Source organism: Ambystoma mexicanum, chromosome 1p (assembly GCF_040938575.1).
Source record: "Ambystoma mexicanum isolate Mex_15411 chromosome 1p, UKY_AmexF1_1, whole genome shotgun sequence".
Taxonomy (NCBI): Eukaryota; Metazoa; Chordata; class Amphibia; order Caudata; family Ambystomatidae; genus Ambystoma; species Ambystoma mexicanum.
Window position 1 is genome coordinate 1,185,948,847 of NC_090921.1, and position 256,485 is coordinate 1,186,205,331.

Here is a 256,485-nt window from a genome sequence, read left to right on the forward strand (position 1 = left end):
GTTTGTAGAGAATTCAGAAGGGCAAAACTGGACCTGCTCTTCCTGCAAGAGACACATTGGGCACGGGAGAAGGAACCCAAAATGAATGGGGGAGGAATTGGAGAGGTGATCTGCGCATCTCACAGGACTAAGAAAAGGGGAGTGGCCATTTTATTAGCAAGGGACGTAGGCTTCGAAAAGGAGGACACACTGAAGGACCCCGAGGGCCGCTATTTGTTGGTAAGGGGATCTCTACAGGGCACCCCCCTAACTCTTGCAGTAGTGTACGGCCCGAACGAGGGTCAAGCTCAATTCTGGGAAGAAGTGAGGGACAGGCTCAAACTTTTCGTGCATGGCACGGTGGTGGTGGAGGGTGACTTCAACATGGTCCTGGACCCATCCACAGATAGAAAGCGTGTAGGTCCACAAAGCACTAGGCCCGCATATGAAGCCATGGCACAAAACTTCCAGAGGGTTAACTCTGAGCTGGGCTTGGTGGATACAATCTCGACCCCTAGGTTGGATGTTCCCTCATTTACATACTATTCTGCCATCCACACCTTGTACTCCAGAATTGATTACATTCTAGTGGACGAGACCCTCCACCCATTCATCTCTGGCTATAGGGTCGACCCGGTCCCCTGGTCGGACCATGACATGGTCTCTGTCGCTATAGCCGGGGGATGGCGCAAAGACCGCAGAGGATGCTGGAAATGTAACGATGCCCTATTAAAAGATGAAGTCCATGCTCAGGAAGTGCTGGATGCCATAACGGAATTCTTTGAGCTAAATGACAACGGGGAGGTTGGCACACACACATTGTGGGACGCCTTCAAGGCAACCCTAAGAGGAGTTCTCATCAAAATAGGAGCCCAAAAAAAAAAGGGAGAGGGAAACCTAGGAGAAGACCTTGAGAGAAAAAATAGCCCGGCTCCAGCCGGGGGCCCTCTGGAGTAGCCCCTTGAGCGCGACCGGGTGGCTGCCCTGGAGGATTAAAGGCTCCAACTGAAGGACCTCCTCCTACACAAAACAGAGAGGAGCCTCCAGCTGGTCAATCAAAAATATTATGACAAAGGGGACAAAGCAGACAGGATCCTAGCCTGGAACCTGAGGGAAGTACAGAGAAGTAAAATGGTGAAGGCAGTGAAAAACGGCCAGGGGTCACTGGGTTATGATGCTCCCCACATAGGAGAGGCCTTCCGCCAATACTATGAAAAATTGTACGCGTCGGAATATGACGGGGGCGATGCCCAGATAGAGGACTTCCTGAGCTCTATCCAAGTCCCGGCCTTAACGAGAGAGATGTCGCAGCGGTTGGAGGGCCCGGTCACCGAGGAGGAGATAGATAGGGTGATTAATGGGATGAAGGTGGGAACTTCCCCCGGGGAGGACGGCTTTACAGTGTATTTCTACAAAAGGTTCCACTCCACCCTAGCCCCTCACCTGGCAAGGGTTTTCAATTCCGTGTTGGAGGGGGGCATCCTCCCCGAATCAATGATGGGGGCCATAATAGCAGTGATGCCCAAGGAGGGTAAGGACCCCGCAGAATGGTCTTCCTACCGCTCAATATCATTGTTAAACATAGATGTGAAGATCTTGGCCAAGGTGGTGGGGAGGCAGATGGAAGGGATCATGCCGAACCTGATCCATGGGGATCAGGTGGGTTTCATAAGAGGAAGGCAGGGGTCGGACAACATTCGCAAAACGATAGACCTGTTTCATTATGCCCAGGAATCGGAGCTGGATGCATGTGTCCTCTCCTTAGACTCGGAGAAAGCCTTCGACAGGGTCAAATGGAGATATATGGAACTCCTCCTCCAAAAAATGGGCTTCGGGTCACACATTAGGAGCTGGGTATCCGCATTTTATAGAGCTCCCAAAGCAAGGGTCCAAGTGAACGGGAAGTTGTCTGAGTCCTTCCCCCTCTCACGAGGGACCAGGCAGGGCTGCCCACTCTCCCCCTTGATATACATCCTTACGATGGAACCACTATCCATCATGGTCAGAGCACATCCGGGGGGATTAGTAGAGGTGAGGTAGAATTCAAGCTATCCCTGTTTGTGGACGACATCTTAGCTTCTATGGTGGATCCCGGCTCCTCGCTCCCACCCTTCTTATCCTTGGTGGCCACGATTGGGCGCTTTTCGGGGCTGAAAATTAACACAACAAAATCGGTACTGCTCCCAATGAAAGTACGTGACCCTGAGCTAGACCCCCTGGATAGGTTCAAAGGGATTGCAGTGGGGAAGGTCGCCATAGGATACCTGGGCACCCTGCTCACTAGGGACCTGTCGAAACTCGCTACCACCAATTATGACCCCATAATAGCAGGGATCACATCAGACCTGAGGAGATGGGGCAAAATGATTCTGTCTTGGTATGGCTGGATAATGGCGGTAAAGATGAATGTCCTACCAAGGCTTCTGTACCTCTTTACGGCGCTCCCAACAAGCGTCCCCGAACAGACCTTTAGGGATCTACAGAACGCAGTACGAGATTTCATATGGCAAGGGAAAACCCTGAGAACTGGCAGGACGATCCTATCTCTGCCGAGGGAGGAGGGAGGGTTTGGGTTACCATATTTTCTCCTTTATTTCTGTGCCGCACAGCTGTGAGTCCTCTTGTAACATATGAAAGAAGGGATGGGGACATACTGGTCATACTTGGAGGACATGGATACCCACCCCCTAAAGGTTCGGGACCTCCTGTGGGCCCCGCGCAAGTCAATCCCGGGAAACCTGAGGACCCATCCGACCCTGGGAGTTCTTTGGGAAATTTGAAAAGAGGGCCCACAAACTGCTTATCTTACTTCATGACCGTCCCCAATGTCCTCTCTCTGGGGCCATTCCCTCAATCTGGGTAGCAGGGGGTTCCGGAACTCCCAGACCTGGTCAGACATGGGAATGGAATGGGCGGGGCATATGTTCAGAGAGGGCGAGTTTCTAGCATACGAGGAATTGAGGAGTGATCTTGGACAAGGGTCTCTTTTCATCTTTGAATATCTCCGCCTCAAGGGCATACTTTGCGACCAATCATGGGGTCAAAACCTGAGGAGGCAGTTGACCCCCTTCGAGAAGTTCCTGGACACAGCGACCTCAAGAAAGGGGGCAGTATCCAGCATGTTCAAAATTTTGAACACCATCAACCTTCCGGGGAGAAGGAGTTTTCTCTCGTTCTGGAATGACCTGGCAGGGGAGGTTATTCCAGAGGATGCTTGGTCCAGGATTTTCAAAATTGCTTTCCATGGGAACTTATTTAACTCAGACATGGAACATAACTTTAAGATTCTGCAGGGGTGGCACAAGAACCCAGTGAAATTGTCAAAAATGTTCCCAGGGGTGTCACCGAGATGTCCGAGGGGATGCAGCCAGGTGGGCACCAGGAAACATATGTGGTGGCAGTGCCCAAAAGTCCAAGACTTCTGGGGAAAGGTGCGGGCCTGGATTGCAGAGGTATCAGACAAACCTCTCCCTCTAAACCCTCTGACGATGCTGCTGGGCCTCCCCCGGAAAGAAACGGAAATATATAGATACCCAAGGATGACGAAAACAATGTTGAGGGCGGGAAGGGTAGCCCTGGCACAGAAGTGGAAGAGCCGGAGACCCCCTCCAAGGATGACTGGTTGAAAAAAGTAAAGAACATGTTTTTGATGGACAAACTGACTGCAATGGTGAATAATGACTCGGGTTCATTCCTAGCGAATTGGTATGGGGTGCAGCAGACCTGGGGATGGGAGGTCCACTAACACCAGGATGAAGCCCTGGACCGAGAGAGGGGGGGCGGGAGCAGAGATGTCCTGCAAACGAACCGAGTGCCCACGGCCCGGAGGATGGCGGCCACAATTCAGCCGGCAAAAATGGTCACCAACCACATCATCTCCTAATTACAGGATACGAAGAGAACATTTATTGTCTCCCAAGATCAAAGTTTTGGTTTGAACGCGGGGATTGGGGGGAGGGTTGGTGTTGGGGAGGTGGGGAAGGGAGAGAGGGGTAAGGGTTCAGTGGGCCAGTTGATTGTATTCATTTCAAATCTGCATTGACCCTGTTTGTAACAATAAGAAAATGCTAATAAAACCAAAGTTTAAAAAAAAAAGAAAATGCTTCTCTCCCAGAGTCTCCTAGGTCTTCAAGTCCTAAGAGACCCGGTATGCCTAAAGAAATTGTTGGTATGTATGAGGCTAAACTTGATATTTTGGATTGGTTGGCAATGTTTGAATATAACCATGGGATTGTTACGCTCACCTGGCTCCCACAGAGGCGTCGATCTGAACTGGACAGCTGCGGTCTCCACCAATGTGATGCGTAGGGCCGAGATGACGGACTGGACTGGCCCACCTAGCTTCGTTTGCTTGGCCCGTAGGAATATTCTTCTGCAAATGGAGAAAGGGAATTAACCACCCGTGGAATTTAGTGTAAATCCCCCTATGCCCCGCTGTTCTCCCCACGGATCACCTTTGATGTCCCCTCTTATAGTCTCACCTGATGGTTTGAAAAGATGAGCTCTCCATCCTGCATTGAGCGCAGGGGCGCATTGATAACCAATTGCTTCACTGCCTCGAAGGAATTGGTGAGTTCCAGAACAATATTGACTCCAAAAAGTATGTAGTTCGTAAGAGTTCAAATGCCTGACTTTCACTCTTGTCCGATTCCTTGCAGATTGCAGCTTGACCCTAGTGAAGAGTTCCCCGTGGCAACCGGTGATATTCTGGTAAGGATTTGTATTTCCAACACAGTTCGATAAATAGTGTCTGTTGCTTTCTCCCTTATTCAGGCACTGAGAGAAAGTATGAAGTCTCGGGGAATAATACCTTTGGCGGTAAAATCAGGTAAGTCTAATGTGGTGAGGAGGGTTCCCCTTGATAGTCCCTTTGTTTCACCTTGCTGTCCTTTTGTTTCCCCTCAGGGGCTGGGTTCGGCGAAGATGCAGTGGAAGCTGCGCTGACCCGTGTAGATGAATAGTAACCCCGGTGGTAAAATCAGGTAAGTCTATGGGGGGGGTTACTAATATTCCTCTGTGTATTCCCTTGGCTCACCTTGCTGTTCTTGTCTACTCCTTAGGGGCCGGAATGCGGCGGGAACATGCAGGAGGATGCGGTGGAATGTGAAGATGCTGCGAAGGCCGGTGAGTTCAGCGCGGCGCTGCAGCAGGCGAGGCGACGCGCATAAAATAAAATAAAAGGATCAAAGGTATTGCTCTTGTTCTAACCTTTTCCCCTACTTTCTCCCTTTTTCTAGGAGCTCCAAACTCGAGGCGGGCGTGGCAGAAGACTGGATGCAGACTTGCAGGCAAGGTGAGCGTTATGCTGCTGGATGCAGAATAACACGAAGCGTGTGGTGCTCTTTGGGCGTGGTTTAAATAGCCCCAATGTAGTCCCAGGTAAGTATTCCTCCCCAGCCCCGCCCGAGTAAAAAAATAGTCCCTAGGTAAAATAGTCCCTTCCAAGCCTCATTTGGCTTGGAGCTCTTGCAGCACGGTCTGCATCAGGTAAGCTTGCAGCATGGTCTGCATCAGGTAAGTTCTACTCTATGAGCCTGATGCCTATGGTGCCAGGACTGACTCTCCATATGAGCCTGGCGCCATAGGCACCAGGACCACACCCAAACAGCCCCTAGCAGGGGTTTTTGGGCTTGCCCAAAATAACTTGATGCCTGCTTCCGGGGTTGCTGGACCTGGTCTGGGTCTCCGGGGGTAGGCATCATGACAGGATTCAAGACATTACAGGGAAGCAGTTGCTTCCTTGGCCCTTCTCTAGGCTTCCCACTGTTGCATCTGATGTTGTGATGGAGTTGGGGGAGGTGGATAGGATGGATTATGAGTGCGTGAAGCTATCTTGAATTGCTAAATTTGGCAAGACCCCTTCCCAGTACCTTAAGAGGTTTGGGACCCTCAAAAAGTTTCATGCTACCTGGGTATGTGAATGTTTGAAAAACTTAGATGGTTGGTTTAAGGGTACACAGTAAACACTTATGAAGGTATGGGAAATCTTGTTATGTTGGAGTCAATTTATGATGCCTGCTCCCCTGAGCTCAGACAGCACTTGGCTAATTCTAAGGAGATAGATCCAAAGAAGTTAGCTAAGGCTGCTGACTTGTAGGTTGCCAATAGGGCTACTCACAAGGATTCTGGGGCAACTCAGAAGAAGGATGAGGGAAAGCAGCAAAGAAAGATAACACATTTAATTCCAATACCTCCAATCCAAAAGAGGACCCCAAACAGAAACATAAGGGTAAACCACAAGGGAAACCAAATCAGGCTAGTATACCATCTGGACCCAAACCAGATGGAGGTCAGAACAAACCCCCATTCATCAAAACATTTGGGAAATGTTATGTTTGTGGGTCAACTGACCATGTGAAAGGGATCCCAGATGTAAGGGTAAACCTTCAGGTGTCCACACTGTCTCCTTAGCCTTCTCCTCAGAGGAAGAAGTACCTATGGCAAGTGGAAACTTTCACCTACTGGCCGATGAACCTATGAGAGTCTCAACCAGTGTTTCTTTAGTGTCCATGGGTTTGTGGGAACAACAGCATTTAGATGTCTATAATTCCATCCCAGTATAATACTAAAGAGTATTATAAAGATAGTGTTCTTGTGAATGGCCAGGAGACCCCTGCCATCAGAGACACTGGAACCAGCATAAGAGGTTGATGAAACATTTTTCAAGGTGGATGATGTTGCTAAGGCACCCAAACACCTAACCAAGTTAGCTGGAGGCCCTGTGCAAATGCTTCCTCAGTTACCAGCTCTCATCCAGTGTAATGACATGACTATCGAAATACCTGTTAGTGTGCAGAGTGAAGTGCCTGTGAGAGTCGTGTTGGTTAATGTCCTGAAAACTCTGGAGTTGTGTCTAGTACTCCCAGGCCTCCGAGTAAAAGAAAACAGGAGTTCACTAGGACTGCAAGGGAGAGGTCCTTGAGAGACTCTCCAGAGGAAGAGATAGAGGAAACTATCACCCCCACCCCACAGAAGTTGCTCACTGCTATTTCAGGAAAGAAAGAGGCAAAGGGGAAACCCAAGACCCCCAAGAAGAAGGCAGATAGCACCCTTGTGCTACCCACAAGGACATCCCCAAGATTGTCAAAAGTCACACCTGTGATTCCTTCACCTGCTGAGGCTGAGTGTGAGGTACAACCCTTTGTGGTTGATCCAGTTTCTGAAGAGTCAGATCTGGAAGAAGACATACATTTAGTTGGAGATCTGGATCCTGTTGGCCATCCTGAGCTGCAGTCTTTACTGGCAGAAGGTGGACCCAACAGGGCAAACAGAGTGTCCTACTCTTGAAGGTCTTCACCTACAGGCAGCTTCTCAGCTTGATTGGCAAGAGCCTGGGAAGCATAGGTTGCACTGGGAAGATGGCCTCTTCTACAGTGAACCGACTGAGTCTATTCCTGGGGACTGCAAAAGACTTGTAGTGCCCCTAGAAAACAGACTCCAGTTCCTACAGTTGGCCCATAAAATACCTTTGGCTGGTCATGTGAGTTTCAAAAAGACTCTCCCTATACTTCTACTGGCCTAAAATGGGTTCAGAAGTTGACAAATTCTCTAGTAGCTGTCACACTTGCAAAACCTCTGGCAAGAGTGGAGCCAAGAATGTGGCACTCCTGGTGCCTCTCCCAGTGGTGGGTGTTCCTTTTGAGAGGGTGGGCAGCAACATTGTTGGTCCCCTTGACCGTCCCACATTTTCAGGAAACAGGTTTTTCCTGGTTGTAGTAGACCATACTATTAGGTATCTTGAAGCAATACATATGTGGACTGTTATGGCTCAGGCTGTGCCTAAGGCTCTACTTGGTACTTTTACCAGAGTAGGGTTTCCTAAGTAAGTGATATCCGACAGGGGATCCAACTTTATGTCCCACTACATGCAATCCATGTGAAAAACTGTGGTGTCACTTACAAGTTCTCTACAGCCTACCATTCACAGACAAATGGACTGGTAGAGAGGTTTAATCGTACTATGAAGATCATGATAGGTGCTTTAGAGGAGCCCCCTAAAAGAAAGTGGGACCTTCTACTGCCATGCCTTCTCTTTGCTTATAGAGAAGTCCCTCAGCAGGGATTTGGTTACAGTCCCTTGGAACGTATCTATGGCCATCCAGTCAGAGGCCCATTGGCCATGATTAAGGGGGGGTTGGAAAGTGCGCCTTCCCCCAAGCCAGTCAGAGTAACTGACTATGTGATAGGTCTCCGGAGGAGAATGTCACACATGATGGCAGAAGCTAGTGATAACTTAAAAGCAGGTCCACCTCTGGTCAAACATTGGCATGACCAGAAGGCCAGCATGGTTGAGTTTACTCAAGACCAGCTTGTACTAGTTATGGTGCCAACAAGGCAGAGGGCCTTGCAGGACATGCATAGGACCCTTCATGGTTGTTGGCAAAATTTGGAGAGGTGAGCTATTTGGTGGATTTAGGCAGACCTAAGGAGGCTTCCAGAGTCTTTCACACCAACTGTTTGAAGGCATATGTCTCGAGACCAGAAGTGGGAGCTTTGCTTCTAGCTTCAGCTTAAGAGGAGGAGGAGAGTGAACCTCTACCTGACCTACTCAGAGGCCAACCTTTGGATGAGAACATAGAAGGAGTCAATCACTCTTCTAATCTGACATCTGAACATCAGGAGGAGAGTGCAAGGTTCTGTTAAATCCGTTTTCCTCCCTGTTTTCAATTTCTCCAGGCTTGACCGCTTGGGGCCAGAATTATATTCTCACTGGCGACTGTTTACCTGTGAAAAGCAGAGGTTACAGAATGTCAGAACGTGTGAGATCCCACATCATAGGAGAGGTCAACAAGATGCTTGATCTCGGGGTTATAGAGCCCTCTACAAGTCCATGGTCTAGTCCAGTTGATCCAGAGGCAGGATCCAAGGAGTTGATATTCTGTGTGGACTATAGAGCTCTAAATGCAGTAACTAAGACTGATGCCCATCCTTAGCCAAGGACAGATGAACTGGGGGATAAACTTGGTGCAGCCAAGTGCCTCAGTACATTTGATCTGACTTCATGCTATTGGCAAATAGCCCTGACAGACCATGCCAAGGAGAAAACTGCATTCTCAACCCCAGCAGGCCTCTACCAGTTTAAGGTTATGCCTTTTGGATTAAAGAATGCACCAGCTACATTCCAAAGGATGGTGAATCAAGTTCTGAATGGGATGGAAGACTTCTGCATGGAATACTTGGATGACATTGCAGTGTTCAGCCCTACTTGGAAAGAACATGTTGATCACTTAGGATATGTTTTGCCGGCTCGTGAGCAGGCCCAACTGACCATAAAGGCAAGCAAATGTCAAATTGGTCAGAGCAAAGTGGTCTACCTTGGTCACGAGGTAGGAGGAGGTGAAATATGGCCATTGCCTAGCAAAGTACAAGCTGTACAAAACTGGGCCACCCCTACTACTCAAACCCAAGTGAGAGCCTTCCTAGGTCTCACAGGGTACTACAGGAATTTCATTGAGAACTATGGTTCCATAGTTTCTCCTTTGAATGTAATCTCCTCTCCAAAATTCCCTAAAAAGGTTAGATGGAGTAAGGAGTCCACTCAAGCCACTTGAAAACCTGAAGAAAGCCCTTTGTCAACCTCCAGTCCTAAGAGCTCCCGATTATCACCAACCCTTCATTGTGCAGACAGATGCATCCAATACAGGTATAGGTGCAGTCCTTAGTCAACTGGATGAGAAAGGTAGGGAGCACCCAATTTGCTTCATCAGTAGAAAACTGAAGGAACCAGAAACAAGGTGGGCAACCATAGAGCGTGAGTGTTTTGCCATTTTGTGGTCTCTGAAGAAGTTTAGACCATACTTGTAAGGATTTACTTTTGTGATTCAGACAGACCACCAACCCTTGAGATGATTAATGCAAGTGAAAGGGGAGAACCCAAAACTTCTAAGATGGTCAATCTAAGATGGTCAATCTGCCTGCAAGCGTTTGATTTCACCATTGAGCACAGGTCAGGATGTCACCACCAAAATGCTGATGGTCTCTCTATGATCTTTATAACAGACTAGAGTGAAGAGATTCATCCAGGAGTGGATTAAATCCTCCTGTCCATTAGTCTGGGGGGGTAGGGGCGAGTGTTACTTTCCCTTACCTACTGAGTCCCTCAGCAGCTTTGATGGATAGGATTTTTTTGTTTCACCTGGTAAGAGTGTGAGCCTTTCTCTCACACTCTTACATGTGTTTTGCTGTGTGTGTTTAACATTTTTTGTGTTCATAGACTGTGGAGCTTCCCCTACTCCATAGGCATCATCTTTTTACTGTGTGTTCCACAGCACCCTCAGTGCAGTGACACAGGGTTGTCTTTTTCAGACTTCCCACTTCAAATACCATTTTCTGTGACTGACTACTGTCTCCCAGAACATGTAAAGTTACCATTGACTTTATTAGTCTTTTTAAATTCACAGACCCAGCACTAACTATCTTACATAGAGGTCTGGAAATGGTTAATTGTTATCCGTTTTTGTCTGTCTCTCATTGAACATTATTTCGTTCCCCTTTCTTTAAGATTTGGCTGGTGGCAGTTGTATCTACTGTATTTTTCCTACCAGGGTTTATTTAAATAGCCTTGGTACTGTTTTAGGCTAAGTTAGTAGCCTCAAACTTAAATCCGCTGGAACCCATTTACTTTTATTTGGATCCGGCTGGGTTTATTTGGCATTTCTTTTTGTAAATGTCTTTCTCGTGGTTTACTCTGAGTGCCAAACAGGTTTGGTTCCTTTGTCCGCCGTCCTTTGGCGGGCTTCTGCACAGAAGACCTCCCTAGGTGCCTGAATGTCTGAGGGGACAGGATGCGAGAGAGGGGTTTGAGACTCCCTGCACAGGGTCTCCTTGGAGACCCATGTCACACTCTGTATGATTGGCTGTGGTGACTGTCCCGGTGTGTGATAAACAGCCAGGTTGTGTGCATGGGGAAAGCTGCATGAAAAGCAGGTCTCTCGGACTAGGAAGGCAGAGTCACCACTGGATCGAGAGAACTGAATAGAAGCTGAAAGAAGAGGACCACTACCATGACTGAACCTCCCGGTGAAGCCCTGCTGTGGGTCTGAATCTCCAAACTTCGACGACAGAGAAGATCTGCAAGGAATCTTCTTCGCCTTGAGATGGTGGGACCAACCAGTTCGCCAAACACCAAGCAAGGCCTCCCACCATTGGTTGAATTTGCTGTACATCGCTGCAGTGAACCGGCTAGTCAGGAGGCTCGGACCCTGTTCGGGTTTTAAGGAGTGCACCTTTTATTCGTTGCTTTGCTCTGCTGCTGGTTTCTTCCGTGGGCAGTGCAGGACCCTCCAGTATTCCTACTTCATGTTATTCACACAGTGACTTCAGGAACCTTGAGCCTGCAGGATCTGCCAGGAACGTTTGCTTCAACTACAGCCTTATTCTTCATTTAAGGTACTGTTCTAACCCGGTTTTTCGTTCCATCCGACAGCGGTGAAAGTGTTTGAAATCTTTCGCCAATCTATTAGGTGTTGTGTAGTATATTGCAAGTGTAATTTTTCTGCTGCTTTACTTAGTGAATTGTTTTACAACTGATGTGTAAATAAATGTATATTCTTTTACTCAGAAACCTTGAGTCAGTGTTTGTTTGAACCATAGTAATTGCTGTCTTTTGTGTTACTTCTGATACTGCTCACTTTACTCTTGAGATGTCTGGCTGCTCAGCCATCGCTACCACTTTACTGTGTAGTACAGGCTTGTACCAAAGGTGAATTTGTACTAGCACTTGTAGTCTTAATTGTGTGTGGTGTTCCCAAAGGGTACTGCATAAGATTCTGCCTAACAGGGCAGTACTTGGTTTCTTTAGGAGAGGTAAGGCTGTGACGTTTGTATAACAGACTGGGAAAATACCAGTTGAAAGAGGGAGGTTGAATATGGCAGAGAGGGGATCGTAGTTGACATGTGCAAGTTCCTTATCAATATAAAGGTGCTAAGGGCTAACTGGCACAGTACATATACCATTTGCATACAATCATCACCCAACCAAGGATGGTACTCATTTATCAAAATCAGAAGGATGAAAGTCTAAGTTGGCCCTGCCTGGATTCGAACCTGCGACCCACAGATCACATACACATTGTACTATAGGGCTCCCAACCTGCTGAGCTAGCTTATCTTACTTAGTTTACAAAGATGTGAGCAGAGACAGGAAACACAATTTGTGGAATATGACGATTTGGCTGTGTAGAGAGATGTGGTGTGGGCCAGAAGAAAGCCTTTGTTTGCAGCAATGAGAGTAGTGTATCAATCTTTGTGCCAGCAGAGTAGGCATTGATGCACGGTTGTCCTCCACAGCTGGATGGATGAGGAGATCCATAGTTGAGGACGTGCGCAGGAAGGGTATCTGAGCAGATATAATGATGTTCGTTGAAGGGGTGGGCAATGCAGAGTTGAAGTTAATAAAGGTGAGATCATTGAAGTAGACAAGTGGAGGATAGAGAGTTTGGAGTAAGGTATTGACATGATTAAGCTGTGGGACCATGGAGTTGGGCTTGAATTTACATTTGGTGATAGATGAGGGAGAGGAATGGGAGAGTTGAGAAGGAATAGAGGTGGTGAAGTCAATATGAGAGTGTTCAGAGGGGGAGGGGTCAATTGTGAGAGCACACCACACCAAGGTGGAAGAGAACACTATGAGCTTGATAGAACATTTTTCTGTTTGGGTTGTATATATATATATATATATATGTTACATGGCCGTGGTAGCGGCCATGTAGTTATGGTTAAGTTGCTAAACCCATAGGAAGAGCACTTTTTAGGCGGCTTATAATTTCGCTACCCTGGATCAATCCTCGCCAAACTTTGCAAAAAAAGTATATGGCCTACTGAATTTCCTTGCAAAGTTTGGTCAAGGGGGGGCAAAGTTATAGGGGGCGTCCCAAAATGTCTTTTTTTCCCATTGACTGAATGGAGAAAAAACATTGCTCCCGCCCACAGCCCAAACTGCTGGACGTATTTTCACCAAATTTGCGGCAGGAGTGGCTGCTTGGTCCCCAAAGCGTGCTTTTGTAAATTTGTTGGAAATCCGTCCCATAGTTTTTTTAAAAACAACCAAAAAGTAGGTCTAAAGAAATTAGTGGTATCTATGTCCGCTCTGCGGACACAGTTCCCTGTTTGCTCCGCGGACTGGACTCTGATTGGCTTAGAGGGCAATGTGGTGTCCGCGGACATCGGACACACCCACTCATTGGATGGTGAAAGGATGGGATGGGATATGGCTGCAAGAAGCAAAAAAACAGTTGTTTTTTGCCCCGTAAAAGTCTGCGAACAGTCCTATGAGGTTTGGGAACCCCTCTGCATTACATGATTGGTGAAAAGCAGTTCTTGGATGGCTTATAAATTTGCCGCCACTTAATGAAAGTGCGTGACATTTTGCAAATATATTCGTAACTTGATTCTGAATGAGTTTGTAAATTAGAAGGGGGGTCCCAAAATATTGTAAAGGCTTATAAATGAGGTGCCATTTGACGAACCTACTCTTAAATTGGGAAAATTATTATAGTTCTAGATATAAATGTTTTTGCAAAGTTTGGTGGGATTCTGTCAAGAGGGGGCAAAATTAGAGGGGGGGGGTTCCAAAATATTGTAAAGGCTTATTAATGTGGTGCTATTTGATGAATCTACACACACATTTGTAAAACTATTTTGGATCTAGATATAAATGATTTTGCAAAGTTTCTCAAGAGGGGGCGAAATCAGTGGGGGGTCTCGACATTTTTAGATGGCTTATAACTTTGTTGCCGTTTGATGAAATTGGACGAAAGATTTCAGAAAGATTACAGACACAACCTTCAATGTTTGTGTAAAGACTGAATGGATTTTGTAAAGTGGGGGCTAATAAATATGAAACGGTGTAAGGAGCATTGGCAAGGACATTAAAGCATGGTTTTGCAAATGAGCTTGTGTGTTTTTTTTTGGACAAGTTTCATAATGTAGGTACAAAAAATAGTGAGATACCTTTGGTGACTGAGGAATAGCCTGTGGCCATGGGCAGTGGCTAGATTGTCCGGGTCATGGTATAAGGTCATGACGCAAACAGTCTGGCTACTGGCCATGACCGCGAGGGATGAAACATGGTGTTATTGTGGCCATGTCCACCTGGGACCGGCTATGTGGTAAAGTTATTTGAAGATAGGTTAGGTTTGAAAGGGAAAGAAAATTTGCTTGTGGTAATATGGTCATAGGGTTCTGCAGGCTGCCATGGCAAGGGAAGAGTGTCTGTGTACGGAGCTGCGCCTTCTCTTTCCATGTTGGCTGTCTTGGAAAAGGATTTTCCTTCCTACAGCGGGACGTCGCAGGCGTCCCGCTATAGGAAGAAAACTATGTTTCAGCACCCTGGGTTCCCCCTTTGGAAACCAGGGGTGCTAATGGCCCTTATCCCCCATTTCAGGGGCTGCAATGGAGGATAATGGTCCAGAGCACTCGTTTTTTCTTTATTTATTTATTTATAACGCACCAAAGCCTGCCGACATCAGGGCGCACACAGACACACTTCGCTTGGGCCGATAACTTGGGCGGCCGGGCTGTTATCCCCTGTTCTGGTATCTGGAACGGAGGGGGGGGTGAATGTCACATTATTCCCATTAGCATAAAACAAAATGCTAATGGAAATGTTGGAAAAACGTATTGCGTCTATGTACTTTACTGAGAAATGTGAAGTAGATGGAGTCTATAAGATTTATTTTTTTTAGTTCTATTTTTTAACTGTGAAAGGTTGTTCCTAAAGGAACCTTTCTTTTGTTGTTTTAAAAAAAAAATCTTTGCAGGAGAGCTCAGAACGTAAGGTGAGGAGGGAAATGAGGGAAGAGGCACCGAGCACTAATATGGAGGGGCAGGTGGACAGTGTGTTGAACGTATGTTACTTCTAAGGTAGTGGGCAGTGTTTCTCATGCTCCATGATTACAGCTTCAAATGCACGTCGAAATTGCTTCCTCCTGCAGAGTGGTGTGTAGCAGTATATACAGATGACAGTTGTCTTCCAAAGACATGGATCAGCATTCTCTTTTATGGCTTGCAAGGTATCTGGTGGGATTTTGTGTACCACAGAAGTAGGCTGTGTGGTTACAGCATTGGTTGAGGAAGATGAGGTGGAGGAAGACAGCCCACTACTTGCTGAGAAAGGAACAACCTTTCTGAGAGCATTGCGGTTGTTGGATTTGGTATGGCGGCGCATGGAGATCTTCCCTTAGGAGTACTGTCCAGCTAGTCCACGACTGTTGCACTCAGTGCATTTCACATTAGTAACTTTAGCCTTTGATACACTCCCAACAGTCGTAAGGAACTGCTACACCCATGATTCTATCTGGGTGCTAGAGGTAGGGACTTCCTCTACCTCATTTTCCTGGTCCTCTTCATTGTCTTTGGAAGTACTGCACTTTTGTTGTGAAGGTCCTCCAGCTGGTGGTGGTGTTGGCTCTTGGGGAGGAGGTATGGCAATAACTGGTGCCATTTTTAAGATAAATAGCAGTTTTGCAAAAATTCTTCCAAGTATGTACAGTGTACTAGATTGTTAATGGATAATGAGTACAAATAGGTGTAGGAGCTGTGCAAGGGAAATGTTGAAGTTGAAAGTTCCTAGATCAGCAGAAAATGCAGTTCTGAACTGTCTTCAAAGCACAGTTCCGATCGCGAAGTGCGGACACGTTCGCGAACACGTCATCATGCCACGGGCAAGCGTATGGTCATGTGGCACTGTCCGGAAGGTCCGCGATTAAGTCAGACGTTTATGGACACAAAATTTGTTGGAAAAGTTAAAAAAAGTGTATAGAAGTGTTACAAATGATGCTAGAAGGTGGGAAATGGAAGAGTTTTAAGGTGAAACTTTGTAAATTGGACAGAAATATTGCTATATTGGGTAAGTATGATATTAGTAAGTTGTAGTAAAATTGCATGCACTGTTAAAAACCCCTGAAATTCACTGAAAAAACTTTGTTAAAGGTACGTTATGGTTAAGTTGCACTACTAAAAACCTATGAAATTCAATGAAAAAACTTTGTTAAAGGGACGTTATGGTTACAAGTAAAACTGAAAACCCCCAGAAATTTGCCAGTTATGGTAAGCTAAGCAACCATAACTGGAGCCACCACCGTGCACTGCCATGACTATATATATATAGTCTGACTAGTAAATTGCCTGTGAGAGTAGAGGTGGGATGGGCCTTAGATATATTGGATAAGTTGAGGTCACCCACAGCGTTGGCAGGGACATTGTCTGGAAGAGTTGTGAGAAAGAAGTCAATAACAGTGAAGAAGAGGTTGAGTGTTCCAGTAGGCACAAGATGCATAGGATAGTAATAATGGTGGGAGCATACATTTGGACAGAGAAATGCTCAAAGGAGGAGGGTGTAAAATCAGAGGAGGGAAGGAATGCCAATGTTTTGTCCTTGCTAATCATGAGACCAACATCATTGACTTTATAACAACATGGGGGAGTGAGAAAATGAGGCAAAGTCACTTTGAAGGGATGAAGGGTTGGCTGTGGTGTGGGGGGAAACAGTTTTCAGCGCTTGCTACCACCAAAGGTTTGGGATGTTGGGAATATAAATGATTATTGAGAAAGGAGTGTTCTCCGAGAGGTAGTGGGCATTCCATAACCCCAGTTGCAAGTCAGTAAGGGACTGGTGAGATAGAGGAGGGAGTTCTTGGAGTAGATGAATGGAAGGGGTTAGGAAACATGAGGTTGTAGATAGTGGGATGTGGGAGAGTGTAATGGTCTGAGTTTTGTTTTGAGAAGTGTGAACAATGGGGATGTGTTAACATGGGGAGGTGAGTAGAGGGAGTGGGGTAATGCAGGGAAGAGAGGTGGGTGGATGGAAACCATGTGAGAGAGAGTTAAAGAACAAAAATTGAAGGAGCAGGAGGATCCGGTTAGGAAGGAACATTGCAGGCAAGGTGCAATGAGAGGCGGTTTAGGGGGAGACCACAGTGCCCTAGGTAACCAAACATTTTATTTTGGTTACCAATGGCACAGTATATTTAAATATACTGTGCCATTGGTAACCAAAATAAAATCACAGGGTTCTAGGTGACAAAACAGTGAAAGTTCATTACACAGTGTCACAGGCCACACAAAAAAGCTATAAAAAAACAGCACCGTCCAGGCGACTCAAACACTGCTTTTCTTGTAAATGTTCATCTGGTAATTAATCCAGACCTTTAAAAAGGGTATGAAAAAATTCCCTTGTTCTCATAAACCATTAATATGTGCCTTGCCACCATTTCCCAACTAAGTTGGATCACTCAACACTTCATGCTATTTTAATATAACTTTTAGAACTTTGTATCTCAGGGCGAGAATGCTTCTGGGGTAACAGATCACCACCATCTCACCCTAAAATTCGCTGAATGACCTGACCTTTTAGGATTGTGATCTTCTGTCCACAGAAGACCATGTATGATTACTTGATTATCTGTCACCAATACTGCTGCATTCAGGTCAGGGTGCAGGTGTGCCTAAGGAGTTTCCAGTAACAGTCCATTCCTCAGTCCATATTATCGACCATGTCGAAAGAATAATAAAACACCCTTTGTATCAATTTAATCTGAATTAGTTGCAGCTGAATGCGGATAATGGCTTCTTGTTTCACCTGGAGGACCTGTCAATATTCCTCTTCGCTTTTAGTGTTGCCCAGGGCTTTGATGAAACATCCCCTCTTGCTCTGAAGAGTGTAGATGCAGGTCATAACTCTATGGGCATGCTAATTATGTATGTCTCAATTAGGCAACATTTAGGGATGTTCAAGTAACCCAGTATCTGTGCAGTCAGGGCTTTCCAACGCTGGAAGAAACTATATATATGCCTTGCCACACAAACTGGACTCCCAATTGATGTTAGATACAGAATTTCATGAAGCCCCCCTCTTTTCAAATGACCATAAATACCTCATCATCACAACACAAGAAGCATTTAAGCACATGCACCTCTGATGAGCCCACCTCACTTTAACCACACATCCAGACACAATGGTCAGTGTTAAGAAACCACCATACAAAGTATGTTGCATGCCACCATGACCCATACAGTCAACATTCTTTCTTCATTCCAATGACTCCTTTTTGTGAGTCATTATTTAATCGCCACCTAATATAAACATATATCTGGGAGACAAACTCCCCGATATGATATGGCATTTGTTACACGCCTATACACAAGTGCTTTACAATAATCTTGTAAACCAGTTGTTCTAGACTCCATTTCTGTTTCTATGTGCTCCATGTGGGGAATTGAATTGAGAATGTTTTCTCGGACATGTTAGTGCTGGAGTAAGGACATATTATATAGGGTGATTTGTCTTAACAAGTATGAGCCAGGCCCAATGCTTGACATTTCTTCCAGTCATTCAGAATACCAGCTCAACATGTTAAGATAAGATTCTACATCCCGTAGAATAGACTTCCATCATGGCCAAAAGCATCAATCTTAATCAAGAACTGACCATTTCTGGGCATGGCATTGCATTTCCCTTGGACAGGATTTACAGTGGCATGAGCAAATGGATCTTCTTGCCAGATTTTCTATTAAACTCCCATGCAATGCCTATGGTTATTGACTTTTCAAGCTCTGAGTCACCAAATTATATCAATGGATCATTGCCATATAGAACACACTGAGACTCATTACGAGCTTGGCAGTAAATCCATGAGAATTACAACCAAACTTGTTTACGATTTCTGCCACTCAGCCTCACGGTTTTACTACAGTATTATGAGTGGGGTAACATCCGTGTTAATGTCCATTTTTGGAGTCCATAGGACTTCATGGGGAGTTTGTCAGATTTACTGTGAATGTTATTTCCACTGCAGTGAATCTGAGGATTTTTGGAGGCACAATGGAGGATCAGAATCCTCCTCTTTAACTAGATACATGCAATTTTATGGTGTGGGATTAAGGTGGTAAAGACACAACAATTCCATTGCTACCAATATATCACCATGTTTTGCCCTCTGCCCACAGTCTCCTATTTCACATCAAATCCAAAATGTGGTGATTAAATAGTCATAGATTTTGTAAATCAGTGTCCTTGTTTTGTGGAGATTTTTCTGGGATCATCATAGTCAATATTTGCACATTCTCTGCAGACCTGTATGTGCTTCTACTGACTCAAATTTACCAAGAGACAGCTTTCACCCCTTTGTGAGGACCAAATAACATTGTGCACCTAATTTCCTGTTTGCTCAACCCCTTTGAACCTCTGACCCATCCAGAAAGCCAAATATGGGATTTCTGAGGATAAGTGCATAATGGCAGAGAAAGTGGTCTGTCAACCCTACCCTTACAGTGTTTTCAGGAACCTAACAACACCCGATGTTTGGGGACAATTATAATTCAAAGGAAGGAGGATGAGGGCTCACCGGAAGGTGCTGCAGTCATGTCACTCTTAGCGGTAAGGTAGAATATGTTTATCTGCTGTATCTTCACTAATTCTGGTATCTGATTACTTTAGTTAAACAGGTGCTTGTGCAATTTAGAGGTCGCTTTGGGACTGTGAGCCTCCATATCTTTACAGATTGGCTCCCTACCATCGCCTCTTTGCACTTTTGGAATTTAAATGCACTCGTCTATGCCTAGGAAATGAAAAAAGTAAATGTGATGTGTCTGCTATTTATTTTGACTGTTCAATGTACACATTGTCTGCTTCAATCGTGTGTTGCTCAAGTTCGTCCAAGCACTGCATCTGTCAGTGTTTTTTGGTTATTTATTACTGAACATTTTTGGGGAGACAAAACAAGTCAACCAAGGTAACTGCAATAACTATAAAATAATGTGTCTCTATGTGTTTAGTGATATAGCCACTTTTTAATTTAGGGGGTCATATATAGATTGTCAGAATAGCAGACTAAAAGATCTGTTTGCTCTTTAATAATGTAATGTTTCGTGGCACCTAACGTAGGTGGCTTTTGCGATATACATTACTACCCAATTGGAGGACAAGTAACAGAGGAGACTCTGCCTCCTCTGTTGGGAAAGACATCAACATAGATGTGGCTTATTCTGGCAGCCATAACCTTGTTCAAGTTTTCTGCAATGAGTGGCACCTTCATAAAATAGGGAGTAATCTATACAAAAAGAAGAAGGGGTGAGGGCAAATCCAAGCACGAAAATGACATGTGACTTTCCATTTCTTTTTGCCATGTTGACTGGCCTATTTTTCTGTTTTACTTTCAGCGCTTGCCTGTCCAGATAACAGCCACTATGAGCAATGTGGGGTGAGCTGCCCTGCCACCTGTTACAGCTTTTCAACTCCGGTTGTCTGCTCTCTGGCTTGTAGCGAAGGCTGCTACTGTGACAGTGGCTTCATCCATAGTGGAGATGAGTGTGCACCCATTAAGGGCTGTGGATGTGTGTACAAGGGAAGGTACTACAAGCAAACAGAAGAGTTCTTTGTAGACAAGCTCTGCCAACAGAAGTGTAAGTGTCAAGCAAATGGAATTGTTACATGCCAGATAATAGCCCCATGTGGCCCCAAAACTGAGTGCAAAGTTATGGATGGAATCCAAGGCTGCTTTCCCGTTCCATCTGTCACAACGCCTGGCACATGTGTGGGATCTGGAGACCCGCACTACACCACTTTTGATGGATTTAAGTTTGATTTCATGGGCACCTGCATCTACCAGCTGGCTGGGCTTTGCTCCAGTGATTCAACACTCACCCCATTCAATGTCAAGGTACTCAACAACAACCGTGGAAACAGTGCAGTATCTTACACAAAGACAGTGACACTGGAAGTCTACAACCTTCAAATAACCCTCAGCAAGGATGCTCCCTTCAAGATGCAGGTGAGGACTTAGGGCTATGATTAGGGCTGGGTTAAATGCTACCAGATTGCAATTCCGACTGTTCCTAATGACAACAACATTAAGGCTGGCTTTTGTTTAGATCAGGAAGGTGAGTAGTGTGATTCTACACCTTCTTGTTTAAAAATAAAGCAGGAATAACTGTAAAGAAATAAACAAATAACTGCATTTTCTTCAACAGTGAGGATATTTGATTCCATATGCTATTAATTGTTTCCCATCCATCAGCTGTTTATAGTTTGTATGTGTTTTTCTACTTTTGACATTTTTCTGAATATTGTTGCTTCCTCGATCTCTACACGCCCACCACCCCAACCAACCGAACCCGCCTCCAAGTCTAATTTGCCTACCCCTTATACACCCTCATGGTCAGGCCACTTGCAATACATGCCACTCCCGATTGACCGTTCCCAACCCCAAAACCTAACAAGGACATTCATTGCGAATTTCCAGTGTCCGTGTTCTGTTTCCGTCTTGTCCGCCATCATCATGTGTTCCTCTGCTTATGGGTCAGTCGCTCTAGTCTGACAATGTCCTGAGCCCTCCTCCCCAGGTGAGGGACATGGAGCCACCACCTCCTTACGTTGTTCCAGTAAGTGAACAGTGCATTCAAACTTGATAAATGTCTTCTAGCTGCTTGAGCTAGACTAAGGGAGTGCATCCCTCACTGTCAGCTTTCTAGCTAGGGCTTGCTGTTCCATAATATTCCTTGCCATACTCCCTCCACTTCAGATTCCTTCATCTTGACCTTTCTCCTTTCTCATAGTCCCTTTCTCATAGTCCCTCTCCTTCATCATAGTCCCTAGACATACTCCATAACAGCTCTTCTCCTTTGTTATACTCCTTCAGCATAGTCATTCTCCTTCAACATAGTCCTTTTAGGGTTATATTTCAGAAGTGTGAATGGGCCATTTTCTCAGTTTCCGGATAAATAAATGAAATGCTTGAAGGCCCTTTTTAACAACATTATTCATGTTTTTGTAATGGGCTATTTGAGCTCCTGGCTCACCATAGCCTTCATCCTACCCCAACTCCTGCTATTCCCTCTTTTACACCTTTTGTATTGTTTTCCTATTTTCCCACTTTTACTTTTACCTCTCCATATCAACCATATATATGTACAGACACCATGGAAAGTCCTCAGGACAGAATCAGAAACATGCATACATGTTCTAATCTTCATAGTTCTTCATCATAATCCTCTGTCATAGTACTCCCCCTTCATCATAGTCCTTTATCTTAGCCCAAGTCTTTTGGTGTAAACCATTCCATTTGTCCTTGTCCTTCTCCTTGCACAGACCTTTGCCATAGACATGCTACCTCAACATAGTACTTTTCACTTCTCAAAGTCCTTTTTCTTAGTCCTCCTACTTCACTATTGTCCTTTGTCTCAATCCATTTTGTACAACCTAATCCATTGTATTTCTCATATTTCTTTGTTTCTGTCCTTCACCTTCATGTTGGTACTTTGGTATAGTCCTCCTTCATCCTCATTCCTTTTGATTAGTCCTTCTCCTTCATCATTGTCATTTGCACTAGTCCTTCTTCATCCTAGCCCTTTGTCCAAGGCCGTCTTCTCCTTCGCCATTCCCCTTTATCCCCGAACTTAATTCTTTGTTCTTGTTCCTGTTCCATGATTCCATTTAATTTGTCATAGTCCCTTGATGGTCTTCTTTTGCTTCATCCTAGTCTCTCTACTTTGTCATAGTCCCTCTCCTCTGACATAGTTCCTTTGACTTATCATGTATGCTAGTTCTTCAATATAGTACTTCCCTTTCCCCATAGTCTTCCATGGTGGTATTTCAATAGTGTGAACTCTCCATTTCAAAATTGCCTGAAAAATAAGTACAAAATACATTAATTTCATTTTTGACAACCGCACTCATCTTTTTGAATCTCCAATACTCATTGTTGTCCTACCCATACCCTTGTCACATTTTCCCTTCTTCTTTTAATTTGTACATGTTATATTTACATTTTGCTCACTTTTTTCTTTTTAGCACTTCTCCTTTGTTCCTTACCTTCTCCTTTGTCAGAGTACATCATAGTCATTCTCCTTCAAATTAGTTATTCTCTTTTTTCATAGTCCTCTGACCTAGTCCAACTCTCCTACAGGCAAAGTGCCTCTGTCAGTCAGAGTCTTCCTTGCTCTCTCCTTCTGTATTGCTTCATCTATCTTAGATTCTGACCACCACAATAACAAGTATCTTTTCTCTCTCTCGGTCACTGTCTCTGTCTCTGTCTCTCTGTCTCTCTCTCTCTCTCTCTGTCTCTCTCTCTCTCTGTCTCTCTGTCTCTCTTGCTCTCTCTCTCTCTCTCTCTCTCTCTCTCTGTCTCTCTCTCCCCCTCTCTCTCTCTCTGTCTCTCTCTCTCCCTCTCTATCTCGCTTTCTCTCTCTATCTCTCTCAAGCTAATAAGTGGGGAGAATCTCTATACGCCCACGACCCCAACCCGCCTCCAAGTCCAATTTGCCTACCCCTTATATTCCCTCATGGTCAGGCCACTTGCAATACATGCCACTTCCGATTCAAGGTTCCCAACCCCAAAACCTAACAAGGACATTCATTGCGGATTTCCAGTGTCCGTGTTCTGTTTCTGTCTTGTCCTCCATCATCATGTGTTCCTCTGCTTATGGGTCGGTTGCTCTAGTCTGACGATGTCCTGAGCCCTCCTCCCCAGGTGAGGGACATGGAGCCACCACCTCCTTCCGTTGTTCCAGTGAGGAATAAGGTTCTGTTGTGTTAACCGGTACAGACTGGTCTGGTCCAAAGTTGGCAGCTGGGTGGCATCATCCAGTTACCCCACGAGCCTCCAAAGGTGCTTCCTCAGTATTCCTACAGCACATGTGCCTTTAGAGAACCCTCGAGGAAAAGCATCACCTGAAGTCAATAGGAGGTCATTTCCCTCTCCAATCTCTGTTAGGTTTTAAAAGAAAAATAATAAGAGCTGGGGTTACATGAAGTGAATGGCAATTGAGGTATTCAGATATCATCCCAGACTTCTCCTGCCCATATCATCATTTACCCGCATGTTGAGACTGCACATCAAAAAATGTCTTTAAGGCGTTATCACAGTACAAATCGCCCAACTCCCCCTCGGAGCCTTCCACGTTCACAAAGCATACCATTTATTGTGATCTAGGGAAATGTTGCTCTGTTATGCTGAAACAGCCCCCTAAACCTGCACATGGATCTGTGTGTGGCATTTCTACATTAGGCAAGCGGGGTCCTTGATTTGCTGCAGGTTTGAGACTAATTGTAAGCATTGTGAAAGGTACACATGCCGTAGCATAGACAGTGGATAGGGTCTAGGAGCTAGCTGTAAGGCACATGTAATCAGCGATAGACATTAGGGCCAAGGTTTTAGGGGGTTTGTTGTTTGTGAGTAAAGAAATTACATTTTGGGTGTGCAATATTTCAATGGCCATTATTATATATGAAGTAATCACTATCCACAGTTAGAACCATGAGTAATCTGTTTTTGAAGAGCATTCTCTGAAAACGAAATCACTTTTAGAGGCTCTCAGGTTTGAAATATTTAGGGGCCGACAGATTTGATAAGTCAGTCATAGACTGCATTTACTGCCGAAGCTCACACACACTTTGGTAAAAAGGTTAAGCTGGAATGTGAGCCCAGGCTGCAATTTTGGCACTTGACCACATTATTTATCAGTTCTTTCATACTGCAAGGTGCAAATATTTGCAATTTTTTTTGGTATGTACTAAACTAATATGCTGTTTTGTAATCCTAATTTGGAAAGTACACAACTCACATAAACGACAATATTAAAAAAATGTTTTTTCCCACGCCATGGTATGTAAAGAGAGAATGATTGTATCTTCATTTTGTACATCATCAAGGTAAGCAAGCAAGTGCTAGTATATTACTTGGTGTGAGCCTAAACAAATTGTAAAGCTTTAAATAACCCAATACCCAGCCTTGTAAATTGTTGTTTATGATGTTCAGAACGCCTGAAACTGTACAAAAACATAGCTCTCAACTCACACGCTTTTGGCGGGTGTCACCCGCCTTGTAAAGGGCTGACTCACCCACCAAACCTCCTGCACGCCCATACGTTCCAATGGGCGTCTCACCCGCCAAAAACAAAATCGGTTGATTTCACCCGCCTTTGCAACACAAATGGTTGAGAACTATGCAAAAAAGCAAATCGTTTTTTGTGGCAAAATTAGAAGACGTGAAAATAAACGATCCAGAGGCTGTGGCATGTGGTCCCCTTTTTGCTGTGAGGACATCTTCTACTCAATTGCTTTACATTAAAAAGAAAGAGACAGCGGAGAACAATACAGTGAGAAAGCATGTGTCTAGGAACATTGTATCGTTTAGTAGCCAAGTCTGAATATGAGCTTTGACTCCACAGTTCGAATTTGACCAACTAATCGCCTCTCCCAACTAACACTTTATGCTTTTTTCTGTGGGTGCTGCCTAGCTTTTACAGTCCTCGCCTGTAGAAACTAAATTGTAGACATGCACCATATGGATGCTATGTTAGATCAGGTACATTGTTTTGTAAAGCAGAAGGTGTTACTCTCACCAAGATATGAACCTTTATCGACCTCCGAGATCGGGAAGGCTGAGTCAGCTTTGCTGTAAATTAATATTGTGATCTGGGATATGAACAGAGATCTCTACAACAAATGTTGACCTCTCAGAGCAATTGCGTGAACTATCGAGGCACTCAAATTTACCAATATGCATTTCATCTATGGTTATTGCATGTGATCAATGTATTCCCCACAGGAAGGTGAAAACACCACACGAAGGGCCGTTCCATATCAAACTTGTCAGCGGGACTTTTGTGATATTGCTCAGTACAGAAACCACTTGCAGTTCCCCGATGTTGGCATCAATGTTCATTAGCTGTCCCCCAGGTGTAAGGCCAATTGCTTTTTATAATCGGCCTAATTTAAACCAAGGTATTGGCCCTTTTACATAATTCATTTTACAATTGCAGAATTTTCCCCATTCCACACACATCCTTCCATATCCTCCTTTCTGATTGTAACAAAAAATGCCCTCTGCTACGTTTAGATGTAGGGCTGCACCCTTTGAACAGTTCGGAAGCTGTGAGTCACCTGTGAGGCTGATAAAAGAAATAAAAAACGGACAACTTCCTAGAGTGCCATTTAAAATTGACTACCTCTGACCTGGCACATCTAACCTCATGGCTGCTTTGTACCACAGATACTGATATTTTATATAAGGGGAGTTTTGCGATTCCATTGCATTGATGAAATCAGGAGAAAAGTTGGCACTGAGTGTTCACATCTTATAATAAGATCTATATGAGTTAACTTAGTCTACTATTTGTCTAAACTTGGATTGCCGGGAAGAGTAATGCTACCTTGGCACAAGGTAGATAATAGATAGTAGGAAAGATAAGAGTGCTAGGAATTAAGGACACTCGCGTCTCCTGCATACCACTCTACTGGAGAACAGTCAAAATTGACATACAGTATCCAAGGTTTATTTAAAATAAATAATCAAAGCAAGAGTTTAGAAAAACACATACATATCTTAATTATAAAAATATCAAAAATTGGAACTCTATGCGTTTCGTGATTCCCCCTTCCTCAGGAGCAACATTCAATTATTATTCAATCAATATTCCAGAACTTTCCAGTCTTCCTGATCTACAAAGTAAACAAAACAATTTTAGGAAATAAGTATGCTTCTAAATCTCTCTAATTGCAGCTACATTGGATGTTGAAATATACATGTTCTACTGCCTCCCATGGCCAGTAGTCCTTATTTACCTGGCTTACGTAGAAAAGAAGCATTTGCTTCCTATTAGATTCAGATTGTTGACGGGAGTCCATAATCTATACATTTGTGTGTCCCAGGGTGTTGCTAATGTGCTGTGTAAAATATGAAAATGTGTGGTTTAATGAAGTAGGGATAGGCAAAATATTCCCTATCCTTACAGCCTTAACTTAGAAGACTTCTCATACAACAGTGAAGATGTCCAGGAAAGATGATATGAGGAAAGGAACACTGGAAGAATATGTCATATGCTAAATAATTGTGCATACAGAATAGACGAGGTCCCTCTAAGAACACTCGTTTAGTACTTATTCATGGACAAATGTCTTACCAGGAAACATTACAGACATGTTTTCTTGCCTATGCATGGATTTGTATTGCAATATCCGTAGGCAGCCAGTATGTTGTTTGTTTCAGGAAGGGGGACTTCAAGGAAAGTGTCTCCTCCATGGGGCAACATAGTGCAGTACCAATCTAATAGTTGCCTGGACCTTTTCATGTATGTACACTGATCTCAAATGGCTAAATCCACGTATGGGAATCACTGTCTTCCTCCTCCATGTGTACTTCCATTCAATCTAAAAAAAAGGAAGGTGTGTATTAAGTGTCTCCACTTCGGAGGGGCTAGGAGACCTTCATAGACTAGGATTTGCTCCCAAAATGTCATTATTTACTTATAAATATTGTATTAATCATAAAATACATAATCATAAGAAGTTAATACACACATACAAACACTGTTTTCACAGTACAATAAATATGTGTGCAGACTTCACACTAGATTCCTTTCTCTGAAGTGAACTATTCCTGCTATTACTCTTTACACTTTTAAAGCCCTACTTGTTTCTGTTCTATTCATGCACTTCAATGCCGCTTATTCATCAGGGGCAAAATTCATGTGTGGCTGCTGTATATAGAACCCACAGATGTATTCAATGTTTCTTTCTAGTCCCTATGTCACCCTGTTGGATAAAGACACTTTTAGTATAAAATAATGATCTTATGATTAGATCGATGTAGTCCTCGATCCGTAGGGACTAAGAAACATTATTAAATAAATACCTTGTGGGTAACTTGGGCATGGATACCAGTGCTTCTGGGCAACCTTATCTTGTTGCTGTGGCTGGCTTCCTTAGTATAGGAATGTCAGTCTGCTTACTCTTTTTAACCTAGAAATAATAAATAGAACCTCCACTCAAACATAGGTTCTAAGTTGACCATGGAAATTAATTACAAACTACTCCTGTCCCCAGAGTCTTACCTAGGGTGGCTTTTTCATCAATTTTACTGGGTACTCCTGTAAAGGGACGGAGGGTTCCAGTCTCTGTTTGTTTTAGGTCGCAATCTACAAAAGCTAGAGACATAAATGTCACACCATCAGGCTTCCAGTTCAGTTCAATAAATGCCTAACTGGTTCCCTCTAAATAAATTACTATCAACAACATGCTCTCAGAAGAAGCATGCTATCACAAAGAGCCATGTGCATCACTTACTTGAGGGTGGCTGTATGCTTTGTAAACCTCAGTATTAAATGTAAGGAAAACTTGCTGGGATCAGATGTGTCTGTATTAGTACTTATGAGGGCATATCACATAAATTGAACCAGGAAAGGGGAAATCTTAACCCCACAAGCCTTACCTCAGTATATCGAGTGCGAGTGTCCATCTTTTTTTTTTTTTTTTAATTGCGGAACTCGTGGCACTCAAAATGGGCGCTATTTGTATACCACGTGTCGTGGCATCATGACGCTCAATGCAGTGATGTTATCGTGCAAGCCATGATGACATCACCCGTCTAATACTGCGGAAGTCCTGGGTACCGGTGTTGTACCTGTCTGGGCCGCCCTATGTCTTACTAGAATTCATATTTCAAAATATGGGAGAAACGGGATAAGGATCCTATTAAATCTACTTCCAACACTCATGCAAGTCCACATTTATATGGGGCCTCATTACGACCCTGGCGGTAAGGGGTTTACGCCAGCGTTAGCTGCGCCGACCCCTTACCGCCAATTACGAGGTCCCCTAGCGCCATGGCGCTTTTAACACCTGCTTTTAGCAGGTGTTAAAATCCATGGCGCTAAGGGACCATGGAGTTAATTACGCCACCGTAATTTACGGTGGCGTAATTAACGCCTTCCCCACTCCCATTATGCCCTATGGGGCAAAAATGGGAATGGGGAAGGGTAAATGGGGATTGGGGACTTACCGCCCCGCCAAGGTCGGAATGGGGCGGTAAGTCCGCCAACCACCATGGCGTAAACGCAGTTTACGCCATGGTGGTAAAGTCACGGCCCAGGCGGTAACTTACCGCCTGGGTCGTAATGAGGCCCATGGTCTCTGTGTTTTCTTTACTATTATGATCACTGAAATAAAAGTGATGAAGTTGGCACGTAATCCTTCCTGCATAATAATTGATCCTAAAAATCAATGACTTGGACCCTGAATATTCACCCATTTTTTGTTGGTTTAAGAATTACACCTGCCACTACATGGTGGTTAATAAATGACCTGCTTCCATTGCAGAAGTAATCGCAATTCAAAATATGATGTAGTAAATAGTAGTCACAATCCAGTACAATTATTGAAACCTTCAACATTACACTGAGTCTCAAAACCCCAGATTCATCATCCATACAGCATGTATGGAAATACTCATTGATCCACATTTACAAAACATCATTATCATATAATTATATTATAGTTTTTCCATAATCATGTTTGTGTCGCATTTACAGTCACAATTCAGAAACCAATATACTGATTGAATCTGGGCATTTGAGTGCATCTCAAGGTCCTTTCTCATCATCCATAAACCACAGGTAGAGAACCAGGATGATCTGCAAATGGAGATGTTATTTGGCGTTATGGCATTCCACGTTTTCATTGAGACCTTTAATGTGACTCTTGGTTAGGACATTTTTTTTTGTAAGTGGGCACATAACACAGTTACCACATGGGTAATGACCTATCTATCACACGTGGCAAACCCCACAGTATTCCTTGTTGGGCTTCTATTTTTCTGCATAGAATGTCATTTGTCATCACTAAATTCCGAACTGTGGTACTTTTCTTGAAAGCCACTAATGGTTTGCCAACATCTTTTTTCATGACTTTGTTCCAATTTCTGTTGATGTCTTCAATTATATAAAACAGGTTGCTAAATGTATTAACAAATACCTGGGGGCTTTCATTTTTGTCTTCCCTCTCTTTATCTTTTTGTTCCAATAATGCCTCTCTGTTATTACTCTGCCGCTCTCTTCACCAATGAGTATGGATACCCATGATGAACCAGTTTGTCCAGTAGTAGGTTAGCTTCATTCTCACATGATTCGTCGGGGCTGCTATTGCGTTTAAGACGCAAAAACTGCCCAAAAGGAAGGTTGCCTTTGACATGTTGCGTATGGTGGCTCCCATAGTGTAACAGTGCATTTTGTTATCAGTACTTTTGGTATAGTGCTTAACCAGGAGGGTTCTGTGATCTTGGTATATCATAATATCACGATAGTTAACTTGACTGTTACTTTGATTAACGGTAAACTTGAGGTATCTGTTCTGTTGATTAAGCCACTTGACAAACCTGTTGGCTTCTTCCTCATTGCCCTTCCATATTACGAACACATCATCAATGTACCTGAGCTAACAAGAAACATTCTCTTGGAAAGGATTGAAGGAGGAATAAACAATAGTTTCCTTGAACATATTCACATATAGGTTGGCTAAATTCGGGGCCATAGCGGGTCCCATGGCTGTACTTTCTACTTGCTTGTAGAATTATCCCATAAATTGGAAGAAATTGTTGGTCAGTTGACCTCAGTGCACCATCTGATGAATGAGTGTGGTACGAGTATGTCATCACACCTCAAGTAGAGTCTCTTCTACCACTTCAAGGCTAGCCTGTTTGGGTATGTTGATATATAAGGCTTGTATGTCTAGGCACATCATTAGGCTCTCATGTGGGTCAAGGCAGCAGCCCTCCATTTTATTGATGGCATATTTAGTATCCTTGATGTAGCTTTTCATTCCCGACGTGAAAGGTCTGAGACAGTAGTCAGCGGAAGGGGGACTTCAAGAAAAGTGTCTCCTTCATGGGGCAATATAGTGCGGTACCACTCTAACAGTTGCCTGGACCTTTTCATGCATGCGCCATTCTATGAGTCTTACATAGTATTTGTCCAGATATGATAAACCTGTTAGCAGATGAACTAGCAAGATGCCTCATAGGCAATGGCCAAGCATGCACAGCTTCAGCTAGCTTTGTTTGATCCACACTTACTAATTACGTGAACTGTGGGTGCAACCTGTTGTAACCTGTTGGGCTGTTTGGTGTTCAGTGGTGGTGGCAGATATTAACTTAAGAAAGTTTGCATCTGAGATCCAGATAAGAAGAGTAATATATGCAGGGAGATCCAACCCCTCTGCACAATGAGTTGTAGTTGGAAAGAAGCCCTCTTGATATAGTTCATTGCACAATACCATGACTCACCAAAAGAGCAGCTCCCACCCTGCCAATCAACCATCCCTTCTCCTTTTTAGCCATGACCAACTTTTCAACTCTACAGGAGTGATGACATTATTTAAATGGATAGTTTGAGACAACCTTTTCAGCTAAACATCTCTTTTAACCCAGCAGTTTTGTTACAGAAATCTAAAACATAGTTCTCAAATTGTAGCAGGAGATACAGAAACAGCAGTAGCACACTGACTATTCACAGGTAGTGTTCAGGGTCGGACTGGGACAAGAAATAGGCCTGGTCACCCAAAAAAAAGTGCCCCACCCCTCGCCTCACGACCCTTGACCTCTGATGACATCACCAGAAGGGATGTAATTTGCCCCACCACAAAGTGACATCCCGAGAAGCAACGAAACACGACCTTTCACCCCTTGACAAAACAGGAAGTGGCATCAAATAGCATTGTTCCTAAGTACACCAAATGACTGTGAATCCAAGCAGACGTCCAAGGCCAAATGATAATGTTATTGTATAGCACTTACGCTTAAGCTCTTTTTTATAGAACAAATATGCATACAATATCACCCAACCTGTGTTGGTACTCATTTATCGACCTAAGTAGGATGAAAGGCTATTTGAAAGAAAAAAAAAACGCCCCCTACTCCCCAGGGACGATTTTGGCCCGGCCACAGGCCAAAAGGCTGAGGGGCCATTCCGACCTGGTAGTGTAAATCTTTTGGGGATTCAATGGGTAACAAGGGCCCAGGTAGGTAGACCATATACCTTTATCACAGCATTGGTTTGAAACTTTTTTTTTCTTCCAATCAATCAAGCTTTATTTCGACAATGGTCATAGAAGGATATAAAATACAATTACATCATGTTACAGAAATGCAATCCAACCATAATGTTTAAATAAATTAGAGCAGTACATGTAAAATACTTATTATTTATCAAAATACAGACATCAATTGATCTCACCCATATCCTTTACCCATTTAGCAATAAAGTGCCAAGCATCTGAAAGATACATTGACACCTCAAATATATAGTGTCATGGACCTGCATAGCTGCAAATCCGATGTAAGGTTTGAAACGCTTCTGTCCCTCAGCCATAGTGTTCAATCTTTGTGTGAAAATTGCCGAACACAGGGAATATGAACACATATAGCTGAAAAAAGATAGCCATTTGAACAGCCAAATAAGAGATTTCTCTGGTACAATAACGCATATTTCACCTTACAAGACCCTACAGTTCTCAATTTACAGTGAACAGCTTTCCCCACAATTCTGGCATTCCAATTTGGAAGAAAGTGGTCCTAATATGCATAGACCATGGATCTACTTTCACTAATACACAAACAATAACAACAACAAACACTTATTTCGGTGAGTTGCTAACACATCCATTCCAGCCAATTGATATATTAAAAACACTTGGGTACAGGTGTGTTATAAATGACGTATCATATCATAGCATATAATAAAAAGCAAAGAAAACACACAAATTCAAGGTTACAGTAAATGATCAACAACCATGACATCGTTTTTAAATAACTACGAGGTAGAATTTGAGCAGCTTACACAATAAGCGAGCAAGCGCTTACTTAGCGAAAAAGCATCTTTTGGTCATTTTCTTTAAAAGTGAAGCTTAAAAATCCTGCAAGGTGCAGTTTGGTATTTGATACCATGAGAAAGATAATAGTTAATACATTACCGTCCTGTTGTCTATGATATAACTCTAAAAAACTGTTAAAACAACAAAGTACCTGCAGACCTAACCCAATCCATTCTTGTAATTCTTTGCCTCTAAGGGTTAATGCTTTCATGATAAAAGAAGAAACTGTCCTTTGATCTTTTTCTAGAGCTCAGAGGAAAGTTGGAAAACATTTTCTTAAATTTCATATTTGCGAATAGAATTGCAGATGCTTGTACATTTAGCAAAAATATAAGACATGACCACTGGCTTTCTGGTGTGCCCCAATAAAAGAAAAAAGGCACAACTTCAAAGCTGGTGTATTAACCAAATGTACTTATTTGCAGTAGCCCGCATTTAGGGGCAAACCATTGTAGCAAAGCCTGGTGATCAAAACTCTAGAAAAGGCTACTTGTCAAATACTCTTGGGGTCCTTGCAGGAGCAAAACAGATTATATGGCATGATGGAGCAGTATGTTCAACTCTCTAGCTTCCCTCTCCTTGTTGAGCATGCTCGCAAGTTCACCTGGAATTAGTTTGGGTCTTTTCAGGACCACATTGTTGTTGCATACTATTTCGCTGTGAACTTGCCCTTTGGCCAGTTTAAGATGGACAAATCTCAGACCGAATGCTTTTCACCCATTTTCCATGTTAAGTATGTTTGTTATGAGGAGTTGTGATAAATTCTCAATAATAAAGTGGCCTGAGCAATATTAATCTGGTCTTTCACATAGCAAAGCCCTTGCCCTCTGTGCACTGCAAATGTGGGAGCAGATTTAGGTAATGCTAATAGTCATTTACAAAAGAAGCCCTGAGTTTGCTGTAGCGCCTCGGCCTTGTGACGTCCCCAGACACACACACTGTATGGTGCCACTGCTCTTGCCTTAGCATTTCTTAAGCTCGAAACATCGTCTTCTGGGGCTGTGATTTATGTTTAACTGCAAAAGAAAAGATCCCTTATATGGCATATTTTACATGTGCAGTGTTGGTCCAAGTTTTCTGAAAAACGTACCCTCACGTAGTCATATTGTTTTACTCTTGCTATTAAAAGCCCATCAACCTTACATCTTCGTTTGTTGGTTTATCTTTTCCTCCTAAATACTAGTATTGCTGATTTAATAGGATTTACTGCCAAACCTCTCTCTTTCATGTGTGTCACATATATGTTTATTAATCAGTACTTCATCGCGAACCCGGGCATAAAAAGGGTAAAATATTACACTGGGTGATCAGTCGGAGCCTGGAAGTTACGATTTCAGAAACCCAGCCATGTATTAGGTCCAATCACTTCTTTGTGGAATTTCTAATCTATCTACCACAGTGGTTGGAAAAAATGAACAATCGCCACAAGAAAGTAGGAACTTCAGAAAAATCAGACCCAGCAACCTCGCAGAGGTTCTCTACTTGGGGACACAATGGATGATGACTGCCCTGATTCACTAGTAGCCTCATACAAAATACACATGATCCAAATGCTCGACAAGTTAGTACCAATAAAAAACGTTACTGTGAGAGAAGGGAGTCTTGCAACAGCTTCTTCTCACCAGCATTGGAAGAACAAAAAAAGGAGGAAAAGGCTGCGGAATGCACCTGACTAAAATCTAACTCTGAGCTCCACAAATCTGCCTGCAAGGCCCATGAGAAATCATATAAAATAGCAATCCACAATGCTAAACATAACTTTTATGATGAACAAATAATCAATTCTAAAAACTGTTCTAAAGAACTATTTTACACTTCTAATAATGTTTGAAAAACATAAAGTCCAACTGCAGACTTTTATACAAGAAATTGTTGCTGCACGAGATAAGATCAAGGCAAACTCCGTGGACAATTCTCGTGTTCCACTAGCTATCCCTACCTGAGCACCAGAGGGACTGGAGCAGATAAATGAACATCAAGATTTGTCTGTTAGTGACATAACAACTTTTGAATTGGTGGAAGCAATGAAGTATCTGCAGCCGACTTCCTGCCCTGGGGACATCCTACCCTCCAAATTCATTTGGGATAACAAAACACTATTTGCACCCTTCCTTAAACACTTTGTCAATTCCTCCTTTTAATCCCACCCCATATCAAGAAACCTGATCTTAGCCCAGAAGACCCTGTAAACCTCAGACCCATTACAAATTATTGCTTGCTTCTGAGGATTGTGGATAAAATAGCTACACAATTCCAGAGCTCCGTAGACAAAACTCCATCCTGCACCCCAGATAGTCAGGTTTCAGGGCCCACCATATCATCGAGAAAACACTATTAGATCTTCAGACTGACATGCTCAATATGATCGACAAAAAGAAATGCGGTTTGCTGATGTTGTTGGATTTAACAGCGGCGTATGATCTGCTTGATCACGATATTGTCCTTTTCATCCTGGATAAGGTCAGTAGATGCTCCCGCAAAGCAAACATCCAGCAAACATCACGGGTACTTCACATTTCTGGTGCATCCCAAGGCAACATGAATGACTACGCTGACATGGTTTAATTCACACCTACAAGGTGAATCCACTGCTACAAAAAAGAAAAAAAGAATGCATGATATACATTTGGATTCTCCAGAAGTCCAGCCATTTAAAGCTACATAACAAAAATGTTAAATTTCATTGAAGATGAATACAAAAAGCTCTTTTCAGGAGTATAACTTTATAAGGTAGGTAGTCTAGGGGACTTGGCTGAGGCCCTATACTGCCATCAGCTTAAAATCATATATTGAAGTAGTTCTATCTCCCCTCGGCGACCAATGCTCGTAGAGCATGTATATATGGCACTTGGAGTTAGTCCTTCCATCCGTCATACTGCCCACATTGCATACTTCTAGACAACCCAGACTCTTTCCTCACTCAATATGACTGCTGAACCCTTTGGCACCAATGCATCACCTCTATGACAACTCTCCCAAAGGTAGTTCTGTAACCTGGGAGTTCTCATTCCCCGTTGAACTCTTCGGTCCCATTTGCTGCCAATGGAAAACATATCCTTCAACCCTACCTAATGGCAGCATAGAAAAAAGCACCTTTTCCCAATTTATCGACTACCTTTTGATACTGCTGTTGCTGCAGTGGCATTGTATACTTTGATTATTCATGTATGTATTTATTTATTACAAAATTCATGTTGATTGACTAAATACTTTTAAAAAAATTCTAAACCAGTAGAAGAAAAAATATACATTGCATGAGTGGGAATCCCTATGTTTGTACTTTAGATTGTGTCCCCTCTAGGCACATTTTGACATTTGCACTATAATGTGCAAATAAAAGCTTAACACTTTTTCGCACTTGGCAGTGTAAATACATGTAAATGCATCCTGCGAGCTACACACATAGTAGCTATTTAAAATGGATACCTATGGTATATATCTGCTTTACGTTGGTGGTAATAACAGGGAGATTCCATAGGAATCCAATGATTTTAGCCCAGCATGAAAATGTAGGTGGAGCTGGGATGCATGGCGGGCACATGGATTCTGATCTATGACTTAACTCGACCTTCAAATATAACAAATTGTTCTGTCTTTTGCATCATATTTTGGGCTCCAGGGACTTGAAGGGTGCCAGAGGAGACCTGTGGAAAGTTAAAAAGGGCACACTTGTCAATAGTTGTAACCATCAAAATCAATACTGTTACTGCATGCTGTAAATCAGGGGTTAAGTTCTAAAAATTGAAGTGGGAGGACTCATCAACAAATGCAGTGGGATGTGACGTCACCAGAAATTAGCATATCATGGTGAAACATGCACATTTCATTACATTGGCTTTGCATAACCACCCAAATTGCACACTACGAACGGCATTTGCCTTCCATAAAATCAAAACATAAACACACAAAACCAAGAGGATATTTTCTTCTAATAGTGTTTTTGAAAACGTTAAACGGTGTGCATTTTTTAAACTCCACGACCGAATACAAATGTTATCCCTTGGACTTGCAGTACCGAAATGGGAAATTGTACCTTTAGTTGTTTATTTTTCATCAGGTTATATAGTGCAGTGGTAAAGTGTCTGGACTACAAATCTGACTGTGGTTTGATACCCATGGATGGTTTTGATGCATAAATTCAAAGAGACATTTATTGGTTCTCATTTTAGCTGGGGGGACTGAGTCCACCCTCTGAAAAAAGTAGGTGGACTCTGTCCCCCTCCGTGTACCCTCGACTTGAGCCTTGCTGTCAATTCCAGTTACCGCCAACGGTCTTCACAATGCCAAGTAATGTAGACCTTTCTGTTATTTCCTATTTTGGAGTCCCTTAGTACTTCATGGGGGGTGTAGTAATGACTGCATGCAGTAATGCCTTTTTGTGGAGGCATTGATCTCCACATAAAAGCAGGTGTTAAACAAGAGCTCAGAGCTGGAGGTGAATGCCACGGAAGACAGGATTGGGTGGAGTGTTAAATGTGGTGGTAATAGCATTACTGCTGCATTTTCCCACTATGCCCAACTCGTGATGACCCCCTTGGTCACTTGTCATAATGAGCAGAGGCGTTTCTAGGGGGGAATGAGGGGTCTATAACCCGGGGTCTTTTGGTTCTAGCCCTGGATAGAAGCTCAGAGGCTACAACCAAAAGGCGAGCTAGCCCGAGTCCCGACAGTCCAAACATTAGAGTAGCCCCAGCGCTTTTCCAGACCTAGCAACACCCCTGATAGCGAGGGCAGAAGCAGATCAGTATTTGTCAATTTAATGCAAGATTGACTAATTGTTTGGCATCAGGAATTGCACAAGAAGTACCATTCAGCAGTAACCTCATTCCGCTGGCATTGAAAAAATCCCTCATAGGCAGGACATCAGTGCATATCGGAAAAAGGAAACATTCACATTAATGTTCAGTATGCATGAGCTCATGACATAATGGGACACTTGTCTTGTCTTGCTCAGTATGAAAAGAAAGTTTTCTCGGGGCAGGCAGACAATTTCCAAATGGTACAATAACTGCAAAAGATAAAGTACATTTTGAGTAAGAAAGTGGATGTGTACCACAGTAAAGTGTGATCCTAACCACGGACCTAGGGTTGATTGCCTACAGGATGATCCCTAGTAAAGAAACACATTACTTGGCTCAAAAGAAGGACGATCAGCTCAGATACTACCAGATAGTAAGTGAGGGTCCACATTTTGATCCAGTTTTCGGAATTCACAGTGCAGTGAACATAGAAGGCTGCTGTCCATTTGCACTTAAAAGCTGCACCATCCAAGCACATTAACAGTGCTGCAAAGTAGCTTCGAGGCCAAAGCACCGATCAGGTTTGGAGGGCTTTTGTAGGTGAGCTATATGTCATAGGTTTACTGTCCATAAAGTCACCACAAGACTATAGTATACCATTACCGGACCATGCTGTGAACACAATTGTATAGTTTCACAAACACCCTACATGATGACTTCTGCAAATCAACTAACCACTGCTCATGATCCCCTCAACTGAACTGATACTGCACTTGAGGGTGGCATTTCAACATTGTGCTGTATTATCTCACCTGAAATAGCCATTTCATTGGACGATATTTCAAGAATGGCTGGCTGAGATTGCAACATTTTGGGAGTGGAAAGAATGAGGAGTTGAAGTGTCCTGCACTGTGTACTCCTTGCATTCTGGGACTTCTGGTTTTGGATGTATAATGCCCCAATTATTTTGCTCTGCAGAATGGACTGGGCATGTCTCATATGTTACCGTAACGGCACAGTAATTCATATGGTGACTGGAGGTCTACTGGATCCAGGTCAAAGTACAGTGGAAGGTACAGTACAATCACTGGGTTCCATTCTCCCGTATTTGTCATTGCCCTATTCAATTAAATCACCACTTGGCACAACTTTTTCACATGGTGAATCACCCTGCAGCAAATATCCTTGGAAAGTACCTCTGACCAAAGCATGTTAATGGCATTAATTGTTTTTGGGTTTGTAACATGATTCAAATAACTCTTGAACTCTTGAACTGTGGCCAGGCCATTTAGATTCGATTTAATTCTGCAGGCACAGTTGGAGCCCTGACCAAAAGAGCCCATGGCTCATCTTGTATCCCGAAGCGCAGGTGGACTGTTGTCCATAACCTGCTTGATTTAGCTTCTCCGGGAAATGAAAATGTGGAAACCCACTTAAGTAAGCCAATACGATTATGGTGGCATGACAGCAGCAGTCATGCTTTATTCTGCACAGATTTACAGAAATGGACAGAGAAGCTAGCAGAGTAACCTTGACCCGAAAATATGGTCTTCAAACACAGATTTCTGTGAGCTTTCAGAGTTTTTTACACAATGAGAAGTCAGTAGCACACATTTAGTCTGTCGTATTTGAACAATATATTCCCTAACGGAATATCCTAAAACCTAGAGGGGCACGGTTTAACAGCACCATGCTGTCTATGCCTTTACAATTCTGCTGTGCCAGTGAAAATCTAACGCCCATGCATACATGCACAAACTAACTTAGTCAAATTGCTTAAACACGTACAAAGGAATGGCAGAGTTTTCCAGACCTTGCACAATGGCAGAAACCTTGGGTAATGCTGCATGTACTGAAAACAATTGTATCCAAAAAGTAAGGGTAGAGTTATGGTTATCAAAGCAAAATGAATGTCTCCTTTTGTTCAACAGAAAAGGTGAGATGTGCTAAAGCTTGTGAAGGTACTTGAATATAATTACGTCTTGATGTAATTTAAAAAGGAGCAATGTGGAATGCTCACTGAGCCTTCTTGTTGAAGGTGGAACTTACTGGCAGATTGTGAGACGACTTGTATTCTTGTCAGTGTCAATGTTCATGTGACATTGCGTCCCATGAGGTGTGTGATATCCCTTCCGCTAGCGTAGTAGAAGGCTAAAGAGTTGCAGATTTCAGCTTGTCAATGACTGAAAGAAAGAACTAGTGTAGAGGAGCAGGAAATCAGACATACCTCATTTCCTCTCACTTTCTTTCAACCAGAATCAGACAATGATGATGACAGTGATGGTTGTTAGGAAATAATTACATGTTTGCAACGTTCCCTCCATAGTTTCCATGAACCCCATTATGTTTGCTCTGTTTTTATCCTGTCTGGACATTTTGAAGGGAAGTAAAGTTTTCAGCTTCATTTCCCATGCCTTGTGCTCATTGTTAGGGAAAATTGATCAGTCCTACAGATTATAAGTACTGTAATATATTTTTCCCTTTTTAACGGGTGTACTTTTTAACATTGCACACAGCGCATAACAGTGCAGTGCAATGGAGCCACTTGTGTATTACCCTAGCTTTTTACACATGGGATTCTTGATTACTTTTATATGTGCCTAAAGACCAGCTGGTTGCAACAGTTACATTTTTTACCATGTTTGCATTATCTTTGTTGTGCACATATGTGTTTACCGCATATGGCTACTAAACATGGCTAATGCCCTAAAAAGACCATGCCACATGATGTGCTTTGGCCATATTGTAAATTTGCTTTCTTCCAGCCTTGCCATGCCAGGAAAGTAGGCAAGAATTCTTTCCCTATCCTCATAGCTCAGGATCTTGGCTACCACCAGTATCGTAGGGGGTGGCTTCTTCATCAAGGATTAGTGCACTTTCTCAACCGTGAATCCCTGTGTCAATGTGCCAGGGCCCACCTCCTGCAGGAGCATGTTTTCAACGTAGGTCATAGGGTCTCTGGCTTCCTCTCCTTCCAGAAGGCCCAGTATCCTGATGTTATGCCTGCAGGCCCTTCAGGCATGCCCTGCAGGCATCTTCCACTCAGCTTTCCAGGGTATTCGCACGTTCCAGTAGATCTGCCACCTGGGTCTGAGAACCAGCGATATTGGTTGTGTTGTCTCATACTTGCTGTTAGGCTGTGCCCAGTCGGTCTGCCAATGTGCGAACCTCTTGCCGCAATAGTCCCATGTCCACTATTACTGTGCAAACTTATGTTCCAGTTCAGCCTTTAATGCTGCAATTGCAGATAGAATGGGTCCCTCTTCTTGCGGGCCCATTCTAGACTTTGCTGACTCAGTGCCCAAGTTCTCTCGGTGTAACGCATCTCCTTCCTCATTACGGGCAAAAGCCTCCATCACGGTCTGTCTGTCTTTGCTCTTACGGCCCTTGTCTGGCATTTGTATGTGCATTCCAGCCCAGTCGCCACAGGGGCACAGCAGTTACAGTTTATCTTCCCTGGACCGCCTTTGTGTTCAGCAGGGTGAAGCGCCTCTCAGTGACCCTATTGAGTACTTCCAGTAAAGTTGCGCAATTGTTCTCGTAACCCAGTGCAATCACGCTATTTGTGGGGATTGCGATATCGGTTGGCTTTTCTCACCTCGCCCGCAGATTTAACTGGTGTCTTCTGTGCATTACCACTGCTGTGAGTCTTCCCGGTCTACTCCATGCAGTGTCTCATGGGGCCACATTAGTTATCCGTTTCGTTCCATTGATCAGCTCCGGTTCAGGCTATGTGCTGACCTATGGTCCTAGCAGTTCCTCAGCCGATGCAGTGGTCTCAATACACACCTAAGCCCAACACTATATGATCAGTCCCCACTTCGAGTATGATGAGTATGCCAGTACCCCAGCTCCAGTAGCCAAGGCGGTCCGTGGCACCCTGAATATCTGATTCAGTCTAACGCCGTCCGTGAAGGTTTAATAGCACCACTCGCCACCTGTGGTGCAGAGTTGTGCCGCCACCACTCACTCCGCACTCCAATGTGTGTTCAACTATGTAGGCACCACCCTGTACTGGACAATGTTCACCCTTAGTCGTGCCTCAGCATGTGGCAGCCCAGATATGCCGGTGGGGCCACGGGTCCCAGGACTTCCAATCCACCAACCTCTTGAAATGCCTTATCATTACAGGGCAGCATGAAAAATCAAGAGGGGCCCATACACTGCGGTGCGCTCTCACCTTGGCTTCCACCTCATATACATAGCTTCCATAGGGGCTGTGTCTTCTGCCCTGCTGTCAGCCGCTACACCGCTTACACCCCCATTGTCCTCATAGCATGCGGTTCCACCAGTCGTCGGCACCAGTGCAGAACCTCTGCTGCGGTGCTCTGAACCACCCCGGCCATGCCGGGTCTCAATGGGGCGCCATGCTGTGATCCATTGCGCCTGTGGTTTTTGGTGATGTACGACCTTCCCCCTTCTCAGCCTTGCCCGCTATCGCACTTCTCCCACCGGGCACCATTTGTACAATCAGTCAGACTCTGGTACACCTCTGAGGTACAGCTTCTCTCCCAGTTCCAGGTCACACCGCCATCATCCAGTGCGCTCAAGGGCTCAGCGCACCATTTTGTTTGCTGCGGCCATTCTTTTCGAGCACTTTGTTCTCCCCAGTCCTGTCAGTCCAGCTTCTCCAGTGTTTTGCCACAGCACATCTGCTCACTACTGCTTCAGCTACACACGGAATCAGGCAGTAAATGGTATATTCTATAAAGATGGGAGCTCCGCAAAGTTGCTGCCTCACTGCATGGCAGCTGGCCACACCACCAACAGTAGGTGTATACTTGTGGTTGTTGACCATGCCATAAGATAACCTGAAACCATCTCACTGAAGATTGTAACTTCCAAGTCAGTTACAAGAGTGATGCTGAGCATGTTTACTAGGGTTGGCTTCCCTAAAGAGGTTGTGTCTGACAGAGGCAGCAACTTTATGTCCAAGTACATGCAGGCTGTGTGGAAGGAATGTGGGGTGTCAAACAAATGTTCATCTGCATGCCATCCTGAAACCAGTGGTCTAGTTGCGAGTTTTAACAGAATTCTGAAACATGTGATTGGACCTCTTAAGGAGCCCCAGAGGAGAAAGTGGGATCTCCTCATGCTATACTTACTTTTTGCCTACAGAGAGGTACTTTAGGAAGGGGCTGGCTTTAATCTCTTTAAAATCTTGTTTGGTCACCCTATCAATGGACCCATTGCCATAGTCAAGGAATTATGGACTTTGCCTACTCCTCCTGTCACTACCAATGTAGTGGACTATGGGCCTCATTACTAGTATGGAGGTAGCCATGCCCTTAATAACGGCATGGCTGCCTACATACCAGGCTCCAATACCGGGTTCCTTCAATGAGGAATAACAGGGTCATTCCAACATTGGAGGACCCAGTAATTCCTCCTTGAAGGAACCGATCCCCTTTCCCATTAGGGCTCAATGGGAATGGGGATGGAGCTAATAACGGGCCCGTTTATAATAGGCCATTATTATCTCCTTGGTCCCCTTGCGGGACCCGGAAAGGGATTTACCAGACATCCGCAAGGGATCCTCGTAATTGCGCATTCCGCAATGAACGGTGCCAGTCCCGTACCAGCACCCTTCATTACGGGAGCGCAAGCCTCGTAAAGAGGCCCTATGTGTTGGGATTTAGGAAGAGGAGGACCTTGGCATAGGCAAGTGACAAGCTGAACGTTGGACAAGCAATGTTGAAAAATTGGTATGATCAGAAAGCTTCACCTGTTCATTTTTAACCATGCTAGGAAATCATGATCATGAATCCTACAAGGCATAGAGCGTTGCAGGACAAATGGGTTTGCCATTACCACAGGCTTCAGAGACTAGGTGAGGTGAATTATTTAGTTGACCATAGAAGACCTGGCCAGCCTCCCAAAGTGTTCCATCTAAATACATTGAAGTATTTAATCCCTAGGGTTGAAATGGGAGCCCTGCGTCTGGCTTCAGAAAGAGTAGAAGTGGAATCTGAACATCTCCTTGACGTGTTCCAGGGCAGCCCTTCAGATGACTCTACAACAAAACAGTGAGGTGAAAACTTTGCTTATGTACTTTCTCCTCCTGTTCTCCCTAACTCCAGGCTTAACATCCTGGTGGTATGATATTGACACTGCAGATAGTGTGCCTACCAAAAGTAGCAGTTATATAATGTCTCAGGAGGATAGCTAAGTGACAAAGTGCTCGCCTTGGAAGCAAGACGACAACCAGCAACACAGGTTCAATCCCCGGGTCCGCACTTAGAATCCTCTTGGTATTAAGCATGTTATAAATAACCCATCATATCATAAAGTAAAGTCTCACATCAAGTCTGAGGTCAACAATAGGTTGGATCTTGGGGTGATAGTCTTCTAGTAGTCCTTGGTCCAGCCCAGTGATTTTGGTACCATAATTAGCAACGTCTTATACCATTCTGTGTGGACTATAGGGTTTTATATGCTTTCACCGGGACAGATGCTCTCCCCACCACAAACTCATGAGTTAGTGGTCAACCTAGGTGTTGCCAAATACCTTAGCACCTTTGACCTCACTGCAAGGTATTTGAAAATATCCCTGACAGAAAATGCCATGAAGAAGACAGAATTCACAATTTCTGAGGGAATTTACCTGTTTGGGGTAATGCCCCTTTGTCTAAAGAATGCACTTGCTACTTTCCAGAGGCTGATCAACCATGTTCTGAATGGGTTAGAATAATTCTGCATGGCACATCTGGATGACATAGCAGTCTTAAGCACTACTTGGAAAGAAGATGTGAGACACCTCAATATTGTGTTGCAGGCCCACTTGACCATTAATGCTACCATGTGCCATGCTAGATGTACCATAAAGGTACAAGCTGTAGAAGTCTAGACAACTTCCACAGACGGAACCCAGGGAAGAACATTTTCTAGGGCTCACTCATTATTACAGGAATTTTATGTCATACTGTGGGACCGTAGCTGCCCCTCTGACTGCCCTAACTACTTGGTGTGAGGAATGTGGAAAGGCCTTCCAAAGCCAGAAGGGTTCCCTTTTTTAGGCTCATGTTCTTAGGGCACCTGATTACCAGAGACCTTTTATATTGCTGACAGATGCCTCTGACACTGGGATAGGTACTGTCCTTTCATATGTAGATGATAAAGGCAGAGACCTCTATGTTTTATTAGTCACCAGCTTAAGGACAGAGAGTTCAGGTTGGCAACTGTGGAATGGGAGGACTTCTCTGTTTTGTGGGCCCTTAGCAAGCTCAGACCCTATCTCTTTGGGAATCACTTCACTGGGCAGACTGTCAATAAGCCCTTAAATTCACTAATGAACATGAGGAGAGAGAATACTAAATTGTTCATGTGCCCGTACACCTTCAAGGCTTTGACATCACCATTGAGCATAGACAAGGTGCACAACATAGCAATGCTGCTGAGCTGAGGATGTATAAGCAGCTGGAACAGGAAACCCATCCTGGGGGATTAGTTCCCCTGTCCCTATTCTGGAGCAGAGGGTGATTATTAGGTAAGATTTTCTTTTTGCAACTTATCCTGCCTTGACTTTTTGAAGGGAAGTAAAACCTTCAGTTTCACTTGCCTAGCGTGTTGCTCATTTTTATGGACAAACTGATCATTCTTTCATACTATAAGTATGGGAAAACTATGTTTCCCCTCTTACTTCATGTACCTTTTACCATTTCACATAGTACCTCACCGTTTTGTGCAATGGGGTTATTTTTGTATCACCTGTGAGGGTTTGGGAGTAAGAGATGGACACAAAGGTGGCATATTGATTGATAAAAACCTTTATTCAACACAACATAAGAGGGGTTGGAGAAAGCCCTAACTAGAACTATCTCTATGAGGGGTTTCCCTGCCTCATCAAATTTAACTAAGGAAACTGTCAGTGTCAGAATGTTCAAAATTTAGTCCGTCGTCCTGTGTCAAAAACCTATCCTTTCCCTCATGCTAAACTTAGAAAAAGGTGAAAGGGTAAATGTCTTTTTGACTGCCGACCTTGAGCCCGATTTTATTTTCACACAAAACTTCCAAATGAAAGTTTGGCAATTAAAGCAAACTTCATGCACTCATACTGACCCTTTTCTTCCACACTCAGTTTCAGAATACAGTCATATCCAGTCTGAGGCACTCTGCTTAACAAACACTTAGCCCAATCTCTCTTATCAACATCATGAATTGCACAAGCCATCTCAAACGCTTCAATCCATTGGAGGATCTCAGAACCCTCCGTATACACACCAACCAAATCTTTCATAAACTTGGTTGCTGTGGACCTGACACTCTCAACTGGTTTAGCTGAAGTCTCCACTCGAGCCTTCTCTAACTGGATTCGCCGACATTCAGTGTCCCGGTTCTTGAGTTCGAGGTCCTTATCTTTGAGTTCAAGATCCCTATTCTTGAGCTCCACTTGTTGTGCCAGCTCCTCTTTCTTAAACTCAGCATCTATTTCCAACTTGCGATATTCAAATGCCAATTTCATCCTTAGTAACTCAAGCTTCAAGGAATTGCTGGGGTTTGGAACAGAGGCAGCAGGAACAGTGGCATTCCCAGAAACAGATTCAGTGACAACCCTCGGGGCAGAATCCTCATTGGTTGCGTCCCCCCCTTCAAGAGTTTCACCATCAGTCTGGTAGTCCACCAGGGCAGCTATCAGCTCAGCCCTAGATTTATCCACAAAGTCTAACTCCCTGGCAAGCATCTTGGAGAGCCTCTAAGCTCATCCGAGTCAATTTACCATTCGCAATAGATTCCATTACTTGTAATGCAGTTATCTTGTACACAACTAAACCTAAATTTGACAAAGTGCAGATATCCTTGTAAGTGGCACAGTTATACACTGATTCTTAAAACTATAAGCATCCCACCGCTGCCACCCGTGTGAAGGACTGAAGGGGGGGTCTGTACTTATGCTCTCTATTTGGTAGAGGAAAGGCACAGAGGACCCCTGCCAAGATTCTCAATATTGGTACGTGGTCGAGCAATCAAGGCTTAGGTTTTCAGTAGGTGCTGCGGGTTGGTTCTTAAGTACAGTGTAGTCCCCAAGCACCCACAAAGGAATGTCCACATACTGTATTTGTTAAAACACATTCTTTATATAATTAATATTCAAAGTTATGTACAATATCACGATAACCCACTTTGTATTCGGTTATCTATAATGGCAAATATACAGTTCTACGTGGTACCACAATTACTATTACATCTCTTTAAAGTGCATCAACTGTACAGTTAAATGTCACACAAATCAGTTTGTAAAGGAAACCAACAATAGGTATAAGAGGAAAGCAGCTGGTTTGAATAATTGGCAGAATACTGGCCCTGCTACTAGACACAGTTCTGTGTGGAGATCCCTCCACCTGGTCAACCTGTAAAATAAAGATAGATCACAAGCCCAATCCAGATATTGTTCACAAGAGACTTTCCAATAGTTCTGCAACCCCAAAGTACCTGGAGTTGTAGCGTTCCTCGTCGGGGAATCGACTGCCCTTCTTGAGTATCCTCCCTTTAAGGCAGGAGTCACGGGTCGTTGAATGTCCAACGGAGAACAGGGTGAGATACGAAGATGAAGTGGCAGCTTCTTTTCTAGCGGTGCTCGTTGACGGGAAAGCGTAAACATCCTGCAAGGAAGAGGCGTGCGGGGCACCTTGTGTCAGGCTGAGTATTGCTTGATGTCCACGGAAGCTGCTGAACCCCGACAGACCCACCATCTAACACACCTGGTGGAAAGGGGAAAGTGGAAAACATAAAAAACTGGAACAGTTTCACTGGTGAGTGGAACCTCTGGAAATCTGCAGTATAGACAACTGACATACAATCCTGCAAAAGCAAACAGTTCAATATCTTAAATCTCTGTCTTACAATGCAGCATAAACACTCTCTGTTACCTGTTCGCCCTCAGCAGAAAGCCTTGAGGGTTTGTTCTTTGACCTTTTTTCAATGACGTTGACTTTTAAACTTATGCTGGCACACAGTTCAATGTTGACTCATTGCTAGATTATTTTACAGTTTCACACAGTTCACATTTCAGATTTAGTGTTGACTCTTGACTCAGGAGACTATGCACAGTTTATCATTGACTTAATTTGGTTTCTTTGAATGCTCACTGTTACATCCATGCAGTCTCCTGGCTCATCATAGAAATACGATTTTTTATCCTGTCACCGCTCTACACTGAATCCTTGTATTAAAATGTCAACAAGATTCAGCTGACTAATCACTGGGCTCTAAAACGAGAGTTCATGCCAGTGAATCAGCTGCTTGCCATATCTGAACGTGCGTGCGTGCGATAGAAAAAGAAAATAACATGCCCAATAAGTTACTCTGACAAGGGTCAGATTCCTGTGCTATTCAGAGCACAACTAATTACTTCAAAACAGACATGCGGAAAAAAACGAACACTCGCCCGCGTCTGTTTTAACTCACAAAATTAAAGCTACACAAAGGAAAACCAAGCGCTTGGAGGGAACTGCAACCAAATAATAAAATTCCTGAAAACACGAGCCGAACCACGGTAGGGAAACTATAATGGGAAAGCTCAACAGGTTTTGCAGTCACAATACAAAAACATGCGAGCTGAAGAATACGAGCGAGCCACATTTACAGTTTTAAACAGTCAATGGTTGTCATAGTCAGCCCACAAGAATACAGTTACAGAAGGCTACAAAAGACTTTTTAGCAAAAACGTTTTTTAAGCAGGCGAAGATTTAAATTTGAAAGCAACACTTCAGTTTTGTCATGACATGAATCTTTTTACTTAGCTTGCTTCTTTTTCAGATCTCTTCTCTGTAAATGACCTGACTTGTCCTTTCTTGCTTGAAGGCAGAGTTCAATACATTGGCCCTCATTACGACCTTGGCGGAGAACCATGGTGCTATTAGCACCATGGTCCATGGCGCTAAGTTGCCAACTCCGCCATGGTGGTTGGCGGACTTACCGCCCCATTCCGACCTTGGCGGGGCGGTAAGTCCCCAATCCCCATTTACCCTTCCCCATTCCCATTTTTGCCCCATAGGGCATAATGGGAGGGGGGAAGGCGTTAATTATGCCACCGTAAATTACGGTGGCGTAATTAACAACAAGGTCCCTTAGCGCCATGGATTTTAACACCTGCTAAAAGCAGGTGTTAAATCTGCCATGGCGCTAAGGGAACTCGTACTCAGGCGGTAAGGGTCGGCGATGTTTACGCCGGCGTAAACCCCTTACCGCCTGGGTCGTAATTAGGGCCATTGTCAGGCCTATGGAAAGGCCTAATAACCGGAAAATCCTGAAACACCTCCTACTCAGCAGTGATTCTGATAATGAAAGGCAGTTAACAGAGCTTCCAATTGCCCCTGCCAACACTCCAACCAATCAGGTCACTGCCCTTGTCCTCCATCTTGTCTTGGGTTTGAATCCACTGACTAAATTGGGAACGTTAAGGCCTAACAGGAAAAATGGCAGACAGCAACACACAAATTACCTTTCCTAACCACAATTTCCCTACCCAGGGACACTAACAGGCAAACCAGACAGGGGACAACCCTGACACCTCGGTGTTGATAGGTCTGGACCGCAAAGAGTTTGAAGAACTGTGGGCCAGCAAGGGCATCGAGTCGTCAGCGTCTCTGTGATCTTTGGGTGGTGGGAAACCCACCAGCGGATACTCCTCTGCGTGTCGACAGCCTAGCCTTCTCCAGCGGGATAAGACGGGCGACGATGCAGAGAGCGTCCTGGGATCAAATGAAGTTCTTAGGCAACGGGAGCACGGCGACGGCGGTCATCGACGGTGGCAGACAACAGTCGGGGCACTTCTCCTTGGGATTCCGCGGCAGTCCCCTTCTCCGGTCGGCAGCCTGTCATAGGTTTGTCTACCAGGGACCTTTGGCAAAGATCAGCTGGTGCACGATGGTCCCTCGTAGCTCGGGAAGAGGGCGCCTTACCAGGTCCTCTCTGGGTCAGTCCTTGGATACACAACAGCTTTCAGATTGATGAAGGAGAGCAACAGCAATTCTTCTCTTCCAGCAGGGCTTTAAGGTCAAGCTGCAGTTTCACTCCAGTTACTCGTCGTAGTGGACTTCAGCTTCTGAACACGATTCCTAGCAGTGAGAAGTCGCCAGATATACTGTGGATCTCCCATTCATTCCGCTGGGTCATACTCAAGCATCCAATCACAGCGAAGGGCATTCATGCAGGCCGGCAACCAATCAGGTTCATAGTGTATTCAGGCCATTCACTTCTCTCCAGACACTCACAACAACTTATGTGTATTGGGACAAGTACCCAGCCATTCAAAACTCCACACTGCATTCATACCAGTTTCGGGCAGGGCTGTCTCAGTCATTGTGTCAAACACCAGATACTAGACATCCACAACACAGAATGCGTATTTGTCACACACTCCATTCACCCAGGTCCCACCTACAGGCATACCCACAACATACGGTTGTTGGGAAGGCTCCAGCCAGTCTGGTCAGCACTTCCCCACTCTACCATTAGTGCGCAATAAGATTAGTTCTCTCCAAGCCAAAATTATGAACACCTAACTGGCGCTCCCTACCTCCCCTACTCCCTCCCTCTCCCCAACTCTCTCCACCTCCCCACCATCAGAGACCCCCCCACCTTCTCATTCAAAACCATCCAGGAGAAAGACATGGTCAACCTTATGAAAAACATCAAACCCTCTAATTGTAAAGGTGACCCCTGCCCCGCCTCCATTATCAAAGACTGCGCAGACACCTTTGCTCCTTTCCAAACATCCTTTGTCAACGCTTCCTTCGCCACAGGTAAAGTCCCATCATGCCTCAAGGAAGCATGGGTCTGACCTCTCATAAAAAAATATGCACTTGACCCCACCCTCCCCAACAACTACCGGCCCATTACCACTGTCCCATTCCTCTTCAAGATTCTAGACTAAGCAGCTTACCTGCAAGTACAGCACTTCCTTGAAGAGAACAATCTCCTAAGACTGAGACAATCCGGTTTTCGCCCTAGGCACGGGACAGAGACTGCCCTACTCAATCTCAAAAACCAAATGGACGATGCAAGAGACCAAGGTAAACTTGTCCTGCTCCTTCTCCTCGATCTCTCTGCAGCTTTCGATCTTGTAGATCACAACATCCCATGCCATCACCTCATTTCCACAGCCAACTTCTCCCAGGGACCCACCACATGGATCACCTCCTTCCTTCAAGGCAGGACCATGCAGGTCTTCTCTGACCTAGCCACTGCGTTACCCACCATCATGTTATGCGGTGAGCCCCAAGGCTCCTGACTCTCCCCCACCCTCTATAACATCTTTACCCGACCCCTCTTCCTTATCCTTGACGCCATGGGCATCTCCTACACCAACTACGCTGACGACACTCGGATCCTACTCACATTAACCTTCGACTATGACACTGACTGCGCGACTCTCAACAACATATATAACACCATCCAAATGTGGATGGCTGTCAACGGTCTATGCCTTAACGCTGACAAAACTGAGCTCCTACTCGTAGGCTCCCCTGACACTCTCAAGAAACTTGACGCCCAGTTCAGCCGCTTCATCATTGACTCAATCAGAATTCCAGTACTGGAGACAGTAAAAACTCTAGGCGTCTATCTAGACTCCAACAAACCCAGAAAGGTGGGAACCTCATCTATCACTGGCACCTTGAGGTAGAACAATATAATAGAACAGAGGTGGTGCCACGGTATCAAGAAAAACTGGTGAGAGCGAGACTGAGGATTGTAAATGTGAAATCATTATTTTTTATTTCATTCTGATTTAGGCCTAAAAAATAGAAATCGCTGAACATTTTTAATTAAATCCATAAGAACATCCTAACATCATGCATTCATACATTCATTCATACAAATTCAAATCCTAAAACAATTCATGATTTTAAGAACTTGAACATATTCCAATTTACTTTGACTGTATCTCTAACAGTTGTTCACTCCAAAAAAGTATCGACTATAGGTGCCCCAACTTATAGATCTTCATTAACAAAAGGGCTTCCAGATAAACAAATAGTTCCGACTCGACAGATTTTGTGTGTCTTCTTCAGGATAGGTGAACATTAGCAAATTCTAAAAACAAACAGATAGCATACTATTAAAATACAAGCTCATGTCTCTTCTCACTACTCGTAGGCTCCCCTGACACCCTCAAGAAACTTGACGCCCAGTTCAGCCGCTTCATCATTGAATCAATCAGAATTCCAATACTGGACACAGTAAAAACTCTAGGCGTCTATCTAGACTCCAACAAACCCAGAAGGGTGGGAACCTCATCTATCACTGGCACCTTGAGGTAGAACAATATAATAGAACAGAGGTGGTGCCAGGGTATCAAGAAAAACTGGTGAGAGCGAGACTGAGGATTGTAAATATTAAATCATTATTTTTATTTAATTCTGATTTAGGTCTAAAAAATAGAAATCGCTGAACATTTTTAATTAAATCCATAAGAACATCCTAACATCATGCATTCATACATTCACTCGTACAAATTCAAATCTGAAAACAATTCATGATTTTAAGAACTTGGACATATTCCAATTTACTTTCGACTGTATCTCTAACAGTTTTTCACTCCAAAAAAGTATCGACTATAGGTGCCCCAACTTAAAGATCTTCATTAACAAAAGGGCTTCCAGATAAACAAATAGTTTAGACTCGACAGATTTTGTGTGTCTTCTTCAGGATAGGTGAACATTAGCCAATTCTAAAAACAAACGGATAGAATACTATTAAAATACAAGCTCACGTCTCTTCTCATTAAGTTTATCTAGCAATTATATTGGTCAAAACTAGAAGAGCGACCTACATAGTCTGCCTCTTACCCAAACAGTTCAGCCATCTACAGGGACCCTCTTTGCATTCTGTCCAGATACTTGCAAAGTACATCTTTATGGCAAGTAGCATGAAAGCAACAGTATATATATATATATATATATATATATATATATATTGCCTAAATTGTCCATCCTAGCCCATACATGACTTAGGGTCAGTGGTCAGATAGAAAAAATGTATATAGAGAAAACAATTTTCTAAACAATACATCCCATTTCATTGAAAAAGAATAACAAATAAAATGAAAAAACGTTTTATGCAATACCACCCCTTATGCCCGCACTCTTACCATGGCGTGATTCAGTTAAAATGCCACCTCAAATCTAGTGCAACACATCATACCTGCAATACCAGATCAAATCGCCATATAACCTCTGGTCCAATAGTCTCTAACATTTGTCTGTTATTGTTTTCCACAGGGTAAAGAAGGCTGTTGTAAAAAAAACAACCCCAAATAAGGAACTAGGAAATAGGCATAGGACATAAATAATATTTAGCCAAGAGATGTAAAATATACCTTCAAAAAAGTCTATCGAGACTCCAACTTATCTATGACCAGGCAAGTAAACGCAATCACCTCTTCTGCTGCCTACCATGCAAAACTTCTCAATGCAGCCAGGCCCTTTCTTTCCAAAGACACATGCAGCAACATAGCCAGAGCCATCACTGGATCCCAGCTAAACTACTGTAATATTCTCTTCCTAGGGACCTCCAACAAAAACCTGGAGAAACTGCAAGTAATCCAAAATAGCGCCCTGCGTGCAGAACAAGGCATTGGCAAGAGAGAGCACATCACTGCTGCCAGAAAAGCTTCCCATTGGCTCCCCATAAAGGAAAGAATTATATTCAAGGCACTAACCATCACCCGCAAGGGCATCCACCTCTCGGCCCCAGTTTACCTTTCTCAGAGAATCCACCTGGTCTCCTTCACACGGCCCACCAGGACAACCTATGCCAATATGCTATCCGTACCTAGGGTCAAAAGAGCTAGAGCAGGTGGCGCCAGCTTCCCCTACCTTGCCTCCCTACACTGGAACACGCTTCCCACTTCCCTGCGAGCTGAACCCTCATTTACTGCCTTCCGCAAAGCCATGAAAACTACCCTGTTCGCCTGACTAACCCCATCTGTTGAAGCACCCAGAGTTACCATGGATGCCGACTACTGTAACCAATACTGTATATCAAGGTCCCTCTATGCATATTTTGTATGATACTGCCTACTGCTTGACCCTGCACCCTATCATACTGCAACCCAAGACATAACCTGTGCTCAATGTAACTAAGTTTTCCTACAAGTAACAGCGCCACAATGCCCCTGGGCTGCCTGCGCGCTATACAAATGTAAATAATAAAATAAATAAATAAATACCATTTATGGAACTTCCACCCAACGGCCAGTCAGGGGGAAGGGACAGAGTCAGGGCTTCCCGGGACTTCGGTAAGATCAAGGTAACAGGTGATGGAAGGCAAGAGGCCATGGGGGCTATCTTGTCTCCATCAGGAATCTACTGATTCCAATGACAGGACCTGGGCATCCCAAAATGGAGGAGGCTCAGGGCACCATCAATTCAGCACGGAGCTGCCACCAGCCCGTACCCTGCTCTGTGGGCCACACACAGGTGTCCAAAAACATACACTAGGGGCACAGGATTGTACCCCCACCCAGGGGTGCCATAAGGGTATCCCATGGGTCTGTTCACCAAAACCAAAAGAGAGAGCTGCACCGCCAGGAGTCCCACATGAACTCCTGCGTGGAAAACATGACAGAACACATGATAAAAGCAGTAAAGGACAAGGATACGGAGGCCCTGTCCCTCCGATGCATTTCCAGCATCACACATGGTCTGTCTGTGCTATTTGCCTATAGCCTGACGTCAGATCAAATGTACTAAGGTACTTGGCTGCACCAGGTTTATCCACCAGTTCATCTGTCCTTGGCAAAGGATGGGCATCAGTCTTAGTGACTGAATTTAGAGCTCTATAGTCCACACAGAATCTCGACTCCTTGGATCCTGCCTTTGGTACAAGACCAAATGGACTAGACCGTAGACTTGTAGAGGGCTCTATAACCCTGAGTTCAAGCATAGCATCTTGTTGACCTCTCCTTTGATGTGGGATCTCACATGTTCTGACATTCTGTAACCTCTGCTTTTCACAGGTAAAAAGTCACCAGTGAGAATATCATAGTGGCCCCAAGGGGTCAACCCTGGTGAAAGTGAAAACAAGGAGGCAAACTGATTCAACAGAAACTTGCACTCCTCCTGTTGTTCAGATGTCAGATTATGTCATGATGCCCGCTCCCGGGGAGCCGGTTCAAGCCCTGAGTCCCCGAAAGTGGACATCCAGTCCCCAAGGAAGGACCCAGCAACCCCATATAGGGGCCCTTTGGACAGTGTCCTGGCGCCTATGGCGCCAGGCTCATAAAAGACATCAGTCCTGGCGCCATAGGCGCCAGGCTCATTATGGAAGTGCTTGGGTGCAATTACCTGATGCAGACCATGCTGCAGGATCCCGGCCTCCTTGAGGCCTGAAAGGAACTACTTTACCTGTGGGACTAATTTACCATCCGGGCGTGGTCGGGGAAGGATACATACCTGATTGGAGGAAGGATACATACCTGGAACTTATTCCAAGGCTATTTAAACCCCACCCGAACAGCCACACGTGCTTCGCGTTGTTCTGCATCTAGCAGCTGGATGCTCACCGTGTCTGCTCCTGCATCCTGACTTCTGCCACGCCTGCCAGCATCCTGGATCACCTGCAAAGGAAGAAAAGAAAACAGAAGAAGGGAAAGTCCTTACCTACTAAATCCGCATACCGGAGACATCTCGCCGACAATCCTGAAAAGGAAGACTTTTATTTAAAAGCTCATTGCGTCGATCGCTGCAGCGCCACATTCCACTCACCTTTACAGGGCGCCTCCATGTTCAGCAGCGATCATCCGGATTCGCAGTCACGCCCCAGCGCCGAGGGAGAAAAAGACCAGAACAAAAGGTGAGAGAGAGAAGGGAACAAGGAAAGCTAAATCTCCATGTTAAGACTTACCTGTTGATTCATTCCCTCTTCATTTCGGGTCCGCGCCGCATCCTGGCATTTCCGGACCCCGGTCCCTAAGGGGAAAAAGAGACATCAGCGTTAATGAGCGAATTAAAAGACATTACCAAAAAACGCTCATTAAAGACTTACTTGATTTCTACAAGGATTTCACCTCTCATCTCGGGTCGGAGCCTGTTCCCCGGCATTCCGTACCCCGGCCCCTATGGGGAAAAAGACACTAGCATTAGTACATTAATGCATGGACACAAGGGGAACCTCTTATCAAAAAAACTTAGCTGGAAGCCAGCAAGTTTGGTTCTCACCAATCCAAAAATCCAGTGAAGTAACTGGATACCAACGCGCCCCTGCATCAGAAGCAGGATGGAGAGCTCGTCCTTCCAGACCCTAAGGTGAGACGTACGAGGAATCACAGAAGGGTTTCGAGGAGGGTGAGAGGGGAAATTGGGAGGCTGATTGCATTACCCCGCAGACAGTTAATCCCCTATTTTCGCCTACAGAAGGATACTTCTGCGAGCCAGACAAGCCAGATTTGGGGGCCCGGTCCAGTCCGTCTTCCGAACCCTGCGCATCACCTTAGAAGAGGTCACAGCAGCGCGAACCAGGCCAGCGCCTCCGTGGGAGTCAGGTGAGTGTTACAGAACGCGAAGCCTTCCTACAAATTCCCACCCAGGTGCTAAGGAAAGTTCTGAGACTGATCAGTTGGCCCAATTACTGGGGGAAATACGGGCCGAAGTACATGCCGCTCGTCAAGACACTAATGCCCTCAGGAGGGAATTAATAATATCAAAGGAAAGAACTGATGACCTGGCCAGACAGCTTTTGCAAGGTCAAGCTGGGCAAACTCCTCTACCCGGTTCCGGAGGGAACCTCGCTCCTGTGGTTTCCAGTAACCCTGTGCAGATTAATCTACCTGGAAACATGCCGCTGGCCCCACCTGAACGCTTTGCTGGGGACCCCTAACGATTCGCCGTATTCATGAATCAGTGTCGTTTGCACTTCCTATGCAGACCTGGGGCCTTCCCTAATGATCAGACCAAGGTAGCCTTTGTATTGTCATATCTCAGCGGCTGCGCTGCCGATTGGTCAGTTCCACTGGTTACTCAAGATGACCCGATTCTCCGTGATTTTCAAAGGTTTCAAGCAAGCATGGAAAGGTTATTTGCTCGACACTCTCAGGGGCAGGCTATGGATGACGAACTTCTATCCCTGCGACAGGGCAACCAGGACCTCCTATCCTATATTGCAACCTTTAATAGACTAATTGTGGAAACGGGATGGCCAGAGGATAAAAGAGTCACGTTGTTTTATCGAGGCCTACGCGGAGAAATTAAAGATGTCTTGGCCCAAGTTGTAAATCCGCCCCAAGAATGCACAGAGTATATAGACTTAGTGGTCCAATTGGATCACAGACTGCAAAACAGAAAAGCAGATAGGTCCAGGTTTGAGACCCGGGTGTTGGTCAAGACCCATGCTAATCCCAAGGGAGTTGATGTCTCTGAGCCTATGCAAATTGGAGGGGTTAAAGGACCCTTAACTCAAAAGGAACGTGAAAGGAGGCGGCAGTTAAAATTATGTCTTTATTGTGGGAATTCTGGTCACTATCTACGAGATTGCCTGGCAAAACTGCCCCGAAAGGCGGTAGGAGCCGCTGATAAAAACCATGAAGACTCTGTTTCGGGAAACGACTCCGCCCGACAAATGTAGGGGTCCGCTTGCCGAGCTTGAAAACTAACTCTCAGACCTTGCATTTCATTGTGCCAATGGTTCTCGTAGATCCAGAACAGCCTAAGCGGTTGCATGCAATAAAGGCATACATCGATAGTGGGGCTATTGGAAACTATGTGGATCGTGAATTGGTCTCTAGGATTAACCTCCCTCTCCGTCCTAAAACCAGCAAAGATGTCATCACCACAGTCGATGGAACTGAAATTGCCTCTGGACCGGTAACACATTCCACTACTGAGGTGACTCTTATTGGTCCCGACGGCCATTGGGAGGGTGTTGTGTTTGATGTAATCAAGGCTCCACAGTTTCAGGTTATTCTTGGAATCCCTTGGTTAGAGACACATAATCCTCGAATTGATTGGCGAGCTAAGAGAATAACCTTCCCGGATTGTACACAAACCTGCTACCCAGAAAACCTGAAGATTAATCTAGCATCTGTAACCTCTGCCTCCATGCAACTACCTCCGGAATACCAAGACTTTCAGGACGTCTTCCAAAAGGAACAGGCCAACACGTTACCTCCTCACAGATCGTACGATTCCCAAATCGATCTGGTGCCCGGTGCACAACCCCCTTGTAGCAGGATTTATGCCCTTACCGAACCTGAGAACCTGCATTTGAGACAATATTTGGATCAATACCTAGCTAATGGTTTTATTCGCCCATCAAAGTCCCCGGCATCTTCGGCTTTGTTCTTCGTGCCCAAAAAAGAAGGCGACCTTAGAACTTGTATCGATTACCGCGCATTGAATCAGATAATGGTTAAAAACCATTATCCTCTGCCTCTGATCCCTGAACTCCTTGACCAGGTGAAGGACGCTTGCATATACACCAAGTTAGATCTCCGGGGGGCTTATCATCTGGTACGAGTTAAAGAAGGCGACAAATGGAAAACTGCCTTCTGTACTAAATACGGATTATTCGAGTACCAGGTGATGCCTTTCGGATTGTGTAACGCGCCGGCTGCCTTCCAATACTTCATGAATGATGTCCTTCGGGAACTCATCGATGTTTGTGTTGTCGTATATATCGATGACATTCTGGTGTACTCCTCTTCGGAATCTGATCACAGAAAACAAGTCAGGGCAGTACTTGAAAAACTGCGCCAACACAAACTATTTGCTAAATTGGAGAAATGTGTTTTCCATACCACAGAAGTCGAGTTTCTAGGTTTCATCCTGACACCCAAAGGAGTCTGAATGGACTCAAGAAAAGTGGATGCCATCCTCAAATGGCCATCACCTAGCTCTGTAAAAGGGGTTCAAAGCATGCTCGGCTTTGCCAATTTCTATCGCAGGTTTATCCCGGAATTTTCATGCGTGGTACAACCCATTACTGCACTCTTGAGGAAAAATAAACTTTTTGAATGGTCTGAAGAAGCCGAGCAGGCCTTTCAGGATTTAAAAGCTAAGTTTACCTACGCACCTATATTGAAACACCCGCGTCCAGATCTCCCTTATGTCGTCGAGACTGACGCATCCAGCCTAGCCATGGGAGCTGTCCTGTCCCAAAGAGATCCCGAAACCAACCAACTGCATCCCGTAGCATTTTGGTCCAGAAAATTCTCGGCACCCGAGGTTAATTATGCAATCACGGACAAAGAACTGTTAGCCATTAAGTCCGCTTTTAAAGCCTGGCGGCATTATCTGCTTGGCGCTCGACATACCATCACAGTGATCACTGATCACCGGAATTTACAGTATTTGAAAACCGCCAAAGCTCAGTCATCACGGCAACTCCGATGGGCTTTGTTTTTCGCTGAATTTGATTTCGTGATTACCTATCGACCTGGCTGCAAGAATGGCAAAGCAGACGCCTTATCCCGAATTGGAATGGGAGAATTTGATACAAACTCAGAACCAGTACCAATAATTCCCGAACAGAGGATTCTAGGCATGACTTTGTTACAGACGCTTGAAGACATTCAAGCCAGAGTGAAACAACTCCTGGACCCTACAACCTTACAGGATTGGATACAAAAGGGATCAGACTTTACCATAGATAATGGTTTACCTTAATTCCAAGGACGCTTATTCCTGCCACATAAGGAATTACACGAACTAGTTATTTCCGGTTATCGTGATGCATTAATAGAGGGACACCCCGGTATTGCCAAGACAGAGGAAAAGGTGAAACGACAATTTTGGTGGCCCTCTTGGCAAAAAGATGTTAAATCTTTTGTGATGTCCTGTGGTGTTTGCGCCCAAAATAAAAGTCAAAAGAAAAGACCAGCCGGTCTCCTTCAACCTCTAGAACACCGCCAGCACCCTGGCACACCCTATCAATGGATTTTATTATGGACCTGCCTCCTTGTTCGGGGTACAATACTATTCTGGTAATTGTGGATTTGTTTTCCAAAATGGCCCACTTTATTCCTTTAAAAGTTTTACCTTCAGCTTCTGTCCTAGCCAAAGAATTCCTCGAAAATATTGTTCGGCTACATGGATTCCCATCTATGCTAATCTCTGACCGGGGAAGCCAATTCATTTCCCACTTCTGGCGCAAATGTTGTCAAATGGCGCAGATCGACGTAAGATTATCGACCAGTCACCACCAGACCGAGAGGACAAATCAGACCCTTGAGCAATACTTACGGTGTATGTTACAGCAATCTGAAAGCAACTGGAAAGACATTCTTTGGATAGCCGAAAACGCATATAATAAGTCGGTACACTCTGGAACTGGCCACAGTCCTTTTTATACTTTGTTTTGGCATCACCCTCGAACCTCAAACCTTGACTCACCTCAGAACCTCGGAATGCCTGCAGTAGAGCATCTGCATTCTACAATTACCCAAGCCTTCAAAGAGGCAACTACGCATTTACAACAAGCCAAGAGAAAATACAAGGAGAATGCTGATCTACATCGGAGTGAAGCACCTCCGTATCAGATTGGGGATCAAGTGTGGTTAGCTACCAGACATTTACCACTCAAAGGGCCTCGAACTTTTAACCCAAAATATCTGGGACCTTATTCTATTACGGCAATAATTAACCCAGTGGCTGTTAAACATGATTTACCAGCTAGTATGCAAATTCACCCTGTTTTTCATGTGTCACTTCTGAAACCAGTGGTACCCGGAACCCGACTACTCAAACCTCCAGAACCTATTCTAATAGATGGGGAGCCCGAATTCGAAGTGAAGAACATTTTAGACTCAAAAATGTTTAGGTCAAAACTGTTCTACCTAATTGATTGGAAGGGTTACGGACCTCAGGAGAGGTCGTGGGAACCCAGCGACCATGTGCATGCACCTCGATTAGTCAGGAAATTCCACTGACTCTTCCCAGACAAACCAAAACCCCCGGAGGGAACAACCTTGGGAGGGGCCCTGGGGGGGTAGTGCTGTCATGATGCCCGCTCCCGGGGAGCCGGTTCAAGCCCTGCATCCCCGAAAGCGGACATCCAGTCCCCAAGGGAGGACCCAGCAACCCCATATAGGGGCCCTTTGGACAGTGTCCTGGCGCCTATGGCGCCAGGCTCATAAAAGACATCAGTCCTGGCGCCATAGGCGCCAGGCTCATTATGGAAGTGCTTGGGTGCACTTACCTGATGCAGACCATGCTGCAGGATCTCGGCCTCCTTGAGGCCTGAAAGGAACTACTTTACCTGTGGGACTAATTTACCATCTGGGCGTGGTCGGGGAAGGATACATACCTGATTGGAGGAAGGATACATACCTGGAACTTCTTCCAAGGCTATTTAAACCCCACCCGAACAGCCACACGTGCTTCGCGTTGTTCTGCATCTAGCAGCTGGACGCTCACTGTGTCTGCACCTGCATCCTGACTTCTGCCGCGCCTGCCAGCATCATGGATCACCTGCAAAGGAAGAGAAGAAGAGAACAGAAGAAGGAAAAGTCCTTACTTAAATCCGCATCCCGGAGACATCTCGCCGACAATCCTGAAAAGGAAGACTTTTATTTAAAAGCTCATCGCATCGATCGCTGCAGCGCCGCATTCCACTCACCTTTACAGGGCACCTCCATGTTCAGCAGCGATCATCTGGATTCGCAGTCACGCCCCAGCGTGAGGGAGAAAAAGACCAGAACAAAAGGTGAGAGAGAGAAGGGAATAAGGAAAGCTAAATCTCCATGTTAAGACTTACCTGTTGATTCATTCCCTCTTAATTTCGGGTCCGCGCCGCATCCTGGCATTTCCGGACCCCGGTCCCTAAGGGGAAAAAGAGACATCAGCGTTAATGAGCGAATGAAAAGACATTACCAAAAAACGCTCATTAAAGACTTACTTGATTTCTACAAGGATTTCACCTCTCATCTCGGGTCGGTGCCTGTTCCCCGGCATTCCGTACCCCGGCCCCTATGGGGAAAAAGACACTAGCATTAGTACATTAATGCATGGACACAAGGGGAACCTCTTATCAAAAAAACTTAGCTGGAAGCCAAGCAAGTTTGGTTCTCACCAATCTGAAAATCCAGTGAAGTAACTGGATACCAACGCGCCCCTGCATCAGAAGCAGGATGGAGAGCTCGTCCTTCCAGACCCTAAGGTGAGACGCTACGAGGAATCACAGAAGGGTTTCGAGGAGGGTGAGAGGGGAAAGTGGGAGGCTGATTGCATTACCCCGCAGACAGTTAATCCCCTATTTTCGCCTACAGAAGGATACTTCTGCGAGCCAGACAAGCCAGATTTGGGGGCCCGGTCCAGTCCGTCTTCCGAACCCTGCGCATCACCTTAGAAGAGGTCACAGCAGCGCGAACCAGGCCAGCGCTTCCGTGGGAGTCAGGTGAGTGTTACAGAACGCGAAGCCTTCCTACAAATTCCCACCCAGGTGCTATGGAAAGTTCTGAGACTGATCAGTTGGCCCAATTACTGGGGGAATTACGGGCCGAAGTACATGCCGCTCGTCAAGAGACTAATGCCCTCAGGAGGGAATTAATAATATCAAAGGAAAGAACTGATGACCTGGCCAGACAGCTTTTGCAAGGTCAAGCTTGGCAAACTCCTCTACCCGGTTCCGGAGGGAACCTCGCTCCTGTGGTTTCCAGTAACCCTGTGCAGATTAATCTACCTGGAAACATGCCGCTGGCCCCACCCGAACACTTTGCTGGGGACCCCTAACGATTCGCCGTATTCATGAATCAGTGTCGTTTGCACTTCCTATGCAGACCTGGTGCCTTCCCTAATGATCAGACCAAGGTAGCATTTGTATTCTCATATCTCAGCGACTGCGCTGCCGATTGGTCAGTTCCACTGGTTACTCAAGATGACCCGATTCTCCGTGATTTTCAAAGGTTTCAAGCAAGCATGGAAAGGTTATTTGCTTGACACTCTCAGGGGCAGGCTATGGATGACGAACTTCTATCCCTGCGACAGGGCAATCAGGACCTCCTATCCTATATTGCAACCTTTAATAGACTAATTGTGGAAACGGGATGGCCAGAGGATAAAAGAGTCACGTTGTTTTATCGAGGCCTATGCGGAGAACTTAAAGATGTATTGGCCCAAGTTGTAAATCCACCCAAGAATGCACAGAGTATATAGACTTAGTGGTCCAATTGGATCACAGACTGCAAAACAGAAAAGCAGATCGGTCCAGGTTTGAGACCCGGGTGTTGGTCAAGACCCATGCTAATCCCAAGGAGTTGATGTCTCTGAGCCTATGCAAATTGGAGGGGTTAAAGGACCCTTAACTCAAAAGGAACGTGAAAGGAGGCGGCAGTTAAAATTATGTCTTTATTGTGGGAATTCTGGTCACTATCTACGAGATTGCCTGGCAAAACTGCCCCGAAAGGAGGTAGGAGCCGCTGATAAAAACCATGAAAATTCTGTTTTGGGAAACGACTCTGCCCGACAAGTGTAAAGGGTCCGCTTGCCGAGCTTGAAAACTAACTCTCAGACCTCGCATTTCATTGTGCCAATGGTTCTCGTAGATCCAGAACAGCCTAAGCGGTTGCATGCAATAAAGGCATACATCGATAGTGGGGCTATTGGAAACTGTGTGGATCGTGAATTGGTCTCTAGGATTAACCTCCCTCTCCGTCCTAAAACCAGCAAAGATGTCATCACCACAGTCGATGGAACTGAAATTGCCTCTGGACCGGTAACACATTCCACTACTGAGGTGACTCTTATTGGTCCCGACGGCCATTGGGAGGGTGTTGTGTTTGATGTAATCAAGGCTCCACAGTTTCAGGTTATTCTTGGAATCCCTTGGTTAGAGACACATAATCCTCGAATTGATTGGCGAGCTAAGAGAATAACCTTCCCGGATTGTACACAAACCTGCTACCCAGAAAACCTGAAGATTAATCTTGCATCTGTAACCTCTGCCTCCATGCAACTACCTCCGGAATACCAAGACTTTCAGGACGTCTTCCAAAAGGAACAGGCCAACACGTTACGTCCTCACAGATCGTACGATTGCCAAATCGATCCGGTGCACAACCCCCTTGTAGCAGGATTTATGCCCTTACCGAACCTGAGAACCTGCATTTGAGACAATATTTGGATCAATACCTAGCTAATGGTTTTATTCGCCCGTCAAAGTCCCCGGCATCTTCAGCTTTGTTCTTCGTGCCCAAAAAAGAAGGCGACCTTAGAACTTGTATCGATTACCGCGCATTGAATCAGATAACGGTTAAAAACCATTATCCTCTGCCTCTGATCCCTGAACTCCTTGACCAGGTGAAGGACGCTTGCATATACACCAAGTTAGATCTCCCGGGGGCTTATCATCTGGTACGAGTTAAAGAAGGCGACAAATGGAAAACTGCCTTCTGTACTAAATACGGATTATTCGAGTACCAGGTGATGCCTTTCGGATTTTGTAACGCACCGGCTGCCTTCCAATACTTCATGAATGATGTCCTTTGGGAACTCATCGATGTTTGTGTTGTCGTATATATCGATGACATTCTGGTGTACTCCTCTTCGGAATCTGATCACAGAAAACAAGTCAGGGCAGTACTTGAAAAACTGCGCCAACACAAACTATTTGCTAAATTGGAGAAATGTGTTTTCCATACCACAGAAGTCGAGTTTCTAGGTTTCATCCTGACACCCAAAGGAGTCCGAATGGACTCAAGAAAAGTGGATGCCATCCTCAAATGGCCATCACCTAGCTCTGTAAAAGGGGTTCAAAGCATGCTCGGCTTTGCCAATTTCTATCGCAGGTTTATCCCGGAATTTTCATGCGTGGTACAACCCATTACTGCACTCTTGACGAAAAATAAACGTTTTGAATGGTCTGAAGAAGCCGAGCAGGCCTTTCAGGATTTAAAAGCTAAGTTTACCTACGCACCTATATTGAAACACCCGCGTCCAGATCTCCCTTATGTCGTCGAGACTGACGCATCCAGTCTAGCCATGGGAGCTGTCCTGTCCCAAAGAGATCCCGAAACCAACCAACTGCATCCCGTAGCATTTTGGTCCAGAAAATTCTCGGCACCCGAGGTTAATTATGCAATCACGGACAAAGAACTGTTAGCCATTAAGTCCGCTTTTAAAGCCTGGCAGCATTATCTGCTTGGCACTCGACATACCATCACAGTGATCACTGATCACCGGAATTTACAGTATTTGAAAACCGCCAAAGCTCAGTCATCACGGCAACTCCGATGGGCTTTGTTTTTCGCTGAATTTGATTTCGTGATTACCTATCGACCTGGCTGCAAGAATGGCAAAGCAGACGCCTTATACCGAATTGGAATGGGAGAATCTGATACAAACTCAGAACCAGTACCAATAATTCCCGAACAGAGGATTCTAGGCATGACTTTGTTACAGACGCTTGAAGACATTCAAGCCAGAGTGAAACAACTCCTGGACCCTACAACCTTACAGGATTGGATACAAAAGGGATCAGACTTTACCATAGATAATGGTTTACCTTAATTCCAAGGACGCTTATTCCTGCCACATAAGGAATTACACGAACTAGTTATTTCCGGTTATCATGATGCATTAATAGAGGGACACCCCGGTATTGCCAAGACAGAGGAAAAGGTGAAATGACAATTTTGGTGGCCCTCTTGGCAAAAAGATATTAAATCTTTTGTGATGTCCTGTGGTGTTTGCGCCCAAAATAAAAGTCAAAAGAAAAGACCAGCCGGTCTCCTTCAACCTCTAGACATACCGCCAGCACTCTGGCACACCCTATCAATGGATTTTATTATGGACCTGGCTCCTTGTTCGGGGTACAATACTATTCTGGTAATTGTGGATTTGTTTTCCAAAATGGCCCACTTTATTCCTTTGAAAGGTTTACCTTCAGCTTCTGTCCTAGCCAAAGAATTCCTCGAAAATATTGTTCGGCTACATGGATTCCCATCTATGCTAATCTCTGACCGGGGAAGCCAATTCATTTCCCACTTCTGGCGCAAATGTTGTCAAATGGCGCAGATCGACGTAAGATTATCGACCAGTCACCACCCTCAGACTGATGGTCAGACCGAGAGGACAAATCAGACCCTTGAGCAATACTTACGGTGTATGTTACAGCAATCTGAAAGCAACTGGAAAGACATTCTTTGGATAGCCGAATACGCATATAATAATTCGGTACACTCTGGAACTGGCCACAGTCCTTTTTATACTTTGTTTGGGCATCACCCTCAAACCTCAAACCTTGACTCACCTCAGAACCTCGGAATGCCTGCAGTAGAGCATCTGCATTCTACAATTACCCAAGCCTTCAAAGAGGCAACTACGCATTTACAACAAGCCAAGAGAAAATACAAGGAGAATGCTGATCTACATCGGAGTGAAGCACCTCCGTATCAGATTGGGGATCAAGTGTGGTTAGCTACCAGACATTTACCACTCAAAGGGCCTCTAACTTTTAACCCAAAATATCTGGGACCTTATTCTATTACGGCAATAATTAACCCAGTGGCTGTTAAACATGATTTACCAGCTAGTATGCAAATTCACCCTGTTTTTCATGTGTCACTTCTGAAACCAGTGGTACCCGGAACCCGACTACTCAAACCTCCAGAACCTATTCTAATAGATGGGGAGCCCGAATTCGAAGTGAAGAACATTTTAGACTCAAAAATGTTTAGGTCAAAACTGTTCTACCTAATTGATTGGAAGGGTTACGGACCTCAGGAGAGGTCGTGGGAACCCAGCGACCATGTGCATGCACCTCGATTAGTCAATTCCACCGACTCTTCCCAGACAAACCAAAACCCCCGGAGGGAACAACCTTGGGAGGGGCCCTGGGGGGAGTGCTGTCATGATGCCCGCTCCCGGGGAGCCGGTTCAAGCCCTGCATCCCCGAAAGCGGACATCCAGTCCCCAAGGGAGGACCCAGCAACCCCATATAGGGGCCCTTTGGACAGTGTCCTGGCGCCTATGGCGCCAGGCTCATAAAAGACATCAGTCCTGGCGCCATAGGCGCCAGGCTCATTATGGAAGTGCTTGGGTGCACTTACCTGATGCAGACCATGCTGCAGGATCCCGGCCTCCTTGAGGCCTGAAAGGAACTACTTTACCTGTGGGACTAATTTACCATCTGGGCGTGGTCGGGGAAGGATACATACCTGATTGGAGGAAGGATACATACCTGGAACTTCTTCCAAGGCTATTTAAACCCCACCCGAACAGCCACACGTGCTTCGCGTTGTTCTGCATCTAGCAGCTGGACGCTCACTGTGTCTGCTCCTGCATCCTGACTTCTGCCACGCCTGCCAGCATCATGGATCACCTGCAAAGGAAGAGAAGAAGAGAACAGAAGAAGGAAAAGTCCTTACCTGTAAAATCCGCATCCCGGAGACACCTCGCCGACAATCCTGAAAAGGAAGACTTTTATTTAAAAGCTCATCGCGTCGATCGCTGCAGCGCCGCATTCCACTCACCTTTACAGGGCACCTCCATGTTCAGCAGCGATCATCTGGATTCGCAGTCACGCCTCAGCGTGAGGGAGAAAAAGACCAGAACAAAAGGTGAGAGAGAGAAGGGAATAAGGAAAGCTAAATCTCCATGTTAAGACTTACCTGTTGATTCATTCCCTCTTAATTTCGGGTCCGCGCCGCATCCTGGCATTTCCGGACCCCGGTCCCTAAGGGGAAAAAGAGACATCAGCGTTAATGAGCGAATGAAAAGACATTACCAAAAAACGCTCATTAAAGACTTACTTGATTTCTACAAGGATTTCACCTCTCATCTCGGGTCGGTGCCTGTTCCCCGGCATTCCGTACCCCGGCCCCTATGGGGAAAAAGACACTAGCATTAGTACATTAATGCATGGACACAAGGGGAACCTCTTATCAAAAAAACTTAGCTGGAAGCCAAGCAAGTGTGGTTCTCACCAATCCGAAAGTCCAGTGAAGTAACTGGATACCAACACGCCCCTGCATCAGAAGCAGGATGGAGAGCTCGTCCTTCCAGACCCTAAGGTGAGACGCTACGAGGAATCACAGAAGGGTTTCGAGGAGGGTGAGAGGGGAAAGTTGGAGGCTGATTGCATTACCCCGCAGACAGTTAATCCCCTATTTTCGCCTACAGAAGGATACTTCTGCGAGCCAGACAAGCCAGATTTGGGGGCCCGGTCCAGTCGTCTTCCGAACCCTGTGCATCACCTTAGAAGAGGTCACAGCAGTGCGAACCAGGCCAGTGCCTCCGTGGGAGTCAGGTGAGCGTTACAGATTAGAAGAGAGATTGACTCCTTCTATGTTCTCATCCAAAGGTTGGCCTCTGAGTAGGTCAGGTAGAGGTTCACTCTCCTCCTCCTCTTGAGGTGAAGCTAGAAGCAAAGCTCCCACTTCTGGTCTCGAGACATATGCCTTCAAACGGTTGGTGTGAAAGACTCTGGGAGCCTCCTTAGGTCTGCTTAAATCCACCAAATAGCTCACCTCTCCAAGTTTGCCCACAACCTTGAAGGATCCTATGCATTTGTCCTGCAAGGCCCTCTGCCTTGTTGGCACCATAACTAGTACAAGCTGGTCTTGAGTAAACTCAACCATGCTGGCCTTCTGGTCATGCCAATGTTTGACCAGAGGCTGACCTGGTTTTAAGTTATCACTAGCTTCTGCTATCATGTGTGACATTCTCCTCCGGAGACCTATCACATAGTCAGTCACTCTGACTGGCTTGGGGGAAGGAGCACTCTCCTACCCCTCCTTAGTCAGGGCCAATGGGCCTCTGACTGGATGGCCATAGAGAAGTTCCAAGGGACTGTAGCCAACTCCCTTCTGAGGGATTTCTCCATAAGCAAAGAGAAGGTATGGCAGTAGAAGGTCCCACTTTCCTTTAAGGGGTTCATCTAAAGCACCTATCATGCTCTTCATAGTATGATTACATCTCTCTACCAGTCCATTTGTCTGTGGATGGTAGGCTGTAGAGAACTTGTAAGATACACCACAGTTTTTCAAAATTGGATCCCCTGTTGGTTATCACTTCCTTAGGTAACCCTACTCTGGTAAAAAATACCAAGTAGAGCCTTAGCCACAGCCTGAGCCGTAACAGTCCTCATAGGTATGGCTTCAGGATACCTAGTATCATGGTCTACTACAACCAGGATAAACCGGTTTCCTGAAGATGTGGGACAAACAATGTCGATGCCCACCCTCTCAAAAGAAACCCCACCACTGGGAGAGGCACCAGGGGTGCCACATTCTTGGCTCCACTATTTCCAGAGGTTTGGCAAGTGTGACAGCTCCTACAGAATTTATCAACTTCTGAACCCATCTTAGGCCAGTAGAAGTATAGGGAGAGCCTTTCCTTGGTCTTTTTGAAACTCAGATGACCAGCCAAAGGTATCTCATCGGCCAACTGTAGCAACTGGAGTCAGTTCTTCTAGGGGCAATACAAGTCTTTTGCAGTCCCCAGGGGTAGACTCAGTCGGTTCACTGTAGAAGAGGCCATCCTCCCAGTGCAACCTATGCTTCCCAGGGTCTGGCCCATCGAGCTGAGAAGCTGCCTGTAGGCGAAGACCTTCAAGAGTAGGATACTCTCTTTGTCCTCTGCTGAAGTCTGCCCTGTTGGGTCCACCTTCTGCCAGTAAAGACTGCAGCTCAGGATGGTCAACAGGATCCAGATCTCCAACTAAAGTTATGTCTTCTTCCAGATCTGACTCTTCAGAAACTGGATCAACCACACAGGGGTGTACCTCACACTCAGCCTCAGCAGGTGGAGGAGTCACAGGTGTGACATTGGACAATCTTGGGGATGCCCTCATTGGTAGCACAGGGTGCTATCTGCTTTCTTCCTGGAGGTTTTGGGTTTCCCCCTTGCCTCTTTCTTTCCTGAAATAGCAGTGAGCAACTCCTGTTGGGTGTAGGGGGGGGATAGTTTCCTCTATCTCTTCCCCTGGAGAGCCTCTCAAGGTCCTCTCCCTAACAGGCATATTGAGCTCCCGATTCCTTTTACTGGGAGGCCTGGGGGTACTAGACACAACTCCAAGAGTTTTCAAGTCATTACCCAACAGGACTTTTCCAGGCACTTCACCCTGCACACTAACAGGTATTTTGACAGTCATATGAATACACTGGATGAGAGCTGGTAACTGGGGAAGCATTAGCACAGGGCCTCCAGTTAACTTGGTTAGGCATTTGGGTGCCTTAGCAACATCCCCTACCTTGAAAAATTAGTTATCAACCACAGTTATGCTGGCTCCAGTGTCTCTGATGGCAGGAGTCTCCTGGTTATTCACAAGAACACTATCTTTATAATACTCTTTAGTATTATCTGGGATGGAATTATAGACATCTACATTCTGTTGTTCCAACAAACCCACGGACACTAAAGAAACACTGGCTGAGACTCTCATGGGTTCATCAGCCAGTAGATGAAAGTTTCCATTTGCCATAGGTACTTCTTCCTCTGGGTAGAAGGCTAAGGGGACAGTGTGGACCCCTTAAGGTTCACCATTGCATCTTTGATCACCTTGCGCATGGTCAGTTGGCCCACAAACATAACATTTCCCAAATGTTTTGATGAATGGGGGTTTATTCTGACCTCCATCTGGTTTGGGTCCAGATGGTACACTAGCCTGATTCGGTTTTCCTTGTGGTTTACCCTTATGTTGCTGTTTGGGGCCTTCTTTTGGATTGGAGGTATTAGAATTCTCTTTGTTATGTTATCTTTCTTTGGTGGCTTTCCCTCATCCTTCTTCTGAGTTTCCCCAGAATCCTTGTGAGTAGCCCTGTTGGCAACCCACAAGTCAGCTAGCTTCTTTGGCTCTATCTCCTTAGAATAAGCCAAGTGCTGTCTGAGCTCAGGAGAGCAGGCATCATACATTGACTCCAACATAACAAGATTTCTCATACCTTCATAAGTGTTTACTCTGCAATCCTTAACTCAATCATATATGTTTGTCAAACATTCACATATCCAGGTAGCCCAAGCGGTACCATCATGCTTTTTGAGGGTCCTAAACATCTTAAGGTACTGGGAAGGGGTCTTCCCAAATCTAGCAATTAAAGCTAGCTTCACACATTCATAATCCATCCTATCCACCTCCCCCAACTCCATCACAACATCAGCTGCAACAGTGGGTAGCCTAGAGAAGAGCCAAGGAAACAACTGATTCCCTGTAATGTCTTGAATCCAATGGTTATATTTAAACATTGCCAACCAATCCAAAATATCAAGCTTAGCCTCATACATACCAACAATTTTTTTAGGCATACAGGGTCCCTTAGGACAGGAAGACCTAGGCGACTCTGGGAGAGAAGCATTTTCAATAGACAACTTTTTCATTTCTAAGGCATGGTTCATCTCCATTTTTCTGAGATTCAATTCTTGATGCTTTCGTTCGGTTTGAGCATTAATACGTTTAAATTCCAATTCAAGCCTCATATTTTCTAGAGCAATGAATTCAGGACTGAGTGTAGGACCTGATGGGGTCCCAGTGGACAAAGGTTGAGGTTGCTGAGCAGGTAGAGGAGCAGTAAGGACTACATTGTGAGACACATCTGCCTCATTTAACTCGTCCATAATAACAGACATATTATCAGCCTCTTCATTTTCCACATTTGCTGGAGGGGCAGGTATTTCAGACCCACTCCCTAGACTTTGTTTCTCTGTCAACCTTTCAATTAATTCTGACTTTTTGCCTTTAACAGAGAGATTCTTTCTCTATACAGATTTTTCAGATAATCCACAGTGTAACTAAGGAGGGTCTCCTGACTGTAGCTTTCCATATCAGACATGATTAAAATTGCTTTTTAATTTAAGGTAATAGCAGCACTCTCTAAGTGTAATTACTATACGTTATCCTCACAACTGTACACCAGTGTTAGGCATAATCTTATGCAGTACCCTTTGGGAACACCACACACAATTAAGACTACAAGTGCAAGTACAAATTCACCTTTGTACAAGCCTGTTCTACACAGTGAAGTGGTAGCGATGGCAGAGCAGCCAGTCTTATCTCAAGAGTAAAGTGAGCAATATCAATAGTTACATAAAGGACAACAAATTACTATGGTTCAAAAAAACACTGACTCGAGGTTTCTGAGTAAAAGAATATACATTTATTTGCACATCAGTTGTAAAACAATTCACTAAGTAAAGCAGCAGAAAAATCACACTCTTAATATACTACACAACACCTGATGAATTCTGGACAAGTTAAGCTCAAAAGGAAGTGTGAGCAAAATGGTACTCCAGCAATTTAAAAGGCAGGGAAGGACAAGGTTATACACAATTAAGCAGCACCAACGAGTAAGTAGGCAGGGCTATCTAAGAAAGGCTTGCGACAATGAGGATTCAAATCAATAGGCCTGGGCCAATGTTAATGGTACAGAGTCTTTGCAGAGGATCACACAGTTCATAGTAGTTTGCGGTTAAGTCTTTGCCAAGAGTTCGAAACGAAGTTGGTCGGAAGAAAAGTTACTTAAAAGAGTAGAGAGGGACAAGCCCTCGGATTGGCGAAATATTTCAAACACTTTCACCGCGGTCGGACGGAACGAACAACTGGTTTTGAACAGTACCTTAAATGAAGAAGAAGGCTGTAGCTGAGGCAGACGTTCCCTGCAGGTCCTGCAGGCTCACGGTTCCTGAAGCGACTGTCGGACTGAAACGAAGTAGGAAGACTGGAGGGTCCTGCACTGCCCAGAGAAGAAACCAGCAGCAGAGCAAAGCAACAAATAAAAGGTGCACTCCTTAAAACCCAACCAGGGTCCGGTCCTCCTCGCTATCCGGTTCACTGCAGCTGTGCACAGCAAGTTAGACCAGGGGCTGGAGGCCTTGCTTGGTGTTTGGCGAACTTGTTGGTCCCACCAGCTCAAGGGAAGAAGATTCCTTGCAGATCTTTTCTGTCGTCGAGGTTTGGAGATTCACACCCATAGCAGGGCTTCACCGGAAGGTTCAGTCATTGTAGTAGTCCTCTTCTTCCTAGTCCCAGAGACCTGCTTTTTATGCAGTTTTCCCCCATTCACACAGCCTGGCTGTCAATGACATAGCAGGGTGGCTGTTCAGGCGGGACAGTCACCACAGCCAATCATTCAGAGTGTGAGATGGGTCTCCAAGGAGTCTCAAACCCCTCCCTCACATCCTGTCTCCCTCAAACATTCAGGCGCCTAAGGAGGGCTTCTGTGCCGAAGCCCGCCAAAGGACGGTGAAAAGGGAAACAAACCTGGTTTTGGCACACAGAGTAAAGCACAAGAAAGACCTTTACAAAAAGAAATGGTGAATTAACACAGCCCGAACCAAATAAAAGTAAATGGGGTCCAACGGATTTAAGTTTGAGGCTACTAACTTAGCCTAAAACAGTACCAAGGCTATTTAAATAAACCACGGTAGGAAAAATAGGGTATATACCACTGCCACCAGCCAAATGTTAAAGAAAGGGGAACACAATAATGTTTCATGAGAGACACACAAAAAGGGATAACTATGTAACCCTTTCCAGTACTCTATGTAAGATAGGCTGCACTGGGTCTGTGAATTTAAAAAGACCAATAAAGTCAATGGCAACTTTACCTGTTCTGGGAGACAGTTTAGTTCCAGAAAATGGAGTTTGAAGTGGGAAGTCTGAAAAAGACAACCCTTTGTCACTGCACTAAAGGTGCTGTGTGACACACAGTAAAAAGATGATGCCTATGGAGTAGGTGAAGCTCCATAGTCTATGAACACAAACATGTTAAACATACACAGCAAAACACATGTGGGAAAAAAGGCTCACACTCATACCAGGTGAAAATAATGAATCCTAGAAATCCAGCAAAGCTGCTGAGGCACAAAGTAGGTAAGGGAAATTAACTTTGTGTACTCCTCCACCATGGCTTCCATGGAGCCCCAACATTTCCTGTTGATAACATTTCTGATCACTTGCCATTGCCCCATCACTTTGGCATGTGTGGTGTCTTTGTAATATGTTGTTGCAGGATATGAACGAATATGGCACCCCAGGTAGACATAGGAGTTAACAACCTCAAGCCGCTCCACACCAATATGCCAACTAAAAAGGAGGCTACGATGTTTGCTTTCACCGTGGTTAATAAACTTGGTCTTATTGTGATTGACCCTGACACCATTCTCTTTCACATATCCATACAAAGCCTGAGTTGATCTCTGAAGTCCCACCAGTGCTTTGTCTTTTAGGGCTGTGTCTTCTGCATAAAACAGCCATCCCATAGCCCTTCCGGCTGGTTTTGGAGGGACACTACAACACTTTCCAGTTCAATTCCGAGAGCCGACACATACAAATTGTAAAGGGTGGGGGCAAGGACGCAGTCATTTCTAGGTTAGTATTGATGTATTTTGTTAACACTCCATCCTGTGAGACTCTAACCGATACACCAGTGTTATTGTATAGAGCATCAATCAAGTATAAAAAAATCAAGGTCAATCCCCCACTTCTCTAGTCCATTCCACAGACGGGCCAGATGACACCATCGAATGGGCAGGAATAGTCCATGGGCTTTATGTGGCTAACCTGCTTCCGGGGGTGGCCTTTCAACATATAGGCCTTCCAAAGCCACATTACTGCTCTTCCCTGAATTGGCTAAATGAGAGCACCTCATGTGGCAGATAAAAAGCTATTAAAAGGGTCTTGAAGTATAAATCCTATCTTAAAGATTGGGAAGCCACCATTAGCCATCTGAGTGAACTGAAAAATTACATGCATCTTGCTTGAATCGTCTATAGGTACCGCAGTCCTCCTAATGAGGTTTCCTAGCCCCGAGGTGAGGAGATTTCGCCTCCAGATGCGTATTAACCAACTACCAGTTAGAGCCACTCACGGCTCGCAATGGAAGCTTGCATGCGATCAACGCATGTGTCGCATATGTGCTGTGAAGGGTAACCTGGAGACAGTGCAACACGTGCTCACAGCATGCCCAAAAATTGAGCACCTATATAGAACCTGGTACGGTTGTTTCTATCATTCTTTTGAATGAGTAGCTACAACCTTTTTTTGGAACCTGCGTCTTAATACCTCCTCTGAAACTTTAATCATGGCCTTGTACGATGTTTGGACTGTGGCAAATCAAATGATTTTGTCTCTTGGTGGTAGTTGATGTATAAGGTCCATTGGTGCAATCGGCGAAGATATACCTGATGGGGTTTATCTGTTTTTACAGTGGTAACTGCCTTTGCTATGAATTTCTGGAAAACTTTGTTAACTTTCAACATCTTAAACAAATTCTAGGACGCGTGATTGTTCTCGCTATTGTATGTTATTAACATTGTCAGCTAATGGATAAGTTTATTAAGAATGTAGGTAATGTATGATCATGTTCATCTATAATTTGCCCTTACTTGCATTTATATTTATAACATAATGATGTATTGTTGAGTTATAGTTGTATGTGCACTTTTGTGTGTAATGTTGTAAAAGTTAATTTGGACTAATAAACAACAATAATCATTTGTAAAAAAGTTTTTTGCTGCATAGGTTTGTTAGGATCCGCTATCCTAGATTCCACATGTTCCATAATTTGCTCCTCCTTCTTGTACTCCTTAACTTTATTTACGGGTGTAAAGACTGGAAGGGGGTGTCTGTACTTCCGCACTCTATATGGTAGAGGAGAGGCACAGAGGACCCCGCCAAGAATCTCTATTATTGATAACGTAGTCAAGCAATCAAGGCCTAGCTTCTCAGGAGGTGATGCAGGCGGGTTCTTACGTACAGTGTAGCCCCCTAGCACCCACAAAGGAATGTCTGCACACTGTATTGGTTACAACACAGTCTTTATATAATTAATATTAAAGGTTATGTACACTATCACAATAACTCACTTTGTGCTCAGAAAATCAATAATGGTAAATATATACAGTTCTACAGTGGTACCACACATTTTATTAGATATCATTAAAGTGCATCAACTATACTATCAAAATGTCACACAGATCAATAAAGAGAAAACCAGCAGTAGAGAGAGGAAGTAAAGCACGATGGTTGAACAATTGGCAGAATACTGTCCCCTTTCTTTCACACTCAGTTTCAGAATACAATCATATCCAGTTTGAGGCACTCTGCTTAACAAACACTTAGCCCAATCTCTCTTATCAACATCATGAATTGCACAAGCCATTTCAAACACTTCAATCCATTGGAGGATATCAGAACCCTCTGCATACACACCAAACAAATCTTTCATAAACTTGGTTGCTGGGGACCTGACACTCTCAACTGGTTTAGCTGAAGTCTCCACTCGAGCTTTCTCTAACTGGATTCGCTGACATTCAGTGTCCTTGTTTTTGAGTTCAAGATCCCTTTTTTTGAGTTCCACTTGCTGTGCCAACTTGTCATGCCCGCGCCGCTGGCGCACGCATTGGCAACCATCATGGACTACTTTGTGCTCATTTATCCTCCTAATACTCCTTGAACAACTCCTTTTCATGCCTGGGTTTTTTATTTCCATTTGCTCAACTTTGGTTCTTTCTTATTTTATTCAATTAACTATATTTACCATAATGCACCTGGCTGTAGTCCTCAATTCCTGGCTATTCTCATTCATCATTATTGGGACCACAATCCCCAGAAGCCCAAGCGGCCAGTGCTGCTTCCACCTGCTCAGGACCAGAGAGGGAGGAGGCAGATTGTCTTCAGGTGTGCTGCTACAGGTGCTGTCAATTAGCCTGCCTCAGAACAAGGCAGGGCTGTATATAAGCAGCTGCCTGCAGGAGCACAGTGTCTTGCATCTTGAGTTCCTCCCGCTCCAGTTTGCCTTGACCCTTTACTTTGTATGCTGTTCCTGTTGCTGCATTATCCTGTTTTGTTCCAGTGCCCTTTCCGTGCTCCCTGCCTTGCAGCCTATCACGCTCTGCTGCCTTCTACCTAGAGCCCTTGTTCTCTGGGCTTCCAGCCTTGCAGCCTATTACAGTCCTCTGCAGCCCTCTACAGTCAGCGGCCCTGCTCCTCTGGGCTCACTCCTTGCTGCCCTGCTCCTCTGGCCTCCTTGCCCTGCAGCCTGCCTCACTCCGGCTGCCTACATTCCTTGTCCTTTGGGCTCCTGACACTGCAGGCTACCTCACTCCGGCTGCCGACAGTCCTAGTCCTCTGCAGCCCGCCTTGCAGTTTGCCTCACTCCGGCTGCCTACAATCCTTGTCCTCTGGGCTCCCTTCCCTGCAGCCTGCCTCACTCCGGCTGCCTACCGTCCTTGTCCTCTGGGCTCCCTGCTCTGCAGCCTGCTTCATTCCGGCTGCCTACAGTCCTAGTCCTCTGCTGCCCGCCTTGCAGCCTGCCTCACTCCGGCTGCCTACAATCCTTGTCCTCTGGGCACCTGCCCTGCAGCCTGCCTCACTCTGGCTGCCTACAGCCCTTGTCCTCTGGGCTCCCTACCGTGCAGCTTGCAACCTTCTGCTGTCTACAAGCCCTTGTTCCCTGGGCTCCCTACCGTGCAGCCTGCACCTCTTCGCTGCCTACAGCCCTGCTCCTCTGGGCTCCCTACCTAGCGGCCCTATTCTTTTGGGCTCTCTGTCTGTCGCCTACTACTAATCTCTCTCTATCCTGTTCTTCTGGACTCCCTGCCTTTCAGCCTACTACAGTCCTGCGCAGTCCTATACAGTTTGCCTGCACCTAGTGCCACTCTTGACTGCAGACCTGCTTCCTACTTTGCAGCCTTCTGTTTTTCTGACTGCTGCTCCTTGTTCTCTTCCTTGAGACCTCTGTACTCCACCTTAGGTTATCTATTTCCGTCTAACTGCCTTTCCTTCATTTCCTTCTGCTAGATTGCTCATTGACTTCCTTTTGACTTCCTTTTCGCTGGATATTTCTGTTCTTGTCTTCTCATGTGTCTTATGTAATCCCTTTGTACAGAGCTTGCCTGTTGGTTTCCGGCAGGCAACCTCTGCCCCTTCCTTGTCGCGTTTTCAGTGTTACAGACACCCACTGCTGTTGTTCCCAGCCATGAGCAACAGCGTGGGCCTCTGTTTCCTAAGGTTCGTGGAACACTCTTTCCCATTTCAGCATACACCCCAAGAGGGAATCCAGTTTGTTTGTACCTTTGTATCTTTTGCCCCTTTTGGCTCACAGCTACTGTTTCCTACTCTTCTTTCTTGTTGAACATCCTGCTGTGTGTGATTATCTGCTATCTTACCTCAGCACAGCCACACAAACCCTACTTGGGTACCCTGTGCCACTCTTGACAGAGTGCCATTCCTGACACAACTCCTCTTTCTTAAACTCAGCATCTATTTCCAACTTGCAATATTCAAAGGCCAATTTCATCCTTAATAACTCAAGTTCCAAGGAATTGCTGAGGTTCGGAACAGAGGCAATAGGAATGGTGCCATTCCAAGGATCATATTTGGCGACAACCCTCGTGGTAGAGTCCTCATTGGTTGCATCCCCCCATTCAAGAGTTTCACAATCAGTCTGGTAGTCCACCAGGGCAGCTATCAGCTCAGCCCTAGACTTATCCACAAATTCTAACTCCCTGGATTCACAAGCACTCTGGAGAGCCTCTAAGCTCATCCGAGTCAATTTACCATTCGCAATAGATTCCATTGCTTGTAATGCAGTTATCTTGTAGACAACTAAACCTTAATTTAAAAAAGTGCAGCTATCCTTCATAAGTGGCACGTTTATACACTGATTCTTAAAACCATAATCATCCCACCGCTGCCACCAGTGTAAAGACTGGAGGGGGGGTGTCTGTACTTCCGCTCTCTATATGGTAGAGGAGAGGCACAGAGGACTCCAGCCAAGATTCTCTATTATTGGTAACGTAGTTGAGCAATCAAGGCCTAGCTTCTCAGGAGGTGATGCAGGTGGATTCTTAAGTACAGTGTTGTCCCCAAGCACCCACAAAGGAATGTCCACACACTGTATCGGTTACAACACAGTCTTTATATAATTAATATTCAAGGTTATGTACAATATCACAATAACTCACTTTGTGCTCAGAAAATCAACAATGGTAAATATATACAGTTCTACAGTGTTACCACAAATTGTATCAGATCTCATTAAAGTGCATCAACTATACTGTCAAAATGTCACACAGATCAATAAAGAGGAAACCAGCAGTAGAGAGAGGAAGGAAAATACGATGGTTGAACAATTGTCAGAATACTGTTTGCTACCGTTAAATACAGCTCTGTGTGGAGATCCCCCCCCCCCACCTGGGCAACCTGTAGAATAAAGATACAAGCCCAGTCCATATATTGTTCACAATAGACTTCCCAATAGTTCTGCAACCCCAAAGTACCTGGCGTTGTAGCGTTCCTCGGCTGGGAATCGACGGCCCTTCTTGAGTGCCCTCCCTTTAAGGCAGGAGTCACGGGTCGTTGAACGTCCGATGGAGAAAAGGGTGAGCTACGACAGTGAAGTGACAGCTTTGTTCCTAGCAGTGCTCATTGACGGGGAAAGCGTAAACGTCCAGCAAGGAAGTAGCGTGCGGGGCACCTCGGTGTCGATAGTTCTGGACCGCAAAGAGTTTTAAGAACTGTGGCCCAGCAAGTGCGTCGAGTCGGCGGCGTCTCTGTGGTCTTTGGGTGGCAGGAAACCCACCGCGGATGCTCCTTGGAGGCTCGACGGTCAGGCCTTCTCTAGCAGGATACAGCGGCGACGAGGCGGATGAGAGCGTCAATGGATCAAATGAAGTTCTTAGGCAAACGGGAACACAGCGGCTCCCTTCGGTGGCGGCGGTCGGCGACAGTAGCGGACAACAGTCTGGGTGCTTCTCCTTGGGATTCCGCAGCAGTCCCCGTCTCAGGTCGGCTGCCTGTCGAAGGTCTGTCTACCAGGGAGCTTTGGCAAAGATCAGCTGGTGCACGATGGTCCCTTGTAGCTCGGGAAGAGGGCGCCTTACCAGGTCCTCTCTGGGTCAGTTCTTGGAGACACAGCAGCTTTCAGATTGATGAAGGAGAGCAACTGCAATTCTCCTCTTGCAGCAGGGCTTCAAGGTCAAGCTTCAGTTACTCCAGTTACTCGTCCTAGTGGACTTCAGCTTCTGAACACGATTCCTAGCAGAGAGAGGTCCCCAGATATACTGTGGATCTCCCATTCATTCCGCTGGGTCATACTCCAGCATCCAATCACGGCGAAGGGCATTCATGCAGGCCGGCAACCAATCAGGTGCATAGTGCATTCAGGCCATTCACTTCTCTCCAGACACTCACAACAAGTTATGTGTATTCGGACAAGTATCCAGCCATTCAACACTCCACACTGCATTCATACCAGTTTTGGGCAGGGCTGTCTCAGTCATTGTGTCAAACACCAGATACTAAACACCCACAACACAGAATGTGTATTCGTCACACACTCCATTCACCCAGATCCCACCCACAGGGTGTACCCACAACATACAGTCACTGGGATTGCTCCAGCCAGTCTGACCTGGACTTCATAACAACACCATATATGAAACTTCCACCCAGCAGCCTGTCAGGGGGAAGGGACAGAGTCAGGGCTTCCCAGGACTTTGGGAAAACAAGGTAACGGGCAATAGAAAGCAAGAGGCCACGGGGGCCATCTTGTTTCCTATCAGGAATCAACTGATTCCAATGGCAGGGCCTGGGTATCCCAAAATGGAGGATACTCAAAGCAACTGTCAAATTCAGCATGGAGCTGCCACCATACCGTGCTCTGTGGGCCACACACAGGTGCCCAAAAACATACACTAGGGGCACAGGGTTGTACCCCCACCCATGGGTGCCATGAGGGTATCCCATTGGTCTGTACACCAAACCAAAAGAGAGAGCTGCACCGCCAGGAGTCCCACATGAATACGACAGAACACACGATAAAAAGCAGTATAGGACAAGGATACGGAGGCCCTGTCCCTCCGATGCATTTCCAGCATCGCAACGGGGCTGTCTAATATGTCCGGGCAGGAAGGTGAGAAAGATGGTGGCGTATCATAGTCGTCATCTTCGTTATATTCCAAGTTGCGAACGTCACCATTCCGTGGGATTAGGTCACCCTCATTTTGTTAATATTATGTCCACAATCCTTGCCAGAATATTCTTGGTGTCCCTCTCTTCTTGAACCAGGGAAGAGCATAAAGCCAACATTGTGTCCACCTTGGCTGCAATAGCATTTGTTTGGCACAAAGGATGCATCTTTTTGAGTGTGGCGTGGCCGTGAAGTTCTTGTTTCAGTCTTTGTGTCACAGGTGTCTGAGTCGTCCATTGTGGTGGAAGCAAGTCTGCTTAGGTCGGAAGTGACAGAAAGATTTGTGCTTGGGATCATAATTGTGCCAGAGCTATGTGGTTGTTGAGGTATTTCATGTACTTTCTGCTGCAAGTTCAGACAAATATTTTGGAGCAAATTATTGTTGTCTATGTTAATGGAAGTTGAGGGTGAGGCAGCCGACAATATTTTGTAACACATGGGGCTATGATGTTATTTGTCGCTTTAGGATTTGCAGTGAAAAAGACAGTCATTTTTTAGCACTCTGTTTTTCTCTTTTGAGAAACTTCGGTTCTAGTCATTACGTTCTCTTCAGTACTCGGGGAGGAGCTGAAAACACCTTTGGATGCTACATTTCTTAATTTTACCGCACCTCGATCCAGAGATTTATTATTCTGCAGAATCGCTACCGGTCTGCCTTCCCTACTACGCAGTACATAGGAGCGTGACAACAGAGGTTTGGGAATCTTTTTCTTTCCCTTACTTGTTCCTGTAACAATCATTGTTTCAAAGTTAAAATAATTGGTCAGGAGTAGATTCAATATGAGTTAAACCTCACCCGTTCATCCCGCGAGGACTGCGATGACTGCGGGCAACTCAGCTCCCAACTCGATTCCAAATGCAAGTTCATAGAACGCTGATCCAGGAAAATCAATTAATGTTGAAAACTGGATACTGCAACCAACACGAAGGACTGCGATCACTGCGGGCAACTCAGCTCCCAACTTGCTTCCAAAAAAATGTAAGTTATACCAACATACATAAACAATAATGAACCAGTGGAAAAAAATAAATGTAAATCAAATATAAAATTAGACCACTGGTTGAGAGTTTCAAACCCTGCTCTCAAGGTGTCTACATTTATTCAAGATGAGTGCCGTATCCTGCAAACTACCAATGCTGTCTGCTAAGCATTTCTAAGCTTATACGCAGTATAGTATGCCACAATGTCAGTACGTGCTACGCGATATCTTCCGGATATTAGTCAGTGCCTGTACTATAAAACAGTAGATTATGCCACATGCTGGATATGGTTACATCCTTCCACATGGGCAGTGCAGTTTGGTTTAGAAGGCATCCCTAAACCGCTCGACCAGAGGGAAACCTTCAGTATAGAAAGGCTACATTCCCTATACCCTGGGTTATGAACGAAGAGTGTCATTTCGCTTGTTTCCTTTGGGAATGTGAATGGCCAACCGAATAAGCATTGTAACTTAGAAATCCGAAAAAATGTATGCAACCAAATACGTTGCAAAAGAATATTGTATGTGTAAAAAAAGTTCTTACATGGCATTTTATAGGTCATTACTAGAAGGTCAACCCATGTAGCTACCTTTACTTTTCTTCAAAGAAAACTTTGAATACATGAATTAGAATATTGCACCAGAAAGGACAAAACCGTTTTGTACTCATCAGCTGAATTCTTGTTGCTACAATAGCACTTTAGAGATATAGCTAGATACCATCCAGCCCACTGGTCACACCAAAATAAACTATATCACATTGTCCAAATTTTGTAGTATCTTCCTGCCTAGAATCACAGCGGAATGACAGACTCATATGTATCCTCGGGTTTACATAAAACCTCAATTAAATGTCAACCATCATTCATCTTGTGCTATGTGTGCATGTAGAACGTAAACCCCTGTGTGTGATAACAATATTCTTGCCCAGTTATTAACATCATGCCTATAATGACAAAGAAATTCCACATTTATGCATATTTGGTCCATTTGAAAATAGCTACTACTACCAATGTTTACCAAGTGTATGTATAATTAAGACAACTGTGTGTAACAGAGAAACTATTGCACCGTTTGGTCAAACACACCATGTAAATAGGATATGCATATGTGTGTATGTGAATATTCAGACAACCGACCTTTGCATAACTTTATATAACATGGGAATTCTTGCCCCAAATTATTTCCCCAGAATGTATGTTTTTCTGGAATCTATTTGCAGTATCTGCAGGTATTCAGTAGCAGATCCTCCATAATTACATTATATTGCACTTATTGAGAGAACTTTTGGTGTTCAAACCTTTGGTGGTAGCATTTTTCAGACTTTTTGTACAGTCAGACCTTTTTTTCAGTCCGATCGTACAACATCCGACTCAACAGCATCAAGCTTCTTGCTGCTCTTAACTTCTTAACCGTTGTCGAAGTGGAAGATTTGGTCCAGGAATCGTGGGTGGCAGTCAGCTTAGACTCAGAATCAAGCAGTTGTGTGAAGTGATAGGTGGTCTCATCTGGGGTAAATTGCAGTTTCCGGTCTCAAAGCAAGCTCAAATATTTCTTGGATGAAATGTTGCTATGCTAAGCAACAGTATGTGCCGGAGTAATGCTTTTGGGTCAAGGACAATTTTTGTTAACGCACAGGGGTGCTCTTCTGCTGTTCCCAAGAATGGTAAAGCTGCCAATGTCAAATGCAAGTTGCTTGCCAACAAATCTGAAACGATGTTCCTGGGTATCAGCAATTAGCAGAAGTCAGGCTTCTGGATTTTCCAGCAGGTAGCTGTTCTTAGTCACCAGAAGTTCTCGGGGGAGGACTTTTAATTCCCCTCTTGTATGTAAATCTTGAGTGCTGGCAGGCCCCTTTGAAATAAATAAGTTCTAATAAGATTCAAGAGTGAGAGGTGCTCACTCCTTAAACAGTGGACTCCTGTCAGAGGATTGGTGAATGTTCAATCCTTTTGTAAAAAGCGAACCACAGTCACTTTGATCAACATTATTGCCATTCCTACAGGCCTCGCTCTACAGGAGGTAATGATGGGAGCAAATAAGTGATTCAAAGAGAAGCAGGGAGCTTTTTCCCTAAATCACATGTCTTCTAACTACTCTGTAATGACCACCACCTTGTACATCAAAGCGTGTCATCTGTTGTTTATTTCCTAAACGACCCGCCCAACACTAGCCTGTCACTTCTCTTAGGAGTTTGTAAAGCCTTTGTCTGGAAATCAGCCTATCCCTAGACGGGCACGGGACAATGCAATTGATTTGGCGGTTCTCTGGATAGGGTGCATCTGGGCCTATATTATGTAAGATAATATCTCCATATTATGGGGGCAACATGGATGCGCAAAAAGGATTCTGAGAAGGGACGGGTCTGAGGAAGGCGGAGTAGAGGGTGTAAGGGCAGATGTCTGTTTCTACAGTCCAATGCAGGAAAATACCGTCTATGGCCTACCCTACTTTATTCACTTTCTTCAGTTAAGTGGATATGTCTGGAAGGACAGAAAATCAACAGATTGAACAGAAATACAGGACACACTATCACACCCAGCCCCCACCGATTTTTGCAGAACACTCACTTGAGGCACTCTCTCAACCTTTCACCCAGCACAATGCATCTTTGTCTCTCACTTGCATCATTACTTAATCACAACATACACAGCCTCCCTCCTCCTTACACATTGAGGACCACAAACTGGATACAACGCATCCCTCCTTCACACACAAACTTGTTCATATGGTATTAGACACCTCGCTTATGCACACAGTACCTCACCAGTACAAATTGCATACAACACTTCCCTACTTAATCAACACAGCCGCACATGACAAAGGAAGATGTAAAAACACCCCAAAGCAGAGATATTTTTGCCAATATCCACACAGACGAGCAGGGGTGTTTCTAGGTCAGGAAAATATCCAGGGCTACATTAATGTCGGGACTATCGGGACTCGGGGCTAGACTTTTGGTTGTAGCCCCTGAGCTTCTATCCGGGGCTACAACCAAAAGGCCTGGGGCTATATCCCCCACCACATCCTCTCCCTCTCGTAGCAACACCTCTGCAGGCGAGACCACGCAGCACAAGGGGAAGGTACCACTTACATAATGGGGAGCAGGCAGTAATTGAACCTTCTGGGTACGACCACTTCCCCTCGCAGAATACACAGTGAGACCTGCAAGGTAGTAGACACGTCTTTGCTAATGAAGGTTAAGACAATGAGAATAAAAGTCATTGATGCTATGTAAAGGGATGCATTACCAATGGTTTCTGTGCACAAGCATCCCCTATTTCCACCCCTCTAGCAGACAAGGCGGTCAATGGCACTCCAGGACAAGGTAATGCTCACAAGGCATGGAGGTTATTAACCAGTGCTGATACATACAGTGGCGTTTCCAGGAAGTGGCCTAGGCTGACACGCGCTACCCCTGGATTCTGATTGGCCACCCCAGGTGCCACCCCATTATCCTACACTATGATCATTATGAGTGTGCGCTCATACTTCATGCTGCCCCTGCATACGTCAGTGGCCCACGTGGGCCACCCCAGTCAAGAGTCTGGACAGGCCACCGGATACATACCCAGTGTGCATTATTCAATCCTCCTTAATGTGTCACTGAACCATGCATGCACCTTATGTTGCCCAAATCCAATGAGCTTTGAATGCCTGGGTTCGAATTCCAGACATGTCGCCCATATTTTGATGTCTGGATGTACAGAAGCAGACAGGAGTCTTGGGAGCATGGTGCAGGTTGCATTATTCAGCTTCTTCAACTGCATGCGTATGTCAGAAAAAAACACAAATGCATTTTAAAGGACAGAACCATACGCCATCACACCAAGTTCCCAGGCACCCATTGACTCTCACGGAATATTCGCACAGTGCACGCTCTCAATATTCCACTCGGCAACATGGAGCCCGATCACTTGATCTCATCATCTCACAGCTCCCTTTCTTCATACACATGAACAATCACGTCCAGGAGGCACGCGTTTTTCACTGCCTATTTTTAAAAGCCTAATTTCACATTTATTTGAATTGGTCTGTATTTCTGTTGCTTGTAGACCGCTACTGTGCTTGGAAGTTGCCTGGCTTCTAACTTTTCTCTTCCCAGTTGGACAAGACACACTTAGCGTCTGTCTTTGCGCTCTATGAGCAGTGGGCGGGGTGAGGCACTTGAGGAGTCTTTATTCAACTCGAGTGCTGATTTTGCAAAGCCCAGGTACGTCCATCACCATGTTTCTTGCCTTAAATTGGTTGCAATAATTTCCTTTTAACTCATAATCTGAGCGGGCGGGTGACTGAACGCCACGTGTTTTTCACTGCCTATTTTGATAACCCTAATTTCATATTTATTTTAATTGGGCTGTATTTCTGTCACTTGTAGACCGCATGGAATTTGCTTGGCTTGTGACTGTTCACCTCCCACTTGGACAAGACACGCTTAGCGGTCTGTGTTTGCGATCAATAATCAGTGGGCTGGGTGAGGCTACATCGATACCATGGGGCTATTCAAAACTGAGTTGACCCATACGCACAGCGGGCAAGGGCCTTCTGTGCCGAAGTCATGCCAAAATCCAGCCTGTCGTTGCTCGTCCGGGCTGCGGGAGGGGTGTGTGGGGTGAGGTAATATTAGGAAGTCACCCATCCACCCAGGCTCACTGACACGTGATCAAATGAAAAGGGCAGCACCAGTGAACATGATGTGGCCAGCTGGCTTCCTTCAATCTCTGTTAATGGCTAGCACTACCTCCTATCCAGAAAATCTCTAGTGCCTTTTGTTGAACGCACGCTCTATAATGGTGCACGTGCTGGCATGATGCAATTTACTTGAGCATCAGGCCCCTGATAAGGCCTGCTTTACTGAAACATGGATCTGTGACCACTCTGTGTTGACGTAAGTGCAGGCGCTCCCCTTTTTTGGCTCGATCCTCCCACCCCCAGTGTGGGTAGTGGAATTGCGTTTGTCTTCATGTCTGATCTGACCATAAGTACTATTCCATGTGACCATGGGGTGAAGATGGAGGCTTTATTGTTACGTGTGTTGATTACTCCTTCCTATTTGTGCCATGTTTTACTGATTTATCGCCCTCCTTCCTATGACTCTGCGGCTTTTTGTGATGCTTTCATCAATTCTGTGGGTGGTTTGCAGTGTAGCTAAAATAATCTGTTGATAGTTGGGCACTTTAATCTAAGAGTAAACTCTTCTGCTGAGCACCTTGTCTTGCAAATTTTATCTGAGATGGAGGTTTTTGATCTTCCTCAACTTGTGTCGGGCCCTACTCATTGTCGGGGCAGTACTCTGGACTTGGTATTTGCTACTTCTTCCTTGATCTCTACTTTCCCTGCTCTCCAGCTAGATTAGTCTGATCATTTTGTAATTCCTTTCGTTCTAAGGGTTACCACTCCTTTTCACTATATCACTAAACCTCTAGTGCCTAAACGCTGTTGGAAGCTAACTGATGCAGCATTAGTAAGCCAGGATGTAGTGACTGCATGTTCAACTCTTCTGGCTGCATTCGCCCACATATTTACTAAGAAAGCCGATGGTTCTGCGTGGGTAAAACTGTTGAGGCAGCTGGTTTGTCCATCTGCGCCATGATTTCATGACACTTTAAAGGCCTTTCACCTTGAACGGCGGAAGGAAGAGCACAAATGGAGGAATTCCTATCTTCAATCTGATCGGCTACTTCTCCACCAGACGACGAGGATTTTTCATAGAGCCGTGGTTGCTGCTAAATGCACATTTTACACAGACAAACTGAAGGTGGCTCTCAACCAGCCTAGAGAGTTGATTGGAACTGTGCGTTCACTATCGTCTCCTGCGGCTGCTCGAGCGTTCTCTGCTCCTTGACAATAGCACTGTGACTCTAGTTCAGGTTTCTTTTTTCAAGACAGTTGCCACTATTCACAGTTCTATTACCCTTACAACCTCAAGTGGCACAGCGAGTAGAGCAGCTCGCTCTAACGCAGGTTCGAATCCCGGCAGGGCCAAACTCAACCGAGGTCGATAAATGAGCACCACACACCGTGGGTAATAATAAGCAGCGCTCATATACCTGAGGGTTCGTAGCACTATATAAATGCTAAATTATTATATTGGATCGCATTTACCTGCCCCAGTGTTTTCCTCCTCTCTGGAGTAGTGGACCAATTTTCCTAAATTCTCTGTGGAGGAAATTGTTAAGCCTACATCTCTCTTGCAATGTGCAAGGAAGTTATGCTACGATCGCCCCCATGGTGACTCAGGCTGTTAATCATTCATGCCAGTCTGGCATCATCCCCCCTCAATTGAACCACGCCCTGATGATCTCTCTTCTAAAAAAAAAAAAACCTCTCTCGTTCCAGCTTGTCTCTCAAATTTCCGTCCTATTTCCTTACTTCCTTTTTTAATGAAACTCCTTGAATCTCCAGTTTCTCCGCTTCTTAGCTCCTTCTTGGAATCTTCTTCTCTTCTTGATCCCTTTCAGTCTGGTTTCCATCCCGGTCATGGTACAGAGAGCGTGCTTATCTCTGTGGTTGATGACTCAGATCTCTGATCGGGGATGAGAGGGTAGGAGCGCTGGTCTTATTAGATTTGTCAGCAGCTTTTGATACGGTCGATCAACCCACCCTGTGGTCACACCTGGCCGTAGCATGAATAAAAAAACAATATTTAAGTAAAATACAAACACCAATATTCACAAAATCACCCTCTTTACGTATGCTGTTTGAAGGGATATTCTTGTTTCTTCATCTGCCACTTTTTGTTTTGTAAATTAGCTGTTTTAATTCAGCCCTCTTTATGTAACGTTACATATGCATTTTGTGGGCCTGAACCCTGTTTTCCTGACCTGTGTGATAATATCACTGCCTTGTTCTCTGCTACTTGTCCCCACAGGTGCCTACTTCCTTGTCCCCTCTCACCCACACCTGCTTTTCCACTGTCTCTTTCACTGTTCTTTCCAGGATCCTACGGTGGGAAGTGCCCCAACCCACCCAGAGACTCCTCTCCTGCTCTCTGTGTTCCTGCACTTTTGGTGGGCCAGCGTCCCACCTCCACCGCCTTTCCCTCCCTTCAGACGTTTATGCGCCACTGCACGCTTCCTCCTTCGCTGCCATCCCTCATGCTGCCACACCAACTGTCTTGCGGTTCAACTGTCTGACGACACCAGGGTAATCGTGCCCTTTTGTAAAAACTGTTAATTCATCCATTTGAATGGCCAGAGGTGGGCTGGGAACCAAAAGGGGACTTGGAAATAATTTTCAAAATGGCCACGTATTACACTTTTTCAGCAAGCCCAGCCATTTTCCTATGAGAACATTTAGAAATAAAATAGGATACCATACAAAAGAGGCCCAGGATGCAAAGACCAACCGGCCTGTCCACCCCTCGAAATGGCCTGCGTGAAGTCCTGTCCAAAGATCACGTCTAATGTCAGGTTAGATGAGTTCCAGTGGACACTCATAAACTGACACAAATGCTATGTTGCATTATTTGTAATTTCTGAATACAATATTTCCCCAGGGTTGCTTGTGCACTTAATGCAATTTCTACATGATTGTGCATTCAGAGCGTGGCTATACATGGACATAAGCATGGTAACATACACAGAACACCACACAGGAAAATCGGGTAGACCCCCCACAACCAAATATGCACAGCATTTGTACTCACCCTTCACCCACTTTAACACAGGGCTCGATTCGGAAGTCTGTGTACAATTTGAAAAGTCTTGTACCGTGGAGGAACAACACTTTTTCATAAAAACACCATATTCTGTGAAAGAAAGAATGTGGCATACTGACATCAATGCCTCCACGCTAGACTCCAAACAAGTCTAAATCTGAAACGTGGCAGTCTAAGAAAGTCTGGAGGTGACGCTGGTGCACACACTGCTTCCACAAGCTCCCCTACAATACCTCCATTCACTTCGGAAGAGTGGTGCTGGAAACTGGAGGCGAACATGTTGACTCCCCATACTACATTTCCCCAAAGCTGAGAATCAGGCCTAGAGGTCTGCTTTTAAAATGAGCAGAGCTGCAGGCTTCCATTTTGAAGTTGGCATCCAAATCTGAAAAGTAGAAGCGGATCCAGCTTTTGATGGACTCAGAAGTGCCTGCCTGCACAGAATGTGTTCTGCATGCCACTGTACTGTGGCAGACGGTTGTTGTCACAATTGCCCGTTATCACCAGTGTTGCAGATCAATGAGCACAGGCGGGGTATCAATTCATTCATCTTTTGTAACGCACTAAATACTGGAAGCCAGGCGGGTTTCAAACCTCCATTGCTGTAAGTTATCATGCTTCCAAGACAAGCGTGTTGCCACTGAGCTATCCCCCCGCCATCAATGACATTGATGTGAAGGTCAAAGACCGAGGGCCTCATTACACGGTATGGGGTAACCATGGCGCTATTTGCCGCCGGTATTTTACCGTGTCCGCCTTGGTGGATGGTAGAATTACTGCCCTACTCCAAGGTGAGCGGGGGCGGTAATTCCCCATTCACCAAGGCACTTCCCCATTCCCATTTTGCCCCCATAGGGCTCAATGCGAATGGGGAAGGAGCTAGTTACGGTACCGCAAATTGCGGTACCGTAATTAGCACCAAGGTTCCTTTGCGGGCCCGCCCCTTAACGGCTGGTAAAACCAGCGTTGAGGTCGGGTCCCGCAAAGGGACCTCGTAGTAAGGCGGTAAGGGTATACCGGTACCGGTGCCCTGACCGGTAAACACTTACTGCATTCCGTGTAATGAGGCCCAGAGACTCATAGCTTGGGTGAAAACGAGCTATCCATTGAGAACATTTCTTAATGGAGAGGCCATGTATTGTGGACTCAAACGCTGAAAATGAGTGCTTTACTCATTGATTCATTGATTAGTAATACTGACTCTAAACATGTGTTTAGTTCTAAGCAACATTATGTACCATCAAAAAGCAACACTTGTGTTTACTACTGATAATAACAATACGTTGTTTATAAGTGTTTTATTGGACACAATGTTTTTTACAGTCTAATGGTCTACACAGCACCCTGCCCCTTTTCAGCTCTGTTTCTACAGTTTTGTCTTTCCCAGCATAACAAAAAGGAACACAATTTGCCTATCCTGTATATCATGAATATGTTCCCTGGAACAAATGTAGCACAGCTATACTTAGCGGGTGCCACCAACTTCTTCGACACACATTTCTTGAATGTGGTCCATTGGGCTTGAGAGACAATTCTGACCGTATACTACACGCTATTCTTCTCCAGGCAGTTATTTCTCTTACGAAAGTATGGGCACTTTTCAGACGTGTCTTCACCTTCTTTGGTAAACTACGTGCGTAGTCTGCAACCTTTGGCTCTCCAGATGTGTTGGACTACAACTCCCGTAGGACCTTGCCGTCAAAGTCAGAGGTGAAGTGTGATGGAGTTGTAGTTTAAAACATCTGGGGAGTCGAGGTTGCAGAGCCCGTCTTCATATGGGAATGGCTGCCTCATGTTGAAACCATAGCAGTTACTTTTCCCAAAGCTCTAGAACAGCGCCTCTTTGCTTTATTCTAACGATCAGCTCTCCTTTTTGTGTTTTCCTAAATTAGCCTGAAATCTCAGTTGGCAAGGGTAGGATATGCTTTTTTTTTAATGCTAATCTATCTCAAATGATATGCCTTTCTTTATATTCTAGGTCAATGCAGTGTTTGTGCGCCTGCCATACTATTACCAAAAGAGTAAGATTTCGGCTTTTGTCAGCGGCCTTAGCTGCGTCATCAAGGTGGACTTTGGGTTGGCCGTAACGTTTGACTGGAACAGCTTAGTCAGAGTTACCCTGCCGGGTAGCTATTCCAGCGCCGTCTGTGGCCTGTGCGGCAACTTCAACCAGAATGCTAAAGATGATTTGACCATGAAGTCTGGTGGCACAGCACCCAATGCGGTGAAGTTTGGTGAGAGCTGGAAAGTGGGCACCGTCCCAGGATGTACGTCGGATTGTGTTGGAAACTGTCTTCTTTGCAGTGAGGCAGAAGCGGAGCCGTACAAGGGAGACAATTACTGTGGAGTTATCATCAGGGCCAATGGGCCATTCAGTTCATGCCACAGAACCATCGACCCAACGCCCTTCTTCTCGGACTGCGTCTTTGACACCTGTCAGTACAAGGGTCTCACATCTGCCTTGTGCAGTACCATCGCTGCCTATGCCACTGCGTGCCAAGGCCAAGGGATCCAGATCCAGAACTGGAGGACAAGTTCTTTCTGCAGTAAGTTCTGTTATGCCAATCGAATCCATATCATTATTCTAAGCAACACCTAAGCATGTGAGTTTGCATCATATGCGCATGTCATGCCATAGAAATCCATTAGGGCAGGAATGAGTTCTGAGTAAAGCAATTCCACCAAACATCTCGCCAAAGGCAACACCTTAAAAAGAAGTATTAGCAAAGCAATGTTGACTTTTGTGTAGGCATTTGACAGGCCTTGCCGCAATGGAAAAATCTGACAGTTGGTGTGAGTAACTGTGCATAGGGTGCGATTGTCATGCAAAAGCCTCTCTAACGCCTACACACGAGCCCCTGCATGTGTCTTTGCCAATGCTTATTTTAACAGGAATTTAGTGGCAGAAACAAATGCAAGGACACCACTATGGTAGAATGCAAAAATTATTCTGTTACAGACCGATTGTAGGAAGACATTGCATGTAAAGCAAGTGGCTGAAGGCACACTTGGTTAAGGCATTTTGTTTACACAAGGTGCAGGTTGATATCTGCAATAAAGTCATTAAGAATTCTTAAAAATAGCAATGGGAACACAATAACACTATACCAGCACAGTTTGATATTTCTGTGCAACAGAATAAGATCAAAGGGATTTCATTCATCCTAAGATGTGGGGGAGAAGGTAAAAGGGCATAGTGAAAATGAAATGGGGGTACAGCCTGTGGAAAAATGTAGCAAGGACACCCCTGATAATTCCCAGTTGGGCACAAACGGCCAAATGTTGCTCTGTTTGAAGATTATTTGGAAAATGTTTAGTCCAAAGACGCAGACACACGCGCGTACACACAAACACACACGCATTATCAATGAGACATTGTTGAATATTGTATTGTTACCGTGGGCTCTGATTTCTCGGAACTACCCCCTTTGTCTTTCTGACTACCTGAAAGGAATATAAACTCCACATACTCAGTAATTAAGCAATAAGCCCCGATCTACAGAGGCATTACCGCTTCCGGTAATGCCCGGGACCCACAGTTACATGTCCGAGCGAACGCACTGAGCTATGCCAGTCCTGAGTGCCCCAATGCATTTGCAATTCAGGGGGTTTATTGTGATAAGTTTCTTAGCTTAACTGATAATTAAATAAAGTTTTTTTATTGATTCTCAGGGGTTTTGTTATTCCATCGATTTTTTTTTTATGTACCTCTGGCAATGGCCACTGTATATTTAAGAACACTCTAAGATCACTAGCCATGGCTTTCGGCGGTGCCCAATGTCCATTTTAAAACACAGCCCCACCAGTAGCCATGGCACAACCTTCAGCATAGCCTTCTCTTGCAACCCGTCGGTCAAAGATGTACATCCATCACAGACTGTGTTTGAGCTGTTTTGACAGTGGCATTGTTATGTAGAAAAGGTGGCAGGCTTTGAGAACTCACAAACACTCAGTGTGTTCCCGTTGCAAAGCCCAAGAGGACATATTTATTAAAAGGGAAGGGATTCTCAATGCCATCTAAAATGGCATTATGGGGTATATAAAATGATAGGGGAGATCTACGAGAACACACCAAGTTATAGGGTCCTGAGTTCTCCAATGCGTTGAATTTCAGGGTTTTTTTTGCAATAAGTTTATTACCTTAACTGATCACTAATTCAAATTAAAAAAGTTTTGGAAAAAAAACCTTTCACCTGAAATGTGAAAATGGGAAAGTCCATTTGAGTCAAGTCACACATTCCACAACACCACCTATAATGCCTTGCTGGTGTGGCTCAGAACTGCAGGTGAACTTCCAGCGATGGTTACTAGGTGGCGTTGTGGAATGTGTGACTTGGCTCAAATGGAATGCATGTTTATACAACCTCATTAAATAGGACCATTTGGTTGTCAAAGCCTGCCGAAACATTTATAAAAAATATTTAAGTGATCCAAAAGCCTAACAAATGTGCAATGTGTTTGTATTTTAGATATGGAGTGCCCTCTGAACAGCCATTACGAGCTCTGCGGGACCAGCTGCTCTGTGTACTGCTACAATCTCTCATCTGCGGTGGGCTGTGATGCCGGCTGTTCTGAAGGCTGCTTCTGTGATACCGGATACATCCTGAGTGGAGACCTCTGTGTTTCTGCCAGCAACTGTGGTTGCGTCTATCAGGACGCGTACCTTCAAAAAGGTGACGTGTTTTACACAGCTGGATGCCTACAGCAGTGCAAGTGCTCAGGCAATGGACAGGTCAGCTGCTCCAATTCACCTTGCAGTGACCAGGAAGAATGCAAGATTGTGGATGGTATCCTTGGCTGCTACCCTAATGCATTTGGGAGATGCATCGCAGCCGGAGACCCTCACTACCTCTCATTTGATGGTCAGAAGTTTGACTTCCAGGGCACGTGCAGTTATACTTTAGCAAAAGTCTGCCCGGGTGTGAAAGGACTGGTGAACTTTGAGGTGGTGGTGGACAACGAAAGTTTCGGCAAGGGTGACGTGGCCGTTACAGACAAAGTGACAATTTACGTGTACAACCGCACGATTGAGATTGAAAATCGCAGCTCATGGCAGGTTAAGGTAAATGAAAATCAAGAAACGCAACAAAAACCTTGCACGTTCAATTCCCAGAAGGTGTGGTAGAATAGGAAACTCAAACACATGCATTCAAATAGTGATGTGAAAGGCGAGGTTAGCAAGCTGCTGCAGGAAGATTTATTGGTGAGGCTACGTTTTCATTCTCACTTTCTAAATTCTCTTTATTTTTTTATTTATTGGAGATTAATATTATGCAGTGTGCAACAGGTGTTGCTTCATACAGTAAAGAGTGAAGTGGTGGATAGGTGAGAAGTTGTAGAGCACGGTTATGGGGTTTGGTTTGACTGAGGTGATATGCGGAAAAGCAAGACGGGAGGAAACTCAATTTTTAAAAGTGTTGCATTCAGTTGTTTTAATCCCAATGTTTTTTCATATCCCTTGGACAGTTGGGACCCTGAAATTATTATTGGCAATTTGTTCTCAGTTAACAACAGTCTCTTCCAGCTTCTAAGCACGGTACCGAGTACTGAACCCAGGTTTTATTGCATCATCTTCTTTTCAATGTTGAGGGCTTTGCCCCTGAGCTTGAAAGATGATTGTTTTCAGAGGTTTTCAGAACTGTAGGTATTTTTCCTCCAGCCTTAAATCCTGAAGTAAATGTTTACAATTTTTTGGGCTGTCTCAAAACATTGAAGGCACAGCCCCTAAACGCTCACACCAGAGAGAATACAACCCGCTAGCGAAGAAAGGCCCAAGTCGATCTTGTAAGGATAACACGTTTTAATTTCACATGCAGATGAGAGCAACAGCAAAGAACTCTGCTGCTAAGAACGTTCTGCCGAAAAGTAGTAAAAGCACAATCGTATAAAGGAAAACATCATTATAGATGACGCAATACATACAGTAAAAACCTGCGCGGCTGGTTGGTATTTGTATTTATTGGTTTATAAAGCGCTTTACACCAACGCGCTGTACAATTGAACAACTTAATACATAAAACAATAACAATATAACGGTAGAACCAAATTACAATATGAATCAGTCAACAAAGCAGTAAGAAGAGCAATTAACTGAAGGGAATAGGGAGAATAGTGGAGTAGGACTGGTTGGGGGGGAGGGGTGATGAGGAGTAGGAGGAGGGAAGGGGAAAGGTGAGAGTGGGGAGGTAGGTGAAGGGAGGGAGATAGTCAAGGGGAAAGATAAAGGAGGGAGGGGAGGCAGGAAGGCGAAGGGGTTTCAAGGAGGAGAGTGGAGAAGGAGAGATTTAAGGGAGGTGCGGAATGAGGAGAAGGTGGTGGTAGTGCGGATTGCAAGAGGTAGGGAGTTCCAGTGCAGGGGTCTAGGAGTTGGAAGGAGCGGAAACGGGACGAGGTACAGGGGGACGGAGGTACAGTGAGAAGGAAATGGTCAGCTGACCCAAGGGGGTGTGGGGGAGTAGAAAGAGAGGAGGGAGGAGAGATAAGGGGGAGCAAGAGCATGGAGAGATTTGAAGACAAGGCAGAGAAATTGAAATTTATGTTGGGAGTGAAATGGAAGCCAGCCAAGGGAAGAGAGGGAAGTAGAGATGGAGTCACGGGAGGTAAGGAGACAGAGGGTACGAACAGCAGAATGGTAGATAGATTTGAGGGGGGCGAGATGAGAAGTAGGTAGTCCAAAGAATAAGTAAGAACAGTAGAAGAGGCGGGAGAAAATAAGGGAGGAGATTAAGAGTTTGGTAGCATGGAAGGTGAGAGAGGGACGGACTTTGCGAATATTGATGAGGTGGTACCGACAGGTGCGAGAAGTGAGAGAGATATGGTGGGAGAAGGAGAGAGAGGAGTCAAAGTGAATGTCTAAATTACGTGCATGGAGAGAGATAGGGAGATTAGAGGGAGGAAAGTGAGGGAGGTTGGTGTGTGCCTATACATAATCTGCCTGCTCCATAAGAGATGCCAGACCATTGGTTCCAACCCAATCCGTCCGTCTTAATATTCACGTGGGTGCTGCAGTGATCATCTTCTTCTCACATTGCAGGTCAAAGAACAAACTAAATACACTACTGACTACTGTTTTAATACTATACTGTGCACCTGGCAGACATTAAGACAGGCACGAAGGAGGTTCTAGGACACGCTAACCTTCACGCACACATTTCACTCCCTTCCACGCCATCTGGCTCCAAGGTCTCCACCCTCATTTGCTCAACGATGTGCCCTGTTGTCCTCTTTAAACATTTCAAGAGTTGTTACTTTGGGTTTGGTGGTCAAAGGGCACCTGGTGCCATGGAATTTAGGGATCTTAAGGTTTCGTCAGTTATATGGGCTATAACTCGTGGTCACCTGGGGATGGGCCGGGTCATGCTTTGGCCAGTGTGAGACAACATGCACACCAGGTGCTGGCCTGCGATCATGGCCTTGTAGGACACATTCCTCTCAAGTAAAAAACAGATCTTTCCAACACTGCTAGAACAACGAAGAGGGTTGTGGCAGCTGGGAGTGTGTGCTGTCCTCATGGAAGCTCAGGCATGGCTGGAGATTTCCCATTTCTCGCAATTTGGGCATAGTGCATGCAATGCCGCATTCACTGTGCCAGCCTTGTCTCTTTAATACAATTAGTAACATCTATTTACTTATTTATTTACATTTTTTTAACATGCCGCTCACCTATATGTCTGAGGGCGCACATAAAAACACAGACAATGGAGTCAGACAGATCAGAAAAAGGAAGTTCTGTTATGCCAGGTTTAAAAGGTGAGGCTTGATTTTTTTCTTGAAGTCCATTAGAGAAATTATCTTTCTCAGGTCGGGAGGAGGTACATTCCAAGCCAGGGGGGCCTGAACATTAAAGAAGGTGCCACCAAACCCTTTCAGTTTGAATTTGGGTTGTTGGAGGTTGGCCTTATCAGCCGATTGAAGCGAGCAGCCTGGTTGGTAAACCCTGGTGCGTTTGCAGAGATAGGCAGGTGCTTGGATGTTCAGGCATTTATGACTCAGTTTCAGGGAATTGTGGGTAACCCGATGTTTCACCGGGAGCCAGTGAAGCTCCCTCCTCGCATGGGCAATGTGATCTCATCTGGCTACACACTTACTGGCCCGCACTGCCCCATTTTCAATCACCTGGAGGGCTGCTAGCTTTGCCTGGGAGGTGCAGAGAAACAGACTGTTACAGTACTCCATGTGTGAATTAACCAATGCTGATGCAAGGAGGGACATGTTCTCAGCGGACAAGAATGGACGGATGTGACTGAGAAGTTTATTGCTATAGACACAAGATGCTTGACGAAGGGCTACATGGGGCTTCATGGTGAGTTCATTTTTTAGCATAACCCCTAGTGTTTTAACACTTTTTGCAACTGGGATGGTGGATCCAGCTATGTTAAAGCTTTGAAAGTCAGCAGATAGCTATTTGAACTGAGGCCCTGTGTTAACAATCAGATGATTTTTTTTTCTTGAAGTCCATTAGAGAAATTATCTTTCTCAGGTCGGGAGAAGATACATTCCAAGCCGGGGGGCATTAACATTAAAGAAGGTGCCACTAAACCCTTTCAGTTTGAATTTGGGTTGTTGGAGGTTGGCCTTATCGGCCGATTGAAGCAAGCAGCCTGGTTGGTAAACCCTGGTGCGTTCGCAGAGATAGGCAGGTGTTTGGAGGTTCAGACATTTATGACTCAGTGTCAGGGAATTTTACCTTTATCTTTATTCAGAACCAACTCATCGGTTGCATCCAAACCTGGATGGTGCCATATACCATGTTAATGGTTGCCATGTCTTGCGTATGGATACCTGAGAGCTTCAGGACAACCTCGGTGTCATCAGCATAGTTGGCATATTGCACACCCAGGTCATCAAGAAGTGCCAGGAAGGACAGAATGTAAATGTTAAAAAGAGTCAGCGAAATATAAGACCCCTGTGCTACCCCACAGGAAATGGACTCTGGGGTGGAAGCCGCCTCGTCCACAGCAACTCTGGCATTGTAGGGTCCCAGAAAGGATGCCACCCATCGAACCGCTGTCTCGGAGCAGACTGCTACCTCCCTCAGCCTAGCAACGAAGAGGGAGTGATCCACGAGGTCCAAGGCTGCGGAAAGGTCAAGCAGTATTAACAGGGCAGGGTGCCCGTCGTCATGGGCATAATTTTAGGGGGGCAGGGGTGTTTTTCTGCCTGAACTTTAATGGCACACCATTTTGTCCCCATTCCCATGCTTCTGTTGTGTCCACGTGTACCAATCGCTTTCTGACCGTGGGGGATCATTTGCATAGTGTTCCAAAGGACTAAGGGGGCAAGAGTGGGGTTTACTGCGAGGGTGCTGGCCCTCCAGTGTCCAAACAGAGAAGGTGTTACACCAAAAATGTTAAATTAAGGGTTAGAGCAAACTCAGAAAACAAAGGTTTTCTCAAGGTCATGTGAGCAGAATGTGTAGGGAGAAGAGCAATGACATGTACAAGGCAATCTGTTTTTTTTTTTTTATTTGAATGCTTAATTCCACACCCCTGTTTACTTCATTCTTATCTTTTCCAATCCCTGTATTGCAGGTTGACAATGAAATGTACATTCTTCCATTAATACTGGAAGGAGAAGGAATCTGGATCAACCAAGAAGGGATCAATATTGTTGTCTACACAGACTTCGGCCTAACAGTCCTTTATGATGCGCAGTACTATGCGCAAGTGGAGGTCCCCAGCACCTACAGCGGACACATGTGTGGCCTCTGTGGCAACTTCAATGATGATGAGAGAGACGACTTCATGCTGCCCAGTGGCCAAGTAGTCAAAAGCGTGGATGATTTTGGAACATCATGGAAAAAGAATGAGAGTAATATCCAGTGCACCAATGGCTGTGGGACAAGTTGCCCCACATGTAGCGCAGTCATTATAGCTAACTACATCACACTCGATCAGTGTGGCAAGATTAGAGATCCAAACGGTCCATTTAAACAGTGTCTTCCTATAGTCATACCTACAAACTTTTTGTCCTTCTGTGCCTATGACATGTGTGCCGTTAATGGAGATCAGGATATCCTCTGTAAGAGTCTTCAAGCCTACACAACCGCGTGTCAGAATGTGGGCATCAACATTCAACCCTGGAGAACAGACACCTTTTGCCGTAAGTTCCCATAATCAAAATCAGGAAAATGTGTTTACTCATCTCATACATTACTGTGGTTGCAGCAATTAAGAAGAACATATCTATGCTTCCGTTTCAGGAAATAAGGTTGGTTGACAAGTACATATATGTGCATGCATGCATTCCGACTAGGGTTCCAAATTCAATCTATTCTGTACTTTTGCTTTAACACTGTGGACACTTGTTAGTCTCTGAGTTTGCCTTTGCTTTTACACTATCCTTCTTGATTGCTGTATCCGCCCTAAGTTCTTTCCAATTGGTCGGCTCCATTTTCGCCCTAATACTTTTGGTGAAAGCAGCACAGAGGTTCACTGCGCTATTAGCAAATTACTCTTTTAACCATGATCCTCTGTGGAAAAAGTAGAATCTCATGGTTTCTAGCTTTAGGCATGGGTAGTATAGCTTAGTGGCCAACATGCTTGTCTTGGAAATAAGATGACGGAGGAGAGCAACACAGGTTCGAATCCCTGGTCCGAGCTTAGAAACCTCTTTGGTGTCAAGCGTGTTATATAATAATATAGAACCACTATGATTTAGTGCTGTAAAATGTTCTGTTCTCTTCTTTTCCACCTTCACATCATTAGCTTGAATTTGTAGGCTGCCAATTATCATATGTTCATCTCCTTGTACTCTTGCACTGACCAACAGCACTCATCCTTTTCTTATTGTCTTTTTGCAATCAAAAAGTGGCCGGTATCTCCATCTTTTCTCATGTACTCCTCACAAAGCCAAATCATCATGTCCCCTGTGCCTTACTCTCATTACACTACCTTCCCCGCGAATATTACCTGTCCCCCTAGTGCCCGCTTTGCCTCTAACTTTCTCCCTTGGATCACAACCCTAGTGGATTTTTCCGACCCCTTCTTCTAATTTCCTTTGCAGATTTCTTTCCTTGCTCGTATCTGCTCTGTTCACCGTTTAATTTTTGCAAAATCCACCCACTCCTCAGCTTCCTAGGCACTAAGGGCCTGCTTTACAAATGGCTTTTCCTACGGGAAAACTCCATTGGGAAACTATTTGTAAGCCAGGCCCTGGGACGCTTTTCTTAACTTGATTCTGTCTTGTCTTGAATATTGCTTCTCCCTCCTTGTTGATCTTCCCACCTATGTTTTTCCTCTCTGCCATCTACTTTTGACTCTGTTTTTCTCTTTTTCAGCTTTCTTCATGCGCTCCTACCACCCACTCCCTTTGTTTCTTTTGAATGGCTTCTATTTCCTGTCCCACTCCATTATGTGACCTGGGCCTTCTTTATAAACGTGTCAGTGGTCTAGCCCCCTGTTAGCTTTCCACATTTGCCACACACTCTTCTCCTCAAATCCTCTTCGCTCGGTTTCTCAGTTTCTTCTAGCACTTCCATGCCCCTCCCCCCCCTGTGCTCAATCCCACTTTCTTTCTTTGCTCTTACTACCTCCCACACGTTGCTACTCCTTTCAGGCGTCTGTCCATTCTGCCGTTAAGTCTTTCCTATTTTCCCCTGATCACCACTTTCCTCCTTACTTTGTTTGTTGCACACTGTTTTTTGCAATCATACACAACTGTTTGGTGAATTTGCTCTACACATTTAAATAGATCAATAAAACATAGTAAATACCAATTGTAATAGGTGGTATTTTGGGCCTCTGCCAGAATTAGGTTTAGTACCACCAGAAAAGGGAGAGCCTTTTTACATTCATCCAAGTCCAAACATCACTAGTGTTGTCCCTCAGGATGAACTACTCTATCCCTAGCGTGAGATTATGCCCTTAGTTTGAGGTGATGTGCCTCCTATCTAAAGGGGATGGAGTGGTTAACAAATCATTTTAAATAATGAATCTATTAAAAACACACAAGTGTGCTTTCTAAGCCTTTGTCTACCCTAAAATGACCCCTGAATTGGGTGAAAGACAACATTTAAAAGAGAATACTTTCAGGAGCAGATTCCTTTGTGTCTTTATTCTACCCACACCTGAGTCTGTATAGGAAACAGGTGCACAAACTCAATTAAAACATTAAAAGATAGGGTATCTCAAAAACATAAAGGATATCCCATCAAGGTCAGGTCTACCGGTTTCTGCAAAACGCTTTCATTATATTGCATTTGTCAAGACCAGAACGTAGATGTGTTGAAAGATTCTTGGGCCAAAGAACCACTAACGGTGCCTCTCATCGCTCTAGTTCCATTTTTATAAAAAGAGGGAAATATAGAAATACACTCAGAGCATAAACAATAACAGAAGAATTCTGCCAGAATAGAACATTAATTCCTGTTAGTTTCTAAGTAGCCAAATAAATGACCAGAAATGCATTTACCTTATTTTTAGGTGCACACGGTTTACAGGTTCCCTCAGTGAGGATACATTTCAATTGCATACTAAAGTCCTCGTCCCTCTATAATAAATACAATACGGCCCATCATTATGTTGATATTTCAAAGAGTATCCCATTTAAAACCGGATGAGAAGGCCAGAGGATGAACTATCCATACCTTTTTAGCTGTTGCCTCTGTTCCAAACACTACTGTTTGGCATGTGGCGATATCGAGTGGCGGCCGCCATTTTGCCTACATTGTATGTGTATCAATATGATCTCATGTGTATGACGTCAAACGGACTCACACAACGTTTCTGCTGTCTAGTATTTCATATGGCAGAACGTATCATTCCATTAACCACGGTGTCCTAAACTGTGCTCTGCGCTATACAATTATGATGTTTTCATACAAATTGTAGCAAATGGAGTAATTTGTCATTTTTATGGAGAACTTTATGTATCTGTAAATTGAAATGTGTTATTTAACATTAGAAATTCCTTTTCTATCTGCTGTCTAATATTGCATATGGCAGAAAGTATCATTTCATTAACCCCAGCGTCTTGAACTGTGCTCTGCAGTGGCGTCGCCAGGAATCAAATTTAGGAGGGGCACAGAGGGGGCCAAAGACAAAAGTAGGGGGACACAGACAAAAGTAGGGGGAGATCATGGTCACTGCTCGTTTTAGGTGGGGGGGCACAGAGGGTGGGCACAGGGTTTCACAGGGGGGCCCCGGCCCCCCCAGGCCCACCCCTAGTGACGCCACTGGTGCTCTGCACTATACAGCTATACAGTTATGATGTTTTCATACAAATTGTAGCAAACAGAGTCATTTATCAATTTATTGAGAACTCTATGTATCTGTAAAGTTGATTGTGTTATCTTTTCTCATCCGTCATACCACATCAGCAGATTAATCAGTTACTGAGGAGGAACGACTGATTGTATGTGCATTAATGCGCCCCCTTGCATAAATCATTGTACTAATTATTTTACTATATCTGCCGACTATGTCCATTCGACTATTCTTTCGTAGGCCACTAATCAACTTCACTTAAAACAGCACGGTACAACTGTTGTGTATTACCGTAAACAATTTCCCATGGGCATATTGTATTGATAGCTAAGGCAATGCTCTATGTTGGTTCAAAAAGAATGTTCTTTAACATAAGAAGTTCCTTTTCTTTTATGTTATTAATTGTTCAGACAAATAAAACATAGGGTAAAACAAAGCAATCATGATTTTTATAGGGGTGTAACAAGTCAAACATGCTGCATAAGGTGAAGTGAAACAACTAGTTATCTAGTGGATACAGCATGCCACTGGATTTCTTCATTTAATCCGATTTTGTCTGTTTTTAGTTGATAAATACATTTCTATTCCCTATACAGTAGCATTGATGTTATGTCACTGTTATGATGTTATGCACTTATAGAATGTTAACCTGTGTTCTAACGGAACGCCTGTGCGCTCCTACTCTCTCACCTGAGAACGTACCAGGTCATTTGAGCACTGGTGGTTCCAACCTCCGGGGGCCTTATATAAAGCTCTTATACTGAAATCTTCAATAGAGAGGGAGACCCCAAGGATCTGGTCTTAGACAATGGGTCCCAGTTTACATCATCAGAATTTCAAGAGTTCCTCAGAAACAGATCCATCAACCACACCACAACGTCCATGTACCACCCGATCTCCAATGGACTGTTAGAAAGAATGAATAGACTAGTGAAAAGCGTAGTCCAACTAGCCACAGCAAATGCTCTTCCATGGAGGGAAACTCTCAAGAAAGCTCTATATGCATACAGAACAACCCCACATACCACCACTAACGTGGAGCCCTTTACCATATGAGGGGCAGAGTAGCAACCAACCAACTGAGGCCAGCGTGGATCTTCATGGATACTGGTGAGGCAAGAGTGGACATAGACCAAATCCAGAAAACGGTGAAGGAGAAGCAGGAAACATACAAAACATATTATGACTCAAGGAACAGAGTAAAAGAAATGTCCTTTCAGGAAGGAGACTGGGTTTGTGTCAAAGAACCAAAGAAAACGCTCAAGTGCGAATCTAACTTTAGGTCTCCACAAAGGGTCACACGTTGTCAAGGAAAATCTGTCATATTGGACGATGGAAAGAGATGGTCTGGTGATGATCTTGTGAAAATAACAAACAACATTTGCAGACCCAGCACATCCAAAGACATTAACTGTGGCACACTATCAAGAAAAGACCTCATTCCTGATGGAACATCATACCACAGACGCATGGAAGATGATGAGCTCCATTCTGACAACGATGAAGCCCCTGTCGGGAGACTGTCGAAAAGAAATCAGAAAACCATCCGAAATTTCAATAGTAACTACATCTACTATCAACCAGCAGTTGCCTACAAAACATTGCTTCATATTTACCCCTTAGTTTATTTCCTCCTTTTGCCTTGTTCCACCCTTTCCCCCTTCCCTCCTCCGTCCCTTTCTTTCCCATAGGTAAGGAGATGTTATGATGTCATGCACTTATAGAATGTTAACCTGTGTTCTAACGGAACGCCTGTGCGCTCCTATGCTCTCACCTGAGAACTTACCAGGTCATTTGAGCACTGGCGGTTCCAACCTCCGGAGGCCTTATATAAAGCTCTTACACCAGCTTCTTTTGTGCCGTGCCTCTTTATTACAATCACCTCCTTATATTGCAGGTTTTTTACTTTTTCTAAGAGTCCAAGAAACATTCTCTGTTAGATGGTTAGGTTTGACAAAATGTTCCACCAATGGTACCATTAGCGTTTTGGTCCTGATAAATGACTTATGTTTGATGATTCTTTTTCATATGAGTCTGTTTGTCATGACGTCGTACATTAGCTTTCATTGACATATATTCAGATAAACAACATTTTTGGAGTTTCAAGGGTATCAGAGACCAACATCAACTTCTTTGCTGCACTTTGTGCACATACAGTGAATGTACTGCATGGAGTATGACCCATGAGGTGTGCATTTGTCCATAGTTTTCTTGGGGTCACGGTGATAATATCCCCTGCAACTTCAATTGCATGAACCAGAGTATTCTTGATGTTTTCCTCTGTGTTATGGCAAGTGTTGGCTACGAGATTTCATTATCACCTGCGTTGATGATTGGCCACAGTTACTTGATTTATTTTTTAATTATGTTACTATCCCTTGATCACCAATTTCTGTCTTATTTTGTTATACACTGTTTTCTTCCATCATGTACAATTGTTTGGTGAAAGTGCTCAACATATTTAAATTAAATAAATAAATAAAACAAAGTAAATACCAATGCTGGTAATAGGTGGTGTTTTGGGACTGTGCCAGAATTAGGTGTACAAGGCCACAGTCGAACAGGCCTCTGTTGGATGTTGGTGAACCTGGGTACAGTGATCTGGCTAAACGAGTTTCAGAAAACATTGGGAACCCCAAAGGCTCTTTCATTCCCGGCTCCTTTTCTATACTTAAAAACTTTGTCCAGGCACCTGTGAGAATTTCTGAAGGGCACAATGTATAGTTGCATTAGATTCATTAGTGTTAGCTTTGGAATTCCCTATTCTTGCCTGCACCAATCTACTGACTGGCATCAGGTCTGAGGAGGCTCTCCCCCCTTCTAGGAATGTCCTTTACAATTAATGGTTTGCCTAACACAAAACTGTTACCACGAAGAAAAACGATAGCTCATCATGTGTTTATCAATATAAATGTTTAATGTACATTAATCAGTACAAGGAACAAATAGCAACCTCACTATCGACAGCCTCTCTCAGCTGACACCAGTTGGAACCCTCTCGTCCACCACATTCAATCCAGCTGTGATGTCACCCAGCTGGCCCTGCCTTAAACCTAATCACATACTGCAGTTACTGTAATAACACACTGCGTTTTATGCTCTACTAACACCTCCCTTCCTTACGCTGAACATTTTTGACATTTCTGACACCTTCCTCCTTCACCAGAGTGATCCTTTTGTTACTCCATAAACTTCCACCATTCACCAGAATGGAAGAGCCCAGATCTTTGATCACCTCAGTTCACCCTTCTTCACTTTGCCAGGCAATTTGATATTTACCAGGTCACCTGGGCTCACGTGTACCACTTTCAATAACTTCTTAACACCAAATGTCATTTTGCTCTTTATCTTGCGCTGCAGAATTCTCTCCTGCTCTTTGTTCACATCAACATCACCTCGACCTTCCCATCGATCCTGGACACAAATGTGAATCGGGTTTCCTGCCTCACAACAATTCAAATGGTGATACTTCTGTCACTTTGTGGGGCGCTAGCCTTTATTGGAAAACCTTTTCCATCACTGCCCTGATCCAATAACCACCTGTAGCCACTGCTATCCTTATAAAATCCATCAAGGTGAGATTAAACCGTTCCATGGCACCACTGCCTTGTGGATGATACAGTGCTGTGGTGACCTGCTGCACACCATACCACTACAATAATTCCTTGACCTCCTTAGATGCCAATTGGAGTTCATTGGAACCCTCTCGACCACCATATTCTATACAACTGTGATGTCACCCAAGTGGACCTGCCTTACGCCTAATGACATGCTGCCTTTACTGTAATAACACACTGCCTTTAATGCTCTCCTAACAAAAACTCATTAAAGGAAAATCCTTTGTGAGTTAGAACTGGAGCTTTTGCACATTTGGATGCACCCAGTATTACAGAGGTGTGTATCAAACAGTGTTATACACACAGTCGAGCACATACAATGACACCAAAGCACAGGCACATGAATAGATGGTGGGGGACTCTGGGAAAATCATATAGTTAAACGTTTTTAATACTAGTAATACTGCAGTGTAAATATAACATGCCCTATCTTTGAGTGATAGTTTTCTTTATAATTATCTGGCCTTGGCACAAGTGAATACTTGTGAATAGTATAATTTGAATTCACAATCTCCCCAGACCCAGAAGCCTTAAGCATCCCTATCCTTGGTCTGCACAGATATACTCTCTGGCACATGGTATGGAGAGAGTTTATCTTCTACATGGTATGCTCTTTGCAATGCTGCGTCTAATAAAACCTGATAAATGGATGTCTGTAGAGGGGTGCTTGCGAACAAATAATCGAGGAGCATTAGGTTCTTCTTTAGAAGTGGATTTATTTTAGTTTTTAGGTTTCAGATTAAGTTGAAAGTTCAGGATAGCTCACAGAAAGGACAGATACGGACCATGCCCGCCCTCTAATCCAGCTCCAAGGCACCAACTGAAATATATGTGGGACATACCCGGGCACACTTTCAACAAACAGCTTAGCTTCATACAGGCCTGTCATACATTTCAGGTACATTAAATGCAACACCTCCCTTCTTCACACACACCCACATCTACAGGGAGGTTTGGATTCACACAAATTAAATGAGCAGGAATATAGGCTGACTCTTCTCCAATATAGGCGGCACAGGGCCTCGCACTGACCTGAGATAGAAGAGGCACCAAGTACATTGCAATATGAATGGAAATAAGCATGAATCGTGTGCAGAAATACTTGCAGACCTTACAGACTTGCAGATCCTGTGAACACAATACATGCAAAACACTGAAATCACATGTCAAACATCATGGATCCCTCGGCTAGGTGGCATATTTTTTCTGGTTGACTTTGAGGTAAAACCATGGATTGGAATTAAACATGCCAAGGGTAGACAACACTCATGGTTTATCTGAATGGGATTACATTTTTATTTAAAACACCATTCAATTTTGGATTAACTAGCATTGTGATTATATTTCCCACCATAAAAGACCATACATACTGACACGAAGCATTGAAATGAAACCCACCACTTTAAGGAGTAATACTCGTGCAATGAGAGGACATTCTAATGGCTTGTAGAATAGTTTACACTTCTTACCATTCACACCCAGCCTATTTCAGTAGTAAGGGGTGGTTGCCGGGCATAAAAAAAAAAACATTTGCTCTGCGAGGGATCTCTACAATTTTAGCATCAGCCACTAGAAATGCGGCAGGAGGACTGGAATTGCATATTTACTTATATAACTTGTGTAATGAAATTACTATTTCCACAATAAAACGCCATTCAGATTTACTGCATTACCGATATTTAATGGAGATAATCCCTCAAAAGACGTACGGAAAAATATTACCAATTCTATGATCCCTATTACATACCCTGGAGATAAGTATGGGAAAGCACCATCGATTGCAGACTGCTTGTTTGAAAACACCAGTCGGCTCACTAATTATTGCTGCAATGGCAGGAATCGGACCCTGAGATGTGCGCCAACCTTCTGGATCACTGGCGCACCATCAGGGAGAATTTGAGGAACACAGAACCTTCAGGCAGCAGCCCATGTCTCACTTGAACAAGTTGGTGAGGTAATTTCCCTATCTCGGTTTCCCTTTTTTTTGTACGCACAGTTCCACAGATTTCCTCATAATGGACGTGAGGGATCTGTCGAAACCCACTCACAGCGGGTCATTCCATTTGCTAATTTGCTAAAAACATGCTTACATAAAAAATACATTTTCATTCCTCAGGATGCTCTAAACAAAAAAACACATATTTCTTCATGTTATGAATTCTCTTCAGGCCTTAACTATCGACATAACCATGCCAAACAGACTCCACATTTTCACCCACATGCCCTGACACTGCTGTATAACTTCACACAAATAATCCTAAAAAAACCTCCCCACCATATTTCTTTCCTCAACATTAGTGACATAATTTCTTCAAGGGGACAACAGTTGAATTTAAAAAATACTGGTTATCTTAGATGCAAGAGGCCCCTTGCAGCGATGCTAGATAGTATGGGACACATGTCCACTTTGAAAAATACTATGTGAGGAAGACTACTCGAGCACTGCATGGTGTGTAATTGTGTTTCTTACTTGATGGACAGTGTTTCACTTGCTGCCCACTCACACAGTGCTTGTTGTCCACATTGGCCCTTTGCCTTATAAGCCTGTGGCCAAATGTAGGCGTCTGGTTATTAACAAATACCTTGGGAACCTCAGGTTCTTCTTACAAGTTGCATTATTCTACTCTTCAGTTTATATGCCAGGTTGTAGGTTCGGTGATCTAATATATCGTTAAGCACCAGGTGCACAGGCCATACTGGTGGGTAATGACCCGGACCCGAGTTAAAGGGCCGAGCGAAGCAAAGCCTTTTAAGAAGGGCCTTGGGATGTTAACCCCTTTTATAGCCCATAGTTGGGGATTTTCTTTCTATATACTTACAAGAAGTGTTTGCATGTTTTCTCTATTTCCCAGAAACAACTGATACAGTAAAGCCCTTATTTAGGGTTTTCTCGTGCTCTTTGTTTTTTTGTGAGGAAAGAAATATCACTTCATTGAAACCCTCTTAGGAAAGATCACTGTGTTTTCAATGGAGACGCTAAAGGTCGTGGGTTTATTGTATTGATCCCAATTTTCGCATCTTGCTTTGTTTGGAAGATCCCTACTTTTCTTGCGATGTGCTGGATAATGTGAAATGTTGTAGCTATGCCATTGCATAAAGTATTCTATGTGCCGCTGTACTGTGGTACACGTGTTTTCAGACTCATTACTAACTCTATATGCGCTGCTAGGTCTGCTAATGTTTGGCAGTATTTGAATAAGCAATGCAGATGAGGAATCTACTTGCATATTTCTTTGTTTCGCATCTTAGGCTACATAATGTCCACTGGTAGTTGAATTGTCATGATGATGTATAACTGCATGGGTGTTATACTTCATACCTGAGATGGAAAGGTGACCGTGTGTGCAATTTTTAAATTAAAGGTTTCATTGTAACACCTTCCGCTCTGCATTTTAAAGGTGTGAGAATGAGGTAATCCCTATCTGGGGATTCTTGAATAGTTTGTTCTGGTTTGAGGCCAGGGTTAGCACAATGCGAATCTGCATGTGTGTTTGAGAGCAGTTTGTATATAGATGTGTGTTTAACATCTGTGATGTCATGTAAAATGGAGATGAAATGGAGATACAAGTAGAATAAACCATTTGAGTCAAGTCACAAATGCCACAGTGCTACCCGGTCTGGAGCTAAAGACTTGCATTTGGGCTAATTTATATAGAACCAGAATGCTTTGCAAATGTGAACTTCCAGTGATGCCTGTACGGTGGCGCTGTAGCATCTGCGCCTTGACTCACTGAGCTTTTTTCCATTTTCAGACTTCAGATAAACAGGTTTTTTTTTCCTGCACTGGTGATACACAATAATAGTGAACCTGGTATGCAGCTGTCTGCTGCCTTGGGAACTGCCTCTCTTGGGTTGATGAAGCTATGCATAAAGTAGCAGAGGATTTTCTGGAGCTAAAGACTTGCCTTTGGATTAAGGTGAATACCCACAAGGCTTTGCTCATGTGGCTCTGAAGTGGATGTGAACTTCCAGTGATGGTTACTGGGTGCTGGTGTGGCATTGGAACTTCAGTCAAATAAGGTCTAAGATTCGTAGAATATATTCATAAAAGTATATTTGTATAATACTTTATATAATATAATTGTATATGGAATTAAGCATAGTGCGATTCGGGAACTATTCATTATGAAAGCAAACACCTCTGGGGAAAGAGAATGGCCAAATGGACTCGGGGCAAAGCAGGCCTTGTCGCATGTTGGTAGAGGTCTTTAGGACGATTCCACATTTGAAAACCTTTCTGTCCATCCTACCACCCAATGGAAGCAAAAGGCCTCAGAGTGAAGTCAGTGAAGATAGCTCAGTGTCCTTGACAGCTCACTAGGTAAATGTGCCTGTGGAAAGTTATCAGCTATGGAACTTAAAAAATGAATCTCTATTTCTTCATTGATACCTCAATTTTCTGTTTATAGCAATCCAGTGTCCGGCGGGCAGTACCTATAGCAGCTGTGCCAACAACTGTGAAAATACCTGCGCATCGCTGTTTGGCAGACCCACATGCAGCAGCAAATGCTACGAGGGATGTGTGTGCAACCCAGGGCTATTGTTTGATGGGGTAAACTGCGTGCCAATGAACAAGTGCGGCTGCAGGTACAAAGGACGGTATATTCAGGTAAGCTGCCACTACCCACATCTATACCATCAACCCATGCGAGAATTAGTCTTTGACTCCCTTGCACACTGTGAGATAAAGAGCAAGTATTTCAAGTGCCATGAATACAGGCACTTAAACCAAGGGAGAGCATGTTCGTCCTGAATTCCCATAAATAATCATTGTAGGATCCGCCCACTCCCGCACTTAAAGTGATTTTCCCAGGACTGGTTATCCCAGGTATTTATTTATTTATGCATGTATAAAGCACACAGAAACCTTGGGCATCAAGGAGCTGGTCATAATGTATGGGACAATGTGCACTGCAGACATGATCTAGTGCCGGAAGACCACTAAAGTGGTAAATGGCACAGTATACATGGCTACTACACTGCTTATTCATGAAGCAACTGCCCTGCAAATTATTTGTTTTTACATATTATCTCTATTTAATACTAGCCCGTCCAGGCAATGACAGTCACCAAATCTTCATATATAGTTGTCCGGGGAGCTGGTCATGGGAATTGCCTATGATCATGCTAATGGTGCCCACAGCGACTTCCTCCCCAGTGGCCCACTGCGATAAAAACACCTTAGAGCTCACGTTCCTGTCATGCGCAATTGCATGGAGGTGACCTGTTGTGTTCATATTTAGGTACAAACAGGTTGCCTCTGTGCAAAAGGTAGGTGTAAGAACCTCGCAAAATCGTCTTTATGCATTTTGCATGGAATGCTTTCTGCCATTTATAGATGGAAGGCAGCACAGGCGGAGGAGAATGTGGGCGTCTTCGGCATAGTTAGTGTATGAGATAACAGTGGAGTCCAAGAGGTTGAAGAGGGGTTTGGTGAATATATTAAAGAGAGTGGGGGACACACAGGATCCTTGTCGGACACCACATACAATGGGCACTTGGGGGGGCGATTGGCTATTTCTGAAAAAACTCTCATGGATCTTCCTTCAAGAAATGAGGCAACCCATGTTGAGGTTCCTTGGGAAAAGTTGGCGGATGCTGAGAGGGGGGTGACACAATATTTGAGGGCCCCACCAGGTCCAATGTTGCCCATGCATCAAGGAGGAGGAGCAAGGCTGGTTTGCCCTCATCTCTGAAGTTATGAAGCTGATTTGTCTGATAGAGCAAGGCTGATTCTGTGCGGTGTCCGAGCCAGAAACGTGATTGGCACATTCCTAGGATGTGTTTGGTTTCCAAGAAGATCTGTTTTTGGTTGTAGGCAGCCCTGTCCAGGCTTTCTTGCAAACATGGGACTGTTGTTATTGGGCAGTAGTTGTTGGGGACTGCTGGGTCCAGGGAATGTTTTTTTTAGTATAGGGAGGACCCAAGATTCATTGAGGCTCATGGGGACAAGTCTCGAAGTGTGAGGCGTTGATGAACTTGGTGATCATAAGGGACTAGACCCGTAGAGCAGTCTTCAACGATAGAGGCTGGTCGTATATCCTCTTTGCATTTTGATGGCTTGAGGCTTTTGAGGATGCTCGCAGTTTCTGGTTCAGTGACCGCTCCGAAGTGGAAAGTCAGTCTCATGAATCAAGTTACAGGGTAGCTGGCGGTGTGGATTAGAGGGTGATTTGATTGAGTTGGTTTTGCGTGATTTTCTGCTGAATGGAGTTTATTTTCATCTGCGTAGGGTTTTGAATATTCAAGCACCACGGCTAATCTCTTATGATGGTGACTGGTGGTGAAGACTGGGTTTCTAACTCCCTAAGCATTCTGAATATTTCTTCGGCGTTGGAGATGGAAATGGTGATTCTGGTGTTATAGGCTGCTGATTTTGCAGCGATAATAACCTGCTTGTATTGTCTGGCTGAGTTTTTAAATAGAGATTTGTGGGCGTCAATGGGAGACTTCTTCCAGGTTGCTTTTGTGAAGCGTTTTATGTTGCTCATAGCTTGGAGGTCAGGGCTGAACCCGGAATTGATAGGACCTGCAGGTTTAGCCTTACGAAGGGCAAGAGGGGCTACAGAATTCACAGCCATTGTCGCAGTGTTCATGTTGATGTCTGCAAGGACATTCAGGTCTTCTGAGACGAGGTGTTCTGGTTGTAGTTGAGAGAGGAGAGGCAAGATGGAATCTCTGGTCATCTTGAATGAACTGCAGGCCTGTGTAGGTGGAAGAGCAGGTAGAGCAGTTGGATGTGGGCAGCTTGGTAGGTGGGAAAGTGAAGGCCAATATGTGGTAGTCTGTCCAAGGGCACAGGGCGTTAGAGGAGATGGTGCTCTGGCTATTAAGATCAGCTACCCAATCCAGAGTCCGGCCTTTGTTGTGGGTAGGTGTTGTTGTGCAATGTCTGAAGTCCATGGCAGAGAGTGTGTTAGCCACTGAGCTGGTGTTTTGATCTGAAGGGTTGTTGAGGTCCAGGTTTAGATCCCCCAGCAATATGATTCTGGTGGAGGGCTTAATGTGTTTGCCCACAGTATGGAGGAGGTCCTCTTCAAAGGGTGTGGAGGGACCAGCTGGGCAGTATATTATATGGATAGTTAAGCTGTCTGCGGGGGTGGTAGATAACTTGATTGAAAGGAGTTCACAGTTGCCTTCTGTGGAGTGGTATCTTTAAAAATAAGTGCAACACCTCCTCCTCTTGAGTCGAGCCTGTCACTTCGAAGGATGGCGATCAGTCGGGCATGGCTAGGGACAAGGCTTGTCCAAGGGCTGGGTGTAGCCAGGTTTTCATAATAGCTAGCAAAGTCTTGGGAAGTGATAAGGTCATTTATCGAAGGTTTGGGCTGGGATAGATCTAGCATTTATGAGGGCTCCTCTTAGAAGTGGTAGTAGTGGAGGTGTGGCTGATGGGGAGGTGATGTTGGGTGGGGGAGGGAGGTAAGACCAGAAGTCTCAATGGCCTGCCTGGGTGGTTGTCTGATAGGGGATGTGGCCTGGTGAGTCATAATATTCGGGTAGGGTGACCTAGTCAGCGCTGGTGTGTTAGAGCTCAGGGGCTGACTACTTGTGGGAACATAGGAGCACAGTTTGAAAGACCAAAGAAATATCGAGGCTTAGTACCACTAATGAAATGCGCCAATCACGGGTTGAAAAGATACAAGTATCTTTTATTACTGTACAGTCAAAGCAAAACAGATAGCTATCTGGCTCCCAACACCTCGCAGTGTGTACCAGCCGACACAGTGAGGGGTGAGAGTGCTGGACATCTAAACACAGCCGCATGTATGCATTTCCCAAAACATTGTACAGAATCTCTCCAAACTAATAAGTTACATGCTAGAATTCGTGCCCAGTTCACATGTCAAATATTACAATATTGTACAAGGGATTAAACACGTTTGTATGTCCATGAAGTTACAATGATGCTGTTGATTCTCTGATCCACGGTAAGCCTTGTTTCAAGAATTCCTACAATGCAGTCCAGGAAAAACACACGATCTGAGTTTGTTTTACATTGTCTCGTTGTTTACACAAGGATGAGGCTTGTGAGCGCAGACAACACTTGGATTGCAGTTAATTCGAGTCACAAGGTTTCATTGCATATGACAGTCTGCTTTCGGTCAGCCTAAACATTAACAGAACTCAAATGTCGTTTGACTCGGTTGCAAGTCGAAAACACAGTCCACCATTTTAGAACACAGAAACAAGAGTTGAATTCAAAATGGCGGATGATTGCTAAAATGGCAGCAAAGTCGATAGAAAAGCAGAACATTTCAGATGCGGTTTTCTGTGCAACGCGAATGGGCTTATGCCAACATTCATAACAAGGTGGTATTATACGAATACAGTTTAACAGACCCTCCTTTTGGCCTAAGCCAATAGCGTTACTCAAAACATTTGCTTTCCTCAAAACCCCACACCTCAATGTCCGTACATCCTGAATCACATTCTTCAGAAATATCAATAGCCATTAGTTCTTTGATAGTGATATCTTTCATTACAAATATGTTAGCAGTTTCCTTGGGCGCATGTACTGTTGGTCCTAATATGCATATAGTTTGTACACAACATCCTCCTAACATTGAACGTATGGCAGGAAGACATTGTACACAACAACAACAAAACAGTAGAACACCAAGAATTATCATTAGAACTGAAAAGAGCTTCCAACCCCATGTACATAGAAAGTTCCAGAACCAAGCACTGAGATTCCAATTTCCCTCGGGGACATGTACTTCCGTACTCAAGGAATGCAGATTCTGTATTGCCCTGAATATGGTAGAGGAGGAGTCGGGTACGAAAACACAGCAAGCAGATCCCACCAATCGACATAACCAACCACGCTCAACTAGGATGACATCTAACACCATCCTACTTTGAAGGGCCACTAATCTAATAGCCTTTTGTTCTAGCGTCATGTTGTATAATATATCGGTGGTTCTATTGATGGTTTTCTCCAATACTCTTGCTAGTCTCCTGATATCTTCAGAGTTCATTATTTGTCCCCAAAATGTCACAAAGGATTTTGCTACATCGCCCAAGACTTGTGAAGGAGTATCTCCATTCTCATCCCACCTTGGACAAGTTCTAGAGACCTCAGAGGTGATAGCTACATATACCCCTGGTAACAAGATACTCAAGTAACAATTACCCTGCCAATCTCTAGGTAACCAAAGATAAGCTTCATCGCCACAGACAAAATAAACAGGATCACCTACATACAAAAGTCTGTCCTCGCTGGTTCGATTTGCAATGTTGGTACAACCCTTGAATATACCCATTGGTTGAGAACCATCCCCTTGTATGCAGAAGGAAACAGAGTTAGGGCTATGATTGATAGTATAGGAAGCTGGCATGGCATCTTGGTTGCCTACAGGAGCCATCTGGAAATAAATCAGTGAATTAATGATTCAAGGTCTAGAGAGTCTATTAGATGCCTAATTGAAGCAACATTAAGCTTGCTCCTATTTGCAAAGAGGAAACATCCCAAAGGTGTCAGGACTCGTCTCTCAAACTCATTCAGATTAGTCCCATCAAAGTTCCCAGAAATACTATCATTCCAACGACCAAAGAACAGTGCCCTTAGTGAGGAGTAGCATGCAGTAGTCAAAGGAAGAGGACGAATATACCAGCCTGTGGCAAATGTTGACACACCCAGCAATTTGTTTTGTTTAGAATCGCATGGGTCACAAACATAATCAGTAAGCAAGAGTTATTGTGATACCCCTGTCTATGTCGGGAGTCCCTAGGAGGAAGAGTGTACAGATGCACGAAAGGTAGAGACATAGTGGGAACAATTTCAGTGGGTAACAAAGTCTCAAGTGGACGCACCCATTCGACATACCAAAACCCATGCGATAATACAATCATCAGACAAATTAGCACTGTAACCAGAAAACAATGGGTCCTCAGGGACCACGATCTTTGATAATCAGATTCTTTGTCAGCCGCAAGACCAATAGCTTGTTCCGTATGAGTAGAGTTGGGAAAGGACATTGTTTCTCAGAGTTCGTTTAGAAGCCTCTACATCAGGCTCTTTTAGTTCATCCGTCGGTGGCCCCCTGACCACGTGGCCGATCTTGCTTCAAGTTAGCTTTGCCGGTCCCTGTCTCTTTCTTAGGTTTCCGTGCAAGAGTGACAAGGGACTAGCTTAACAGTGTTTTCTTATGGGCACAGCCGATGCTGTGCTGTAAGTCTAGTGCCTTGGATGCAGATTGTACCTCAAGACTCCAGGTACGGCGTGATCTGCGAATGGAGTGTTGTTGCTTCCTGATGGAAGTGGTGAAACAGAAGCAACATTGCTCAATGATGCAAAAGGATCCAAAGAAGAAGTGAAAGGCAAAACAGCAGTCTCCCCAGGCCCCACGGGCTCAGGAAGGATTTCCGGGACACACTCGGTGTCGGTTACAACAGATTTGTGCTGAGGAACAGAGCGAACAATCTCCTTCCCTTCTCCTTCGTCATGCAACAGAGGAAAAGGTATCTTCTTGATGTGTGTTGCATGAATCAAATGTTTCTTTCCATCCACCCGTACAGCGGTCTGCGTAGCCAACAAAACTTGAAACGGTCCTCTCCAGTGCAGTGCGAGACAGGATGCTCTTTCAAAGGCTTTCACAAGCACCCATTTGTCGGGTCGAAGTCGGTGACCTGGCCCCTCGTATTTTACTGCGAGGGCTTCTCGCACCTGTTGGTAAATCAAATACAAGTTTTGAGTTAACTGGTTGCAGTACTCAGAAAGGAGCAAATGCTCCACATTTTTCAATCGTTTGGGCTTGGGTATGCCCCAAATATTGGCTGGTCTTTCCATGATTATCTCATAGGAAGAGAGGTCAGTTTTTGTTTGCGGGGTCATCCTCATGGACATAAAAACTCACCTCTTTAACCTGGAATAACCCGCTTACGGTTCTCCTTCCTCTTCTGCCTTTTTGTGTTTGTCTGTTCTTGTCTCATCTTCATGTGTGCCCTGAGGCCCATGGGCATGTGGCACGTTACAAAAATTTTAATAAATAAAATAAATAAATAAAGTAGAGCTATGGGTAAGGCATCTGGCCATTTCAAATTTCTGCTAGCGCAAATCTTCGCCATCTTATTCTTTAATATAATGTTATGGCATTCTACAATTCCGGCACTCTGAGCTGGCAGAATGGAACCGTTTATCGATCTGTAATCCTGCGCATACTTGCAGGATAACAGCAGTGATGAAATGGGGACCATTGTCCGACCAAATGACCCTCGGCAAACCAAACCTAGGAAAATATTGCTTCTGCATAGTTTCCACCGTCATCATTGCTGTGGCATCTTTTACAGGGAAAGCTTCAACCCATTTGCTAAAGGCACAAATGACTACCAGAACATATTTGTAATTCTGGATGAAGTTGAAATGTATAACTTCAAAAGGCACAGAGGGGGGACCAAAACTACGTCTAGTTTTCGATGTAACCTTTCCCACATTATGCTGTAAGCATACCATGCAGTTTTGAACCAAACGTTCAACAGTTTTCAGGATATTTACATTTACCCAGACAGGTTCTAACAGTATACACATTTTTCCAGCACATATATGAGTTGGACCATGAGCCATCGTAACCATAGCGGTGACATAAGTATCGGGTAGTTTCCATCTTTTCTTGGCATTATCTATCCAACAACCTTCCTCATCCAAACTTGCTAAACCCTCGGGCCATTGTTTAAGTTCTTCTGGAGTGGCATCAACCTGAACGTCTTTTAGAGAATCAATTCCTTTGTCTATCATACAAGTATTTACTTCTTTTGTTACATACATTTCAGAATACAAATCGGTGGCAGTCTGTTTGGCTATCCTGTCAGCAAAAGCGTTTCCTCTCCCAACATCATCTGTTACTTTCTGGTGTGCCATGCACTTCATTATTACTAGTTGAGTAGGAAGCGCAAGTGCTGAGAGTAGCCGGACTATCAAAGTGCCATGTTGTATTTTAGTTCCATGTGAGGTCAAGAAACCTCTTTCTGCCCATAGTCTACTGAAGTTGTGAACCACCCCAAACACATACTGACTGTCTGTAAATTTATTTGCACTAAGACCTTCAGAAAGTTCACAAGCTTGAGTCAATGCAATAATCTCTGCGGCCTGCGCAGAGTTATGCAGAATTCTTTTGGTTTCCACAACATTGCTTATTGTAGAGATTGCGTAAGCAGCAGTGGATGTAACATCCGGAAGTTTGAAGCAGGAGCCATCGTAAAACAGCTCCCCTTGTGGATATATTAATGGTGTATCATTTAAATCAATTCTGCCTTTAGTTTCTTGTTCTGTGGTATAGAGGCAGTCATGTGACATGTCACTGCAAGCAATTTCTTGCGGAAGAGGCAATAGTTCGGCCGGATTAAATGCGCAACATCTCATAATTTGAATATGCGGTGCAAATAGAATCAGCTCGTATCTTGTTAATCGTGCTGACGTAAGATTTTGCGTTTGCGTTCTGTTTAACCCTTTAAGTGCAGTGGGTATTTCCCCCCAGTGCCAAGGCCTTTTTTGGGGATTTCGGTATGTCGCCATTCAATGCCTTGAACTTTTTGTTACAAGAGATATCTCGGCCAACTTTGGACCCTTCTTTTCTCACATGTAGGCGCTCGTAATGCCACCCAGGAATCCTAGGTTGCTGTAGAAGAGTGAGAGAAAATAACCAAAAAGTGCGAAAATGTGTTTTTTCAAAAAACGCCAATAAAATGATGTACAAAAAAGCCTGTCGTTTTTTCCTTGTAAGAGCTAGGAACAAATAGTTTGTTGTGCTGTATTCCCCACTTTCCTGGCTTTCAGGAACAGGTTGAGTTGAAACAAATAGAAATTATTTTGATGTGGTTATCAACCGTTTTGTGAGAGGTAGGCGATTTTGGCCATTTTTGCCAATTGGACAGGCATGGACAGAATCGAAGAAAAGGGTAGGAAAGCCAAATTGGAGGACAGAAAGGCATACATTTCTGAAAAGTAGACAAAATTCCAGGTTTAGGAAGTGGTGATTTGCGCAGGTTGGGTGTAATGCTGGAAATGCATTGGAGGGACAGAGCCTCCGTATCCTTGTCCTTTAGTGCCTTTTATCGTGTGTTCTGTCATGTTGTCTGCACAGGAGTTCATGTGGGACTCCTGGCGGTGCAGCTCTATCTTTTGGTTTTGGTGAATGGACCCATGTGATCCCTTATGGCACCCATGGGTAGGGGTACAACCCTGTGCCCCTAGTGTATGTTTTTGGGCACCAGTGGGTGGACCACAGAGCAGGGTATGGGCTGGTGGCAGCTCCGTGCTGAATTGACTGGTGCCCTAAGCATCCTCCATTTTGGGATGCTCAGGCCCTGTCATTGGAATCGGTAGATTCCTGATGGAAACAAGATAGCCCCCGTGGCCTCTTGCCTTCCATCACCTGTTACCTTGATCTTTCCGAAGTCCCGGGAAGCCCTGACTCTGTCCCTTCTCCCTGATTGGCTGTTGGGGGGAAGTTCCATGTATGGTAGTGTGGGAAGTGCTGACCAGACTATCTGGAGCTTTCCCAACTACCTTATGTTGTGGGTACACCTGTGGGTGGGACCTGGGTGAATGGAGTGTGTGACGAATACGCATTCTGTGTTGTGGGTGTCTAGTAGCTGGTGTTTGACACAATGACTGAGACAGCCCTGCCTGAAACTGGTATGAATGCAGTGTGGAGTGTTGAATGGCTGGGTACTTGTCCCAATACACATAACTTGTTGTGAGTATCTGTAGAGAAGTGAATGGCCTGAATGCATTATACACCTGATTGGCTACCTGCCTGCATGTATGCCCTTCTGACCGATTGGTTGCCTGAGTGTGACCCAGCAGAATGAATGGGAGACCAACTAGTATTTCTGGGGGCCTCTCACTGCTAGAATTCATGTTCAGAAGCTGAAGTCCACTACGACGAGTAACTGGAGTAAACTTGAAGCTTAACCTTGAAGTCCTGCTGGAAGAGAAGAATTGCTGTTGCTCTCCTTCACAATTTGAAAGCTTCTGTGTCTCCAAGGACTGACCCAGAGAGGATCTGGTAAGGCGTCCTCTTCCCGAGCTACGAGGGACCATCATGCACCAGCTGATCTTTGCCAAAGCTCCCTGGTAGACAGACCTACGACAGGCTGCCGACCCAAGACGGGGACTGCTGCGGAATCCCAAAGAGAATCGCCTGGACTGTTGTCCGTCACTGTTTAAAGATGTGAAGGCAGGCACTCTGTTACCAGTCTTTAGCTTCTCCTCCTAACGCACGTTTTCATGACTTTATCAATCTTCAGGGAGGCTGAGTTTCTTTGTATTTTCAGGCGGGTCTGCATTTCTGTTTCAGGTGTGACAAGTTAATTCGCTCTGAGGATTCTGGTACTTGTATTTTTCGCACTTGATTTTGCTGGCAGGTGACTGGAAACAACTCCCTCCATAGCACAAATCTTCCCTTTGATGGGGGGAGGGGGAAAGCCATGGTTGTGGCTCTCCAATGTAAGGCATGATGGCCCTGCTGCACTGCCTTGTGAGCCCGGGACTCCTGGAACAATGTTTAAAGATGTGAAGGCAGGCGCACTGTTACCAGTCTTTAGCTTCTCCTCCTAACGCACATTTTCATGACTTCATCAATCTTCAGGGAGGCTGAGTTTCTTTGTTGTCCGTCACTATCGACGACTGCCGTCGCCGACCGGAGCTGCCATGCTCCTGTTGCCTAAAAACTTAACTTGATCCAAGGATGCTCTCATCTGCATCGTCGGCCGTCTTATCCCGCTCGAGAAGGCCTGACCGTTGACGCATCGAAGAGCATCCGCCGGTGGGTTTCCCACCACCCGAAGACCACAGAGACGCCGACGACTCGACGCCCTTGCTGGACCACAGTTCTTCAAACTCTTTGCGGTCCAGAACTATCGACACAGAGGTGCCCCGCACGCCTCTTCCTTACAGGACGTTTACTCTTCCCTGTCAACGAGCACCGCTAGGAACGAAGCTGCCACTTCACCGTCGTAGCTCACCCTGTTCTCCGTCAGATCTTCGACGACCCGTGACTCCTGCCTTTCAGGGAGGACACTCAAGAAGGGCTGTTGATTCCCAGAGGAGGGACGCTACAATGCCAGGTACTTTGGGGTTGCAGAACTATTGGAAAGTCTCTTGTGAACAATATATGGACTGGGCTTGTGATATCTTTATTCTACAGGTTGCCCAGGTGGGGTGATCTCCACACAGAACTGTGTCTATTAGCAGGGCCAGTATTCTGCCAATTATTCTAACCAACCGCTTTCCTCTTACCTCTAATGTTGTTTTCCTTTACAAACTGATTTTTGTGCCATTTAACCATACCGTTGATGCACTTTAAAGAGATCTAACAGTAATTGTTGTACCACGTAGAACTGTATATTTGCCATTATAGATAACCAAGTACAAAGTGAGTTATTGTGATATTGTACATAACCTTGAATATTAATTATATAAAGACTGTGTTTGCACTAATACAGTGTGCCGACATTCCTTTGTGGGTGCTTGGGGAGTACACTGTACTTAACAATCAGCCTGCATCACCTCCTGAGAAGCTAGGCCTTGATTGCTCGACCACGTACCAATAATAGAGAATCTTGGCTGGGGTCTTCTGTGCCTCTCCTCTACCATATTGAGAGCAGAAGTACAGACACCCCCCCTCCGGTTCTTTACACTGGTGGCAGCGGTGGGATGCTTATGGTTTTAAGAATCAGTGTATAACTGTGCCACTTACAAGGATATCTGCACTTTGTTCAATTAAGGTTTAGTTGTGTACAAGATAACTGCATTACAAGCAATGGAGTCTATTGCAAATGGTAAAATGACTAGGATGAGCTTAGAGGCTCTCCAGAGTGCTTGTGAAGCCAGGGAGTTAGACTTTGTGGATAAATCTAGGGCAGAGCTCATAGCTGCCCTGGTGGACTACCAGACTGATTGTGAAACTCTTGAAGGGGGGGGATGCAACCAATGAGGACTCTGCCCCGAGGCTTGTCGCCGAATCTGTTTCTGGGAATGCCACCATTCCTGCTGCCTCTGTTCCAAACCCCAGCACTTCATTGGAGCTTGAGTTATTAAGGATTACATTGGCCTTTGAATACCGCAAGTTGGAAATAGATGCCGTGCTTAAGAAAGAGGAGTTGGCACAACAAGTGGAGCTCAAGAATAGAGATCTTGAGCTCAAAGATAAGGACCTTGAACTCAAGAACCCGGGACACTCAATGTCAGTGAATCCACTTAGAGAAAGCTTGAGTGGAGACTTCAGCTAAACAAGTTGTGAGTGTCAGGTCCCCAGCAACCAAGTTTATGAAAGATCTTGTTGGTGTGTATGCGGAGGGTTCTGATATCCTCCAATGGATTGAAGCGTTTGAAATGGCTGTGCAATTCATGATGTTGATAAGAGAGATGAGCATGTGAATCCATGCCAGACCCCCATGCTGGAGAAGGAACAAGTTACTTACCTGTAACTGTTGTTCTCCAGCATGGGTCTGGCATGGATTCAGATGCGAGCCCTCCCGCCTACCCCTCTGCGGCTCTTCACTTGGTCATACTGCCTCTTTGCGTGCTACCAAATCTGAGGATGGCTGCCAGAGGCGGGCTTAGGGAGAGGGCAGTCATTGGCTGGGGGCAGTATGACCCAGAGATCAGTGATTGGTTACTACTATGAAAGACAGATCAGAAACGAAACTGATACTGATTTTTTCTTTACCGAGGATTCCCAGCCTGACGACGGGCAATATTCATGAGCAAGTGAATCCATACCAGACCCATGCTGGAGAACAACAGTTACAGGTAAGTAACTTGTTCCTTGAATACCGCAAGTTGGAAATAGATGCTGTGCTTAAGAAAGAGGAGTTGGCACAACAAGTGGAGCTCAAGAATAGAGATCTTGAACTCAAAGATAAGGACCTTGAACTCAAGAACCGGGACACTGAATGTCAGCAAATCCAGTTAGAGAAAGCTTGAGTGGAGACTTCAGCTAAACCAGTTGAGCGTGTCAGGTTCCCAGCAACCAAGTTTATGAAAGATCTGGTTGGTGTGTATGCGGAGGGCTCTGATATCCTCCAATGGATTGAAGCGTTTGAAATGGCTTGTGCAATTCATGATGTTGATAAAAGAGATTGGGCTAAGTGTTTGTTAAGCAGAGTGCCTCAAACTGGATATGACTGTATTCTGAAACTGAGTGTGGAAGAAAGGGGTCAGTATGAAGTCTGCTTTAATTGCCAAGTTTGGCAAGACACCTACCCAGTACCTTAAGAGGTTCAGGGATTTTAAGAAATGAGAGAATGTGTCTTGGATTGACTGGGTGAGTGCTGCGCACATGAACATGATGGGGTGGATTGATGGTTACAAAGTGAAAACGTTTGTTGACTTGTCCCACCTTTTGTTTTTTGAGCATTTTTTGGAAGCCTGTTCACCAGAGCTGCGTCAGTATGTTGCTGACCAGAACATTTTGGACCCCTTTAAGCTGGCTAGGTTGGCTGACAAGTGGGTCTCCCACCGGGTGTCCCCTAAGGACTCCAGTGGGAAGGACAAGGACAAAGAAAAGGGGACCTCTCAGAAAGCTGAGGAGTCCCAGAAGCAATCACAGTCGGGTAAACCAGAACCTTCCTCTCCTAAGACCCAAAAACCTAGTTAAGGTACTGGGTAGGTGTCTTGTTGCGGGTGGGAGTAAGAGTAGTGGTCCGCCTGCTGCAAAGCAGGGTCCCAGTGGCTCCAGTACCGTACCCTGCACTCCTGGCACTTGTTGGGATTGTGGGGCTCTGGATCCCCGAAGGGGTGACCCCAAGTGTAACGGTAAACCACTTGGAGACCAGGCTGTCAGCCTGACCTACCCCTACTCCGTACCTGAGGTGGAGGCCACTGTCCTCCCCAGCTCTACTGCGATCACCTTCAGTGCTCCCGTCGAGATTTCCATAGTGTCCCTTGGGGCCTGGGATCAGTACGCAGAAGTACTGGTGACTATCACACTGAACACTCATAGGTTTTGAGAAGTTTCCTCTTGAATGGCCAGCCTTCTACTGGTTTGAGAGACACTGGGGCAAGCATGACAGTGGTGGACAGGACCCTGCTCAAGCCAGAGGACTATGTAGGTGCTCCTCTGAGAACCTCCAGCTGAGCTGGTGGGCCTCCCAAATTATCGCCTGTAGCCTTAGTCAAAATTACGATTGCAGGCAAGACGGCAAAGCTTCCGGTCCTGGTTCAGGACAACGTGCCTGCGAACATTTTGTTAGGAAATGGTTTTGTCAAGTTGGGGATGATCACGGATGGTCTACCCATGGCTGCTGTGGTAGTCATCCAATCACAGGTCACACCGGATCCGGCTGCGAGCCCGGTATCCTTGCCGACGGGGAAGCCCAAGGCACGAAGGAAACGGAAGAGTAAGAAGGCCACCTTTGTGGAGAGAGTCCCTGCTCTTCCTGCTGTTCCGACAGCACCCATTGGGATTCAGGCTCCGGACGGGCTGGATCCAGTGGTAAACCCCATCCCAATTCCTGTGGGAGAAGAGCCAGAAGACTTTCCTGTGGGAGAGGTACTCAACCCAGAGGACCACCCCGACCTTCAATGCTTGTTAGCTGAAGGGGGACCCTCCCGGGCACACTTCTGTAATGGACAGAGAGAGTGCCACTCTCTCGAGGGTCTGAGGAAACAGGCCCTGCCCCAGGCACAAGGAGAAGTGCCTAAGACATTCTGGATCTATTCGGAGGGTGAGCGCCTTGTTAGTGTGCCCACTAAGCCTGAACCTGGTGCCCTCAAGAGGTTGGTGGTACCCCAGGTTTACAGGCCCTTCCTGCTGCAGTTGGCGCATGAGGTGCCCTTAGCTGGTCATCTTGGTACCAAGAAGACTAAGCAGAGGCTCTCCACCCATTTCTACTGGCCCCGGATGGGAGTAGAAGTGGAGTCCCACTGCAGGACCTGCCCCACTTGTCAGTTGTCTGGCAAGACTGGAGGCAGTGTCATTGCCCCACTGCAGTCATTGCCAGTGGTTGGCACACCGTTTGAGAGGGTGGGCATCGACATTGTCGGTCCCCTTGACCTTCCCACTTCAGGTGGACATCGGTTCATCCTGGTCTTGCTTGTTCAGGCCACCAGGTACCCTGAGGCTATAGCCCGTCGGACTGTAACTGCCAAGGTGGTTGCCAGGGCTCTCCTGGGCATTTCCACCCATGTTGGATTCCCTAAGGAGGTTGTCTCTGACAGAAGATCCAACTTCATGTTGAGTTACCTTAAAACCATGTGTAAAGAGTGTGGGGTAACCTACAAGTTCTCCACCTCTTACCATCTCCAGACCAATGGTCTGGTTGAGAGATTTAATTAAACTCTCAAAAGCATGCTAGGCGCTTTGTAAAATCCCCTAAGGAGGAAATGGGATCTCCTCCTGCCATGCCTGCTGTTTGCTTACAGAGAGGTACCTCAAGAGTGTGTTGGTTTCAGCCCCTTTGAGTTACTCTTTGGACATCCCGTGAGGGGGCACCTTGCCTTAATCAGAGAAGGTTTGGAGGCCACCCCTCCAGGTGCCACCAATCAAGTGGGGGACTATGTGAGTCCTCAGACGGCAGATGACACAGATGATGGGTCAGGTGACAGCAAATCTCAAGGCCAGCCAGGAACTCAATAAGTACTGGCATGACCTTAAAGCCTCGCAACTGGATTGGACTCCGGGACAGGAAATCCTTGTTATGGAGCCTACAAAGCCTCGAACTTTGGCAGACAAGTGGACTGGACCCTTCAGGATTATCTCCAAGATGGGCGAAGTCAATTATCTGGTTGGCCTGGGAGTCCCTCTGGAGCCCCTCAGGTATTCCATGTTAACAGGCTCAAGCCTTTCCACAGGCGAGCAGAAGTATCATGTCTCTTGCTAGCTTCAGAACAAGAACAAGAAGAGGATGAGAGTGAGCCCCTTCCTGATTTGCTGCATAGCAACCCTCTGGATGGCTCAGTGGAGGGAGTACATCTCTCTCCCGATCTGACGACAGAGCAGCAGAAGGCCTGCAGGGCTTTGCTCCGGCAGTATGCCTCTCTGTTTTCACTGACACCAGACCTTACACCGTGGTGTAAGCACGAGATTGACACTGGTGACAGTGTGCTTGTCAAAAGCAGGTGCTACTGTATGTCAGATACAGTTAAGAACCACACCCAGGCTGAGGTCGCCAAGATGTTGGATATGGGTGTTATTGAACCCTCAACCAGTCCCTGCTCCAGTCCCGTGGTCCTTGTCCCCAAGGCAAGTTCCCAGGCAGGTACCAAGGATTGGAGGTTCAGTGTGGACTACTGAGGAGTCAATGCCATCACCAAAACTGACGTGCAACCATTTCGCCAGGCTGATTAGCTTGTGGACACCATAGGTGCTACCAAATTTGTGAGCACCTTTGACCTTACCTCAGGCTATTGGCATATAGCTCTGACGGACCATGCAAAGGAAAAGACGGCATTCTCAACATCTGAGGGACACTACCAGTTTAGGGTCATGCCTTTTGGGTTGAATAATGCCCCTGCCACCTTCCAGAGATTGGTCAATTATGCGCTCAGTGGGCTGGAAGCCTTTTGTGTGGCTTACTTAGACGACATTGCTGTCTACAGTTCCACCTGCATCGGAGGGACAGGGCCTCTGTATCCTTGTCCTTTAGTACCTTTTATCTTGTGTTCTGTTGTGTTTTCTGCACAGGAGTTCATGTGGGACTCCTGGCGGTGCAGCTCTATCTTCTGGTTTTGGTGAACGGACACATGGGATACCCTTATGGCACCCATGGGTAGGAGTACAACCCTGTGTCCCTAGTGTATGTTTTTGGGCACCAGTGGGTGGCCCACAGAGCAGGGTATGGGCTGGTGGCAGCTCTGTGCTGAATTGACTGGTGTCCTGAGCGTTCTCAGTTTTGGGATGCCCAGGCCCTGTCATTGGAATCGGTAGATTCCTGATGGAAACAAGATAGCCCCCGTGGCCTCTTGCCTTCCATCGCCTGTTACCTTGATCTTCCCGAAGTCCCGGGAAGCCCTGACTCTGTCCCTTCCCCCTGATTGGCTGTTGGGTGGAAGTTCCATGTATGGTAGTGTGGGAAGTGCTGACAAGACTGGCTGGAGCCTTCCCAACTACCGTATGTTGTGGGTACACCTGTGGGTGGGATCTAGGTGAATGGAGTGTGTGACGAATACGCATTCTGTGTTGTGGGTGTCTAGTAGCTGGTGTTTGACACAATGACTGAGACAGCCCTGCCCGAAACTGGTATGAATGAAGTGTGGAGTGTTGAATGGCTGGGTACTTGTCCCAATACACATAACCTGTTGTGAGTGTCTGGAGAGAAGTGAATGGCCTGAATGCATTATGCACCTGATTGGCTACCTGCCTGCATGAATGCCCTTCTGACCGATTGATTGCCTGAGTGTGACCTAGCAGAATGAATGGGAGACCAACTAGTATATTTGGGGGCCTCTCACTGCTAGAATTCATGTTCAGAAGCTGAAGTCCACTACGACGAGTAACTGGAGTAAACTTGAAGCTTAACCCAGAAGTCCTGCTGGAAGAGAAGAATTGCTGTTGCTCTCCTTCACAATTTGAAAGCTTTTGTGTCTCCAAGGACTGACCCAGAGAGGACCTGGTAAGGCGCCCTCTTCCCGAGCTACGAGGGACCATCATGCACCAGCTGATCTTTGCCAAAGCTCCCTAGTAGACAGACCTACGACAGGCTGCCGACCCAAGACGGGGACTGCTGCGGAATCCCAAAGAGAAGCGCCCGGACTGTTGTCCGTCACTGTTTAAAGATGTGAAGGCAGGCGCTCTGTTACCAGTCTTTAGCTTCTCCTCCTAACGCATGTTTTCATGACTTCATCAATCTTCAGGGAGGCTGAGTTTCTTTGTTTTTTCAAGTGGGTCTGCATTTCTGTTTCAGGTGTGACAAGTTAATTAGCTCTGAGGATTCTGGTACTTGTATTTTTCGCACTTGATTTTGCTGGCAGGTGACTGGAAACAACTCCCTCCATAGCAAAAGTCTTCCCCTTGATGGGGGGAGATGGAAAGCCATGGTTGTGGCTCTCCAATGTAAGGCTTGATGGCCCTGCTGCACTGCCTAGTGAGCCCGGGACTTGTGGAACAATGTTTAAATATGTGAAGGCAGGCACTCTGTTACGTCTTTAGCTTCTCCTCCTAATGCACGTTTTCATGACTTCATCAATCTTCAGGGAGGCTGAGTTTCTTTGTTTTTTCAGGTGGGTCTGCATTTATGTTTCAGGTGTGACAAGGTAATTAGCTCTGAGGATTCTGGTACTTGTATTTTTTGCACTTGATTTTGCTGGCAGGTGACTGGAAACAACTCCCTCCATAGCACAAATCTTCCCCTTGATGGGGGAGGGGGAAAGCCATGGTTGTGGCTCTCCAATGTAAGGCATGGTGGCCCTGCTACACTGCCTTGTAATCCCGAGACTCCTGAAACAATGTTTAAAGGGTTCCATGTAATAATGTCGCCACAAAAATCTCACCATGCAAAAATATTGCAGAAAAATTGCAGTTTTTTGTGGCAACATTATTGCATGGAACAGAGGCAGGCGCTCTGTTACCAGTCTTTAGCTTCTCCTCGTAACGCACGTTTTCATGACTTCATCAATCTTCAGGGAGGCTGAGTTTCTTTGTTGTCCGTCACTATCGACGACCGCCGTCGCCGACCGGAGTTGCCATGCTCTTGTTGCCTAAAAACTTAACTTGATCCAAGGATGCTCTCGTCTGCATCGTCGACCGTCTTATCCCGCTGGAGAAGGCCTGACCGTCGACGCGCCGAGGAGCATCCGCCGGTGGGTTTCCCGCCACCCGAAGACCACAGAGACGCCGACCACTCGACGCCCTTACTGGACCACAGTTCTTCAAACTCTTTGCGGTCCAGAACTATCGACACTGAGGTGCCCCGTACGCATCTTCCTTGCAGGACGTTTACACTTCCCTGTCAACGAGCACCTCTAGGAACGAAGCTGCCACTTCACCGTCGTAGCTCATTCTGTTCTCCGTCGGATGTTCGATGACCTGTGACTCCTGCCTTTCAGGGAGGACACTCAAGAAGGGCCGTTGATTCCCAGAAGAGGAACGCTACAATGCCAGGTACTTTGGGGTTGCAGAACTATTGGAAAGTCTCTTGTGAACAATATATGGACTGGGCTTGTGATATCTTTATTCTATAGGTTGCCCAGGTGGGGTGATCTCCACACAGAACTGTGTTTAACGTTAGTGACCAGTATTCTGCCAATTAGTCTAACCAACCGCTTTCCTCTCACCTCTAATGTTGGTTTCCTTTACAAACTGATTTGTGTGCCATTTAACCGTACCGTTGATTCACTTTAAAGAGATCTAACAGTAATTGTTGTACCACGTAGAACTGTATATTTGCCATTATAGATAACCAAGTACAAAGTGAGTTATTGTGATATTGTACATAACCTTGAATATTAATTATATAAAGACTGTCTTGCACTAATACAGTGTGCCCGCATTCCTTTGTGGGTGCTTGGGGACTACACTGTACTTAACAACTAGCCCGCATCACCTCCCGAGAACCTAAGCCTTGATTGCTCGACCACGTACCAATAATTGAGAATCTTGGCTGTGGTCCTCTGTGCCTCTCCTCTACCACATTGAGAGCAGAAGTACAGACACCCCCCTCCGATTCTTTACACTGGCGGCAGCGGTGGGATGCTTATGGTTTTAAGAATCAGTGTATAACCGTGCCACTTACAAGGATATCTGCACTTTGTTCAATTAAGGTTTAGTTGTGTACAAGATAACTGCATTACAAGCAATGGAGTCTATTGCAAATGGTAAAATGACTAGGATGAGCTTAGAGGCTCTCCAGAGTGCTTGTGAAGCCAGGGAGTTAGACTTTGTGGATAAGTCTAGGGCGGAGCTCATAGCTGCCCTGGTGGACTACCAGACTGATTGTGAAACTCTTGAAGGGGGGATTGCAACCAATGAGGACTCTGCCCCGAGGCTTGACGCTGAATCTGTTTCTGGGAATGCCACCATTCCTGCTGCCTCTGTTCCAAACCCCAGCACTTCATTGGAGCTTGAGTTATTAAGGATGAAATTGGCCTTTCTCCAGCATGGGGTCTGGCATGGATTCACATGCTCATGAATATTCCCTGTCGTCAGGCTGGGAATCCTCGGTAAAGAAAAAATCAGTATCAGTTTCGTTTCTGATCTGTCTTTCTTAGTAGTAACCAATCACTGATCTCTGGGTCATACTGCCCCCAGCCAATGACTGCCCTCTCCCTAAGCCCCGCCTCTGGCAGCCATCCTCAGATTTTTACCGCACGTTCAAGTTTTGGGAGATATCCTGTGTCCGCGGAAGCTGCTGAACCCCCGACAATCCCCCTGAAATCTAATACTCAGAACCAGTTTATACTCAGATCTGTTAACTACACCCCAAAGGGAAAGGGGGAAGTGGATAAGATAAGAAACACCAGGCTGGTGACGTCTAGACTAGCTGATGCAGAACCTGCAGTGAATACACAAAATTCTGAAATTACTTAACTACCTTTTGATTTTGAAAACTCGATATTCTTAATTAAAATGTAAAGAATCATACCTGGTTCTTCTCTTTACGGATCTTAGAGAAGATAGGAGTAATTGCTGATAAAATCTTTCTACCTTCTTTTGCTTTGAAAATCTTGAAAATAACAGCAACTCCTTACGAGTTATGTAGCCTTAAGAACCTTGACACATGCCTTTAAAACTGTATAATGTTCCAGTTATGATGGGCTTAAAAGGAATCCAGTTCTTCTTTCTTAATAAAGTACATAGTCTCTTTAAGAACTTGTAAACTTGTCCACACGCGCAAAGATGTACACGCGCAGAACTCGCGCTGAAGAAATTACGCGCCGGAGAACAACACGCACTGAGGAGCACACGCGCTATGAAAACACGTGCTGCAGAAATCACGCAACAGTCTTTTCTTGCGCTCGCGTAAACGCGCAATAAACACCCGCGCTATGAACACACGCGCTGTAGAAATCACGCAGAAGTCTTTTCTCACGCTCGCGTACACGCGCTATAAACAGCCGCGCTATGAACACACGCGGAAGTCTTTTCTCACACTCGCGTACACGTGCTATGAATACTCGCGCTGAACACACACACGCTTTTATGAATTAAACGTGGAACTATTAACAGTGTAACATCACAGTTCTACTATTGAATTTACATTTATTTTCTCTAAAAGTCACGAATGAATCTGAGCAACATATTTACATGTCCAAATAAAGTCACTTAGCTTAAGAATGTTTCTTTTCCAAAAGAACTTCCGAAAACTCTCCTGTGAACCTGAATACTTCTCCTGAACAACCCTGAATAAGTAGCCGCTCGACTGCCAAGATTTGAAAGTTCAAATCCACTAGGCCCAAGACTTCAGCAGGAGCAGCTACAAACACCTCCTCTCAGCTGGGGTTCGACGATGAAAGGCAGAGAGTGACAGTTTAGAATGTTCATTGTTGTCCTGCAGTTCTCTCTAGCCAATCAAAGCATCTATTGTAAAACTCCATCTTGCCAGGAATCTGTATAGAAAAGTCAAGGCCAAACCAACTGCAGTAGAAAACTTCTAACCCACACAGAAATAAAGGGGAATAATGGAATAATTAAAGGAAACCTGACATACGCCCCTCAAGGGTGAAGTTTTCGTCGAGTTTACGCTTTCTGGAGGATTCCAGAAGATCTGCGGCCTACCTCAATGGACATGGCCCAGGACAAGGGAAGCTTGACGCCCAGATCCAAGCTGTTCAGGTGCTGCCCTGGATGCGGATTACAAAATGTTTTCAAGGAGGACGAGCATTCGCAATGTCTCTACTGCTTTCATGAGGACAAGACGCACGTGGAGAAGGACTGTGCGTTCTACAAGAACCTTTCGGAACGGACCAAACAAGATCGTCGTTCCCGCCTCGCCGCCTGGCTGGAGAAGGGCACAGCAGGTGAGGAGGCAAAGAAAAAGTCTGAGTGGGCTTCTAAGTCCTGTGAGGGCGCCCCGGCGACGGGGGCCCAACAGAAGGCCAAGCACCGCAAGTCCGTGGGCACCGGGAGCACCGAAAGGTCGGGCTCTTCGGCTGCCAGGCAGGGCGCAACTTCCCTGGCACGTTCAACCACGAGCCAGCGCTCTGGTTCGGGGAAGAGGAAGTCAGAGAATCCGGGTAAGCTGCTGGAGCGGCCCCGGTCAATCTCGAAGGGACCCGAAGAGGAGCGAGGCGCTGACCCTCCCCCCAAGGCGAAGGCCCAGGATGCACCTAAGGTGGTGAGGGCTTTGATCCAGCCGGCAAAGGCCTCTTTCGAAGTGGTCGCTGCGACCCTGGTGAAGCCGGCAGAGACTACGCCAGTGGAAACAGCCTTTGGGCCCAGAGTATCCCTGCCACTGTGGAGGGAATCCTCTTTCCAGTCCATTGTTAAGACCCCTGTGAAGTCCCCAGCGGAAAAAGAGGGGCGGGGGGCGGTGGCCATTACAGACTCGGAATCAGCCTCTGAGGAGGATCTTGTGGAAACCGGGAAGGGCCTCAACAACAGGTTCATAGGCCTCAACGAGAAGTTTGAGAAGGTTTGATCCCAGGGGACGGTTCCCGCTGATGTGATCGAAGATAGCGACAATGGCGACGAAGAGGGCCCAGTGGAGCAGCCATCCCGTCCGTCGCAGCCGTTACCCGAGCCCCAGGATAGCTCGGCAGCCATTTTGTTGGCGATCCAATCCTTATGTACTGAGATAAGGACGAGGTTACCACGGACCCTGATGGAGGATCCAGAACCAGGCCCGTCGGGAAGCCCTCCGAACAAGCGGAGGAGAGTCCACCCCGCTCCTCCCTTCATGCCCGCGAGGCCTGTGGACCCCTCATCCCCCTCGCCAGACCCTAGAGAGGATACACCGATGGATACAGCGACGGGGACGGATGACGACGGTGGCGATGACACAACGGACATCCCGTCATAACCCCCCCCTCGGGCTTCTCCACCCGACGAAATTGGCTCCTTTCACACCATGATAACCAGGGCATCCGAGCTCTTCCAGCTCTGCCCTGAAGAACAGAAAAAGGATGGGTTTCTTTACCAACGACGAGAGGCCAACAGGAAGACGGTCCTCGCGGTGCCGTTGCTCGATGACATATGGGACTAGGGGCTGGCTATCCTCAAGAATCTTGGCGGGTGTCGTGGCGGGTGCCCTTCCACGACACCCGCCAAGAGGGACAGGTACAAGAAGAAGTACTGAGTCCCCGATGCCGCCCCCTTGTGCCTCGGGCCCAGCCCACGCCAGACTGTGTAGTCTTGGCAGCGGCCAAGAAGAAAGCAGCGGGTGCGGCGGCTTCAGCTTCCACTTCCCCGCCGGACAGCAAGGGCAAGAAGTTGGACTCCATGGGACGACGAGTAAGGCGGCCAATGCCTTAGCGTTCGTGGCCCGCTACGACAGGGAGCTTTGGTTCAAGATAGCTCTCCTGCTAGACTCTCTGCCGGACGACAAGAGTACAAATTCTGCAGAAAGGAGAGGTGGCATCGGATCACACCATAACGGTGGAAACGGACATTGCCGATACCGGATTTCGCCAACTGGGCAACGGGGTTTGCCTCCGACGGTGAGGATGGCTCAAGGCGACTGACTTTCGCCAGGACGTCCAGACCAGAGTGTTGGATATGCCGTTCGACTGCAACAACCTTTTTGGGAAGATGGTGGACGAGTCGCTCCAGGCCATCAAGACCGACTCGGAGACGGCCCGGACACTAGGGGTACTTCAACAACGACGGCCCTTTCGGAGCTCCGGAGGCAGACAGGGTGCCTCCAAGGGATCCAGCGGTGGCTCTTCTACAAACCGCCAGGCGGCCCGCTCCTCGTCCCAGGAGGCCTACAGAGGTCGCGGCAAGCATGGGGGATCCCGCCGTCGTCGTCAAGGAGGCCAAGGCGGCAAGGCCTCCTCCAAGCAAGACTGAACCGGCCGTGGCGTCGGGCCCCCACCGAAGCACCCCGGTGGGAGGCCGGCTGACGAAGTTCGTCAGCGTGTGGGAGTCCATCTCCACCGACCGTTGGGTGCTGGACACCATGGCCAACGGGCACTCACTGGAATTCCAAAAGAAGTGTCCTCGCAGTCCTCCCATGGCCAGGAAGGAGAATCACGTCCCTCAACTGCTGTTGGAGGTAAGGGCGATGCTCAAGAAACGTGCCATCGAGCTCGTCCCCAGGAGGCTCCGGGGCTCCGAAGTGTACTCAAGGTACTTCCTCGTCAGAAAGAAGACAGGCGATTGGCGCCCCATCCTGGACCTGCGTCGGTTAAACAAGTACATCAAGGCGCCGAAATTCAGGATGGTCACCCTCCAGCACGTGCTGGGACAGCTGGAGGAGGGCGACTTCCTATCGTCGTTGGACCTGGAGAATGCTTACTTCCACATCCCCATTCTAAAAGGACACAGAAAGTTTCTCAGGTTCGTGGTTCAGGGGCGCCACTACCGATTCAGAGCCCTGCCGTTCGGATTACAGTCGGCACACAGAGTATTCACCAAGTGCCTGGCACCAGTGGCGGCGCGGCTGAGCCTGCAGGGGATCCACGTCTACCCCTACCTGGATGACTGGCTAATCTGGGCAAGGGCAAGAGAACTCACCGTCGAACACACAGCGAGGACCGTCCGGCTGCTCACGGAACTGGGATTCGCCATCAACTACCCCAAATCCCACCTGGTTCCGTCGCAAGTAGCACTGTTTCTGGGAGTGAAGCTTAATACAGTGGGGCAGAGGAGAGGACGAAGGCCATTCTGGGAAAGGTGCAGCGCCTGCTAGCCACTAACGTGGCCAGGGTGAGGTCCATCAAGTCCCTCCTCGGGATGATGTCCTCATGCATCTATCTTGTCCGCTACAGGAGTTCCTCGACGCCCGCTGGTTTCAGGCGACGGGCTGCTTCGAAGACAGGATCCCTCTCGTCGGGCGATCCTATGGTGGGGTACCCGTGCACACCTCACTACAGGCACGGACTTTCAGACCCTGGTGTTTCAGGAGACGGTGATAACGGACGCCTCTCTGGAGGGTTGGGGGGCCCACACTGGAGATCTCCATGCAAGAGGCCTTTGGCTCCCGGAGGAGAGGTCTCTCCACATCAACATTCTGGAGCTCCGAGCAATGTTCTGTGCGCTCAAGTCGTTCCTTCCGTCCCTCAAGGACAAAGTGGTGAGGATCTTCACCGACAACACCACCACGATGTTCTACATACGGAAGCAGGGAGGCACCAGATCCCCAGTACTATCCAAGGAGGCCCAGGATCTGTGGCACTGGGCCGTCGCCCAGGGGATGTTTCTGGTTCCCTTCCACTTGGCAGGAAAAAAAAACACCATCGCCGACTCACTCAGCAGGGAGCTGCGCTCGTGCCACGAGTGAGAACTACGTCAGGACCAGGTGGATCGGCTCTTTCGGCGATGGGGCACGTCTACCCCTACCTGGATGACTGGCTAATCTGGGCAAGGGCAAGAGAACTCACCGTCGAACACACAGCGAGGACCGTCCGGCTGCTCACGGAACTGGGATTCGCCATCAACTACCCCAAATCCCACCTGGTTCCGTCGCAAGTAGCACTGTTTCTGGGAGTGAAGCTCAATACAGTGGGGCAGAGGAGAGGACGAAGGCCATTCTGGGCAAGGTGCAGCGCCTGCTAGCCACTAACGTGGCCAGGGTGAGGTCCATCAAGTCCCTCCTCGGGATGATGTCCTCATGCATCTATCTTGTCCGCTACAGGAGTTCCTCGACGCCCGCTGGTTTCAGGCGACGGGCTGCTTCGAAGACAGGATCCCTCTCGTCGGGCGATCCTATGGTGGGGTACCCGTGCACACCTCACTACAGGCACGGACTTTCAGACCCTGGTGTTTCAGGAGACGGTGATAACGGACGCCTCTCTGGAGGGTTGGGGGGCCCACACTGGAGATCTCCATGCAAGAGGCCTTTGGCTCCCGGAGGAGAGGTCTCTCCACATCAACATTCTGGAGCTCCGAGCAATGTTCTGTGCGCTCAAGTCGTTCCTTCCGTCCCTCAAGGACAAAGTGGTGAGGATCTTCACCGACAACACCACCACGATGTTCTACATACGGAAGCAGGGAGGCACCAGATCCCCAGTACTATCCAAGGAGGCCCAGGATCTGTGGCACTGGGCCGTCGCCCAGGGGATGTTTCTGGTTCCCTTCCACTTGGCAGGAAAAAAAAACACCATCGCCGACTCACTCAGCAGGGAGCTGCGCTCGTGCCACGAGTGAGAACTACGTCAGGACCAGGTGGATCGGCTCTTTCGGCGATGGGGCAAACCCCGGATCGACCTTTTTGTGACGGCGAAGAACTCCAAGTGCCAGAGGTTCGCCAGCAGGTTCCCGCAGCCGAGGAGCATGGGTAATGCTTTCTCGTTCCCTTGGGACGGCCTGTTTCTATACGCGTTCCCTCCGTTGCCATTGCTGCTCCGCCTCATCAACCAGCTCAAGAAGTCCAGGTGCAGAATGATCCTCGTCGCACCGGCGTGGCCGAGGCAGATCTGGTTCCCGGACCTTCTGGACTTGTCAACGTCCCCACCAGTCAAGCTGCCGGCGGACGTGGATCGTCTCTCCAGAGAAGGAGGTGCCATTCTTCATCACGACCCGGAGTCGCCGAACTTGCAGGCCTGGCTCCTGCAGCACTAGAGTTTGGAGGGTACAATATCCCGGCTGACTGCAGAGAGGTTCTTGCAAAAGCCAGGGCGTCCTCAACTCTCAAGTGCTACGGACATAAGTGGAAGAGGTTCTCTGTCTGGTGCCGTGCACAGAAGATTAACCCTCTATGGATTACGGCCCCTCAAGTACTGCCGTACCTACTGTCGCTGGCCAAAGCTGGACTGGCTCACGCCTCCATCAAAATACATCTGGCTGCCATCTCCCGATATACCAGCACTACAGGACGGGCGTCTTTGTGGTCTCATCGCCTGGTGAAGAAATGTATGAAGGGACTATTCCGATCGTTCCCGGCGGTGAAGGCTCCTGCCCCGGCGTGGGAGCTCAATGTGGTGCTGACCAGGCTCATGGGGGCCCCATTCGAGCCTATGCATTCAGCGCCTTTGAAATTCCTGTCATGGAAGACAGAGTTCCTCGTGGCCATCACCTCTGCACGTCGAGTGGGAGAGATCCGGGCCCTGTCTTGCAAGCCTCCATACTTGACTTTTCATGACACGAGGGTGGTGCTGAGGACGCACCCCTCCTTGTGAGCCCAAGGTGCCGTCGGACTTCCACCTCAACAAGCCCTTGGTGTTACCAGTTTTCTTCCCGTCGCCTTCGACGCCGGCCGAGAGGACTTTGCACTCGCTGGATGTAGCTAGAGCGCTGAAGTTCTACGTGGACCGCACAAAGAGTTTTTGGAAGACGTCACCGCTGTTTGTGAACTTTGGGTCTGTGAATCAAGGGAAGGCTCTCTCGAAGACTTCCATTTCCAGATGGCTCTCCGGCTGCATCATGCACTGTCACCGGTTGGCAAACCGACCGCTGCCCGGCCGTCCGAGAGCCCATTCGACCAGAACGATCGCTGCTACCACAGTGTTCCTGTCTGGTGTGCCCCTGCGCGACATCTGCAGGGCTGCTACGTGGAGGTCGACGCACACCTTCACAAGATTCTACTGCGTCGATCGGGACTCCAGGGAGGAGTCCAGGGTCAGCCAAGCAGTGCTGCGCAACCTGTTCGCCGAAGGTGAGCCTGGTGAGGAGGTAAGAATTGCTTAATGTTGAGTTTCGGATGTAATGCTTAATGTTGAGCCTTTGCCAACTCCCGTGGTTGTGCATGTGTGTACTGCTATGTATTCTTTTATTCATGAGCATGTGAATCCATGCCAGACCCCATGCTGGAGAAGGAACAAGTTACTTACCTGTAACTGTTGTTCTCCAGCATGGGTCTGGCATGGATTTACATGCGAACCCTCCCGCCTACCCCTCTGCGGCTCTTCACTTGGGCTTACTGTCACTTTGCGTGCTACCAACACTGAGGATGGCTGCCAGAGGCGGGGATTAGGGAGAGGGCAGTCATTGGCTGGGGGCAGTATGACCCAGAAATCAGTGATTGGTTACTACTAAGAAAGACAGATCAGAAACAAAACTCATACTGATTTTTTCTTTACCGAGGATTCCCAGCCTGACGACGGGGAATATTCATGAGCATGTGAATCCATGCTAGACCCATGCTGGAGAACAACAGTTACAGGTAAGTAACTTGTTCCTTGAATACTGCAAGTTGGAAATAGAGGCTGTGCTTAAGAAACAGGAGTTGGCACAACAAGTGGAGCTAAGAATAGAGATCTTGAACTCAAAGATAAGGACCTTGAACTCAAGAACCGGGACACTGAATGTCAGCGAATCCAGTTAGAGAAAGCTTGAGTGGAGACTTCAGCTAAACCAGTTGAGAGTGTCAGGTCCCCAGCAACCAAAGTTTATGAAAGATTTGGTTGGTGTGTATGCGGAGGGTTCTGATATCCTCCAATGGATTGAAGCATTTGAAATGGCTTGTGCAATTCATGATGTTGATAAGAGAGATTGGGAGTGTTTGTTAAGGAGAGCGCCTCAAACTGGATATGACTGTATTCTGAAACTGAGTGTGGAAGAAAGGGGTCAGCATGAAGTCTGCTTTTATTGCCAAGTTTGGCAAGACACCTACCCAGTACCTTAAGAGGTTCACGGATTTTAAGAAACGAGAGAATGTGTCTTGGATTGATTGGGTGAGTGCTGCGCACATGAACATGATGGGGTGGATTGATGGTTACAAAGTGAAAACGTTTGTTGACTTGTCCCACCTTTTGTTTTTTGAGCATTTTTTGGAAGCTTATTCACCAGAGCTGCGTCAGTATGTTGCTGACCAGAACATTTTGGACCCCTTTAAGCTGGCTAGGTTAGCTGACAAGTGGGTCTCCCACTGGGTGTGCCCTAAGGACTCCAGTGGGAAGGACAAGGACAAAGAAAAGGGGACCTCTCAGAAAGCTGAGGAGTCCCAGAAGCAATCACAGTCGGGTAAACCAGAACCTTCCTCAACCTAGTGGGGATAAATCTGTTGTGGGTGGGAGTAAGAGCAGTGGTCCGCCTGCTGCAAAGCATGGTCCCAGTGGCTCCAGTACCGTACCGCACACTCCTGGCACTTGTTGGGATTGTAGGGCTCTGGCTCACCGAAGAGGTGACCCCAAGTGTAAGGGTAAAGAACTTGGAGTCCAGGCTGTCAGCCTGACCTACCCCTACTCCGTACCTGAGGTGAAGGCCACTGTTCTCCCCTGCACTACTGGGATCACCTTCAGTGCTCCCGTATAGATTTCCGTAGTGTCCCTTGGGGCCTGGGATCAGTACGCAGAAGTACTGGTGACTATCCCACAGAACACTCATAGGTTTTGAAAAGTTTCCTCTAGAATGGCCAGCCTTCTACTGGTTTGAGAGGCACTGGGGCAAGCATGACAGTGGTGGACAGGACCCTGCTCAAGCCAGAGGACTATGTAGGTGCTCCTCTGAGAACCACCAGGTTAGCTGGTGGGCCTCCCAAATTATCGCCTGTAGCCTTAGTCAACATTCCGATTGGAGACAAGAGAGCAAAGCTTCCGGTCCTGGTTCAGGACAACGTGCCTGCGAACATTTTGTTAGGAAACGATTTGGTCAAGTTGGGGATGATCACGGATGGTCTACCCATGGCTGCTGTGGTGGTCACCCGATCACAGGTCACACCGGATCCGGCTGCGAGCCCGGTATCCTTGCCGATGGGGAAGCCCAAGGCACGAAGGAAACGGAAGAGTAAGAAGGCTACCTCTGTGGAGAGAGCCCCTGCTCTTCCTGCTGTTCCGACAGCACCCATTGGGATCCAGGCTCCGGATGGGCTGGATCCACCGGTAAACCCCATCTCAACTCCTGTGGGAGAAGAGCCAGAAGACTTTCCTGTGGGAGAGGTACTCAACCCAGAGAACCACCCCGACCTTCAATGCTTGTTAGCTGAAGGGGGACCCTCCCGGGCGCACTTTTGTAATGGACAGAGAGAGTGCCGCTCTCTCTCGAGGGTCTGAGGAAACAGGCCCTGCCCCAGGCACAAGGAGAAGTGCCTAGGACATTCCGGATCTATTGGGAGGATGAACGCCTTGTTAGTGAGCCCACTAAGCCTGAACCTGGTGCCGTCAAGAGGTTGGTGGTACCCCAGGTTTACAGGCCCTTCCTGCTGCACTTGGCGCATGAGGTGCCCTTAGCTGGTCTTCTTGGTACCAAGAAGACTAAGCAGAGGCTCTCCACCAATTTCTAATGGCACCAGATGGGAGTAGAAGTGGAGTCCCACTGCAGGACCTGCCCCACTTGTCAGTTGTCTGGCAAGACTAGAGGCAGTGTCATTGCCCCACTGCAGCCATTGCCAGTGGTTGACACACCGTTTGAGAGGGTGGGCATCGACATTGTCGATCCCCTTGATCCTCCCACTTCAGGTGGACATCGGTTCATCCTGGTCTTGGTTGATCATTCCACCAGGTACCCTGAGGCTATAGCCCGTCGGACTGTAACTGCCAAGGTGGTTGTCGGGGCTCTCCTGGACATTTCCACCCATGTTGGATTCCCTAAGGAGGTTGTCTCTGACAGAAGATCCAACTTCATGTTGAGTTACCTGAAAACCATGTGGAAAGAGTGTGGGGTAACCTACAAGTTCTCCACCTCTTACCATCTCCAGACCAATGGTCTGGTTGAGAGATTTAATTAAACTTTCAAGGGCATGCTAGGCGCTTTGTAAAATCCTCTAAGGAGGAAATGGGATCTCCTCCTGCCATGCCTGCTGTTTGCTTACAGAGAGGTACCTCAAGAGTGTGTTGGTTTCAGCCCCTTTGAGTTACACTTTGGACATCCCGTGAGGGGGCACCTTGCCTTAAGCAGAGAAGCTTTGGAGGCCACCCCTCCAGGTCCCACCAATCAAGTGGGGGACTATGTGAGTCCTCAGACGGCAGATGACACAGATAATGGGTCAGGTGACAGCAAATCTCAAGGCCAGCCAGGAACTGAATAAGTACTGGCATGACCTTATAGCCTCGCAAGTGGATTGGACTCCGGGACAGGAAATCCTTGTGATGGAGCCTACCAAGCCTCGAGCTTTGGCAGACAAGTGGACTGGACCCTTCAGGATTATCTCCAAGATGGGTGAAGTCAATTATCTGGTTGACCTGGGAGTTCCTGGGGTAGCCCCTCAGGTATTCCATGTTAACAGGCTCAAGCCTTTCCACAGGCGAGCAGAAGTCTCATGTCTCTTGCTAGCTTCAGAACAAGACGAGGATGAGAGTGAGCCCCTTCCTGATTTGCTGCATAGCAACCCTCAGGATGGCTCAGTGGAGGGAGTACATCTCTCTCCCGATCTGATGACAGAGCAGCAGAAGGCCTGCAGGGCTTTGCTCCGGCAGTATGCCTCTCTGTTTTCACTGACACCAGACCTTACACCGTGGTGTAAGCACGAGATTGACACTGGTGACAGTGTGCCTGTCAAAAGCAGGCGCTACTGTATGTCAGATACATTTAAGTTCCACACCCAGGCTGAGGTCGCCAAGATGTTGGATCTGGGTGTTATTGAACCCTCAACCAGTCCCTGTTCCAGTCCCGTGGTCCTTGTCCCCAAGGCAAGTTCCCAGGCAGGTACCAAGGATTGGAGGTTCTGTGTGGACTACTCAGGAGTCAATGCCGTCACCAGAACTGACACGCACCCATTTCGCCGGGCTTATGAGCTCGTGGACACCATAGGTGCTGCCAAATTTGTGAGCACCTTTGGCCTTACCTCAGGCTATTGGCTAATAGCTCTGATGGACCATGCCAAGGAAAAGACGGCATTCTCAACACCTGAGGGACACTACCAGTTTAGGGTCATGTCTTTTGGGTTGAATAATGCCCCTGCCACCTTCCAGAGATTAGTCAATCATGCGCTCAGTAGGCTGGAAGCATTTTTTGTGGCTTACTTAGACGACATTGCTGTCTACAGTTCCACCTGGGAAGAGTATTTGACACATATGGATAAGGTGTTGCAGGCCTTGAAAAGGGCTAACCTCACTATCAAGGCCACCAAGTGCCAGGTAACTCAGGGGAAAGTCACGTATCTTGGTCATGAGGTAAGAGGGGGTCAAATACAACCTCTCCCCAGTAAAGTACAGGATGTACATGACTGGGAGACTCCCACTACTCAAACCCAGCTGAGAGCCTTTTTGGGTTTCACTTGGTATTTTCGCAATTTCATGGCAGACTATGGAACCACAGCTGCACCCCTGACAGCTCTGACTTCACCCAAACAGCCTAGGACAGTTAATTGGACTGAAGACTGTCAGATGGCCTTTGATGGCTTGAAAGAAAGTCTGTGTAGGGCACTTGTGTTGTGTGCACCTGATTAAAGCAAGCCCTTTATCGTTCAAACTGACGCCTGCGACACTGGAATTGGAGCTGTCTTGTCCCAGTTAGATGACAAAGGAAGGGAACACCCGATCATATTCATCAGTAGACAACTCAAGGGTAGAGAATTCAGGCGGGCTACTGTTGAAAAGGAGTATTTCAGTACAGTTTGGAGCTTTAGGCGTTTTAGCCCCTACCTTAGGGGGTCTACCTTCAAGGTCCAAACAGATCATAATCCCCTGAAGTGGCTTATGCAGATGAAGGGTGAGAACCCGAAAACTGCTCAGGTGGTCCATTAGTCTGCAAGGGCTAGACTTCACCATAGAGCATAGACCAGAGAAGAGTCACGATAATGCAGATGGCCTTTCCAGAAGGTATGTTGACCGTCTGGATGAGGATGTCTATCTTGTGGGAGATTAGACACCCTAACCTCAGTCTGGGGGGGGCGACTGTGATGCTGGAAATTCATCGGAGGGTCAGGGCCTCCATATCCTTGACCTTTACTGCCTTTTTTTCGTGTGTTCTGTCGTGTTTTCTGTGCAGGAGTTCATGTGCGACTCCTGGCGGTGCAGCTCTCTCTTTTGGTTTTGGTGAACGAACCCATGGGATACCCTTATGGCACGCATGGGTAGGGGTACAACCCTGTGCCCCTAGTGTATGTTTTTGGGCACCTCTGGGTGTCCCACAGAGCAGGGTCTGGGCTGGTGGCAGCTCCGTGCTGAATTGACTGGTGGCCTGAGCATCCTCCATTTTGGGATGCCCAGGTCCTGTCATTGGAATCGGTAGATTCCTGATGGAAACAAGATGGCCCCCGTGGTCTCTTGCCTTCCATCACCTGTTACCTTGATCTTCTTGAAGTCCCGGGAAGCCCTGACTCTGTCCCTTCCCCCTGACTGGCTGTTGGGTGGAAGTTCCATATATGGAGATGTAATGAAGTGCTGACCAGATTGGCTGGTGCCTTCCCAATGACCGTATGTTGTGGGTATGCCTGTGGGTGGGACCTGGGGGAACGGAGTGTGTGACGAATACGCATTCTGTGTTGTGGGTGTCTAGTATCTGGTGTTTGGTACAATGACTGAGACAGCCCTGCCCGAAACTGGTATGAATGCAATGTGGAGTTTTGAATGGCTGGGTACTTGTCCCAATAAACATAACTTGTTGTGAGTGTCTGGAGAGAAGTGAATGGCCTGAATGCACTCTGAACCTAATTGGCTTCCTGCCTGCATGAATGCCCTTATGACCGATTGGTTGCCTGAGTGTGACCCAGCAGAATGAATGGGAGACCAACTAGTATATCTGGGAGCCTCTCACTGCTAGAATTCATGTTCAGAAGCTGAAGTCCTCCACGACGAGTTACTGGAGTAAACCTCCAGCTTAACCTTGAAGCTCTGCTGGAAGAGAAAAATTGCTGTTGCTCTCCTTCACAATCTGAAAGTTGCTGTGTCTCCAAGGACTGAGCCACAGAGGACTTGGTAAGGCGCCCTCTTCCCGAGCTATGAGAGACCATCGTGCACCAGCTGATCTTTGCCAAAGCCCCCTGGTAGACAGACCTATGACAGGCTGCAAACCCGAGACAGGGACTGCTGCGGAGTCCCAAAGAGAAGCGCCCGGACTGTTGTCGGCCACTGTCGACAACCGCCGTCGCCGACCTGAGCCGCCATGCTCCCTTTGCCTAAGAACTTCATTTGATCCAAGGACGGTCTCGTCTGCATCGCCGCCCGTCTTATCCCGCTGGAGAAGGCCTGACCGTCTACGCACTGAGGAGCATCCGCCGTTGGGTTTCCCGCCACCCGAAGACCACAGAGATGACGACGACTCGACGCCCTTGCCGGGCCACAGTTCTTCAAACTCTTTGCGGTCCAGAACTATCGAAACCGAGGTACCACGCACGCCTCTTCCTTGCAGGACATTTACGCTTCCCCTGTTCTCCGTTGGACGTTCGACGACCCGTGACTCCTGTCTTAAAGCGAGGACACTCAAGTAGGGCTGTCGATTCCCTGATGAGGAACGCTACAATGCCAGGTACTTTGGGGTTGCAGAACTATTGGAAAGTCTCTTGTGAAGAATATATGGACTGGGCTTGTGACACATCTTTATTCTACAGGTTGCCCAGGTGGGGGGATCTCCACACAGAACTGTGTTTAACAGTAGTGACCAGTATTCTGCCAATTATTCTAACCAACCGCTTTCCTCTTACCTCTATTGTTGGTTTCCTTTACAAACTTATTTGTGTGCAATTTAACCTTACAGTTGATGCACTTTAAAGAGATCTAACAGTAATTGTGGTACCACGTAGAACTGTATATTTGCCATTATAGATAACCAAGTACAAAGTGAGTTATCGTGATATTGTACATAACCTTGAATATTAATTATATAAAGTCTGTGTTTGAACTAATACAGTGTGCGGACATTCCTTTGTGGGTGCTTGGGGCTACATTGTACTTAAGAACCAGCCCGCATCACCTCCTGAGAAGCTAGGCCTTGATTGCTCGACCAAGTACCAATAATAGAGAATCTTGGGAGGGGTCCTCTGTGCCTCTCCTGTAACACATTGAGAGCAGAAGTACAGATGCCCCCCTCCGGTCCTTTACATTGGGCAACAACTAGGTTGGGGAAAATGCCATAGTTTGAGGGAAAAGCGGGGAAAATTACCGAAAAAAAGGTATGTGGTGGACATGGTTGGCTTGGTATAGCAATGGCTTCTCTGAATTTTGAGAAAAACAATGCTCCACTGCATTCCGCCGACTCTTGCAGTTAGGAAAGCACAAATATTTTGTAGTGTTTCACAAAACAAGCAACCACAAGTCAAACACTGAGCCAGGGTACACAGGAGTTTCATGCTTACGGCCTGAACAGACGTACTTAGCATGTGTAAATCAGGAAAACCAATGTGGTGAGGAATCGCAAGCATACATTTTTTGAAAGAGCACAGGAAGACCTTTTCAAGGGTAGGTGACTTGTGCAGGTTACAACAGTGTATGGTGCCTAAAGCAGCGACTAAATGTAGGGCACATTTGGGAAATGAACGGGGTGTGTGACAAAGGGCACCAGCAAATGGGTCGAAACCAGAGGTCGAAGTGGGCGGGAGCGGTCGGGAGCGGTGCTCCCATACTTTTTATTTTTAAGTTTCACCATTCCTATCCTTTTATTTTGAAAAGAAACCGTTCTGGAATGGTTTAGTTGTAAAATAAAAGTGTAGGATGAAGTTGAAGCTTGCACTTCAGTGCACTGCACTATACAATCTCATAAATAGCAGGTGTTTTTGTTTGGGGGTTTGGATTGTGTGTGGAAGGGGGCACAGGGATGGGGTGTGGGGGGTGTGGGCCAGACCGGTAGGGAACATAGTTCCACTACTTCTTTTCATACACTTCGACCACTGCTCGAAACGTTATGAAAACCACACAAACACAACAAACGTAATACCTACCTGCGTTCCCACACGTGTCCCGATGAAAACGGTACCTCACATGTGTGGGTGCACCTACCTGGGTGCCAAGGGGAAAGCCGAAAACACCCCTAACCCCAAGTCTTTTCCGACAGCTGAATTTCACGATTTTTCCAGACGGGCACACCATACAGATATGGGCCTCAGGTGTCCAACACACCAAGGAAAACAGGGAACCCCATGAATTTCCAAAAAGAGGACACAAGTGGGTATCTGCAGAGGTCTGACTTGTGCAAATCGGCCCAGAATTTACCCAGAAATCCTGGCAAAGTCCGAAATGTGGTGAAAAAAAACAATTTTCTGCACATATCACTCGGTTCACCCACCGTAACACGCAGCCAACAACACATGGCCTACCGTCCTGTGTTCCCAAAGCTGTCCCGATGAAAACAGTACCTCACATGTGTGGGTGCACCTACCTGGGCGCCAAGGGGAAAGCCTAAAAGACCCCTAACCCCAAGTCTTTTCCGACAGCTAAATTTCACGATTTTTCCAGACGGGCACACCATACAGATATGGGCCTCGGGTGTCCAAGCCACCAAGGAAAACAAGGAACCCCATGAATTTCCAAAAAGAGGACACCCGTGGGAATCCGCAGAGGTCTGACTTGCGCAAATCGGGCCAGAATGTATTACCCATAAACCCGGCAAAGTCTGAAATGTGGTGAAAAACCCCAATTTTCCACACATTTCACTCGGCTCACCCACCGAAATACGCTGCAAATAGCACATGGCCTACCGTCCTGCGTTCCCACAGATGTCCCGATGAAAACAGTACCTCACATGTGGGTGCACCTACCTGGGCGCCAAGGGGAAAGCCTAAAAGATCCCTAACCCCAAGTCTTTTCCGACAGCTGAATTCCACGATTTTTCCAGATGGGCACACCATACAGATATGGGCCTTGGGTGTCCAAGCCACCAAGGAAAACAAGGAACCCTATGAATTTCCAAAAAGAGGACACCCGTGGGAATCTGCAGAGGTCTGACTTGTGCAAATCGGCCCAGAATTTATTACCCAGAAACCCTGGCAAAGTCCGAAATGTGGTGAAAAAAACAATTTTCCGCACATATCACTCAGCTCACCCACCTAACACACCGCCAACAACACATGGCCAACCGTTGCACGTTCCCACAGGTGTTCCGATGAAAACAGTACCTCACATGTGTGGGTGCACCTAGCTGGGCGCCATGGGGAAAGCCAAAAACACCCCTAACCCCAAGTCTTTTCCGACAGCTGAATTTCACGATTTTTCCAGATGGGCACAAAATACAGATATGGGCCTCGTGTGTCCAGGCCACTAAGGAAAACAGGAAACCCCATGCATTTCTGAAAAGAGGACACCCGTGGGAATCTGTGGAGGTCTGAATTGCGCAAATCGGCCCAGAATGTATTACCCAGAAACCCTCTGGGTAAGCGAAAGCGACATATCCTTCAAAGACCTTTGTATGTCCCTGTGTTGTTTGCACTTGTTGTTAGTAGAGTTTCTACCTGGTAAGCAAGGCAATCAAATCACAGAGGCAGCAGGAAGGAGTAGAACCCAGCATACTCTAGCTCACCTCTTGAATATCTATACTTTCACGGGCCGATGTTTGCTCATTTGATGGTAAGGGTTAGTTTGATGGGCAGTTTTTCATGGACAAAAGTGGAGCAGAGATCAAAAATAGGATCCACTGTAACAGCAATAGTGTCGGAATGAATGATAATTCATCATTGACAGAACGCTCTGAAAAAGTAGCATTAGAAACTTCACTAAAGATGTCTAGTTCCTCGGCCGATGCAGCAGCAAAACTCTCCAGGTCAGGACTAGTCGAAATGTCAGTGTTAGGAATAATAAACCTAACCGGCTTGTCATTCCTCAGAGTGGCGGCCAGTGCTCCTCCCAGGGACTCCCATTGCAGATTTAAGCAGAGTTTCAAAAGTGAATTATTATTGTCTGTGCCAGATGAAGTAGAGGGAGAGCTAACAATGGGTAGGGCACTTGTCGGTGAACAAACAGAGGAGGATGCACCATGTGTGTGAAAGAAAATAACAATCATTTTAAAGTGATCTGAATTAGACTGATGAAGTTTAACACCTTGTTTCTTAGTGCCCTATTTAGTCTCTGCGTGGCCCTGGAGAACAAGAGATGGATCGTCGGAACGGACTGCAACATTTCATTCATAAAGTCCTTTCGATGATGTTGAATGACACTGCAGTGCGATGTGTAGACCTTCTCCATAATGCGTAAGGGCGAGGCAAAGGGGGTTTCACCAACTTCTCTTTAGTCGTTCTTGTAGCAGAGACCGTCATGTTGACCGTCATGTTGCTAATATGTTGGCTCACTGTCAGTGTCCACAGTAATTGCGTAAAACAAAAGGGGGCGTAAGTTGACTTATTTATAACGCATTTAAATAGAATGAACAATGATCACCACGCTATCAATTGTGTTCTCAGGAAGTACTAATCACAAACTGAGGCCAATAGCTAATATCGAACCCAGTAAAGACTGTACAGGCAAGTCAAAATGAGCTCCAGTCAGAATAACGTGGACACGCCAAGGACAAGCAAATCCACACATTTGTCCCTTTCAGTTTGCTTAATATAACTCAACTGCCCATCCTGCTTGGACTACACAGACTGCTCCAAACTTTGCTCTGGACTTCACCAGGCCGGGTGCACTGATGCGCTCTCAGGTGGATTTTAAAGCCCAATCTCAGGCCAGATTGATAAGCACCAAATCCTCAAGGGGAGCCAAACAAGCGCCACAGAACAGAACTCCCAACTGCACAGACTGCTCCAAACTTTGCTCTGGACTTCACCTGGCCGGGTGCACTGATGCACTCTCAGGTGGTTTTTAAAGCCCAATCTCAGGCCAGATTGATAAGCACCAAATCCTCAAGGGGAGCCAAACAAGCGCCACAGAACAGAACTCCCAACTGCACAGACTGCTCCAAACTTTGCTCTGGACTTCCCCCAGATGCAGGTGCTGACACACTCTCAGGTGCATTTTAAAGCCCAATGACAGGCCAGATAAATAAGCACCAAATCAGCTATGAGAACCAAACCAGCACAAAAGCACCGAACTACTGACTGCAGAGACTGCTCCAAACTTTGCTCCAGACTTCACCTAGATGCACATGCTGATGCGTTCTCAGGTGGATTTTAAAGCCCAATGCTATGCCAGATAGATAACATATCCTAAAATGAACAATACAAATTTAGTACACTTGGCATCAGACAAAAGAGCATTGGCCTTTCAAAAAAACTAATCAACAATAGAAAAATAACCTGAGAGAGGACATAAAAAGGTGCTCATCTTTTTATCCCAGCAATATGTAGTGAAATATTCCCTAGAAAACAAAATCCTGATATGCGCATGTGCTTAGATGATAATTGTATGCGTCTTGTGGGTAAGTGTCTGCACTGGAAACGTGACAACCTGGGTAAAATCCTGGTTGCCAAATACTTGAGCAAGATTGCCGACCTCAAAAACAACCAAGAGGATTGCGTCCACCCTTTAAAAAAAGTTACACTGTCCACCCACATGTATCCTTTACTTGTGTCCTGAAAAGCAGCACATGGCCACAATCAGGGAAACATAACTGCACTAGTCTCCAGGATTGAAACCTCTCTTGCCACATCCTGGGCAGATATACAGGACTCGCTTGCCCTCTCAACATTCCCTCTCCTCAACCTCACGTCTGGCTTTCAACAATACCCTGCTTTTTAAAGTTGATTTGAAAAATACACATACCATTGTAAGGTACTCATTCAAATATATAAATAATTTTAGAAATATGTTAACCAAAAATGTACAATTGTGGCATTATTCCCCCATCTTGACTGGGAGACTGCAAATACCAGAATGCAATTCAACAAAATGCAAAGAAATGGTCTTGGGGTTTTGGAAATGTATTTGCAAGACTTATAACAACATGCAATGTGTGAAAAGGTTACCTGTTTGTGTTTCAGTGTTTTACAAATGCAGGGTTCATATATGATGTGATGAAAATATCACATTCTACCAAAAATGAACTCTTTTTTGGTGCATTAAATATGAACATCATTGTTATTGACCTGGAAGAGAGTGTAGATTTAGGCAGCTAACTGGTGCTTGTGTGTGCTTTCAGAACGAACATTCCTATTTGCATTTCTTAACAGAGAAACATTATGAACATCTCCTCCAAAACAATGGTCTCTTAAATGAACCATCATTGTAAATCGCCCCCAATAATGCGCTACTTGAAGAAAGCAAGTGATAATCAGTCATTAAAGGGCCTGCAACATCTGATGGACTTCTGGGAACAGGTGTCTCTCTCTCTCTCTGGAGAGCCACTGGAGGTTGGAAGGTGACACGGCTTCTGACAGCAGGGCCCTGGGAAACTGAACAGACTGCCCATGCCAGCTCTGCTTAATGTATACTCGTGTTAAACCTGTTTCAGTTAAACCAGTTTTCAATTACAATGCTTAACTTATGACTGTTACCTTGTTATTCACATAAAATAAAAACACATTTGGGGCCTGATTTACAAAAATGTTTTCAATGGGACTTTCCCATGTTAAAACCTTTTTGTAAATCACAACCTTAATGTACTTAGTTTGTCTATTTACTTTGCTTACTATTAAATTGAAATGCTTTACTTTACCTCCAAAACATACATGGCAACTACTGTTATGTTCTAATAGCCTTATAGACCTTGGAAGGGGCCATTATCACTTGCGATGAAAAAAAATCGCCCCAACCAACTTATCGCCCTCAGCGAACTTGATGGCGGTTCATTATCCCGCCACTCGGTCTATAAGGCTATATTATTTGCATTACCAAAAGCGGGTCTAGTTTCTTCTAAAAATGGTTGCCACACCGACTTTGTTCAAAGTGAGACTGATTTTGTGAACTTGTTGGAAGGATAAGGTAATGGAAGTTGCATGGGGGCTCAATAAGATACAAGTGGCCAACCCACTGCTTTCTAAATGAAATAAACTGCTTATTAGGATTATGTCTGTGACAAACTGTTTGCACAATGAGTCCCTACTTGTACAAGGTGAGGATTCTCAGGGATTCTCTGTGTCTGGTGTCCTTTTTTATTTCCTTAACCACTTGATCGACTCCTAATTGCAAAGGTCTGAAACGTTTGAACGTGAACGCTGTTTTTTTGGGAACTCAAACTTCTCAGAATGCAGGAATGTTTTGCCATAGATAAAGTGTAACTACATTTGCGAACACTAGCAACGTAAATGTTTAAAATTTACTCAGATGTTGTTTAGCCAGACGTGGCTTCACAGAGCGCACTGCCAGAAGCGAACACTGTGCCATTTAGGAGTCTGTGCATTGTATATTTGATGGCCCTTGTTGTCCACGAGTCTCAAAGAAGAATTCTTCTCTTTTTTCAGTTTGGCAGCTTTATCCTAACAGCAGACTGCTCAAGAAAATGTGTGTGCCAACCCCTCAGCAACACTGTACTCTGTGTGGACTTCAAATGCTCAGGTGCAGCAACGTGTGGGATGCGGCTGGGGATCCGAGGCTGCTATAATAACGCAGGCCAGTGCTCTGTTGATGTACCGAAAAATAGCGGTGGATTCGGCATCGGAATCGGCATCGGCAACAACCAACAGCGTGATGGAGTGTATGGCCTGGTCTCTGCCTGCGATGTCAACTCCAAGAATTGGTTTGCTGTGGTCCTTGTATATAACAGGCCCTTCCTGCCTATACTTCCTAGTGTGGAATCGCTGTATGTCTTCTTCCAACAGACGTTCGTCAGTGTCACTACCACAAACATCCTCAATGTAAGTACTAACAATAGTGTTTTTCCAACTCAGTCAACTTGTCCTTGTACCTTAACCTTGAAATGTGTTCCCCTGACCATATCTAAAATGGCGCACATGGCATAAGCATGATTACAACGCCCACCACCTGCAGCCAAGGCGACACTAAAGGGGATTCTCCATAAAGGCAGAGGGAACTCTGGGAGATTATTTTTCAAATGACGGCTTTTCTGCAGGTTATATGCCTTTTTTTTAAAGACAGAAAAAAACAGAAAGATGTATAGACTAATCAAATCATAACAGCACTATGTTTTCACAGCACTATGTCATTTGCTCTGCTCCTGGTGTACTGATCCGAACCTGGGGATAAGGGCTCTGCTCAGTGAAGAATTCACTGACCGCATCATGTAAGCTAATTAGGAAGTAGAAAGGCAATGATGGAGACCTGTCACACATAGGAGTTATTCGTCCATGTATTGCTGTTCCAGTGTGGTCTGCATGTTAAAACATATGTGCATTGCGAAGAGAACTTTTTGGATGCTAGTCTCTGGGAAATAGAGGTTTCACGTTACAATCCAGGCACTACCCCATCACTGCAGAATGGACCATTCATGGCCGCTTCACCTTCTCAGATGATTACTTTCTACTGTGGGAAGTTGGTGACTGGTAGGTTTTTCGAACTCATGGGTGGATACAAAACATGAGTGCATTCCAGTTTCTCGTTCCTCCCACTTTTCATGTGCAACTCGCAGGTGGTTGCAGAGGTGAAATTGTAATCTGAAACGGTAATTGTGATTTGGAATGTCATCCACATACATTACAAATGTGAGTGATAGATTCACAAATATAACACATTTGCATTTTCTTGTTTTTGCAAAAGCAAAGCCTTTTCATAGACATGGCCAAGACTGCCAAAGTTGAAAAATTAATCTCCCAGGATGTTCCCTCCATAAAAAAACAAAGAATTAATAAAATATGCACAAAACATATTACATTCACAGACACATACATGCTGAGATGTACACACAACTTACAGTTGCCCATATGGTAGCTCAGTTTGTTGAGGGCTTGACACTGAGATACATCTGCAATCTGCAGGTTGTTGGATGAAATCGAGTAGCCTTTCACACATTCACCCATCCAAATCTAATAACAATTTTAAAATGTAGCTTGGCTAGGAATGGAGCTCAGCATGCTTAGTGACTCAACATGCACTTAACTGAAGTGTCCCTTCAAGGCCGAAACACGTCTTGCGTTGCTTGTGTACCTATGCAGAGTGAATGGTGCCCAGAAATGTGAGCATGAGGACTCACGTTGGTGCTGCGGCTTCCAGGCTTGTTTATTTGTAGTTACTTCTCCTTTGTAATGTACCTAACAATTTAAAAAGCAGTGACATCATATGCTTCCAGGTTGGATTCTGAGGTGCAGAAGCATTCACTAAAGCATTCCTTTTTGTTTGACCTTTTTTAAACCTGTGCAACAGTAAGCACTGTATTTGTGACACATCAAGTTCTGGGGTACCAGTGTTCTAGGGATGAATATTGATTTCTAAACCATCAATTATCCCCACACCTCTAATACACCAGAATGTATCTGAGCAGATTGGAATAAACAAGTATACAATTAAAATTATAAACGTCCATGTCTAATTTTGGTAACATGGACGGAACAGCAGGCTTATCTCCTCTAAAGCTTGTGGATAGTTGGTTAGTTGAAACACAGCAAAAATTCAATTATTACCCAATGATAAAAGGAGTGTCCAGTTAAGGTTAAATTAAAATATCTACTTTATTACAACAGTCTAACAGTACAAAATACAACCCATAGTGTAAAGGAATGCATAGGACAGACAGTTTCAAAGAAGGAAAAGGGGAGCACTCTGGATACTGACAGGAGGGTAGACGGTGTGGCTAATAACCACCACAGTTAGTTAAGGCTTCTTGGCTGCAACACAAAGGCACCAAATGGTCTTAAAATATCTCTAGGGGCCTTCTGCGAAGGAACAGGGGGGCAGAACCACAATGTAATTTTTGCGTTTATTAATCTTGGTGCTCGGCAGGGTCGAGTCGGCTTCAGGGCACTTTGCAGGCTTTTGTGACAGAGTTCAAGATGGGAGTCAGCTGCGGGTATCAGGCAGCAAGACGGTTGCGCGAGCGAAGCTTGACAAACAACTGCAGGCTGGTCTACATGGCGCTCAGTGTCAGGAATCATTGTCTCAGTGATGATCAGTGGTTCTGAAGCACTGGTTGAGACATCTGAGATGTGTTTAAGTGACTGCTGCATTGACAACAGTCAGCATTTCAGTCGCTGTGGATCAAGGAACTCAAATGGCTTGACAATGCCTTTAAAAGGACAATGAAGGTGAAAGGTGGTAGATGCTTGTTGAGACACTTCTCTCAGCATCTTCAATGGGCTTGTATCGTCCTTTAAGCTGTATGGTTCAACTGTTGGGAGTTGCTTCAGCCAGCTTCCTTGTCATTCATATCTGGTTCAGAGACTTTTTGGCACTCCCTGTCCAGAGAGCTTGCTGCAGAGCCTAGCAGGGCACGCTGTGTGTTGGTTTGGTACTGATTCTCGAGCAGCTGGAGGTCCTCTGAGTTCTTTTTCTCCCTCTGTTCCCTCGAATAATTTAGGGGAGGGATACTTTTTACCTCTTTGGATATCCTGGCCTTCCTTCACTGTTTAGAGATATAAGGCAGACTGTGCCTCCAGCAGTATCCAAGGTTGAGTTCGACTTTCTTACTTCTTGTCAAGTCCTCAGATGATCTGCCAAAAGAGGGGCTCAGCCCTCTTTTAAAGCCAAGTGGGCCACAGTGCTTGGTGTAGACTAAGCCTTCCTTAGTGAACCAATCCTGGGGTCCCTACCAGTTATCTTCTGTATGTGTGAGTTCATAGCCAGAATGCTTTTCAAAAGGAAGGGTAAGGGCATGAAAACAGGATAAAGTTTTGCCCCATAACTAATATGGCAGAACCCTTCTCCCAACAGAAAGAACTCTTGGCTCACTCCCTTGTGTTTCTAAGTCCAACCCATCATCCTGTCTGTTGTGTTCAAACAAAGAGTCTCTCTGATTAATGGTCCTCCCTGTGTGGATCCTATTAAAGCGGCAGGTCTCCCTTAAAGCTGCTGAGAGACTGGTGTCCTTCAGCAGGGTGATCTTCTATAACAACAGACCCAGACCTGACAGTTCACTGCCATTGATACTGAGGCGGGAGATGGCTAAAGGTTGACACAGTTACATGTGAAAGGTTGTTGGTCTTCCTGTCTCCTTTGTTATCATCTGTCGCCAGGCCTCTTCTGGGCCTGTTTGAAGTAGCCCCGGTTAGTATTATAATGGCTACCACCAGCTCCAGGGCTTAACAAAAGAGCAGAAAAAATAGAGCCTTCGTCAGTTAATAAGGCTGAGCATGGCAGGGGGAAGTTTGGTCTCCCCTTTCCTAAAATGACATTGTGCCCTCCCCAGCTGTCATCATTCCAACTAAATATGACAGGGGCAGACTGTGCCTGTATGCATTTTCAAGCCCAGAATAACCAGGTCCATGCGCTTATTTTAGTGTGAGCATAGGTAAATGGGTGTGCATTAGTCCCAGACATTTTCCTGAAGTCAGCCTACCATCATTCCATTTAATTAAAACATTTTAAAAAGTCCATGTGAGACAACGCCCACCATGCGTATGTTTGAATACCTTACATGCCCCCATGCCTCAACATGTGAAATACAACCTACTTAGGGTTTGGTTTGTCATCTATGCAAAAGTACCAGCTTAGGCCATCTGCATTTCCATGCTAGGAGCCTGGTTTGTGCTGGATGACCGTATCTAATCCCTGTAGGGATATGGCCCAGCACAAAAGCTTAGGGTTCTTCTCTTGCATGGCCATCAACCATCTAATGACCTAAAGATGTAGGGTTTAATCTTCTTTACTGCTCACACGACTGCATAAGCTTCTTTTTTTAAAATCAACCCAGTTCATTTCCCTTTTTGTTAATTGCCGGCAAATGCAGGCGATAGGCTGCTCTACCCCTTGAGCGTTCAGCTGCACTAACACTGCTCTAACACTGCTCCAATCCCAAAATCACAGACACCTTTCTTGATAATAAACTCCTGACCATAGTCTGGTACTTTCACTACTGGGGCCCTGTAGAATCCATCCTTTAAATCCTAAAGGAGGTTTGACAGGCGGGGGTCCAAGTTACTTTCTTTGGCATTTTCTTCAAAGTTACATCCTTTAGGGTCATGGCAATGGTCCCATACCCCATGATCAATGATTGGTAGTACACAGTTAGACCTAAGAAGGCTCTCACCAGTGTCTGTGTGGTAGGGATGTCCCAATCCTTCAGACCCTGTACCTTGGCTTCAGGAGGTTGTTTCCTACCTCCATCCACAAGGTGGCCTATGTATTTCACTGTGGCCTGCGCTGTCTGACACGTTGTGGTCTTGATAGTCAGATATGCGTTCTGCAGCACCTTAAGCACTTGTTTCAAGTGGGATAAGTGGTCCTCCCAGGTGTGAGTGAACACAGTAATGTTGTCTAACTAGGTGACACTGATGTTTTCCAGTCCAGACAAAACCTGATTAACCATCCTCTGAAAAGTGGCAGGGGCATTCTTCAATCCGAACGGCATCACAATGAACTGATAATGTCCTTCCGGGTTTGAAAATGCTGATCTCTCTCTTGCTCTGTCAGTCATTCTGACCTGCCATTACCCTGCTGTGAGGTCAAAGGTACTCATGTACATGGCAGCACCGAGTTTGTGAATGAGTTTGTCTGCCTGAAGTATGGGGTGTGCATCTGTCTTTGTGACATAATTGAGCTCCCTGTAGTCCACACAAAAGCAAACTTCAGTCTTCTTACCACTGGTCTTTTAGGGACCAGTAACACTGGGCTAGCCCAGAGGCTGTGGGATGGCTCCATGACCCCCAGGGCCAACATCTTGCAAATTTTCTCCTTGACGGTGTCCCTTAGCTTATTGGACATCCAGTGAATTCTGCTTTTCACCGGTTTACTGTCTTTAGTGTCCACATCATGGGTTTACCAATCTGCACGACCTGGAGTCAGCGAAAACAGGCTGGGAAACTGTCCCAGTAAAAACAGCAACAGTCTGTCAGTTGCTTTTCTGATAGGTTAGTTGCAAGCTTGACACCTTCAACTGACCCATCTGTAGCTTCAGTGTGCACAAGGTCTGGGAGGGGATCGGTCGCCTCCTCAGCCTCTCATCTGTCACTAATGCCATGACCAAGTCATCCCAGGAATAATGGGGTTTTAGCCGTTTGACATGAAAACCCTGAACATATGTTTAGGCCCTTTCACGTCAGTGAGATAATTTACCTCCCTGACTTTTGCCAGCACACAGTATGGCCCAGTCCACTTGTCCTGAAGGGTACTGGGCTTGACAGGTCCTTAATCCACATCCACTGGCCTGGAAAATAAACAGTCACTGTGGTCATGCCAGTGCTTAATCTGCTCTTGATCAGCCTGTAGGTTCTTTGTTGACTGTTCCATGTACTTTGTCATTCTAGACCGAAGTACATAGTCCACCACATCTCATGTGGGGGATTTGGGGTTGCCCTCCCATACCTCTCTTACTAGACGGAGGGACCTCATACCGAGAATCCAAACAGAAGCTCAAAGGGGCTAAAACCTACTCCATTTTGTGACACCTCCCTCTAGACGAACAGTAGGCATGGCAGGAGAATATCCCATTTTCACCTCAGGTGCTCTTCCAAGCCACCTAGCATACCTTTCAGGGTATTGCTGAAGCGCTCAATAAGCTTGTTCATTTGCGGATGGAAAGATGTGGAGAAACGGTGGGTGACTCTACATTCTTGTCACATAGCCTTTATATGCGCTGATATGAAGTTTGTTCTCCTGTCAGAAATGACTTTCTTGGGGAAACCAACATAGGAGAATATCCCAATCAGAGCCTTCATGGTCTACCACCGCCAAGGTGTAGCTGTTCCCTAAACTGGTTTGAAGATTAAAAGGGCCCACAATGTCCATACCTATTATCTCAAAAGGGTGCCCAACCACAGGTAGTGGAATTAAGGGGGCCTTGCCGGGACCACCTGACTTGCCAGATGCTTGACAAGTCGGGCAGGACTGGAAAAATTCCTTAACTTTTACACCAATCTCAGGCCAGTAAAAGTGTGCCGAAAACTGGTCCGATGTCTTAGTTACTCCCAAATGGCCCACTAAAGGAAACTAAAGAAACTTTCTGTGGCATTGGGGAATCACCAATCTCTTGGTGCCCTCACCCTCAGAGTATTTTGGCTCAATGTACAGGAGATCATCCTCCAAGTACACCTTGAACAGTCCACAGGACTCACCCTTAGTCTACTCCTCTGCCTGCTGCAACAGGCATGCCAGAGTGGCGCTCACTCTGGGCTTTAAAGAAATACGCCTGATCTGGGCCCCCAGCTGATGTAAACTCATCCAGCTGGTCCTTCAGGTCTGAACTGACCTGGTCCTCCACCTCAGATTGCTTTGCTGTGCCAAGCAACGCTGAAGTCACTAAATCCCCTTCCACAAAAGAAGGGTTCTCAATGTCTGCTGGCCCCTCTCCTGCAGGAGTAGCTGACTCAGCAGTCTGTGGAAGTGGAATAGGGGCTACTGGCCACGCTGGTCTCTCACATAAACCCTCTGGAAGCATTACAAGCCCTAAGGCACTGAGAGTCTTCAATCTGGTTGCTGCTTTGGCCTTCGATCTGGTAACTGCCACAACTATCTGAGGTTCACTACCCAACAGACATGGGGCAAGTAATGAGTCTTTTACCGCTACATGGTGCTGGGTCAACTGAACTCTACGCCTAGGAGCATTTACTCTTTCTGTCAAACCCATTGATGTTACAATCTGGCACAGCAATATACTGTCCTGGCTGTACCCACTGCCATATGACAACAGTGAGGCTAAGTGTGGTGTCTCTGACCGCCAGGGTTGTGTGTACATTGATGTACACCTGTTTATTGTTGGGAACTGGGACCTCTACTGGAGATCTGGTACCGTTGTAACCAGTCCACATTCAGCCACTCCTTGGCCTAGTGGGAAGTCCTCTTTTAGGAGGCCCACACTAATGATGGCCTCCTCCATGAATCCAACAATCCCTATAGCTTGCTTGGGTAAGCTCTTGCAAGCAGGATCCCTTTGCCTATGGCCCAACTCCTTGCACACACCTTTGAGTTGTGAGAATGCAGATGTCCCAGTGTTAGGGGTGCCTACACTCTGCTTTTACAAGTGCACAGCTGAACTAGAGTTGTGGGATTTCCTTTCATGCTTTTTGGGTACCTGACTTAGCAGAAGAATGGGATGGACCTTTAGCCTTCCCATCATTGTTACTTTTCTTGTCCAAGAATTTCTCATCTGGTTTGGGTGAGCTTGCCTTTTATTTGAATTTCAGTACTTACAAACCTGTTGGCAGCCCTTGCAAGCTCCCTAGGGTTTGTAATCATCTTGTCTACAAGATGCAGGTGTAGGTCGACCTCACAATTCTTCAAGTTATGCACACACACAAGCAAATTTTACATCCCTTTAAATGTGTCAATTTTGTTTGCAGATACCCGCCCGCCCAGATACTTCAACAACAATTGTGTGAACGCTTCAAATGTATATCCATTTTATTTTTTTCTGAGCTCTCTAAAGCTCTTCATATTCTGAACTGGGGTCTTACTGAACTTACTGAGAAGGCCCACCTTCGTGCCCTCATAAACAGGCCTTTACTCAGAAGTTAACTGTGTTGATATGCGATTCATCAGGGTTGCACCCCAGAGTACCTCCTACACCTCCTGTAGCTGAAAAGCAAGCTCAAGTGTTTCAAACTAATCTGAAATATCTTTCCCTTCTTCATAAGCCTGTACTAAATCTTTGGGGATGTGGCGCTAGGGCTTATTCGGGGCACCTTGATTTTAGCCTTTAGAGACTGGGCCGAGGGCTGGGACCTGTGGGATGCCATACTAGCCCCTGACACTCTGGAGTGCTGAGAAACCACACTTGCCTCCCAGAGGGATATTTGGTGAGAAACACTACTCATGCTGTCTTCCTCGCCATCTTCCACTACCCCTTCTGGAAGGTCTTCATTCGGGTACACAGTGCATAGGCCGTCCCTTGGAGTCTCTTACCCAGCCAACCTTGCTCCTACCCAAGCTTGGAGGCTAGTCAGCAACTCAGGTTTACTATTCCTGGTGCTGTGGGGAAGTACCCTCTCTTGACATGGGATGAGCAGGACATCATTGCTCATACCTTTAACAGCCTCTATGTGAAGATCCATGATTACTAACAAATACCTCTCAGTGTTCTAAACATTAACTGCACTCGTACTTTTGTTGTTGGGTGGCTAAGCTGTGTGCAAACCTCCAACTTCATCCATCCATCTGTCACCAATGTGGCAAATTAAGTTCCGAGGTACCAGTGGTTCAGGGGTGAAAATCGGATTCTAAACCATCCATCAGCCCCATAGTTCTAGTAAACCAGAATGCATCCGAAAATACTCAAGTAAACAAGCATTAAACATGCATACAATTAAAATGATGTACATCCTTTTAAGGCTTCTTGGCTTCAGCACAAAAAGAGTGTTAGGCAGAATCATATGCAGTACCCTTTGGGAACACAGCTAACAGAGAGCAAAGAGTATAAGAATGTCTATAGGGGCCTTCTGGGAAGGGCCAGTCGGGCATAACTACAGTGTATCTTTTGCTGTTGGTTTTCTTGGTATTCAACAGGATTGAGTCTGATACAGGGCACTTTTCAGGCTTCTGTGACAGAGTTTGAGATGGGAGTCAGCTGCGGGTATCAGCCAGCAAGATGGTTCGGCAAGCAAAGCTTGACGAATGGCTGCAGGCTGGCCTAGATGGTGTTTAGGGTCAGGAATCATTGTCTCAGTGGTTCTGAAGCACTGGTCGAGATGTCTCAGATGTCTTTAAGTGACTGCGGCTTGACAACGGTCAGCATTGCAGTCGGTTGCGAATCGAGGAACTCTACTGGCACAAAAATGTTCTTTATGGTAGACGGCGGTAGATTCTCATTGAGGCACTTCTCCCAGATTCTTCAATATGCTTGTGTCATCTTTTAAGGTGGATGGCCCAAAGCTTGGTAGTGTGTTTCAGGCAGCTGCCTTGTCCTTTGTTTCTGTTTCAAAAACCTTTGGGCACTCCATATCCATAGAGCTTGCTGCAGAGCCTAGCAGGGACCTCTGTGCACTGGTTGCGTACTGGTTCTGGAGCACCTGGAGGTCCTCTGAGTTCTTTTTCTCCCTCTGATTCCTGGGAGAAGTTCAGGGGAGGGATCTTGCTCCCCTCTTTGGATACACTTGCATTCCTTCACTGGTGGTAGAAGAAAGGCAGACTGTGCTTCAGCTAGGGTCCAAGATTGACTTCTTTCTTACTTCCTGTGTTGTCTTCAGATGATCTGCCAAAAGAGGGGCTCAGCTCTATTTCTATTTAAAGCCAAGTGCGCTACAGAGATTGGTGTAGGCTAAGCCTACCTTAGTGATACAATCCTGGGATCCCTGCCAACAATCTTCTGTATGTGTGAGATCATAACCAGAGTGCTTTGCAACCGGACAGGTAAAGTGTTGAAAACAGGAACAAGGTAGAACCCTTTTCTCAACAGAACGAGCTACTGGCTCACTTCTTTGTGCTTCTAAGTCCCACCCATGTTCGAGTCTGTTGTGTTCAAAGAGTGTCTTTGGTTAATGGTCCTCCCTGTGTGGTTACTGTTAAAGCGGCAGGTCTCCTTTGAAACTGCATGGGTGCGTGACTGGTGAGTGAATGTGTATGAATGTGTGTGTGTGTTTTTGTGTTGTGTGTGTGTGTGAGTTTGTGCATGTGTGTGTGTGTGCGCACATGTATGCAGGTTTGGGGCCAGTGGGCGAGCATCAACACTGTTTGACAGGGAGATGGCATGTTTTACTGATATTTCTAGACAAAACAAAGCCACCTTCATGTGTGTTATTAAGTGAAGGAGGGGTTGGGTGAGGGGAAGGAAGTACAATGAGGCTCGCAGCCTAGATATTTTAATCTTATGGCATGCACTTTCATACTTGCTTTAATAGCAAAGCCAAGAAGATCAGTGATCTTGCATGGGGGGAGACAATCATGTTTCCTTACTGTGGAATGGCATTGTTTACTGTAGTCAAACTCTGGAGACCCTGTGCATCTGAACGTGGGGAAGGGAATTGTTACCTAGGCCATTCGGATATTTCTTTTAAGACACTATTTTTCCTTTTGATATCCACTTTACGTATGTGTCATTCAAGAAGGAGGGCAAGGTTTATTTTTAATTTTATTTTTTTTGTATGGCCCTTTTTATTTTGAATGACTTGGACTTGTTTGTTATTTGGACTTGTAGAGTTGTGGCCAGTTAGGAATTCTCCCAACCTTAATAAATGCAAAATAAAGGTGTTTTGCAACTTGCATCTATTGTGTCTGTGTCTGCTGCTGATATCATGCCTTCCTTTCAGGGGGGACACTCAAATACCTTTCTTGACACTGAGGTAAAGATACAATTTATCACCGCTACCAAGCATGTCCTTATACTGTCTTTGGGGTTTGGTTCAGGTGAATTGTCCTCTGTACTGAGGATAATCTCATAATTGTAGGAGAACCAGAAGAACCATATTGTAATCTCCAATAAGAGAAACTCCAACTATGAAGTTGTCTCTCTTTGATCTCAGATCTCTTTCTTTAAGCCATTTCCAAATACGTTTCTTCCACTTTAACCACTGAATCAGCAACCTTTTTCGTTCTCGCCATTCACAAGTGAGAATGCACCCTGTGCTCATAAACACTGCACATAGGTCCCATGTTTCCCGTGACCATGCGTGAGAAGGCTATCCAGTCCTAGTGTTTCCCTTTGGATTCTGGGTATTGTAGTTTGAATGTCCCATTTGAAGTTAAGGAAAACTACAATTCTCCGAATGCAAAGCGATGACAGGACTGCGTGGACGTTTCAAGCATAGCCATGGAGAAACTTGAGAGCTCTACAAAAAAAAAAGGAGAATTCTAAACCCATTATTACCCAGAAAGAAAAATGTAGTTGACATTTCCTGGGCTTGAACACGTAGTCTACACCGTGAGCATAGATCACAACAGCAGGCACTTAACACAGTGAGCTATCTGTTCTGCAGTTAGCACTGAGCTTCAGCCCTCTGTGTACATTGACTGTAGGGAGAAGGTGTTGCCGAAAGTCTCAGAGGCTCTCTATTTATACAAATGTATGTTTTTAACTGTGTTGTCTCTGTTGATTGAGGCATCCATCGGCTTGAGAGGGAAGGGTGAGAGGGTGGTGCCCACATGCAAGGAGCCCTGAACCATAAAGACACCATCCATGGAGTCCTTGATGCTGCTGGCATATCAGACAAAGGCTCACACTGTTTAATGTTCTGTCCTCCACTGCCAATATCAGATATGTTCTGCTTTGAGTCCCTGTGTGAACAATATGTGTATTCCCCTAGAATTTTCTATATTGCTTGTTGTGATTCAAATCACTTGTAGCTGGAGTGCGATTCAAGCAAAGCTCAGCTTGTAGTTCACACACATTTCACAATCAGAACCTTTGGAAATCCTTACATTATTATACTGCATGTTTGGGTTTTGTAAATAGTTTCTGTGGTCCTCTTTATAGGCATCTCTGTTGAGTCCCATGCCAAATTCAGACCATGCCAGTAAGCACGTATTCAACGACATAGCAAATCACACAACACCCAACAAATAAAACGGATCAATTTAAAGGTACTGTTCTAGTCATCTCTGCCAAGCTATTAAGTGCATGCAATAGTAAATGTACACTATCATGTAATGATGTATGTTCTGCTAACATTTCAGACAACCTGAAGTCCTTCGAGGCCAGACAATGACATTTAGGTGCTGTATACATTTCAAATAACAACATTTATTTGGACACAGGTAGACTGGAAACCAGTTTTGCAGGACACTGCTGGCGTGTTTTGTAGAAACTATCATCCTGAACCAGTGCTGGCAAATAGGTTGGGAACAATCACAAACGTGTTTTACAGTGGCACTGCGGGCATATATTTAAACATAGCCAGCAAGGACAGGGGTTTGAGAGGCTGCTGGCATATATGAGGAACAAGGCTTCTTGAGCATGGTATACAATGCTCCTGTGTAATGTTGGTGGCCTGCATTCATCTTTTGGATTTTTCCATGTGTTGCCATATATGTTTGTGTGGCTTTCACCCAGTTTTTCTCAAACACTTTAATGTACAAGTCAACATGTCAACCAATTAGTGTAAAAATATTTCTCCGAACGAGAACTACCCCCAAGCCCCTGTATGTTCATTCAGGCTCCCATGCTAAGCTCAGTCCCACACTAATTAGATGTGAACATTGATGGCACCTCCTACAAAACCCCACTAGTGACCTGCAATCATTTATAATGGAGGTGCCCCCTCAACATACCTGCCCCCCCACCCCTCTCTGGCACCAGAATCTGCCTCCCCCACTGGCCTAAAGGTACTTTCAAATGTTGTCTTTGGTTGCTTCTATCTTTGAGAGGTTGAAGGCTATTTGTGTTTCATCCATCCATAGCTGGAAGGACAGAGGCGACTGCACCTTGACTGTTTGTATATAGCACTTACAAAAGGCATCGGTATAAGGTTGATGCTTACGTGAATTATTATCTGTTTAAAAATGTCAGACATTAGTAAAGAGTGTACCTTACCAACATCGATTATCAGATAACTGAAAAGTATAAAACAATTTGATAACCCAATAAACAATGTTTAAAAACTGCAAGATAAGAGCACCCTAACAATGATTCTCCTCTCTTAGAAATGCCAGCAGCATCCCACGAGCTAAAACCAGTGGTTGTACATTGTCACATGATGCTTGCCTTATCCATAGCCTCAGGTCTGCAGGGGCTAACGTGACGTCACCCAACTTGCTTGAGGTAGAATGGTCACTAAGCTACGAATATATTCCAGACAGGGCAGTGCCTATTATGCCCATATCCTGTTGAAGCCTGTTCAACAGGATGGAGCATTCCAGGTTATCATACCTCGTTGAAACGCCCACGAGGAACAGTATTACTGTTGAGAGCTCCCAGCGTGCGTTCTCTCATTGTTTGTATTGTTGCTGTGTTTCCTCACGGTCTGAAACCAAATTGGATCTCATACACACTCTCTTGAATCTCACTGTATTATGAGAGGTGGACAGTGGGGCATTTCCCCAGTACTAGTTATTAATAGTAGTTATGTGGCAGTCATTTCTTTGGTTCAGTGTGTCTACAGATATTTTTCAGGAGCAGTGTACCTGATGCGTTTTTTCAACATGGGTGATATTAAGCCTGAGATAAAGGAGACCTCGAAAGTTCTGCATGGGGGGAACTTAGAGTGCCCATGCACACTTTGATAAATGAAGCCGGTCACAGTACACCTTTGGTTCCTGACACTTTCATAGACTTGGGCTCGCTGTTTCATCGGGTGAGACCTTTAGCCAGTTTACGGCGATGGAAGTTCCATATTGTCAGACAGCCATCTGGTCCGTATTGCCAAAATCTGTTTGATTGCCACTTTCATTTTTTTAATTTTGTCTACAAAGGCCTTAGAAACTTTGTGTACCATCACTTGTGATGGGGTTAGTCCCTTCAAAGATTAAAGGCAAGCCCTCAGTTCCAGAGATATTGTAAGCGCTTCACAGCTACTATTTGCTGCTTCTGAAAACTAGTTTTATAAAAAAGTAATTAATGTTGTTTTCCATTAGGGCAGGATAGCCATGATTTCACGGAGACTCTTATGTATTGATCTAGGCAGTAAAATCTTTATTGGGGTTTTTATTTATTTTCTGGCACCGGAGACCAACATTTTGAGGGAGAACGTAATTTCGAAGGGATTGTGTCCTCCGACGTATTCCTTATCTTTGATAATACATTTCCAGCTTGCTGGCCTCGGAAATTTTTTCTGTAGAGGGCGCTGCGCGTCGATGTCCGCCGAGTCGATGTCCTTCGACGGCCACCGTATCGGCGCCGACGTCACCATGCCCATAAATAGCCACACGCTGCGTCCGTTGCTCAGTTCCGTTTTTCTGCGCTTCGTGGGGCCTCGGAACATCATTGCTCAGTTCAGTCAGGATAACTATCTATTTCTACTCGAATATACCTTATCGTTCTCGATGGCTTCTTCATCAGAACCGACAACGCCGCGATCCGGCTTCAAGAAATGTCGAGACTGTGGTAAAGAAATGTCAATAACGGATCCACACAGGATCTGCTTATGGTGCTTGGAATCCGAGCACCATTGTTCGGAGTGTGAGGACTGCATGTCCATGACGGCAAAAGCCTTGACGGAGCGCAAGGGGAAGCTCGAGAGAGGTAAGTCAGCCAAAACCTCGAAGGTTTTGTCGGCTGAGTCGAGGCATTCGTCTCCTCGCTGTGGAAAACATTCCCATTTTAGATCTCGAAGCAGCTCCCACCATTCGTCGAGATCAAGACACTCAAAAAAGAGATGTCGAAGGTATCATTCCTCGTCGTCTTCTGTGTCCCCAGAAAGAGTCTCCTGTCCCACTAAACACAGTTCTCAAGCTGAGTGGGAGGAATTTAGAAAGAAAATGTTAAGCGTCTTCGAGAACGCGGCCTCGACCCCCTCGAAGACGGCTGAGGGTGATACCCCGGGTGAAAAACCCAAAAAATCAAAACTCCGCGAGTCGCAGCACCCGGCAAAACATTCCACCCGAGAGTGCCATGAGCCATCGGGTAAGAAGGCACCGTCTTCGACGCCGTCATTGAGGATTCCTTCGACGCTGTCGTCGAAGATTCCTTCGACGCACGGATCGGCGCCATCGACGCCGTTGTCGAAGGGTTCCTCGACGCATCGGTCGATCGACTCGACGCCATCGTCGATGTCGACGCCGATAAAAGAGAGGACCAAGGCTACCCCACAGCCAACAGTGATTTCAAGGGCCTCCGGCACGACGCCGAGACCGTCGTTGATGCCTTCGAGTAGAATCCCGATCCTCTCGAGTTCTTCGAGACCCCTTCCAGTTTTTTCAACGCCGTTTTTGGCGCCTTCGAAGCCTGTTAAATCGGCGTCGACGACATCGACGTTTTCTCGTCCAATAACGACGAGTTTGGCTCCTTCTGCCTTAGAGATGGGTTCTACTCCATTTCAGAGGTCAGAGTACCCTGGACTTTCTTCAATTTATGAAGAGGGGGAAGATTCTGACCAGGAAACATTCGGGTTACAGAGGACCACACTGCCTATTGCAGAGGATTTCACCTCTGAGGAAAGAAGGCTGAAGGGCCTACAGGAGTCACTGCATGAGGCAAGTGGGCTGGACACTTCCCCAGAAGTGGAATTTGTTAAGCCAGACCCAGGGGAACATGCCAAAACACCCTATAGAACCCTGATGGCAAGAATTATTGAGTTTATGGATTGGTCTGCGCCTTCACCTGTTTTTCAGCAGGATGACCTAACAGGTTTATTAGAGAAAGGCCCACAGGAGGACCCGGTGGTCCCCTTCCATGCAGCCTTACAAAGGAAAATTGCATCTAATTGGGAAACTCCCGAAGTTATCCCTGCAGTCAATAAAAGATTGTCAACCAAGTATAGGGTAGCGACTGCTGACCCTGAATACTTATCAAAACACCCGACTCCAGAGAGCCTGGTGGTTCAAGCGGCAACTTCATCTAGCAGTAGGACCGCTTACCCTACTGTCCCACAGGATAGAGATGACAAGAGGTACGACTCTATGGCGAAGAAACTTTTCTCTGCCTGTAGTATGGCGTTGAAGTCCATCAACGTCACCTGTACGCTCGTCAGGTTCAGTCACACACAATGGGAGTGTGCTTCATCAGCGGCTGACTGCATACCCGAAGGAGAGGAAAAGGAAGCCTTCCTTAACATTATTAAAGATGGCAAGGATGCCATGTGCGAATCACTTCAAACTGGCATCGATTCCGCTGACAGTATCAGCCGGGCCATGGCGGCAAGTACAACAATCTGCAGGCATGCGTGGTTGCGAAATTCGGGCTTTGCTCCAGATGTACAGGCCAGACTTTTGAATATGCCCTTTGACGGCTCTTCATTATTCGGGAAAAAGGCTGATGACAGACTTCTAAAGCAGCAGCAAAATCTTTAGGAGCTGCTATCCGCCAACCTTCTTTTCGCCCCTCAGGAACCTCTGGAAGAGGAAAGTCCTTTCGCTATTATTCCGCATTCGGGAAAGGCAGAGGACAGCCGGCTCAAAGAGGCCAAAGGAGATCCACCCGAGGTGGACGGGTCAAAAGTACTAAGGCCGCAGCAGCAGCAGGTGCCTCTTTACCCTCGGCATCTGCATCAGCCGCCCCCAAACCACTCTGAGGCCTTTCCACACAATACACCTGTAGGGGGCAGGTTAACTCACCATCTGACGGAATGGCAGGCTATAACGTCAGATGCTTGGGCATTTTAAACAGTTGCCCAAGGTTACTGCCTACCCTTTCTACACATTCCTCAGAGTCATCCACCGGGGGACAGCTCTCTGAATGTTTCAGATCCGCTCCTCTTGCAGGAAATTATAGACCTGCTAGAGAAAGGTGCCATAGAACCGGTACCTGTAGCGGAAAGGAACAAGGGCTGGTACTCCCCCTACTTTCTAATACCAAAGAAGGACGGAGGACTGAGACCCATCCTGGACTTACGAGAATTGAACAAGTTCCTCAGGAAGGACAAGTTCAAGATGGTAACTCTCTCTCAGATCCTTCAGGCCTTCCAGCTCCAGGACTGGCTGGTATCTCTGGACCTTCAGGATGCTTATTTCCATGTGCCAATCCATCTCAAACACAGGAAATACCTGAGGTTCGCAATTGGCAGCTCTCAATATCAATTTCGAGTTCTGCCATTTGGGCTGACCTCCACCCGAGGGTCTTCACCAAGCTAATGTCGGTAGTGGCGGCGAGTCTAAGGAGGGAAGGTATCCACGTCTACCCCTACCTGGACGACTGGCTGATCAGGGCTGTATCTTCGGAACAGGCCAAGGCCCAGCTAGATTATGTCTGCCACTTCCTTCACAGACTGGGCTTCTCCCTCAATTTAAAGAAGTCACAGATGATACCATCACAGAGACTCCAGTTCATTGGAGTGGTCCTGGACACTTCCCTGGGAAAAGCTTCGCCACCAGAGGTGAGGGCTCAAGATATTCTACAGATGGTCACCAAGTTTCAAAATGCCCAAAGTCTCCCAGCCTTCGACTTTTTGAGGTTGCTAGGCCTCATGGCATCCTGCATCTTCCTTGTGCCAGAGGCTCGCCTGAGAATGAGATCTCTTCAGTGGGCACTGAGAAGTCAGTGGTCGCAATTCTCAGGGAGAATGACAGATCTCCTCCGGATTCCGGACAAGGTAGCCCGCGACCTTCAATGGTGGGCCTATCCAGAGAACATCTTGAAAGGAGAACTGTTTTGGCAACCATGACTGGAGATAACAGTAGTCACAGATGCCTCACTCACGGGGTGGGGAGCCCATGCCAACGACTTGACCATCAGCGGTCGTTGGTCTCCATCGGAGTCCAGACCACACATCAACCTATTAGAGCTGAGAGCAATCAGACTAGCGCTGAAAGCTTTCCTGCCATCAGTACAGGGGAGAAATGTCCTGATAATGACGGACAACACGGTGGCCATGCACTACCTCAACAAAAGAGGAGGCGTATGATCACTGCCACTGTGCAGAGAGGCGATGCAGCTCTGGTTTTGGGCAATCCAAGAAGGAATCTCTCTATCGGCTGTCCACCTAGCCGGAGAGAAGAACTTGACAGCGGACGCTCTGAGCAGGCAGAGCACAGTCTCCCATGAGTGGGAGCTAGCTCAGGAAGTCCTTCAAGAGATCTTCACCCTTTGGGGAACCCCTCAGGTGGATCTGTTCGTCACAAGCAACAACAAGAAGTGCGATCTGTTCTGTTCAAGGGAATTTCCCCCGAGAGGAGCTCTAGGAGATGCGTTCGTAGTGGACTGGGAGTTTCCACTCCTTTACGCGTTCCCCCCAGTCCCTGTTATTCCTCAAATGATCAGGAGGTTGAGAAGATTCCGGAAAACCATGATCCTAATTGTCCCGGATTGGGCCAGGAGAATGTGGTACCCGGACCTTCTAGATATGTCCATCTGTCCTCCAATCCGTCTTCCACTCAAAGAGAATCTTCTCTCGCAGAAGGGAGGTCAGGTTCTCCATCCAGACACCAGAACCCTCAACCTTCACGCTTGGCTTCTGAAAGGTTGGGGTAAAAGGATTGGGATCTCCCTGATGACGTCATGAAGGTGTTGCTTTCGGCCAGAAGACCGGCAACAAAGTCTTTATACCGCTGCCATTGGAACAAATTTTGCAGCTGGTGTAGGGAAGGGAATATCGACCCTTTTTCATGTGGTACACCAACGGTGTTATCGTTTCTACTCTACTTGGCAAATTCAGGCCTTCAAGTGGGCACTGTAAAAGGCTATCTTGCAGCACTTTCTATCTTCAAGCGCACTGCGGAGGAACCTTCGTATTTCAAAATTCCTCTAGTGGTACAATTTCTCAAGGGACTAACTAATGTTTACCCTCCAAAACCATTCCAAGTTCCCTTATGGGACTTAAATTTAGTCTTAAACTTCTTAATGGGCACTCCATTAGAACCACTTCACTCTTGCGCGCTGAGATTTCTCACGCTTAAAACTGTCCTATTGGTAGCACTAAGATCTGCTAGGAGGGTGAGCGAGCTACAAGCTCTCTTCTGTAAACCCCCACATACAATCTTGCACAAGGACAAAATTGTCCTACAGGTGAAGCCTAATTTCCTCCCAAAGGTGGTTTCTGAATTTCATATTACTCAGAAAATTACCTTGCCTTCGTTCTACCCTCCTCCCCATCCGGGGAAAGAGGAGGAAAGGCTACATAGGCTGGACCCTAGGCGAGCTCTTAGCTTTTACATCAGCAGAATGGCTAGGATCAGACAAGCAGACCAACTGTTTGTAGGATACTCAGGTCACAAGTTGGGACTACCCATAACAAAACAAACCATCTCCAGGTGGATTATTTTGGCCATCCTGGAATGTTATAGACTAGCAGGGAAAGAGCCACCCCAAAATCTCAGGGCTCATTCAACCAGGGGTATCGCAGCCTCTTCGGCTCTCCAAAGAGGGGTACTGGTCCGGGACATATGTGCGGCTGCCACATGGTCGTCCGCACATACATTCACAAAATTTTACAATCTGGATTCCTCCACTGCTCAAGAGACCTGATTTGGCAAGGCCGTATTACATTCGGTCCATCCTTAAAGGGATAAATAGCACTCTCACTCCCGCCTCCAATTACATGCCACTGCTATGGGAGTCTATCAAAGATAAGGAATACGTCGGAGGACACAATCCCTTCGAAGAACAAGTTACTGCTTACCTGGTAACGTTCTTTCGACGGGATGTTCCTCTGACGTATTCCTTATCGCCCCTCCCAACCATCCCTGCAGTGATAACTTCCCTTGTGGTTGCATCTTACGCTCCTTCAAGGTCAATAACCAATTCAGGCATGACTTTTCTTATGCTACAAAACGGAACTGAGCAACGGATGCAGCGCGTGGCTATTTATGGGCATGGTGACGTCGGCGCCAATACGGTGGCCGTCGAAGGACATCGACTCGGCGGACATCGACGCGCAGCGCCCTCTACAGAAACAATTTCCGAGGCCAGCAAGCTGGAAACGTATTATCAAAGATAAGGAATACGTCGGAGGAACATCCCGTCGAAAGAACGTTACCAGGTAAGAAGTAACTTGTTCTTCTGATTCGATGTCTTCAAGTATCTCATCTGTGTTTAGGCAAGGGTCTTTAGTAAGTTTTAAAACATGCCGTGGAAATTATATGGAGACACTCTTCATATTTCTCATGAAATCTTAGTGTGACTCTGTAAGTCTTTTATCTTTGTTCTGGATCTGATGATGACAGAAAATAGCAACCTCTGACGCTCTTACCACAGTGCTACTCTCTTTGGCCTGTATCAAAGAGATATTGGCGATGCAACCAATGTCCTAGGCATGGCCACATGTGTGTGGGTAATTGAATCCAGTTGGTTAATCAACATGGAGGAGAGTTGCTATGGCTGTGTGTCACTGTTTGATAAGGGCCAGGCAATTGGATCATTTAGGGTCACTATGTTCCTGCTGAGGTCAAGCATAGCAGATAGCAAGTCGATCCACTTCTAAAGTAAGTTTGCCATTTGTCCCTGGGTTTGAATGTGGCAATGCACACTAGGGATGTCTTGAAACCAATGGTAGGTTTACAAACTAAGTCTGCAAGGGTTGGGTTTATATGGAGTTGAATTTGGTGATTTGATACTTGCCTGAGTGAAACAGTGATTTGGTCCCTACAACCAGGTTGCTGTTTGATATTTGCTATACAATGGGTATTCACTCATGATATTTTTCTTCCATGTGTGTCTTAGGCTTCTTTTAACATTTCGACCGCTGTTTGTATTGGTAAATAGTGTATTACTCACTTAGCTCTTTCCCTTTCCCTGTAGTGAGTAAGACCCAATAGGGAGGGTGTGGTTATGTGTGGGTGTACGTGTGTGGAGTTTGCAGATGTTTCAGTGCCTTTGGCAGGAAGTTTGCGCATCCGCGTGGGCAATGGCACATATACACTGTTTGGGATGTCTGTTATGAGCCTATCAGAACAGGGCAGATGTTGTTGGCTCTTTGTGGATTCATGTTATTTCTGTGAGGCCCTCAAGGCCTACTACTCACATTTAGCAATATACGTACATTTTGAGGATTTTAAAAGTGCATATCTCGAGTTTGGCAGATGCGTTTTTCTAAATGTTTGCAACAGCCCTGCTCCAGCCGAAGCACTAGGAACGTGGCAAAAATATCGGAACACCAAGGCATAAAAGGTTTGATGTTGTGGGTCGAATAGCGGATTTTATAAGCCACCATGGAAAGTCACATGCAAACAGGGTTCTAGCAGTCTTTTTCTGCATGAAAACATTGATGAAACTTTGACACATTTCACATGAGTGTTAAAATTTGGCCAGCTCAGTGGCCTGCCAGTTTTGGTGAACTTTCATGGATGGGACGAACGGTTCTAGAGGAAATGAGATGTCTTTCTCCTATGTAAAGCTAGATGTAACCCAGAATATAATGCTGCTATTGCTGGATCATATTGCGAGATAAACCTTTCAAATTCAATGAACTTATTGTGTCCGATCTGTGTTCTGGTTACAAAGCAAAACTTATAAACCAATGCAGTAAAACTGTAAACCGTTTCTGATTAGCAAGGCGACAATGTATCAGCCATCATCATGCACAGTTTCTCAGTGTTTGGCCAGATGCCTCGGAACACATGTGATGAAATCGCTTAGCACAAACCCTCTTGTACTGTTGCATAAGTCAGTAGTTATTTTGAGATGTACTACATTACAAAACTAAGAAACATCTTGGCTAAACAATTAAAGAGTGGAAGTAAAAACCTTTCTCCTTTTGATTTTTCAGTTCTTGCAGATTTTTAGGCCAAGGGTTGTAACCACCGTGACAAACACGCTCTCTGTAACGACCTCCGTCGACACCATTGTAATCAGATTTGCGAATGGAGCGTCCATGAAACTCGTTCTGGGTGGCGACGGAAAGGTTGACATCACGTCTGTGAGTGACTCTCTGGTCCCTTCTCTCTGCGGACTCTGTGGAGACTTCAGCAACACACTCTTAAATGACAATGAACTAAAGAGAACAAAATCTACGAACTCCATTGATCAAGTCATCGCTCTTGTCAGGAGTAATAAAATAAGTTCCTGGTAAGCCTTGTATTCTATTTGGAGCACAGTCAATGAATCCTCTCCTTTTTGTTGACAAAAAATGTGATTTTAAAAAAAGAGTGTCCGGCTAAGGCATCCATCTGAGCCCAAATACAGATGGGCAGTAGGTCTATACGGCAATCAGCAGGTTTCCCAAAAGGCTGGGGCATCTGAAGCTCTGGCAGGGTGAAATCAGAGGCAGACACTTCATTCACTGGCATGTGTTGGGCACTGCCAAAGTCCTGAAGACGTGTCAGTCTCTTGCCAGTATGGCAACCCCCAATTGACATCGTCTCCCATCTACTACCACGACTCAAATGTCCAAGAAACAGCTGGTCTAGTCGTTGACAGACAGGTGACCTGTGAATGCAGAATGTCCTATACCCACTAGTTACATTTAAATGAAATTGCATTTTTACATCTTGCATCTCACTCATTTTCATTTAAAAAAAAAAAAAGGAATTGTTGGCGAATAAAGCACATTTTAGAGATAATATCAAACATGTTGTTGACATATAAGCCCTCCCTGTCCTGATCATTCAACCCCCCAGTTGCACCAGTTAGACTGGGGCAACTCTGTACTCATTTCCTCCTGAACCACTTAATCCATCTGCTCACGCTTATCATTTCCTTTTTCTCCTTTGATACTTGAGTATATTGTCTTCCCAATCCTGCACTTTTTCCTTCCCCTCTCTATCACCCCACTTACCTGGTTTCATTGCTTGAAAGCTGTAACAATCGGACTCGTGCCTTGTTCTCCCCACAGGACGGCTTTACACATACATAGCACCTTATCGACAATTCATAAGTAAATAAATGAATGAATGTCAGTCCACAAAGTAAATTGTTTTCTTCCTATAAAATAGAAGTGCATAAAAGTGTAATGGAATCAGTGTATGGCTCCCACAAAGAAATTGGTATAATGTCTGCTGTATAATTGTAAAGAGAAGGGACCCTGCACCCTTGAAAAAAAAAAGGGTTTTCACCCCTGTATATTGCAACATATCTGTAGACAGAAACCATGAACAAATAGCGAATCATTTGTTACACCACTGCAAGGAAGAGGGAGTCTCTTCCATTTGCCAACTCTTAGCGATCAGTAATCGGCCTAGTACAAATGAAAAAGCTTTGTAGGATTCCACCCTCCACGCGGGGTCCACTGACAACACCAGATTTTTAAGAGAGGTTCTCAGGATGCTACTTAGCCCCTCAAAAACCATTGATCCCTGAACATCCATCTATTTTGGGTAAAGTGACAAAGGGGCTTACAGCATTCGCTGATGCATCTTTGCTCCTAGGGCAGGCGTGTGCAACCTGTTGTTCTCCAGATGTTTTGGACTATTACTCCCATGACCGCATGGTTTAGAGGAATGGGATTTGTAGTACAAACCATCTGGACAGTCAAAGGTTGCAGACCTCTAATGCATAGCATCTTGCCCAGTTCCCATTTTGTCATGTATGTATTCACATCTGTGTAAAATGCCACTAAAAGAATATTCTCAACCGATTGGGGCACACTTAACCACCACTTCATATGCATTGTAGACTTTTAATGCACACTTTTAAAATCTATATAAGGTACGCTGACTTAAGCTTCACACTTGTATCAATTTCTGCATTGTGCATTCCCAAGTATTCTGCAAACCTCCACCTGTCCAAGTAATCACCATAATCTAGTGAAGGCAGCTATGATATGATATGGCATTTGTAACGCGCCTATACACAAGTGTTTCAAGGTGCGAATCATACCACCACATTCAGGAGTGAGGGACGCCACTTCCACCCGTTGCATAAAAAGATGTTTCAGACTTAGCATACGTTCACCCCCAGAGGGGAATATTGCTGCCATTGACAGATACCAGATGCTTATTGTTACCTAACTTAATGGCACTCCATGGATGTAGTGAACCTGGTGGGATTCGAACTTGTGACCATGAGGTCAAACCCAGGCCCTTGTAGTGGATGCATTAGTTCACTGAGCCACAGTCCCAAATATGCCTTGAACCTTAATGATTCAATGTAAAACTCAGAATGCTTGCGTTCAGCTGTTGCAGATATGATGTATCCACACAGAGGTATGCGACGTGTAGAATGATAACATTTTCAAAATATTGGTTCTTTCTACTTCGTCAAGGTGTCGTATGACTACATTAGTTGCAGGGCCATTAGTTAATGAAATTCAAAGATTTTACCTCATCTACTATGGTTCCTGAAACATCATGAATGTTCTAGAGCATGCTTTGAGCCCTGTACAGATGAAGGCAGTCACCTAAACCTCCCTATGTTATGTATCAATTTCAGTCATGAGCAGCACGATGTCTAGGTAACTTGATAGCACTAAAATGCCATCTGCATAGAGTGCAACGTTAATATCCTCATAATAATTGGTCATTTATTTTATAAATGCTTATTTATAGCGCTTAATACCCAGAAACTTCTAAGTGCTGGAACCGGGGATCGAACTTGTGTTGCTTCTCATCATCTAGCTTCCATGGCAAGCAGACTGCCCCAGAGCTATCCTTCTGAAGGGTACCACATATTCTATAAACTTGTCAAAACATAGTGGCGTCAAAAAGCCTCTGAATACTCAAGGACTCTCGTGTCTGATCAATTAAAGGCAAGGAAAAAGTGAATTTCCGCTCATATTATTGGACACTTTTCATGAAAACATATGGGATGACAAACTTAGCCATCAAAGACGACAGGAAGTACAGACACCAAATCAAATGGTTTTTCAGCATCGACAAATATACAAATAAGTCTGTTTGCAAGTATCTTTGTATAGATTTTACAGTCATCTTTAACTGAGACTGTTTAAGGAAAAAACAACATATTTGTGCTTTACGTCAGTACTAGAGCCCCCCAGAGAGCACGATGGGCAACAGTCACACAATTGGGTAAAAACGTTCAACGGAATAGTATCAGGACCTGGCGTTTTGTTTGCGCCCAAGACAGTTCTTCCTTCAGGTCCACATTCTCAAGGGGAGCAGTCCATATTTTGCTCTGAAAGCATTCATAGATTGTCCATGAGCCCCCCGGTGCCCCCCGGTGCACCTGAACGTTTTGGTAATATGGAAAATAACAACAGTTGAACATTGATGAATGATGCCAATTTGGTTATCAATTAGAATCCTAGAACCCTTCCTATTTCATGGGATCTAACAGTGATAGAAGACCCTTATTTCAGCCCTAATGAGGACATGTTCCTGTCTCGTGAACAATTCACCCTCCTTGCATAGATGGTTTCGGAATGTGCATTTTCGCTGGGCCAGAGATAAAAAACCATATCCCAAGTTCATCCAGCTGTTGGCTATATACTGTATGCTGCCTAAAAAAGTGTTCTTATGTCCTGGACTACTGTGGCACTTGCTGACCCTTCATTGATCCCCCCCAACTTTCTGAACTGTTTTCTATCTTCTTGTCCTATACACCTGCAAGTCACTTCCAGTCGAAAAGCCATACTCAGGGTTTACTGCAGCGTTGAGTAGCTTATGTATGGAAGCTCAGTCCTGGAATATTAGTAGTGTGAAGTATTTCCCACTGCTAGATGATGCTACCAGCCAACAACAATGCTGTATTAGTTTGATATATAATCCTGCTCATTGGCTAATTACAATTCAATATAGCTACCCGTCAGTTAGGGAACTTACATAATGAGGGTAATACCTTAAACACACCTGGCCATGTAGATGTCGAGCACATCGCTTTGCTTGTGCCGCGTAACTAGTATCTCTCGTGAATCCACATTGGCTGTTCTTCTTTCCTTTCTTGGCTGCGTTGTATGGTGCTGAGCACCGCCCCTCAACACATCTGGGAAGACAACTACAGGCCAGCAAATGAGTAGGATCCTTGCCCCACCAAGTTAAGTACCCCTCTATTTACCTAATGCAGAGACTGTGTGAACACCGAAGAGGAGTACTGCAGCAAAGCGTAGATGTGTGGTAGGTATCAACAAAACCAAGGTACCCAATGGGCCCGGTAAGGTTGAAGAGGCAAGGCAAATTACTCAGCGGCAGCAGTTGGAGAGGTACCGGCAAGAAGAAAAGGGGAGTCAAGAGTACAGGCAGGACTGACAACCCCAGAAGGACAAGGGAAGAACAAGGAGTAGGGAGGTACACCAAAGAAACATGAGGGAAGGCCAAAAGAAGACAAAACACAAATAAGCCAGGAGGGCAACAAAACCCTATAGGCAAGGCAGGTCCACCAACCAGAAAGAGAGCTGAGAGCACAGAGCAACACAACATACACAGGAACGTTAAGACTCACTGAACGAGAGAGGCAGAACAGTTTTATAGTGGTAGGAAGCCGGCTTCTATCATCTTCATTTTTATGGAGACCAGCAAAAGCTGTGGTGAAACACTGGCAAAGGACCCCCTCCCCTCCAGGTAATGGTGGACCAATTCATTTGCCACCAGGGAGCCCGCATATCACTCTCAGTGTGTATGAGTCCGGGCACCAACACTGTCATCCACCACCAGCGTGGATAGGCATGCCAGGTCAGGCCGCCCAGGGAGCAGCGTTGGGTGTGTTGTGCCAAGCTTGTGCCTTTTCTGTAAAGAGATAGTGTTCTCCTGAAAACAACATCGCTATTTTCAGCTCACACAGAAATTAAAATACCCAATCCCTTTTCCCCCACAAGGTTGAGATACTTGGAATTCCTGGATAAAATCATCAAATTGGGCTAGGTCTTTCTAAACATCTTATTCAGACTACCTTCACTTTACACATTAAAGGTGCATTATACTGCATCTCTTTCCTCTTTTGTCTCCTCTTTTGGGTTGTTGGCCCATTTTTATGCAGATGGATCGCAACTGTTTATTTCATTTGCGTCTTCTTCTGATTCTCTACAGTCTATCTCTGAATGTCTTTCAGCCATCCATGCGTGGATACATTCTCATTGTCTCCACTTGAATGCCACCAAGATAGACATTCTTTTCTTCCAAGCCTCTACAATCCCTCCCACCTTTCTCTGACATTTCTTAGTTTACCCTCTGACTCTCTTCCTTTTTCCTCTACCCCCTGTAAACTTAAGTGTTAGTTTTGATTCCTCCCTTTCTTTCACTTCACATAGTATTGCAAGATCTTACTGATTTCAACTTTTCAATCTTAGATAAGCTCGCTCTTGCCTTTCTTTTCATACCACTAAACTACTGATTACTATGCAAATGTTCTCACGTCTTTACTATTCTTGTCTTCTTCTTGGTCTTCCTGCTTCTCACTTGGCCCCCTATCTCTCAATCTTTAACTCTGCTGTCTGCATTCTTTGCACCATTTCGCCTCATTCTTCTATTATCCCAGCACTCATTTCTCTTTGTTGGTTTTCTAGCGATACTCGCTGGCAATTTAGTTTTCTCTGTATCACCTTCAAATGTGACCATGGTCTTGCTCGTGGTTATTTATGTTCCACAGTATCTATGTATACTCATTCTCGCCCGTTAGGTTCAGAATCCCAGATTCTGCTCTTGGTTCCTAAACCCCCTTGTGCCGAGTCGCGTTTTTGGTCTTTCCGTCTTCTTGCCCTTAAGCTTCGGATCACTTTACCATTGCATATTTGGTTTGTTTCCTCTTATTCTCTTAAAAACCCTTTCCTATCTACTGTGTCTTACTTTTCTCGTCTTTTGGTTTTAAATGTGCTTATCCACTAATTTGTCTACTGTTTTAAATCTGTACGGTTCATGGATGAGTTAGATTGCCACAGAGAACACTGCTGACCTTTAAAACTGAAATAGTACTTTAAAAAAGTATCTTGTCTCTATTTTAGCACTTAATGGCAGTGCTTTGTCATTAGTCTCATCAATGAAGGGAACATTCTTCGATGTTGTACTGAATGTTGCAGGAAAACCTCTGCCCCATCTTATCATAAGGTTAGAGTATGGCCTTTCTGCTCCGAGTGTCTTTTTGTTGTTTGAAGGCTTTCATCAGCTAATCATTTAAAACAATAATCCTCCACTGTAACTGATTCACTCTCTCCCCATATGGCTAACAACCTTTCCTTTGCCTTGCAGGTCCAAAGTTCACAATTACTTGGCATCAGTGTTTTCTTATTCGGATTGTACATCTATAATTCTGTGTGTTCTTTGCATATTGCTAGCAAACTCCACACTCAATTTACTGAAGACTTCTTGGCATAATTGTGAGGCAAAAAGCTTCTTTCCCCTCCGTAACACCAGTTATTTTTACATGCATTCCTATGGGCCTTCTTCCCCATAAATTCCACATTCAGTTCCTTATCATTGACCTGATCTGTCAGCCCCTGTCTCCAGGGCTGCCACAGACATGTCTGGTGCTAATGGAAGCAGCCTATGTAGCCTTAGCTGTGATTGGTGTGACTCCTCAGATTGTGACCTATCACTGCCACAGAGCCATTCCTCCCACTTGATGCATTTGACAACTCCCATACATTCAAAATTAGAAGAGGCATTAATGCAGCACAACTTTAACGAGAGAATGCAGTCACTTCTGATCCTACTGGCCGTGCATGAGGTCATGTCATTTTCACTTTATACGTTATTCACGGGGCAACTAATGGAGTCTTAAACCCACAATAGATGAGACATCTCTGTGCAGTGTGCCGGAAATAATTCCCTCCCCAAATAGTGGTGGTGAGCTGGATGACAGCTAAGGATCCGAGGATTGAGCCTCTTGATAAAATGATGGTAAATCACCATCTGTAGATTGGGACCCATTTAGGAAGCCAGCATTACCTATAGGGTCTAGACTAAAGGTAATGAAAGTGGACTCAATGGCATAACTACAGAAGAAGACTTACATGCCATTTAAGTGAGAAGCATCTTTATCCTTCATCTCCATCACTTCTCCATCTGCCGCTGCGACTGGGGCCTGGTCCCTTCAGAGTCATACAGGAGCCAGACCACCCCCTACCCTTTGACAGTACTCGCCCTCCGGTTCCCTTCCCCAGACTAGCCCAACCTGGTCCTCCCTGTCCACCACACTCATCCCTCCCACACCCTTCATCTGGCACTTAACTCCGATGCCCGGCCAGCACCTGCCCGCCCATTTCCTGGGGAGTACCCCACTCCTGCACTACTCATTCTACCACCTGCCTCTTGCACTTACCACCTTGTCATGAACTTGCACAGTAAGATTATTCAAAGGCAAATATAATCGTTTTGGTTGTTCTACTTTTTTAATTCCCTTCGAGCTCTCCCCCTCCATCTTGTCTTGTGGTGCCTGGAAACACCTGTGTAGAGGTGCCTTAGAACTGTCCTATAAATAACATAAATACATCTCCTTGCTCACCTCTACTTCTGAAGGCAAAAGATGTTCAGCTTTGCAGATAGAGAAGTCAGAATACCCGTCTGTCCCAGAGGGCAGGTATTGACATGAACAATTCTCCCTACTTAGTTATATTATCTGGCATGAAAATAAGAAAGAACGGGAAAGCAATAGATAATCGGCCCGTGATGGCACTCAGTCTGTGATGGAGCTCTATGGAGATATGCAGGAAACCATGTCCAAGCTTCCGCCTCCACATCTAGGAAAAAGTGGTTGTAATGAACTATTAATTCTTAAAAAAGCTAGCATAATTGTATAATAAATAAGACTAAGTGAGATGATGATTTCCCCTTTGTTAAAAATATGCATTTTACGCCCAGAGAAAACTCTTCAGCAGTTCTGGTGGAAGCAAAACAAATGTTTTTCCTTTGGAAAAATATAATTGAAATTAAAATGTATTTTTTCTCTTTTATTTATTACATTTTTGTGATATTCCGTAGGATTTCAGGGAAAATCAATACTTCAAAGAGAACTGTATAAACCACATCCCATATTATCATGCAAATATACAATCATACACCTTCTGCAGTAATGTTCTTGCAATCGAAAATGTTCCATAACACATAACATGGCATGGAAATATACATTCCCATGTTCTGTGGTATTGTTACTATGCATTGTTCTGGAATCAATCTAAATAATGTACACAAGATGCAATGTCCATTTTCCTCGAAAAATCCAATTATGTAGATAGTGACATTTCTGTTTTTCAATGTTTAGAAAAATTCATAGATTTCATAGAAGGTATCTGCAGGGAATGAACCACCTTATATTCAAACAAGAATCACTAAATATGTCAGTGTCACTTCCTGAGTATCTTTCCATACATATGTCCACAGATCTCACAGAAATTCTGTATAAATGTTATTAAAATTGAAATCGTATTTTTGACATTGTCAAATGAAATTCCAACCTTTCAGAAAAAACAGATATGCATGTCCATGTACATTTCATTAAACTTATTAATTAGATATTCTGCAAAAATGTCCCCACAATAGAAATCTATTTTTTCTGAAAATGCTACAGAACTTCATATAAATTATGTTCCTTCTCTCCATATACATTCCTAATCCAAGCAAATATGTTGAACACCTCCACACGTATATATTCTAGAATTTTCCAAATTGTCTCATTATTTGCCATATTGACCAGATGGAGATTTCCTATAGTTCATTTGGTGTTTGAGGGAAGAGATTTCAGCATGTTTTTCCCAAATTTGGAGTGTATAAGAGGTGCCCAGTTTCCATTCATGATCCGTCCTTTGGGCGATAGCAGGAGGTCCGTTGCTAGAGCAGCTGAGGGAGTGTTAAATAATTCAAAAAGGCATTGTGCTTTGTTGATGGGCAGGTAGAAAATTCAAATATAATTTCATTAAGGAGTTACAAATTACATTAGCTCATATTTTTGTGAATATTAGTACGGAGATTCCCAGTGATCACATTTCATGGCATACTGACATGTTACATGTATTTTTAGTGAATTATGTTGTTGCATAATAGAACATACTGGTTGTAAAGATTTGTGAAGAGAAAAAATATTAGTTGCAAAGGAAAACTCTTAGAATTTGTTAGTGGCAGGCGAGTATATTGAGTGGCTGTCAAAGATTGTGTTGCGGGCCTCATTACAACTTTAGAGGTAGCCTTGGCACTATTAGCGCCATGGCTGTCTCCAAAATCGTGTCGGTCCGGTCAGGTGGAGAGGGGACTTACCGGGACATTCCACCCTAGGCGGACCCAGTAAGTGCAGAGCATGCCAGGAATGCTAGAAATGTGTATGATAGTATGAAAGCATCAATTCTGCTAGAATTCTCAGGTTGCAGTCATTTCAGGAGTTTCAGTCCACTGTCTCTGGAGAAGTTGCGGGAGTAGAGTAGAGCAGATTGCACCCACTGCTGAGTCAAGAGAAACATTGCCTGTGTCCAGCATGCCTAGTGAAAGAGATTCTCTGTTTTTGTCTTGTTAACTGAATCATGTGAACCTATTTTTGGCTCAGGGTAGTTTCCCTGATACAAGGAGGATCAGGCATGTCACCCCTCTTATCATGAAAGATTCCTTGGATTCAGAGTTTCTGGCAAGAAGTCGGAAGAAGCTAGTTTTAGCCATATTATTTTGTAGTACATTTTGAGGTAGGCTTCCTACGTGCAACTGAATCAATTTGTACTCACCAACCTTCCCCTGGCCCCCAGTCCATCTGGCTTCTGACTTGACCACAGCCGCACTACATATACTCATTAATGCATGCTTGGGGTACTTGCTTGTCAGTCTTGCAAAATCTCTCAGTGACATTCAACACACTAAAACACAGGTACTACTTGGCATGTTTATCCTTCATCATTAGATAACCTTTGAGGTTGGGGTGCTGAACTGGTAATGATCCTTCCCCAAGAAATATCTGTCAATAAGTCTGATGTGGGTTGGTCCAGTCTGACTTCCCCTTGATGCCTTTTCGAGTGCCCCAAGACCCAACAATGTCACCAATGTGGATTCATCTTTCTTTAGAACAGTTGGAAGAACTGAGATGGGAGCCCTGGTAAATAAGAAGGCAGAAGACACACAGACTGTATCTGCAGGTGTCTTTGATTGAAGACATCTAGATTCTGGAAATTGATGTTTGAATGGAGTCCATCTTTCCAATCTGAATATAACATAACCAAAAATATATTAAACATAGCTGTTTTTTGCTACCTCCAATCCCTGATTTTCTGGCTTTCATTGATGGAAGAGGTTTCTGTTTCCGCTACTCCTCTTAACTTCTTACCAATGGAAAAAGAACCCTTTCTGCAGGATGCATCTCTTCTGTTCCAGATATTGATGCAGTGGATGAATCTGTCAACTATCAGTTGTGAGCCTTAAAAAAGGTCTTATCCATCAATAATGTCCCATTTATTATTTCGACCACTGGACATTCCTCACAATGACAAAAGGAATTCCTTTCTTACGGTTCTTCTAAAATCCACCCTCTCTACTCTGAAGCATATCTTTCACTCCACTGCCATGTTAGTTGCAGGGATAGAGATGTTTGGCAGTCTTACTCCCATCCTTGAACAACTTCATTGGTTGCCGCTAGATACAGAGATCCAGTTGCAATTGCCTGGATTGGGTATGTATATAGTCTTTGAATTATTTGGTATCTAAATTTGTCAATTTCTGTGGCTTACACTGCCTTTGGAGTGCCAAGAATGTCTGCCTAGAAGTCTTCAGATTACCACAGTCTGCTTACATTGTGTGTCAGATCCCTGTTGGGGGGTCTGATCTTTCTCATTACGTAAGTGCTGCGAGTTGTTGCCATTCAGGAAACAAATGTTAATACATCGCCACAGGCTTAAGTTATTTTTCAAATGTTGCTGGTCTTAGGTTTTATTGTTTTTACATAGTTCTGGAATTATTGTATTTCTTAGATTCTGTTGAAATTCTATATGGCTGCCTTTTGTATCGGGACTGTCTTTTTCCTGGCTTATCATCTCTATATGTTTCATGGACTTTGAACACAGACTTTTAAACTAAAATGGTCCCTACCTGGAAAAGAAAAATAGCAATGGTTTTAGACCATTGGATGTAAAATGCCGGAATGAGGGGTTTATCATGCACATTGCATAATCCATTTAGATGTTCACCTTAGGCTGATGCCAGGAGATGTTTTCAAACCATGGCACACTATGCAAAGAAAGGATTACTTGGGATCATGTTATTAGTGAATTGGCCTGCATGTAAGAAATGTATATTTCAAAGCCATACATAAAGCAAAACAATGGTTCTCTAACTGATCCTTCTGAACTCAACATCAATCTAAATGGGACTCCTTCATAATCTTGTGTACCGTCATTCTTTATGCGGGACAACATACAAATCTCAGATTGTGTTCCACGTTTAGTTTAGATGTGATGCTACAAAATCCTACCCATAAAATGTTGCCACACAGTCTTTCTAAGGAGGACAGTCATTTTTGACGGGTTGCTTGTTTAGAAGCTGGTCATTACAAATAAAGTGTGCTTACAGTGGACCTTAACAGTGAAAAATATGTCTTGAGTCACAGGTAACAGCTGCAAACACTCTCCCTTTAAGCTGTCTTACCTATTTCTTTACACACATTTTGTAGGTTTTTGGAAATTGACGCAGATGTTGCTGTGATACGAAAAGGAAAACATGTGTGTCCTTTTCACACCCTTCTTGACAGGAGGCCCCACAGTTGCCTTGTGGCAATATTCCTTGCTCCACTGCAGGTCTCTAGCCCCTTACAAGTGTCCTACACCTCATGTTGTGATAGATGAACACCTGTCGACATTTCTCTGGTATCGCTGGAGTAGGGCAATTCTTGGGCAGGCTTATGATGTAGATGTAGATGTCTGCGATAGAAGGATCTTATCATCATTCATTTAGTGCTCCAGGCCATGATTGGCTGGAGATACAGGAAACAAAAGGGAGTTCTCTCTTTGTATGCCGCCTCTACAGCCCATCTAACATGCCATAGGTGCTTTTAAACCCAGATGTGCTGGCCAATAGAACGTGTGCTTTGGTGCTTTGCTTTCTCTGCCACAGACCCCCCAAATATTGAAAGGTCAACTAGTACCGTTTCCGGACTCAGAATTTCTAGCATCAATGGAAATTAGTGTCAAAATCTATCTCTTTATTCTTGGTACTCCCACATCTAACACGAGCCAAACATATGGAGTGATATTACTGAAACTTTGCACTGGTGCAAGGGTAATTAGCACTAGAGCAAAATCTGCCCTAGGGCAGAAAATATGCTCTTCCAATACATTTTTGCACCAGGTCATATTTGCCCTAGTCCTAGTCATTGCCGTATTGCAAGATGCTTTGAAATAATCAGTTTTTTGTACAACAGCAATTTGAAAACCTCTTCTAATTGGACTTGCACTGGTCCAATGTTACTGTTATAACATGCAAGATCTTCACACTCTAAAACATGCAGCGTGTTACACTGTGATGCTCATTAAAAACAAAAAACAGTGCTCTAACAAATAAACACCAAAATCAAGACTAACCATGCTGTGTTTTTATCTTTTTGAATTTCAGGGCTGCAAAACTATTTTCTTTAAAATCATGAGGTATTACTCTTTACTTCTTTTTTTTTAAGGTAAGTCATCCAAACATTTATGTTTATGTTCCTTTAACTTTGTTCACTCTGAGAACTTCTCTTTAAGTTTGCTTGCTGAAATTGATGGAATGGTATTAAAACACTTATTTTCTCCCGATTTTGTAACTGACTGGTTGTTTGCCTTCTCTGTGTATGATCCAGCTCCTCCACAAACATGGCGTCCTACCTGGTGTTAATTTGAAAACCAATATTTGAATGATAAAAAATTGAAAACACGTTTCAGAACACCAATGTCTGAAAATCAAAAGTGAGAAAAGTGGTGGAAAGGTGAATACATATAGCGACCTATGGAAAGTATAATGAAGAGGAGGAATGGTGGCTCTTCAAAGGGACAGGAAGAGTAACAGAAATGTGTAGCAACCTATGTAAAAAATCAGAAAGAAGCTTTAAGGTGGATCATGCAGGGGGACAGGGAGAGTGACAGACGTGTATACCAACCTATAGTACAGGAATATATAGCAACCTGTAGAAAGAATCAGGAAGAAGCTTTACGGCGGACCATGCAGGGGGACAGAGAGAGGAACTTAAGAGTGGCAAATGATTTTAATATTAAAAGTAAACCTATCTAAGTAAAGCTATAAGGACACAGTTTTGGGAAAAGTAGAAATTAAATGTCAGCATTCTGCAAGGGTGTTTTAATGATCATGCAATTGAAGCTAGGAAGACAGAATAGGTGCTTGTCAGGGCTCGTGGCAAGTGCAATAAAATGCCTTTTAAACATAACATTACCAAATTAAATGCTTACAAAAATGCTCAGACCTACATTTTCTATCTTGAACGAATAGCAATGAAAAGTTTGCAAAAAATGGATTATCCAAAATCAATTTTCAATATTTACTTTTCAAACGTTGGTGTTACAAACTTACTCTTCAAACTAATCACCAATAACCATGAACATATGACGTGTTGAAAACTGACATGAGCCTGGTACCTCAACAATCAGGACAACCCACCGGCATTCACATTTCACCTTTACCAATGGCATGTTTTTTGTGATGAGGGCATCGTTTTTTCTCGCTGTTTTAGTCAAAATGTCATATTGCTTCTGCATCTCTTCCCTGTTATTCTGTTGTTACACCTGTTGATAAGCAAGCTCCTCTTTATAGTCCTTGGTGAGGAATCATCCTAGACGTAGTTCAAAATATCTGGAAAGCTGCTGTCTGCACACCCGACAGAATGCCATTTTTGAGAACTTGCTTTGAAAGTGAATGGCTGTACAGCTTTTCATTTTGTATCTATTAAGTCCCGCACAACCGTTGAAAACTTCTACAATGTTGCGAAGCCGCTCACTCAAAAGAGGCCACAGAGAGTGCTTATCTGGTCCACCCGTCCCACTTTGATAAGTTTGTGTGATGTATAGTATCTTCAAACCCATTTGTACTGCCCCAGTTACTGCCAGAGGCATAGCCAGGACTGCCTAACAAGTGGGGACTGAAGATAATGTAGTTGGGCCCACCTCAGTGACATTATCATCTGTAAATGCCCACACCGTGCTGCTGAGTGGGCATTTACAGATTTAGGGATGGCCTTGCCTGCTCAGGCCCTACCTTGTCTACGCCTCTGGCTACCGCTCTAGTGAGTGTGAGAAGTAACAGAGAAATGTCTTTGTGGCAAAACCTGGAAAGGCACTACATTCTGTGAGATCTCCACCACAGTCTACCTGAAAGAGTGAGATACCATGCATGCCAATACATTCCCTATGGCACCCAGAGTAAAAAATAATTCTCCAGCATGGGGTCTGGCATGGATTCACATGCTCATGAATATTCCCCGTCGTCAGGCTGGGAATCCTTGGAAAAGAAAAAAACCAGTATCAGTTTTGTTTCTGATCTGTCTTTCGTAGTAGTATCCAATCACTGGTCTCTGCGTCATACTGACCACAGCCAATGACTGCCCTCTACCTAAGCACCGCCTCTGGCAGCCATCTTCAGATTTTTACCGCACGTTCATGTGTTGGGATCCTCGTGCTATTGCTCTCGAGCGTTAGTGCTATTTTTTCACGTTTTTTCTCAAAAACTTCGTTTTTTCGGTCAAAAGAGCCTCAAGCTCCACCGACTCTCCATTCGATCAACGGGGACCCGTGTCGGATTCGTCTGCGCCCCTCAAGGGTGAAGATTTCGTCGAGCTACACTTTTGGAGGACTCCAGAAGTTTCTCAGGCCCGGTCATGGCCCAGGAGAAGGGAAGCTCGACGTCCGGAAAGCTGTTCAGGGTCTGCCCTGGATGCCAGCTGCAGAACGTCTTCAAGGAGGACGAACACTCTTTTTGTCTTTACTGCCTACATGAGGACAAGACGCACGTGGAGAAGGACTGTGCGTTTTGCGGCAACATGTCGGAGCGGACCATGAAGGACCGCCATCAACGTCTCGCCAACTGGCTGGAAGGGAAGAGCCCGTCCGGCGAGAAGAAGAGGAAGAAATCCGAGCGGTCTTCTAAGACCTTTGAGGACGCCCCGGCGACGGGGGTCCAACATAAGGCCAAGCACCTCGAGTCCGCTGGCACCGGGAGCGCCGAACGGTCGGGCTCTACGGGCGCCAGGCTGGGCGCACCCTCCCCGGCACCATCAACCACGAGCCAACGCTCTGGGTCGGGAAAGAGGAAGGCCGAGCACCCGGCGAGGCTCCTAGAGAGGCCCCGGTCGAGCTCGAAGGCGGAGGGGGAGCGAGGCACTGTCCCCCCCCTCAAGGATAAGGCGGTGAGCGCACCTAAGGTGGTGAAGGCCTTAATCCATCCGGTCAAGCCCTCTATCGAGTCTGTCGCGGGGGCCCTGGCTCAGCCTTTGGAGGCTACGCCAGTGGTGGCGACCTCGGGGCTCAGAGTCTCCCTGCCACCTCGGAGGGAGTCCTCTTTTGTGCCCATCGATAGGACCCCCGTGAAATCCCCCGTGGGGAAGAAAAAGGGGGGGCAGGGCGTCGTCGTAGATTCGGCCTCAACCTCGGAGGAGGAGCTGGTCGAAGTCTTAAGCCACGGCCTCGGCGTGGAAGAAGACCGGCCCGTCGGGATGGATCCCGACGCAGGTGACGACGACCCTGATCGCCCGTCGGATTCCCCTCTGCCAGCGCCGCGAGACAGCTCGGCGGCCATTTTGTTGGCTATACAGTCCTTATGCTCAGAGATAAGGACGAGACTACCGTTGCCGACGGAACCTCTCCCGTCGGGGGACCCAGAACCGGGATCTTCTGGGGTTCCCCCTACCAAGAAAAGAAGGATCCACCCTCCTCCTCCTTTTCAGCCGTCGCGCCCCTTCCAGCCCTCCTCCCCGTCCACCCGAGGGGATGATACGGGGACTGACACGGCAGCGACGGGTACCGACTACGAGGTATACGACGAGGATGTACCGTCGTCGCCTCCCACCAGGGCTTCTCCGCCCGACGAGATTGGATCGTTCCACTCCATGATCGCCAGGGCATCCGAGCTTTTCCAACTCTGCCCTGAGGAGAAGAAGAAGGAAGGTTTCCTTTATCAGCGGCGCAAGGCCAAGAGGAAGACGGTCCTCACAGTGCCTCTATTGGACGACATTTGGGATGAGGGCCTCACCCTCCTCAAGAACCCTTCCACGACGCCAGCTAGAAGAGACCGGTATGAGAAAAAGTACCGGGTCCCGGACACGGCCCCCCTGTGCCTCCGGGCGCAGCCTACCCCGGACTCTGTCGTCTCCGCGGCGGCCAGGAAAAAAGCGGGGGGGGGGTGCGGCCTCCACATCGACTTCCCCACCGGATGGCGAGGGAAAGAAATTGGACGCTATGGGACGCAGAGTCATCTCGTCTGCAGCGACGACGATTAAAGCTGCCAACGCCTTGGCTATCGCGGCCCGATACGACAGGGAGCTCTGGTACAAACTGGCTCCCCTGCTGGACTTCTTGCCAGACAACAAGAGGGCAGAGGCCCTGGAGATCCTGCAGGAAGGTGAGGTGGCTTCGGACCACGCCATTACCGTTGCGACGGACATCGCCGACATTGGGTTCCGCCAGTTGGGCAACGGCGTTTGCCTTAGGCGGCGTGGATGGCTCAAGGCTACGGACCTCCGTCAAGACGTTCAGACCAGAGTCCTGGACATGCCCTTCGATGGGAACAACCTGTTTGGGAAAACAGTGGACGATTCCCTTCAGGCCATTAAAGCGGACACCGAGACGGCCCGGGCCCTTGGAGTTCTGCAACAACGACGGATGCCCTTTCGGAGCAGCGGAGGCAAGGGCGCCTCCAAAGGTTCCGGCGGCGGTTTCTCCTCCTACCGTCAAGCGGCCCGCTCGTCGTCTCAGGAGGCCTACAGAGGACGAGGCAAGTCTGGCGGACCCCGCCGTCGTCGCCAAGGACAAGGCGGCAAAGCCTCGTCGAAGCAGGATTGAACCGGCCGTGGGGTCGGGCCCCCACCGAAGCACCCCGGTGGGAGGCCGGCTGGCGAGCTTCGTCAGCGTGTGGGAGTCCATCTCCACCGACCGTTGGGTGCTGGATGCCTTGGCCCGGGGCCACGCGCTCGAGTTTCAAAGAAAGTGTCCGCGCGTCCCCCCCGTGGCCAGGAAAGAACTTCACGTCCCTCAACTTCTCCTGGAGGTAAAGGCGATGCTCAGGAAGGGCACCATCGAACTCGTCCCAAAGAGGCTTCGGGGCTCCGGAGTTTACTCGAGATACTTCCTCGTGAAGAAGAAGACGGGGGATGGCGCCCCATCCTGGACCTGCGACGTCTGAACAAGTTCATCAAGGCGCAAAAGTTCCGGATGGTCACCCTCCAGCACGTCCTGGGTCAGCTGGAGGAAGGAGACTTCCTGTCGTCGTTGGATTTGGAGGATGCCTACTTCCATATTCCCATCCTGAAGGGCCACCGAAAATTCCTCAGGTTTGTGGTCCAAGGGCGTCATTACCAGTTCAAAGCCCTCCCCTTCGGACTACGGTCGGCACCCAGGGTGTTCACCAAGTGCCTCGCACCGGTGGCGGCGCAGCTGCGCCGCGAAGGGATCCACGTCTACCCCTACCTGGACGACTGGCTCATCCGAGCCAAGACAAGGGAGCTCGCCGTGGTTCACACGGCAAGGACCGTCCAACTTCTCACGGACCTGGGATTCTCCGTGAACTACGCCAAATCCCACCTGGTACCCGCGCAAGACGCTCTGTTTCTGGGAGCGAGGCTCAACACAGTGTCCCTTCTTGCCTCCCCGTCGGAGGAGAGGACCAGGACCATCCTGGGCAAGGTGCAGCGGATGTTGGTGACCGACGCGGCCAAGGTGAGGTCCATCAAGTCCCTCCTCGGAATGATGTCTTCCTGCATCTACCTCATTCCCATGTGCAGGCTCCGGATGCGCCCGTTGCAGGAGTTCCTGGACGCGCGCTGGATCCAAACGACGGGCAGCTTCGAGGAAAGGATCACACTCGATGAGAGTTTCCGACGAGCGATCCGGTGGTGGGGCACCCGCGCGCATCTGACGGCGGGCATGGACTTCCAGACCCCAGCCCACCAGGAGACAGTGACCACGGATGCCTCCCTGGAAGGGTGGGGAGCGCACACCAAAAATCTGCACGCAAGAGGCCTTTGGCTCCCGACGGAGAAATCCTTACATATCAACGTCCTGGAGCTCCGTGCAGTGTTTTGGGCCCTCAGGTCCTTCCTTCCGTCCCTCAAGGGCAAGGTGGTGAGGATCTTCACCGACAACACCACCACCATGTTTTACATCAGGAAACAGGGCGGAACCAGGTCCCCAGCACTGTCCAAGGAGGCGCAGGACCTGTGGCATTGGGCAGTCGCCCATGGGATGTTTCTGGTGCCGTTTCATCTGGCAGGGATAAAAAACACCATCGCCGACTCACTCAGCAGGGAGCTGCGCTCGTGCCACGAGTGGGAACTACGGCAGGATCTAGTGGATCGCCTCTTCCGACAGTGGGGCACACCCCAGATCGACCTGTTCGCGACGGCGACGAACTCCAAGTGCCGGAGGTTCGCCAGCAGGTTTCCCCAGGCGAGGAGCATGGGCGATGCTTTCTCGTTCCCCTGGGAGGGCCTGTTCCTCTACGCATTCCCTCCTTTGCCACTGCTAATCCGGCTCGTCAACCAGCTCAAGAGGTCACGGTGCAGGATGATCCTCGTCGCACCTGCGTGGCCGAGGCAGATATGGTTCCCGGACCTTCTGGACTTGTCAGCGTCCCCGCCAATCAAGCTGCCGGTGGACGTGGATCTGCTCTCCAGGGAAGGAGGCGCCATCCTCCACCACGACCCGAAATCGCTGAACTTGCAGGCCTGGCTCCTGCAGCGCTAGAGTTTGGAGGATACGACATACCGGCCGACTGCAGAGAGGTTCTTGCAAAGGCCAGGGCGTCCTCGACTCTTAAATGCTACAGACACACATGGAAGAGGTTCTCTGTCTGGTGCCACGCACAGACGATTAACCCTCTACGGATTACGGCTCACCAAGTACTGCCGTACCTGCTGACGCTGGCCAAAGCTGGACTGGCACACGCGTCCATCAAGATTCATCTTGCTGCGATCTCCCGATACACCAGAACCACGGGGCGGACGTCCTTGTGGTCTCATCGTCTGGTGAAAGAGTTCATGAAGGGACTGTTCAGATCGTTCCCGCCGGTGAAGGCTCCAGCCCCGGCGTGGGAGCTCAACGTGGTGCTGACCAAGCTTATGGGACCTCCGTTCGAGCCTCTGCACTCGGCCCCATTGAAGTTTCTGTCGTGGAAAACAGCGTTTCTTGTGGCCATCACCTCCGCACGACGGGTGGGAGAGATCCAGGCCCTTTCCTGCAAGGCCCCGTACTTGACTTTTCACGACACGAGGGTAGTGCTCAGGACGCACCCCTCCTTCATGCCCAAGGTACCGTCGGACTTCCACCTCAACGAACCCTTGGTGTTGCCTGTATTCTTCCCGTCGCCTTCGTCGCCGGCTGAGAGAACTTTGCACTCGCTGGATGTGGCTAGAGCGCTGAAGTTCTACGTGGACCGCACGAAGTGTTTTCGGAAGACGTCACAACTCTTTGTGAACTTTGGACCTGTCAATCAGGGGAAGGCTCTCTCGAAGGCTTCCATTTCCAGATGGCTCTCCGGCTGTATCATGTACTGTCATCGGTTGGCAAACCGACCGCTGCCTGGCCGTCCGAGAGCCCATTCCACCAGAGCGATCGCAGCTACCACGGCGTTCCTTTCTGGTGTGCCCCTGCTGGACATATGCAGGGCTGCTACGTGGAGGTCGACGCACACTTTCACGAAGTTCTACTGCGTCGATCGGGATTCCAGGGAGGAGTCCAGGGTCGGCCAAGCAGTGCTGCGCAACCTGTTCGCCTGAGGTGAGCCTGGTGGGGAGGTAAGATGCTTAATGTTGAGTTTGATGCAATCCTTAATGTTGAGCCTTTGCCACCTCCCGTGGTTGTGCATGTGTGTACTGCTATGTATTCTTTATTCATGAGCATGTGAATCCATGCCAGACCCCATGCTGGAGAAGGAACAAGTTACTTACCTGTAACTGTTGTTCTCCAGCATGGGTCTGGCATGGATTCACATGCGAACCCTCCCGCCTACCCCTCTGCGGCTCTTCACTTGGTCATACTGCTACTTCACGTGCTTCCAAATCTGAAGATGGCTGCCAGAGGCGGTGCTTACGTAGAGGGCAGTCATTGGCTGTGGTCAGTATGACGCAGAGACCAGTGATTGGTTACTACTACGAAAGACAGATCAGAAACGAAACTGATACTGGTTTTTACTTTACCGAGGATTCCCAGCCTGACGACGGGGAATATTCATGAGCATGGGAATCCATGCCAGACCCATGCTGGAGAACAACAGTTACAGGTAAGTAACTTGTTCCATATATATATATATATATATCAGTGAAAACACTTTGTTAAAAGGGACGTTATGGTTAAGTTGCGCTACTAAAAACCTATCAAATTCAGTAAAAAAACTTTGTTAAAGGGACGTTATGGTTCAAAGTAAAACCGAAAAACCCCTGAAATTCAGCAGTTATGGTAAGATAAGCAACCATAACTCGCGCCACCATGCACTGCTAACACTAACACCCAGGACATCAAAGATGACATCACAAATGTCATTCATGACATCACTGATGACATCACATGGCTGGCTCTCCCTTTTTTCCTTTACTGACATATCTAAGCCACATAGTTTTCTTCAGTAACAGTCAGGAAGTAAAAATTGAAAAGGTACTATATTTGTAGACTTAGGGTCAAGTCATATCATATGAAACATATATATAGCGGACGACACAGGCTTGAAAGAGAGCAATCCTTTCTGTGCATGAAGATAATCATTAGAGTTATCAGCATTTTCTCATAGTTTTATTTTTATTACTATACCTTCCCTGTATATGGTCATATTTGTATACATTGTACTCACACTTCTTTCCTTAGGGTTCACTGACATCATTTGATACACATACATACAGTAACTAGCAGCTTTGAAACAGAGCAATCATTTCTCTGCATAAAGATAATCAGTTATGTTATGAACTCTTTCTGCTACTACTTCTTCTTTTTTGCTTACTTCTCTGTCCCTGTATATACTCATATTTGTATGTTTTGTTGTCTCTTTGTGTTTTGTCTGTATTAAGTGTAATTATATATTAAGTGGGTTTTATTAGCTACTTATTACATGTTTCACAGTACGCAAAACTCTAATAAGAAAGCAGTTATCATTTCATTATTCTACATGGCAAGATTATGAATATTGCACCTTCATCATGTATACTGCACGCACTTCCTAAGTTTCTGCATGAGTTGCTTAGTATACTGGATAGAACTTCATAATAGTATGCTATTTATATCAATGCATTGCTTAATGCAATAATTAGCTCATGATATTTATACAAATGATCCTTGACACTTTTTGGTCAACATTATAAGAATCCTTCTTACAGAGTTTTCATGAAAAGTAAATGCGCATGTGATGTCATCAGTGATGTCATCAATGACATTTGTGATGCCATCTTTGATGTCCTGGGTGTTAGTGTTAGCAGTGCAGGGTGGCGTGAGTTATGGTTGCTTATCTTACCATAACTGCCGAATTTCAGGGGGTTTTCGGTTTGACTTTGAACCATAACGTCCCTTTAACAAAGTTTTTTTACTGAATTTGATAGGTTTTTAGTAGCACAACTTAACCATAACGTCCCTTTTAACAACGTTTTTTTTAACTGAATTTCATAGGTTTTTAGTAGCGCAACTTAACCATAATCTTCACATAAACTTCTCCAAAGCAACCCTTACATTCCAAAACAGAATGGCATTTCCCATAAAAGATAAGGAAATGCCATCTTCTTTAAAATAAACAGCATTACTGGAATCAATATTCTCATTATTACAGAAGAACATACCAGTTCTAAGCATGAAGGCACACATGCCTTGGTTGATTACACACCTAGCATTGTTTTGCTGAGGAAAAAAAACAGAACTATTGTCCCATATTGCCCTAGGTACTAATCCAGAAAAAATTACTTTGGCATTTGGAAGGATGTTCATTACTGCTTGAACCAAGTGTTCCAAATCTGCCAACAAAGTAGGGGCACTGACATAGCCCACATGGAAAGCACCATAGTGCAAAACTACCACATGGGGACTGTTGATCCTGCCCATATCTTCACAAACTTGTACAATTCCCTGTACATTGCAATCAGGCACATTGCTCCACACCACCTCCACTCCTTTAACATCAAAATTCTTTGCAACATGCCTGCATTGAGCATACTGTTGTAAACCATGCACAAACATATCTCCAAGCACCAGCACCCTGACTTTCTCCACTTCTGCCATCTTCACTACACACAGTCTCTTTGAACACCAATCCACAACCTCAACATCTGATTGGCTGATCCCTACAGTCTTCTTTCCATGCTGGATTTGCTGGAAAACCCCGGATGTAGCACGCCCTGTCCGCGGACCGCATAACTCTTAGACAGCCCTTCTACCATTTCCACTTCATTCTCTGTGCCATTCCCTCATTCGATACAGCTAAGCAGGCACACAATACGGAGAACGTCCTCAGAACACCCCCATTTTGTTTATTTTCGAACATTTCAGGACACCACGAGTATTCTTAGAACACATTCAACTTGCCAGCGAACAATACGGACAACGTCCTCAGAACACCCCCATTTTCTTTATGTATGAACATTTCAGGACACCGCAAGTGTTCTTAGAACACTTTCAGCTTGACAACGAACAATACAGACAACGTCTTCAGGACACCCCCTGCAAACATTCCAGGACCCCACAAGTCTTCTTAGAACACTTTCAACTTGACACCAAATCCATTCTGTTTATTTATGAACATTTCAGAACAACCGTGTTGTCCGCAGAAAAATCGAACACAACAAAAGTGTCTAGCACATATAAAAACAGAACATTGAACCTATCTCATACTCCCCCACCCTCCCCAAACACCCTTACACACCAACACACTCCACTAAATACAATTTTTAATCCAAGTTTCACCGCGCTGTCCGCGGTCGTCCGCGAATGTAAGATGGCGGGTGCCACAGAAAATATGACGTGCTTCACGCACCACGCCGTCCAATCAGCGAACACGTTGCATGTCCGCGGACATCACGCAAGCCGCTCGGCCAATCAGGGCACTGTCCGCGGAGCGAACCGGGAAGTCCTTCCGCGGAGCGAACAGAGATATCACTAATTATTTTGCCTTACATTTTGGTAATTTAAAAAAAACTACTGGATGGATTTACACCAAATTTGCAAAAGCACGCTTTCGGGACCAAGCCCCCGCCGCAAATTTGGTGTAAATCCGTCCAGCGGTTTGGGCTATAGGCGTGCGCAAAGTTTTTTCCCATTATGTCTATGGGAAAAAACAAAAGTTTTGGGACCGCCCTATAACTTTGCCCCCCCCACGGACCAAACCTCTCCAAACCTCTCCAAACTTGTGGGCCATATACCTTTTTTGCAAAGTTTGGTGAGGATTCGTCCAGAGGGAGCGAAGTTATAAGCCACCCAAAAAATGCTCTTCCTATGGAAACACCAACTTAACCACCAACTACCACATCCATGTAATATCTATCTATCTATCTATCTATCTATCTATCTATCTATCTATCTATCTATCTATCTATCTATCTATCTATCTATCTATCTATCTATATTTCTCTTTGTTATGTGTCCCTGACTTTTTGGACTTAGTATCCCTTTACAAATGAGGGGAGCCATAAACCTGCATTTCTCTGACAGTTTTGTCTCAGTTTGTTCACCTGCACTGGTTCTAATTCAGCCCCTCTAAGAAAGTGAAATGTATACAGGCCCAGTATACAGATACTAAGAATATCAAGGTCATTATATTTATATGTGCTTCTTCCCCCACTGAAACCTTTCATATGAGATGGAAGCAGAAGGGAAATATCACATTTTTTTTAAAGTTGATGTCCAACTCAGAAATGTGTATTTTTCTGAATTCCACTGTGCACCCATTCAGAAAGAGGAAATGATGGATGCTGTTCAAATACATATTCCTTAGGACGAGCAGATGTGGAAAATATATGCAGTTTCATTTTCAAGTCCCTTATGTGCTATCAGAGGCATTCAAACAATACATAACATGTTACGCTTCATATAACATAATGGGGTTTTTTGGTGGATTCTTTAGCACACCCCTATATTCTACCCTCAAAAATCAAATGCATTCAGGCTAACATGACATTTTCGGAATCGCACATGTAAATTGGATTCTTGTAGAATCTACTGTTTTTAGCATCTGCTGTTGGAATAAATGGTAAAAGTTAACGTTTACACCATTTGCACTATGAAGTGCAAAAAGAAGGTGCAATGGTAATTTTACATGTTTTTACATAATTTCTACACTCCAGTGTGTAAATTATGAACATTGCATGCAGAGGACATGTTCAAATGAAATAGCTCGAATATATGCAATTTACTCATTTGGATAACACTAGTGGAAACGCCTGTGTGCACAGGCTAATGTGTGTAAAGGAAAACATTTTCAGAGTATAAACATATGTGGTGTATTTTAACATAATTCTTGTTAATAGAAAAATAATTTGTAAAGTATCTTGCTCCTTTTATGTAAAACAGTACTAACCTCAACAAAATCTCACAGAATCAGTTGAAAGTTAAACATAGCACATATAGCAAATTGGTGTATCTGATCCTCATTATCTTGGATTCCACGTACGGGTTCTGGACTCAAATATGTAATGTTGAGGGATGTCAGAGTAACACAATTCATGTGCAGTATGATTTAAAGGAGACATATGATCATAAAATAAAGTAAATTGAAGTCAAATAATGTTTAAAATGCACATTAAGTATATTATTGTTATACTATTACACACCAAGAAATATTACAATGAATAACAACATAATACATAAGAACATTGAAAAGAAAAAAAGTAATATATTTTGTTAGAGAAATAGTGCTTAGTCAAATACATTTCTGTGTATATGTTTTTTAAATGTATATACTTTCTTAGCGTTAGCAACTTGAAGCATGCTGTTAAAGAGATATCCCTGTATTGGGCCTTTTCTGCAGCTAAGTGTATGTTATCATTGTTGAAATACACATTTTGTTTACCTGTAAAATGAACTTGAAGTCTTATTGTTGTATGTGTAAGGCAACAGCTCCCTCTAGCAGTGATAACTGCTAGGCATCTGGCCTTTTATATCATAGTTGAGTTTCATAGGATTTGGACAAAAATATTTCATCTCTGACCGCAAATGCTTCACTGCCACTCAGAAATACTACCTTCATCTGGCATTCACAGATTTAAGATATTTAAAACATTGATTACTGTAAGATGATCTTTTAGTTTACAAGAAAAGCAAAGCAACAATGTATTGGGCCACTGTATTTATAAAAAACAGAAAATAATCTCCATGTGTTTCTTTAATAGCTGTTGTGCCTGTAGATAATGAGGAGCGGGTCACAGTAATGCAAAACATTGTTGAGCCAGGATAAGAAACAGAAAGGGTCCAATTCACAGAGAATTATAAGAGGGGAAAAATCACAGGTGATGTGATTAGTTCAATTGCGTGATTCTGAGAAAACACAGATCACAGGCTCACAAAGCTTTCCTGCCCAGTTCTGAGGGGCTGTGTGCTAGCATAAATGGCTGTGTGCCAGCAAAAATGATGGCAGTTTCCCTTGCAATACATTCAGGGGCCATGTGAATCGAGAACAACCTTTTCTGCTACAAATTAAGTGAATGCACTAGTGCATTGCTCCATTTACATCAGAAATGTTGTTAATCAGACCCATATTGTACATGGAACACTAGAACTCAGAGACGGTAAATGTATTAGAGCAATGCCACAACACATGTATGAGTACATTCATAAGAGCACGGCCACAGCAAATGTATGAAAACAAATAAAACGTTGCCTTCTCTGTGTGCAAACGCTGTGGTGCTGAAAGGGTGAATAAAATCAATAATCATGGATACTAACAAGGAAATGCATTTTCTAATGTTGGCGCTATCGGAGTAGTTTGCAGCATGACTGCACCCCCTTCAACTCTGTCGGTCAGTAGCTACTCTGGAAGGATTGCGGACAGTGCACTGCTAGGGTCCTGCCAGAGCACCAGCTGCAAGTCCATCCTGGGTGTTCACTTGTGTGCATGTACATTCTCATACTGACATAATGAAACAGAGACCTCATTGGAACACATGTGCAAAGCGGATGACTGGGCAGTTTGAGCTGTGCAAAACACTATGCTGTGCATGCATAGCAAACCTGTTTGCATTTTCCGTTTGCACTGTATGCTTGCATGATATCAGGGCAGATATTAGTTTGTAGTCTGCACCTTACAGGGTGCCAGCTGCATGTCATATGCAAAGATTCTGATTGCATCTTAAGATTTTGTTTTAAATTGAAAAATTAAATTCTATATGAAATTGAAATATTTACGTATTGTAGTTTTGAGGAAACAATACGTGCATTTTAAATTAGAAATGTGGACGTTGTGAATCAAAACAAACGCACTGCACGATCCCACCATTCATTATTCCATGACAAAGTGTGTGCCTGCCTAACAACTGTAAAGGAAAGGGGGAAATGCGATCTAACGGAGAGCTGAACAAGGATTTGTATTTTCTGAAGTCAAAGAGCTCTATACTAAACAGTGTGACTTTTTGTTTTTGTCTGCAGGCGGGATTTTTCATTGAGGGAACCCACAGGGATCAGAAGACGTTCTTTAACAATAAATTCATCACAGATAATTGTATATCAGCAGTTTAAAATGAGGTCTATCCAAACTAATTTAGAAATATCTTAAATTTTATAATCTATACAATGAATGGTGAAAGAAGCTGAGTTAATTGGTGTTAATTCAATTAATAATGTGTTAGATAACTGACAAATGCTGAAAATATTAAAAAAATTGTATCTACGCCATGATACCTCTGGATTTAGGTGTATAATAAATGCAATAAATAAATAAAAATGATATGTCTGTGTAGACATTGTTGTTTTTGTGTTGTGAAATAGCACTCCTATGACATTCCTAGCATTTGCATCTGGCACATTATTACAATGCAGCATGAATAACTACGATGGTTGAATTATGGCCTCTATTTGAGTGTCTTTTCCTTTTTTGGCAATGAGAATAAATTACGGTTTTATTTGATTGACTTTCTTCAGTGATGGCCAGGAGGTAGACAAAATAAACAGCCATTGCAGCAGCCAAGGCCTTCCTTCATCTCTTGCATGAAGAAGCATTCCATTAACTTTTCTAAGGTACATCCCTTTATCAACTGTAGAAAGAAATACGCCCGCATGCTGTGAACGCTGAGTCAGTCAAATGCAAATATGTTACTGTGAGATCATTCAGACAGCAATGCTTGCAGACACGTTTCTATTGATTACCTAAAGAAAAACGTGCAACTATTTTAAGCAAGCAATAGGTCTATAAAATGAGAGGATGATGTGTTTGCTCAATAGACTTAAGCATCAAGTGATTTGTATAGGAGGGAAGGTCAGTATTAAAAGAAGCATGTGCCACCCCCTTCTTCAGCCAATTTCCCCACGTGCTTACATATTTCATGTACATTTATGCATGTTCACTCATTCGATTAATTTCATATATTTTTAAGAATGAAGAAGCCTGTTATGATCCAGAGCAAGAGGAAACAACCCAGGTACAAAAAGGATGATCACATTAATTCGGCCCCAACTATCATAGTTAAAATCAATCCATAGATTACTTCACTTTAATTTTTTAAAATTAAATATAGTTCTTACCAATGCAGCAAATCTATAATAATGAAAACAATCATGCCCCAGAACTAATGATAGTAACTCCAATGGCCACCCATTCAAAGGGCCTTTTTTCCTCTCTCATCATCTTAGATACTTTTTCTGCCATTCTCTACTTTAGAAAACACAGACCGTTTGCTTTCACAGCTGTTAATGATTCATTTACATGAAACCTGCTTGCTAAAACAATCCAATCAAAAACTTGATCAATGACTGGTGAACACTGTGCATACTATAGGTTTCAGTTATACCTCCATCTGGAAATAGGACAATTTAAGCAACCATTAACATCATTGTTTTTGGCGCATTTGGTGGTGCTAACTAGGGACCATGAAATGGCAAAAGCGCTGTTAGTTACTTTTTGTGGCCCGCTGATATTTAAACAAATGAGAATGTGTTTAACAATAAGGCTGCCGTTCATGAGATCTGTTGGATACCATGTGTGCTTTCACGCTTTCTCATGCTGCGGAGTGATCCAGCCTTTTCTGGCTGTTGAGCCCATGCATGTGCTCACTCACTGCTGAGCTGATTTCCTTTGCAGACCCATGTCTCGCTCACCCGTCGCTATCAAGCATTGCTCGCTCCAAACCTTGTTGCCATGTCCCTCACCCTGCTCTTCCTAACATTGCCACCATGTCCCCACCCACCCTCTCATTGAACAGAATATCCCGGGAGAAACAATGGATTTCCAGAGGCAGTCGGACGGCCCAATGTCAATTTTCAATTTTTATACCCGAGCCACAGGTGGAGATGTCATGCATTGCGATACAAACAGTTTTAACCCAAACCAGTATCTTATCCCTGCTTTCAAAAGAAAACTATTCTCAGCTGCATCCGTTTTGGTTATCGGATAAATGGGGATTTTCTAGGAGTGCATCTCCCGCTTCACAACACTTTGACCAATTTACACAAACTGGATAGTTGATATATAAATGCAACTATGAGGATTGTCAGTGTGTCATAAATACTTCCATGTGCTAAAATCAACTAAAAGGGGTAAATATAGATTGACCTGCACTTTAAAAATATCTCATTTTCCCCAACCATCATAAATCAACAAGCAGAAAGGTATGCATTTCCAACCAGGGCCCCACACACCACCAATATTTCACTATTTTCCAGGCTCGAGGGTTTGGCAGGATGTCTTCATATGTACAACACACATGCACAATTTGTCGGGTCTCTGGGCATATATTGTTGACTGAGGCATCATAAACATATGTGTCCTTTAACATCGCAGTGCTGGCCTATATTGTGGACATGGGCGTTGTGAAAATGCACTTATAAAATGTTGCTAACCTGGTATCTATCTATTGTTTTTTTAATACCTCTCTTCTGTTCATGCTGCCATTCCTCCCCCAACGTCCTGCCATTCCATCCCATCCCCCTTGCACCGTCATTTCTTATCCTTCACCTTTCACTGCCTTTCCTTCCCCTCCTCTTGACATTGTCAATTCTAACTTTACATGTTTTACAATGCCCCTGTGTAGTCTTGCTTGCTTATTGTATTTTTGTTATTCTCCCTAAAGCCGTCCTTGATACTCGCCTCATGCAGTCATTACTCATAACCCCCTTCATAATACCCTCCTTCCTAATATAAAATGCAATAAACCACAAACGCCAAAACTACTGGCTTTGCTAATGCTTGTTTAAAAATGGCAACCGGCTCACCTGCATGATAGTGCCCTTGGGTGGTAGCTGTGCGTGGTATAAATCAACATAACATAACATAGCATAACATCTGCCAATATTCAAAAGATACTAACAAATGTAGCACTTGAACAAAACCATTATTACCATCATTGATATTAAACTATATGGAGCTCGTGTTGGACTTGGCATAGACTAAAAATCATACACTAAATGTATCCATAAACCTTTTACGCATGATGTTTGTTCCATGGCATATTTTCATTGACTGTTGCGGCAGAGAGGGGGCATGGAACGGAATAACTATTTCCAACCTCGCCACCCCCAAGCCATACAAATACTCAAGCATTCATGCAAGCATGACATTGTCATGCTGACGTGAATACATGCTGTGGATTGCTACAAAAACTGCCTTCCTTTTACAGCAGCAAAAAGCAGGCGTGTCCCATAGGAATCCATTGTAAGCGCTGCCTACCATGCATACATGGAAAGTGGAATGCACTCTATTTGCACTGCAAAGTGCAAAAGCAAAGGCAGAAAAGCAATTGGGCCTGCATTCACACCTTTGTTTTGCACTTTGCAGTGCAAAATGACAAGTGCATGGAGGCATCCTGTTCGTACCCAAGTGTAACGTAGGGTGTTCCCTCTGCACTTTACAGAGTCTTAGAAAATGCAACCCTATTTATTCTTTTAGGGGGCATTAAGATGAACATGGCCCTGAATGGAATACCAAACATTTTACAATATAAAACATCAAGGGCAATAACAGATACAATCCTCAGAAATGCAGGGAGTTAACTACACTCGTTACATTAGACAACGCACAACAAATACAGGTGATTATATATAGAGAAGGGGTACATTTGCCATTCTTTTCAGAAAATGATGACCTAACCAAACAGTATCAATCGATGCTCAACCAGTCTGCAACCACGAAATGCTTCTCCATATACTTACCAGCTGCATAGTTTTCAGCGGCACAAATGCCACAATGCACTATAACGTAAAAGCTGCAAGAAGGAAAGAACTAGAGTACATGATACCTCATGCACACCACCAAGACTCCATAATCAGGTTGGCCCTTATCACCTGCACTTCTTGAAGGAACTGAAAACCCTGCACTTCAAGGGATGCTCTGCTATTCATTAACCACTTGGTAGCACATTTCTCCCCTCTTGGGTGCACCCCAACTCTCTGTCTTTCTCTCTATGTATTCTCGCACATCTTTGTGCAGTGCTCGCTAGCTTGCGAGCTATGCGTGTGCTCTAGAAAAGTCTTCCATGCATACACGAAAACATAAATACGTAAACAGGTGAGAGAGTGAAACCCCTGAGAAATTAAGGTAGGAGAGACCGAATCAACACAGAGGCGATAACCAAAGAGACAGACATCTGATGTACAAAGATGATATTATGATCTAAAATAAATACATCCTAGTCACACAAGTGAGAGCGATAACGATGTCAGAGCTTGATGTGAGAATGACAGACATCTAGACACAGACTTGCCATTAAGTCGTAAAGGATAGTGACAAGCCCCATGGATATGTGGCTGAGAGATATAATCCCGTGTGTCACAGATGCAAAATGTAGAGTTCAGATACAAACAGGTGAGATACCTCATAGAGACAGAGGGACGAGTAATAGAAAGATAGAGAGAAAGAGGGTAATTAGGCCCAATGTGCTGAGATAGAGACAAACAAAGGTGTGAGAGAGTCCCCTGAGTCACAGAACTGAAAGAGCGAGATAACACAGAGACAAATATGTATGTGGGTGTGAGAGAGAGAATGAAAGAAAAAGAGAGAATGAGGAAGATAATAATTAAAGAGACAAAGAGGAGTGTGGAAGAGTGTGAGATATTGAGGTTCTATATAAAAGAGATACAGAGAGAGAGAGAGAGGAGAACAGGGGGAGCCAGAGCAACAGAGAGAGAGAGAGACTCCCCCCAGATATGTATTTATATACACGGAGGAGCAATGCTCTTTTGCTCACAAAAGATCATACAATAGATAAGAATTCAGATTTGATGAGGAGCAATGAGCTTCTTACAATGGGATGATTTTGGGGGACATTGTGATCAGGTTGTGGAGGAGTATAAATGGAACAGTCAGTGGGGACAAATCACAGGTGGACATACATGGATTAGGGTCAACCAACATTAGGCATTTTTATGTTGCAGTAAGTGAAATAACTGACCATCACAGTACCTTTCATCTGATGTTGATGCATTAAACGCAATTAGAGATTTTATTGAGCTGTGTATGAGAATGTGGAATAGGGCAGTAAAGATACTTCTAGCAACGTTGATAACTGTGGGGCAATTAAGCCCTTTGAGCCGCATCCAAATTAGTGACACTCTGAGTATGTGCATTAGGCAAAAAAATACCAACATGGATTGGAGTACATTAGGTCCATTCTAAGAAATCTGCGCAACTGAAGGAAATTAATCTGGACAGTTACACCATTTAGACATAAAGAGGAAGTATACCGCACAATTGCCAATAAACCCTGGGAAGTTTGCAGTACAGTTGCCACAAGGTGTGACCATTGTAATGCCAGGGAAAGTAACAAATAAGGTACCCACCTACAATCTACATAAGGACAACTGTATAGCAAAACAAAAATAGCGCAGTATAAATGAGTAAAAAACACTTTGTTCGAGGAGGTGTCTGAGCTACAAGCAAATAGTGAGGAAAGTGTGGCCATGCCTCGACTCCAAAAAAAGCGAGGGAGAAAATGACCTCCTTTTACCAACCTGAGGTCCCAAGCATTGAGGGGCACAAGGAAAGAACAGTCAAAGCCATGATCCACCACGAACCAACCCCTCAGCCTCTCTCAGATTGTGGCACTATTGACAACAATTCTCTTTTGAATTTGTGCTACCCTTTAAAAGTGGCCCGCACTCAACTAAGAGTAACTTCAGAACAAACTATGATTGGGCCTGCTCAGTTATACAAGGGAAATGAGACGGACCCCCAGCGAGTGAGACACCTATGCAAGCCCATTCCGAAAGACTATCTGTCTCCCATGATTTGCTCCAAGAGACTAAGTCGATTGGTGGGGACGAAACATCAAACACGAGGGAAGAATTAGATGGTGTTGATGAAAATAACAGCACACATCTAAACCCGCCCAATGAAGTACTGCAATTTGCAGCGAACATACTGCTAAAACTGTGTGGTACTATTCACGAAGACCTGAAGAAAACAAAGTCACCAATTGAGAGTAATCACGTCCTTGGTGAAGGGAAAGGAACACAATACAAAATTAAGAGAAACTGAACTGCCCTCTGACATAAATCTTAGGAGAAGCGGTACAGACATGCCTGGACCTATGACGGAAGAATTACACCCAACATCCTTGGCCGAAGACACAAGTATTTGTTTGTCTAGAAGGGTTAGGCAGAAGGCCAAGCCACAAAAACTGCACAACTCAAAATCCACAAAGGAACAATGTCTGCCAGTGGTTCTGCCCTCTCTATCCGATCCGTTGGATTCTACTGTGACGTCTACATGCAATCAAAAACAAGAAAGAACAAAAAGAAGGCAGTTCAACATAAGAATAAACCAACAAAACCTCCAGGAAATCTCACTAGTTGGCTCATCAGAGGTGAGGTGACTACGAATGTCTTGAGCTTTAAAGATGCAATGGAGGATTCAAAAGAGATGGTTGAGATCCATGACCGGGATGCACAAACTCAGGTTCAGTCCAATAATGGAGCAACTACTGCCTTAAAGGCATGGTCTAGTAAAAATGTTTATTGTCCCTACGGGTCGGCCATGTTTTTTTAAGCCTAAGTGGCTCGATTTTAGAAAACTTTCCTATGCACCTTACCCGAGTTTTCGTCCATTAAACGCACGCGAAAACAAGCACCACGGAGCCGCCATTTTCTGATAATCCTATCTTTTCCCCCATCGCCCTGGCTGACCTGCTTTTGCGGCACTAAATCAATTCCCCCGCCCCTGAGCCTGACATTATCAAAACATTCATATTCCCCGCCTCTCTCCCTGACGTTACTGTGCTGCGTAGGCAAACGCGCCCAGTCGTCTTCTGCGCGACTCCACACAGAACCCGGAAACCAACACAGATCAACTCACAACACAGCACGCCACAATTCGGAATATGAAACTGTACTTTACAATGAAACAGCAACACGGTACATTTGGTAAAGTACATTTATTTGACATTAAATGTTTAGAGAATATTCAGCAATTGCCATATGAACTCCGAAAGCCATTTATTTTCTTTTATCTGTATCCGCAATAACTGTTCCGTTTCATCTTGAGTCACGCGCTGTTCCTTTATGGTACACAGGGTGTTCATTTTCGTAAAAAGAATCACTTTGGAAGCACGGTGAACCGCAAGGCTGTTCCATCAACTAGGCACTAGTCCAGGCTAAAGGTTGATATGTTGCTTCTAGCCACTAGTACAGCGTAAGGGCATGTGGGCCCTTAGCTAACGTCCCATAATATGGTGATCGTGCTCCAGTTGTTGACACGAAGCTGCAGGTGTCTGCTGAAGAATCCATCCGCCGGTGTCTCAAACAGATGGCAGTGGCAGAATGGGATCAAATACCTGTTATGAAAACAAAAAAAATATAATTATTCACGCTAGCCGAACTTCATTAATATTACTCATTTTATTTATTACGGCCGATCAGAAACTATTTGCTTGCAAGGATAGTTCAATGGAGTATGTTCGTCTCTAAAATCAATGCGAAAAGTAACGAGATAAATCGGGGCCAACACACAATGATAAACGACAGTTAGTCTACATGCGTGAGGAATTATATGATATATGATATGGCATTTGTAACGCGCCTATACTCAAGTGTTTCTAGGCGTGACGAGGCAGGTGGGGAACAAGGGCAGACAGAGAACGATCCTACTAGGCCAGGTGTCTTACTGATCGCGCATGGGGAAGGGCTGTACATGGTTAGTTGAATACAAATTAAATAATAGGGCCAGCTGGTGGCAAGTGCAAGGTAAATGCCGGGATAAGGGGCTGAATGATACAGAGACAGTCCCGTAGTGCAGGTAGGCAGTGCAGGGAAAAGTGGCTGGGCCAAGGACCGAGATCGGTGAGACTAGTGGACCTGCATGCCCATGTGCCCACTACGAACACGTTTTACTTGCTTTTCCTAGCTCTTCATTCATTCATTTATTCATGCATCCATTCATTAAATCTTCATTCCGGTGTAAAAGCGTGTAAAGATTTACTTACATTATATTTGAAATTTCCATTGTGTCTCTTCGTAATGCAGTCTGTAAAACGGACCGTGCTCTTGACAACGATTTTTCGTATACTGAACTAAAATGAAACTCGGTCTAGTTTCTGAATTTTCTGCCTTATTGTCTCTTACGTTATTGAGCACTCCCTTCAAATGTAGTTCTTTCGGCATGGTCCCTGTCTCAAGGTCAAAAAACAATAGACCCTTATACTTCCAGTGCGACTTGTGGGCCTCATCTGGGCGCTGTCCTTCGCATTCTTTATTTGCAACATCACGTAGTATAGGCATCTGTGAGAACTTGAAGTTTAGAATCCATCTATGTAGTGCGCCTCAATGTGCAAATGCGAACTGGCTTCTCTCCCAAATGCCACGGCCCGCTTGGCTGGCGCGTTCTAAGTGCCCCAATTTTGTCCCCGTTGTCTGCGAGCTTTGCAGCCCAAATTGAGACATTTAATTTTTTGCGGAAGGTCAGGGAAAGTATAAAGTACCACAGGCGTTGAGTTAAAAGTGAGATTTATTGTTTGTTTGTTTGTTTTATTATTTGCAATACGTAAGCCTCCCCTCCGTTAACAGTGTGCAGCATTTACATTTACATGAGATGAGACATGAGAAAAATATATACATACACATATGTGAGGTGAATAGAGAGAATTACACCCAGCTTGTTCGCCACCCATGATGGTGAAGGTAGGGGTTAGGTTTACAGGTGCACTGTACAATAACATTTATTTACAAAAAGACAATCGTATTGCAATTATTTAAACCGGGATTTGTACTTCACAATCAGCTGTGCTTCGGGTAGGCATGGCACAGTCGCAATGTTTGGTGGCAATGGATCACTGCTCTGCACAGAAACGTCCAAAATTCCATATCTGTGCTTCTCTAACACAGCAACAATAAGGCCTTTCACAAAGTCAAACTGCATTTCATCATAGACTGGTTTGATCACCCATTGCTTACTTCGTTTTGAAAACACCTTAGTGTAGCGAGGCATCCTTACTTTACCCCTAGTTCTAGATTGTTCACGTCTGACATTGCTGTTATGGGCCAAGACCGCTAGTAGAGTGCGATGTTTCATGCCCCGAAAGCTAAAATGCAAGCGCTTTGGCCTGTACTTTAGGCACATATTGTGGAACACGTCCAAATCTCATGTGTGACAGAATTCTGTCAGTCCTCTCAAATCTCTTGATAGAGTTTTGTCGAAAACAATCTTCTCAATGGCTTTGTGTGTCGGTGAAGATGGAATCAACCACTTCTTCTTCCGTGCCTCCTCTGGGGACAAAGGGCCATGTTCACATTGGTGGAAATGTTCATTTGCTGTCCAGCGGTGAACGTTGGTACAGTGGTGCATCAGTGACCGACATTTTTCAAGTAGTATTTCCACTGACCCCTCACAAGTTTTTGAGCTCCACCAAAGATGGTTGGTGATAGAATGTGACCACTGCAAAATACTTTCAAAACCTTTTTTTTCCCTACAGCCGAGATTTTCTTATTGATTGATTTAGCAAGATGCCATACGTCAAATTGATGTTTAATATGTGGGAACTGCTCTCTCATTGTCTTGGCAATTGAAACGTCTATCCGTGGCTATGAGGTCGATGTGCATTCCCCTTGATTGTAGATATTCCACTGATTTTATAAATCCTAGTTTCTCCGTGGCCACTGACGATGTACCTGCACGACCACCGAACTCACAATTTTCTTATTATCCATGTCCTGAAAGTAGTAGGTGCAGTACTTGGCAGAAAATCCAGGGCTGTTGCACTGTCCATCGCCGGCTAGTCTGAATCGTTTGCCTTTGAATGTACTTGCTAGAGACAATTGTTTAATTTTCCAAGCATCACTAATGGCCGGAAACAGATAATCACGTTGGTATATGTAGTACAGCGCTTTAGAAATGAAATGGAGTCCCACAAACTGAAAGAAAGCCTCTAACTTTCTAAAACTGGAGCCACTAAAAAGTGATGCAGCTGCACACAGTAGATTGCCTGCTGGCAGTTTCCCCAGCATCGGTTGTGCAGACCATGAGAACCTATGATTTAATCTACAGGCGGCATTTATTTTGACGTTACTGCCTTTTATTTGTCAAGTCACATTAATCAATGGCTTCCCACATACTTTCCCTCTAATGGAATGCACACATTTCAGCATATTTATAATTTCCATCAAACAACTGTCGAATACAATGTATTTGCTCTCTTTCATTAGACTGTCATCCTGCGTCAACGTTGTTTCGGCCTGTGACGTTGTGGAGATTTCAACACATTGGAAAGTAATATCGTTGATATCAAGTTCTGATGCGTCTATGGATGCTGCGGCTGGTTCATTCTCTGTCATTTCAACATCTATTACTTCAACATTGATGGGAGAACACAAAAATGTCGACAGGTTTTTTGGTGGCAAATTTTTGGCGGGTGTAGATTGTGTAAATTGATCTGCAACTACTTCAGAGCTATCTTCAATACATTCAATAACATCTTCTTGTGGTGGTGCGGTCGCACTGTAGCTATGGTCCAATGCAACTTTGCTGTAGTCTCCAAACACAGTTAATTCATGTTCTGGCCATTGGACATGAGCATCTTGAGCCTGAACACGCCTCGCCTCAATTAATAGTTCCTCCATAGTGTACACGGTCTGGCAAGCCACATCTCTCATTCGCTTCACTGTCTGTGTGTGTATAGTTCTGACACCCAAGGGTAACTGGAGGAGAGATTGGAAAAGGGATGTTCAGTTTAAACACAAGATGGAGTGTAGTAGAATTGACTGGAAAATAACATAAAATAGTCCCCAGCACAAACATTTTTTTAAAGTTATGAACTGTTTGTAACTAACCTTTTTTTGTTTTTTTCTCTGCAACTTTTTTGACTCGACCTTCAACATCTGCACGCTGTAGCTCCGATTCGTTTCCGCATGTCCTCCCTTCCTCTTGCGCTGCAACGACTATATTTTCTGTATCCGCATAGACAGCACGGAATGAGGCTCCATCGTCTCCCTGAAACATAGTACTTTCTTTACTATTTATCAAAATATTGTTAGCATAAAACACAGGTGAGGACGAACACACAGGTACATCTCAATAGCCAAACACGATTTAAACATTGTGTGCAACAATCAAACGACAAGTATTCTACCAGTGATGATCTATTTCGATGGAACTGTCAGTATCCATACCTCTGGCTCTGCATGGACTGCCATGAATGGTGGTATTGGAGAGAAGTCATCCGCATCTCCCTGAAACACAGTACTTGCATTAGTATGCTTTTCAATATTGGAAACACAACACACACTTGGGGTCGACGGCACAGGTACATATAAAGAGATAACCACAAATGATGCATTGTCCAAAAGAATCAAGGAAAATCCAAATATGATCACATTTCATCGACTTATTTCAACGATTCCTTTACATCTGCATCATCTAAATGAGATGTGATTGTGGTGGAAGCTCCGTCTCTCCCTGAAACACAGTACTTGGATTAGTATGCTTTTCAATATTGGAAACATAACACACACTTGGGGTCGAACGCACACGTACATATAAAGAGATAACCGCAAATGATGCATTGTCCAAAAGAATCAAGGAAAATCTAAATATGATCTTATTTCATCAACTTATTTCTCCCATTTATTTACATCTGCATCATCTAAATTGGATGTTGTGATTGTAGTGGAAGCTTCGTCGTCTCCCTGAAACACAGCACTTGCGTTAATAGGGAAGAAAGTATAGCAAATGGAATCACGTTATATGATCACGCCTGATGGAGCTGTCATTATCCATACCTCGTGCTGCTGAAGAATAACTATGGATGTTGTAAATGTAGTGCGCACTTCCGAAAGCTGTTGCGCCGATTCGTATACGCATGGTCCCGCTTCCACTTCCCCTGGAATTACTTGAATGTCAGGCTCTGCATCAAGTCCAGGGGTTGACGCTCCATCAACTGCCTGAAACATAGTACTTGCATTAGTGAGGATTACAATAGTGAAAACATAACACACACCTGGGGTCGACAGCACAGGTACATATCAACGGCCAACCACAAATTAAACATTGTGTAGAACAATCAAACGACAAGAATTCCAGCTCTGATGATGACGCTCGATGGAGCTGTCAGTATCCATACCTCCTGCTGGTGAAGAACATCTAGAAATGTTGTAGATGTGGCGGATGCTTCAGCATCTTCCTGAAAGACAGTACTTGCATTAGTATGGATAACACTAATTATAACTGAAAACAAACACCAGTGGACGATAACTAAGGTGTATATCAATTGGAAAGCACTAACCAAACATTCGGTAAAATGATTACACGATAAAATAAAAATATTACTTGACATGCATAAAACAGGTCTGTAGCGGATTAGCCTAGTAAGATTACCTGATACGCGCTAGAAGTGGTTGATAACTGCGACCACGTCAAGGATATAGAATGTTCTTGCTTCAGATTCAAGGGATAGTCAAGAAGTTGTAAAGGTAAATTAATGATTGATAATGAAATGCCAATATTAAAAATAGCCATGTAAGGCGACAGAATACTTGTAAAATGCTCAATACAGCACAGTTCCCTGTTCCCATATATATCCATTGCGTTTGTGGGTTATGAAATCGAAAAAGAATATATTGGTAAATGTAATTATTCAAAAAACTATACACTCATATCAATATCGAAATTATTACAAGGGATAGAACACCTACAATATCAATTAATCCGTTCAGATACCTACACACTACCGCAAGGCCTAAAGCTAAATCCGGACACTTGACTCACCGGTGGCGGAATGTGGACGAATAGAGTGGGAATAGCGTTTTCGAGCAATTTCCGTGTCGTTCGCCGTTTATTCTTCTTTGTTACCCAAGATGTTGTGTACATGTCCAAGGAAAAGTGCCGGCTGCAGATGCGGTATCGATCATCCCTCTTATCCTGTAAGACTTGTTGGACTCTACTTTCCAGCTCATCCAGTGGATATCCGCAATGTCTGACCCATTCTCTTATTCGATCAACAGTTTTCGGGAATACATGCATTGTAGTGCCTTCAGATTTAGCATGGGTCTTCGAAGGGCAACCGCTAATCGAACAGGCAGGCATTGTTGATAAATCTGAAAAGTAAATATCGACATTATTATACAATCTTCAAGAATAAAGATTTGAAACAAAAGTAAATGAATCATACAATGATCAATGCAAGGTTTGTTTTGGTCGCAGGAACTATACCAGTTCATTATGTGCGGCTTAGTATTTGCATAAGTTGCAGAAATGTATAAATGATGTGACTAAAAACTGAACATGTGACTCATCCCTTGGATGTTCTGTATTGCACGAGAAGGAAACATGCTTACATTATAGACTGTACCACCGAAGGGTGCAATTCGATGACAATAGACACAGATGAAGTTAAATAGATCTATTGATAGCATAGCAATGGAAACTCAAGTCAATAGCAATGAGACCAATGAACCTAGCACTATTGTGTACTTAACTCGCAAATAGATAGAAATTGGCCACAGGTAGCACACTGATGGGTTTGCTCTAAGCGGTCACAGAAGTTCACGGATAGCACGACGACGAACAGATTAGCGTAGATCTCAGTGGTTGCCAGGTAACACGTTCAGGAGTTGACTTGCAAAGCACAAAGATGTTCTCATGAGACATATCAAGTGGTTTATAAAGTATTAGAAATAGGGGTGTGTTTGTGAATGAATGATGTATGTATGTCGTGGTCTTAGGGGGGCGGCCTGCTTCAAGGGGAGGCCTGCCTGGAGACACGGGGTCTGAGGAGGCCATGTGACCGATGGCCCCTTGGCGTGGGATACCTTTTGAAGTGTACATGTATGTAGTTTGGCACCATGGCTTTTCGCGCCCCTGACAGCGCGCATCCACTGGCACGAACCGCCTTTGATAGAGGGTGGGTGAGATGGATGGGCCTGGGGCATGCAGATAAGGCACAGGAAGACTGCTGAATGGAGACACACTTATGTGGATTGCAGGGGGGCGGCCTGCTTCAAGGGGAGGCCTGGCTGGAGACACGGTGTCTGAGGAGGCCATGTGACCGATGGCCCCTTGGCGTGGGATACCTTTTGAAGTGTACATGTACTTTGGCACCTTGGCCTTTTGCGCCCCTGACAGCCCCCATGCCAGCGCGCATCCACTGGCGCGAACCGCCTTTGATAGAGGGGGGTGGGATGGATGGGCCTGGGGCGTGCAGATAAGGCACAGGAAGACTGCTGAATGGAGACACACTTATGTGGATTCCAGGGGGGCGGCCTGCTTCAAGGGGAGGCCTGGCTGGAGACACGGGGTCTGAGGAGGCCATGTGACTGATGGCCCCTTGGCGTGGGACACCTTTTGAAGTGCACATGTAGTTTGGCACCTTGGCCTTTCGCGCCCCTGACAGCCCCCCATGCCAGTGCGCATCCACCGGCGCGAACCACCTTTGATAGAGGGGGGTGGGATGGATGGGCCTGGGGCGTGCAGATGAGGCACAGGAAGACTGCTGAATGGAGACACACTTATGTGGATTGCAGGGGGGTGGCCTGCATCAAGGGGAGGCCTGGCTGGAGACACGGGGTCCGAGGAGGCCATGTGGCGGATGGCCCCTTGGCGTGGGATACCTTTTGAAGTGTACATGCAGTTTGGCACCTTGGCCTTTCGCGCCCCTGACAGCCCCCCATGCCAGCGCGCATCCACTGACGCGATCCGCCTTTGATAGAGGGGGGTGGGATGGATGGGCCTGGGGCGTGCAGATAAGGCACAGGAAGACTGCTTAATGGAGACACACTTATGTGGATTGCAGGGTGGCGGCGTGCTTCAAGGGGAGGCCTGGCTGGAGACACGGGGTCTGAGGAGGCCATGTGACCGATGGCCCCTTGGTGTGGGACACCTTTTGAAGTGCACATGTAGTTTGGCACCTTGGCCTTTCGCGCCCCTGACAGCCCCCCATGCAAGCGCGCATCCACCGGCGCAAACCGCCTTTGATACAGGGGGGTGGGATGGATGGGCCTGGGGCGTGCAGATAAGGCACAGGAAGACTGCTGAATGGAGACACACTTATGTGGATTGCAGGGGGGCGGCCTGCTTCAAGGGGAGGCCTGGCTGGAGACACGGGGTCTGAGGAGGCCATGTGACCGATGGCCCCTTGGCATGGGACACCTTTTGAAGTGTACATGTAGTTTGGCACTTTGGCCTTTCGCCCCCCTGACAGCCCCCCATGCCAGCGCGCACCCACCGGCGCGAACTGCCTTTGATACAGGGGAGTGGGATGGATGGGCCTGGGGTGTGCAGATAAGGCACAGGAAGACTGCTGAATGGAGACACACTTATGTGGATTGCAGGGGGGCAGCCTGCATCAAGGGGAGGCCTGGCAAGAGACACGGGGTCTGAGGAGGCCATGTGACCGATGGCCCCTTGGCGTGGGATACCTTTTGAAGTGTACATGTAGTTTGGCACCTTGGCCTTTCGCGCCCCTGACAGCGCGCATCCACTGGCGCGAACCGCCTTTGATAGAGGGTGGGTGGGATGGATGGGCCTGGGGCGTGCAGATAAGGCACAGGAAGACTGCTGAATGGAGACACACTTATGTGGATTGCAGGGGGGCAGCCTGCTTCAAGGGGAGGCCTGGCTGGAGACACGGGGTCTGAGGAGGCCATGTGACCGATGGCCCCTTGGCGTGGGATACCTTTTGAAGTGTACATGCAGTTTTGCACCTTGGCCTTTCGCGCCCCTGACTGCCCCCCATGCCAGCTTGCATCCACTGGCACGAACCGCCTTTGATAGAGGGGGGTGGGATGGATGGGCCTGGGGCATGCAGACAAGGCACAGGAAGGCTGCTGAATGGAGACACACTTATGTGGATTGCAGGGGGGGCGGCCTGCTTCAAGGGGAGGCCTGGCTGGAGACACGGGTTCTGAGGAGGCCATGTGACCGATGGCCCCTTGACGTGGGACACCTTTTGAAGTGCACATGCAGTTTGGCACCTTGGCCTTTCGCGCCCCTGACAGCCGCCCATGCCAGCGCGCATCCACCGGCGCGAAACCGCCTTTGATACAGGGGAGTGGGATGGATGGGCCTGGGGCATGCAGATAAGGCACAGGAAGACTGCTGAATGGAGACACACTTATGTGGATTGCAGGGGGGGGCGGCCTGCTTCAAGGGGAGGCCTGGCTGGAGACACGAGGTCTGAGGAGGCCATGTGACTGATGGCCCCTTGGCGTGGGACACCTTTTGAAGTGTACATGTAGTTTGGCACCTTGGCCTTTCGCGCCCTGACAGCCCAGCATGCCAGCGCGCATCCACCGGCGCGAACCGCCTTTATATCGATATATAGTATATCGTCTTTAAATCAATGATAGTATATCGTTGCTTATCAATAACAAATGCCACATACCGGAGATTCTTGTCTTGTGAGCACAGACCCACACTTCAACCGGTGTATTATAGTGGTCAAGACCCAAGGCCTGTATAATCCAATGGTAATTGTTAGTATAGACATATGTGTGACTTTTATAGAGACATAACCCACTGAAAGACTTTGAACAAGTGTTATTTAGTGCATGCATTATCGAGAATATGTTATGTTAGCTTAGATAGATAGTGACCACCCTGCATCACAGCGACCAGACCTTCACCCATTCGGAAGAACAGATGTCTGACGTCCATCCTTGAATGGAGACACACTTGATTCATTTAAAAAATCGAAACAACCGTTGATAAAATATATGTGGTGTTTTATTTTGTATCTTATTTTCATGACACAAAAATACAAGACTTTAAACATTGTACAGGTCAGGTTGCAGCACAGCGAGAGAAAATCCCCTGTACTGACCGCTGTCACCCGGGAACGTTTCTCTAATGGCACGAACGGCACAGGCGGGTATCACTCTTCGAACGCGGTTTCCAAGCCTCCCGTGGAGCCACCATGTAAAGGAACGATAGGCCACCAGCCTGTACCACCTGTGAAAAGGAATGAAACAAACGGTTTTTAAATGACCAAGATAAGTTTAATAAACGTTTGTTGTCAATGTCAATTCTTGTAACTAATGGCATTCTGCACGGACAAATGCTATCTAGACAATGCACACTATTGAACAACTTACATGCGTTACAATGATATGTAGATGTAATTTTGGATATAGTAGAAGAACATGAAATAGGAGTGGCATGACAAGCAGAGTATACTCACTCGTTACTCGGATTAGGAGGACGAACAGTTGCGCGAAGTTCGTGCATAAGCACCATCATAATTCTCAACACGGCCCGTGTGAGGCAGGCTGCCCTGAAGTCTGGCAGCTCGGTGATGCATTGCGGTCGTGGCTCGCCTTCCGAAATGTAGGCCAGGCATCCCGAGTTTCCTCGGCAGCAGCAGTTCTCCTCCTCGGTCGGCATTAGCTCGCACCGATTGCATGTGCACCAGGTGGAGACGCCGTCCATTCAACTAGGCCCAGGCTCTTCATCTGTTGATTCGTCCTGCCAACTGCCGTCCGAATCCCCATAGTTTTCGCGTGCTTCCCTTTCCAGTAGTTCCTCCTCGGTATACTCGGGCTCGTACATGTAGGGCATTATTGTAGCCATTGTGTGTTAAACAAACTAAAATAATTTATAGCGGTGGTACTGGTATCTGTTCACACGGGCTACAAGCGGCGAAGGTAGCTGACCAGAGCACTGAAACGAGTCACAGAATACTCTAAGTAACACAGAGAGAGGAATGGAATCGAAAATCTGCTGCTGTGTGTTGTGAAACGGTCTGTTTATACTTATTGAGGAAAGAGGCGTCCTGCCATTTCCATGGCGACACGTCATTAGCTGAAGCGCAGCGAATGTTGACACGAGATGTGCTTTGGCGTTGGGAAATGGGCGGTACGAGTCTGCTGATGACAGGCTCAGGGGTGGGGGAATTGATTTAGTGCCGAAAAAGCAGGTCAGCCAGGGCGATCGGGGAAAAGATAGGATTATCAGAAAATGGCGGCTCCCTGGTGCTTGTTTTCGCGTGCGTTTAATGGACGAAAACTCGGGTAAGGTCCATAGGAAAGTTTTCTAAAATCTAGCCACTTAGGCTTAAAAAAACATGGCCGACCCGTAGGGACAATAAAAATGTTTACTAGACCATGCCTTTAAGTGCACCAATTGCTGTGGTTAAAGAGAAATCCAGGAAGACTGCACATTTGAATATAGCAACAAACCAATTAGACCTAAAGATATTCACTATTGGCCTTGAACGAACATGAAATGCAAAACCGAGACTCAACCTCCTGGGGCTGTTCACACTAGCATACACAATACCAAACTTGAGGGTACTACATTCAGGAGACTTCAACTCTGTAGAACCCCTTGATGTAAAAAAAGGCAACATGGCTAGAGTGCATTGCGCGGTATCAGAAACCACTCAAATGATTTGCCAATATAAGAATACCTTTAAGAGCCTGGGCTATATGTTAGACAGTGAGAATCATGTGGCTATTACAGGGACAACATGCTGTGCCAAGTGTAAAAAATGCAGACAGTCACAGATAAAGGAAATGCTGTGGCCCAATTATGAATGAGGATGAAAATGTGAAAGGCTGGATATGGCTGAGGGGCATGCTAAACAAGAAAGGATGTGCAATGCAATTAATGTGTAAAATAGCATGCTGGAATACTCATGGTAATGCCCCGTTGTTGGAATAAAATCAGGTCACTAAGTATACTAAAAAAGTTTGACAGAGTGATGCTACAAGAGACCTGGCTAGTGCCCCCTATTAATATTGAAGGGTATTTTATCTACAAGATATTGGCACAGCATGGCCCAAGAGGTAGACCATCAGGGGGCCTGATGATTGGGCAGAAGTATGCATGGAATTCTTCTGAGAGAATTACTTGAGACCCGAAAGGTAACGTGTTGGCCGTAGAGTTGGAATATCATGAGAATGACGAATTGAAGAAGCTTCTTTTGTTAGTTGTCATGTACAGCCTGATCAACAATGCTTGGATGAGATCTTTGAGTATATTGACACTGTTTTAACACTATGGATGATGTCCACGCTATTTAGAACGATCATTCTCGATGGAGACTTGAATGCATACTGCAAAGACAACTTTTCCACTCCCTTTATACAAAAATATGAATGCAGAAAGCGTACTGAAACAACAGATATCGAATAACTAGAGCAATAGATTGCTAACATATATGAGAGAATGGGATTTGGCCCTACTCCATGGTCGAATCAGAGGTGATGTACCAGGCAAATATACCTGGCATTATGGTAAATTCTGTACTACCTTATATTACATTTTTGCTACTCACCACGCTCAAGAGAGAGACATTGAGTTCCAGATAGTGGAAAATGTATATAGTTATCACAACATATTGTCACTTACTATGGGGTTGCAGCAAGAAAGATGTGTGAAACATAAAACTTATGGCTTCACACACTGGGCATCGCCTAACTTGGTCACCTCAAAATATTAATACAATTTCTATCCCCATAAATCAAGTAGCTTCTACTGGTGTTCTGAAGCTCTTACCAATGTCAGCAAACGTCATAGAGAATTGGATAAAAGAGATTGCTACCGGGGCCTCTGTAACAACGGATACTAAAATTGTGGCACAGGGAAATGGGTCTGGTAAGGTTTTAGCCATCCGCAATGCAAAAAGAGCAATGCAGAGTTCGCCAAGAAAGGCCAACAAATGGAACACAGGTAGGCAGGAAATCGCAGTACAAATAAAAACCATCAGGAGGAATTACTACAAGTGGCTCAAGTTGTGGAGGCTCTCTACAAAAAATGCCCAGTGACAAAAAATGTTTGGAGTTCTGAGGAAGGGCAACACCCGCTCTATCTGGCAACTATTGTCATCAGTAAAGGGGGACAGAGAACTAAACACGGGTAACCCTATCAAAGGGACTGACTGGGTAAAATATCTGAGTATGAATACCAAAATGGTAAAACATCACGAGATAGTCGAACAGATGTGAGACAATGTTGGCAAATAGAAATAGACAGTGCGAATATTGACTTGGCAATCAGCCGTATAAAGAACCCCAGAGTTTTTGACCAAAATGGGATTTTGAATGCTGCCATAAAAAAATCCTAAAAGCTGGCCATGATACGGAAGGTCCTTTTTGACAAAGTTTGCAGTGAACATGTGATTCCAGATTCCTGGAAGCAATCCATACTGGTTCCAGTGTATATAAAGGGAGATGAAAAATCCCCTGAGAACTATAGATTGCTATCACTATTAGATGACCTTCATTCTTAAAGTACTGCAAAAGTGGATAGAGAATGAGAGTATCCTTTATGATTTTCAGACTGGTTTTCTCCCTGCTCCTTCAACCACTCATATCATCAGAGTGCCTGATGAATTATTTAAAAAAGCAGCTACCGAGGGCAACCCTTCCCTATTTGTGGCACTTGTCGATTTTCATACGGCCTTTGATTTCATTATTCGCTCCATTTTGTGGGGAAAAGCTGTGCCGGTTAGGTTGTCCCTTATGATTTCTGCAGGTCTTATAGCAAATACTTTCAAATGCGTGGGTTAGAGTGTGCTTTGACAAATCAGGATTAATGTCAGGTGGAGTTGTGCAGGCGGAGTCAAACAATGTTGTGTATTGGCTTCCTTGCTCTTCAATCTATACCTGACGGACCTTCCAAAAGAGATGCAGGAGAGTTCATCTTGCTCACCCACACTTGGTAACACTAAAGTCACTTGCTGATTGTATGCAGATGACCTAGTATTGATGGTTCATACATTTCATTGAACAAAATGTATGCTATCAAAACTGGGTAAATATTCCTGTGAGAATGTGTTGACGCTTAATCTGGCTAAAACCAAATTGATGTTAGTGTCAAACAAGAAAATCAATAGAGTAGAAATGAATATATCACTGGGCACTATCTACTATGTTGATAGGTACACTTACTCTGGGCTGGACTTCACAACAGTCTTTTAGTCTTGGTCTTTTAGTTGCCAATTTTGTGACTAGAACAATGGGATACTCGCTAGAGGGGATTCTGATATTCTACAAGCAGTGTGTTTGCCCCGCAGTCAAATATGGGTTTCAGGCACTTGCCATGGAAGATTTAAAGTGGGTGGATTGTATTGAGGGGTTTCACTTTGTAGGAAGTTCCTGAAACTGCCACCATCTACCCCTATTGAATATATAATACTAGAGTTTGGACTTGCATCGTTAAGAGCTCAAGTAATAAAGAAAATGGGATAGATGTTTTTAAAATCGTCACTGAAACTCAGATGCCCAGCAATCGCAAAATTGGGAGCGAATTGTCAAACATACATTAAAGGTGTTGGGGAGAGATATGCAGAACTAGTAGAGGTTTTGTTAGCATGTTGAACTGGGACCTAACGATACATCCTAATATGGAATATATGACGTAAATCAGAAAAGGGACAACTATTGGGATTGGCGGAACAATGTCAATATCTGTCAACATTTAAAAAAAACATGCAGATGTCAATAAAGTCACACACTACTTTTTGAAACCTCAAAAATATCTATTAAAGTGTTCCTCTCTGGCTACGACTTAATACTATATATCTGTGTGAATCAACTTCCAGAATTAGCAATAATTGGTCCACAATTGAATCTCCACATTTCACAAAGATACTGGCCTCTGTGCAAAACGTTCTCAATTCTAGAAACAACGAAACACCTATTCACTGAATGCTCAGTAATGGGGACTCTATGCATGACTATTCTGGGTACATCTGTATATGATTACAGCAATATTAAATCCAGTGAATTTTGGTGCTACTGTTTTCAACACAGAAACTGAATCATTGCAATTAGCACTTTACCGGTTACAGCGTTGCATTGTACCCCGTCTGGATGAAGTGAAAGATCTTGACTTGAGGAAGTCTGATCCAGCCTAGCAATTAACAACATAATATGTTTTGGGTTTTGAATGAAATGTATGTGTATTAATTGTGAGTTACGATTTATTTATTCTGTATAAACATGTATATAAGTATTTATTAATAAAAAATGATTTGATTTATTGTATTTTTCATAAAGTTTCTTATGAACTAAATACTAATAAAAAAATAAAGTTCATGGTGGCTAAAGGAGCACGGGACATTGTCTGGAGCCAATGACACTTTGGAATTAACTAAGTATCACTGTCAGATGGAACCAGTGGCTAAATGCTGATGAAAGCAGGAAGACAGCGTATCGGCTGCGTGACCTGTAATGGGTGTACCGTCTGGTCTGGCAACTACGCCTAGACCAAGTGCCCTATATGTGAAAAGCTAATGAACGTATATTTGGAGTCAAGTTCATGGTTTGCTACATCTTGGTTTGAGAAACTGAAATTGAGAAACAGAACTGTGTTGATTTTGAAAGCTGGAAGTTTGAACACTTGGGGGAAGGAAACCCAGACTTGGGAGGTTTCCCAAGCAACTGTGTTATTTTGAAAGCAAGAAGGTTTTAACTCTTGGGGAAGGGATTGCCAATATTTTGAGAAGTATTTTGAACTTGGTGCAAAGGAAGCTGATCCTAAACTAAGAGCGGGAATAAGCTCTGAACTTTCATTTGACAACCATTCTTTTGAGAAAGACATTCTCCCAGACCACATTTGAACTGTGTTGTGACTTATGGTCGCTCCCAGACCACATTTGAATTGCGTTGTGCCCTTTGGTCGCCCTCAGACCACATTTGAACTGTGTTTGTGCCTATAGTCGCTCATCTGCGATCCTGCCGGTGCCTCCTGCTGCACATAAGCCACACTGATACCTCCTAGTACCAGGATGCTTTTTAGCCCACCCTGAACCTATCCACTCCTGCCCACCTCAGGATAGGTCCACCCAACCTGACTGTGTCCTCCTCCACACACACAGCCCCGCCCAGCATACAATCATGCCCATAGCGTCCTGCAAGCTAACCGCTGCCACCACCACGTTACTCACTCTTCTCGCAACACTCACTGCTCTCCAACTCTATACTCCTTTCCATCCCCTCATACCCACACCACTAAGCCCACTCACCTACCCCAAGCATCTCGCTACCCCGGATACCACACAAATCCTGCCACCTTGCACACCCTGCATCGTAATTATGCATAGACTAGAAAGACTTAGAGCTCGCACACAGACCAAAGAAGTTAGCACACTACCCCTTCCCACAGAATACAGAAACTATAGTCTGAGTTCCCGCACCATGTCCAAACGCTGCATGAGACACCCACTCTCCACAGTCTACCACCCACTAACCATGCCACACCCCACAATACTACCTCACATAACATATCAGGTACAACCACCACTTGCACATCCACAAACAAACCACACACACATCACATCAAATGTGACCTCCTCAATGTCCGATCACTCCCAGCTCATGCATCTGATATTCACAACCTCATAACCAACAATAACATTGACCTACTAGCCATCACAGAAACATGGTTACATGAAGCATCAGGCCCCGCCGTTACACTTGCACTACCATCTGGCTTCACCATACTCAGACAAGACAGGCAAGATCGAATAGGAGGTGGAGTAGCCCTCATCTACAAGGAGAACCTCCAGCTCTGACCTATCAGTCACCTCTCGACCAACAACTCTGACCTCTTATTGGCCAAAATCACACTGTCACCCAACAGCACCATTAACATTCACCTAGTATACCACCCCCCAGGCAACACCCCACACTCCCAGGAAAACATCATTCACATCCTCAGAAATAACATCAAAAGCTCCACCAAAACCCTTCTACTAGGAGACCTCAATCTCGGTTTCAATGATACTAAGGACAAATCTGCAGTCACAGTAATTGCCTCCCCACTATCACCTCTAACTCCTCACTGCCTTGGTCTGACCACAACTGCATTGAGTTCTTTATTCCTATCACCAAAAACCACAAAACTCGGACCCCTGCTGGCGCTGCACAAGTCAGAAGCTCAAAAAAACTCACCGAGGATAACCTGTGCCCATACCTCAATACCCCCGAGTTAGCACCCCCATTCGCTAATGACCGCAATATCCTAGCAGACATCTACAAAGATGTCATCACCAAAGCTATCAATGAAATAGCACCACTCGAATGGAAAAAGAGAAGAAATCTCTACTCACCAACTCATGGTTTACTGAAGAACTTCACTCAATGCGATCCCACAAAAGAGCAGCACTGACCCCTGCACCAGTACCAAAAACAAATTCAATTTAATCTCCCACCAATACAAGACAGCTATCACGGATGCCAAAACCAACGCTTTCAACACACGAATCTCTAATGCCAAATCACACTCTAAAGAGATCTTCACCATTTTTAATGAGCTCATCTCCCCCCCCCAATACACCAGACGAAATAATCAAAGATGAATCTTGGTGTACCAGCATTCAAGCTGCCATGCCACACAAAATTGACCTTCTCCAAAAGAAAATCAAAGACCACTGCAAAGCACTTCCTCAACAGACAGGAACTAAGCCTACCAACGCCCCACCCACCTCGTCCAAGCCCACCATACCTGACTTCTCCTTCAGGGACGTCACTGCATCAGAAGTTATCAACCTACTAAAAAATCTCAAACCTTCCCCCTGTAAAGGTGATATTTGGCCACAAAAACTTGTCAAAGACTGTGCAGACTGCTTTGCGCCGCTCTTTACGGCATTCATCAATGCGTCCTTTAAAACAGGCATCATCCCAGCTATCCTCAAAGAGGCCCGTGTCTGGCCTCTCCTAAAAAAACCTACTCTCAACCCCTTACAACCCAACAACTACAGACCAATAACCACAGTGCCTTTCCTCCTGAAATTACTGGACAAAGCTGCACATTGCCAAATTCAACACTTTCTGGAAACCCACTCCACCCTCGGGACTAGGCAATCAGGCTTCCAGAAAGGACATGGCACAGAAACAGCCCTGGTGGATCTGAAGAGTCAGATCACCCAAATCATGGACAAAGGCAAGCCTGCTCTTCTGCTCCTTCTAGGTCTCTCAGCCGCTTTCGATCTGGTTGATCACAAGACTCTAACTTCACACCTCACACACTCGGGCAACTTCTATAAAGAATCAGCTCTCTGGATCACCTCCTTCCTAGAGGGAAGAGCCATGAAAGTCTTCTCGGACATCGCCAACGCCACTCCCACGACAATCCACTGCGGGGTCCCTCAAGGATCATGCACTGCACCCACACTTTACAACTTTTTCACCAAGCCCCTCTTTGACGAACTCAACTCATACGGCATCACATACACAAACTACGCGGACGACACACAAGTACTTCTACCCCTTTCAGGATCATACAATGAAGAGGCCAAGGCACTCCACACAATTTACTCCATCACCAAGGCTTGGATGGCAGTTAATGGCCTTTGCCTCAATGGAGACAAGACTGAAATCATGATATTAGCTCAACAGAACACCCTAGACAAACTTGACAAACTGTACGCTAACTTCTCCGTTGACAACCCCATCATCTCCGTATCCACAGCTGTAAAGACACTGGGAGTATACCTTGACTCTTCACTATCTATGACTAGACAAGTCAGAGCAATCACTTCCTCATCTGCGCACACCACCAAACTCATAAACACCACCAAGCCCTACCTCTCTAAACCCAAATGCCTCTCTATAGCTAGAGCAACCATTGGCGCCAAACTGGACTACTGCAATGCACTGCTGGCAGCCACATCAGCCAAAAACCTAAACAGACTACAAGTCATGCAGAACAATGCTGTCCGGGTCGCTCTTACTATCCCAAGAAGAGAGCATATCACCCATGCCAGGCACTCAGCCCAATGGCTCCAAGTCAAAGAGCGGATCACTCTCAAAATCCTCACCCTCACACACAAATGCCTCTCTCTCTCCACTCCGTCCTATCTATCAGAAACCATCCTCAAACCATCCTCCTGCCGTCCCACCAGGACGCAATACTCCAACCTACTCTACATCCCGCGCATCAAAAAAGCCAAAGCCGGAGGTCTAAGTTTCCCCTACATTGCAGCCAAGACCTGGAACGCTCTTCCTGCAGACATTAGAGTGGAACACTCACTCCCGATTTTTCGCAGGAAACGGAAAACCTCATTCCTTGCAAATTAATAGGAAACTCTCGTGAACCCACGTAAATATACTGCATTGCTAATTTGTGCAGGTCTACTGTAAATATTGTATTTGTATGTAAATATTGTATCCTATGTAACTAAGATATTGTCTGTAACAAGCGCCACAATGCCCCCGGGCTGACATGCGCTCTACAAATCTGAATAAATAAACACATTGTATACAGTTAGTTGTGAACGCACATATGGGTTTTGGACAGACATCGACTTAAGTTGAACATCCTGACACAGAATATCCTTAGTTTTACTTTAGGTAGGGAAATCTGACCTTCGCATAGGACAGATTAGGCCTTAGTCCAGCCTGTCTTTTAAATTGAAAATATCTATTTTGATTACAAATTTGTATCTGTTGTGTGTCTTGCTTCATGATGCCTTCACACATATTAACCTTCATCTCCATCCATGTCCATGATTCAGCCGTGAACTAGTCCGATGATATAATTTCTATGTAGATTACAGATCATTTTAAACATAGAGACCCTTCACAAGGGAAATCAGTGCACACATCTGCCTACATACGGTTAATTAAAGAGCTGACTGACTCAAAAAAGACAGGAAACCGCTATGACACATCACAAAGGATATCACACAGAGTCCATGACAAACTACTACACATGACCTACACCATGAGGTATCTGAAAGTAACGGTCGGACAAATACATCCCAGTCACTTTTCTGAATAGTGAACACGACCAATAAACAGGCAGAATTGTTCACAAGGATGGAACAGAGGCAACCATCTCAACTAATAACAGACATCAAAGGTTCAACAGTCGTAAATGAAATGGTGACTTTGTGAAGAAATGAGTGCCAATCTTTAGATGACTCGATTCATTTTAAGAACTGCATCACAGTTGTATATATTTAATAAAATGTGTTCAGATTTATATTAAATTGTGCAACTGTCATTACATAATCAACACACTCCATTATATTAATTATGGTACAACTAGGACGTAACTAATAATCCCCTAATAATCCCCAAATAACAAACGTTTCTTTCTGTTAGATACTTCGTAGTGTGCCAGGTTCAACCTGCTTACATAACATAACTTTACATAGCATAACATATCACCTTTTAATCATAATGTTCTTTTTTTCTGACAAGCCCCAAGCAGGTACGGAAATGTGATCTATAACCCCAGGCTTGGTTAACAAAGAAGCAAAAGATGGTTATGGATTTGGGGCCTGAGATTCCCTCACCCTGAATATGGGAAAGTAAATGAGCAAATCTAATGGGCCCAGCTCCTCCACATGTCGAAAATGTGATTTTAACTGCATATTTTTCAAAAGGAATTGGTTAAAAAACATATATTCTATGGGCAGCACTAAACATATAATATTTCAGAAACAGTCCCTCAATCTGCTGCGCTGCTTTGCAGCTTACCAGTTTACACTTGGCACTAAACACTCAATGAATAAAACAAAAAACTGGTGAATCCCTGATATTGCTCAAAATCACTGCATTGCATTTGGTTTAAACGCCAATACCATTTAATCTCCAGCATCATTGACACTGCACAGAGGTGATTTAGTGTGTACCATCAGGATCTGAAGACACTATACATCTCTACGTAAGGAAAGTGAGATTAATCACCTATTGCAAAAGAACCAAGGGGGCAGATGCCCCTTTTACGCATGTACTCGGCACCTATACATCTTCATGCAAAGAGTCTAAAAAGAAATAGCACACCATATATCATCAAAAGCATTTACAACAAGCATTGGTAAAGCCAACAGTTTGGCTTGAGTATAGTTATAGTTATTTGTCATGTTTCAAGTAATGGCATCATATATCATGTACTCACACCGTTTTCAAGCTTTTGCCATCTTAAGACCAGGTAGTACATTTATGGCAGTGCCATGCAAATGTCCAACACAGGTAAAAACAAAAGCGAAAACTTAGCTTTGCCAAGGCTTTTCTTCATTCTTGTCTGTCTTATTATTGTCTCCAGCACCAATGGCCAGGTACTGCATGCACATTACTGAGGCGTTTTCAGTTCTACCCTTACATTGAAGGGGATATATCCCTACCAACACTGAAAGATCAAAGAAATATTGAGGCTTAATACCACCAAAAATGAAATACACCAGTCACAAGTTCAAAAGTACATGTACAGTTTATTGGTCAGATAACTATATGGCTCTCCACGCCTCACAGTGTGTACCAGCAGACACAGTGAGGGGGGACATTACAAAGACACAGGTTCATATACCTTTTCCACAGTCCTGGTTACATCGTCCAGCCCATCTTCAGGTTACTCATTCATTAAGGGTTCATAGCCAGTTCACATAACTAATACAGATTCAAACAATCATACATTGTTAATTGTTTTCCTCAAATACTAGAAATGTTTTTCTGTACATAAGACTCAATGGTAACATTTGTTTTCAAGCTTAAAGTTAATCCGGTTTCAAGGAACGAACACACAGAATTCTGCAAAGGCACACGGTTTCAGCTATTCAACATTCTGTTTCACTGTTTGAACGAGGATAATGCTATTGATACAGACAACATCTAAAATATTGTTTAGTTCTACTCTAGTTTAGCTCCAAGGTTTCTTAGTGCAGGACACACAATCCACTTTTAGCAACTTCAACATGTTTATCTACGTTGACACAGTACAAAGTTCATTTTTCTCTGCTGGAGCCAAAAACACAAAGTTTTAACATGAGACAGAAACAAGAGTTAATCAAAATGGCGGATGATTTTAAAATGGCGGCGTAGTCAGCCTTATTCAGGTTTATTGAAATGCGATTTTCAATGCGATGCAATGTGCTTAGGCCAATGTTCGTTTCTAGGCGGTATTATGTGAAATATACTTTAACAAACCCTCCTTTGGCCCAAGCCAAGACCATTTATTCAAACATCAGCATTTTCCGAAAACCATGTATCCTTGTTAGAACATCCCCAATCGCTGTCTTCGAAAACATGAATTGCCACTAACTCCTTGATGGTAATATCCTCTATTACTAAGGCATTAGTAATTTTCCCAGCCATATTTGTGTTCTAGTGTACCTATTGCCCGTGCACAAATTCCTCCTATCATAGAACAAATGACAGGCAGACATTGTATGCAACAACAGCATAACAGTATAATGCCAAGGATTACTATTAAGACTGTGAAGATTTTACAACCCCAAGATTGCATCAAGTCCCAGAACCATGTACTAATATCCCAGTTTGCCTCTGGATGTGTACTTCAGTACTTAAGACATGTAAATTCTTAATTGCCATAAATATGGTGGGAGAGGAATCAGGTACAAAAACGCAACACGCAGATCCCACCATTTTGCATACCCCATCATGCTCAGCTAGAAGGATGTATAGCACCGTCCTATTTTCTAGAGCCACTAATCTAATAGCCTTTTACTCTAAGATCATGTTATACAGGATGTCAGTTGCCTCATTGATGGTTTTCTCTAACACTCTTGCCAATTTTCTAATATCTTGGGAGTTTATTATTTGCCCCCAAAATGGCACGAAGGATTTTGCAACGTCACCCCGAATTTGTGAAGGAGTGTCACCATTCTCATCCCGCCTAGGATGAGTTTTTGAGACTTCAGCAGTGGTGGCGACATATACTCCTGGTAATATACCCAAATAACATGTACCCTCCCAATCTCTGGGTAACCACGGATATGCCTCATCACCGCAAACAAAGTAAACAGTATCTCCTACATACAAAGGTCTATCCTTACTGGTTAGTACGGCAGTATTCATACATCCCTCAAATGTACCCATTTGATGGGAACCCTCTCTTTGTATGCAGAATGGAAACAGAGTTTGGACTATGGCTGATGGTATCAGAAGGAGGCATGGCATCCCTATTACCTAAAGGAGCCATTTTGGCGGTAATCAATGACTGAAAAGGTCTAGAGAGTCTGCCATAAGGCCTAATAGAAGCAACATTCAGCTTGCTCCTATTCACAAAGAACATCCTAGAGGTGTTAAAACTTGCTTTTCAAATTCTTTAAGATTAGTCCCATCAAAACTTCCTGTGACACTATCGTTCCATCGACCAAAGAATAATGCCCTAAGCAAAGTGCAGCAAGCAGTAGTTAAAGGGTGTGGGTGTATATACCATCCCTGTCCCTTTTCCCCATGCTGTGGCAAATGAGAACACACCCAGCAGTTGGTCTTATTCAAAATGGCATGGGTTGCATTCATAATCATTAAAAGAGTTTTATTATGATAACTCCCAATATGTTTCCGGTCTTGGGGATGAAGAGTGTATGAATACACGTAAGGTGGAGACGCAATGGGGATACTTGCATTCAGTAAAAAGACATCAAGCGGATGTGCATTTTCCAAATTCCAAAATCCAAATATTAATGCAATTATAAAACAAGCTGTTATTTTGACCAGTGTCCATTTGGTCCTAGGGGGCCATGATCCTTGACAAGCAGACGTATCATCAGAAAAGTGACCAACATCCTTTTTCGTATGAGTGGCCTGTGAAATAGGCATAGTTTCTCAACGTCCGTTAAGAAGCTTCACTGTTAGGCTTTTTTAGTTAATCCGTGGGTGGCACCTGACCACGTGGCCTATGTTGATTGAAGGTAACTTTGACGATCCCTGCCTCTTATTTGATGCAGCAGAGAAATGACGAGGGACTGATTCAATGGTGGTTTCTTGCTTAGCTGCACTTTCCTATCCTATTCACATTAATGTAATGTCATCAACTCTAAATCCAAATCCGGTTCCGTGGTCGCAGATCGTACCTTGAGACTTCAGGTACGGAATGGTCGGTAAACAAAGCATTGTCGTTTCCTGAAGAAAATGAAGAAGCAGAAGTAAGATCGATCGACGGTGAAGAATAATTTGAAGAAGAAGCAACAATCTCCCCAGGCCCCATGTGCTCAGGAAGGATTTCTGTGACACCCTCGGTGTCGATCAGAGCAGGCTCGTTGTGAGCATCAAGATCACCAATTCCCTTCTCCTCCCCTTTGTAGTAGGGCAGAGGAAAAGGAATCCTCTTCACATGTGTCGCATGGATCCAGTGCTTCTTTCCAGTTACTCATACAGCGGTATGTGTGACCAAAAGGATTTGATGCGGTCCCCTCCAACGAGGTGCAAGACAGGAGCCCCTTTCAAAATTCTTCAGTAAGACCCAATGGCCAGGTCAGAGTCGATGACCTGGACCCTCGTATTTTACAGGGAGGCCTGCTCGCAGATGTTGATGATTCAAATACAAGTTTTGAGTCAACTGGTTACAACATTCCATATATTGGCTGGTCTCCCCAAGACAATCTCATAAGGGGAGAGCCCTGTCTTTGATTGTGCGGTCGTCCCCATTGATAATAAGGCTATTGGCAAAGCGTTAGGCCATTTCAGATTGCTATGTACGCATACTTTGGCTATTTTGTTCTTTAAGATTCCATTATGACGTTCCACAAGACTGGCACTCTGAGCGTGTCTGGCCAAGTGGAACTGTTTATCAATCTGTAATCCTGCACAAACTTGCAGGATGACAGCAGCGATAAAATGTGGACCATTATCAGACCAAATTACCCTCGGCAAGCCAAACCTAGGAAAATATACCTTCAGCATGGTCTTTGCCGTTGACATTGCTGTGGCATCTTTTAGAGGAAAAGCCTCAACCCATTTACTGAAGGCGCAGATGAGATTATAGTTTTGATAACGTTCCATCTCAATAAAATCAAAATGAATCATCTCAAAAGGCATGGAGGGGAGACCAAAACTACCCTTCGGTCTCAGTGTTCCTTTCCCAATGTTATGTTGCAAGCATATCATGCAACTATGGACAAAACGTTGAGCAGTTTTTGGAATATTAGTATTATACCAGACAGGATCTACTTGTTTGCCAATCTTTTTGGCACATATGTGTGTTGGGCCATGGGCTTTGGTAACTATAGCAGTAACATAGGCATTGGGTACCATCCATCTTTGCTTTTCACCATCCACCCAACAACCCTTGTCATCTAGACCCACTGGATCCTCAGCCCACTGTTTGATTCTTCTGGAGTAGCTACAGCCTGAATTTATTTTATACAGTTAATCCCTTTGTCTACCATACAAGTGTCAGTGACCCCTTTTGTTGGATCTAACACATACATCTTTGAATGCAAATCAGTGACAGTCTGTTTGGCTATTCTGTCAGCAAAGGCGTTTCCTTTTCCTACTTCGTCCGTCACTTTCTGGTGTGCGGCACACTTCATTATTGCTAACTGTGTAGGGAGCGCAAGTGCTGAAAGTAACCAAACTATTAAGGTACCATGTTGAATCTTTGTTCCATGCAAGGTCAAGAAACCTCTCTCAGCCCATATTTGACCAAAGTTGTGAACTACCACAAAGGCATATTGGCTATCTGTGTATATATTCACACTAAACCCCTTCAGAAAGTTCCCAGGCTCTGGTTAACGCAATCATCTCTGCGGCCTGTGCAGAATTATTCAGAATTCGTTTGGTTTCAACAATCGTGCTTAATGTGGTGATTGTGTAAGAAGCAGTTGATGTACCATCCGGAAGTTTAAAGAAGGAGCCATCGCAAAATAGCTCCCCTTGTGGATTCATTAAAGGTGTATCACTTAAATCAATTCTGCCCTTAATTTCTTCTTCTGTGGTATTGAGGCAGTCATGTGACATCTTGTCACTACAATCTTTTTCTTGCGGAAGAGGCAATAGTTCAGCCGGATTTAGTGAGCAACATCTCTTAATTTGGATATTCGGAGCAAATAGAATCAGCACGTAAATTGTTAGCCGAGCCGATGTGAGATATTGTGTTTGTGTTCTGTTTAATAGAACGTCTACGGAGTGGGGTACCATCCCATCACGGTTAAAGAGTGACCTAAAACCATACCCTCACTTTGTTTCACAGATGCAGCAGCAGCAGCTACAGCTCTCAGACATCTCAGCAAAGCACATGCAACAGGGTCTAACGTGGAGAAAAGATAGCCACACAGTCTTTTCTTGCCCCCATGTTCCTGTGTCAAAACAGCCAAAGCTCATCCATCACATTCATGCACATACAACATAAATATCTTTTCGTAATTTGGTGTGCCAAAAACCGGTGCTGAACACAACGCAGCCTTGAACAAATCAAAAGCATTCTAGCAATCCATGTTCCACAGTAAAGGCAAAGAAATGCCCTTCTTTGTCAATGCCAACTTAGGTTTTATCATTAATGAAAAATGTGGGATCCACTGTCTACAGTATGAATCCATGCCTACTAAAGCTCTGACCTCTTTCTATGTATTTGGGACAGACATACTAGAGATGCTTTGTATCTGTTCATTTGTCAGTCACCTTTCCTCTTTCAACAGGAGATAGCCTAAATAGGCAACCTCCTTTTGACAATAGTGAAACTTTTTCAATGAAGCCTTATGCCCATGTTCTGCAAAATAAATAAGCAGCAACACGGTGCCTTCTTTGCAAGCAACTTCAGAATCAGCAGCTAGAAGTAGATCATCAACATATTGTAACAACGTGCAAGTAAAAGGTAACTCAAGCATATAAAGCTGTTCTTTCAATGTTCTACTAATGATGCTTGGACTCTCAGTGTACCCTTGTGGCACACAAGTGAATGTAAACGAGCGTCCCCCTATAGTGAACACGAACAAATATCTGCTTTCAACATGTACAGGAATACTGAAAAAAGCATTTTTCAAATTAACGACACTCAAATGTGTAGCCGTGGCTGGAATCACAGTCAATATCGTGGTAACATCAGGTACAATAGGAAACTGTGGAGCAACAACCTTATTAAGGGTGTGCAAGTCAATAATGAAAAGAAAAGGAATCACATTATCCCTTTGCTAATAAACTTGTAGAATCAGACTATTACACACACGCTCCCTGCAATTTCCTCAATCACACCTACGTGTCCAAAATCAGAAATAATACTCTTCAGAGCCTACTCACCTTCAACCAAAATCTTACATTGCAGAATATGTGGCAATTTAACACCTGGTTTCAACACCATTTTAACTGGTTCAATTTGTAAACTTCCAACGTCATTATCATTAACTGCCCATAAACATGTCAGATCTTTATTCAATTCAGTTGATAAAGGCCTAGACAAAAACTGTGGAACGGAAGTTTGTTGAGGTGAAATCCTTAAATGCACTCCATCCAGGGAACAGTAAATCACAGAATTCAATTCCTTTAATAAATTCAATCCCAACAAAATTTCGCACACAATTTGTCGTCAACAGAAATGGCCAAGAATCAGTGAATGGTCCCAGTGAAATCGGTACCGGCCGAGAGACTGGACTAACCACTGGTGTACCAGAGATCCCCACAGAAATGTTGTTCTGCCCTGACAGTGAAATATCTGGAACCCGTAAATGATTAATAGAACACTTCTGCGCTCCTGTATCTATCAAAAATAGATGCTCCCTATTCCCCACCTTCATTTCAACGTAGGGCCCTTTCTGATTGACGGGAATAGGTACCGGTTCCAGACCCTGCTTCGGGCTGTCCTAATGGAACAGTACATAATCAAATGTAAGATCCTCAGATAAATAGACAGTCGAAGGATTATCGAAAATATTCCCACTATTAACACTTTGTTGCTGATTATCTTGCGAAGGTGCCTGTTTATTATGTGCAAACTGACTTCTAGCAGGACCCCCTATCCCAGGACAGCCTCTGGATCGTCTACCCGTGGCACCATATGTGCTATTTGCTCTCAGCTGTAGGATCGGGCATTGTGCTCACCAATGACCCTCCTTTCTACAATATGCACATTGGTTCATGTGTACAGGACCGATTTGTGCATTACCGTGTGGTGTCAATTGGCCTCTAAAGTGTGTATTCCCACCTGTGGCTCACCAGCTATTTGCTGCAATAATAATCTAGTCTCCAAGTCTCCCTTCTTCTTTTCCACCAACTCCTTATCTGTATTAACCCTATTCTCATAGTACTGAGCCATATGTAATACTTCAGATTGTGATTGTGCTTGCTAAGCACTCTCAGAAGTCATAATTTGTGATTGGATTCAGGCAACAATCCACGCACAAACTTGTCTACAAACAACCTCTTTCCTGACTCTGTCCTTAAGTCTTGACCACTAAAATCTGAAAATACTTGTTCAAACCTATTAAAATACTCTGATGCACCCTCTGACTTCCATTGTATGCAAGCCGTAAGTTTATCCCATATGATTCTTTTTTCAGGAAACAGAGTTTTCAATTTAATCACTATTCTATCTGGCAATATCATTTCCCCATTTATTCGTACTAAAGCATCCCATGTATCACCCATCCCTGCCTGATCATCTACAGTTCTAATCTGCTTCCACAAATCAGCATGAAGGATCACGGGAAAGAAACAAATCTATATCACCCAGCGTGAAAACTGACAAATGCAAGACAAACTCAATTTCTTTATAAAATCCTGTTGGATTCTTCCTAATATCTGGAATTGCTTGTCTAATAGTATTCACTTCCTGTCTAGAAAATGGGACATGAGCAAACTGTGAGACATAATGTGTTTCAATAGTAGTGGCAGGTGTTCCTACTAGGGCATTAGCTGGAATTTCTACTTTCGGAACAAAGTCGGAGGAACCTCCCTCATCGGCAATTGTAAAGAGGGCAAATCTGAACTTCTATTAAACAACAAAGCTAAATCAAGTGACAAGGTAGTCAAAGCAGTATCAGACAAAAATGCTCTCCTATTAAATCCAATCTACAGGACAACAAACTTTTCTCTTCATAAATTCATCTTGTAGATACTCCCCCATCACCTGTAACACTATCCTATGCATTGCCGGAGCATACTAACAAAACATGTCATGCACTTAAATGGGGGAATCATCCGAAATACATCTAAAAGCGTCTCTTGTGCAATTGCGCATTTCTTCACTCATTGATTTCAACGGAGGAAGAAATCGTTTCTGAACATATGAATGTTCCCGTCCATTACCATATATTTCATATTTCTTTAACCGATCTAGTTCCCTCTTAAACTCAAATACCTTCTCTACATGCGCATATACCTTCTCCGAAGTGTCCCTTGTGCGGTCTAGCACATTAAAATCTCTCAACTCCTGTGGGAAATTCATGTCCATCAAATCACTCCATATATCAGCTAAATTTGTTCCCATCCATTCTATCAAAATAGTCTGTTCAGGAATACCCCCTTGGACAGAAATCGCAACTAAAACAACTCTTATCGCCCTCTTCTATGTACTTTTTAGCCCATGTATATAATTCTCTTCTTCTGTCTTTAGATACTGTACCACGAGTCACTATTCTAGAATCAGCTCCCGCCCCTTCAACCATTACATGTAGAGCAGAACTACTTGGTAAAGAGAGTTCAGAAAAATCTTGTTCAATGGGTAGGAGAGACAATACTGCTGATGGTGCAGATGGAATCAAGGGGACAGCAACTGTCGCTAAGGGTAAGGGTGCAAGAGGAGGAACAACAACAGGAAGAGGAACAACAATAGGAAAAGGAGGAACTACAACGGGAGGTGGCACAACAATGGGAGGAGGCAGTGGAAACAGTTCTACGTACATTCAACAATTTAATAATTAATTCATCTAATGTGTGAAAATCCTGAGACGGATATATCTTTTGCACATCAAGTTGGAAAGCCCTATCCATACCCCTAATAGATTCTGACTGTTTCTGCAGATCATGCAATAGTGCTTTCTCAGCATTTGTCATGTGTCTACGTGCATGCTTTTCTTTACTTCTGATTTGCTGGATAGCTTCCTTTCTCCAATCTTTAACTGCATCAAATGCTGCAGGCCTAGCCTTTTTTCTCAACAATACGGATTCTAAATACTCAAGGCGGGAAATGTCAAAACTGCCATAAACTGGCCACTGGAAGTTCGTAAACATGTCCAGTCTGTCTGTACCAAATATCTTTAAATACGATATCTCCTAGGCCGTACTTCTAATACTTATAATACATAAAATAAGCCAGTGGCCCATCGGGTGGCGCCAGTTGGCCTTGTCCCAAAGATTGTCTATCTCTGCAGCATAATACCCTGAAACAGTATGAACATTTCCCAGGCATATCAGATCATTGGTGTTATCTGGCGTCATTTGTATTTGCAAATCCAAAGCTGCAATCAATTATTAGGATTCTTAGGAATCGGGCACGACTCTCCTGATTTCAAAACAAAGGGGTCTGATCGGATTTCAAAGGAATGTTGTGGCTGGCAATTTTATAACAGTCCTTGATATGGGGACCCTTGTCAAGATGTCCTCCTAAATGATGCTCACCGTCCAGGGATCGGGTCGTACAGTACTGCAGAGGAATCGCGTCGCACTTTGCAGAGGCCCTTGTCACTAACCAATCCTGGTCCGGTAGCCTTGTCTTCACCTAGCGATGTGACATCAATCATGAGGGTCCCTATTCGGGTGCCATCTGAAAGAAATATCGAGGCTTTATACCACCAAAAATGAAATACGCCAGTCACGAGTTCAAAAGCAAATGTGCAGTTTATTGGTCAGATAGCTATCTGGCTTTCAATGCCTCGCAGTGTCTATTAGCAGACACCTTGAGTGGGAAGAGTGCAGGTCATTACAAAGACACAGGTTTATATACCTTTTTGACACTCCACAGTCCCGGTTACATCTTCCAGCCAATCTTCAGGTTATATATTCATTAAGGGTACGTAGCCAGTTCACATAACCAATACAGATTCAAACAACCATACATTGTTCAATGTTTTCCTCAAATACTAGACATGTTTTTCTGTATATAAGACACAATGGTAACATTTGTTCTCAAGCTTAAAGTTAATCCATTTTCAAGGAACGCACAAACACATTTCTGGAAAGGCACATGGTTTCAGCTATTCAACATTCAGTTCCACTGTTTGAACGAGGATTATGCTGTTGATACAGGCAACATCTAAATTACTGCTCAGTTCAACTCTAGTTTAGCTCCAAGGTTTCTTAGTGCAGGACAAACAATCCACTTTTAGCAGCCTCAACATGTTTATCTATGTTGACAAAATGCAAAGTTCATTTTTCGCTGCTGGAGCCAAAAACACTAAGTTTTAACACCAGACAGATACAGGAGTTAATAAAAATGGCGGATGATTTTAAAATGTGTCATGCACTTCAACAAGAAAAATTGAAACATCCGAAATCCATCTAAGAACGTCTCTTGTGCAAATGCGCATTTCTTCACTCATTGATTTCAATGGAGGAAGAAATTGTTTCTGCACATATGAAGCTTCCCGTACATTAGCATCCATTTCATGTTTCTGTAAAAGATCTAGCTCCCTCTTAAACTCAAATACCTTCTCTACATGCACATAAACTTTCTCCGCACTGTCCCTTGAGCAGTGCCTGGACATTCAAAACTCTCATCCCCATCTAAAATTTCAAAGAAATATTGAGGCTTAATACCACCAAAAATGAAATACGCCAGTCACAAGTTCAAAAGTACATGTACAGTTTATTGGTCAGATATCTATCTGGCTCTCAACGCCTTGCAGTGTCAACCAGCAGACACTTGAAGGGGGGAGTGCTGGGCATTACAAAGACACAGGTTTATATACCTTTTCCACACTCCACAGTCCCGGTTACATCTTCCAGCCAATCTTCAGGTTACATATTAATTAAGGGTTCGTAGCCAGTTCACATAACTAATACAGATTCAAACAACCATACATTGTTCAATATTTTCCTCAAATACTAAACATGTTTTTCTGTCAATAAGACACAATGGTAACATTTGTTCTCAAGCTTAAAGTTAATCCATTTTCAAGGAACGTGCACACACATTTCTGCAAAGGGACATGGTTTCAGCTATGCAACATTCTGTTCCACTGTTTGAACGAGGATGACACTATTGATACAGGCAACATCAAATTACTGTTCAGTTCAACTCTAGTTTAGCTCTAAGGTTTCTTAGTGCAAGACAAACAATCCACTTTTAGCAGCCTCAACATGTTCATCTACGTTGACAAAGTACAAAGTTCATTTTTCGCTGCTGGAGCCAAAAACACAAAGTTTTAACATCTGAAAGATAAAGGAGTTAATAAAAATGGCGGATGATTTTAAAATGTGTCATGCACTTCAATGGGAGAAATTGAAACATCTGCAATCCATCTAAGTGTGTCTCTTGTGCAAATGCGCATTTCTTCACTCTTTGATTTCAGTGGAGGAAGAAATTGTTTCTGCACATATGAAGCTTCCCGTACATTAGCATCCATTTTATCTTTCTGTAACCGATCTAGCTCCCTCCTAAACTCAAATACCTTCTCCACATGCTTATATACTTTCTCCGCAGTGTACCTTGTGCAGGCCTGGACATTCAAAACTCTCAACCCCATCTAAAAGTTCAAAGAAATATCCAGGCTTAATACCACCAAAAATGAAATACGTCAGTCACAATTTCAAAAATACATTTACAGTTTATTGGTCGGATAGCTATCTGGCTCTCAACACCTTGCAGTGTCTACCAGCAGACACTTGAAGGGGGGAGTGCTGGACATTACAAAGACACACGTTTATATACCTTTTCCACAATCCACAGTCCCGGTTACATCTTCCAGCCAAACTTCAGGTTACATATTCATTAAGGGTTGGTAGCCAGTTCACATAATTAATACAGATTCAAACAAACATACATTGTTCAATGTTTTCCTCATATACTAGACATGTTTTTCTGTATATAAGACACAATGGTAACATTTGTTCTCAAGCTTAAAGTTAATCCATTTTCAAGGAACGTAGACACACATTTCTGCAAAGGCACATGGTTTCAGCTATGCAACATTCTGTTCCACTGTTTGAACGAGGATGACACTATTGATACAGGCAACATCTAAATTACTGTTCAGTTCAACTCTAGTTTAGCTCTAATGTTTCTTAGTGCAGGACAAACAATCCACTTTTAGCAGCCTCAACATGTTCATCTACGTTGACGAAGTACAAAGTTCTTTTTTCGCTGCTGGAGCCAAAAACACAAAGTTTTAACATCTGACAGATACAGAAGTTAATAAAAATGGCGGATGGTTTTAAAATGTGTCATGCACTTCAATGGGAGAAATTGAAACATCTGAAATCCATCTAAGAGCGTCTCTTGTGCAAATGCGCATTTCTTCACTCATTGATTTCAATGGAGGAAGACATTGTTTTTGCACATATGAAGCTTCCCGTACATTAGCATCCATTTCATCTTTCTGTAACCGATCTAGCTCCCTCTTAAACTCAAATACCTTCTCCACATGCTCATATACTTTCTCCGCAGTGTACCTTGTGCAGGCCTGGACATTCAAAAATCTCAACCCCACCTAAAAGTTCAAAGAAATATCCAGGCTTAATACCACCAAAAATGAAATACGCCAGCCACAATTTCAAAAGTACATTCACAGTTTATTGGTCAGATAGCTATCTAGCTCTCAACACCTTGCAGTGTCTGCCAGCAGACACTTGAAGGGGGGAGTGCTGGACATTACAAAGACACGGGTTTATATACCTTTTCCACACTCCACAGTCCCGGTTACATCTTTCAGCCAATCTTCAGGTTACATATTCATTAAGGGTTCATAGCCAGTTCACATAACTAATACAGATTCAAACAACCATACATTGTTCAATGTTTTCCTCAAATACTAGACATGTTTTTCTGTACATAAGACACAATGGTAACATTTGTTCTCAAGCTTAAAGTTAATCCATTTTCAAGGAACGTACGCACACATTTCTGCAAAGGCGCATGGTTTCAGCTATTCAACGTTCTGTTCCACTGTTTGAACGAGGATGACGCTATTGATACAGGCAACATCTAAATTACTGTTCAGTTCAACTCTAGTTCAGCTCTAAGGTTTCTTAGTGCAGGACAAACAATCCACTTTTAGCAGCCTCAACATGTTTATCTACGTTGACAAAGTACAAAGTTCATTTTTCGCTGCTGGAGCCGAAAACACAAAGTTTTAACATGAGACACATAAGGAGTTAATCAAAATGGCAGATGATTTCAAAATGGCGGCGTAGTCAGCCTTATTAAGGTTCATTCAAATATCATTTTCAATGCGATGCAAATGTGCTTGGCCAATGTTTGCTTCTAGGCGGTATTATGTGAAATATACTTTAACAGCATCCGCATTTGTGCCAATGTCAACTAAGGAACGGAAATACAATATTTACATTTCAGGAAATCACAATGCCAGGAACGCAGAAAAGGAGATAACGGCATTACTAAAGGAAAATGTTTGAAAATGCACATCCACGTCTACCACTATCCATAGCAGATGTATTTCCTTCTCTGTAAATTAAACCCCTTTTTCTGTTTCTATAACAGTGGCCATTCAGTTTTCTGAGGCCTAGCAGACACTGGGGAGATGCAACTAGAGGTAGTTTTGGCTCATCTCAGCCCCATGCGGTAGCATCTCCTGCGAAGGCCAGATTTGTCCTTCTATAACATAGTGCTGCCTTCATTCCTACACTCAATTGTATGATGTTTAATACAAATAAAATATTAGGTCCAGCACACATTGCAGTGAATGTATGGTGTCTTAAGAAAGGTGTGGGGGAGCATTTAAGGAGCACACTTAAAATGTTGTATTGCTCAACCATGTGTGATTGTCGCAGCCTGTCAGCTGATCTGACATTCTATATTAGCACCACTTAGGATGTATTTTACATAATGAACTTGACGTCTATGCCAATTACGTGAAACCACTGCATACACCTTGGTTTGCATGCAGAATGGCATGCATTGGGTCTTAATTTTTAAATGTGAAAACTGCACCAAAATCATTTAATTAGCACGCTATCCATGCCTGCTGGCCTCCGTCACTCTGGGCAGCGAGCACACTGCCCGCGGTGCAATCTACATCAGGTGCCCTTTTGTTCCTTGCCAGGTTTGCAGCAATATTAAAGATGGCTGCCGCATTCCACAATCATTAAGTGGCCCTCCGTGTACTTCATCAGCTACACACTGTTGGTCAGTGGTTAAACAAATCTGGCATATTGTGGACTGGCAGGCTTTAGCTGACCCACACCTCAAAAGCCCACCTTCTTAGGCCTGGTCTGCTCCCTGTCTGCTGCCTGGTCGGGTCGGGTCTGGGGGTTTACCCTGCACCCCAACATGAATGGACTGTGACCTGAAATCCTGCATTCTTCTGAGCCACTGTAACCATTGTGACACTTTCACTTAGGTTAGTCGCCTCTATTTAAAAATGCCTCGTAGCCCTCTGATTGCCCCTCACTCAAACTCACCTGGACTCCAACTCTCATTGCCTTTAGCTGTGCCCAGTGGCTGCATTGTGTTTAATTTTCTCCAGCTGATTTCAAATTTAGCTGTGCCCAGTGGCTGCATTGTGTTTAATTCTGTCCAGCTGATTTCAAAATTAGCTGTGCCCAGGGGCTGTATTGTGTTTCATTCTGTCCTGCTGTTCCTGTCTTGTTCTGTCTCTTCTGCTTAAACGGCCCCTTGTTTTCTCCCCAAGTGTCTCCACCTCCTCCACTCTTCTCTCATTCCCCACCGACCCCCTCTCCCTCCCTTCTTCCCCATCCTCCACATCACCTAGGGTGCTCTCTTTTTCTCCTATCTTCTCCAACTGTTTCACCATTGACTATCCTACCCTTCTCACTAGGTCTGGTAGGAAGAAGTTGAAAAAGGATATCCTGGTCTCCAACCCTGGCCTCCCTATCACTGACACCTACACCAGCGCTTCCTCCAGATAGACCCTCATTGACATCCTCTTTGTCGTTCCTTCGCCAGACCTATGGACTCTTCATATGGTTTCTGTGCTCTCTCCTTTCTCTTTCTCTCCCATTAATGGTGGTACCCCCTGGAAGGCCCTCCTGTTTTCCTTCCACTCCTCTAAGGTCATCATTAATGTTTACCTTAATGGCACCGTCTTGGTCCAGGGAGCTTAGGCCAACCTCCTCCTCTTTGACAGATGCTTCCCGTGCCCTACCAATTTCCTTTCCTCTCCTGCTGTCCCTTCTCTCCCTTCTTTGGCTTCCTTTTGCCTCCACCCTCTGCCACTTCTCTGCCGCCCTCTTCCTCCTCCTCGGTTTTCTTGCCATCTCCTCCTTCCTCCACCCCACTCACTTGGGCCCCTTCTGCATCTGCAGAGAGAGTACCTCTGATTTGTACCCCTCCCCAGAAGTCTTTCAAGAATGGCATCCTTCTCCACCTCGACACTCTTAATTCTCGTTCAGCGGTCAAACACTCCTCCGACATCTGCCGTCTCCTGGAAGAACTTGACCTTGATGTCCTTGGTCTCAAGGAGACATGGTTCATGGCCAGCTCTGTCACAAGCTTTGACACTCTCCTTCCTGTTGGCTACAAGATCCTCTCCGTGCCCAGATTCAACCGTTCTAGTGGGGGTGTAGCCATGATCTTGACCGGAGTGGTTCCCTGCCTCTATTATTCCTATGCAGGCCTACTCCTCCTTTGAATGCCTGGTCTGTAGGCTTTCTCTATCACAGCGGCTACTATCAACCGGCCGCCTAATCAGATCACCTCCTTTCTCTCTGATTAGGCGGACCTCTCTTCCTCCCTCCTGGCCTCAACTACTCAGCTCCTCCTCCTTGGAGACTTCAACATCCATCTGAATACTTCCTATCCTGCCACAGGACTCTTCTGTGACCTTTGCGACTCTCTCTCTATCTATTCTTCCCTCTGGCCCGACTCACCCTGCAGGGCACACTCTTGATATTCTGATCTCCTTAGACAACCCCCTCTCTAACCCTCTCACCACTCCTGTCTCCTGCAGTGACTACTTTCTCCTCTCTCTCACTTCCCCCAGGCCAATCCTTCCTCCACAGTGCCACCCGTCTTCTCAGTTATTCGACACATGAAGCGTGTGTCAGTTGAGACTTTCGCTGCATCTTTCTCTCCCCCTCCTGCACCTCTGGCTGACTCACACCCATGACACAGCACTCTCCATGCTCCACTCTGCTATCTCTGATACTCTCGATGTACTAGCCCCTGTCATGAGGATCCGCATGAAGCCTAAAATCAAGTGCAACTCCTGGTATGACTCGGACCTCGTCACCCTTAAAAGCAAGTGTAGGGTGGCTGAGAGAAAATGGTTGGCATCTTGTACATCCTCTGACAAACTGGCCTGCTGCCTGCTCCAAAGGCAATAGCGACTCTCTGTCCTCACTAAGAAGAGAGCTGACATCCAAGCCCCTCTGTATGGCCCTGGCTTCTGACTTCATCTCTAAAACTCCTGTCCACCCTCTCAGCTTCTCCTGCCTCTCCCTCCACTCTCTCCTCTTCCTCTGGACCCATTTTGGCCACCCCACCCTCCCTTCTATGCCTTTTCTCTCTTTTCCCCTGACAAGTTTTCTAGACTGATCTATGAAAACCTCATCTAAACAAGTTCTTCCATGCTCTTACAAAACCATAAAGGACCACATCGACACCATCGCTCCAGCCTTGGCTGACGTTTGCAACCACTCTTTCGCCTCTGGAACCTTCCCTCCTCCCGAAGCACTCTCTTGTGCACCCTCTTCTCAAAAAACCCTCAGCCGACCCCTCCCTTATGGCTAATTTTCACCCGATCTCTACAACTCCCTTCCTGGGCAAACTCGTGGAAAAGCTGGGCATCTTCCAGCTTAATCTTCACACTAAATCTATTGGATGTCTCCATGACCTTCAGTCTGGCTTCAGAGCTGCCGGAAGCATGGAAACTGCTCTCCTGAACATCCGTGAAGACCTGCACTCTGAAATTGATTGAAACCACCGCTCTGTCCTCAGACTACTTGATATCTCTTCTGCCTTTGACACGATCAACTGTGCCATCCTGCTTAACCGGCCTTCCGGATAATCTGGGTGTCACTGATCAGGCGCTGGCCTGGCTGACTTCTTTCCTCTCTGACCGACCCACCCATGTCAAACTTGGGTCCTTCCTCTCCTCTAGTTCTCTCTCTGCACCTGTAGTGTTCCCCAGGGGTCCAACCTTTTTCTCTGATTGTTCAACCAATACCTGGCACCTCTCACCCACCACATTGTTGCTCTCTATCCTTCAGGATCCCCTCTGCCACCTCTTCTCCTTCTCTCATCCCTGTCTGTAATCCAGGAGTGGTGCGCTGTCAATGATCTCTGCTTGAAGTAAGTCAAGTAAGACAGAGATCCTCCTCATCGGCACACCTGCAGTCCTCTTTCCCACCACTCTGTGGCCGGCCTCCCTTGGCCCTCTTCCTGCTCCCACCTGTGAGGCTAAGAACTTTGGAGTTATCTTTGACTCCACACTCTTCTTCTCTCCTTACATTTCCAACGTCTTTAAGAAATCAAACTACCAACTGCACCACCTCAGAGGTATTTTTCCTTTCCTCTCCTTCCCCCAGAAGCGCACTGTCTCCAGAGCTCTGGTTCTCTCTAGGCTTGACTACTGTAATAGCCTCTTTTTAAATCTAACCGCATCTGCTCTCCTTCCTCTGCAACTCATCCAGAACAGGACTGCAAGACTTGTCCTTGTCCTCAAGCCCAGGGATTGTATCTCTCCAGCACTGAGATCTCTCCTTTGGATCCCAGTCGCTCCAATGATTAGATTCAAGACCCTTTGCATTGTCCACAAGGCCTTCTGGGGACTGGGACCAAAATATCTCCAGCTTTCTCTTCAGAGGTATCTTCCTTCTTGAGCTCTTCGCTCCTCCACCTACAACTCCTTGAGGGTCAATCACTTTTCTAAGCAAGGAGTTGGGGGCAGATCTATTCCTTCGGCTGGCACCTCCCTCTGGAACAGCCTCCCTGCCTCTCTGAAACATGCACAGATCCATCTCCAGTTACGTAAGTAGCTCAAGACTTTCCTCTTTGCTTCTTGATTTCTATCTTCCACATCCCTGCTGATCTCCTGTCTGATACTGCATTGGTTACATGGCTAACCTCTGAACCACGGTCCCAGGACGCTGCCCTCCCAGTTGCACACTTGCACTGCCTCCAGCAACCTTGCACTTGGGGTTGTATCTGCAACCCTAAAGTCCCCCTACCTGCACTTATCTAACACTTGTTGTCTGCACTTAACACCTGCACTGCCACCTGCTGGCTTCACTTCTTTTTTCTATGTCTTGATCCTATGCCTTGCACTTCTCCTCCTCCCCTTCCCCTGGCACTTTTCCCATTCCCTCTCCCCTGCACTTGCGCAATCTCATTGTCACTTGGCTGAGTAAAATCATTGGGTCTCATTACACGGATGGCGGTGAACCATGGCGCTATTAGTGTCATGGTTCATGCCGGTAAAATACCGGCACCGCCTTGGTGGAAAGGGGAATTACCACCCTATTCCAAGGTTGGCGGGCGGTAATTCCCCCTTCCATCATTGCCCTTCCCCATTCCCATTTTTGCCCCATAGGGCTCTATGGGAATGGGGAAGGCGCTAATTACGGTACCGCAAATTGCGGTACCGTAATTTGCTCCCTGGTCCCTTTGCGGGTTGGTTTTTTAATGCCTGCAAAAAGCAGGCGTTAAATTCCCCAACCCGCAATGGGACCTCGTAGTAAGGCGGTAAGGATTTACCGGTACTGGTAAAATACCGGTACCGGTAAACCCTTACCACCATCCGTGTAATGAGGCCCAGTGTCTTGCCCTCCCTTTGTTCCCCTCCCGTGCCTCGTCACCTTGAAACACTAGGCGCGATATGAATAAAATATCATATTGCAAGTCTGGTGGTATCCTGCCGGGAATTGGTACTTGCGGTACCGGTAATGCTGGCTGTGTTTTGTCAGTGGGGTCCCTGACTTTCCACCAGCTATTTACTGGAGGTAAATCAGCCCCCCTAAATGCAAACTTGTAGTTTACCATGTTTACCAGCATTTTATTATGAGGCCCAAATGTGTTAGATTTCTTTTCAAATGAAATATTTTATATGTAAATCATGATAATTCAACTGCAGCAGAGTGTGTGCTGGCACCATATTTAAGTGCAACGTGTACCTTAGAGGTGTGCCATGGATGCCCACATAGTCCTTAATCACTGTGTGTGCAACCAAGAAGTTGGCACCAATGTGACACACAATACAGCAGTATGGCTTTTATTGTAACTCCAGAGAGGGATTCAGTTGTCCTGTTTGGCCAAAGTGGGACTAGGGATCATATTAGAAGTTAACTTCTCAGACTGCATTATATTAAGCGAAGTTCTCCCAGCAGAGATAGGGTTCCTCGGAATACTTCAATATAATGCCACAGAAGGTGGGCACCCAGTTCAGGCTGTGTGATACATTAAGAAGCTGCCATGTGAATTTCACACTCTCTTCCTATCTCTCCCCCTTGAATTTTGGAAGGAAATCTCAGCCTTTTGGGTGAAAAGATCTGATGTTTTATAGCATGTCAGGTAAGGTCCGCCAATACGAGCATCACTCACAGCACGCACTGTTGTCTTATATGGGTTTCTAGTTGGGTGCAAGCTTCAATCGTAAATGTCTCTAGGCTCAGTCATAATGAATGATTGACATTTTTCACATTCATAAAGTGGAAAAGATAAACACATGTTCTGTTTCATGTTGAAGGATGATTAAAACAAAGTTTGGCAAAGCAAATGGCTTACACATAAAATGCAATGTAACATGCCGGCACTACTGGCATATACCTGCCCTCAAACCGCATGAGCAGGTGTTTCACCTGGGTCATACTGGCATTTACGGTCAACAGAGGCACCACGTACACATATAGTCGAAAAGAATACAGGACTCAGCGCCATCAAGATATATTTATATTTTATATCTTTTTCCTTTGTTAAACATCACACGTTGAGCCCATATGCGATAACATGTTTCGGCTCTGCTGAGCCTTTTTCAAATCCGGGCCGAAATTAGATGTAACCAATTCGTAGGACTAATGTCCCTGTAGTAATAACGGGGTATGATCCCCAGTGACAATCTGTCACTTATTACTACAGGGACATTCGTCCTACGAATTGGTTACATCTAATTGGGTTGGTGACCATGCTATATTAAAATCCCCCATAAAGAAAACATCACTCATCGCAAAACCATTCAGTAGGGATAAAACCTTATGAATAAATCCATGCTGCCCTGTATTACACGTATACAGAGTAGCCACTGTCAAATTGAAGCCTTCACAACATACATTAACAAATAAATAATGGCCCTCACTATCCTTCTTATGATTTGGAATATTTACTGTCAGACCTCTCCTAAAAGTGATTAAGACCCCATTAGTTTTAGTATTGGAATTTGCCTGAACAAATGTGTGTATAGTGCTGAAATCTAACGTTATTCCTATTGGTCTGTCGAATATGTTTTTTTCTGAAGGGCAGCTATACCAGCTTTCACTCCTTGCAAATAGTGGTCCATTTGTTTCATTGTAGTAGGGGAATTCAAGCCCCTGATGTTCTGAGATAAAGTCCAGAACTTTAATGTATTTGATCAATTAGCTTCACTCACCAATAATTGGAACTACATTCCAAAGACAAACCCGACCAATGCTCAGGTTAACATATCTGCTCAAATGACACATAATATTCTGCACACACCTCATGACCCCCCAATCAACCTCCCCTCAAAACCAAAATTAACCCACTCTCTAAAGTATATACCCTACAAATCACATTCCCAAACAACCCAAACAAAACTTCCCCAACATCAATTACTGTCATCATACCACTAGGTCCCAAGTATGCTAGAACATGGGTAATGGCAAAGTGGCCCAGACATGGCGAGGGCATCCCTAAGACCCTCTAAGTGGATCCCAATGAATAATACCTCATCCACCCCTATACCTTTACATTTGTTCTTTCCTAAATTGCTGTAGGAGGCGGCTGTGGTACTCAGCACAGTGCGGCTTGACAGCTTTGGGTCCAATCTTCCAGACTGCTGTAGAGCGGGAGAGATGGAGAGAGCTGCAGAGGGCCCAAATACACGTAGCTACAGAGCAACAGACGTTGAGCCCAAGCCAATGTCTGATCTAGTGAAAAGTAAGGGACGAGCAATGGGACACTGAAAAAGGTGTCTCAAGAATTATCTTGCAAACTAGTGCACTGGTGCACAGTGGATTTGGGGTGAGCCCATATACCCGTGTGAATATAAGCCTAAATGAATGATAAAACCAAGTATTGTTGCTGATGCTGACCTCCCCTGTGCACACTATGTAAGAGGTTTTGAATTTCTCCTAACCTTACCCTTACCCTTACCCCAACCCAGAGCGGGAGGAGCTAAAGAGGGGAAGTGAATTACATTGAACTGCAGAAGCTGGATCTCAGCGCTTTTGCACACATTTGCCTTCCCTCGCTCTGCCTGCATTTTCTGCATCTCCACTCCTGTTTCTTATTTCTTATTTCTCTTCACTGCCTTTTTTGTCTTTTGTCATTTTCTCTATTTCTTTCCCCCTTGGCCTAACCCTGGCCTAAGCCTTTACATAGAGGGGGCATTCATTAAGGAGATAATGGGACCTAAATCCAGGCTAAAGAGAGGAGAAGGTGCAACAAAAGCAATGAAACCATCAAGCAAGCATGCATCTCTGTGCACCAATTGGCCAAAACTGCACAAAAGTACTTTTAGACAACCAGTAAGTGGGCATTAAGGAACCGTGTGGGTGAGATCTTCACTGGAGGCCTTTCTCCTCAGATTCAGAGATTGACGCCGGAGGTTGCTGCAGAAGACATGGAGGAAATGCCAAGGCAACAGGATGCTCCACATCTGCAGAGATACGAGAGGGTTGAGTCAAAGGCTTCCCAAGCCAATAGCTTGATAGGAGGTTACTGGAACCTTGCAAAAAGAGCTAGATTGTTACTAGCTCAGAACACAAAAATCACCGTAGAGGAACAATACAATATAAATTTATTTAACATAAAGACATTTTTGAGTTTTTTTGTGCCACTATGTGGCATATATGCATACAATAGATCTGCATTATAGTGGGTTAGTAAAACGTAGTGACAGTCTATTTTCTGTGTTGTTTACTTTCACAACACATTAACTTTGTCTGACAGTCTATTTTCTGTGTTGTTTACTTTCACAACACATTAACTTTGTCGACACTTGAGTATGTGTTTCTGGTTCGGTAGATAGATGAAAAAAGGGCAGTGGCTGATGGTATTGGAGCAGCGCTGCACAGGATACCGAACTGTCTTCAGGACTTGGAGGTCGATTTCAGACTGGGTGAATAAGTGGGGCGTCATCCTAGTGTAAAAGACGGTTATGTTAAAACGGTGAATCTAGATTATATACTTTGGTGAGAAAAAGCAAGGCAAGGGACCTACCATATAAATGTTGATTAGCGCCATGGCTGTGGTCTGAGTAAAAAGCAGCTGCTGGAAATGCGGCTGTCGGGGTCGATCTGCAGATGTCAGAGTCCCTGATCTAAGTCAAAAGGGAGTCGAAATTGACTGGTAAGAGTTAATCTATGCAGGGGCCGTGACTGTACAGATGGTTTTATCGAGCTAGTGTACAGTGGGCGGCCAAGACTAGGTGTCTAAAGTGAAGAAACATACATGACTGATTCTTCAAAGTTAAAAAGAGGCAAGCGGTGGATTAATACAAGAACGCAATAATTGCGAGACCGTTGTATAGTGTTGTTTTAAAACTGCCGGAAGACTGTTTAACAGTGTGGGGCGTGAATGATCCGGAGATCTAAACAACAAGGGTGAATCGAGCCTATGGTAATTGCGAAAGGTGGTGCACCCATTGGGAGGGGAGAGAACTGTGCCAAGAGAGACTTACCCGTGTCCTAGTCGGGAAAAGAGCTGTGTCACTGTCGTAGGGTATGTCTGACTGACTACGCATGTCAGTAGTTAAAACGAGGCCGTGGTGCTTTATGGCACTGCGCATGCGTCTGGGAATAGTGTACGTGGTGGGCGCGGTCGTAATCAGTGCGTGGTTTCGCGCATGCTTGTTAGTCATGTTTGGTAGTGGACACAATTGAAACATAGAAATGCATAATCTTTTTTCTTTGAAGCATCAAACAAGGAGATCGAGTTACCTACATGCAAGCAGAATTTGTTATAACAATCGAGTCAATGAGTACTTGTATTGTTATGATGCCAACAGTGTGGGGTTTCATATTTAGGCATATGTTACAGTGTGAAGCAGAGAAATGGCACTCTATAACATAGTGCCACCAAATGCATTTGCAGATATAAACAGTATGTTATTGCTGTGTCTTTTCTTTGTAGACAGGTGACCCTGAAAAAATGCTCTGCTATATTAAACTGCGTGAATTCGAAAAATTGCTAAAGGAAGCATGCTCCACTGGATAGAGGAGACAAGTTGGTGTATTGGTAATCATGGCGTGGTTAAAGCTCAATGAAGGGAGCAATGGGATGTGACTTCACTTATTGAAGAACAAGTTCCATTCGATGGAAATATTGAGACCCTGTCTCACAGAATCCAGGCGATAAATCCATTTTTGCTCAAGTTTACGAAGGGCAAGGTCCCTGTTGCCTCCGCGGGAAGGATTGCCTACTGTTTGCAATATTGCCCAGAAGATGTCATTATGGGTGTGATTCATCAACTTGAAGTGTGCCACTAGTGGTTTATCTTCTATTTGGTTTCGCACACAGGAACGGTGTTCGCAGATCCTTTGTCGAATTTCTCTCTTGGATTTGCCTATGTAGATAAGGTCACAGGGGCATTTGATGATGTACACGCACCATTTTGTTTTACAGTTGGTGAACGAGTTGAAGGTCCACTGGTTTCCTTTCAAATCGATGGTCTTAAGGTTGGCTGTGAGGTTGCAGACGGAGCAATTGCCGCATTTGAAATGGCCTATCACAGGCGGGAGGTTCCACAGTGTGGTTTGAGTACTGTTGGGAGCATCCACTTCTGTGTACGTGTGTACAAGACGGTCTTTCAGGTTGCGACTCCGTTTGAAAGCGAATCTTGGTTTTTCTGGTTTAAAAGATTCTGTCTGTAGTATGTCCCAGTTTTTTAGGACTGCCTTTTTGATTGAGTTACTCAAGGGGGTAAAAGTGGTGACACAGGTCATTTTAGAGTTGGATTGATCTCTGGTGGTGGGAGTGAGGCAAGTCTCCCGATTGGTGTATTTGACTCTTTTTCTGGCCTGGCGGATGATATGGCTAGGATATCCCCGTTCTTTTAGACGGGTAGCTAGTTCTTGGCTCTTGGATTCGTATTCCGTTAGTGTGGAGCAGTTACGTCTGATGCGTAAGAATTGGCCATAGGGTAAGTTGGTTTTCAACCCTAGAGGGTGGAAGCTGGAGTATTCTAGTAGAGTATTTTTGGATGTGGGTTTGCGGTATAGAGAGGTGCTGAGGGAGTTGTTTAGGTTCTTGGATATGGCTAGGTCCAAAAAAGGAATTTGGTTTGTATTGTATTCCATGGTGAATTTGATGCATTCATGTTGTGAGTTTAGCCAAAGCAGGAACGCGTGGAGATTTTCTTCGGTCCCTTTCCAAATCATGAACACATCATCAATGTATCTTAGCCAACAGCCAATTGATTCTTTAAAGGTGTTGTGGTTATTATAGATGGAGTTTTTTTCAAAAGTGTCCATGAACAAATTTGCCACATCCCTCAAATTGAATGCCTGCAAGTTCTTAAAACCTACTTAGACGAGAGGCGAACAAGTGAACCCCCTACCGCGTTTCTCCTTGAATGTACTCGATTAGCTCTAACGGAAAATTACTTCATTTTTAAACAATCTTTTTACCAACAATGCCACGGGACCAGCATGGGAGCCACTTTTGCCCCAGATGTGGCAAATTTGTTCATGGACAATTCACCATGGAATACAATACAAACCAAATTCCTTTTTTGGACCTAGCCATATCCAAGAACCTAAACAACTCCCTCAGCACCTCTCTATACCGCAAACCCACATCCAAAAATACTCTACTAGAATACTCCAGCTTCCACCCTCTAGGGTTGAAAACCAACTTACCCTATGGCCAATTCTTACGCATCAGATGTAACTGCTCCACACTAACGGAATACGAATCCAAGAGCCAAGAACTAGCTACCCGTCTAAAAGAACGGGGATATCCTAGCCATATCATCCGCCAGGCCAGAAAAAGAGTCAAATACACCAATCGGGAGACTTGCCTCACTCCCACCACCAGAGATCAATCCAACTCTAAAATGACCTGTGTCACCACTTTTACCCCCTTGAGTAACTCAATCAAAAAGGCAGTCCTAAAAAACTGGGACATACTACAGACAGAATCTTTTAAACCAGAAAAACCAAGATTCGCTTTCAAACGGAGTCGCAACCTGAAAGACCGTCTTGTACACACGTACACAGAAGTGGATGCTCCCAACAGTACTCAAACCACACTGTGGAACCTCCCGCCTGTGATAGGCCATTTCAAATGCGGCAATTGCTCCGTCTGCAACCTCACGGCCAACCTTAAGACCATCGATTTGAAAGGAAACCAGTGGACCTTCAACTCGTTCACCAACTGTAAAACAAAATGGTGCGTGTACATCATCAAATGCCCCTGTGACCTTATCTACATAGGCAAATCCAAGAGAGAAATTCGACAAAGGATCTGCGAACACCGTTCCTGTGTGCGAAACCAAATAGAAGATAAACCACTAGTGGCACACTTCAAGTTGATGAATCACACCCATAACGACATCTTCTGGGCAATATTGCAAACAGTAGGCAATCCTTCCCGCGGAGGCAACAGGGACCTTGCCCTTCGTAAACTTGAGCAAAAATGGATTTATCGCCTGGATTCTGTGAGACAGGGTCTCAATATTTCCATCGAATGGAACTTGTTCTTCAATAAGTGAAGTCACATCCCATTGCTCCCTTCATTGAGCTTTAACCACGCCATGATTACCAATACACCAACTTGTCTCCTCTATCCAGTGGAGCATGCTTCCTTTAGCAATTTTTCGAATTCACGCAGTTTAATATAGCAGAGCATTTTTTCAGGGTCACCTGTCTACAAAGAAAAGACACAGCAATAACATACTGTTTATATCTGCAAATGCATTTGGTGGCACTATGTTATAGAGTGCCATTTCTCTGCTTCACACTGTAACATATGCCTAAATATGAAACCCCACACTGTTGGCATCATAACAATACAAGTACTCATTGACTCGATTGTTATAACAAATTCTGCTTGCATGTAGGTAACTCGATCTCCTTGTTTGATGCTTCAAAGAAAAAAGATTATGCATTTCCATGTTTCAATTGTGTCCACTACCAAACATGACTAACAAGCATGCGCGAAACCACGCACTGATTACGACCGCGCCCACCACGTACACTATTCCCAGACGCATGGGCAGTGCCATAAAGCACCACGGCCTCGTTTTAACTACTGACATGCGTAGTCAGTCAGACATACCCTACGACAGTGACACAGCTCTTTTCCCGACTAGGACACGGGTAAGTCTCTCTTGGCACAGTTCTCTCCCCTCGCAATGGGTGCACCACCTTTCGCAATTACCATAGGCTCGATTCACCCTTGTTGTTTAGATCTCCGGATCATTCACGCCCCACACTGTTAAACAGTCTTCCGGCAGTTTTAAAACAACACTATACAACGGTCTCGCAATTATTGCGTTCTTGTATTAATCCACCGCTTGCCTCTTTTTAACTTTGAAGAATCAGTCATGTATGTTTCTTCACTTTAGACACCTAGTCTTGGCCGCCCACTGTACATTAGTTCGATAAAACCATCTGTACAGTCACGGCCCCTGCATAGATTAACTCTTACCAGTCAATTTCGACTCCCTTTTGACTTAGATCAGGGCCTCTGACATCTGCAGATCGACCCCGACAGCCGCATTTCCAGCAGCTGCTTTTTACTCAGACCACAGCCATGGCGCTAATCAACATTTATATGGTAGGTCCCTTGCCTTGCTTTTTCTCACCAAAGTATATAATCTAGATTCACCGTTTTAACATAACCGTCTTTTACACTAGGATGACGCCCCACTTATTCACCCAGTCTGAAATCGACCTCCAAGTCCTGAAGACAGTTCGGTATCCTGTGCAGCGCTGCTCCAATACCATCAGCCACTGCCCTTTTTTCATCTATCTACCGAACCAGAAACACATACTCAATTGTCGACAAAGTTAATGTGTTGTGAAAGTAAACAACACAGAAAATAGACTGTCAGACAAAGTTAATGTGTTGTGAAAGTAAACAACACAGAAAATAGACTGTCACTACGTTTTACTAACCCACTATAATGCAGATCTATTGTATGCATATATGCCACATAGTGGCACAAAAAAACTCAAAAATGTCTTTATGTTAAATACATTTATATTGTATTGTTCCTCTACGGTGATTTTTGTGTTCTGAGCTAGTAACAATCTAGCTCTTTTTGCAAGGTTCCAGTAACCTCCTATCAAGCTATTGGCTTGGGAAGCCTTTGACTCAACCCTCTCGTATCTCTGTATTTCTCTACCCTCTTGAGTCAGGCCCCCTAAAAAAGAGGGTTCGCCCATTTTTATTCCTTTGCTCCACATCTGCTTCATCAAAGGTTCAGAAGCATTGAGTAATTCAGCAGGGGGAGGGGGCGACCTTAGCATAGTTATGAGGTACCCAGAGATTATAGAGGGGGCATAGTTATATGAACTCGGACCAGGGAATCCTACGAGCAAACACAAGCAGATACATATAGAAATTCACCGCTCTCCCCTCCCCACAGAGCTGATATCTCCTCCCATCTCCCATACATCTTTGGAGAAAGAGACTGGGCCAGCAAGACTGTCTCAAGCAGGAATAGGGCCACCACACAGATCATTAATGAAGCGCTGGAGAGGTTGATTGATTGTTACAAAACAATGTAGAAAATTGTGTGTCGTCCGCATTGTCTACTTGAGACCCTATAAGGAGTCAAGCACAGTGACAGGTCTGCAGACTGCTCAGGGGAGGTCAATCGATACCTTTGAATTTAGAATTCACTACTCAGCGCACTAGAAGAGGATGCCTCGATAAGCGTATACCAGCAAATCACATTCCAGCAGTCCTGATGTTCAGGGAGATGATTATTGATCCGATTGGACAAAGAGGGAGGGGTGGATAGTGGGGATACATTGAAAGAGCAGGGAAGGATTGGGGGAGGATCGCTTGGTCATGAGAAGAGGATTGCCTCCCGTATTACCTCAATATCACCTGAGTGATGGATCCATTCAGCGTTGGGTGAACAAATGAACTCTTTCACTGAAACTGAGACCACGCAAGATGGGGACCTGCATGTCCAGCATGCTCAATCCCCCTGAAGACAGGGCGATGACGAGGAAGGAGTCTCCAATGTCAATAATGGCAAAAAACATTGCGTGAGGGTAGGGAATAATTGACGCTCTGCCTGAACGATATTAGTATATCAATAGACGAAATCAAAGATGAGATACATAATCTACAAGCCTCATGAGCTAGGGACAAGCAACGTATGGATACAAATCTCAAAGTTATTTTAAAGCTGACAAAGGACATATTTCACAAGCACCCATGAATAGCAAGAAATCTGTAGGGTTGGACATAGGGACTCAGAGTGAACAGGCATGCATACATGTCTGCACACAAATATGACTCAGTGGATAACCACATCTCTTTAAAGGGCTTTTCCAATTTCACAGCCCAAACAGCATCTTTGGCCAGCGCTGACGGTACACCATTAACTTCTTGGTTAGCTAAGAATTCAAAGGCTCGGCAGGGCAGAAAGTCACTGGCAATGAACAGGGAAATGGGAGTGCCAACCCGCCACCGCCGATATTGCTGGCTGAACCATCAAATGTTAATGTAAAATCGTACTCCCGATATGAGGCTCCTAAGTACCATCAAAAATAGGGAGCAGCTCGCATAACCGCCCTTTCTATGCTCAAAGTCGCACAAGAGTACAGCCAAGGACGGTTTGAATCAACGTCATGTGATGGATCCTTTGGCTGGAGGGAAGGAAACATAATATGTTTTTTATCTTGTTAGCCTTAAACCCTCTAGACCATCTACGTTTTTATATGGTTCCGGCTGGGTTTATTCGCTATTTCTTTTTGAAAATGTCTTTCTCATGTTTTTCTCTTCACGCCAAACCAAGTTTGGTTCCTTTGTTCACCGTCTCTTCGCAGGCTTCTACACAGAAGCCCACCTTAGGTGCCTGAAAGTCTGGGTAGGCAAGATGTGACGGAGGGGTTTTAGGACCCCTGCCATGGGTTTTCTTGGAAACCCAAGTCACACTCCTGTTTGATTGGCTAGGTGACTGTGCTGCCAGGACAGCCTCCTTGCTGTGTG

The 256,485-nt window shown here is 45.2% G+C and overlaps 1 protein-coding gene across 1 annotated transcript; it reads left to right on the forward strand.

The window, feature by feature from the left end:
• The first annotated feature begins 1,110 nt into the window (after nt 1–1,110).
• Nucleotides 1,111–199,668, forward strand: LOC138533319 (IgGFc-binding protein-like). Its single transcript, XM_069641139.1, has 10 exons — nt 1,111–1,510; nt 20,137–20,747; nt 90,816–91,383; nt 93,307–93,899; nt 98,368–98,938; nt 110,069–110,268; nt 150,780–151,172; nt 172,581–172,879; nt 185,209–185,269; nt 199,395–199,668. Exons 1-9 carry the CDS (start codon nt 1,111–1,113, stop codon nt 185,237–185,239), a joined length of 3,666 nt encoding a protein of 1,221 aa, XP_069497240.1. The 3' UTR covers nt 185,240–185,269; nt 199,395–199,668.
• The last annotated feature ends 56,817 nt before the right edge of the window (nt 199,669–256,485 follow it).

Coding starts and splice junctions, on each gene's coding strand:
- LOC138533319 (XM_069641139.1), top strand. CDS start 1,111: ATGGTGAAGGCAGTGAAAAACGGCCAGGGGTCACTGGGTTATGATGCT. Junction 1,511..20,136: donor AGCAGTGATGCCCAAGGAGG/GTAAGGACCCCG, acceptor TTTTACTTTCAG/CGCTTGCCTGTCCAGATAAC. Junction 93,900..98,367: donor GCAGCTCATGGCAGGTTAAG/GTAAATGAAAAT, acceptor CCTGTATTGCAG/GTTGACAATGAAATGTACAT.